Source organism: Hyla sarda, chromosome 4 (assembly GCF_029499605.1).
Source record: "Hyla sarda isolate aHylSar1 chromosome 4, aHylSar1.hap1, whole genome shotgun sequence".
Classification (NCBI taxonomy): Eukaryota; Metazoa; Chordata; class Amphibia; order Anura; family Hylidae; genus Hyla; species Hyla sarda.
The window spans coordinates 293,592,275-293,850,953 of NC_079192.1; the positions used below are offsets into that span (position 1 = coordinate 293,592,275).

The 258,679-nt window shown below is 41.5% G+C and overlaps 2 protein-coding genes across 4 annotated transcripts in view; one reads left to right on the forward strand and one right to left on the reverse strand.

The window, feature by feature from the left end:
• NT5DC3 (5'-nucleotidase domain containing 3) overlaps positions 1–2,552 on the forward strand; it is a 62,524-nt gene extending 59,972 nt beyond the window's left edge. Inside the window, exon 14 of the mRNA XM_056574535.1 lies at positions 1,496–2,552. Coding sequence (XP_056430510.1) covers positions 1,496–1,757 — 262 coding nt within the window. The 3' untranslated portion in view covers positions 1,758–2,552. The remainder of the gene's footprint in view (positions 1–1,495) is intronic.
• An 18,746-nt stretch (positions 2,553–21,298) lies between these two features.
• Positions 21,299–143,242, reverse strand: STAB2 (stabilin 2). Of its 3 annotated transcripts, none has more exons than XM_056574537.1 (69): positions 142,835–143,242; positions 140,522–140,655; positions 138,957–139,072; positions 118,215–118,300; positions 115,863–115,932; positions 110,776–110,871; positions 109,930–110,049; positions 107,990–108,186; positions 105,677–105,810; positions 105,463–105,593; positions 105,151–105,230; positions 103,104–103,253; positions 102,795–102,938; positions 101,335–101,397; positions 101,123–101,239; positions 100,675–100,728; positions 100,171–100,251; positions 98,603–98,755; positions 97,692–97,754; positions 97,511–97,606; positions 96,993–97,079; positions 90,842–90,953; positions 89,335–89,515; positions 87,828–87,921; positions 87,436–87,594; positions 84,027–84,122; positions 82,779–82,874; positions 82,481–82,528; positions 81,791–81,921; positions 79,599–79,713; positions 79,367–79,444; positions 77,779–77,877; positions 77,548–77,655; positions 75,579–75,710; positions 72,981–73,109; positions 70,890–70,946; positions 70,704–70,799; positions 69,720–69,915; positions 68,638–68,733; positions 63,532–63,577; positions 58,448–58,524; positions 58,206–58,331; positions 57,397–57,470; positions 55,741–55,812; positions 55,066–55,185; positions 54,198–54,245; positions 53,294–53,377; positions 53,075–53,221; positions 51,963–52,097; positions 51,187–51,246; positions 49,788–49,964; positions 49,508–49,600; positions 45,687–45,833; positions 45,488–45,544; positions 44,996–45,122; positions 42,577–42,726; positions 40,492–40,596; positions 39,597–39,704; positions 38,915–39,108; positions 38,535–38,676; positions 37,545–37,678; positions 29,896–30,061; positions 29,505–29,611; positions 29,055–29,174; positions 27,759–27,908; positions 26,911–27,021; positions 26,199–26,327; positions 24,463–24,597; positions 21,299–21,620 (listed from the first exon to the last, which is right to left on the reverse strand). In XM_056574537.1, the coding sequence occupies exons 1-69, from the start codon at positions 143,123–143,125 to the stop codon at positions 21,573–21,575; spliced, it is 7,875 nt and encodes a 2,624-aa protein (XP_056430512.1). In that variant the 5' UTR covers positions 143,126–143,242; the 3' UTR covers positions 21,299–21,572. The 3 variants fall into 3 exon arrangements, with proteins under 3 accessions (XP_056430512.1, XP_056430513.1, XP_056430514.1); XM_056574538.1 differs by lacking the exon at positions 142,835–143,242 and adding an exon at positions 142,096–142,382; XM_056574539.1 differs by lacking the exons at positions 138,957–139,072; positions 140,522–140,655; positions 142,835–143,242 and adding an exon at positions 123,220–123,237.
• Between the last annotated feature and the right edge of the window lie 115,437 nt (positions 143,243–258,679).

Below are 258,679 nucleotides of genomic sequence, written 5' to 3' on the forward strand. Positions count from 1 at the left end.
ATCTCCCTCATCATTGACTTAACCCCTTCCTGCCCTAGGAAACATGCATATGACCCAGTTGACAATTGGTGTGATCCTGGTCTCGGCAGCTGTGAGGGACCCCGGCTGTGATTGTTAGCCGGGTCCCGCTGGTGATCTCCCAAAGCGCGTCATGCTGAGCAGCTGATCGCTAGGACATATGCATACGTTCAAATGCATTAACATGTAGGCAACTGGGACCTATGCATATGTCCTCGGGCGGGAAGGGGTTAAGTAGATGATGAGGGGGGGGGGGGACTTTAAGAGGCATATCTTACGTAATTAAGTTACTATATTTGCTTGCAGTCCTAATGACGGCATCTATGGGATTGGCCGGGGGAGAGGGCTCCTCCTGTTCACCAACGGCAATATAATGGTTCGTTGGGTGCCATGGCAGCTGATGGCCTCCTGTCTGCCTAGCACGACAGCCTGTGAGGTCCAACCCTATATTATCACCCTCTCTCCCCTCCCCCCCCCCCCCCCCCCCCCCTTCATAATGACTTGTACAATTAAACAATAATGTTACTTATCCCGCACTGTAAACGCTGAAAAAAAGGGCTAAAATCGCTAATTTTGGTGCAAAATGTGTAATAAAAAAGATCAAAAAGTAGCATGGATCACAAAAATTGTACCAATAAAGAGTACAGTACGTCCCACAAAAATAAGCCTGCGCACAGTGGTGTTGGATGAAGTCTTTTCAGAGTGAGACAGGGGTAATAAAAGCTCTAGTATGTGTTATATTTTACTCCAGTGCTTTATTCACAGCTTACCCTGCTCAGTAATTCTGTGCTATAGAGATATTGGAGGGCAGGATCCTCTTCTGTGTGTGTGTGTGTGTGTATGGTCTGGGAGCCATCATAGGGGCTAGGCACTACCCACTAGTTTAGGGACAACTGAAAATTGTAGATGGAGTCTGTGAAGGGGAAAACTGGTGAATAAAGTCATATTCACATTTTATTAAAGCATACCTGTCACTAAATAAATACTCCAGCATGAAAGGTACTCTTTGGAGGAGATATCTGGCAACAATATCCCCTGGGGGGGGGGGGGGTTGGTCAGAGCACTGGGATAGGAGATAAGTTTAGTTTTTGCTAAATTTCTCCCTTAATAGGATGAAGTGCCATAATAAGCATTCAGGCTTCTTTCAAATCTGGAATTCACAAGCCCATATATAGGACATCTGTAATACTTAGTGCCCAGCACTCCAATATATGTGAACCATACAGCGGTGGGCAACCCTGAGTCGAATCATGAGACCCATAGACAGATTATAGCAGTAGAGGAAATTGCGAATGTCGCTGCTTCCCAAATTACTTTCTGTTCCTTCAAAATGTAAGTTGACATAACTGCTAACAGTATTCATTGTTATTGTCATATATCCACATGTCCAACATAAATCTGAATGCAGAATAATAGAAGTGATGACACAAATGCTACTTGTACAGCTACAGAATGATATTTGTTTCCTCCGCACTAGGGACAAGGCACGAAGAATCTTTAACCCTCGCTTTGGTAGTATATTTCGGACTGATCATAATCCGACCTATTTCTTGAGGCGTCTCTCTCGGTTTGCTGATATTTACATGGAATCCTTAAGCTGCTTACTGAACTATAATGTGCATCACACTTTTTATCCTAAAAGAACACCACTTCAGCATGAAGTTCCTGTGTGGTCGGATCAGCAGTACCCTGGTACATTTGGAATCCCTTTCTTACAGGAAATTGCTCACCTGAAGTGACTCCCATTCGCTTAATCTCAGTCATACACCTTTTTGCATTAAAAGGAAGATGGGTTGAATGTAGCTTTTATAAGTGATTTAATGTGGTCAACTGTTCGTAACACTCTATTGTACCAGCTTTTATGGAGTGCATAGTGCCACTGAACATGAATGCTGACCGACCCAAAGCAGCATTGTTTTTTATGTTTGTTTCTAGAGCCATAGCTCTCATAATTCTCTTCATGATGCAGCTATTTGTACAATTGTAGATTGAGTTCATGTAGTAGGAAATGTATTTTATTGACATTTTGTTTTATTATGGTTGATTTTGTATTTGCTTACACTTCTAGAAGGGAATAGTCTGCTAAGTAAAGCATGTTGTATGGACTTCATCCATAAAGATATGTAGCCATAAGGTGGCTTGCCTTCAAGTGGCCATTCATTCACTTTCATTACCTGTTGACCGAGTATTCGCTTGGCTGGCAGCTGTCTCTCCTGATCTCTCTGTTCACTTGAATTGAACATTAAGGTGTACTCAATGGACAGAGGAGGGGTAAGTCCCTCCCAGACTTCTGTGGTGGAGGCTCATTTCTTTGAAAACAAAAGCGTCTGACAGTTGAGATCCATTATGCTTGATCCTTCATTCCCAACATCATCTGTTTGGGGAAGGGGAGTCGGGAGGCCCCTAATACTTTGAACAGTCTTCCGGTAGCTACAAAGTCAGTGAGCTTGGTCTACTTGACAAAAATATATTCGGACCTTTTAACTGCATCACTGTACACTGTTCCCACACATCCAGCCCACAGTGTGCGTGTGTGTGTGTGTGTGTGTGTGTGTGTGTGTGTGTGTGTATGTATGTATATATATATGTATATATGTATATGTGTGTGTATATATATATATATATATATATATATATATATATATATATATATATATATATATAAAATGTATGTATATGTGTGTGTATATATATGTATGTGTGTGTGTATATATATATATAATATAATATATATTCTCATATTTTTTTTTTTTTTTTTTTTTTTTTTTTTACCTGGTCCTCTAGTACTTTGCACTGATTGCTGATTTCTTTGCTGCTAGCGGCTAAGGCTCTTACAGTTCATAATAACATTTAATATGTTCTGTTTACACACTTTTTGATGCACTGCTTTGCTTTATAAAATGTAGACTATTTTGTGATGCTTATGCAATGTGTACGTGCCACAATTTTATTTTGTGATGACTTGATGTTAACTAAATTTATAGGTGTTTTCTGGCAAAAATGATCTTTTATACAACTTATATGTTGCCCCCAGGTAAGGAGGGGTACCACCAATATATAATGAATGTGCTCAAATGGCACCAAAAACCTGCCCTCAAAAGTATATAAAATGAATACTCAAGTGTATATGAAATCAAAAGGATTAAAAATTCAGCTACACAATACGTGCTATATTTTGTAGCACAAGTTCTTATCCTAGCATAAAGAGTTTCCTATTACTGACTAAAATAGCGGGGAATTTGTGGAATCATATTTAATAGCTGAGTACCTGGCGTTGCCCGGTTTTTCCTTCCTAATCCTTGTTGGGGAGGAAAATCAACATAGGAGGAAGCTTATGACTTCATATCCCGTCCTCATATATTGCCACATCCCAACCTCCTATCCTGTCTTCATATATTGTCATTTCCCATCCTCATATCCCTACCTCCTATCTCAACCTCATATCCCATCCTCCTATCCATACTTCCTATTCCGTCCCCATATTCCGTCCTCCTGTCCCGACCTCAGGTGGGACTGATTTGTAATGAAGATATAGTATGCTGAAAATAGAAGTGGACGTGGCTTTGTGGGACTGGGCTTGATTTGCAAGCCAGACCGATGCACAAAAAGGGTAGATAATAAAAGTGGTGGGGCTTAAACAGTGGGCGTTTCTTTGTGAGATGTGGTGTGGCTTGCAAGCCGGATTGACACATTCAGCAGGATATGCAGAGCGGAGCTTGTGGAGTAAGGTACTGGAAGTCCCATATACTTGCATGGGACTTAAATTTATTTATTTTTTTATAAAAGGGTGTAGGTAAGGGTTAATTTAACATAGATAGATAGAGATAGATATAGAGATATATATATATATATAGATATATATATATACACACTCTATCTATCTATATCTATCTTTTTTTTTTTTTTTTTTTTTTTCATACATAAGTAATATGTGTACCAGGTATTATTGAAATATCTCCAGCTGTACGGAAGTTATGTGGGAAAATACATTTCCCATTGATTTGTATGAAACTTTAAACAAAAACCCGACCCTCACAAATGGGAGTAGTTAAGGGTTAAATTACTTATATGTCCACTTAAAATAGAGGATAGTTAACATGTGACCAAGTATTATGGAAATATCTCGAGCGGTTTGGAAGTTATGCAGTAACATATATTTCCCTTAGACTTGTATGGGACCCCAACCCTGGCAAATGAGGGGTGAGTAAGGGTTAAAGGAGTACTCCGATGCAATTTTTTTTTATTTTTATGGTAAACTAACCCTAAAGCAAAGTTATATAACATTGTAAAATACTTACTTTATCCATATCGCTCTTTTCCTGGTCTTCTCCTGCATTTCTCCTTCTAACGGAAGGACTCATCGCTCCCATGAGTCACTGCAGGCTGTGCCGGCCTCCCAGCCCGGAGTCGGCTACTCCCCCAAAGTTAATTTATTCTGCGCATGCGCAGTACTACGCAAATAGCGTAGGGCTAACGCTAGGCTACTATCGCTGCCTACGTTGGCCCTACGCTATTTGCGTAGTGCTGCGCCTGCGCAGTACTAAGTTAGCCGCGCGCAACCCCGCTAGCGGTGATGGTAGGGATGGGAGGCATTCTTGTGACACCGCTAGTACAGTGTTCCCCAACCAGGGTGCCCCCAGCTGTTGCGAAACTGCAACTCCCAGCATGCTGGGAGTTGTAGTTTTGCAACAGCTGGAAGCACCCTAGTTGGGAAACACTGCGCTAGTGGGCACATGGAAGGAGGGAAGGAACTTTATTATAATTTATTATAATTTCCTGGGGGGGGGGAGAGAGAGAGCAGCAGCTAACAGGAAGCTGGCGCAGGGAGTCATGGGAAATGTAGTCTTTATGACATGGCTGCTTACTGCTACAGGTGGCAATTACAAGGTCTTTGAAAGAGCTTTCAGATGACTTAAGCTCTTTTTTTAAGTACCAGCGCTCCGGAGTACTCCTTTAAATCGCCTATCCTATGTTTGTTGTTGACATATTAGTATCATGTGTGCCAAGTTTCATGTTAATATCTTTAGCTGTTTGGACGTGATGCTGGAACATACAAACACACACACATTGGGCCTCATTTACTAAGAGTGTCGGATTTTTACAAGTGGGAAAAGTTATTTCAGACATGCAGGATTCCTCTCTATTTACTATTGGGAAAAGTCAGGAATATTTTCTGACCAGCTTTAGGTCGATATTTTCAGCCATTTACCCACAGGATTTTCTGTGAATTCCATAGTAAATCAGTCGGGTTGTGAAACCGTGCGCCTTTTTGACCGGCCACGCCCCTTTTTGGGTTTGTCAGATTTTTCAGGCGCACACTGGCTTAGACATGTCTCAGACATAATAACCAGACAAAAACTGGTCGGTTTCAGCTTAGTAAATGAGGCCCATTGAGTTTTATATACATAGATAAAAAAAAAAAAAATGTAATATAATTCCACCAATTCCCTGGAATGGTTTACAAGAGTATGTAGTCATCTGAGGTGGCCTTTTGTGATTATTGCATGTCCTTAGTACCCTTTTGTAACTACCCACTGGTTATTGGTTATTACTTGGTTTAATAATTGCAAGAATTGTGAGATCTCTTCGAAATCTTGTAATAAACAAAAAAAACGAAGACTGCATTCACACCTCGTTTTCACTGTACGGGTGCCGTATCCTATACTACGGTTTTAGGTCCGGTCACAAAACCGGATACGGGTCAAATATGAGCCGTCCGGAGTCACCATTTGACTCCAGTTGGCTCATTAAAGTAAATAGATTTCAGCACTGGTCCGGCTGGGGTACGGGAGCACCCGGTTTTCCCCTCCCCCAGCAGGATCCGGCACCCGTACAGTGAAAACGAGGTGTGAATGCAGCCTTAGTGTATACTTTCCACTTTTTATTTTTTCCCCTACATGATCCAGTCCTAGTTGTTGGATATGTAATTATTCCTCATTATTTATCCAGTTCTAACTGTTGGATATACAATTGTTGTTTAGTGGGGGACCTAAGCCATGATCTGATTGGACAATATGACGCTATGCGGGACGAGGAAATAACATGATTAAGTCCCTAGACATGCACAGTTTAATAGATACTAGTGTTCATGCATGTGCATGAGTGTCCCTGGGTCCGGCGCCGGCATGTATCGGACAGGAATCGGACCACACTGCACTTGTACAGTGGGACACGATCCAGGAGCGGAGTCTCTGACATCCCAGTGTGTCCTGAAACCAGGTCAATGATTCAGTGTTTGGTTTACTAATTGGTCAACAAAAATACTCCAAATGGTACATAATATATAATTGGTTTGACACTAAATGTCTGCATCAGGATAATTTGGGGAGTGGGGAGACATCAAAAACAGAAGCTATAAAAGCCCTGAGCGATTTGATTCTGCCCAGTCAGCTATGTGTCATCCTTGATAAAGCCACACATACAGTGGCAAAACATGTAGGGTGTTGGCAACGTGTTTAGGTTTTTAGATCAGCTGCAATACTGTACATTACTGTATAAGGTGTAGGAAGTGGCAATGTACACTGCGGGTACATTTGCCAACATGGCAATTGTATTAAACTAACACTTATTACTGATAGTATAAGTTGTTCTAGAGAACCCAAGTAGAGCCCATAAGGTGATTTGTCTCTATTGGACAAAGGATCCGATTCCTGGTGGCGACAGAAATATTGGACACACTATTTTGTGTTCTCATAATAAAATAAAATATTCCATATTTGAATTCACTCGCCCTCCAGCGTGCATAGGTACTCTTGAATGAGTGCTAGTTTAGTCTGTGTTAGAAAACTCTTTATGCTATAGAGGATAATATCCTGCTACTGTTAAGGATGGTTTAATGTGTGGCCTTAAACCGTGAGTGACTACCGCTGTACTATTTTGCCAAGTGTCGACGTAAGAAAATTCACACCAGACAAAGTAGGTATGAGTTCCCTCCTCGGTACTGACTCCCGGGAGTTCTGTTTATTATCCGGAAATTACATTAGTTTTTACAATCTGACAAAAAGGGGAGGGTAAAGGGTAAAATCGTTCTATATGCTGATTGGTCATTTGAGCGTGGCGCAGCATAAGTCATTTATGTTGCAAGCAAAGCCCAATGTTTAGACTTCTTGTATCCATAGACTTAATCTCAAGGTTCTAGTCTTAATTACGGGCAAAGAGCAGCTGAAATGTTTTGAATTAAAGAAAGCAAAGTTCTTCTGCAATATTTAGCATATAGCAATAAGCAAAGGCATAGGAGTATAGATATAGCGATCAATATATCAGAATATTATAGACCCTACATTACAGGATATAGCCTGTATTGTGTAACTGGGTGAAAATGATCTTATCCCCATCTCCAAAACGGGGCCCACTGCTCGCAGAGAGAGCAAGTGCTATAACGGTCACTCTCTCCATATATTTTTATGGAAGTGCTGGAGTGCTGTACTTGGGAATCTTCAGCACTACCGTAAAAGTGAATGAAGCGCATGTGCTCACTCTGCGAACCAGGGCCCCATTCTGGAGATAGATCATTTTTACTGGACAACCTCTTTAAAATGGCCGACATTAATGGGGGACTTCATCAATGTCTGTGTAAATCATTTTTTTTTTTTTTTTTACCCTGTTTGCCAGTATGTTGTGTACTGCCCTAACGTTTATCAAAGAGGTGCGTGTGCATTCTTCATAAATTGAAAAGTAGCTGAGATGCAGACAAGTTTGTAAGTGTGGTCTTGGCTGGCGTGAGAGTGAGCAGAACTTTGAGTGACAATTTTGTGACTATTTTAAAAAAAGTTGCAGTACAGAAATCACAGACCAGTAAAAAAAAGTTAACCATGCCACATACATTTAAAGGGGTACTCCACTGCTCAGCGTTTGTAACTGGAGCCGGCGCTGGGAGCTGGTGACGTCTAGCCCCACCCCCCACATGATGTACCCTGCCCCCTCAATGCAAGTCTATGGGAGGGGGTGGGGTGTGATGTCAAGAGGGGGCGGGGCTATGACATCACAAGCTCCCGTCTCCAGCGTTCGGAACAGTTTGTTCAAAACACTGAGCAGTGGAGTACCCCTTTAAGTTGTTTTCTTGACTTAGTTTAAATGACTAGACAAACCAATTGCAACTTTTTCATCCATTGCGCAAAATTTTGCGACTTTTTTTACCACCAATATAAACAGTTGGAATTTGTGATTCGTTTTACAATCTAAAGTGTGAAATTATTGGTTGCAAACCAGCAAGCAAATTGAATATGCATATTTTAATATGTAATAACAATTGTACAGTTCTTTTAGTTATAGAAAATTGGCTTATTAGTTGTTGAGATATTGAAAAAGTTACCTGGAAATATACAAATATGGCTAATGTACAGCTTGTATTGGCCATGTTTATCCACCTAAAGTACATAAGAATTAAAGATTTTGATTTGATCTTGAGGAGAGGAAACCATTCATTTTTGCTATTTTGATCATCTAATATCTATGTTTAAAGGGGTTTCCTGGGCTTTACAAAAATTTGCCAGGGGGCACAGGAGGGTTAAAAACCAAACAAAACAAAAAGTGATATTGGGGTAGTTTAAGGTCTAGCGCTGCCACTGTTCCAATATCCTTTGGTGGAAGTGTCCAGGTGATGTCATTGTACGGGACCACTGCATCCAGTCTCTCGGCCTAAGGGATCACATACACTTGTTACACATGACCTCTGAGGCCAGTGATTGGCTGCAGCATCTTGTGTTTGGTGATGTGACTGAGATACTTCCACCAGGGACTCTGAAGTATTTGCCAAACCCTACCCCTGGCAAATGTTTATAAAGAATGGAAAACCTATTTAAGTATGCCAATTACCGGCATAAATTATAGTTAAGCCAGTGGTCGGGCAGGCCCTGTCCTCTTTTCATTAAGCCCCACCTACTTTTTTAAAAGTTTACACTTGACTCTGTCTTCTATTATGGCAACCCGTTTCTCACAGCTCTGGTTTCTCATCTGCCCTCTCTTTAGGGGCACCAGCTTCCCCAGACTTGGCTGAAGCTTCGTAGGTTTTGGTACCTTCAGACTTCACTCTAGGTGTAGAGTCAGTCTCCACTTCTGTTCTGCTCCTCTCTTCACCCACAGCTTCAATTGTGCCATTTTCCTTACATGCAACTACTACCGATGTCACTGTTTTTAGCCTCTGACTCAGAGAACTTATCCTTCTGACTTCATGGTCTCTTCAGCGTCAGACAACTTCTCATGTCACCTCATTTCTTTAGAACCTTTTGGCTCTTTGGAGTCTTCACTAGTCTGTTTCTCAGACTTTTCCTCCAATGCCATGGCCTCATGTACCAGCTCCTATTCCTGCTCATCAAGATTGACTTGTTGTTTCAGAGGATTGGGGGATGATCCATTGAGTGCAGAAAGAACTATAAATAGAAACTAGGGTACACACTTGTATGTCGGGATAATAGATATTCCATACATGTCTGCAACGAGACTCCGCCCCCCCTCCCCTTCTTTCCTTCCTTTTATCTATTTCTTTTCTGTTTATAGCATTCATGATTCAGTCTATGCAGATTTTAGCACGTTCTGCTAATGCTGCAAAAATAATCTGTTTACATTTCTGGGAGTGTTTGTGTGAGGGGTGATTGTTTTAGTCCTTTTAGGTAATCCTTTAATCCTATTATAATACGCCATATCTGTACATGATTTGTATATTTCTTGTATGGTCCTAGACACACTGTGACGTATGTTTTACACTGCAGAAGGTACACTAATGGTATTGTATATTTGCAGTGTCTAGATCTATACATTCGTGTAGACCAGTGTGACCACTACCGTAGGATTGTAAGTACGTTATGTTGCCTTATTGCACATTTTATATTGAGTAGTAAATGCAGCTTTAGAGTATTTATAAATGGCACTAGCTGATCTCCACATTGTTTCTTGATGATCCTGTGCAATGTCTGTATTTATGACAGGTAGATGATTCAACTATGTATGTAATACAATTGTTTGTTTTAATAAAACTGTGATTTTAGTAGAACCTTATTTGTGTAAACATTTATTTGATGTAAAACTAGGGGTATAGTACATCTACTGTCTTTATTGGCCTGGGCACAACAATATTTAAGTTTATACCGTTAGTCTGTTAAAGTCAAATGCATCAATATTTCTGTGGGGACAAAGCATAAATGTACCACAAATTAACCTTAACCCCTTAACGACAATGGACGTAAATGTACGTCATGACACGGTGGTACCTCCCGCACCTTGACGTACATTTACGCTCCATATGATTTTGATTACCGCGTCTCCTGACGTGGTGATCGGGTGAAGATGACTGCTGTTTTCTAACAGCAGGCATCTTCACATGTCACCTAAGGGGGATTTAACCCCCTCCTGTCACAGCAATCTCTGCTATTCGTACTGTTCAATCGCAGCGATACAACTTAATTTTGGTCCCGATGACCCGATGGCATGGTAAAACATGGTGCTTAGCGCTGTCCAAGACAGCACCAATCACCATTCAGTAAAGGAGGGAGGTGGCAAGGTTTCCACTCCTCCGATTGCTGCCATTGGTCTGTCAGGATCAGACCAATGGCAGCACAGTAATGATTTGGAAAACTCCTTCCCCCGCTTTGCCCGCTCACTCGAGTCCCGGGCAGTGAGCGGAGGAAGGAGTTGTGCGGCATCTGATTCCAGTGAGCGACCATTGGTGCGGGTGAGCTGTAGCAAAGGCAGGGACAGTTAGTGGGTTCTGCAGCAGCATTGCTCTGTGGGTCTAGGTGACCCATCAGTGCATTTTGCTGCTGCAGCCTGCCCCTATAGATTTTTTTCATTTTTGTGCAGGGTGTTTTTTATTTTTTTTTTATTTTTTTGCCTGTAGTTCTTTTTCCCCTGTAGTTTTTTTTTTCCCTAGTTTTTTTTTTCCTTTTTCGGAGAGGGTGTTTGCGGTCCATTTCATCAGTGGCCATTCTGCACTGTGTGGCCGTACCGTCCCCCTTGCGCTTTTTTTCGGGAAGCATTTGCGTTTTGTACTGTTGCATAACCACTACACTACACTTCTCACAAATGAAGTACGTAAAAACACTACATTTTCACACACTTACAACCCCTGTCCCCCCCCCCAAAAGAACATTTTCGGCAGAGGAGGCATACGCCATGCTTGCCTCCGATACCGAATCAGTCAGTGATGGGGAAGAGGAAGATCCCAGCTTCCTCTTTTCTTCCTTCACTGATGATGAGCCCCCTAGAAGGCGGCGTCGTGTGTGCTGCAGGGCAATGCCCGTCGCGGCCCCTTAGACTAGTAGCCCTGTCCCCCGTACAATGTTCCCTGTCCCCCTTATAGGTGACCCCGTCTGGACCCCAGTTCCGGACTATTATGCGCCACTGATTCCTGGATTTGCTGGCTGCCCAGGAATCCAAATTGACACCACAGGCCTCACTGAAATTGACTGTTTTTTTCCAGTGAGGACTGTCAATTTGATGGTGACCCAAACAAACTTGTACGCTCAACAGTTTGTGACCCAGCACCCTGATTCTTTTTTGGCTAGGCCCTCTAGATGGGCTCCCATTAATGCAGCCGAGATGAGGACCTTTTGGGGCCTCATGCTGCATATGGGCTTAGTCAAAAAGCCACCCATTAGACAATACTGAAGTGGGGATGTTCTGTATAACACCCCAATCTACAGTATGACCATGGCACGGGCATGTTTTGAGGCTGTCCTCAAATGTTTGCGCTATGTTGATAATGCAACGTGCCCGTCCCGAAATGATCCCGCATATGACCACCTATTCGAAATCAGGCCGGTCATAGATCATTTCAGCAATAAATTTGCAGAGACCTATGTCCCCCAAAAGCAGGTGGTCCCTTATTAGTTTCAAAGGTAGACTCCATTTCCGCCAGTACATTCGCAGTAAAAGGGCAAGGTATGGCGTGAAAGTATACAAGCTCTGTGAGAGTACTTACAGATTTAGGGTGTACGAAGGGAAGGATTCCCGCATTGAACCCCCAGAATGCCCCCACATCCTGGGAGTTAGCAGGAAAATGGTGTGGGAACTGATGTACCCACTGCTGGATAAAGGTTACCACTTGTACGTGGATAACTTTTATACCAGCATCCCTCTTTTCAAGACCCTTTCCACGAGAGCCACTGCAGCTGAGCGTAAAAATCTGAGAGGCCTTCCCACATATCCCCCACCTATCCCTTGGGGTGATTATAGGTCCGTTACTAGTTAAAATCTGCTGTTGGTTAGATATAAGGACAAGAGGGAGGTCCTTATGCTGACCACCATTCACAGTAATGGCAGTACCCCTGTCATTGTGTGAGGTACCGCCTCAAGTCCTCAGACCATTTAGCACCATGCGCAAAACCAGAAGATTTTCAGTCCCTGGTTGTAGTAATCCCCAAAAAGTCCCAAGAAGGTTGATCCAGGGATTTATTCTGATTGCCATATTTGGAGTTGGGAAGGAATCACACTGCAGAGCTCAAAAGGGAGTGAGCGCCATCAGCCTATTTGGAGAGTAGATTTGGCTGGAATGGAGGTCTGTAGCATGGTGTTTGCAGAGCCCCCATTGTGCCAGGACAGTGGAAACCCCCCACATGTAACCACATTTTGGAAACTACACCCCTCAAGGAATGTAAGAAGGGGTATAGTGAGCATTTAGACCCCAAAGGTGATTTCAAGATTTTTGGAACAGTAGGCTCTAATAATAAAAAATTATATTTTTCAGCGCACTGTTCAAAACATCTTGGAATTACTGTTTGGGGATAAATGATCACTGCACCCCTTGTTACATTCCTTGATGGGTGTAGTTTCCAAAATGGTGTCACATGTGGAGGATTTCCACTGTTCTGGCACATAGGGGCTTCCTAAATGCAACATGCCCCCCCCCCCCCCCCCCCCCCAAAACCATTTCAGCAAAATTTGCTTTCCAAAAGCCAAAGAAGAAATAGGGTTAAAAATTTTGGGAGGCATTTTCTCCTATTACCCCTTGTAAAAAGGAAGAATTTGGGGAAAAACCAGCATTTGTTAAAATTTTTTTTTCATTTACACACTCCACTTTAATGAAAAGTCGTCAAAAACACCTGTGAGGTGTTAAGGCTCACTGTACCCCTTGCTACGTTCCTTGAGGGGTGTAGTTTCCAAAATAGTATGCCATGTTTTTTTTTTTTTTTTTTTTTTTTTTTTTTGCTGTCCTGGCACCATAGGGGCTTCCTAAATGTGACATGCCCCCCCAAAACCATTTCATCAAAATTTGCTTTCCAAAAGCCAAATGTGACTCCTTCTCTTCTGAGCATTGTAGTGCGCCCGCAGTGCACTTGACGTCCACACATGGGGTATTTCTATACTCAGGCGAAAATGCCCCCCAAAATTTGTAACCATATCTATTCTGAGTATGGAAATAACTCATGTGTGGACGTCAAGTGCACTGCGGGCGCACTACAATGCTCAGAAGAGAAGGAGTCACATTTGGCTTTTGGAAAGCAAATTTTGATGAAATGGTTTTTGGGTGGCATGTCGCATTTAGGAAGCCCCTATGGTGCCAGGACAGCAAAAAAACACATGGCATACTATTTTGGAAACTACCCCCTTTAAGGAACGTAACAAGGGGTACAGTGAGCCTTAACACCCCACAGGTGTTTGACGACTTTTCATTAAAGTTGGATGTGTAAATGAAAAAAAAAAAATCACTAAAATGCTGTTTTTCCCCAAATTTTTCATTTTTACAAGGGGTAATAGGAGAAAATGCCTCCCAAAATTTGTAACCTTATCTCTTCTATTACCCCTTGTAAAAATGAAAAATTTGGGGGAAAACCAGCATTTTAGTGAAAAAAATTATAATAATTAATTTACACATCCAACTTTAATGAAAAGTTGTAAAACACCTGTGGGGTGCTAAGGCTCAGTGGACCCCTTGTTACGTTCCTTGAGGGTTGTAGTTTACAAAATAGCATGCCGTGTTTTTTTTTTTTTTTTTGCTGTTCTGGCACCATAGGGGCTTCCTAAATGCGGCATGCCCTCCAAAAACCATTTCAGAAAAACTTACTATCCAAAATCCCATTGTCCCTCCTTGCCTTCTGAGCCCTCTACTGCGCCCGCCCCACACTTTACATACACATATGAGGTATTTCCTTACTTGAGAGAAATTGATCTACACATTTTAGGAAGATTTCTCTCCTTTTATACCTTCTAAAATTTAAAAAAACTGGGTCTACAAGAACATGCGAGTGTAAAAAATGAAGATTTTGAATTTTCTCCTTCACGTTGCTGCTATTCCTGTGAAACACCTTAAGGGTTAATACACTTGCTGAATGTCATTTTGAATACTCTGAGGGGTGCAGTTTTTATAATCGGGTCATTTATGGGGTATTTCTAATATGAAGGCCCTTCAAATCCACTTCAAAACTGAACTGGTCCCTGAAAAATTCAGATTTTGGAAAATTGCTGCTGAACTTTGAAGCCCTCTGGTGTCTTCCAAAAGTAAAAACATGTAAACTTTATGATGCAAACATAAAATAGACATATTGTATATGTGAATCAATATATAATTTATTTGAAGCTCTCTGCTTATAAGGAAAATAGACATTCCAAAGTAAAAAAAAAAAAAAGCTAAATTTTCAATTTTTTCATAAAATTGTGGAATTTTTCACCAAGAAATGATGCAAGTATCAACGAAAATTTATCACTAACATAAAGTAGAATATGTCACGAAAAAACCATCTCGGAATCAGAATGAAAAGTAAAAGCATCCCAGAGTTATTAATGCTTAAAGTGACAGTGGTCAGATGTGCAAAAAATGCAAGTGCAAGTGAAAATGGTCTTTGTCCTTAAGGGGTTAAAGGGTATGTTCAGACATCAGAAATTCTGCATAGATACGGAATTTCGCATCCAGATTGTTTTGGATGGAATTCCACATCTATACGGAATTTCTACAAAATTCATACAGAAATTCTGCATGAACCCACAGTGCACTGAAGAAATTTTTTTTTTACTTTACAAAAGTAAAATTTCATGTGGAATCCGCGTGACTGACACACGATATTCGCATTTAGCGGAAGAAAGAGTCCTGCTGATTTCAATGGGCTTCTGCAGCTGAATTCTGCAAAAATTTAAGGCATGACTTAAATTTTTGGGGAATGTGGAATTTTACGGAACATCCGCATCGAAAAATTCTGCAATGTGAATGGGACTGCGGTATCCCTATTGAGGTCAATAAAGCTTTAAACACACAGAATCTCCATGTGGAAATTCTGGCACGTGCACATAGCCTTACATTTGTCTTTGTAGATCAGAAATATGGACTGTCTTGCCTAAGAGAAACTCAAAACATTTTTTGTAAAATGTATTTCTATACAATGTAACAGTTTTTTTTTTTTTTTTTGCCATACACAAGTGCTTAGTTGAGTTTTTTTTTTTTTTTGCATAAAGCAATATTAAACATAGTGTAACTGAGAAAAAAATATGCAGTACGACCTCACCCTTAACCCCTTAAGGACGCAGGGTTTTTCAGTTTTTGCATTTTCGTTTTTTCCTCCTTACCTTTTAAAAATAACCCTTTCAATTTTCCACCTAAAAATTCATATTATGGCTTATTTTTTGCGCCACCAATTCTACTTTGCAGTGACATTAGTCATTTTACCCAAAAACGGAAAAAAAATCAGTGCGACAAACTTTAAGAAAAAACGCCATTTTGTAACTCTTAGGGGCTTACGTTTCTACCTTATCATTGACACCTTATCATTATTCTGTCAGTCCATACGGTTAAAATGATACCCTACTTATATAGGTTTGATTTTGTCGTACTTCTGGAAAAAATCATAACTACATGCAGGAAAATTTATACGTTTATGTCATCTTCTGACCCCTATAACTTTTTTATTTTTCTGTGTATGGGGCAGTTTGAGGACTCATTTTTTCTCATTACTTCTATTAAAAAATCTTAATCCTTCCAGTACTTATTAGCTGCTGAATACTACAGAGGAAATTATTTTTCTTTTGGAACACAGAGCTCTCTGCTGACATCACGAGCTCAGTGCTCTCTGCTGACATCTCTGTCCATTTTAAGAACTGTCCAGAGTAGGACAAAATCTTCATAGCAAACATATGCTGCTATGGACAGAGATGTCAGCAGAGAGCACTGTGTTCCAAAAAGAAAATAATTTCCTCTGTAGTATTCAGCAGCTAGTAAGTAGCGGAAGGATTAAGATTTTTTTAATAGAAGTAATTTACAAATCTGTTTAACTTTCTGGCACCAGTTGATTTAAAAAAAAAAAAAAAGTTTCCCCCCGGAGTACCCCTTTAATATATTAGTGTGCAACTTTTTCAAGCCGTAAATGACTTAGTTGAAGGCATTTTAAAGATTTTTTTTCTTTCCAGAAAGTTTGCATGAAAAATATGGGTCTCGGTGTACTTTTCTGTTCACTGTAGGGGTGCAACAATTAGTCGATATGATTAATGGAAATCTTAGTCGACTGTTTCCTTCATCGATTAATCAGTGGGGGAGTGGCCTAGTAACATAGTATACCTACTGTGGTTACTACTTTCCTACCCCTCAGTCTTTCCTTACCCTTCAGTGCCTTTTAGAAGATATCTCTGGTCTGCACTGCGGCCTACTTTTAGCACAGAGACCGCAGCCTGGAGTGCGGTTCGGAAGCCGGCACTGCATCATTGTCCTCGACGCCTCAGCGAATAGAAGCCTACGGTCCTGACATTGCGGGAGCCGCCCTGTCCAGCCAGAAGCTTCGTTCTCCATCCTCTGTCTAGTGAAAGATCTTCCTGGTGCAGAAAGGATGGCTATATCTAAGGTCAGTGAGCTGCTTCTTCTCCCCTGCAGCGAGGCTCAAAGGTTAACCCTTCAGGTGCCATCCCCTCTTTATTTACCTTGTTAATCCTTCAGTTGCTGTCCCTTCACTCTAACCCTCTGTTAACCCTTTAGGTGCTGTCCCCACTTCCTCCTGTAAACCCTTCCCTGGTCCCCTAATCCTGTTTTTGGTTTGTTTTTGTCTTTTCCACTTAATAGAACAAATAATCTGCTTACTAACCAATTTTAGGGTGCGTTCCCATCTGGCATATACGCAGCGTATTTCATGCTGCGCAAAATTTACGGCAGCAGCGGGAAATACACTGTGTATTCCTCGCTCACTATACACACAGGGCTTTCCGGCGGTAGCCCTATGTGCGTAGTGATTTTTGGAGGTGGAGCCGCGCGTCAGTCACGTCGGCACACGACTCTGCCTCCAAAACTCACTATACACATAGGGATGCTGCTGGAAAGCCCTGTATAGTGAGCGAGGAATACGCAGCGTATTTACCGCTGCTGCCGCAAAAATGCACCCTTCTAAATAAATGTTAGTTGCAGCCTTAGTTCACGGCAAAAACTAGTGCGAAAGCTATCATATGTATGTCCCAATAGCAAAAGGGATGGGAAAGAACTTCTCAACCAGTACTTAGTAAAATCATAGTGAGAAAACCACTGGTTAGAAACCGTTATGACTATCCTAGTCCAGGATACTCTTGTCATTGGTAATCATGTGATTAAAACACCGGAGGAGAAAAACCTGCTTCCAGCAGAATAATGCTCAAAATCACAAAGGTCCCATCATATCGAGCTGCTTTCTTGAATATGACAATGAGTTCACTGTTCTCCAATGCCCTTCACAGTCACCAGATAAGAACGCCTTTGGAATGTGGTGGAATGGAAGATTTTACTTCAGGTGCAGCTGACAAATCTTCAGCAACTGCTTGATGCCATCATTTCCATATGTACGAAAAAGTAAATGATGCTCATCTGCAGTACCGGGCATACCCACCAATAGGTGGGGTGTTATTTCTGGGGGGAAAAAAAACAGCCTCCTCTCTAATCCTGGACAATTCCTTTAATTTTATTGTATATTTTCACCCAGGATATGTGCACTGCTAAAAATAATTTAGATATTTGATAAACACAAGTAGTAATGTTATCAATGCAGAGGTAACAATTAAGTCGTCATTTCTTGATCTGATCCTGTGTAGGTTTAGAATAGTAGCATGTTTCCTCCTGGTAACTAGGAATACCTGTTAATGTATATGTGCAGATTATATATAAAATGCCCTGTGGGAGAGTTGGTTTGAGGACAGTTAGGTATTTACTTGCCTGTCCTCATTAGACATGTGGTTATTCAGTGTAAGAATGTAGCTGTACTTATACAATATTCTTACATGCTTCTTGATTTAAAAAAAAATCTTTAATGACATACCTGTTTGTAGTAGTGGGCTACAATGTAGGATTTATTACAAAGTTAAATACAGTAGAATGTCCCTTAGCGGACACCTCCCAATGGCGGACAGTTTTTAATTCCCCGGCAGAGTCCCATAAGAGATAGAAACATAAAATGCGTCGGCAGATAAGAACCATTTGGCCCATCTAGTCTGCCCAATAATCTGAATACTATGAATAGTCCTTGGCCCTTTCTTATATGAAGGATAGCCTTGTGCTTATCCCCTGCATGTTTAAACACCTTCACTGTATTTGCAGCGACCACTTCTGCAGGAAGGCTATTCCATGCATCCACTACTCTCTCAGTAAAGTAATACTTCCTGATATTACTACAATGGCACAGGGGTAAGCAGGGATAATTTGGCACAGGGTAATAAAGGGGGATGAAATAAGGGGGGATTAAAACGGCACTGGGAGATTCTACTGTCATATTGCTTTTTTTACCATGTTTTATAGGTAATTACTCTCTGGACTGGTCATTTTGAATGTTTTTTTTACTTTTTTCCCCAATAGGGGACATCTCTCAATAGCGCTATCCAACAAAAATCCCAGAGGATTCCAGGGGAAATTAATTGTAAGCAACAAACTTTAAGGATGACCCCCTAAAGGGGTAAACCCTAAACCAGAAATCCCCCCCCTAAAACATGTAATGCTTTACTGTTATCACTTAAAATTGTGGATGATAAATGTGACTAGTGATTTAAAAACACAGCCTGTGCTCATTGTAGTGTCAATGCATCCATATACACATCGATAACACTATTAATGGATACGTTTCTCTGACTGAGGATGCATGATGTTTTCTGGCAGTAGCGGCTGCTAGTTAAAAAGATCACTCTCTAGTCATCTGCACCCCGACGTTTCGTCAGTCCACGCTGACTTTTTCAAGGGAGTGAGGCTAATGGCCGCTTGATTGGGACTTCACCCTTATATGTGCTCCATTAGTGACGTGTCTGCAAGCGCATCAACTTGCGCATCAGGTCTGGCCAATCCTGATTCAAGATACCTGAGCTGTCATGTGCTTACCTATCCATTCCCACTACGTCATCATGCAGTAATCTCCCTCCTCTATGCGTGTATTTGCTGCGCTGCGCATGCTGGAAAACTTGCATTGTACTTTGCTGACACTAATCTTCTCCACCTGCACTGCGTTGGACCGCGCATGATCAGGAACTTATATTGTTCTCCACTTGTTTTCATCTTCTGCGCTTGCGCTGCGCATATCAAATAAATTGAAGTGTTCCATACTTCCGTATTCGCTGATGGCACATGCGCTTAGATCGCAAATAATTTCGCTTCATGTTGGTCTCTGTTCTCTTCTTCAACTGCACGTCATGGGATTCAGGTATTGTTATATTATGTATTTATAGACATTGTACTTTCAGTGGATGAGGAGCTAAATTTTACACATGGCTGTTGTATTTATCTCTTCTTGCAATTCATTTTGTTTAGGTGGTATGAGATTAGGGGTGCAGAAAGTAAAAATATGGTAGAGCAATGTCTTAGATATATAAGACTATTGAGACTATTATCGTCCCAAATTGCAATGCTGTCAGATTCATGCAAAATGGGTCCTATTGTATATTAATATTTTAATATGTTGACATCTGTCCATAATGTGTTATTTTATTTTAGTTATTTCTAGTTTAGGGTTTACCCTGTGAGTACCACAAATAAAACCTGTGCACCTGGAGCTTCATGGCCTGGGGTTTCCATGGCTGAGCAGCTGCATGCAAGCCTCAAATCACCAAGCACAATGCCATGTTTCGGATAGAGTGGTGATCGCCACTGGACTGTGAAGTAGTGGAAACATGTTCTGTGGCGTGACAAGTCAAACTTTTCTATGTGGCAGTCTTATTGAAGAGTTTGGGTTTGGCAAATGCCAGTAGAATGTTGCTTGGCCCGACTGCATTTTGCCAGCTGTAAAGTTTTGTGGAAAAGGGATAATGCATGAGGTTGTGGCCTAGGCCCCTTAGTTCCAGTGAAGGGAAATCCTCATGCTTCAGCATACTAAGACATTTTGAACACTTGTACTTTTCTGTTCCAGCTTGATTATGCGCCAGTGCACAGTGAGTTTGGTGTGAAGAAACTCAACCCCATCCAACATCTTTTGGGATGAGCTAGAATAGAGATTAGCCAGGCCCTCTTGTCCACTATCAGTGTCTGACCACACAAATGCTCTTCTGGATGAATGGGCAAAAATGCCCCAAAGCCACCACAATACCTGTTCTGATTTTATGACTAGAGTCATGCTGTTTAATTAATGGACGGGAAGGCCATATGAGGGGGCAAATTCCTGTCCAATTCAATTCCTAGATCAACATCCTACATCTAATAACTTGTTATATATTTTCCAAGAAATGTATTCTGGTCCTCTTAAACATGTTCTTGCACTGTATATAGCATAACTGCTCATTTTAAGGGGTTATCCAGGAATAGAAAAACAGCTAATTTCTTTCAAGAACTGCTCCTCATCTCTCCAGGTTGGGTGTGGTTCTGCATCTTCCTTCTATTGAAGTGAATGGAGCCAAGTTGCAGTACCACACACAACCTGGGGACATACGTGGAGCTGTGTTTTTTTTTTTTTTTAAACAAATTAACTGTTTTTCTAACTGGATAACCCCTTTAGGTGTAAAAGTACATGTAGTACTTGTGCCTATACTGCCTTGTCTCTTTATAGGAAAGAAAACACTTGTATGTGCTGAATGTTTTTACAACTTAGATGTATTCCAGTTGTATGCTCAGTCCAACTGCATATTGCTTGTTATTCTCTACTGTGCATACAAGCAAGGGGGATTGTGGGAAAGTGTGTGCTCTGTTGTATGGTAATAACAGGGTCACAGTTCAGAGAAGAAACCAGGAAGTTATCAGATCCATGGGGGGAGAAGAACAGTACAGTGATGAAGGTGATTTTACCTAAAACCAGCACGTGTGTCATCCTGCCCCACTTTGCTTTGTGGAACCCCCCCAGGAGTCTGTCCAGTTTTGTAGTTCATTATCCTTGTGTGACTTTTGTAACGAAAACTTTCAATGCGTTTCTCAAAAAAAGTCTTAGAACATAAATGGATAGGATATTCACACCGAATTAATGTTTTTATTTACAGGTTCACAGTAAAAGCCATAAAAAGTATGGAACTGCCCCAAAGCCTGGCCTCATTAATCTCTGCAGGCAGGAAAACTGTACATTCTAATGGAAAGCCATATAGTCTGATACCTTCTGCTTCATACTGGCAAAAAAGTCTTGGACAAGGCCAATAACAGCTGGAGATTGCATACAGTAATGTCTGTTCCATCTCGGGTGGGTGACTGCTGTTACAGCCATAATCTGATAACACTGAATTATTTACCATCATTTGTTTTGGCCACCGAAATTCACTAGCTGCTGATCATCAGAGTCCTGGAAAAAAAAAATATTTAACTTTCATTTACAACAATATGGTTAACTTTAAGTGTGTAAAAGAATCTACCAAACAGTACATCATCTATATATATTACTATATTTCATTACTATATTTCATATTATTGTACTGGGGGTATAAGCCATGTGGTTATCATGAAACCTAATCTTTCACCATGTTAAGCCACATTCAGACTTCAGTGCTCAAAGCTTTGGTCTGGAGGCACATTAACTTCAACATTTTAGAACAGGGGTCTCAAACTCCCGGCCCGCGGGCCGGGAGTTTGAGACCCCTGTTCTAAAATGTTTGGAAGTTTGTAGCCTGCACCAGGTATATGTAAATTGTTTTGCCCAACGCCTGGGACATGCAGTTCCGGGTGCCGGGCAGGTAACTTCTTCAGGCATTTAGCCCTGCTTCAGGCAAGCGGCGCTAAATGCCGTAAGGCTTCACTTACCCCGCCCTTCTCTGCGTCTCCGTTTGGCCGGCCCGAGTCTGATGAGGGACGTCCCGCATGTGACATCCCTCCGCAGACCCGCACAGGAGGACGTCAGTGACGTCACTTGTCAGGCCGCCGCCGGAGAGGAGAAGCGGAAGGGGGGGAAACGACAATGCTACCTAATGTGGGGAACCTGCTTCTACCTAATGTGGGGAACCTGCTACTACCTAATGTGGGGTAGGGTACCTGCTTCTACCTAATGTGGGAAACCTCCTACTACCTAATGTGGGGTAGGATACCTGCTTCTACTTAATGTGGGGAACCTGCTTCACCCAGCTACTACCTCGAGTGGCCCCCGGATAATTTGAGTTTGAAAACCCTGTTTTAGAACAATATATGGAGGAATAAATGCTAAAACTGCAAAAAATTTTGATAAATATCTAAGTGTGAAATTTGCCACTAATATTATACCATCCACACTGCCATTGCTTGTCTGATTTATAGCTCCAATAAGGTCAGTTGCAGCATGAGAGGTCATGACTCAGGACTCCCATGGCACAGCACTGGTTGGGGACCACTGCCTTATACTATAGTGGACGGAGAGGAGCCGACAGATCCGCGCTGGATTAGTTCTGTCTAGAAGAAGAAGTTCCGCTTTACAAGTTTGTTTCAAAGTGTGCTGTTGCCTTGGAAAAGTCATACTAGATGCTTCCACAGAATCAAAGCACTTGGAAAATCCCTTTAAAAACAGATTTTTTTCTAGACAGAACAAATCCACTGCTGATAGTTCACTTTCCTAGATTTGTACTATAGTTTTGCTAATTTCTGTTGATGGGTTATTGCGTATAGCATTTGCTATATCATGGAAATCCACACAGTCCTTTTTATTGACACCTGATTACTTACAGAAATAGTTTCTGTTCGTCTTGGCAATAACATAAAATATCATGACCTTAACAAATGCTATTGTGAGTCCCCTGTTTTACAGTGTGCATAGTGCATGATATAGGAGGGAACATTGTGACTCACTGGCAGGAGTTGTATTTGTACGGAGCACTGTAGGCGGCCAGTAACTTAATAGGACACGCTTTAAATAGAAACGTGTTCTGTCGCCATCAATGCTGACATTGACTTATAAGCTCTGCATACAAGACTGGGCCAAGTGCAAACATTTCACTCATGCTGTTTCATTCAGGCTGATCTTAAGGTTTATGTTACTAGTGATGCTCTTACATTAATGATGTATTTTCTTCCTTTCTACGAAACATGCAAAATAACTCCACCTGCCATACATAGTCTGCCTGCTGCCATTTCACCCTGAGGCTGAATGCTGTCATATAAAATTGGATTAAGCTTTTTTTTTTTTTTTACCTCTACATGCCCTATACTATAGTTAAATTTTTATTTTATTTAATTGGGTGACCATTTTTTTTTCAGTAAACACTTTCTTTATTAAATTCTATGAAACTTTGGTCTTATTAGTTTTACATTTTAACCAGAATGAAGTAATGGTAATAAAACTATAAAACATACAAAAATTTAATTATGACACACACAGGAGTCTATATAAGCACTCTTACCTCCTCACCTGGGCTGTGTTGGAGTCTCACAAAAAAACGTAGATCTCAAAGTACGTGTGAAAGATCAGGAGAGTGTCTTACAAAAATCTAATCCAATGGGGCTGATAGTGCCGGCTTACATAACGTACTGGCAACACTACAGAGAGGAGCTGTGTTTATTATACTTACCACTCAATGTGCTGGATAGGGCATTTGGCCATTTCTTTCTGGGAGCTCTTTAGCTTGGGCACAGTTAAAGGGGTTATCCAGGAAAAAACTTTTTTTTATATATCAACTGGCTCCAGAAAGTTAAACAGATTTGTAAATTACTTCTATTAAAAAAATGTAATCCTTTCAGTACTTATGAGCTGCTGAAGTTGAGTTGTTCTTTTCGGTCTAAGTGCTCTCTGATGACACGTGTCTCGGGAACCGCCCAGTTTAGAAGAGGTTTGCTATGGGGATTTGCTTCTAAACTGGGAGGTTCCCGAGACGTGTCATCAGAGAGCACTTAGACAGAAAAGAACAACCTTAACTTCAGAAGCTCATAAGTACTGAAAGGATTACCTTTTTTTAATAGAAGTAATTTACAAATCTGTTTAACTTTCTGGAGCCAGTTGATATATAAAAAAAGTTTTTTCCTGGATAACCCCATTTAATGTGGACTGATATGGGGCATGGTCAGGATTTGAGAGCGGGGCTTATTTAAAGATAAATAAATGATCTCATTCATTTTAGAAATTAGTTTGAATCTGTTCTGAAAGCTGCCTACTATGGATATGAGTGAATGAACATGGTAAGCATTACAGATCATAAGGAATATCAGTAAGAACAAAACAGAAAACTTACAGAAAATGGATGAAACGTTGGTTCTATTGATGGTTCAGAGGGGGGGTTGGCAGTTTCAATGCTGTCATACATGGGATTTGCAATGTTTGAAGATGGAGCTATGTTAAAATCGGACACAGTTTCCTTTTCATCATACTGTAATGAAAAAATAAAAAAATAAAATAAACACCTTTCATTAATTCCAGAACAATACATAATAATACTTGTTTTCATTACATTACACATGAAGCATTTGTGAACAGAATAGACTGACTAAGAATTTCTAAGCATAGTTGACCAAACAAAGTGAGATCTACTGTTCAACTAGGATGGGTTTTGTCTGTGTATATGTTCTGCAATAACTCACCCAAGATTTCAACTAAAGGGCAGTTCCTGCAGGACTCCTGCTAATGGGAACAGTGTTCCTGCTGTGGAAAAAGTGCAGGAACTCAGTTCCCGTGCATTCCTGCAGGACTTGAGCCCTGCATAAAACCAAATACGGTACAATAGTACCGAAGTGGTAGAAGACATGTGAATACAGTATAGAAGAAAAGGATGCATACGTGAAGCAATGCCAAAAATATAAGGTCAAAATCCCATTTATTGGAATAAAGATATTAGAAAGTATATAGGGACAATATAAAAGTAGAATATGCATATATAGTAACAGATCCAAATATTTTATAACCTGTAGAACACTAGACTCTGAAAAGCCCACAAAAAAAAGGGGGAGGTGTGGATATTACCCCAGGTATCAAAAAGAAAGGGCGAAAGAAGCATCAGTCAAAGGTTTAGGTCAGGCTGACCAGTAACTGAGCTCCTTACTTCATACATTTAGTCCTATCTGGATGGAGTGAGGTCTACACTTCACCTAACTACTAGTTTATTTGTTTTAAAAGGGTACTCCAGCCCTGAGACATCTTATCCCCTACCCAAAGGATAGGGGATAAGATGTCTGACTATGGGGGTCCCGCCGCTGGGGACCCCGCAATCTTGTATTCGGCACCCATCTGTTTGATCTGCACGCCGCGGTGCCAGCTCACAAACAGCCGGGTGGCGACCACAGGGCCAGAGTATCGTGATGTCACGACTCCGCCCCACGTGATGTCCGCCCCGCTATGCAAGTCTATGGGAGGGGGTGTGATGGCCATCACGCCCCCTCCCATAGACTAGCATAGTGGGGGCGGAGTCGTTATGTCATGATACTCCGACCCCGTGGTCGCCACCCGGCTGTTTGTGAGCTGGCACCGCAGCGTGCAGCTCAAACAGGTGGGTGCTGAATACAAGATTGCGGCGGGACCCCTGCGGTCAGACATCTTATCCCCTATCCATTGTATAGGGGATAAGATGTCTCAGGGCCGGAGTACTCCTTTAATGGTAAGCCAGAACAGTGAGTAGAAAGACAGATTCATTATATAGCTATGCCTTAAAATATACTATGGGGGGAGAGGCCCTTAAATTTTACATTCATATTTTTTTCACCCTTCCATTTCCCACTTCTAGTTGAAACTCTATATAACATTTAATACCATATACTTTTTATAATGTAGCTGGAACCACACTATAAATATCTGAAGAATGGGATCAGCGATATACAGTGATAACCGTCATAGACTCGAGGAGTTGTCTGACTGAGGTCACAAGGATGTGTATGTGAGAGCCTGGCTCAGCTCCTGTCCGTAAACACTGACATCTGCTTTATGGCTTTTGCTTCTCTTGGCAGCAAGGATGAGGCCAGGATTTTAAGAGACAGTTACCTCATGAAACTGCTGAAACTGAAAGTCTTTTCTGCTAAACTTCTTATATGCGAATATGGCAAGTGCCACCAATCCAATGACGAAGACAATGCCAAAGAATATTCCTGCTCCGTGCCCAGCATGTAGAACCTATTATAGAGAAAGGTAAGGGTCAATGATGAGAACGTGTACATAAATGACCCTCACTTGGACAGTGTTCTTCTGCCTACACCTCTCAACTTTTCAATTTTTGTTGTTGCTTTGAGGAAAGGTCACACAAGCTGTATTTTGCTGAGTATTTGATGCTGCGTATTTTCCTACTCATTGAAGTCAATTGGTAGCAAAATCAGTTGCGTATTTTGTTATCCATTGACTTCAATGGGTAGGAGAATATGCAGCAGCAAATATGGCATGTGTGACCATATACCCTTAGAATGTGATTACTGTGATCACACAGGTATATTTATTTTCCAGGTTCCTGTCACGTATTTCTGGCTAAAGCAGGATTGGAAACCAGCAGAGACCAGTAAGGATAACTTTTTGCAAAGCAAAGGTCTTCCTATAGTACTGTGCAGAAATGCATTCCTGTTTGTGCAAAGAAACATACAGAGTGGAAATGAACCGGCACTATAGCTATGTGAACTGTATTGACACACATCATACATCGTAATGTCTGCTGTTCCCCCTAGTGGATATTCTGAGCATATACAGTAGCATACAGTGTTATACTTACTATTGGCTCAGGAGGAGCTTTCAGGGGCTCAGATATCATGTGTATCACTCCATTTGAAGCAATGTAGTCCGCCTGCATTATACGTTTTCCACCGACATATCGGATTTGGTTCTGGAAATTAATACACACCAAAAAAATTTTGTCTAATACAGAATACCTCCAAATAGTGCCCAAATATAACTGCCATATACACCTGACAAAATAGAACAGTCTAGTGTCCAAATAATGTACAATATACAACTAATAATCCCCTATAAATAGCCCAGATAATTTTAAATAAAACCCCATACACTGCTAAAGAGTCAGTACTCTGGGTGGTTGCAGTTTGTTTCTGTCCTTGGAGGCCTTTTATAGAATTGTGTCCTATAGCCCACTTTAACACAGATCCTGTCTGGAAGTTATTTGGCATCTTATACTTTTATTTTCATTATAAACATTTTGTTGCATTTGCGGTCATGCCTGAATCAGCTCACCAAGGTGTAAAAAGGAAAATGTCAAATAGAAAGTTATTTTTTGTATCGAGTCTATTTCAGTTTTTTCCAATCAATATAAGTTATCCAAAGAGTAATTCTCTAATTCTGGTGTTTATGCCAAATCAGTCTACTGACCTAGCTGTAATGCCTACAAACAGAACCTCCTCATACTACCAAATGTCTTCCTCTTTGCTTTAGCCCACATAGAACATCTATTCATCAATCTGCACCCGGGTATAAAAATGTGTTGATTTTTTAATTTATTTTAATCTTTAGGTGTCCTTGGAGTTGAAAGTAAGTTTTTTGGTATTTTTGGCATGCAACTCTATATGTACAACCCATCCCCCTTCCTACAATGGCAGTCTAAGCTCTCACCGTGTTTTGTGCATCTGAGGAGGTCTCTTCAAAAGAAACAAGTAGCTGGTTGCCTATCCTGGTCTGGAGAAACGTTCCATTGGTAAGTTCATTAAAGAACACCATGCTGGCATTAGCAATGTGGTACTCAATGTCACGACCAGAGAATGTCTGAGAAAATAAAGAGTGCAGTAAATGCTACAATAATTCTGACATATTAAAGTAATTCTAATAGTCATCCAATGTGAAAATCTCTGTAAAGGATTTCACCCAAAATATTTGGCCACATAGTAGTAGAAGTTAGGCTAATTGACTCATTTTTGTTATGTAAGTCTAATTAGTTTCTTGGCAAGAAATGATAAAGCTGTCATTGTGTTAATAACTGAGAAGTTACCAATAAACTATTTCATAGGTGACAACTAAGGTGACTAACAATAATGGCCACTGTTACTGAAAATAAAAATAAAACATAATTATGCCACTGCTAATCTCTTTAATAAAGGGGTTTTCTGGGACCACATGATTGATGGCCTATTGCTGATAGACTGGGTACCTACATCTGGCACCCCCACCAATCAACGGTTCAGCATCCTGCACTACAGAATGAAGGGGAAGGGCTGCCCTGCACAGTTCATTGTATAGTGGCGCTACCGGTGAATGGGAACTGCGCAGCAGTTACCTGGTGCCACCACTATACAATGAATGGAGCAGGACTTTCAGTCCCATTCTCTGTGCAGTGCGGGGCACCGAACAGTTGATCGGCAGGGGTGTCAGCACAAAATCTGATCAACAATTGAGGGCATATTGTGTGGACAGAACATCAATCATATTATCCCAGAAAACTCCATTAGGGTACGTTTACATTTTAATAACTCGCAGCGGTTTACCCACTGCGGGAAATCTGCTGCAAGTTACATCACCTTTCACTTCAATGGGTCCGCAGGCAATCTGCATATCTGCCAATATTGCGGACTTCCCGCAGAATTATGGTAGCGTAATTCACAGGGGGTAACCGTTGAGTTATCTGCTCTTGCCATGCATCTAAATGTGCTATCCAAGATAAAGTGGTTAGTTGTCCCTGACATCTAGCACACTGCCATGTCTCCCTAAGGGGACTAGCATAATACAGACGCTTCTTTGCATCTGTATTACTCTGCAAATCCCAACCCATCTGCAGTTCTGATGACCAGAACTCATGGATGTCAGTCATAAGACCCAAAATTGAGTCAGGACTTGTCTTGTTGTCATGATACAGATGCAGAAATACATCCATATTACATCCGTTTGAACACATAACAACAATTAACAGTCACTTACCACATTTTCATTAATGCCGTCATTCCTAGGTGCAAAAAGGGTAGCTTGTATGGTTAAGTTAGTAAGATAACTGATAAATTCTTTGCCTTTTGCTGAACTATTGGAATATCGTAAGATTTCCTGTGAGAAAAGGATAAGATTATTGTGATAAATTAGTCAATCATTTTGGTACCTGCTTATAATTTATTGTTCATCCACATAACACTTCTGAAATTAGTTCCAAGGATTTCTGGGTAAATATAGACACACATCTAGTAAATGTAGGTTATTATTATCAGTATATAAAGGTTTATGAATTGGTAGACATGTTTCACATATATTAATAAAAAAACAACAGTTTGTTGTACACAGATACTACTAGCACCAGAATATCACTGTATTTATTTTTTTAATGGAAACTATTATACTTCTTATTGTACTATGACATTCTGTGCTTATTTCTTAACATACCATTACAAAACTTGAAAATTCAGGTAAAGACATGAGGACTTGGAGCAGGTTTCCATTGCAGGTGTAGCCATCTCCTATATAGCCCGGCTTGCAGGTACATTGTACATCTACAAAAAGGCAATAATATACATTTAAAGAAAACACTAAGACATTTTAATGATAGTATTATTTTATCTTTACTATGCTACCTTTAGCACTATTACTTCCCTGGATGTATGGAATATATACCTTTAACAAGAAAGCACAAGTATGTTGTATGTTCACATCAAATACATATTGTATGGCTTAATACTGAATGTAGGGCTGTACAGGTGGTACTGCTCAGGAATATAATATAAGGCAACATGACAAATCCTGTATTTACTGTATATTTTTAGAAGAAAAGAATTACCTTTAGTTCTAAAACAGAAGACATCCCATGTCTCAGACAGGTTAACGCGAACGCCATAGTCCACGATCCCTACATATCCAGATCCACAGTTAGGGCTTGAATATGCTGTTGGATATCCCAGCCTTGCTTTTTCCAGCCATCCCGTAGAACACAGATGGTAATTGGCCTAGATAAAATACATGGACTCAATTATGGAAACTATCAAACGTTTTTTTTTTAAGACTGAAAGTATTTGTCTCAATGGACTACAAAAGTGAAGAGAAAAGTAAAACTCAAAATTATGGTGGAAAATAGTTTTGTACAGCGGTGGAAGTCTAGAAGAAAGAAACATTACATGTACATTATATTAGGGAAATATGCAGATTTTTAAGCCTGCACATAAAATGGACATTTTAGACAGGGCAAGAATCAGGTTCAGAATTGCCCTGCATGTAAGGGTCTTAAAAAGTAATTCCAGTAGTATTCCAGACTCTTGGAGGCACAGTGATCAGCACTACACAAGTTCATACATCTATTCGGGGCTTGTATGGGTTAATGTCTTTTACGGCCAAGCCCCCTGTTACGGCTTAGCTGGTTTATGTATATAGTTTGGGGTGCTTAATCCCAATGAGCTTATATTGGTCAGCATACAATGTCCATGATAGAAGAATGATGGGCAGCACTCACTGCTCTTGTACAGGTAGGAGCTTCTTTTATTTTGGCGCAGACAGAAATTGTGGCAAACACGGATACAAACACGCTTCATCAGACCATGTCTCTTAGCGTACGTCACCACGTATAAATACACTTTTTTGGTGATGTACATGTTAGGCATACATGTTAAAAATACAGATATAAAGATAACAGCATTAAAAATAAACTGAGGGCATTATTATTGCTAAAGGGGTACTCCGCCCCTAGACATATCCAAAGTATAGGGGATAAGATGTCTGATCGTGGGGATCCCCACGATCTCTCCTGCAGCACCCGTGTCATCTGGTGCACAGAGCGAACTTCACTCCATGCCTGATGTCTGATGATGCAGGGGCCAGAGGTGTGGCAGTCCCATAGACGAGCCTCTGGCTCCTGCATCGCCAGTCATCCCCTATCCTTTGGATATGGGATAAGATGTCTAGGGGTGAAGTACCCCTTTAAAGGGGTTCTCCCATGGAAAACTTCTATTTTTTTTAAAATCAACTGGTGCCAGAAAGTTAAACAGATTTGTAAATTACTTCTATTAAAAAATCTTAATCAGTAATTTTTTGGGGCTGTATACTACAGAGGAAATGCTTTTCTTATTGGATTTCGCTCCTGTCACGACCATAGTGCTCTCGCTGACCTCTGCTGTCATTTTTAGGAACTGTCCAGAGTAGGAGAAAATCCCCATAGCAAACATATGCTGCTCTGGACAGTTCCTAAAATGGACAGCAGAGGTCAGCAGAGAGAATTGTGGTCATTAGAGAAGTGAAAACCAAAAAGAAAGCATGCCCCTAAAAAGTACTGGAAGCATTAAGATTTTTTAAATAGAAGTAATTTACAAATCTGTTTAACTTTCTGGCACCAGTTGATTTTAAAAAATAAATTAGTTTTCCACGGGAGTACCCCTTTAAGGTGTCTCAGCCTAGTAAACTGTCTGAAGGGTAATAGCCTTCTTGACGTGAAAGGGATGAAAACTGTTGAAATGAAACATAAAGTTTGTAACAATATTCTTCCTGAAACATAAAACTGCATGTTTAGGGCCCTCGTTCAGACAACCTACAAAATCACTGAATTGTGGCCTAGTCCCTCTCCAGACTATAAACATGTAATCTATAAATCCAAAGAGTGCCATAATATGTCTGGCAAAGATGTTTTTTGGAGACAAAATTGACTTCTTGAAAACTGTAATGAATATTTGTGCAAATGAGCATGCAACTGACATGCCCATTGACGTCCCTGATTCTTGACCGAACGATCTTTCTTGAAACGTGAATACATTGTGTGATAAGATGTAATGGAGAAAATCACAAACAAAACTAAATAACAAAGAAACTGTTGTGGAATACTTGTATACAGACTTTCCATACCTATGGATGCCAGAAGACATCCATCTGACCATGGTAAATCATATAAACTAGACAGAAGTTGATAAATGTATTTTCCCAGGAATGGCACTGAGCAGGGACTGCAATCATGAGGTTATCTTTACAGTCAAAAGTGCTGGTGTCGCTAAGTTGGGGATGGGCTTCATGTAGACAATAGTCTTTTGGACATGATCATGTTACCACCCTTGTCTGATTTTTTTTAAACACTAATTCATCTCCTTTTTTCAAAGGATCCAGTGACAAAACAGAGATTTCATCTTCATATCTTTTGCATGCAAATTCTTTAGTCACAAACATTTTGGATGAATTTAAACAAATCCATTTCAAAGTCCATGGGGTCAAACCCCTCGGTGAACAGAAAATGAAATCTTTTGTCAACACAGATATTTCCAAAGCATCTAAGGTAACATCAGTTAAATTGATCACCACACATGTATCGATCTATTGGTACTTCATGTGAATGTGCTAATTTTGCCACAACACTTTCTACATTTTGGCATCTTTCTTTAATATTCATTATATGTATTTATAAATTAATTATAAAATTAAATAAATAAGAAATCCAGGCTTTAACAATCAACTGCCGATAACACTGATTCCTGCCATTGCAATGCAATGGCAGTGATCAGTGTATTGAATCAATGACTGCATGTTATAGTTCCCTGTGTTGGCTATAATGCTGCAAAAAAAAGTGGGAAAAAAAAGTTAATAAAGATAATGTAACCCCTTCCCTAATAAAAGTTTGAATCACCCCACTTTTCCCAATAAAAAAAAAACTGTGTAAATAAAAATAAACATATGTGGTATCACCGCGTGCGTAAATGTCCAAATTATAAAAATATATCATTAATTAAACCGCACGCTCAATTGCGTACGTGCAAAAAAATTCCAAAGTCCAAAATAGCGTATTTTTGGTAACTTTTTATACCATTAAAAAATTTATAAAAGTGATCAAAAGGTCCTATCAAAACAAAATTGGTACCATTACAAGCTTCAGACCACGGCGCAAAACATGAGCCCTCATACAGCCCCGTACATGGAAAAAAAAAAAAATTATAGGGGTCAGAATAGGACAGAAGTAATACAAAATCAAACCTATATAAGTAGGGTATCATTTTGACCATATGGACCTACAGAATAAAGATAAGGTGTCATTTTTACTGAAAAATGTACTGCGTAGAAACGGAAGCCCCAAAAATTTACAAAATTGTGTTTTTTCTTCCATTTTGTCGCACAATGATTTTTCTTCCGTTTTGACGTAGATTTTGGAGTAAAATGACTGATGTCATTACAAAGTAGAATTGGTGGCACAAAAAATAAGCCATCATATGGATTTTTAGGTGCAAAATTGAAAGGGTTATGTTTTTTAAAAGGTAAGGAGGAAAAAACGAAAGTGCAAAAACTGAAAAAACGCTCGGTCCTTAAGGGGTTGAACAAATTCTTCTCCACTGTAATCACTGAGGAAAATAAAATTCCAGGAGAAATACAGTGAGATAACGTAAACTCCCTTGTACAGGTCACCAGTCTAACCCAGGAAGATGTACAGTGCCGCCTACAAAAAATCTAATTAGACAAATCACCAGGTCCAGATGGCATTCACCCCCGTGTTCTAAAGGAATTAAGTAATGTAATAGACAGACCCCAATTTTTAATATTCTGTGATTCTATAGCAACAGGGACTGTTCCACAGGACTGGCGCATAGCAAATGTGGTGCCAATATTTAAAAAGGGGTCAAAAGGTGACCCCGGGAATTATAGACCTGTTAGTTTAACCTCTGTTGTATGTAAATTGTTTGAGGGTTTTCTAAGGGATGCTATTTTGGAGTATCTTGATGAAAAATAAATGCATGACTCCATATCAGCATGGCTTTATGAGGGATCAGTCCTGTCAAACTAACCTGATCAGCTTTTATGAGGAGGTGAACTCCAGACTGGACCAGGGGGAATCGCTGGATGTCGTATATCTGGATTTTTCCAAAGCATTTCATACGGTGCTACATAAAAGGTTGGTACATAAAATGAGAAGGATGGGGCTGGGGGACAATGTGTGTTAGTAGGTAAGTAACTGGCTCAGTGATTGGAAACAGAGGGTGGTTATTAATGGTACTTATTCTGATTGGGTGACTGTTACTAGTGGGGTACCACAGGGGTCAGTCTTGGGTCCTGTCCTATTTAATATATTCATTAATGACCTTGTTAGAGGGGTTGAATAGTAAAGTAGCAATCTTTGCAGTTGATACTAAACTCTGTAAAGCGGTAAACACTATAGAGGACAGTGCACTGTTACAAATGGATCTGGATAGGTTGGAGGTTTGGGCTGGGAAGTGGCAGATGAGGATCAACACTGATAAATGTAAGGTAATGCACATGGGGAGGAAAAATCCGGCCTGGGATTATGTATTAAATGGGAGAACACTTGGGACGACTGACATGGAAATGGACTTGGGAGTCTTAGTCAATAGTAAATTTAGCTGTAGTGACCAGTGTCGGCAGCTGCTGCCAAGGCAAATAGAATCATGGGGTGCATCAATAGGGGCATAGATGCCCATGACAAGGAAATAATTCTAGCACTGTACAAATCACTAGTCAGACCACACATAGAATACTGTGCACAGTACTGGGTACCAGTGTACAAGAAAGATATAGTGGAGCTGGAGAGGGTTCAAAGACGGCAACCAGAGTAATACGGGGAATGGGAGGACTACAGTACCCAGAAAGATTATCAGAATTAGGGTTATATAGTTTAGAAAAAAGAAGGCTTAGGGGAGACCTAATAACTATGTATAAATATATCAGGGGGCAGTACAGAGATCTCTCCCATGATCTATTTATACCCAGGACTGTAGTTATAACAAGGGGCCATCAGCTGCATTTAGAGGAAAGAAGGTTTCTACACCAGCACAGATGGGGGTTCTTTACTGTAAGAGCAGTGAGACTGTGGAATTCTCTCCCGGAGGAGGTGGTCATGGTGAACTCTGTAAAAGAATTCAAAAGGGGCCTGGATGCATTTTTGGAGAATAATACCATCGCTGGTTATGTATACTAGATTTATGGGAACAGAATGTTGATCCAGGGATTCTGGAGTAGGGAAGGATACCTCTAGTATAAGGGTTTTTTTACCTTCCTCTGGATCAACTCAGTAGGGACTCAATAGGGTTATAGGTTGAACTTGATGGACTCTGCTCTCTTTTCAACCTTATGAACTATGTTACTTTGTTACTAGTGTGCCATCAGAGCGGGTGTTCAGTGCTGCGGGGGCCATAGTAACTTCAAGGAGAACTCCTCTGTCCACGAAAAATGTGGAGAGACTGACCTTTGTGAAGATGAATCAGGCATGGATCAGCCAAGACTTCCACCCCCTAATGCCTGATGCATCAGAGTAGATTGACCATGGTGCCACACCAACACTTCACAAATATGGATAGTGCTAAACATATTTTAGGTGCTGCTCCCCAGTTACAGACATTCCTCCGCATCAGACCACAAGTAAGTATTGAGGATATGCATTAGCTAAAACGTAACTTTTCTTATGATAAAATATATGTACCACAAATTTTTTTGAAATAAAACAAAAGGATAGGTGTGCAAATAACACCATGTGCCACATACACCACCAAGTATTGATGTGATGAAAAGACCTCTAAAAGGCGGAAGGGAACAATGTATGGTCCAATGTAACTGGTGGGGGTAAAAACTTCCCCTGTAAAGGCCCTATTCTTGCATTATTAATTCCCTGCTTGGAAAGTGTTACTCGCCCTAAAAAAGGCGGCCCCACACAGGAAACTCTCCCTATTTCCCCCTACAAACACTGTCATTTCTCATGGGTTTTTTAGTGGAAATAGAGAGAGTTTCTTGTGTGGGGCTGCCCTTTTTAGGGTAAGTAACCTTGCCAAGAAGGGAATTAACAGGGCGAGAGTAGGGCCATACAGGGGAAGTTTTTACCCCCACCTGCTACAATGGACAATACGTCGTTCCCTTCACGTCTTTTCGAGGAAAGTGTTACTCTTCTTAAAAAGATGGGGCCCCACACAGGAACCAAATCCCTATTTCCACCTAAAAACCCTGTGGCAGTGTTTGTAGGTGGAAATAGGGAGAGGTTCCTGTGTGGGGCCACCCTTTTTAGGACAGGTAACACTTGCAAAGAAGGGAAGTAATAATGCGAGAGTAGGGCCTTACAATGGACCATCTATTGTTCCCTTCCACCTTTTAGAGGTCTTTGCATCACATCAATACTTGGTGGTGTAGGTAGCACTTGGTGTTTTTTTGCACTCCTTTCCTTTTGTTTGATTTAAAAAAAATGTTGGGTCCATATATTTTATCCTAAGCATATTATTAAAAGTTACGTTTTACGTAATGCATATCCTCAATACTTACTTGTGCACACTAACACTTTTACAAAAGAGACCGTTTTCTTCTGCATACCTGCCTCAGCTACTATTCTGATCCTGCCACCCACCTGATGCCACACATCTGATGGCAAGTTTTCCTTTTTTCACCCACCTTCGTCACCGGGTACTGGTATTGCCACCCACCGCACCACTTTGTCACCTGGTCACTTTCAGGACTCCTGATGCTGCTGCCACCTCCAGGCTGTCTCATTCTGCCACAATATGTTCTCCTCATACTGACAGCCCCCAGGCTGTCTCATTCTGCCACCATATGTTCTCCTCATGCTGCTGCCACCTCCAGGCTGTATTATTCAACCGCAAACTCCATGCTGTGTCATTCAGCCACTATGTGGTCTCCTCATGCTGCCGCCGACTCCAGGCTGTGTCATTCAGCCACTTTATGTTCTCATGCTGTGTCATTCATCCACTATATGTTCTCCTCATGCTGCCAGCAACCCCAGGCTGTGTCATTCAGCCACTTTATGGTCTCCTCATGCTGCTGCTAACTCCAGGCTGTGTCACTCAGCCACTATGTAGTCTCCTCATGCTGCCACCACCTCCACGCTGTGTCATTCAGTCACTATATGGTCTCCTGATGCTGCCGCCACCTGAACGCTTAGTCATTCAGACAATATATGGTCTCCTCCTACTGATTCCACCTCCAGGCTCTGTCATTGTGCTGCTCTGCGACATTGATTCTAATAGCAATGCCTGTAATCTGCATGTCACACTGAATAACATTATTATTTCACTAACCCAGCACACACCCTATGCATGTTACAGCAAGGCAAAGTGTTCTACACCTCTAATGAGGCTCTCTGTAGGCCAGAAATAGCCTTTTTTTAATAGCAATTCGCTGCAGATAAATTTAGATCGAACTGAATTTTTTCGGAAAAATTGTCCAAATCAAATTTTTCAAAAATTTGCTCAGATCTGGAATGGATAGTTAATCTACTATACAGGATATTGCATTATACAGTGAATAACATTACTAGAAAGTTTATGAAACAGGTCCCTAATCCTGATATGCAATTAGAATAACTTGACCACACTTTTGTGTGCACACTTTTATTTCATTTAGTATATCTCTTTATTTGCATATGCATATTAGTATTATCTGCATATGTACTGTAAATTGTCATTAAGTAAACAGTTTAATGAGAGGTTTTAGATTCTAATAATAAGCATTATATTGTACCTTTTGAGCATAAAGCAGTTGGTTGTATGTAGCCACGGTGGCATCTTGATCTTTGCAGGCTTGGATAGCCTCACTGTAATTGTACTTATATTGGCCTTTCGGAGATCGTAAGTGAAACACTCCCACTGTAGCATCTGTAAGAATAAATGTCTGTCGTGGTAAGGCAAAAGTGAGTACTGTAGTATCATACAGTCAGTATTTACTAGATTATTTGGACACACACCAAGCAGACTTAGCACACAATGTTATTTCCGTTTTGATAACTGCTTTCCAGTTGCCCACTTTACAGTAAGAGTACTAGGACATATTTCTGAAACCCAATGTACTGTAGATGAACAACGCAGTTAGTGGCCAAGATCACAGACATTGTAGTAAAAGTTAAAGATATTTTTTTAATTCTGTATCCTAGACACATGTGCCAAGAAACTTTTATTTGGTATAAAAAAAGGCCTTTATAAATTGAGCTTAGATGTCAGGATTCATTTGAAAGACTTTTTTATTCTTTGGACTTTCTCCAAAGGTCTTTATTAAAACTTGTGTGTTGGCTTCTGTTCTACAGCCGTTGCAGTGTCATGTTATCAGTGAAGACCATCAGTGAAGCTATTCTCAGACAGGTTTGTTATCAGCCCTTCTCTCCTCTCCTGGAGAAACTTTTGAGCTGATTTATGACCATGCCAAGTTGAACTTTCATCTGGTCATAATGTTGGCTGAGGATAAGGGCTTTTCACACTAAGTTCTCGGACAGACTTCCCTTATAACAGAACACTGTAGAGGATATATGACACAAAATAAACAACATTTTTAATAAATTGAAAAGGTGTTTTTGTACTATTATAAGTACAAAACAAGAATAAAAAATGCTTTTCAAAGATGTTCATAGCCTTTGCCCTACTTTTTCATTCATAAAGTAAAAAGGAAATCCAAGTAGGACATATCCTAGAAATCAACTACAGTTGGTCACTTTTACTATAAGTTATGATAGTGACTCACCTTGAAAGTGTAAGTCAGCACATATTGCATCTGAGTGGCACTGCCCATTATCCTGCAGACATCGGTCAATGGGCAGAGTCTTTAATTCACAGTCCACACCATCACCTATGTATTGGTCCTTACATTCACATTTCCTTTTATTCTATATAATAAAGTAAAACCTTATGTAAGGGAATAAAATCATAATAAAGCATCTTAAGAAAGAAAATGTAATCTAGAACATGACTAAACCCTACTAAGGGCCCATCGTCTCCCAGCCCAAAATCAAATCATGTTTTATTTATTTTTTAACACATCATCTATGTAAGAATAAGTAAATCAGGAAGCTATTACTGTATATATTATCTTGTTTTGTTACACTATACTAAAGTATTACTTACTGGTCCAGTCATAGTGCATATAGCGTGTTCATTGCAACCACCATTATATCCATCAACACATGGGTTTATAGCCGTACAGACTTTTCCATCGCCACTGTATCCCTTCAAGCAACTGCAGGTGACTTTAACACCACTTTGTGAACACTTGGCATTTGTATCACACCCACCGTTATTTGCCTGGCAAAGATTCACCACTAGAAGAAAAGAAGAAGCGACATCCTAATATTTAATACAGGAACATTACTTATTTTGCAACATTACATGACATCGTAATTAGTAGTGAAAAGGGAGTAACAGTTCTCTAGTGAGATCCCACTAGAGAATGGTTTCTCCCTTTTCACTACAAATTTCTCTGAGGTTGTATAGGGTACACAACATTTTAACAATTCTCACCCATTCCGTTATGTCACATTGTTGAGCTACCTAATTGTTCCTACATCATAATTAGTGTCATAAAATGTCAATTGAATCTCTAATTTTTTTTTATACAGATAAGAACAATATCTGAACCATGACTAGGCTATTATGCAGTTGACATACTAGAGATAGAGGCATTGCATTAGTATCACAGAGTTGTGGTTAATGCCGATCTAGAACGTGTCCCTTGTAACAAACCACGTTCCTAGCACTATTGTTTAGGTGCTGGACATTTCTCCATATATTATGCTATGAAAGCTGTTACCTGTACACATTCTTCCATCTCCTTCATAAAACTTTTTGCATTCACAAGCATTCCCTTTCTTGCACACAGCATTACTAGAACATGGAGGCGTGCAGGCAGGTGGAGACACTAGAACAAAAGGTATTAAAGAAAGGAGTACGATGTCAATATAACCTCTATTTTGGAATGATTTCCAGTTGCATACCAAGTATCTGCAGGTTGCCAAGATAAGGCCATGTTCACATCACAATTTAGCAACACGTTCCTCATATACATTCAATGGGATGCTGATGCATACATGAACAAACAGGCATAGGCCTGTTGACTTCAATGGCCAAAACATAGTCAGCTCGTGACTACATTCAGGTAATTTATTGAATGTACCGTATGTGAATTTTGACTTAGACCTTAAAGCTCAGCAAACCAAACTTTAGAGTCCGAGTCAAAAAATGAGTTCCGAAAATGACCTGTTGTTTTTTTTTGTGACTATATAAAGAAAACAAATCTTGCAAAATTTATTTTTTACTGTAGCCCCTAGAGAAGACACATTAGGTTGATATTTTGTGCATCTCACTTGTCGGCTTTGCTGTATAGACTAGGGCAGCATTAGCAGAGACATCTGATTTTTGGTAGACTGGTATAATGACAGCATATGGCTGGTGTAGATAAAGCAGGACAGCATTTAGTAAAATAGGGAGGAAGTTTATGCTAAATCCAGGAAAGATTTTTAGTGTTTTCAGATTAGCTATAATATTTATAGCATGTGAGTCTTTTAGGCTAATGTCACACTTTCACTTTGGCCAACAAAATGATCTGGGATCTCAGCTTCCCAAACTAAGGCCCTTAATCTGAGGCAATATACAAAAAGATAATAAAACTAATAGAAAAAAAATGTTTAAAAAACCCCCCCACAAACCTAGTTTTGTTTCACAGCGTTTTCCAGTCCATCCGTTGTCACAAGTACATTGTCCGGATCCACTGATTCCTTCATCACATTGACCATTGTCTGTGCAGTCACAGGCTGAAATAAACTCCTAAATTAGTTAAATGTACCCATGACTGTCATATATAATATGGTTGAACCAGTCACATGAAAAAATATATTTCTTCATTATTGTGGTTATTTATGTGTTAATACCAACATATAACAGCACAGCAAAGCAACAAAATAGCATAGGCACAAAATGTACAGCAAAGATCTGTAGCACCACAGCCACACACCTAGGACCTAAACCCTTTCCTTTTGGATACATTATGAGCTCTAATGACCAGCGTAATATTTCCAAGGTTTTTTTTTTTTTTTGCATGTACTGTTACACATTTAACTAGTTTAACTAACTAAGTCATTTTTTGTTTTGATTTCAATAAATAGGGCATTATTATTATTATTTTACATTTTTAACAAATGGGACGTTTTTAAGTAGAACTGGCATTTTAATGTTTTTAAAAAAAAAGTAAAAATACAAATTTGCAATGTTCAAACTTTTTCTTTTAGCAACCGAGAAGGCAGAAACGGTAAAATACTACATTGCTGTAAGATCGGGCACTCTAGAGTAAAGTTCACCGGGTTCATGCTGTCTAGCATGGGTAGCATGAAACAGGTGCAGTGGGCGAGGTCACCGATCGCTATGATTCACTCTGAAATACTCAGGCTTTTCAGAGAAATTATAGTAAAAAAAAGAGGCCAGGACCACATATAAAAAGAGATGCATCACTGAAGCTCGGAGGAGCTTCATGACTACTTACCTGGGTCCTGGCAGCTGTTTTATGCTATGACTTCTCTGAAATGCCCACGCTTTCAAAGTAACTCATAGGGGGAATTTAACATTAGCGCAGATTTTTGTGTTCCCAGTTGCGGCACAAAGCTTATTCCTAGCTTCTCCCAGGCAGGGTACACATGGTAAGGTCAACTTTGTGTTGTGCTGTTCACACTGGTATGGGGCTGTGTGATGGCCATTGTTGCTATGGCACTGGGTATGTGGGGTGGCATGGGCCAGAGCTGGGAGCTAGGTCTGACAGTAGTGGGGCTGTCGGACCACTGGAGTTGTAGCGGTGATGGCTTCCATCCATGGCCACGCCATATTAAATTAGGGACCCACTTGAAAGGGTGACCGTGACGTGGCGAGTAGGCTTGTACACTTTGTATGCTAAGTACCTCATAGTAGTTTTTGTAATTGTGCTGAGAAGCAATACATCTGAATACAATGTTGTGCATGTCACATAATAAATGTACGCAAATGACAAGAAAGCCCCTGAATAGTGCAAAAAAAAAAAAAAGACTTAAAAGCTCAAACATAATGCTACATTAGCTGCTCACTGGAGTACATATGTGCAAAAATATTTAGCGTACCAACCGGTGCATCTGCTAACTACGCCCCTTGGAAGCACACAACAAGAAAAATGAGGAAGTCACCAGCGAAGACAACATATAAAAAGAAAAAATTTGATGATAATGTCAGCGCAAGTCACTGTTCTAAATAAAAACACAAGGCACACACACGTGTAACTGCATCAAAATTTAGCCTTTTTCTGGAGACTCAGGTTTACTAGTCATGGAGCCAATCTCTTGCGCTTACGGTTTCCAAATAACCTATTGGAACTTGTTGATATTTCCTGTGTGCCCAATAATAAGGGCCAAAGGTAGCCAAGCAGATGTTCTGTAAAGATGTCAGGTGGGCCCTCATAATCGTTTCCTAAGCTGGGCCCATGGAACTCCAGCCTGGTGCTATCTACACAGGGGCATAGCTATAGAGGTAGCAGAGTTAGCAGTCGCATCGGGGCCCTGGTGCCTAAGGGGGCCCCAAAGCACATCTGCCCCATAAGAGACCAGTATTATAATTGGCATATGGGGCCCTGTTGCAGATTTTGCACCGGGGCCCAAAAGCTACAAGCTACACCTCTGTATCTACAGTATGTGATTTACAGGCCTACAACATATTTCTGCCTTTACGCCACTTGACCACAATGATAACATTATTGAGAATGGTTTACATTTACGTACATTTGCAGCCTGGTCCATATCTTCCGGGCATACAGGACTCACAAGCCGTTCCATTGAATCCTTCTGTGCACGTGCATTCTCCAGTTTTAGAATAGCCATCATTACACTTCCCATGATTATTACAAGGCATTTCGGGACTCCCAGGACAGGCTGCAGATACATAAGTTTAATCACAGAAGAAGATTTATTTCCCAATTTTAAGTGCATAGGGCAGTGTTTTCCAATAAGGGTGCCTCCAGCTGTTGCAAAACTACAACTCCCAGAATGCACGGACAGCCGAAGGCTGATAGTTGTAGTTTTGCAACAGCTGAAGCAGGACGCTGTGGCAGGACTCAGGAGGACCCCCGGACAGGCAGGGGGAGAGAAGCGGGTGGCAGCGGTGGCCTATGGCACCGAAAAAGCCGCTGCAGTTCATTGATTTAAAGCGCCCCGCTTTAAATCAATGATCAGCAGCGGTGTCGCGGGGGGATGAATAGCCGATAATTTATACTGGAATATCGGTATAAGTTATCGGCTATCGGCCCTAACCTCCACAGATTATCGGTATCGGCCCTAAAAAAACAATATCGGTCGATCCCTAGTTAGGAGTTTGGATTTTGGCTAGTCAGGTTCAGTGGGGCTAATCCACATCCAGATTATGGAATCAGCACCAATTTCCCTTCAAGGATTTCTTTTATTCTACATTTGCATGTAAAAAATCTGACCCATAGAACTACGGTGCAGATTCCCATTGAGAATGCAGAGATTGTCAGATTCAAATAGACACATCTGACTAAGGCAAGGAATACACGTTGCAGATATAATGCAGATTTTCTGCATCAGAAAATGTGCCAAAGACAGAAGTTGATCCAACTGGAAGGGTAAATATAAAGGAAAGTGTTATGCTGAAGAAAATCTGCAGTGTATCTGCAACATGTGTTCCTACCCTAAGAAAAAAAAATGTAGGCATACCCTTAAAAAGGAAAAGAAACTTAAAGGACAAGTATAATGTAAAAAAAAAAAAAAAAAAAACTCCCCGCGATCTCCTGTTTAGATCCCTGGTTCTCCTATACAGCGGCACATTACGACCCACGCCCGAAGCGGGGACCACCACAACCCCTCCATATAGCTCTATGGGAGAGCCGTTCGGCAATCATGGTGGCCCCTGCTTCGGGTGGGGGTCATGACGTGCCGCTGTATAGGAGAGCCTGGGCTCTAAACAGGAGATCGTTTTATGGGGATATATATATATATATATATATATATATATATTATTTTTTTTTATTTTTTTATATGATACTTGTCCTTTAAGTCAGGCCTGAGTTCTTTATGTCACTTTTGTAGCCTAAGGTGCCTTGATTCTAACAGCATATTCACTTATATTACTATTATTTTACTAATTGGTTAACATCCTGTATTTTTACCTGAATAGTCAGATGGGTGGGAACTTTATTGCAAAATGAAATGTAAATGGATGGTAGGCACAGGGGGTGTGACTGGGAGGCTGTGGTTAATAAATCATGTTCAGGGGGATATCATTGTAAAGCGTAAATTTAAACCCTGTGTCTATAATTTACACTCTATTTAGCAATAATGAGGGACATTAATAAAGACTGCAGTGAGTTTAAAACTTATTTAGAGCACAAATGTTGTGAAGAAAGTGTCAGACGTGCCCCAAATTTATCAAATGACGGACAAACTTTGATAAATTGAATCCTCATAGAACTGTTCTACCTCATTCTGTTTGTGTCGCAGAGAAGTGACGGACGTGCGACAATTGTATCAAATGTCACACAACCTTAATACAATTGTCGCATATAGCCATTTCCTAAGTTCTATAGGACAGGTTGACCTGCCCTGTGATAACTTCTAAATCTGGCCTGTGCGACATTTGTACGACATTTATACAACATTTCACAAAAAGTTGCACATGATAAATCAGTGACCACTGCACAATGTGCTCTAAATAAGAACACTTCATGGTAATGACATGTAAACTTTCTAAATGTCTCATGGTGCCAGCTTGAGACTTTTCGTGCAACAAAATTAGACGAAAAAAGCAGTGTAATGGTTTGATAAATTCCCCTCAATGTTCCCATCCATTTGACTCTTTAGTGAAAAGTTCAGATAGGTAACCAAATAGTTAAACCCCTACATTTTGGTATCTAGGGAACGTAGCAAGAAAGTAAAAACACCATTAGAAGTAGAGCACCCAAGGCTACAAAGTGTTCTGTACAAGAACATATTATTTTTTTTGGACTGGCCATTGGTCCGCTTTAAATGTACACACTGGTATGACAATGTCAAGTACACAGTAACTTATTTAGGATATATTATCAAACTGGTATCAGTAGCTAAATTGCTGGGGAAAACTGACATACATGTTTTGAGACGACAGAAAGGATGGCAATAGTGATAAGTAAAATGTTACATTACGGACCTTGGCAATCTCTCCCAAAGTAGCCTTTGCAGCACTGGGACATCCAAAGCACCATGGTGCACTCCTGGCGACAGCCCTCTATAACTCTCCTGGAGGTAACTTCATACTGGCACTTTGTCTTTTGGCTCTGTGTGACAGATTGTTATTATACATGGAGTTCTACATCTTTCTGAAGCAGTCTGTGGGCATTTGTCAGCTTTAACTTAAATCCTACTGCTTCAATTCGCTCTGTGAATTTACACTTGTTTACAAATGGACTGTCCTTACTACCTAATCACACAAGTAAATGTTCAGAAACATAACTGCACATATGCTGTGACATACTCTTGACTACCATGAAAATTCCAGCATATAGACTGTTCTTTCCCATTTTTTTTCTATTTTCCTATTTTATTATAATAGAGTACAGTTTCCATTCCGGCTACTAAGCCTAATAACAAGCTGATGCTTCTGTAGAGAAAACCTTCCAGATCTCACTGCATTTTATTTTACCTTCGGTTTGCTTCCTGCAGGACACTTCGGAACGTTAAAACACAGTCCACAATCTCCCTGTTGAAGATTAATATTAATGCTCTTACTATACATCATTGTACATGCAGCCTGCAGTATTTGCTATATTACTATATTATTACTTCAACACATTTGCGTTTCTTAATACCAAACCTGAAAATCAATAAGAAGAGAAACTTACCATCATATCAAAAGTTACCAAAGAGTCACATCGACCCCCTAAAGTAGATGGAGCAAGCAGGCAGTCAATGCCGTATACCAATCCTCCATTGAAAGTAAGCTGCCTCTGGATAATTCGGCACTGTCTGTTATCCAGAAGAATGTCTCCCTAGACAAAAAGGGTATTACAGTGTTAACTTTATATAGGCGATAGGAGAATAAGGTGCTTTCAATTTGATTATAGAATAGAAATATGAAACACTAATGATACACGTTAGTTAATAAAACAAATATATTCCATCAATAAAATCAATTTCATAGTGTTTTCTAAAACTCTTGGAGGGGTATATATGAAAAGTGGAGGAGGTGCACAACTTTTTACTCCATTAATTCACGTGTTGAAAACTGTGTACCTGCACCAAATGTATTACATGGCACAGGGCATGTGATAAATCTGGTGCTGATCACATTTTTCAACGACTTTGCGACTTTTAACCCGTTCAACAAAATGTTTGACTTTTTAATTATGCTGTCCACAGCCAGTTTCTAAGGCATGTTAGGACTGGTGTAGAATTGCGCCTAAATAAGAGTAGTTGCGCCAAAATATGCGACAAACTGAAAGGTCGCAAATCATAAATTCCTGACCACTGCATGATTGCAACTGAAATCACGACTTCCAATGTCACTTTGTAAAAAATGTTCTATTTGGTTTGTCGCAACTGCACCAAAAATAGAGACAAACTACAGCCAAAATAATGGAGTAAAAGGTTTGATACATATTCTCCTTGATTCCTACAATTACGGTACAAAATTGACAGGGTTTGATAAATCTGCCCCTAGTGAGTTTGTTTAGGATTAGAAAAAGGTTCTATTTTTGTCCAGAAATCGCACCATTCCTAAGTATGATATTGTTCACACTACGCAGAATCTGCACAGAGTATCTGCAAGGAACTCTGTGCACATTCCACCTTGCAACGCCCTTCCATTAATTTTAATGCGATTTCCATGGGTTGTTCAATCTTCCAGCTGAATCCACAAGAGAAGTCCTGTTCGGCAATGGGAAAATTGCCACAGACAAATTAGCAGATTCCAAATAATTTTGAAAGATACAAATTCACTGAGAAATTAAAGGGGTATTCCAGTATTTTTTTTTATTTGACTACGCTACAGGGGCTGTAAAGTTAGTGTAGTTCATAATATAGTGTCTGTACCTGTGTGTGATGGTTTTCTCACAATTCTTCTGTGATTTTACCCCCACTATTTATTTTTACCAGCATACAAAATGACTGTTGTCTCGGATTTTTTCCCAGCTTGCAATGCGGCCGAGACTAGACTCACTAGTCAGCTGATGACAGGGAGCCTGTCTGCTTCAATGGGTGGAGCGATCGCTTGGTGGGGTAGAGATCTATCTGCAACTAATGCAACAGCTGTAGGCACCCTGATTGAAAACCACAGGTCTTTTGTTTCAATGGGTGGGGTGGCTGATGTGTGGGAGGGAGGAAAATGGAATTGTCAAACAGGAAATACTAGTTCACAAAAAGCTAGCCACAGTATTATGGTAATCTCACAACATAGCCATTTAGCACCAAGACAAGCGCAGATCCTTCCTAAGCATGTCCATTACTGTCTGCCAGGTACGTACAAAAATCACCTTACGGTGGATAACCCCTTTAATCTACTGGCTAGATTTTCTCAGTGTGAACATACCCACAGTGTCCCATCACCTTAGTAGTAAGCACAAGGTACTGCAGCGTTTCCCTGCTGCAGTATCTTAGACCGATACTACAAATATTACAGCCATGCCAGGTACTGTATGAGCAGAAATTAACATTGAAGATTCAGGGCTTGCATGAGTGCCCCACCAGTCAGACAACTGACTGGTGGGGTTCTAAGAGTTGGATCCCCTCAATCTAATATTAATGGCCATGGGATAGGGTTACAGGGTCAGGTAGCAAGACTGTACATCCACCTGTATTGAGCTGGATAAATGGTGTGACTGAATGTATTTGTATAATGCTGTCCGCTGTTGTATGTGTATGATGCTGTCTCCTGCCAGCCCAGTAAGCCAGATAGCTGCCACCAATGTTCACACAGAGACACAAAGTGCTCTGTGCTCGTGCTGCGGCCCCGGCTGGGTATGTAAGTGACTGCATCTCAGTGATCCTCCCAGCCTGGGCCTCTGCACTGCTATGCACATGGGGGTAAGTGCACTGCAGAGCATTGCACCCTAGTGTCTTCTACCAACCCTAGGGTGCAATGCTCTGTAGTCTGCACATACCCTCACCTGTATAGGAATGTACATACACACACACACACATACACTGCTATACACATGGGGTATGTGCAGACTGCAGAGCATTGCACCCTAGTGTCTGTACATTCCTATGTTGGCGGGATTGGACAAACATTTTAGCGGGAGTGGGCGGGACTGGACAAACATTTTAGCAGGAGCGGGTGGGATTGGACAAACATTTTAGCAGGAGTGGGTGGGATTGGACAAACATTTTAGCGGGAGAAGGCGGGATTGGACACAAATGTTGCAGGAGTGGAGCAAACACCCAACAGGACTGGGCGGGATTGCATTGGTCAAAAAAATCATCGGAAGCGGGCGGGATTGAAAAACCAGTCCCACGCAGGGCTCTACTTGAGTGTGTATCTGCAGAGCCAGAGACAGTTCTGTTTAGATTATATAACAGTAACCCTTTTGGAGGACTCACCTCCCTCAGGGGATAAATAACCCCATGAGTTGGGCTCCACTAAAAAAAAATTTATTGGTATACTTTAAAATATTACTGCTTGTGGTGAAAGAAACAACGAGTAATATTTTAAAGGATACCAATAAAACATTTTTTTTAGTGGAGCCCAACTCATAGGGTTCTTTATCCCCCAAGGGAGGTTAGTCCTCCCAAAGGGTTACTGTTATATAAAAAATGCCCTGGGATCCATATAGGATTATTTGATTTAAGTTCTGTTTAGATGACCACCAGCTGACCACCTCCACCAAACAACTGATTTTGACAGCAGAACAGCTATCTATGGGATACTAAAAGTCTGTCAGTCTTTCAGCCTCTCTGACTCATAAAGGATGGTCCAGGATGGGGGATAAACCTCTATGACGTTCATTTCCCTTAAAGGAAAACAGTCACCCGTTCACCCACAATAGACCCAATACACCATAGTGCGGATGAACAGGAGACCGATGCGGGTTCTCTGACTAATATACATACCTTCAGTCCGGCGCCCGGTCCCTCTGAAGTTTGGCTTCTTTCTGCAGCAAATTGCATGCTGGAAGCGGGCTGTATTTGAATATTCGCTGGTCATGTGAGCACCCAGTAGGCACAAGCGCTCACGTGACCATCGGCCATGAATATTCAAATTTAGATGGCGGGCCCGCCTCCAGCGTGCAATTCAGAGAAGACAGAAACTGATCTTCAGAGGGACGGGGAGCCAGACTGCAGGTATATATATTAGTCAGAGACACCGCATCTTTCTCCTGTTCACCTGCACTATAACTCGGTGTATTGGGTTTAGTGTGGGTAAACGGGTGACCGTTTTCTTTTAAGAGAGTGTATGAGACAACCCCTTTAAGTGGATAAATCAAAATACATTAGACATTTAAAAAGGTGTGGGAGTACAAATTGATATTATCATAATACAACTACAAGCTTTATGTCACAATGTACTTGTACCTTACCCCTTTACAAGCTCTCTTTCTTTTTTGTACATAAATATTTCTGATCGTCTTTGTTTTCCTCTCATTTATCTTTATTGTCATTTCCATATTTTATGCCTATTTATATGATGTTAATATGATTATATGGAAATAAATAGTCATTTACTTACAATAGAAGTATCCTTATCAGCACATTTTACACTGAGATCAGAGCCCTGTAGTGTCTTTATTGATCCTCTAATGAGAAGGTCGTAAGCGTCAATCTGTTAATTAAAAAAAATCATTTTAGAGAAAGTCTAAGCATTGACTTTGTCTTATGTAGAATAAGTCTAGGAATTGTAGCTCATATAGGCTATTATTAGAGACTCCTGTATCATTAAGTCTTAGTTGAAGTCATCACTTCAGTACTGGTGGACACCTTTAAATATTTACGTAATGAACTTTTCTTACCTTGGCATCTCTAATAATGTGATACTTTAAGTATTGCGCAAGTTTATCTTGGTTCTGATTGTTATACAGAAAATCACTTTGATTCTTAGGTAACAGTTTCATTGCTTGGTCAGATGGGAGAAACAAAGTAACTGGCTGATGTACTGGATCATCTATCAATTTCATGAGATCTGCATCCTGACAATTAAAAAAAGGTCCTTCATAAAGTATGTTTATGGTCTTGCAAAGCTATATACATTGAGACAATATACAATGGAACAATTGTTTATTCTGTAAAAAGCTAAGAGCTGCAGGGTATAGCTGTTAGGGTATTCAAGCAAACCTTACCTTTCCTGGAGCTGGTGGTGGTGCCTTTTTCATTTCTCAGCCAAGTGTCAAGGAGGTGGATCGAGCTGCTGAAGAGCCACTGCCTGGCATGCCTCCTCATTTACCAACACCTCCAGCATCTCCTTGGCTGACATAGAGCCTCTCTGTACATCAATTAAAGGACATCTGCAGCAAAAGACAACTTATCCCCTATCCACTGGATAAGGGATAAGTGTCTGATCACGGGCGGTCCAACCGCTGGGACCCCCTGCGATCTCCCAAACAGGGCCCCCGCATTGTCACCCTACGTGAGCGGCTAATGCGCGCAACGTTGACCTCTCTGAGATCAATGGTATACCCCCTCCACGCCCCCCATACAGTTCTATGGGAGAGGCGGCGAGGCACAAACGCTGCCTCCCCCATAGAGGTACATGGAGGAGGTGTGTTGGCCACAACGTTACGCTGCGGCCGGCACGCCTACTGCACGGGAGAGCCACGGCATAGCCCTGGGCCCGTGCAGGAGATCGCAGGGGGATAGGAAATAAGTTGTCTTTTGCTGTAGATTTCCTTTAAGGAGGAGCTGGAAATTGAGGGCAGGCAAGTAGGCATGGCAGGTTGTGGCTTCACCTACTTGACACTTAACTGAGTCATTTTATAAGTTTTGCAACCACCATTGTCTCCAGAAAAGGTACCCAAATTGCTATCCTCTATGCAGCTCTTAGCAGCAAATACAGCAGATTCCCTTTAATAGAAATCTTTTGGTGGTCATATGTCAGTCAATCTATTGTATGCTAAAATTTCCATATACATTATATTTTACAAGTTTGAAGGAATAACTTTTAGTTCATTCACCTGAATGTATTAAAGGTAAAGATATAGACCGAATTTCTTTGTTTACAGTTACATGGGAATTTTACATATTCTGTGAATATTTTTTACATATTCCTATGAATATTTATTTGCATTATTAAAACCATGATAATGGATATCCTAAAGGACTAGTAAATGTTTATTTATATATTGAATTTTACATGATATATTTTACAGTTTAATTGGACAAAGAAATAGAATCAAGTCTTATTCCATAACATACCTGAAGTAATTTGTACATTATACTGTATCCATTTGTATCTGCTATATTTTTTAAATTATCCTAAGGGAAAAAAGCAGATTTAGTACATTAAGTACAATGTGGTAGAACAGTTGTTATTGCTTTATTGCAATTGGACATATACTGGAAAACATGTATAGTTTGGGAATATATAGCTTGAAGAAGCTGTCATATAAAAGACAACCTCTTTCCATATGCCCCCACTATCACCCCACGGATCTCCTATTACCCGGAGTTTACAGCAGCTCATAGAAGGAGAGTTTAGGCGCGGTAGGCCAAAGCTTTCTGTATTACATTGTCGGCCATCTTTTTGATTGGTCAACATGAAATACATTTACTCTGCTGTCAGTCCAGTCAGGGTAAGGGCTTTTATTGCGGGATATATTTCATAAGATAACCCCTCTTAAATATACCTACTTCTCTGCCTTCTTCTTATCAATTTCTTTGGAAAAAAAAAAAGGAATGAAAGCTATATCTTTAGAACCAAAATTCCAATATGCCTAGGTCAAACTACGCTATCTCAACAGTTGCCACTCTTCTGTGTTGAATGAATCACAAGAATGGCTTTGGCTTTAAAAGTATAGCACATGGAAGAGTATATACAAGATATTGGAACATATTATATCTGAACGTCCCAATTGCAGCAGAAATATTTCTACAAGTTTTGCAGCCTGCAACAAACTTGCTGTGAAGCTACAGAAAGCTCAGCTACATATTCCACACATCTTTACTTTATATTGATGAACATCTATACTTACCATTGTTTTGTCAGATCTGTCTTGCATTTTCTTGGGAACAAGAACTTTATCAATAAAGTGCACAACGCCATTTGTTAGGGCTAACATTTGTTCATCTGATATGATTTTTGCATCGTCATTTAAAACAACAGTGTTCTGAAAAGAAAAAAGAAATCATGTACGGTTGAATAAGGAATGGTCCCATTGTGGTTCCTCAAGGTTACAATAGGCTTTTGCAATTGGAAAAGATAAACAAATTATTTTATTATTAGGGATTTGTAAAAGTTTTAAATCCTAGGTTAATGTTGTATCTATCCATTTTATTATAGTGAATTGTGATTTATCAAATCTATACAAATCCTAAACCTTGAAATAACGACTAGACTAAACATGAATTAGCCCAATAAACTAAAGGTCTAGTTTACTCTATTCCTGTTATACTAAGGCAACTTAGTCATGGGGAGATTGATGAAGTGTATGTAATGACTAAAGCTGAATGGCAGACTTATATGTTATATCAAGAGTTCATGAAGTTTAACAACATCAACAAAGAGACCATTAGAGTCATTAGATCACGGTTGTGGACAGGCTAGGAGATAGTATGCTGGTCTTTAAAACTGGAATGACGCCACGGTGATAGAGGTGATAAATGAAATGCCAACATGTAGAATAGTGCCAAAAGTTATGTACTTACCTATGCACCTATGGATATAGTAGGCAGTGTAAATGACAAGAATCTTACATATCACATCAGACCTACTCTGAAAATTTGTGGGGAGTAAATAAAATATCTGCATCTGGAGCAATTTGCACCAGAAATTTGTTTCACACACTCTTTAGATACTTTTCCCCTTAAATAACAATGGGGTGGGGCTTCTGTAAAGAAAAAGACTTGGCTTATATGTGCCAAAAATGCTCCACAAATGCCCCAAAAAAACAAACAAACAAAAAAAAAAACAACAACAAGTCAACTTATAGAAGGTGCTAGATTAATCTAGGCAGTCAGAAAGACGCACAAGGTTTTCAAACAACCTGAGATACTGGTTGCATTTGTAGACTGTCTATTTTCATATATTTCCTATAATATGTTAGTACAGATAAACATCCATACCGAAAAAGTAGATAAACCATACCTGAGAGACTGATATTTTCAGGGGGTCACCCTGAAGTGATGTCACTGATGTCACTGTGGAGAGGTCTTCTCTAGTGAGCTGTGTGCAGGTAACAATGTGATACAAAAGAACTTGCTCCATCATACCCTTAGATGTCCAGTCTTTAGCCTGCACAAAAACACAATATTAGTCAATTGTCTGGACATAAGGGAGTAAAACTATTATTCAACCTTGTCCTACCCGAGGATCATTTTTCAGAGCATCGTTGCTTGGCACAAAAACTGTAAATGGGCCAGTTCCGGACAGCTCATTGATGAGATTTGACTAAAAAAAAAGACATAACCAATATAATAAGTTCAGAAATCACATGGCTAATGCTAGTAATTGCTATATTGAGTTCTGACCAATACATAGGGAGGAAACAGCAGTCCATTGGCTATGTCCAGTATTGTGGCTCAACACTTTCACTTTGTTAGCGATTAGCTTTAGCATCAGACACAGCCCATTCAAAACTGTTCTTATATTACTGAAAAATAAAGCTATTTTCCTCATTATAATAAACTCTTTAAAAAGGACATGTAGTCAGTTCAAAATGAACTTTATATAATGTTATAGCCTCAAGTGCCCTGATGCCAATTGTGTTTATTTTCTTACTAAGAACTCCTGTTTCTGAGATTGGGGTTTTACTATTAGGTTCACTACCTGTACATTTCCCTTATTAGTCAGATGGGTATGAATTTTACTGCAGAATGGTGTGTGCATACTAGGAGGAGGGGTGTGAATAGATGGCTGAGGGGATGCAAGTCATGTTCAGTGAGGTTTTTCAGCAAAGTTTCCACCCATCTGACATGGGGGATGTATTAAGAAAGTAAAAACATCATTGAAATCAGAGCACCCGAAGCTGTACAACATAGTGCATTCTTTTGGACTGACCACAGGTCCTCTTTAATTCCAAAAGAACACAATGACATATAGAAATATTTCCAAATGTACATAAACTTTCTAATTTATAATTCATCTGTTAGCCAAAATTTCACTTTTCAATGCAATTTTGAGTGGTCTTTTCAAAAAGGTGTCACTGTTTTTTTTAAAGGTTCTCTCTATTTTTTTTAAAAGCACTTACAGTTTTGTGCACTTACAGTACCTGTAACAGATAAAAGAAATTGAAGGCCTTCAAAGTTTTCCGTAATTCCTAAGAAACAAAAATGGAAATGAATAGGCATTTATTATTTTATAAGAATTCGTTATAGAGTACATATTTTTATCTTAGGTCAGATATCATGATGGCCTTGGCATTTTAGTAGAATTCTTTATAGAGTACATATTTTTATCTTAGGTTATATATCATGATGGCCTTGGCATCTGAAGCTTTTTACACCTAAGCACACACAAACCTATAGAAAGGCAGCTGCAATTTCTACTCCATAGTGTGATTGGTCAGGTTTATTTGTACACTGTATGATTTTATTATTTGGGCACAACATACCATAGTGCCCTATAAAATAAGGGAGAGATTTGGCATTACTGTACCTTTAGACCCTCTGGTTTACCTTTCTAATGTTCCTCCAAGAGGTATGAGCAAACTATTCTTATGGCTGCCAAGTCTATCATTCCTCTGGCTTGGAGACAACCTGCTCCCTCCCCCCTGTCTCTTCCCTTATATGTCTCCCTAAGCCATCAAATCTATATTCTATCCGTTTACAGGTAGCAGATTTTTTTTCTTATTGTTTTTAGTATTCTGCTCTGTAGGCATGAGAAATTGCACTGTAACTTGAAGTTCAGCATGATACAGGCCAAATGTTCTTGTCATACCCTACATCCGAGTTAGGCGCCATTTACGCACCATTGGGATCCAAGCCATTCAGACCAAGTGTTTATGTTTGAAAAGATTTATGAATTGCTTTCTTTTGTATAATAGTGCCCTAGGTGCCCATATATACTATGTCTACCCCTCGTCCTTTTCCCAATTTTAGAGCAATTAAGATAAAAATGACTTGTCTATATAATAGTACCTCATAGATGTTGCCTCTACAAATGATCCCATCTCCAATATAGCTAGACTTGCAAGTACAGGATCTTTCTGCTGGACCGGTATGATTGCATGTGGCAAATTCACTACAGCCACCATTTTTCTGAAAAACAAAGTATGGATTACTATATATGAGGATACATTAAAAATATTGTCACAGGTAAAAAAAATTCAGACTTTCAGTGTTGCCATATTTGCCAACATCTCCAAATACAAAATAATATAATTTTTTGTGTTATTGCGATAAACACAAATGCTCTTAAGCACTGTGCGAAAGAAGGCAGGCAAGGCATGGCACAGGCAAGTCAGCCAATAGCAGTGGTCATTACTGTGGTAAAGGGGAGGAAATGAATAAGGGAGGCAGGATTAAGAGAGCTCAACATGCATGGATTCCAAACCACCTCCTCTTCATGGTAATAACCAGCACAGCCACGGTAGCAGCACTAAGAACTGTGTTGAAACCAAATGAACTACACAATTTCCGCTACTGCTTACAGGGATATAGAAGTGCCTGAAGGGTTTGATTTTGTTAGTATATAAAATTCTGTGATATATATAACTTTCTGACACTTATTCATTTGTATACAAATTTTCCTCTCCAGAATACCTCTTTAAGTATTCAAAAAATGTCACTAAATAAAACGAGTGGTATACTTACAGTTAGGCATGGGTTGACGGGACTGCACTTTTTACCATCTCCACTATATCCTTGCAAACAATTACAGACAGACTGTAGACAAAAATAGAAATATGGTAGGCATTACATATAAGGGTTGTTTATGCAGTCATCAGTTATTACTTTTTTGAGGTTATCCCATACTTGGTCCATTTCAATGTTTTATCCAAAGACATTAAAGTTATCACGTTGTGTATGGATATCATATGTCCATAGGTAAATATGGTCTTATTCAAGAAATAAAATAATTTCTAAATAATAATAATAAATAAATATTTTAGAAATGGAAAGAGTAAAAGAGTTTCTAAAGCAAATATAAAATGGCTCCAGCAACCTTAACCATGGCTTTCATACTTTGTTATCAACATGCAAAATACAGTATGCCCACTTACACTTACACATGCCAAATATTACAATTCATAGTATGGGGGCAATATTTATCTCTGTATACTGTTTCTTTTTGAGTACAATAAATCATGTACAGAGTTACAGATTGTAGTGCCTGCCAATGTAATCATGGCACTTGATTATCATAGTGTCCTTGGCCAGGTGGAAGTATGCATGGGCCACTACATGTTAGCATATTGTGCCATGCAGTCTGACAGCTGGTACACCAACAGCATAGTAAGCCACCACTATCGGCCACAAAGTATCCTAGTAGCTGCCAGCTGTAGGCAATCTGAACCCACAAAGTATATCTACTGTATATATATAAAAATATATGTGTGTATGAATGTGTGTTCCAGCATTACTTTCAAATGGTTGGAGATATTTTGATGAAACTTGGTGCACATGTTACTTTTATGTCAACTGAAAACATATAGCCCACCCTCACAAATGGGGAAATAGGGGTGGGTTAAACCAACATTGTGTGGGTGCATGCTGATTGAGCCTGGATCAAGGCTTGGCAGCATCAAAAATGGAAAAGATCCAGCAGCACTCCAAATCAGATTAATCCCATCACGTAGTGACTTTATTTATCATCAAGTGTACAAGCGACATTTTGGCTGCCTCTCACAGCCATTATCAAGCCTTGATCAAGGCTTGATAATGGTTGCGAGAGGCAGCCAAAAGGTCGCTTGTACACTTGATGATGAATTAAGATACTACGTGATAGATCTGATGAGAAGTGCTACTGGATCTTTTCCTATATATATATATATATATATATATATATATATATATTTCCGTATGGTGGTATTATCCAGTCACTATGTGGTGGTAATGGTAGTAATGTGGCACAATTATTTGTCCCTTGTATAGTGGTGTTATTGCTGATATTGGTCTGTATATAGTGGCTTTTATTTGATAAAAATGTTATGGTATGATTTTTTCACTGCAGTGGTAATACGTTATCCTGGTGTGAAGGTATTATTTTATTTTAAACAGCATCCCTTGGTTGGGGGACGCAATACCTTGCCTTGCCCCATACAGTTTTAAATAAATTAAATAAGTTATACTAAATCTTTTCTCACACAACTATATATCAATATGCTCAGATACTTGGACTGCATATTTAGTGTGACAAATTCCCTTTAGTGGATGGGGCCAACAAGGGTTCCCTAGCAGCCTTTATGGTATTTACCTCCTGGGATCTTATATTTTTTACAGTTAATAAAATGTATGACTACACTTTACCTTGTTTGGACCAGTTTTGGTACACTCAGCGAATTGATCACACCCGCCATTATTCACAACGCATGGATCGATCTCTGTAGAACAACAACATCTTAGACACTAATACAGAATAAAACAAGTCATTTTTCTGAACAAACTTACATGATTCCTAGTATTTTATATTTAATATTAAATTAAAACCTTCACACCCCCTCCCATAGACTTGCATTGAGGGGCATGGCCATGACGTCACGATGGGGCGTTGTCAACCTCCGCAGTGCGAAAACAGCATTTGGAACATTTAGTTCCAAATGCTGGCCAGTGGATTATCCCTTTAAATCCCACTCCTCTCCAGCACACAGGTTTACAGTCTGTGAATGATGATGTGGCCTTAGACGTTACATTCTGTATTTACTAGTATCATGGTTTAGCGCTGAACACTAATGCCAGTAGTGCTGCACACGGCCAATGGGCAGAGGTCAATGTCTGTATGATAGCTGATTGTGGCAAAGAAAACTCCAAAGTATGTGTGCTGGATTGTGGGGGGTTTGAATTGGCCAGTATTGAGTGTGTGTTTTTTTGTCATTAAAATAACATGTGGATATTTTTTTGCCTAAGGAACCAGAATACGGGTATGTATTTCTTTAGTTTTTGTATTTCTTTAGTTTTTTTTTTCAGCAGCTAATAAGTACTTGAAGGATTAAGATTTTTTAATAGAAGTAATTAAAAAATCTGTTTAACTTTCTGGCACAAGTTGATAAAAAAAAAAAAAAAAAAAGTTTTCCACCGGAGTACCCCTTTGATATATTCCAATAAAGAAAAATACATACCTAAACAAACTATCCCATCTCCAGTGTACCCTGCCTTACAAATGCACATCCGGTTTCCGGGAGTTGTTTTTCGACATTCTGCATTTGCCGAACAACCCCCATTGCTCACTGCACAGGCATCAATAGCTGAAATATATAAGTATGATGTTACACAAACTGAAGACATTAAGTGACACATAATGTGTGTTTTATACTTTGCAGGAGGTAGAATACACTGTGACCATCATATATGTAAATTATACCTGTGCACATTGTGCCATTTCCTTCAAATCCAGAGGCGCACTGACAGTAAGCAGGGCCATCTTCTTTAGGAAGACAGCTGAAGAAACAAATATAAATATCAATATACAGCAGATCAGTCCAAAATTCTGCAATCAGTCTTTTTTGTCTGGTCAGATCCAGCTAAATAAATGGAAACCAAACGGACCCCATTAAAGTAAATGGAATTCCGTCAGTGTCTGTTGTGCAAGGGACCATCTGACTCTGTTTTCTGGCCCAGAATAAAGCCTCCAAACCAATGTGAACAAGACCTTAAGCTATTCCATGCTCAGGGCTGGTGTTAGGGAGGGGCAACCTGAGCAATTGCCTAGGGACCCCATCCAAAAGGGGGCCACCTGAGCATCTTTAGGTCCATATTCACAATACTGCATTTTGCTGCAATTTGCGCAAAATCACTGTAAATTTTTTGCCATGATTTTGAGCAAATCTCAGCAAATTACAGTATTGTAAATATAGCCCGAAAGCTGTCCGGGCTGAATAGAGCTGATAGACAGCACACACACTTACTTTGGATCTACTAGGACCTGTGATAACATCATGAGGAGTCCTAGCCTATAGTCATCACAGGTCCTGGCAGATCCAATGTAAATGTGTGTGTCTACATAGGACATAAAAAAGTAGAAAAAGAGACAGCATGTCAATAGAAATATTCAATTACAGCTCATATATTGCTGCCTAACCAGTAAAGAACCAATAAAATAAATTGTGTGGGGTTTCATTTAATATTGAATCCCTTAAAGACACATCCAGGTTTAATTTTAGCTTTTTCGTTTTTTCCTCCTCACCTTCTGAGACCCATAACTCTTTTATATTTCCATCCATACCCATATTAAAGGGGTACTCCGGTGAAAACCTTTTTTCTTTTAAATCAACTGGTGGCAGAAAGTTAAACAGATTTGTAAATTACTTCTATTAAAAAATCTTAATCCTTCCAGTACCTATTAGCTGCTGAATGCTACAGAGGAAATTCCTTTCTTTTTGGAACACTGATGACATCACAAGCACAGTGCTCTCTGCTGACATCTCTGTCCATTTTAGCAACCATGCATAGCAGAGGTATGCTAAGGGCAGCATGGTGGCACAGTGGTTAGCACTGCTGCCTTGCAGTGCTGGGGACTTGGGTTCAAATCCCACTAAGGGCAACAATAAATAAAGCATTATTTTTATTATAGTAACGTCAGCAGAGAGAACTGTGCTCGTGATGTCATCAGAGTGCATTCCAAAAAGAAAAGAATTTCCTCTGTAGTATTCAGCAGCTAATAAGCACAGGAAGGATTAAGATTTTTTAATAGAAGTAATTTACAAATCTGTTTAACTTTCTGCCACCAGTTGATTTAAAAGAAAAAAAGTTTTCACCGGAGTACCCCTTTAAGGTTTGTTATTTGCGGGACCAATGGTACTTTGTAATTACACCTTTCATTGAAATTTTGACATTTTTGATAGTAAAACTGCACTTTACGGTAAAACAGACATGTTTTCGTTATATTGTAGGTCAATACAATTAAATTATACCCATTGTTACATGATTTACTACTAATGTACTACTTTAACTAAATTAGTATATTTAAAATTGACATTTTTTGACCCCTCTAACTCTCTCATTTTTCCGTATACAGGGTATGAGGGTCTTTTTTTGCACCGTGATCTGTAGTTTTTATTGGTTCCACTTCTGCGAATATGTGACTTTTTGATCACTTTTTACTTCATTTTTCTGTCTGCGATGTGATGTTACCAAAAAGCAGCAATTTTGGACTACTTTTTTTTTTTTTTTTTACGTGTACGCCGTTTACCATACTGGATAATTTACATTATATTTAATTTTAATCGAGTATTATTGCGATATTGGTAACACCAGGGGAGTGGTGGAAGGTAAGTTAAAGTTTATTTTTTGTATTCTGGCAGCATAGTGGATACATTTTTTTTTTTACTGAAGTTCTCCTTCAGGGTACATTCACAAGCTTGTAAAAAGGCATCAATCATTTTAACACAAAATCAACGGCGAAACCCCCCAAAAAATTATTTGTGGGACAAAATAGAAAAAAAATAAAACCCTGCAATTTTGTAATTTTTAGCAGCTTCGGATTCTACACAGGGCAGTTTTTGGTAAAAATGATACTTTATATTTATTCTGTAGGTCCATACGGTTACAAGGATACCCTATATATATTCCGTAGGTTTCATTTTATTGTACTACTTTAAAAAAATATATGACTACATGCACCAAGATTAGTATGTTTATAATTGTCATCTTCTGACCTCTATAACTTATCTATTTTTCTGCATACGGGCTATATGAGGGCTGATTTTTTTGCGCCATGGTCATGTAGTTTTTATCGGTACCATTTTTGCTTTGATTGGACATTTTCATAGCTTTTTAGACTTTTTTTTAGGGTATACAAAATGACCAAAAATAAACAATTTTGGACTTTGTTATTTTTTCTACGTATACGCCATTGACCGCGCTGTTTAATTAAAATAAAATTATAATTTTATAGTTTGGTAATTTACGCACGGGGCGATACCACATATGTTTATGATTCAAATTTTTATTAGAGAAGGGGTTAATTCACATTTATTAACTTATTTTTTTGTAAACTTTTTTTACACCATTTTTTATTCCCCATAGAGGACTATTACATGCAATCTTCTGATTGCACACACTGTTCAATGCTATGCCATAGCATAGCATTGATCAGTGTTATCTGCGCTCGATTGCTCCAGCCTGTGGTGGTCCCGATCAGCTACACTGAGCTGCCGGGAATGCTTTTTGCTTTATTTTAGATGCTGCTAATTGATTAATGCCGGGCATCACCACGATCTGTGATGTCTGGCATTAGACAGGGTTCTGGCCATTGATAGCCGCCGGGACCACCCCGCTATGAAGCGGGGTCACAAGCTGACCCCGTGTCATAGCAGGGAAGCGGGTGCTTAAGAGGTTAAACAGAAAATATTCATTATAGATCTTAGATTTGGACCCTATGATACGTTTGGTTTGTGTTATGGCCTGTGATGCATTTCCGACAATGGGGATCTCAAGCGGTATTTATTTGGTGCATGATCAGTAGCCTAGAACTGTGTATTCTGTATCGTATCACTAAACAAAGGAAACCAGGAGGGGGAAAGTTTAGGAGGATGATGACCGGTTACCTATCTGTTTTCAATCTGTTTTTTGGTATAAAATATGCAACACTCAATACAACAGGCTGGAAACAATACAGTAGTGTGAATACAGGCATAAAGAGGTGTCAGCTGTAGAGCATTATAATGCTATAAGAGGCACAACGAGGACATTACTACACAGTAAGGAGCATAAAGGGGGCATGATTACAGTATGGGGCACTAAGAGGAGAACTATTACTGTGTGTGAAATAAAATGAGCGCTGTTACTAATAGTCAGCGCACACACTAAAACGGTCATCTTCTCAGTGTTGCCTATTGCTGTAAAAAGAACAAAATGTGACACTATTAGTCTCGGGCTACTTCGCAACTTTGCTTGTAAAAGGGGTTGCGTGGTCAAAGATCGCCATGTTGTGCTCCCTTTATTGTTCTGAATCTCTAATGTAAGAAACTGTGGTCACATGTAGAGAAATCCAGAACAAATCAGTTCTTGCTCTTAAGGGTGTCTATTTAACTCTTAAAATGGCACCATAAAATGTATAAGTTTCCTGTCACCCTGTGGTTTCCTGTGACCATGCATTTTATGATGCCCTTTTAAAGGGGTACTCCACTGGAAAACATTTTCTTTTAAATCAACTGGTGCCAGAAAGTTAAGCAGATTTGTAAATTACTTCTATTAAAAAAATCCCAATCCTTACAGTACTTATCAGCTGCTGTATAATGTACAGGAATTTCTTTTATTTTTGAATTTCCTTTCTGCCTGACCACAAGTGCGCTCTGCTGACACCTCTGTCCATGTCAGGAACTGTCCAGAGCAAGAGAGGTTTGCTATAGGGATTTGCTCCTTCTCTGGGCAGTTCCTAAAATGGAGAGAGGTGTCAGAAGAGAGCACTTGTGGTCAGGTAGAAAGGAAATTCAAAAAGAAAAGAACTTACTGTGTATTATACAGCAGCTGATAAGTACTGTAAGGATTGGGATTTTTTAATAGAAGTAATTTACAAATCTGTTTATCTTTCTGGCACCAGTTGATTTAAAAAAAAAAATGTTTTCCAGTGGAGTACCCCTTTAAGCGTTTAATAAAGCACCTAAAGAGAAGAACTGATTTGCGCTGGATTGCTTTACATGTCTCATCACAAGGTGCTGTTGCTCCACAGTTATCTGTGCACTTCATTCTTGCAGAGAGGGGGAGCTGAGCTGATTTGCACTGCTGTTACACTAAATGGGGTCATGTTGTGCCCCCAAATACTTGAAGCCAGAAAGTCATCCTGGATGAATTATTACATTTGTCATGTTGTAGTCACAATCACTTTGTGGGTTGCAGAGCAATCCCATTTACTCACTCAGGTAGCCAGGCTTAGTGCTCTCTGGCCCTTTATCAATGAGCGCTTTTCTCTTCAAGTTGACTCATGGGAGCATTAATTGGTTAAAGAACGCATCAGTTCGAGCAAGATGCTCACTGGACAGCAACATAGGAAACTGAATAAATGCACCCCTTCTCTGTCTTACAAGGTGGCATCCTTGGTGGCCACCTACCCTGCCTACCCTTCGTCCCAGCCATCTGTGCATCCATACCACTTATTACAAAGGAAAGGTGGTGTTTCTGTCTGAAGAATACAGCTATCACAGCTGCATTAAAGGGTGTGCTAGGCTATCTTCACAAGTCGCATAGAGAATGAATGGAGCTACAGCTGAGCAGGCATATCCACTTGAAGCACACGGGACCACTATTTCATGATTGTTAAAGGTCCCAGCTATTGGACCCCCCACTCATCAGATGCTAAGTTTTAATCTTGGGATAACACCTTTAAGGATTAAACCCATAATAGTAGCATGAATTAAGTCTAATGATGATTTATTAACAAGGGGCTTTCATACTTTATTGCCTAAAATAACTGACATTCATTCACGTTTCACAACAGGCAGTACATACTTTGCACTTGTGTGGCAGATTTTATTGCATTTATCTTCTGTGATTGCTGGAAAACATAAAAAAGTCAAGAATTAGATTAAATATAATACATCCATTAAAAGTCTTAAATATAAGAGCATGTTCATCACTGAGCACCATCTTACAGTTTATATATAAACGAAAAATAGTAATATGGTATTATCTGTATTGTGCTCATACAACCTTTACAAGTATATAGTTTGTTTTAGAAACAGACAGCAAGCTTAATGAGGGTCATTTATCAATGTTTGCTTATGTATTCTTTTTTTTAGTAATTTTTTCCTTACTTTTGTTTTGCTTATGTGTGACTTATTTATCACCTGGTTTCAGCCTGTTGATAATTTTCTTTCACGTAAGCAATTTTTCCTTTTTTACTTTGGTAGTGGCTTTTTCTGCTCCATGTTTGAGCTGGATTAAATTTAATCAATTTTTAACCCTGTCGCTTTTCAGTCAAAATGTTGCACGAAAAATCACGTAGTCGCAGTTGCGACAATTTTGCGACAATTATAGTAAAGAAAACCTGACTAAACCCGTTGATAAATGTCCATAATTGACTTTCAATTCTAACAGCTTCCATGAGATCTTGGGTTCATCCTGTGTTCATCCTAATGTTCCTACACCCAATTATTGGTCGGTCTCTACTATTACAGACATAACAGTGGACTCTCAGGGCTGTTATAGGATTTCCTTTAGGTCTTAAAGGGGTATTCCAGGCAAAAACTTTTTTTATATATCAACTGGCTCCGGAAAGTTAAAAAGATTTGTAAATTACTTCTATTAAAAAATCTTAATCCTTCCAATAGTTATTAGCTTCTGAAATTTTCTGTCTAACTGCTCAATGATGATGTCACGTCCCGGGAGCTGTGCATGATGGGAGAATATCCCCATAGGAACTGCACAGCTCCCGGGACGTGAGTCATCAGAAAGCAGTTAGACAGAAAACAGCAACTCAACTTCAGAAGCTAATAACTATTGGAAGGATTAAGATTTTTTAATAGAAGTTATTTACAAATCTGTTTAACTTTCCAGAGCCAGTTGATATATATAAAAAAAGTTTTGGCCTGGAATACCCCTTTAACCCCTTAACGACGCAGGACGTATATTTACGTCCTGCGCCGGCTCCCGCGATATGAAGCGGGATCGCGCCGCGATCCCGCATCATATCGCGTCGGTCCCGGCGCTAATCAACGGCCGGGACCGGCGGCTAATACCACACATCGCTGATCGCGGCGATGTGCGGTATTAACCCTTTAGAAGCGGCAGTCAAAGCTGACCGCCGCTTCTAAAGTGAAACTGAAAGTATCCCGGCTGCTCAGTCGGGCTGTTTGGGACCGCCGCGGTGAAATCGCGGCGTCCCGAACAGCTGATCGGACACCGGGAGGGCCCCTACCTGCCTCCTCGGTGTCCGATCGACGAATGACTGCTCCGTGCCTGAGATCCAGGCAGGAGCAGTCAAGCGCCGATAATGCTGATCACAGGCGTGTTAATACACGCCTGTGATCAGGATGAGAGATCAGTGTGTGCAGTGTTATAGGTCCCTATGGGACCTATAACACTGCAAAAAAAAAGTGTTAATAAAGGTCATTTAACCCCTTCCCTAATAAAAGTTTGAATCACCCCCCTTTTCCCATAAAAAAATAAAACAGTGTAAAAAAATAAATAAATAAACATATGTGATATTGCCGCGTGCGTAAATGTCCGAACTATAAAAATATATCATTAATTAAGCCGTACGGTCAATGGCGTACGCGCAAAAAAATTCCAAAGTCCAAAAAAGCGTATTTTGGTCACTTTTTATAACATTAAAAAATGAATAAAATGTGATCAAAAAGTCCGATCAAAACAAAAATCATACCAATAAAAACTTCAGATCACTGCGCAAAAAATGAGTCCTCATACCGCCCCATACGTCGAAAAATAAAAAAGTTATAGGGGTCAGAAGATGACATTTTAAAAGTTTTCCTGCATGTAGTTATGATTTTTTCCAGAAGTGCGACAAAATCAAACCTATATAAGTAGGGTATCATTTTAACCGTATGGACCTACAGAATAATGATAAGGTGTCATTTTTACCGAAATATGCACTGCGTAGAAACGGAAGCCCCCAAAAGTTACAAAATGGCGTTTTTTTTTTTCGATTTTGTCGCACAATGATTTTTTTTTCCGTTTCGCCGTGCATTTTTGGGTAAAATGACTAATGTCACTGCAAAGTAGAATTGGCGACGCAAAAAATAAGCCATAATATGGATTTTTAGGTGGAAAATTGAAAGGGTTATGATTTTTAAAAGGTAAGGAGGAAAAAACGAAAGTGCAAAAACGGAAAAACCCTGAGTCCTTAAGGGGTTAAGTGGGGTGTGGAGTCTAAGGGCCCCCTTGACTAATCGACTTTGCTGTAAGGTATTCCCTGAGTAGTCTCTTAGAGAAGCAGCTGGTAATTTTCTAAATGGTTTAATGCCCTTGACGAGGCATGTAGTACACTAAAAGAGGCAGATAGTTCTGTTAGGGAGAATCGGAAATATTGTCATAGCATATAGGCTCAGGTGAGAACATCAGGACCAGTAAGACTGGTCATGAACATTTTCCCTTTAAATCTAAGAGGATGCAGAGAGGAATATAGAATGGAACAACATGAAGGAGTATGAGGCAGCAGCCATGGACCATGTAGCATTTAAATATTACAGGGAAATAGAGGGCAAGGTGTATATCAGTCATGGAATTTTCTAAGTTTACATTTTATTCAACATTATTGGTTTGGAGCCTGAATTACACATGGATGTACAGTGGAGCAAAAAAGTATTTAGTCAGCCACCAATTGTGCAAGTTCTCCCACTTAAAAAGATGAGAGAGGCCTGTAATTTTCATCATAGGCATACCTCAACTATGAGAGACAGAATGAGAAAAAAAAAATCCATAAAATCACATTGTCTGATTTTTAAAGAATAACAAAAGTTCATCTCAATACTTTGTTATACACCCTTTGTTGGCAATGACAGAGGTCAAATGTTTTCTGTAAGTCTTCACAAGGTTTTTGGATGCAACTCAGCATTCTTTCTCCTCCAAACATGACGAGTTGAGTTTTTACCAAAAATTGGTTTCATCTGACCATATGACATTCTCCCAATACTCTTCTGGATCATCCAAATGCTCTCTAGCAAACTTCAGACGGGCCTGGACATGTACTGACTTAAGTAGGGGGACACGTCTGGCACTGCATGATTTAAGTCCCTGGCGACGTAGTGTGTTACTGAAGGTAGCCTTTGTTACTTTGATCCCAGCTCTCTGCAGGTTATTCACTAGGTCCCCCTGTGTGGTTCTGGGATTTTTGCTCATTGTTCTTGTGATCATTTTGACACCATGGGGTGGAGCTCCAGATTAGGGAGATTATCAGTGGTCTTTTATGTCTTCCATTTTCTTATAATTGCTCCCACAGTTGATTTCTTCAGACCAAGCTGCTTGCTTATGGCAGATTCAGTCTTCCCAGCCTGGTTAAGGTCTACAATTTTGTTTCTGGTGTCCTTCGCCAGCTCTTTGGTTTTTGCCATAGTGGAGCTTGAAGTGTGACTTTTTGAGGTTTTGGACAGGTGTCTTTTATACTAATAATGAGTTCAAACAGGTGTCATTAATACAGGTAACGAGCGGAGGACAGAGGAGACTCTTAAAGAAGAAGTTACAGACAATGTGATTTTATGGATTTTTTTTCTCATTATGTCTCTCATAGTTGAGGTATACCTATGATGAAAATTACAGGCCTCTCATCTTTTTAAGTGGGAGAACTTGCACAATTGGTGGCTGACTAAATACTTTTTTTTTGCCCCACTGTAGTATGAGATGTAATGTGTTTAGAAAGGAACAACAATAGGGGAAATATTTTTGTCATCAGAAAACCATTGCCATTGTGCCTTTATTTAACTCCCAAAATTAAATGGACGGATCTTACTGAAGCTGACAGTATAAGAGTTGACAGACTAATTCTGATCAAAGTCAAGTTTAAACTGGGCTTACTTTGTGGATCAGCCAACATTCTCATCTCAAATACTGTTCCCTGGTTCATGATGGCTAAAGTGGAAATATTGTGGCAGGTGTCTCATTCAGATTTTGGCACCATTTATCATATGATAGAACTCAAAGGCCACACAGCAGAGGTGACTATCTTAATATAGTTTAAAGTGACCCTGTTGGATGTCTGCTAGAGCACAGAGAGACACATGGTACCTTTCTTATATCCGTCGGGGGTTCCATAATATATAATAATGTTTTTTCCCCTGGAGCCAAGTGCCAAAGAGGCATCCCCAAGCCCTTGAAGTGCTGGGGGCTGGAACGCCTCCTTGCACTCTTTCCCATCCCTGTTACTTCTTGATTGACAGTCAGCTGTAAGCCAAGCTTTGTTTTCAAATCTCACACCTGTTCACAACTTGTTCGCACAGTACAGGAAAAAGATTTGGAAACAAGGCTCTGCACTGGAAACATAGGCCTGACAGCATGAAGAGTGGAAGGGGAAGAGAGAAGGCATTCCAGCCCACAGTACTTCAGCACTTGGCATAGAATAAAATATTTTTTTTATGTCATGGAAGAGCAGACAGATGTTCAAAAGGTAACAATTGCGTCCGTGCCCTAACAGCTAGAACACAAATTGCAGCTGACAGACTCTCTTTATGGTTATCATATGTGGCCCTTGGGGGAGATTCATCAAGACCCCTGCTGAGAAAAAGTTGCCCAGAGCAACCAATCAGATTGCTTCTTTCATATATCAGAGGCATTTTCAAAAATAAAAGAAGCAATCTAATTGGTTGGGCAACTGGACAACTTTTTCTCTACACAGGTTTTGACCAATCTCTCTCCATGAGTCTAGCTAGTGATCTACTATGAAGACTAACTCTCCTCTAGATCTGCATACTTCTTTCTAGGGAGCACTGCCTTGCTTTTAGGTTTCAGTTAGAAAAATACTACTCCCTGAGAATGATATACTAGAGCACATCCAAGAACCAATATCAATAAATACTCCCATTCTCCAGTTGTTGTACGCAATACATAATCTGCACATCTTGAAGTTAACCCTATAGACCATCAAAGGGTGAAAGATGAACATACCTGTGTCACATTTAACACCTCTCCAGCCAACGTTACATTGACAAGTCCCATCACCGGTAATTCCTTCATTGCATTTTCCATTGACACAAGTACATTCTGAATACAATAATAAATCTGTTATTAACATGAGAAACAGCACTGCATATATGTAATGCTTCTGCCATTTGGCTAGGACTCGGTAACAAACTGGTTTCTAAATTATAAAGTATAAAAGCTTTGGTTGTTCAAAAATCTTTACTGGATTCTGCACTAATAAGTAGCCATGAGTAAATGTGGTTCTCACATTTTGGATATTATTTATACAATATATTTTTGTCACATTTCTATATGGTTAGTTTAGCTTGACAAACTATCAAAGCTACTAACATATCGATTAATTACTTGGTGTATTCCTGTATTTTGGCTTCCCTTATGCTTCCCTTCACTTGGCTGACAGCTATCTAATATGTATGGCCAGTGTAAGCCTTAGGGTAGGGTCACACGTAACGGATCCACCGGACCCGACCCATATTGTGCCTCCTGCTGTTACCGAACGCACCCGCCCCCCATTGCCTCGCTCTGGAAATCTGTCGCTCTGAGCAGCCACTCCGGGGGCCTGCAAGTCGCCGAGTGCACTAAGACATCCCGAAGCAACCGGTACACTCGGCGCTCAGAGTGGCGGATTGCTGCTGCGACAGGCCAAGGGGTGGGGCGATGGAGAGAGGGTGCGTTCATCAATAGCAGGAGGCACATTATGGGTCAGGTAACAGGCGAATCCGCAGCGATAAACACGCTGTGGATCCATTAGGTGTGGCCCCACCCTTAGGGAACAGGATCTGCTGCATATTTCTGCAGCATACTTTGTTCAGCTGATTTTGCTATCCATTAACTTCAATGGGTAGCAAAATCAGCTGCAAAAAATATGCAGCAGATCCTGTACGTGTGAACGTACCCTTAAAGTGGTTTTCCCTTCTGACAGATAGAGGATAACTAGCTGATCATTGGGACCTCTGCATCCCCAGCAATCTTGATTCATTCTCTAGGGGTGCATTGTAAGAATATTTCTTGTCTTTCCATCCCTAGAGTAGCTCTAGTGGGAGTACCTTGATCACAACGCGTCCCATATTTCCCTTTAACACAGGTTTCACATGCAGTTCCAGTATATCCCTCTTCACACTGGCACACTCCAGTAGCATTAACGCCATCCATGCATACTCCATTTCCAAAGCATGGATTTCCAGCTTTCCCAGGACAGGATAGACACTGCTGACCAAAGAATCCTGAGCAACACTCTTTAGTCTACAAAACAAAGAACAAAATGGTTAACAATTTCAATAATACACTTTTAGCTGTGTAGGACTGGGATGCCAAAGGGCCATCAATATAATTGATTCAGGAGGCCCATCCCCCAGGTACAGTCCATTAAATATTACCTGATTATGATTGAATGGGTACAAAGGCAATGAATGTATGATCACCATAATGTAATAGTAAGGCTTGGTGTAACTACTATCTAAAGCCCTTGTGATACTTTTCTGTCAAGGGTTGGTAAAGAGTTAGCCCCTCAATATTTCAGGCAATTTTACCTTCATTTAAGAGCAATTCATCTTTTATTTTTCTGTCAACAAAACCATATGGGGCTTGTTTTTTGCTGGACCTGTTGTATTTTTGAATGACAACTATCATTTTACCAAATAATGTATTGTGAAAGCAATGTATTGTGGTACACTTGAGTGAAGAGGCCCCTTGCAGCAAGAAGCTAAGAGGTAAGAACAGAGGGCATCTGGTGTCACTGGGAGCTCAGGAGGGGGGTCCATTAAGGGAGAAATGGGCCTGCTGCAACAATGCCTCAAGGCGCAAGTGCCACTTGTACAGCCAGTCTGCCACTTAGACACAGTGAGTGACTAGGTCTTAGCTAAAACTAGAGAGGGACCTACCACTGGGGGATTCACTGCGAGCTAGTCTGAGACTAATTTTCTAGTTATTCTCACTAAGCATTATTAGAAAAGGGCACATGCCCATCTTGTATGTATGATATTCAGAACATATACTAAACAGCCAAACTAGTAATAAAAAGCTCCACTTACAATCACAGTTTTAGCACAGCTGGACTGGCATCCAATGAAGATGAATCTCTTCCCCAAGCTGTACTTTGTGTATATACATGCCTTCTTTGCACTGACCTAAAAAAAATGGTACTATTAACCACAAAGCAACTGGGCTCATATGTGTAATGTGTTGCTGGTGAGCATTGACATTTTCAGTGTCCTTACCATAGGTTGCATATTTTTGTCACAGACAGGGGATAATGTGCAGTCGCCACATTTGCTCTACAAAAAATATATCACATTTATTCAGTTACATTGAAATACATTTAAATTTCCATAAAGAAAAAGCCAAAATGTACATTTTCGTTTAAAATTTGAAGGCTCATTACACTAAGCAGGGAGCAATATGGGGCATTCTAGCTAAGTGGGAGCACTAAGAGGCATTATTACTGAGCTGTTGGCTCAGTTATTGTGTGGAGGGGTGCACTTTTACTATGTGTGGATGTATCATTACTCGGGGCTCCATTGTACAGGAAACAAGGGGTGGGCATCAAACTCTGCAGAGATGCATTGGGGCCAAGAGACTATGTCATGATGGTCTCGGCCGGATGGAGAAGAAAAGGAAAGTTAGGGAAGATGCCACACGTGTGTCACTGGAATTTTTGTGCAATCTGATTCCATTCAATGGGTGGCCCAGCAATCCAAAAAGCAAAAAAAAGTGCATTCAGAAATGTGCCAAGTTCATCATACGTTGTGGGTAACTATTTTAAATATTGTACATTTGATAACAAGTAATCACTGGACTGTTCAGGCAGCCGTTAACTTTCATCATTGTTGGTAGCATATCATCCATTTATACGTAGTGATAGGTTGCAGAGGAATGATGATGCTGCGGCATGCATATTCCCAGAGATCACATGACAAACGAACATTTCTCGATTGTCATCGGAATCCTGGGTCTATTACGCAGGGCATTTATGGGCCCATTTGGACCTTCTCTTTTGGCTTTTTAAATGGTGGCCTTCTTAAGTCACAGTGTGGAAATATTATAGCATATTTACAAATGTAGGGGTAGGGTGATGTATCTTTGGGTACAAGTTTCATTATATAGTAATATCCAGAGATGTACCCTAATCAGGTATTATATATATGCCTGCGCCAATTTTTTTTAAAAGTTTTATTGCTACGTGGTCCACAAGTTAGACACCAAGAAAATAGTGAGGAGTTGAAGAACTTAGTTAGTGTACGTACATGGGTGTATGGAGATAAAAATAACTCTCTTGCATATTCTGGTATTTGGTTTGTAATAGTCACAGTGACAATGTAGCTGGAAACTATTGTTGGCATGGTATAAATCAATCTATTTTTATTAGTACCAGGACCAGACAGTTATTATGAGGTGACAATGAGCAGGTCCAGCTATATACATAGTTCCTTTCATTAAAATTTAGATTAAAGGTGTCTTTAAATAGCTCATCGGTTAGATACAGAGTTAAGTATGTAAACAAAGGCTCCAGTGTCTGTTCTCACTATGGAGAGAACAGGGAGGATTAGTAATAGAACAATGCTGTGTCTGGATTGTATCTTCAGTTTTAGTCATGAAGCTAATAATAAATACTTCTTATTATATTAATATCAACAGACACCTTGCATCAGTATCCATCAATGATGATGATGGCCAGGTCTCCTATCAGAGATTTAAAGCTGATCATAAGAATGTGGGAAGTCCAGTAGGCTAGTCAATAGTGCCCTGCCAGCAGATTTTTTGGAGAACAATAAAGAAGGTTGCCCATACCTAGTACCTGACCTACATTTATCAAATTACTTGTTGGAAACCAAGAGGCCCCTATGTGCTTCTTGCTTAGTTCCTTTTGCTGCTTGCATTCATCTATGGGTTACAGTGTTATCTTTTGGATAAAATGATTAGCAAAATAACACCATGGATTTTAACATTATAACATGAGAATGAAGAAAGCAAGCTCCAGCTCGGCACAGGTAAATGCGGCTTTATTCACATCAACGAGGCAACAGGTACAGAGAAGAAGTGACGCGTTTCGGCCATGTGCTGGCCTTAGTCGACTAAGGCCAGCACCTGGCCGAAACGCGTCACTTCCTCTCTGTACCTGTTGCCTCGTTGATGTGAATAAAGCCGCATTTACCTGTGCCGAGCTGGAGCTTGCTTTCTTAATTTCCATTGTTCTGGGTGAGGTCCACACCTTCTCCTTGCTTGGGATCCAGACCAGGGATAGAGCCGGAAACCTTCTCTACTATTTCACATTATAACATGAGCTAACATAACTTAGAATGTATCATTACCAGACCAAAAGTAGTATCATTCATGTCACATCTGTTCTTCTGAATTTCCAAAACTTTCCCTATTCCATGGATGACTCCTTTGTCGGTTGCTGCATTGGTGTAGTTTATTGGAGCATCATTAACATAAAGCTGGACGGAAAAATGAAGGTTCAGTATTATGGAACATAATAATACAATAAAGCAACAAGACTTTTTGTAGCATAGGTAGCAGTGTGAATAAATGGACATGTGTTACCTTACCCCTTGTCTTTAAGGAGTTTCCCTACACATTCGGACACTGTCAGAATATATTATGGAGATTAAGATGTATATATATTATTGGTCAATATATTTTTATACAATGTTTGCTAATTCAATAATATATGTAAGCATTATTCTCAATTTACTTCTATTACCAATTATTCTTTTTTCCCCACTAGGGGTCTTACTTTTACTGAATTTGCTGTCCACTGCCTGTTGTTAGGCTCAGTCAGTCTCTAATATCAGAGACACCATGATAGAAAACAGGAAGTGTTGGATTGGGGAGGTGTCATCATTGGCTCACTGCATTGTACACAGAGCCTGTCTCTGCTTTCAGCCAAAGGATTGTTGATCTGTTTAAGTAGAGTTACCTCCTCTCATCTTATGGCTCTACAAACTGACTGTGCGAGTTTCCTCGGCTGTTAAACTATTATTTTTGTCTGTTAGCCAGCATTTGCCACATCTCATTCATTTCATTTTTTTTTTGCCCCGTATACGGTTTTCACTGTCTGACTCCCGTCAGCTCATTAAAATTAATAAGATACGGGCAGGGTTCGGCTGGGATACGAGAGCGCCCAGTTTTGACGTTTCCCAGTCGGATCTGGTGACCGTATGATTAAAAAGTGATGTGAATGCACCGTCAAAGCATTTAGGTATGAGCTGCTAGTCTGATGCCTGTGTCATCTGTGGTCCCAACACTTAGATTATGGCTGGTAGCCCATTGGTCTACAGTAATGTCAGTATAAGCAGAGTTGCAGATAAGGGACATGCTCCCTACTATAGAGACAAATGCAACAGAAAAAGGGGCAAGAATTATGAAGCCCAGGTCTTTCAATTTGTCACACCATTTAAATAAGTTCTATCCTGTAGGACAATTTATCCCGTATCAATTTACCCCCCACAATCTCCTGCACGGCACCCCGACTCTCCCCAAGAACAGAACGTGTCGACCACAGCACAAAGCACTGGCCGACACGCCTCCTCCATTTATCTCTATGGAGGAGCTGGAGATACAGTGTTTGGGTATTTCCGCCACTTCTATAGAGATACATGGAAGGGGCGTGTCGGCCACCGCTTCGTGCTGTGGTCAACACGTTCCGTTCTTGGGGAGAGCCGGGGTGCCGTGCAGGACGGTCGGACACCCATGAACAGATGCCAAAGGATAGGGGATAAATTGCTCTGCATGATACTTCTTTAAGTAACTTGTGCAGCACTTCGCTACTAGAAAAATAGAGAAGCACCAAAACTGTGAATGCACGCAGCTAAATACACAAGTTCTTACCATATATTTCTTATACATAGGTGAACAACTGGGTAATAGTATTTCTGTCATTGTTGTCATCAGCTAGGTATTGTTATCCTTGAGAACCATATTCTAGAACAGTGTTTTCCAAATCTTCAGCTGCAGTTTTGCAACAGCTGGAGACACACTGTTTGGAAAACACTGTACAAACTTACTATAGATGAGGTGTGTGACTTTATTATTTATTAAAAATCTAAATAAATAAGGAATAATTGACCTTATTTTATCCGTTTTATAAATGTACAGTAAAACCACTTCTTTCAGAAGACCACCCCCTTATCCAGACCAGATTTAATGTAACGGATTTTCAGTTCACCATATTTTTCCTTAAAAAGATCACCCCTATAGAGGGGCACTTTTTAGTGAAATTTTGGTTGGTCTTCTTAAAGAGGTTTCAATGTATATTTTCTGCTTCATTTAAAACATATCCATTCTCCCATGTTTAAAGGGGTACTCCACTGGAAATTTTTTTTTAAATCAACTGGTGCCAGAAAGTTAAACATATTTGTAAATTACTTCTATTTAAAAATCTTAATCCTTCAAGTACTTATCAGCTGCTATATGCTTCATAGGAAGTTATTTTCTTTTTGAATTTCCCTTCTGTCTGACCACAGTGCTCTCTGCTGACACCTCTGTCCATTTTAGGAACTGTCCAGAGTAGGATAGGTTTGCTATGGGGACAGTTCCTGACATGGACAGAGGTGTCAGCGGAGAGCACTTTGGTCACACAGAAAGGAAATTCAAAAAGAAAAGAACTTCCTGAGAAGCATACAGCAGCAGATAAGTACTGGAAGGATTAAGATTTTTAAATAGAAGTAATTTACAAATCTGTGTAACTTTCTGGGACCAGTTGATTTAAAAAACAAAATATGTTTTCCACCGGAGTGAGTACCCCTTTAATCGTACCCTATCTGACTGAATTTCTGTTGTTTGTATTACTGAAAAAACTTTGATGATTTCTTGTTGAGATACAAGGTACAAAGCATGGTCCATCCCTGAAAAAGTTTACAAATAATAATAATAATATATATATTAAAAATAATCTGTAGCTTTACCTGGCCATCATGCATCAAAAATGCAAGTTGAAATGAAGTCCCCAGCATTGTTTGCCGATGCATGCCTTCAAGCATATCATTCTTCATCAGCTGTTGTCCCAGTAGGATATGATATTTTATTGTATCTTCATCCTGAATATGATTCAAATATACTTTTCAGTACCAAAGCTTTTAAATAAATGAACATTAAACAAATACACCAAATCAGGTTTATTATCCTGAATTGTTGCTGTATATGGAAGGGTTAATTCTGTAAATGTGTTTCTATCCTTTTAAACCTGATTACAATGTGAGCCTAATGTTTCTCTATGTCATCTCCATTTTTCTCCTTCTTATCTATCTATTTGAACTGGATATTGTATTAGTGTCAGATGTACTTCCCAGACCTGAAGAACCAAAGAGGGGGGTGTCTTTCTGGAAGTTTTGTGCATCTTAAGTCCATAGAGATGCATGGGATTCGGGGGTATAAAAGCTAGAGATGTCATCATTTGGGGGCCCTGTGGAAGAATGCAATGGAACTGTGCACACGTTCTTTACCAGAAGATGCTCAACTATGGGCATGTGTTGGATTTCCAACAAGTGGGCCCCCTGGACTGTTTGTAAGACTTTATAGCTAAATATGTCTTATAGCTTTATTGCTGTCTACTTCCTTATATCTTGTTGCACTTTTTTAATTCTTTGTATCTTGTTGCACTTTTAGCTTTGTGGACCTCTTTTTTCTTGCAAATCTAATGTAAAACACATCCAGTCTGTGTGCAGAAGGCTTGGACTTCTTTTATTTTCAATGTAAGAAGAAGCTACTTCCTGTCAGTCATATTAGTTGCTATGGAATATAACTAAAATAGGTTCTACATGAGCAAAACCTATAGATCTGTTTCTATATATGTTCACCACCATGTTTTTTTTTTGTTTTTTTTTTGTTTTTTAGCTATCTGACAACTCCTTCTAGAATTAAATTACTGGGACAGATCTACCATTGCAAACACGTCAAAATTCTGGCGTCATTTGAACCAAAAACTCACATGACTTGCGCCACTTTTATTATGCATTTAGGTACTTATGTATACTTAGGATTTAAAAAAATATTGGGTGTGCATCGTTATAGGGTTCCTTTTGACTATATACTTCATGTTTTGAAACCAGATATCATCCCTTGACATATGACTTTTTTCTCTTCATTGTGATTTAGGTACTTTTTAGACACACATGCACCTCATCCAAAAAAGAGTTGTGGCTTTACCAAGCTCCCTCTTTTTTCTCTTCAATTGTGATTTAGATATGTTTTTGATACCCTTGCACCTTATCCAAAAAAGGATTGTGGATTACTGGGAAAATGCATGGTGAGATCTAAAATTGCCATCACGCCCCCTCCCATAGACATGAATGGAGGGGGCTTGGCGTGACGTCACGTCCCCAGTCCCGGAAACCCAGAGGTTTCTGAAACTGGAGATTCAGCACCTGCATTGAATGCAGGTGCTGCAGGGAGATCGCGGGGGGTCTCAGCAGCAGGCCCCCCGCGATCAGAAATCTTATCCCCTATCCTTTGGATAGGGGATAAAGTGTTTTTGCCCGAAATACCCCTTTAAGCCACGATTATGGCTTAAAGTAAGGCAAAATAACAGTTGGTCTAAACTTAGACTACATAGTCTACTCATGTAATAGGTTCAACAAACAGCCTGAGCCACTGTAATAAATCTGGTCCATTAGAAGACTGTCCGTCAAAGTTTGCCCTGCTTAGAATTAGACAGTTTTAGTGAATTGCCCCTAATGGCTAAATTTTTCTATACCTTGAATCTATTGCTATATGCTGTTCCATTTGCATATTCTTTAGACAGCAACAGGACATTTTTTGTAAGCACAGCATCCACATTTTCTATTAACCTATATTTTGTATTATCAGGAGGTCCAGTCTAAGATCACGAAACGTAAAAAAACAATACCAAATCCCCAAACTGCAAAGTTAACTTACCACAGAGGCTGGATATTTATTACGGATATAATTGTTAATAGCATCATTATGAGGTGCAAATACTGTGTAGGAGTCTTCAGATTCGATAAGTTTTGACAAATGATATTCCTAGATAAAATATACACAGTAGGCCTTAATCATTTTGTAACATGAGCCAAGTTGCAGTATAGTAAAAAATAATGATGAGTTTATGAACACACAAAAAAGTCACTCATGCTGGGTATTACTCACAATGATATAGCCACGGAAGATGGAGTAATCCGGCATCTGATCGAGCCTGGTCATGAGATCCGGTAACTGCCCAGCCAAAAGTGGATCAGGGGTCAAGACCTACAAAACATATTAACGTCAGGTTAAGGGTCTATTCACATGTTTAGTATTCTGCACATATTTGAGGCACAAGATTTAAAGCTGCACATTTGAAGCTGTGTTCGATCATTTAGTTTACATTGAAACCTGCAGAAGAAAATATGCAACTTCAAGTCATGTGCATCAAATATGCCTGGGATACTGTACGTGAAAGTAAACCCTAACTTTTTACTTAGTTAAAAAGATAGCATTAGAGTGCTCTCCAAAAAAAAAAAAAACTAAAACAAAACAAAACAAAAAAACAATGATAATAAAGTAAACTCATATTAACAAAAGAAATAAATTAAAAAATAATATTTGACAAGTACATGCAAAACAAATCACACATATATTGATTTGGTATGAAGAATTAAAATAGCCTGAGTGGTATGGCGGAATAACATCAGGGAAATAGTAGCATATTTGTAGAAATATTTACATCTTATTCATTGGAGTTATTCTTTAAAGGAAATTCATCAGCTGCAATTATTATTTTCAAACAGCTGACACTGTTACATAGCTGTTAGGGCACAAAGAGACACATCCATGTCCCTGCTTGACTGGCAGTTTGTCTGCTTGACTACGGAAATTCCAATGCAGCATTACTGGCAATGGGTTTCCGCTTCACAGTGCACACTATGGAATTTTAGTGGCGCCAAATGAATGGTCTTGTCCCTTCTTAAGGCAGAATCCGCTCTGCAGACATTGCCATCTATGGGGGCGGCAATGTCTGCATGATCCTAGTGGCCACACTTAAAAGCATTGTAGCCTAAGGCTAGGTTAACACTACGGAATTTTTCGACCGGAATTTCACTTAGGTCGGAAATTTCGGTGCAGAAGCATTCCATTACTGGCAATGGGATTCTGCTGCACAGTGTGGAATTTCAGCGGCGTATGTTCTGCCACTGATATTCCACTGGCAAAAAATGTACTTGGTTATTTTTCAGGAGGATTCTGTTCAGCAGACATTTCCGTCTATGGGGACAGCAATGACCACTCGCTCGGCGCTGGACACACTTGGAACCTGGCCTAAGGGTTCAGCTTCCAGCACTAAGTCCCATTTCAAAAGCTATTTCCTGCAAACAGGACTCGACTTCCAGCTGACTGTCAATGAACCAGGGTGGGAGGGGGAGGGAGAAGGTGTTTCAGGGCTCAGCCCTTTAGATGCTTGGGAGCACCTCTTTGTACCAGAGAATAAAGGCATTTTTCTACATTACGGAAGCCCAAACAGACATATAAAAGCTACCATGTGTCTCCTTGCACTAACAGCTACCTAACAGTGTCAGCAATTTGGAATGTGAATTGCAGCTGACAGATTCCCTTTCAAAGAAGGTGTTTTCAGGTCTGCTATGTATCAAAAGTTTTGTAACTGCTATGGGCTGGAAAACAACTTTCTATCAGTCACAATAAGACTTGTATACAGAAAATGATTTCCAAAACATATATTAGAAAAAAAAATTGAGTAATTTACCTTGTCAATAAGATGCACAACTCCATTTGTAGCCACTATATCACCAACAACAAAGTTAGCACCATCAATGGTAACATTCTAAAATAAAGGAAATAATGTAATAAAAAGCATTTAGTACATTACAAAGCTTTAAGCAGGCTGCATACATACAATGTTGACTAGGTAACCTCCAAGCTATCATATAACATGAGCAGTCCAATATTTGTCTGACTTATGAGGCCTTGGAACTTACCCCATTTTCTTTAGAAAGTTTAAGAAAATTGCGATTAAGAGAGGTAGCCAATACATCAGATGAAGATAAGTTCTTGATATCATCATATCTGTAGATACCTGATAAAATGTGATGCCTAGAAATAAAAACATGAAACATTTGGGTGAACAAACTCTCAAAGTTTCAGAAATTGTTACTGAACTGCCTTTTTTTTTAAATTAAAGAATAATATACGTATACAGTGGGGCAAAAAAGAATGTAGTCAGCCACCAATTGTGCAAGTTCTTCCACTTAAAAAGATGAGAGAGGCCTGTAATTTTCATCATAGGTATACCTCAACTATGAGAGACATAATGAGAAAAAAAAATCCATAAAATCACATTGTCTGGTTTTTGAAGACTGTATTTGCTAATTATGGTGGAAAATAAGTATTTGGTTACCTACAAACAAGCAAGATTTCTGGCTCCCACAGACCTATAACTTCTTCTTTAAGAGTCTCCTCTGTCCTCTACTCGTTACCTGTATTAATGGCACCTGTCTGAACTCATTATCAGTATAAAAGACACCTGTCCACAACCTCAAAAAGTCACACTCCAAACTCCACTATGGCCAAGACCACAGAGCTGTCGAAGGACACCAGAAACAAAATTGTAGACCTTAACCAGGCTGGGAAGACTGAATTTGCAATAGGCAAGAAGCTTGGTGTGAAGACATCAACTGTGGGAGCAATTATTAGAAAATGGAAGACATACAAGACCACTGATAATCTCACTCGATCTGGATCTCCACGCAAGATCTCACCCCGTGGTGTCAAAATGATCACAAGAATGGTGAGCAAAAATCCCAGAACCACATGGGGGGACCTAGTGAATGGCCTGCAGAGAGCTTGGATCAATGTAACAAAGGCTACCATCAGTAACACACTACGCCAGACGCGTCCCCCTGCATAAGCCAGTACATGTCCGGGCCCGTCTGAAGTTTGCTAGTGAGCATTTGGATGATCCAGAAGAGTATTGGGAGAATTTCATATGGTCAGATGAAACCAAAGTAGAACTTTTTGCCAATAACTCAACTCGTCGTGTTTCCTACTGTGAAGCATGGGGGTGGAAACATCATGCTTTGGGGTTGTTTTTCTACTAAGGGACCAGGACGACTTATCCATATAAAGGAAAGAATGAATGGGGCCATATATCGTGAGATTTTGAGTGAAAACCTCCTTCCATCAGCTGGGGTATTGAAGATGATACATGGCTGGGTCTTTCAGCATGACAATGATCCCAAAACATCACTGCTCTAGAGGAGATCTGCATTGAGGAATGGGCCAAAATACCAGCAACAGTGTCTGAAAACCTTGTGAAGACTTACAGAAAACGTTTGACCTCTGTCATTGCCAACAAATGGTATATAACAAAGTATTTAGATGAACTTTTGTTATTGACCAAATACTTATTTTCCACCATAATTTGCAAATAAATCCTTTAAAAATCAGACAAAGTGATTTTATGGATTTTTTTTTCTCATTATGTCTCTCATAGTTTAGGTATAGCTATGATGAAAATTGCAGGCCTCTCTCAACTTTTTAAGTGGGAGAACTTGCACAATTGATGGCTGACTAAATACTTTTTTGCCCCACTGTATATGAATATATACTTTTAAAAGGGAATTTACCCCCTGTATTTTTTTTATTCTATTTAATGTACACGATTATAGGCATAGCAAATCAGAGGAATAGTTCAGGCAAGATGCATGCCAACAGTTCAGAGAATTGCTGAAAGGGTACCTGCCATTTCTTACATGCTGCTTGAACCACAAGTCATCGGGTGGTGCTATGCAGCTTCTCCGCACCCTAAAAGCCTTGATTAAAAGATCTTACTCTTTTTGGGTATAGGAACAAATCTATCAGTCAAGGCCAGTAAGGCAGAGAGAAGTTTCCAAGGACTGTCCAAATGATTCAAGGTTCAAGCAGCATGAAAGTGATGGCAAGCTCCCAAATCATAATAGGCTGTTGTCTGAAGATGACTTTTATGAGTGTTATAGGTATGAAGTGGTTGGTAAATTTACAGTAAGTGAATTTAAACATGCCTGTTATAAACATATATCTATCTAACTTAAGATAAAATAAAGGAAATAATAGAAGAGCAGACTAGATGGAGCAGGTGTCAGAGCAATAAACCACTGTGACACATTTATTAAAATAAGAATGATTTGCTTACTTTAGTAAGGTAGGTACATTCTCTTTTTTCATCCAGTAAGCCTTATCCATCATGTTATCAAATGCCCGTCGAGATGGGACAAGCAAAGTGACATTGGTAGATTGAGAAAGCAAAGCTTTTATATTGGGATCCTGAAATTGAAGACACGGATAGCATGGGTGAATATGACTTCTTTTTTCTTCTTTGCATGTTGCAGTTTTTATGTCTATTGTTATACATTTAAAAAGGCTTAATACAATATATGCAAACTGGTGTATTCTGAATACGAACATGGATGGTATGGAGAAACTGAACGTTTTTATTTATATGTAATATATAACCATAACCACCCCCACCACGACCACCACCCCCACCACGACCCCCACCACGACCACCACCACCACCACCCCCACCACGACCACGACCACCACCACCCCAACCACCACCAATTAGGGACCTATGAGTATAACAGAATACTAAATTCTCTACTAAAGTGTCCATGTACAGCTGCACAAAGTCCACTGTAGGTTCATATTTTAGACTAATAGGCACTGTGCTGCTGTATGGAGCTATTGTAAGGTACTATACTCTCCACTATAAACTATGAGAGGTGATATAGTCTGAGCCATTCGTTGCAGGCTCTATACAGATCCATTATACATGCACATAAGGTCTTACAGTAACAATATCACTGTAATATCTCCAACCTACATTTAGACATTTATAGAATTCAGAGGCTTCGGGAAGTGACGCAACCACCTAGAAGAAAAGAAAACGTGTTATATTGGGTACACATTTAAATGGAAGATGAGTTTTTTTATTTTATTTATTACATACTTAGGTGAATAAAATATACAGGATAAGTAAAAAAAAAACTGCTTTGAATTGGCATTTTAATTTGATATCAGCATCTCTAGCTCATGTGATCAATAACTGAAATAACCATAGATATCTAACTTTGTTTTGATCTTATCAGACAGAAGTCAGGTTTTGAATTTTAAATACTTACATCTGCTATATTTCCATAGCAGACTTTTCCATCACCTTGAAACCCTTCTTTACACACACATTCCATGAAACCAGATTCTACTTTCCGACATGTTGCCTATAGAAAAGAAGAATGAAGGGATGCACACTTAGCAAATTTTTTTCTATATAGCTCGATGTACCTCATATGGCATATGAGAACTGTCAGACTCAGAAACACTGATAACCTGTAACCTATGTATATCCTTAGATATTCTGATTTATTGTTTTTGTCAAATTGATTTGCTTAGAATATAATTATATATGAACATTTAACCAATGGGTTTTATTGACGTTTTGTATAAACACCAAAATGCAGAACATGCCGTAAATTGTCAAGCAAGATATGCAAAAACAGAATTAGAGGTCTCTTTCAGGAGGGAATCAGGGTCCCGGATCAACCATAGTAGGGACAGCAATAGCACCTCTTTGGTTCCAAAGAATGTACTATCTATAGATTGTAGGAGAGGGTAGGGATACCTCCTAGTAATGGAGAAGGCAATTATGAACATAAACATTGGCCTGTTAAAGCAGTGGGTGCAATATTACAGTTTCTAAATATAGAAACTCCTGGGAATCCCAGGAGGAAGAGGAGATAAAAACAGGCACAAGAGGGGGAACAAACAAGGCAGACAAACACAGGGTGGGGAGAAATAAATAGGGGGAAAGGTAAGGATCCTACAACCATGGTGAGTCAGTACCAGCTTAAGAAAGAAGTACAGCATAAGGAGAATTGCTTAAATACTCCATCCATGGCTTTCAGGTGGCATCATAAGCCTTTTGAGAAGCCAAAAGGATGCTTGTCAATTTATAATTGGCCATTATCCAATTTAATTTGGATTTGACCAGATGGAGAGGAATGGATTAATCCTTCCAGCTTGTAGTCATTGCAATTTTGGCGGCAGCTAAAAAGATGAAGTAGATAAGTTTCCACTTCCCCTGTGAGATGTCAGGTTTCGGGGCATTCAGTAAAGCATGTCCCGGGTTCTTCCAGAGATTAATTCTCGTAACAGAAAAGATCAGGTGGTATATGCAGATCCAAAAACGATGCACTTGCGGACATTCCCACCATATATAAAACATAGTGCCTCTCAGCTTGCATTTACAGAAACAAAGAGGAGAGGTTGAGTGCAGTAATGCTTTTATTGTGAGGCATCAATAGGAAATTACTACATTAATAAATCCAAATAATAAACACTCATAAAAAAAGATTTTAGAGCATGAAACCTACCAAAAAATGACACTTTTCAGTCTCCCCAAGGCAAGAGTTTACTGGCTCACACTGAATCCCATCACCTCGGAACCCTTTCCGGCATTCACAGTCACTCTGAATAAAGTGAAAACACAAGAGAGGAATATATTGCACTTAAAGGGTTATCTGGTGATTTTTTTTGTACAAAATATATATTCAGTTACTTTGCCATTTTACTTAAATTGATCATATTGCAATTGCTGACAGGTGAAGTGAAAAACATTATTATAATGGACAGCAGCTAAACACTCTGAAGCTCTTGTGTTGGAAGTAGGCAACATGGGTAAGCCTAGGGGTCTGAGCAACTTTGGCAAGGACCAAACTGTAATAGTTACATAAATAGGTAAGATCATCTCAAAAACAGGAGGTCTTGTGAAGTGTTCCTAATACACAGTGGTTAGTACCTAGCAAAGGTGGCCCATACAAGGACAACAGGTGACCTGGCAAAAGGGTCATGGGCACCCAAGACTTATTGATGCAAGTGGGAAGTAAGGACTGCTTTGTCTGGTCCAGTCCCACAGAAGAGCTACTGAAGTACAAATAGATTAAACAAAGTTTATGCTGGCTGTGATATAAAAGTGTCAGAACACACAGTGGCTCACAGCTTGCACATACTTACCCATGTAAACAGCTGAATGTGTCTGCAATGGGCATGTAAGGATCAGAACAGAACAACTCTCGTGGATCTCATATATCTGGATTTTTCCAAAGCATTTGATATGGTGTCACATAAAAGGTTGGTGCATAAAATGAGAAGGATTGGACTGGGGGAAAATGTGCGCAAGTGAGTAAGTAACTGGCTCAGTGATAGGAAACAGAGGGTGGCTATTAATGGTACTTCTTCTGATTGGGTGACTGTTACTAGTGGGGTACCACAGGGGTCCGTCTTGGGTGCTGTTCCATTTAATATACAGTGACCCCCTGACCTACGATGGCCCCGACATATGATCAAATCGACATACGATGGCCTCTCAGAGGCCATCGCATGTCGATGTCAGCATCGACATACAATGCTTTTTTATGTCGGGGCCATCGCATTAAGTGCTATCCGGCAGCGCAAAATGCTTAAGGTGCTGCCGGATAGCAGCTTAATGTTCCCCGTGTGGTAAGTGAGTATTACTTACCCCTCCACGATGCTCCGGGGTGCCCTTTGAGTCCAGCGCTGGTCCTCCGGTGTCTTCTCGGCCCTCTCCGGCGACGTCAATACGAAGCTGCGCACGTCGGCCCGTCATCCAATAGGAACGGCGTACGCAGCGACGTAATGACATCGCTATGTAGGCCCAGTAAGGCCTTGTGGAAGACAGCAGAGGACCGGAGAAGACAGCAGAGGACCGGAGAAGACCAGGAGAGCCCAGCAGAGGACCGGAGAAGACCAGGAGAGCCCAGCGGGGGCCCGGGGACACCATCGGGAGCGGCAGGGACACCATCGGGAGAGGCGGGACGTGGTCCGGAGCGGCGGGGACAGGTGAGTACAGCTTCCTATACTTTACATTGCACGAATCCATCAACATACGATGGATTCAACAAATGATGGCTCGTTTGGAACGAATTACCATCGTATGTTGAGGGACCACTGTATTTATTAATGACCTTGTAGAGGGGTTGAATAGTAAAGTAGCAATCTTTGCAGATAATACTAAACTCTGTAAAGCGGTAAACACTATAGAGGACAGTGCACTGTTACAAATGGATCTGGAAAGGTTGGAAGTTTGGGCTGGGAAATGGCAGATGAGGTTCAACACTGATAAATGTAAGGTGATGCACATGTGGAGGAAAAATCCGGGCTGGGATTATGTATTAAATAGGAGAAAACTTGGGACGACTGATGTGGAAAAGTACTTGGGAGTCTTAGTTAACAGTAAATTTAGCTGAAGTGACCAGTGTCGGGCAGCTACTGCCAAGGCAAATAAAATCATGGGGGTGCATCAATAGGGGCATAGATGCCCACGACAAGGAAATAATTCTACCACTGTACAAATCACTAGTCAGACCACACAAAATACTGTGTACAGTACTGGGCACCAATGTACAAGAAAGATATAGTGGAGCTGGAGAGGGTTTAAAGAGGGGAAAACAGAGTAATATGGGGAATGGGAGGACTACAGATTCTAGATTTATATGGACAGAAGGTTGATCCAGGGATCTATTCTGCTGCCATATTTGGAGTCAAAAAGGAATTTTTACCTGTAGTATGAAGGTTTTTTTGCCTTCCTCTGGATCAACTCAGTAGGGACTCATTAGGGTTATAGGTTGAACTTGATGGACTCTGGTCTTTTTTCAACGCTATGAACTATGTTACTGTGTTAGTAAAAGTACCTTGGATAAAGCTGGTCATAAAAATTTTCGGTGAAATAGGGTCAATTTTATTGGGATCTGCACACAGGAAATTTAGGCCAGTTTTACAGAAATGTATTAGGCTGGGTTCACATATGTCCAGCATCCGGCATAAGTAAACTCAGCCTAGATCTCGACGCAACTGATGCTACAACTGATGACAAGTTGTGTTCCCTGGCCCGGTGCCTTCAGGCGTGTCCAACCATCCGGCATCAAAATTGAGATGCTGAATGACTGTGAATTGTCCCATTCAAATCAATGGGATCAGTTCTAGCATCAGCATAAATGTGAACCCAGCCTTACAGGTTTCTGCACAACTGCACTATTTCACTAGTGTTCACTTGCAAAGTTTTGTAACAAAAAATAGCTGCAACAATAAAGCTGTATACTAATGTACAGTGACCCCCCCGACCTACGATGGCCCCGACATATGATAATTTCAACATGCGATGGCCTCTCAGAGGCCATCGCATGTTGAAGGCAGCATCAACATATGATGCTTTTGTATGTCGGGCCATAGCATAAACGGCTATCCGGCAGCGCTGACTGCTTCCGTTGCCGCCGAATAGCCGTTTACGGTGCCCCGTGTTGTCAGGTGATGGTCTCCTACCTTTCCTTGGGGCTCTGGACCGTCCTCTTCGGGATTCCCTGCATCGCCGGTGCTCTCCATCGTCGTCATCACATCGCCAATAGGAGCGGCATGCATAGTGACGTGATGGCGGCGACGTGAGAGCGACGATCCCGGGTAAGCAGAGATGTCCGGAGCGTCGGGGACACCACGGGGAAGCGGCGACAGCGATGGAGGGCGACATCCAGGGCAGCGGTGACGATCCGGAGCGGCAGGGACAGGTGAGTACAACTTCCTATATTTTACATTGCACGTACCCCTCAACATACGATGGTTTCAACAAACGATGGTTCATTTGGTATGGATTACCATCGTATGTTGAGGGACCACTGTACTACTACTGCTTGGTGGTATACCGGCATTAATACATACACCTCATAGTTATCCCATATACAATGTATACTAAACATCAAGGCAGTTGTTTACCTGGCCAGGACCAATATAAACACAATCCGCATCTGGATGGCATCCTCCTCTGTCAGTGAGGAGACAGTTATTAACCTCTGAGCAGTCTACCCCATCACCCGTCCATCCTGAACGACACACACACTTGGATTTTCCTGGTCCTGTTGGTATACACTCAGCCTGTGGACATATGTCAACATCTATGTCAGTGAACACGCAGAAAGATTATATATATATATATTAGTATGTTACATAGTGATGGAGTAAACTAAAATTGTCTGATATAATAAAATTCTACCTAACCTGATATATTTGGGTTGATGGTAGTACCTTAGGAATTTTGCTCAAGTAGTATGATAAATAATTTAATACTTCACATAGTAAGCAATAAGCACCACATAAGACCAACTCACATTAGCATTGCAGGGGGATCTGCCAGAGACCATACAGGCATTTGTTTCTCTGCAGTTTATCCCATCTCCTTCATATCCTGATTGACAAACACAGCTGAAAGAAAAAGATTGTTGCTTAACATATAGATTAACAGTGATATGTAAATATATGTACCATGAAAAATGATGGGGAGAACTGGGGTAAAGACAGCGTCTCATACCCCAGTTTTAAGTAATCCCCTGCCAGCGGATGGGTAAGGTGCACACCTCTACATAGATCCTGGCTCAGCTGAGGCTGCTTGGAGCTAGTAGATTTCAGCTACACTTGACGCCTATTTGTAAATTGTAATTGTAAATTCCTTGCGTGTAAGAGGCCACACCCCCTTCATGCTATACCATGCCATTTTATGCCAAACTTCGCCCACTTGGCGAAATCAGCGCAAAGTGTAAAAAAAACAAAAAAAACAAACACAAATTTTGGGGGGCAAAACAGGTATTTGCAGCTTTTGTAAGGATATGCTAGCCACAGGTATGATAAATTCCCCTACCCACCATGTATTTTGACATCAAGGGTTCTGCATGCAGTCAAAAAAAGGAAACGGTCTTGTTTACACTTTAAAGGGGTTATCCAGAATTAGAAAAAAATTGGAGAATTACAGAAACAGCGCCACTCTTGTCTTCAGTTTCTGTGGGGTATTGCAGCTGAGATCCAACGAAGCGAATGATGCAGAGTTATAATACAACAAACAACCTGAGGACAGGTGTGGTGTTTTTGGAAGAATGCATTATGTTCTTTTTAAAGAGTACACTATTTTCTAAGATAACTCAGATTATATTCCCTAACTACTCCTAACACCTTTCCTGCCCTTTAAGATTTTTTTCGAGCTTTAAAAAGCTGTGTATCATACCTTTCCCCTTGCTCACATTGTGTGAGCTCCTGGCAGGAGGAAGTGGGCGTTCCCCAGCAGGCGCAACATCATGCCCCGCGCACACTTCCTGAGTTTGGCCTCCTGCCAGGCCGGGAGGAGACCAAACTAACTGTTTGACTTGAGGCAGGGAACAGAACAGAGCCACCTAGTGGCCGTTTTTTCAATCATAATAAAAACATGTAAAGGTTGACAATGTATATAGATTTCTTAAAGTGATTATACATTTGCACAATAAAAACACTTAAACATAATGTAATATGTTTTTGTGTCATTGCTTTCCAATAACCACGACATTCAAATTTGTCTCTCAATGTAGCTTTATGAATGCTTATTTTTTATATTTCAATAAAAAAAAGCATGTTTTATGCCAAGAAAGTAATTTTGTGACTTATTTTACTTTTATTTTACTTATATACTTACAGTACTTTTTTTTTTTCTATAAACCTTATTTAACTCTATTGACTTAAAAAAAAAAAAAATGTCAGCAGAATCACAGTGAGAGTCCCTTTATTCTGTCTAAAAGGGTAGACATGCCTTGACTTCTAAAATTCTGTTGTTTTTGTACTTGGTAAATGCAGTAATATAATACTGAAGAGTACCTGGGCACGCCGTTGTTGTATACACAGTCTGCGTGAGCGTGACAGAAGGTAACAAGTGGTCCGCAAGAAACAGTCCTCCTATCACAGAACTGTCCTGTATATCCTGGTTTACAGGAGCCAACCAGACAGCTGCCATCACTATCCATATGGTTATTGCATCTCCCATGGACACATCCACATTCTAAGGCAAAGTGACATTAAATTAGTATTCCGATCCTTAGTTTTTAAAACCCTCCCAATAAACCTTTATTTGCAGACTTATAATTTACAACATTAATATGTCTGATATTTTCTCTAAATAGAACAGAAAGACGATTTCTGGAGGTAGAGTACCACATAGAAGCTATAGCCTTTAATCCTACTAGGATGGGTTCTATTGGACTGTCTTAAGATCTCTTACTAACGAAAAAGCGAGTAACCAGCAATTTCCTTTCCTAAGCATTATGGGGGGAGATTTATCAAAACTTGTGTAGGGGAAAAGTTGTCCAGTTGCCATAGCAACCAATCAGATTGCTTCTTTCATTTGTCACAGGCCTTTATTTAAAAAAAAAAAAAAAAAAAATGAAAGAAGCGATCTGATTGGTTGCTATGGGCAACTCGGCAACATTTCCTCTGGACAGGTGAAAAGGGATTGAAAAGCTTTTAAAAATCATGCATTTAAGTTTTCATTATGCAAAATGCGCAGGCAGTATTTTGGAACATTTTGGGGGAGATTCATCAAAACCTGTCCAGAGGAAAAGTTGCTGAGTTACCCATAGCAACCAATCAGATCGCTTCTTTCATTTTTCAGAGGCCTCTTCAGAAATGAAAGAAGTGATCTGATTGGTTGTTATGGGCAACTCAGCAACTTTTCCTCTGGACAGGTTTTGATGAATCTCCCAAAATACTGTCTGTGCATATATATTGCCTAATGAAAACTATATATAAATATATATATATATATATATAGAGAGAAAGAGAGAGAGAGAGAGAGAGAGAGAGATGTAAAGTGTAACAAGATTCAAAATAATGGTCTAAATGTAAAAAAAAAAAATTAAGAATGTTCCAAATTGCAGAAAACATTTCTAAAAGTCTAAGGCCAGGTTCACACAGCCAGAAGTTCCGCACATTTGAATAACACTGCGGGCGCCACGACTGATCAGAGATACACTGTCTCATAGGTGGCAATGCATTTCCGAGAGGACAAGTCTATTTATTCCGTGGATGCCAGAATCGGGATTTCCACCGTGTGCACAGTGCAGCAGAATCCCATTCAAATCTGGGACTCTGCTGCAGTGGAATGTCCGGGCAAAATATTCCTGCGAAAGTCCACGCGGACATTCCACTGTGTGAACATACCCTAGACTTGTTGGATGTTTTGCTAACTTTTTTTTCAAGCTGAAAATATGGACCAAAAAACTGAGTTCACATAGCCTTATTGTAATAAATATCAATGGTATATTCCTTCTAGATGCCTTTTTGCATACACCTAAAATAATATGTTTATTGGCTACTGTACAGCACTTACTTTTGTCACAGCGAGGCCCATACTTGTCTGCATCCATGCAACGCTCACAATTAGAGCCGGTAAATGCCTCATCACAGACACATGTCCCATTCCCTGTCATTCCGTCCATACACTACAGCATAAAAGACAACAAATAATAAATGAAGACAGGAATAAAATAAAGTTCCCAACATAGTTTAAATAATAAAAAAATAAGCAGGGATGGTAAATAATTAGGAAATTGCTGCAGTAGAGAATCGTCACATTTGTGAAGCAAGTTTGATGTATACAAAAAATTCTCTGTATACACTGAGGTGCTCAAATGCTTTAATAACCAAAATGATGTCTTGAAGCCTTAAAGGAGTAGTCCACTGGAAAACATTCTCTTTTAAATCAACTGGTGCCAGAAAGTTAAACAGATTTGCAAATTACTCCTATTAAAAAATCCAAATCCTTCCAGTACTTATCAGCTGCAGTATAATTCACATGAAGTTCTTTTCTTTTTTAATTTAACCTCTTCAGGACATAGGGCGTATGGATACGCCCTGAATCCCGAGTCCTTAAGGACCGAGGGCGTATCCATACGCCCGTGGGAATTCCGGTCCCCACCGCTAGCCGGTTGGGGACCGGAGCCGGATGCCTGCTGAAATCGTTCAGCAGGCATCCCGGCATATCGCCCAGGGGGGTCATTATGCCCCCCCATGTCGGCGATCGCCGCAGATCGCTGGACAATTCAGTCCAGCGATCTGCGGCGATTCCGGGTCAATCGGGTCTCCAGTGACCCGATGACCCGGAATTACTGGCTGTTCGGGGCCGTCTCTGACGGCCCCGAACAGCCAGAGCCTGCAGGGGTGAGGTGGCACTGGTGCCACCTCACGAACGCCCTGGTTCGTCGGCCGGATTAGCGGACGACCAATCAGGGCGCCTGCTGCGGGTGTCACTCCCGCACCCGCTCCGCCCCTCTTCTGGAGGACGTGAGCGGGTGCGGGACGTGCACCCCGGGTGCTGGGGACCCCGATCCCCGGCGTTAATGTTGGGATCGGGGCCCCAGGAGCAGCGGCGGCGGCGGGACTGACCTGCAGCGTCTGGATCGTTGGAGGTGAGTGACAGCCTCCTGCTGTTGCTTAGCAACAGCTCCCAGCATGCAAAAAGGGCATGCTGGGAGCTGTAGTTATGCAACAGCAGGAGGCAGACCACCACAACTCCCAGCATTCCCTTATGGGCATGCTGGGACTTATGGTTTTGCAACAGCTGGAGGCACATTCTTTCTATGGAAAAGTGTACCTTCAGCTGTTGTATAACTACAACTCCCAGCTTGCACAAACAGCTAAAGTGCATGCTGGGAGATGTAGTGGTGCATCTGCTGGTTGCATAACTACAACTCTCAGCATGCCCGTTGGCTGTCGGTGACTGCTGAGAGTTGTAGTTTTGCAACAGCTGAAGGCACACTGGTTGTGAAACTTAGAGTTTTTTTTTACCTAACTCAGTGTTTCACGACCGGTGTGCCTCCAGCTGTTGCAAACTACAATTCTCAGCAGTCACCGTACACCATGCACCGTACATGCTGGGAGTTGTAGTTTTGCAACAGCTGGAGGCACACTGGTTGTGAAACACTGAGTGAGGTCACAAACTCAGTGATACATAACCAGTGTGCCTACAGTTGTTGCAAAACTACAACTCTCAGCAGTCACCGACAGCCAACGGGCATGCTGGGAGTTGTAGTTTTGCAACAGCTGGATGTCCCCCCCCCAATGTGAACGTACAGGGTACACTCACATGGGCGGAGGATTACAGTAAGTATCTGGCTGCAAATTTGAGCTGCCGCAAACTTTCTGCTGCAGCTCAAATTGCCAGCGAGAAACTACTGTGAACCCCCGCCCGTGTGACTGTACCCTAAAAACACTACACTACACTAACACAAAAAATAAAATAAAAAGTAAAAAACACTACATATACACATACCCCTACACAGCCCCCCTCCCCTCCCCAATAAAAATGAAAAACGTCTGGTACGCCACTGTTTCCAGAACGGAGCCTCCAGCTGTTGCAAAACAACTCCCAGTATTGTCGGACAGCCGTTGACTGTCCAGGCATGCTGGGAGTTTTGCAACAGCTGGAGGCACCCTGTTTGGGAATCACTGGCGTAGAATACCCCTATGTCCACCCCTATGCAAGTCCCTAATTTAGGCCTCAAATGCGCATGGCGCTCTCACTTTGGAGCCCTGTTGTATTTCAAGGCAACAGTTTAGGGTCACATATGGGGTATCGCCGTACTCGGGAGAAATTGGGCTTCAAATTTTGGGGGGTATTTTCTGCTGTTACCCTTTTTAAAAATGTAAAATTTTTGGGAAAACAAGCATTTTAGGTAAAAAAAAATAATTTTTTTTACATATGCAAAAGTCGTGAAACACCTGTGGGGTATAAAGGTTCACTTAACCCCTTGTTACGTTCCCCGAGGGGTCTAGTTTCCAAAATGGTATGTCATGTGGTTTTTTTTTTGCTGTCCTGGCACCATAGGGGCTTCCTAAATGCGGCATGCCCCCAGAGCAAAATTTGCTTTCAAAAAGCCAAATGTGACTCCTTCTCTTCCGAGACCTGTAGTGCGCCAGCAGAGCACTTTTCACCCCCATATGGGGTGTTTTCTGAATCGGGAGAAATTGGGCTTCAAATTTTTAGGGGTATTTTCTGCTATTACCCTTTTAAAAAATTAAAAAATTTTGGGAAAACAAGCATTTTAGGTAAATTTTTTATTTTTTTTTTACATTTGCAAAAGTCGTGAAACACCTGTGGGGTATTAAGGTTCACTTTATCCCATGTTACATTCCCCGAGGGGTATAGTTTCCAAAATGGTATGCCATGTGTTTTTTTTTTGCTGTTCTGGCACCATAAGGGCTTCCTAAAGGTAACATGCCCCCCAAAAACCATTTCAGAAAAACGTACTCTCCAAAATCCCCTTGTCGCTCCTTCCCTTCTGAGCCCTCTACTGCGCCCGCCGAACACTTTACATAGACATATGAGGTATGTGCTTACTCGAGAGAAATTGGGCTACAAATACAAGTAAAAATTTTGTCCTTTTACCCCTTGTAAAAATTCAAAAATTGGGTCTACAAGAACATGTAAGTGTAAAAAATGAAGATTGTGAATTTTCTCCTTCACTTTGCTGCTATTCGTGTGAAACGCCTAAAGGGTTAATACACTTACTGAATGTCATTTTGAATACTTTGGGGGGTGTAGTTTTTATAATGGGGACATTTATGGGGTATTTCTAATATGAAGACCCTTCAAATCCACTTCAAACCTGAACTGGTCCCTGAAAAATACTGAGTTTGAAAATTTTGTGAAAATTGGAAAATTGCTGCTGACCGTTGAAGCCCTCTGGTGTCTTCCAAAAGTAAAAACACGTCAATTTTATGATGCAAACATAAAGTAGACATATTTTATATGTGAACCAAAAAAAAATATATTCGTAATATCCATTTTCCTTACAAGCAGAGAGCTTCAAAGTTAGAAAAATGCAAAATTTTCAAATTTTTCATCAAATTTACGGATTTTTCACCAAGAAAGGATGCAAGTATCGACAAAAATTTACCACTATGTTAAAGTAGAATATGTCACGAAAAAACATTCTCGGAATCAGAATGATAACTAAAAGCATTCCAGAGTTATTAATGTTTAAATTGACAGTGGTCAGATGTGCAAAAAACGCTCCGGTCCTTAAGGCCAAAATGGGCTCCGTCCTGAAGGGGTTAATTTATGTCTGTCACAGTGATCTCTGCTGACACCTCTGTCCAAGTCAGGAACTATCCAGAGCAGGAGAGGTTTGCTATGGGGATTTGCTCCTGCTCTGGACCGTACCTGACATGGACAGAGGTGTCAGCAGAGAGTACTTGTTGTCAGGCAGAAAGCAAAGTCATAAAGAAAAGAACTTCCTTTGTATTATACAGCAGCTGATAAGTACTGGAAGAATTGGGATTTTTTTTAATAGAAGTCATGTACAAATCTGTTTAACTTTCTGGCACCATTTGATTTAAAACAAAATGTTTTCCAGTGGAGTAACCCTTTAAGGCAGCACACAACTCCCAGTTCTCAGCACTAAAGAGAGCATGCCTCATCAGTACAGGCCAGAAACCACATGGTCTGTGTCTCTCAGGAGGGTGGGGGCTGCTTTCAGAGAGGGATTTGGACAGAGACAGAGTGGATAGCTGGATGATATAATTCCCTCCCTTTATGCATGTAAGTAACAACCAAATAAAGTGAAACTGCCCTACATAGCTATCAAATAATAATTAGACAATTAAATAGGTTGATGAGAGGGAAAAGATGGGTTATGGGTTTAGTTCCCTGGAGTACCCCTTTAACTTTATTAAAACACACAGTTGACTATAATTCATAATACAACTGTATAAAATGTACAGTACACCATATGGCAAGTCAATACAAGACAAATGAATAGGCATACAATACAGTATCTCTGGGGGAAACTTTGATAGGATTGTTAGTCATGCACTGTTATGTCAAATTACTTTTTTTTTCTTAACATACTACACACATATATTTTCAGAAGCCTATTCAAATTTAAGCACTGTTTTATAGTTCATGTAGATCTACATATAAGCTGTTGATATCTTTAAACATAATGCATTACTTGCTTGGTATTGATTCTAAGTTACAGCCCAAAGCTTCTGGAAGCTTTTGGAAACAGTCAACAAACTTTAGGGCATTAATATTTCTTATAGCAGATTATATGGGCAGCACTATTGCTCAGTAGTGTTGCTCGCGAATATTCGCAATTCGAATTTTATTCGCGAATATCGCATATTCGCGAATTCGCGAATATTCGCGAATATAGCGCTATATATTCGTAATTACGAATATTCGTTTTTTTTTTTTTTTTTTCATTTTTTTTTTTTTCACAGTACACATCACAGTGATCATCCCTCTCTGCTTCCAGCTTGTGTGGTGTAAAGAAGGCTGTAATACTACTGTGTGAGACCGGTGTGCGAATTTTCGCATATGCGAAAATTTGTATATGCTAATGTTCGCATATGCGAATATTCGCTTATGTTAATTTTGTATATGTAAATTTTCGCATATGCTAATTTTCGCACACGCGAAAATTCGCATGTGCGAAAATAAAACGAGAATATTACGAATATGCGAATATTCGCGAATATGACGAATATTCGTCCACATATTCGCGAATATTCGCGAATTCGAATATGGCCTATGCCGCTCAACACTATTGCTCAGTGGTAAGCACTATGTTCCAGCTATGTGGTTTTATGTGAAGATTTGTATTTGTTTTATAGATCTGCAATAAAGAACGGGATCTTAAAGGGATACTCCCCTCCTCGACATCCCCTATGAAAAGGATAGGGGATAAGATGTCTGATTGTGGGGGTGCCACCACTGGGGACCCCCGCGATCTCGGCTGTGGCACCCCAGACATCTGGTGCACGGAGCATTTGGGGGCGGAGGCTCGTGACTTCATGGTCACGCCCCGCTCATGACGTTACTGTGGGAGGGGGTGTGGCAGCCAACACGCCCCCTCCCATAGACTTGCATTGAGGGGGTATGGCCGTGATGTCACGAGCCTCCGGTGCTGCACCCAATGCTCTAAACGAACGCCGGGTGCAGCACAGAGATCACAGGGGCCCCAGCCGTGGGACCCCCATGATCAGACATCTTATGCCCTATCCAAAGGTGAGATTTCTAGGGGCAGAGTACCCCTTTAAGAAGTGCCTACTTACGTGACGTTACTACTGCCTTGCAGCTCTAAGGTCCTAGGTACAAATCTCACCAAGGACATCTATAACAAATCTGCATGTTTTCTCCGTCGGTTTCCTCCCTAAAATATACTGACAGGTGAAAATAGATAGTAAGCTTCAAAGGGGAAAGAGACTGATTTGAGTGATATAAAAACACTGCGGAATATGTTGGTCCTATATAAATAAGGAATTCTTATTATTTAACAGAGCCTTCTCAGAAGTAGATTTTTATCAGACCCAGCAATGAAGCCACGAATGTTGGAAAATTTTAGCTCTGAGACGGCTCAGATAACTCAAGATAAGTAATGCAATGTATTTGTAAAATTCTGTACATTTTGCAAGCCAGTTCCACATATAGTCTGCAAAATTTACTGAAACATTTTCCTGACATGTATTTCATTTACCTCTCCATTTCCTGAACAAGGGTGAGTGAAGCCACCAGGACAAGGTCTGCAGTCAGGGCCATAAAATCCTTTGCAACATGTGGGCACCTGCATAAAGAATACAAGCAACACATTAGTAAAAGGGGTACTCCGCCCCTAGACAGCTTATTCCCTATCCAAAGGATAGGGGATAAGATGTCTGATCTTTGATGTCTGACCTCCCTGCTGCACCCGGCGTTCATTTAGAGCACTGGGTGCAGCGTCGGAGGCTCGTGACATCACAGCCACGCTCCCTCAATGCAAGTCTATGGGAGGGGGCGTGATGGCTGTCACGCCCCCTCTTAAACTTGCATTGAGGGGGCATGGCCTTATTGTCACGACTTTGACATCGCGGGACTTTGACATCGCGAGCCTCCGCCCCGCATCACCAGTCATCCGTGCACCGGATGTCTAGGGGGCCCGCAGCTGACATCATGGGGGTCCCCAGTGGCTGGACCCCCGCAATCAGACATCTTATCCCCTATGCCGAACAGACTTACCTGAACAGTGAAGTTACAGTATCTTGAGCACCCACCCACTGTATAGTCGCTATCCATAATAGATCTTTGGTAGTTACATTTGTGTCTAAAAAGAGACTGAAAAAGCAAATGAAAGATATGTTATGACTGATGACAATCTGTAAAATTCCCAGTATGTTGATAAAGAGATTTGGGTCCTTACTGTTTGTGTAGTTCCAGCTGGGCATTTACTGAAGAGGACCATAGTACAGGAAATACAGGAGCCCTAAAGGGAAAATACAATTGTAACTTGTAGGCAGTGCACAGCTGTGTACGCAAGATCTAAAGCAAGTAAATCATTAAATACCCAATTAGGAAATTACTACAATCAAAACATATGGTAATATTGTTTCATTTTAATATTTTCCTATAGACATGTTGACATTATGGATTTTACCACCTGAATTGTTTGCGGATTCCAAAGTCGAAATTGGAAGCACACCCTGAGATTTTGGTTTGCTATACCATAGTTTAGGCTGCGGATTTGGAAGAAGATTAGTCCCATTCATTGGGATTATGAGAAAGGGTATACAAGGCAGTTTCTGCCTTATTTAGTGATATGCAATTTTATTAAATCAATACATAGATTTTAAACCTGTATTGGAAAAAACTATGCACAGATTCCTACCATACATCAATGAGCTGTGAATGTCACACAAATATAATGCACATTTTGGGGCGGAATTGGTGCTGAAATCACATACAAAATGGTATGACTGGGACTCTAATGATCACAATTTTTACAAACGACATTTCTATGATGGTCTACTTTAGTAGATTTTATAATCTGCAAGCACTAATCTCAGGTGTAAACATTACTGGCTTTATGGCCCTTTATTAGCTATCCTTGAGTAAAGTTTATACCAAGATTATAACTGTGAAAGGGATATGTTGTTATGTGACTTTCTTATTAGTAACTGAGTATCACTTTTGTCTTTACTAACATACAATGCTGGTTCTGGAGTCATGATTTTTTGTTCAAAGTGTAGCCCCCATATGGTAACCACATACAATGCCATGCTATACACCATATTCACATTAGCCATTCTTACAATTTCTTTATAATTCACTCACAGGTCTTATCTCATACTTAATCTCATCACATCTATGTGGCAGAATAGGCAGTATAGAAGGCGGAATAAGAACACCATCTAGAGTATAAATACGGCCATTCTTTGCTGCAACGTCAGCTTCTTCAACCTCTTCACCATTGACTAGAATTTGTCCCTAATAAAAAAAAAAAAGGAAAGGCCAGAAACACAATTTTTTACCATTGTAAATGCTCCAGTAATGTGTCAGGCAGCACTACACGATAATATCTAACAATATGAATACAAATAAAATTAATGTGTATTGGTCCGAAAGGGAAAAATATATATTCCTCAACATAATACTAGCCGAAAGACAAAGTTGCTACAAATGTCAATATAATTTGCACACCATTCCTTTAGGAAATGATAACCCTATCTGAGAGGGTAGGAGTCTATTTTATCACTTTTCCTCAACATGCACTAAATACATTTTAAGTATTGTGGTTGGGTCAGTATGGGAACAATAGGATTGCGGGCATAGCAGCCGATATGAAGCTATCTTTGAGTTTGTTGGGGATCGCTATGGTTGATAGAAGTTTACAGAGACATTCATGGTGTAGGTTAGCCTAAAAATCTGGGGGAAGTAAATGCTACTATTATAATTTCCATTTTCTGAACTAACTAAATACTGATGGTCCTCATTGGAGAAAGGGGCCCAATTTCAAGCTGTGCCATGGTAGTCAATGGTTACTTGTTATAATTTTGTTAGTCAGTTATGCCTTCCCACATGAAAATGTTCAAAATTGAGATACTGATACTATGATTTCCATATATCACTATATACAATGGGGCAAAAAGGTATTTAGTCAGACACCAATTGTGCAAGTTCTCCCATTTAAAAAGATGATAAAGGCCTGTAATTTTCATCATAGGTAAACTTCAACTATGAGAGACAGAATGGAGGGAAAGAATAAAGGAAATAACATTGTAGGATTTCTAAGAATTAATTGGAAAGTTCCTCGGTAAAATTAATATTTGGTCACCTACAAACAAGCAAGATTTCTGGCTCTCACAAACCTGTAACTTCTTCTTTACGAGTCTCCTCTGTCCTCCACTCGTTACCTCTATTAATGGCACCTGTTTAAACTTGTTATCAGTATAAAAGACATATGTCCACAATCTCAAACAGTCACACTCCAAACTCCCCTATGGTCAAGACCAAAGAGCTGTCGAAGGACACCAGAAACAAAATTGTAGACCTGCACCAGGCTGGGAAGACTGAATCTGCAATAAGCAAGCAGGTTGGTGTGAAGAAATCAACTGTGGGAGCAATTATTAGTAAATGGAAGACATACAAGACCACTGAGGGAGAACTTGCACAATTGGTGGCTGACTAATACTTTTTTGCACCACTGATACCACCATAATTTCAATAACAGGGTGTAAAATCTAATTACTGAGTGTGCTCATAATTTTGGAACTACAGTATCTTTTGTCTGTAATTCCTCAATTGGAAGAGAGTATTGGGGTATACTGCTGAAATTAAAAAGCCCCCCCTTATGATATGTTCTATGATATCTTACAGGTAAGTAGCGTATTTCCAATACTTACATTGCTTGTTGTTTGAAACTGAATTAACTGATTTGCCATACTCATAATCTGAGTAGAAGAGATTATATTTGCAACATCCAGCTGCAGGAAACAAAGTAAAGTGTTACTGGTCTGTAACGATTATTTGTTACAAAATACAAGATACAAGTAATATCATCATGACCACAGGTATATATGAATTGTAATTCATTATTTATTTATTCTAAAATGTATTTATCAATGTATTTATTTATTTATTTAAAAGGTGGTTCACCTTTTCCATTTGGCCTGGCCTCTACACTCCCTCCCACCCTTAGATGACTATCTGCCATTTTCATGTCTATATCATAAGGAAGTCCATTGTGCTATATAGAATAACTACTGGTGACTACAGCAATTGTGTATTTTGCATATAAAGGTGGTAACCAATAGAGTACGTAATTGACAAGGTAACATGGACATGAGAATATAGAATGGAAAAGAAACAACAACGTGTTGAGAGATATTACAAGAAGTTACACTAACCTGAGCAGATGAAACAATGTGGTACCTTAACAGCTCCAGTAGTTTCCTAGAGCCCTGTGTACAAGCAAAAAGCAATTGTCTACATTGATTAAATTACTAATAAATCAGATGTTATGTAACTTTATACAGTCTTAATGACTTTCTAGGACAGAGGTGTACAACTGCCACAGAGACTACATGTGGCCCACAATGTTATTCTATGGGGTCCGACCATGAAAAAACTGAAATTTTTTCAAAGTGTAGTCAGAGATGGTCTATCCTGCATTCTCATGATAAAAGGAAATCCCAAAAGTAAAACCTCAACCTGTAAGTAGGTCACAAATGTCCTAAATAGGAAAGACATATTAAGTTTTATTGCAGCCGTTTGTACGAGACCGCATTTTGGCCCTACTACCAGACAAGGCTGTTCAGCCCTGTGCTAAGACGTAGATGTAGTAAGTATGTGCACCTCTTTGGATAACAGGTAGTCCAGTGTTCCATTATCCATTTCAGACAATGCAGCATTGTTGGGTACAAAGACTGTGTAGGGTCCATCCTTTTCTAGATCTGGCCCAAGGTTAGATTTCTGTTAAACATAACACATACAGTAAAAAAAGACTGCAATATTCCGTCCACATCCATGGTTGACAACAAAACTTGAAAAAATATTAAAAAAATTACCTCCAACAGAAACCTGAATCTATTGTATCTACCATTGTCTTGAAGTATTTCCATGATTGTTTCCTAAAAATAAAGTTAACACTTATTTTATACACAATGATAAAACAGAATTCATAGTGACAGCTTAATCCCTAGACCTCTCTAGTTGATACATTGGGACAATTTTGATTTGTTACATGATGAAAATTGAAAGATCATTTTGAATGGCGTTAGAGAGGTATTGTGAGAATTACCTTCTTTTACATTGGTGGTCACCCTTCTCACATAGAACTGTGGTCCCCACTGCCCAGCCCTTCTGGATTTGGGGTACTGCTACATCCACTGATTGGTTAAATTGCCACTACCATGTGCTGATCCTAAATCCAGATGCACTGAGCAGCAGGAAACTGTTGTCTGTGATACTGACAGCGGCAGGGGAGAGAGGAAGATGAGTATACTTTTATGTTGTTTTAACCAGCTGCATAACCAGCAATGTAAAAAACAATAAAATTCTGAATACCCTTTAACGTTAATAAATATGGGCACTTCAACATTATTTCTAGCATTCGACATAATGTTGACTGTATACAGCTGAACAAATGTTATTAACCACAAAGACGAGCATATGTTCCATAGAGACAGATAATGCAGCTGCTATAAAGTCCTTAGAGAGAAGGGTCCAGCCTAGGTTATCCCTATCTAAACCTGTGCAGGGATCTCTCTTTACAGACCCTACAATGTTACCCAACAAGGGTGTTGGGGATCAACCTAAGGAACATGAAAAGGGATGAGGGTACAAACAAGTATCAATTCCTACTCTCTCAGGTTTAAGGTGTGTGAACCAGCACTTAAAGTGAGGAACATAGTTATTAATGGGTTATTCCAGCTTTGTACATCTTATCCCCTATCCAAAGAATGTATGATAGCAGTGGTCCAGCCACTGGGGACTCCTGAGATCTTGGTGCAGCCCTTGGCATTCTGTGCCGGGCACTGCCTTTGAGACGGGGGAACGTGACATCACGCCTACGCCCCTAGTGACGTCCTGCCACGCCCCTGGAGGGGGCATGACATCACTAGGGGGCGTGGTTGTGACGACACGTCCCTGTTTTAGGGCAGCACCCAGCACAGAATGTCGGGGGCTGCACAGAGAAAGCGGGGGGTCCCCAGCAGTGGGACCCCTTCGATCATACATCTTATCCCCTATCCATTGGATAGGGGATAAGATGAATAAAGCCATAACACCCCTTTAATGCTATGGGATTCTGACCATTACAATCAAAAGGTGATCATGTAACTCCAGTAGGGCAACCATTTACACATAATATCTTTATTTATATAGCGCCACACAGTCAGCAGCACTGTACTGTACGTAACAGAGGTCAATTGTACAGGCAAATATAAGACATTGAGATACATACTATTAATAGTAGCGAGGGCCCTGATTACAAGAGCTTATTTATGGCAGTTCATTGTTAACCTACTTTAGTGTTGCTTTCCAGAGTTGGTTCCACAAAATCCATAGCCTTATCAATGATATGTAGGATTCCATTGGAGGCAATTATATTTTTCTCTAAAAATTTCCCCCTCTTCTTACTTCCACGAATCCTTATTTTCAACTCATTATCCTAGACATTAAAGTAAATGGTTAATGCCATCATCCAAATTTTTTGTGTAACCCTGATAGAGTTTCTAACAATACCTCTGTGTCATGTGTGTAGTTTCTTTATCACATTATGGACTATGTTTTATGACAGTAACAGAATAGAGTCATAGCATATCCATCATCTCACCGTGTCACCGGCTGTAATTTCCCCTGATTTTCCAGTCAATGTATAAATTAAATCTGTGCTGTTGAAATCTTCAGCATTCAGCTGCCCAGCTATCATATGAAGCTTGATAAAGTACAGAATATTTTCCTTACTTGATTTGAGATTCTTTACCTGAAATTGAACAGAAATGTCTTATTACAGACTCCTGATTCAATATACAACTTTTTGCTTTATAAAATTAATACATTTAGGTATGCACATAAGTATGCACCTATTTATGTAGAAACCAGAATGTAACCGGCAATACTTTTTTTGTATGCACCACATTGAGGCCGGGTTCATACTACGGAATTTCCAAGCAGAATTCTGTTTTGAAATACTGTTCGGAATTTCCAATGAAGCCAAGTCCCATTGCTGGCAATGTGATTTTGCTGCACATTGTACACTGCATAATTTTCCAGTCGGACTTTTCAATCGGAAAATCCTCTGAAAAAATTCCGTCAGAAGAGTGAGAGGAGGTGTCTGCTACAGATGCTGTGTTGTCAGTCAGGAAAGGTGGCTCCTTGACACACAAGAGGTTCTGCAGTGGCTTATGGTGGTGTTTTTAGCCGGGGTTCCTCCAGATTGTGCGGTCCTAGTGCTGATGATTCAGACGCCACTGGCCGGCACTGGCCACACTCAGAATCTCCGGCTGGATTTAATCTGGTCGGAGATTCCGCAGCGTGTGAAACTTAGTAGAGATGAGCGAACTTACAGTAAATTCGATTCGTCACGAACTTCTCAGCTCGGCGGTTGCTGACTTTTCCTGCATAAATTAGTTCAGCTTTCCGGTGCTCCGGTGGGCTGGAAAAGGTGGCTACAGTCCTAGAAAAGAGTCTCCTAGGACTGTACCCACCTTTTCCAGCCTACCGGAGCACCGGAAAGCTGAACTAAATTATGCAGGAAAAGTCATCAACTGCCAAGCTGAGAAGTTCGTGACGAATCGAATTTACTGTAAGCTCGCTCATCTCTAAAACTTAGTATTGCAGATTGCAACTGCATCCATCTTGCCACTGAAAATTGGGTTTAATAATGCATAAAAATGCTGGCTGGGAAAATCTTGATCATATGAATATGTTCTTCTGCTTACTAGAGATAAACCTTCGGAAATTTTTTCGAGATGTTTTGCTCAAAAAGGAAGAATGCTGAACAAGGGCCTCTCTGAATGACACTAATCTTTTTGTTGGACTTAGGTCAGAGTTAGTGCAGCCTCTCTGCCAAATCAGGAAGACTTTCCTGGATATTCCTTTCCAAGTGTCATGTAAAGAGAAGTCTAAATTGCCCCTCAGTAATCCAACCTGTAAAGATCCTTTCGGACTGAGAGCTTGAAAGTCAGAGAACATATCCATAAATCTGCATTAGTCATTTCACATACTTGTTCTAAGAAGCACCTCAAGATTGTTAAATTGAGTAAAGCTGCTATAAAAGTGCTTCTAAAAAGGCAGTGGCTTCATTGACAAAGGGTTGTGGTTGGGTCACAAGGGAACACTGGGTTAGCAAAACCACCCTGCCGCATGCCATGTTCTAAGGGCTACTACACCTGGCAAACCCTGCAACATTTCCCGTGCACTCCACATTAACTGAACAACAAAACATTGTAAGAGGCAGAAATGGTGGTCAGGGATGGCTATATTTCTGCAGGATTCCTCCATTGTGTCTATGAGACTCAAAGAAGTTCACCCTAGAGAAAGCTGGGTGAGATGTGTGAAATCCAGGGTAGCTTGCTATCCGTAGGCAAAGTGGTAGTGGGGCCTGTCATTGATGCCCCACTACCTCTGCCTTGATGCCAGATCAATAGTGGGCTAACTTGGGTGTGCACAGTATGCAAGAAAACATGCCACCATGTAAGAGGACACAGGCATTGCAAAGTTTGTAGGAGTCTAGAGAAAGACATGTTTGGTAGGAGAGTTCTGGCATGTGATACATGTGATGTGTAAAGCATTGAGTCAGTTTGGTGCTCCTTTAGGAAATCAAGGCAAGTCGATTAAATTATGTTATCTCTTTTTTTCTGACATTTTAATATACTTACATCCCTTGCTTTGATGCCTCTGTTTATAGGTACTAGAACTGTGAAGGGTCCCAATGAAGTCAGTGGCCAAGAATACTCCTCTTTTTGAAAAAGGAACAGATGATATAATACTTTATTAAGAGAAACAACATAAACGGTACAAACAGACAAGGCGTAAGATATTGGGTTGGGGGTCAGATAAGGGTTATGTGGGTATCCCAGTGGTCGGAACCCCACATTTGGATCACCAATGCAGTGGTTAGGTGATAAATGTTTATGACTGGAATATCCCTTAAAAACCCTTGGCTTTATATAACAGAGATCAGCACTTACCAAACAAGTTTATAGCAGTAGAAAGCTTCCCCTGCCACTGTCCTGGATTACTGTTAATTTCTCTCATACGTTCCAAAATGTTTCCATAGCATACCTTACCATCACCAGTATAACCCTTCTGGCATACGCATCTGTCAAATATGGTAATTGTTATTACATAGAATCATGTTCTCATGAAGCCATTATATATATAGACAAGGAAACAAACACTTACTCCATTTGCCCAGGTGCAACAGTGGTGCAGTTAGCATATTTGCTGCATGGATTCTTGGTTGCGCACACATCTACTAGCTTGCACTCAGTTCCTGGCAGAAAGTTACTATATCCCTCTTTACATTCACAATGAGACTGGACAAAAAAAGTACAGATTGCTTATTACAAAGTTATACACGCTTCCCTTACATCCTAACCTGTAGCACAGATGGGATATTCCATACCCCCCCCCCCCCCCCCCCCGCGAACTCATAGGACAGATGGAACTTTATTAGAAATAAATCAATTAATTCATTAGTAACACCCACACAAACCCCATAAATAGGAGGGGGATCACCCACAGTTCTTGTGTTTTTTTCTGACTGATGGTGACCCTCCTTTCGGTGGGGATCCATACTTTATTATTCCTTTTTCTTTTCGCCAGTTCCTCCTGGCCTTATACTTGTGGACCGGTTTCCATTCTGGCCTTATCTTTTAGACAGTTCCTTTAAAGGTATTGTGTTAGGACTAAATAGTATGACAATGTTCTATATTAAGAAAGGCCAGGACTAGAAAAAATTAATTTCTTCCTTTGTCAAGGAGTATAAAAAAGTATGACTGTCTGCAGACGAACGTGTCACAAATGCTCCATGGACCTGAGTAATGATGGCTGGGTGTGAACATTCTCATATAAACACAACATATCTTAGTCTTGTATTCATGTGTAGTTTTTCCAAAAATTCATGTAATGCAAGTTCAGTGCCATGGAGGGGATGCAAGGTTTAAACTAAGGTAGCTGGATTGTCGCTGTATAGTGTCAATGAGCCAGTATTTCTGAATGAAATCTGTAAGTAAACATTTCATGTAGATGTTGCAAATTTAGTTATAGTTCTAAACAGAATTATAATTTATTCGCAAAGCCTGTGTACTGTGAGAACAGGTTTGGAAGTAGAAATATGCATATTTACAAGCTCCTTTGCCTTCCTATTATATGAGCAGGGATGGCATTTTGAGGACAACCTGCAGTAAAGCACATGTCTACAGTATAATGCTGCAAATACAAGTGAGAGCGGAGCAGTCCACTGGCTAAGGATATCAAATAAATACACAGATATTGGGCCATTATTTGCAACCTTTTGCATGGATTGGGTCATTAGAATATGATATACCAATAAAAAAGGAAACAACAGCTGGAGGTACCTGATTATAACACCTGATACAAATAAAAGGATATATCAGGGAAAAAGAAACCAAATGGTGCATTGGTTCAAAAATAAGGAAACTGAATATATATCGGTGGTGCAAAGGAATCCATAGAATAAATACTGTAATAAAGAAGAAAAAAGAAAGTCCAGCAACTCACCGCAATATGCATTCAGTATATTGAAGCCGCCATGGATGCCCAGGATCGTGCAGGAAGCTCAGAGGCTACAAACCGGTAGGTTTCGTGCAATCAGCACTTCTTCCATCCCTGGGCCGGAAGAAGTGCTAATTGCATGAAACCTACCGGTTTGTAGCCTCTGAGCTTCCCGCAAGATCCTGGGCATCCATGGCGGCTTCAATATACTGAATGCATATTGCGATGAGTTGCTGGACTTTCTTTTTTCTTCGTTATTAAATCATTTGAATATGAGGCAAAACAGTAATAAAGGACTGAGTCTCTAATAGTGTCCCTATATGCCCTACTGGCATCCCTTAAATTATAGCCCTAAACCTTAGAAGAGCGATCATGCCAAAAAGGGTGGCCCCAAACTGGATCCTATTCCTAGATGCTCTATATACCTCTACATGGGTTTGGGGAAGATGAACTGATCTGTGATAGACCACCTAGCGTCTTTTACTTGTCCAGGATAGTTACACTGTGGTCACATTAATTGACTGTAGCCAAAAAGATTGATAAAACAAATACCACAAAAAGGGCCAATAGCAAAATCACTTTTGTGATAAAAGATAACCAATCCTAAACAGATGGATAGTCAACTGGGAGCTGATGTTTATCATCATATGCAAATGATACAAATTCAGTAGTGTCCAAACCAATAAAAGTTGTGCTTCAATCGATATTGCCATCCAACAGATATATATGCGTAAAAAACACATTGTCCCACAAACAACAATAAGTTCATCAGGGACTCTTGTTAATCTGCCACAATTGAATCCATAGTTTTAGTGTCAATGCATATGCACAAACTGGGTAAAAAAAGTCATGAGAATAATACATGCTAAAGATATTAGAAACTTATCTGAGCTGTACATGATGAAGACTACCAGGTATAAGTGCAATCTGTGAGTGTCTGGTGTACATATATGTATATGTTGTACATTAAATTCTCACCTTTCCAGGACCATCATATTTGCAAACAGAAGATAGTGTGGGGCAATTTCCAAAGTTTGTTTGGCATGGATCAATAGGTAAACACAAGGTGCCATCACCACTGTAGCCTTCTTTGCATTTACAGTTGTGTTGGTTTGGGCCGATATGGAAGCAGTCTGCTGCTGCATGACAGACATTCTTCAAACAAGGATTAATTTCTGTAAAACAAAGAGTGAGTGAAGATCATAACTGCTTAACATCTGTGATATTAGTTTTTCTCCACTATATACATTTTATACAGTTCTAATTTTATTATTTTAGTGTCCAGTTTATTCTGCATAACACATTGCCTATTCATACCATTGGGCTATACAGGACACATCCTCCAAATTTAGAGATGCTCTTTGTAACTGCTTTCCAGTGTGGCCAAGAGATTAGGGTTCTGGACAGAAGATCCCCTCTAGTAACTAGTGTTTTATAATTAAAGTGGGTATTTTTGAACTTGACAAAATATTGACAGTGCCACATGAGAACATAGCTTAAGATGTGCAGAGAAGATATCACATTAACATTTCAGATACATATTCTTGAAGCTCAGAATCCTAAAAGTCAATTTGTTGGTTAGTCCTCTTACTATACTTTTGGGTGTGTGTATATGCATTGGGGGTATCAAGGTGTATTTACTTTTTACCACAGATAAAATGTTCCTCTTTGTGAATTATGAAGCTGTTCCTGGCTGAAAATCTGCATTGTCAGATTTAAAAACTTTTTATACGTTGTTGATCTTAGCAAAACATTAACCTTTCTAATACTTCATAAGAAAATTGTATTTCATTTTTATAGAAATCATGGCTTTGTCCTAGCTGAAGCACAGGCATGGACAAAGTCTAGAAAGTGAGGGTGAGCTAGCAGTCCTCTGTGCTCTCTCCTGTCTGATATTACTCCTTGCTCTCTCCTGTCTGATAGGACTCCTCTGTGCTCTCTCCTGTCTGATAGGACTCCTCTGTGCTCTCTCCTGTCTGATAGGACTCCTCTGTGCTCTCTCCTGTCTGATAGCACTCCTCTGTGCTCTCTCCTGTCTGATATTACTCCTCTGTGCTCTCTCCTGTCTGATAAGACTCCTCTGTGATCTCTCCTGTCTGATAGGACTCCTCTGTGCTCTCTCCTGTCTGATAAGACTCCTCTGTGCTCTCTCCTGTCTGATAGCACTCCTCTCTGCTCTCTCCTGTCTGATAGCACTCCTCTGTGTTCTCTCCTATCTGATAGTCCTCCCCTATGCTCTCTCCTGTCTGATAGAACTCTTCTGTGCTCTGGCCTGTCTGATAGTAGTCCTCTGTGCTCTCTCCTGTCTGATAGCACTCCTCTGTGCTCTCTCCTGTCTGATAGTACTCCTCTGTGCTCTCTCCTGTCTGATAGTACTGCTCTGTACTCTCTCCTGTCTGATAGTACTCCTCTGTGCTCTCTCCTGTCTGATAGCACTCCTCTGTGCTCTCCCCTGTCTGAAAGGACTCCTCTGTGCTCTCTCCTGTCTGATAGCACTCCTTTGTACTCTCTCCTGTCTGATAGGACTCCTCTGTGCTCTCTCCTGTCTGATAGCACTCCACTGTGCACTCCCCTGTCTGATAGGACTCCTCTGTGCTCTCTCCTGTCTGATAGGACTCCTCTGTGCTCTCTCCTGTCTGATAGCACTCCTGTGCTCTCTCCTGTCCTATCATACACCTAATAGACATAGGAGTGCTAGCCCACCCTCACTTACTGGATTTTGTCCATGCCTGTGCTTCAGCTTGGATAAAGCCATATTTTATAAGCCATGATTTCCATAAAAAGGAAGTAAAATTTTCTTATGTAGTACTGTATATTAGAAAGGTTAATGTTTTGCCAATATATACAACATATAAAACATTTTTGTATCTGACACTACACATAAAAAAAACATGTTGGATTTCTGGAATAAGTCTTACGTTCACACTGAGTGCCTTTCTCTTCAAAATCTGGTAAGCATTTACACTCCATTGCTCCCGTGCTTGAACTAACACATCGCATATTTTCTTTGCAGTTCAATGCTGCACATTCTGGTAAAGCTGGGATAAAAAAAAAATGAATATCTTAGTACTCTAAACATAATAAAATCGTACATGGCGCACTTTCATTCACACCCCCTAAGTTATACACCCAACGATCAGTGATTGATGGCTTGTCCTACACCAGATACCTAAGGCTACCCTGCCTGGGGATGTGTCTGATCACAGGTGGGTCCAACAGCTGCCCCCCCCCCCCCCCCGATTTCCCATACGGGGCACAGGTTCTCCTCTGCTAATGCACATTTCCAACACAGCATGTCAGCTGGTTGAAACACACACCTTCCATTCACCTCTATGGCAGAGGTGGAGACACACATCCTCCATTAATCTCTGTCTAAGAGGCGGAGACACAGGAACGGTGTGTTCCTGTGTCTCCGCCTCTTAGATAGAGATTAATGGAGGGGGTGTGTTTTGACCAGCTGACATGCTGTGTGCGAAATGCGCATTAGCAGAGGAGAGTCGGGGGCTGAGCCGGAGCCCTGTACAGGAGATTGCGGGGGTAGGGGGGGAAGGGGGGGAAGGTGGGGGTCCCCAGCAGTCGGACCCCTTGCGATCAGACACTTATCCTCTGGACATCTTCTTTAATGTGGAACTATGAAGAAATATTAGTTTAAGCATGCATTAAAATCTACAACTTCAGTGACAGTGCAAGAAACAAAAGCATATCCCTTTGCATAATAAAGTGTCAGTCCTTCCCTATTCATTGTCCCATGCTGCAATACTTACGTTGATCACATCTAGGACCACCATAACCAGAAAGGCACAAGCATATACCATCTCCATTAATTCCACTGTTACATACTCCATGGACACAAGAACAGACTGTGGAAATAAAAGAATAATACATTATACAAAGAACAGAAACCAGACCCAACAAAAATAATCTTTACTATTTTCAAGGTGGTCTATACACTGAGCGACAGGGCATAGAATATATAGTTCCAGTGGGTGGCTTATGTCACAAAGTATTTAAATGGTTCTGTGAAATCACAATAGTGATGGCCTGTATTTAGGATAGTGGGATTCTGACTTTTAGCCCTCCCTGGTACTTTGAAAGGGTTGCTGCACTTAAAGGGGTACTCCATCCCTAGACATCTTATCCCCCATCTAAAGGATAGGAGATAAGATGTCTGATCGTGGGGGTCCCGCTGCTGGAACTTTGCTCTGTGCCGGAACACTGATGATGCGGAGGCTCGTGACATCCCTGTCACGCCCCGCTCGTGATGTCACGGCCATGTCCCCTCAATGCAAGTCTATGGGAGGGGGCGTAAAAGCCGTAGATGCCTCCTCCCATAGACTTGCATTTAGGGGGATGTGGCCGTGATGTCACAAGATTAAACGAACGCCGGGTGCAGCAGGGAGATCATGGGGGTCTCCAGCGGCGGGACTCTCACGATCAGACATCTTATCTCCTATCCTTTGGAGTGTGAAACTGTGATCTCTTCAATTTTTACAAGACTCTATACACCTGTATAATGGACATTTGAAGACATGAAATGTTTTTAGCCATTTTACTCAACAGCTCAGAAAGATGTGAAACGGACACAAAGTAAAAGCAGAAAGGAAAAAAAAAATCCCTTTTACCCAGTATTTGATGATTTAGTGGTCTTTGTGATGGTGAAAACTTTCTATCAATACAAAGAAGGTAGAGTCTCAAGTTAACTCAGTTAACATGGTGTACAAGTAAACTGGTACTACTAAATGGCTTTACCAGAATGGAGGAGCACTAATCCACTGAATCATCAGCCAGATCTCTGCATCTTTAGTGACAGGTCAATTCACTTCATCAGTTCGCAGGTCTATTTACAATAATTGTGTGGATTTTAGCACAGAGACCGCAAGTCTGCGGAATTTCTTAGCTGATATTCTGCAGTGGAAACATACCCTTAGGCCAAGTTCACGTCAGAATCTCCATGCAGAATTCCAACAAAAATTGATGATAAAAACATGAGAAACGCCGACGCATTCCGAGCTGTTCACAGCTCTTAGTCGTGCCAGCATATTGACGGGCATGTGCTCCTTATATAGTGTCTACCCAGTTTGGCCCCGGGGATCACAGAAGCAAGCCGGAAACAACACATTAGTGACGTATGCAAGCATCACATTCGCCACACAAAGCCACAAACTGCGGTACGGATCGGATCAGGTAAGTATGTGGAAATACAATAACAAAAATATTGCATAAAAGAAAACCCGATCCAGATCGTGATAGGTATCTAAGACGCTAGATATACAAACTGAAATGTATGAACAGCTGAATGAAAATATCAGTCATAGTAAACAAAACATGGGAGTGCCATTTGAGCATACAATGTGGGTGGATGTTACGCCGAGCGCTCCGGGTCCCTGCTCCTCCCCGGAGCGCTCGCGCCGTTCCTCTCTCTGCAGCGCCCCGGTCAGACCCGCTGACCGGGAGTGCTGCACTGACATTGCCGGCGGGGATGCGATTCGCATAGCGGGACGCGCCCGCTCGCGAATCGCATCCCAAGTCACTCACCCGTCCCGGTCCCCGGCTGTCACACCCTGGCGCCAGCTCTCTAAGATTTAAAGGGCCAGTGCACCAGTGATTGGTGCCTGGCCCAATCAGCCTAATTAGCTTCCACCTGCTCCCTGTCCTTATTACCTCACTTCCCCTGCACTTCCTTGCCGGATCTTGTTGCCTTGTGCCAGTGAAAGCGTTTCGTGTTGTCCAAAGCCTGTGTTCCAGATCTCCTGCTATCCTTATTGACTATGAACCTTGCCGCCTGCCCCGACCTTCTGCTACGTCTGACCTTGCCTCTGCCTAGTCCTTCTGTCCCACGCCTTCTCAGCAGTCAGCGAGGTTGAGCCGTTGCCGGTGGATACGACCTGGTTGCTACCGCTGCAGCAAGACCATCCCGCTTTGCGGCGGGCTCTGGTGAAAACCAGTAGCAACCCTAGAACCGGTCCACCGACACGGTCCACGCCAATCCCTCGCTGACACAGAGGATCCACATCCAGCCTGCCGAATCGTAACAGTAGATCCGGCCATGGATCCCGCTGAGGTGCCGCTGCCAAGTCTCGCTGACCTACCCACGGTGATCGCCCAGCAATCGCAGCAAATTACCCAACAAGGACAGCAGCTGTTGCAGTTGACCGCCACGTTACAGCAACTTCTGCCACTGCTACAGCAGCAACCATCTCCTCCGCCAGCTCCTGCACCTCCTCGCAGCGAGTGGCCGCTCCTAGCCTCAGCTTGTCCCTGCCGGACAAATTTGATGGGGACTCCCGACTCTGCCGTGGCTTCTTGTCTCAATGTTCCCTGCATATGGAGATGTTGTCGGACCAATTTCCTACAGAACGGTCTAAGGCGGTGTTCGTAGTGAGTCTTCTATCTGGAAAGGCTTTGTCTTGGGCCACACCGCTATGGGACCGCAATGATCCTGCCACAGCCACTGTCCAGTCCTTCTTCGCTGAAGTCCGTAGTGTCTTCAAGGAACCAGCCCGAGCTTCTTCTGCCGAGACTGCCCTGCTGAACCTGGTCCAGGGTAATTCTTCAGTAGGCGAGTACGCCATCCAATTTCGTACTCTCGCTTCCGAATTATCTTGGAATAACAAGGCTTTCTGCGCGACCTTTAAAAAAGGCCTATCCAGTAACATCAAGGATGTGCTGGCCGCACGAGAGATTCCTGCCAACCTGCAAGAACTTATCCATTTGACCACCCGCATTGACATGCGTTTTTCTGAGAGACACCAGGAGCTCCGCCAGGAAAAAGACCTTGATCTCTGGGCACCTCTCTCACAGTATCCTTTGCAATCTACCCCTGTGCCTCCCGCCGAGGAGGCTATGCAAGTGGATCGGTCTCGCCTGACCCATGAAGAGAGGACTCGCCGTAGGGATAACAATTTATGTCTGTACTGCGCCAGTACCGAACACTTCTTGGTGGATTGCCCTATTCGCCCTCCACGTCTGGGAAACGCACGCACACACCCAGCTCACGTGGGAGTGGCGTCTCTTGGTCTGAAGTCTGCTTCTCCACGTCTCACTGTGCCCGTGCGGATTTCTCCTTCTGCCAACTCCTCCTTCTCAGCCGCGGCCTTCTTGGACTCTGGTTCTTCTGGAAATTTTATTCTGGCCTCTTTGGTGAATAAGTTCTGCATCCCGGGGACCCGTCTCGTCAAGCCGCTCTACATTTCCTCGGTCAACGGAGTTAAATTGGACTGCACCGTGCGTTACCGCACAGAACCCCTGCTCATGAGTATTGGACTGCATCACGAAAAAATTGAACTTTTTGTTTTGCCAAACTGCACCTCTGAAGTCCTCCTTGGTCTGCCATGGCTCCAACACCACTCTCCTACCCTTGATTGGACCACCGGGGAGATCAAGAGCTGGGGGGCTTCTTGCCATAAAAAATGCCTCACGGCCTATCTGGACTATGCTGTGTCTCCTCCTCATAGCCCCTGTCCTGGTAACACTTTGCCCCATGCCCAGCTTCACTCTCTTCCCCCCCTCCCCACTCCCACGCCTTCTGGTTTGCCCGCTGTTGATGAGGTTTCCCGGGACTTCTCCACCATCTGGAAAGAGACCCAAAAATCCCTCATACAGGCCTCATCCCGGATGAAGAAACATCCCGACAAAAAGAGGGGGAGACCTAAGGGGGGGAGGGGTACTGTTATGCCGAGCGCTCCGGGTCCCTGCTCCTCCCCAGAGCGCTCGCGGCGTTCCTCTCTCTGCAGCGCCCCGGTCAGACCCGCTGACCGGGAGCGCTGCACTGACATTGTCGCGGGGATGCGATTCGCATAGCGGGACGCGCCCGCTCGCGAATCGCATCCCAAGTCACTCACCTGTCCCGATCCCCGGCTGTCACGTCCTGGCGCGCGCGGCTCCGCTCTTTAGGGCGCTCCAGCGCTCTAAGATTTAAAGGGCCAGTGCACCAGCTACGTCTGACCTTGCCTCTGCCTAGTCCTTCTGTCCCACGCCTTCTCAGCAGTAGGCGAGGTTGAGCCATTGCCGGTGGATACGACCTGGTTGCTACTGCCGCAGCAAGACCATCCCGCTTTGCGGCGGGCTCTGGTGAAAACCAGTAGCAACCCTAGAACCGGTCCACCGACACGGTCCACGCCAATCCCTCGCTGACACAGAGGATCCACATCCAGCCTGCCGAATCGTAACAGTGGAATACACACATTAGTTTGCCGGTTACTACGAAAATTTCCGTGCGGACATTCCAACATGTGAACATAGCCTTAGACACCAGGAATTGATTCTTCAAAAGTTTTTGCTGGACACAATAATTAAATAAGTGAACTCCTATCATAGATATACCAGGCTTCTCATCCCCTAAATTCTTTACTTAGTAAAACAAAACAACCTTTAGCTTTTTCTTTTCTTCAAACAGAGAAAAATGCAAGAAGCAATATGAAATTCTAAAATAGAAAAGGATCCCTTATTTCTTCTGAAAATTGAATTTACTTTTCCCAATAGAAAGGTAAAAAGACAAATGACAGTACATTACAGTCACGTAACCTTCCCTCAAAGATATCTTATAACCTGCTGCCATCTAGTGGTAATTTAAAAGATTTACAATTATTAATGATAGAGGTTATAAACACTGCGGTGTATGTGCACAACAAAAATAAAATAATAGTAGTAATAGTAATAATAATTAATATGATGATGATTATTAATAATAATGTTGATAATAATGTAACATTTATGGTTATAATTACATAATACTGTTTGTGAAACTATTCAAACATTTAATGAATATTAAGTTTATTATTATATAATATGTACTTACATTTTTAACCTTATGCTAATACTTATTTTCACAACAATGACATTTTGAACATACCAGAGCGACAGTCAGCACCATACATCTTGTTGTCAGCACACCTTTCACAGGCTGTTCCACCGAATCCTTCCTATGCAGAGACTTAAAATAGTCAGCTGAAGTTCATAATTCATGTATAGCTGAAGCCCCTTACTCCAGTATTAGAAAATGGTATTTAAATAAGAATATCAGCCCCCAAGACATATAACATAGTAATAAAATGTTATTGCAAATTGTACCACAGCTGATTTTGTTACCCATTGACTTCAATGGGTAGGAAAATATGGAGCAAATCCAGAAATATTTGAACATACCTTTAGTGGGGAAAAGAGCCACAAAGAATCAAGCATTGTAGGTGTATAATTTCATATATTTCCTGTTGACTTTCAGCTAGCAAATGGCCCCAGCATTTAAAAACAAACAAACAAAAAATGCAGCATTTTTCGGAAAATCCCCAAGTGTAGCCACCCTCAATAAACCAGAAAGAACTCAGGGTATGTTCACACTGCAGAATTCTGCGAGCGGAGATCCCCTCAGGTGGCTGCTGCTGAAAATACTTTGGCAGTAGGACTGCGGGACACTGCGCCGTCACCATTGATCGCTATGCAGTACTCGCGGAATTCTGCAGTGTAAACGTACCCTTAGGGAGGTACTTGTGCAGTGCAGCAACTGAGTTGAGACTGTGGTTTAGGCAAAGCACAAAGCCTTTTACACAAACAAAGCTTTCTATACACAATGGCCCTCATTTACTATTGCAAACCTGACATGTTTTGCCGGGTTGTGCGCCAGATTCTGTCGCATTGCGCCAGAAATTCTGTCTGTGCCAGATGTTGCGCCAGAATTGAAAAAACCCAGACTAATGCTCCATTTTGCTAAGAAAACCCCAAAAAGGGCGTGGTCGTCTGGGGAAGGGGCGTGGTCTCAGAAAAGGGGCGTGTTCCCGACATTTTCACAACAATCCAACATATTTACTAAGGTTTCCACATAAAATGTGGTGGATTTGAGCTGAGGAAAACCCTACAGATCAGAGCATGTGTAAAAAAAAGCAAAGTGTAGGGAAAGTGGAAAATGTAGGGAAACCTTAGTAAATACTGTGGAAAATAATTGTAGGGAATTAAAACCCACAAAGAAACCTACATTCCACTCTTAGTAAATAAGGGTCAATATTTAAATTTACTAACCATTATTTATGTAATATTTTGGGTAAAGTGAAAATAAATCAAATGCAGTGATCCCTCAACTTACAATGGCCTTGGATTACAATATTTTCAACATATGGTATTTTCTGGATTCCTTTGTAATGTGAAACCAGACTCAACATACAATGCTACAGACAGTTCAGATCTGTGAAACATGTCAATGGCTGGAAGAACTAATTTGAATGGGCATGCACTGGTAAAACCCCTGTATTACTGAAGTGCATACACTGACCAGCTGTCTTGTAGTTTCCCCTACAGTACAGGGAGGTATAACATGTTCTGTACTACTCTTTACCTGTGCCAGGGTTAGCTGCTCCTTTATACACCAGGTGAGGGCGGCTCCATTTAACTTTTTTAGGACACTTTGTCTTCTGTAAAGGACCCTGAAGAAGCTACATAGACAGTGATTTACAGCCCCCAGCAGCTCTTTCTTACTTGTATATGTAAGGAAATGCTTTATCTGTATTAGTTATCCACTTACTTTTCTTTAAATGGACACTGGCACAGTACAGTAACTTTTGATGTTATGTTATAAAGCATGCAAAAACAATATGTTTTGCAGTTGCCATCACCAGAAATTTTTTCATTATTTCATACTAAAAAAGCCAGTCAAAAAAGTGGCCACTAGGGGTCTCCCTGTGTCCTGGGACAACATACCAGTCTTGCAGTGTCCAGTGGTCATCTACACGCCATGGACACCATGAGTGATTGACAGGGCTGCAGGCAGGTCCAGAGCTGCTGTGCTCCCGGCCCTCTGAGAGTCAGAGCAGAGTGAGAGAGGGGGAGGAGTCATCATAGTGAGGAGAAGAGAGGGACACGCCCCTTGCCTCTGTATGGCCAGAAACCTCAATGGGCAATGATGGCAAGTAAATAAAGGTAATTCTAAGAGAAATATAGGTCATAGACACATACGATTAGATACTACATGATCAGATTATATGTTCATGATCAGGATGAGGTATTGAGCAACATATAACATTTTTTTTTTGGGAGGGGGGGGGGTGGGATCTGACAGGTATGCTTTAATCCTCATCCTAGTTTTGGATGATATTTTGGGGCTTCAGAACAAATTACCAGGTTTCCATAGAGTTATGGTCTCAACATACAATGGTTTCAACATACAATGGTTGTCCTGGACCCAATTTATATACAGAGAAGCAACTTGAGAGCATACCTGACAAGAGCATACACCATTACCCTCCATCCCATCAGAGCACGTTCCTCGGTTATTACATGGGGATGATGCTCCACCTGGACATTCTGTTGATAAATGACATCAGTGTAAGGAAAATAAAATATATAAATTAAATCAAGTATATACATTCAGGGACAGCTGCCTCCAAGTAAAATCCTTTGTGTATTTGAAATGTCTTTCTGGTTTACACAGAAAGGCTGATATCTGCACAGCATTTCCCGAGGCTGAGGGTATTGTAAACACTATTTATTACCAGTATTGGTTTAAGTGCTTTTAGGAAGTGTTTGATGTGCAGGTGAATATTCTGAACATGGCTCGGATCAGAACATATCAGGGACACTACCAGATGACAAAAATAAAGGACATTTTGACAGAATAGAAGTATTTCTACATTCTACCACTGCACAACAATACTTCAACAATATGTGCATAGATTAAAAGTACATGGGAATGCAAGAAACTTTTGAAATATATCTACTTCTCCCTTTCATTCCCCTTTTCTCCTAATCTTGTAACTAATTCTGGAAGACTGCCCACTGAGGGATTAAGTTAAATGCTGCCCATAGAACAGTGGCAAAGACAGACCTTCACAGAGAAGCTGCTAAAATATCAAGAGTCTTCTATCTGAACCCAACACTTGATGCACAGCTTACACTGCTCATTAATCTATAATGCTCCATGTATGAGTTATATAACGGCTAGAAGTAGTGCTACTTTACATGTACATATTGGACAATTTATTGACCATTCAAGCCTTTTTCACAGACACCTTTTTCTGCATTTAAAACATTTTTGTATGCATTTTTGTGACAATAACTGTGACTTTAAAGGGGTATTCCAGGCAAAACCTTTTTATATATATATCAACTGGCTCCGGAAAGTTAAACAGATTTGTGAATAACTTCTATTAAAAAATCTTAATCCTTCCAATAGTTATTAGCTTCTGAAGTTTTTTGTCTAACTGCTCAATGATGATGTCACGTCCCGGGAGCTGTGCATGATGGGAGAATATCCCCATAGGAACTGCACAGTTCCCGGGATGTGAGTCATCAGAGAGCAGTTAGACAGAAAACAACAACTTAACTTCAGAAGCTAATAACTATTGGAAGGATTAAGATTTTTTAATAGAAGTAATTTACAAATCTGTTTAACTTTCCGGAGCCAGTTGATATATAAAAAAAAGTTTTGGCATGGAATACCCCTTTAAGTACACATGTATTTTTAAGGTGCTTACAGAAAAGCATATTGTGAAAAAAGAAACAGGAAAACAACATACCTATTCAATGCTGCATTTCATTAAAACTCTAAAAATGTTCCAGAAACACCAAAATCCAAAATGTTATGATATTTTAAGGGTTATATTTTTACATAATAACAAAACTTATCTCAGTTATATTTTTGCTGTATAAGTACCAATTTCTAGTGGATATGCTTGTCACCATGACTGGCCTTTTCTGTTGGTTAAATGGGCACTGTCAGATACAAAAACTTTTTATATGTTGTACATCTTGGTGATCGGGATGACCCTTATGTTTCTAATGACTGATCAATACACTAATACTAATATGTCATTGCTGCTGGAAAAATATATCTGTTACCTACCCCTTAACCCATATACATTATCTTGCACTATGCTCGTGACTACGATTGAGGCCTTGCCATGACACCGATACAACTGAGATAAGGAGTAGAAAGACAAAATATCTCACGAACAGAGAACTCTGGGATTTCCCAGTAGAGAAACTTCTGCCAAGAAATTAATGGACACTACATATGCTAATATGTACGGACACAATAATCAAACAACCAATCAAAATGTAACATGCTGATTCTGACATCATAACTAAACCTCCTTCTTTGTCCAATGTAAAAACTAAATGTACTTCCTGAATTAAACAGAACTCTTTAAGGGAGCAGCTGAGTTTCCTGCTAAGAGAGAGTTCTACTAACATCCTGTGTGGTGTATATTTTCTTATGTCGACACTTGGCAGTTTATATCAGCACAGTCAATCAAATTTGAAAACCTCCCCTCGGACCATCCTTAACATTGGTAAAACAATAACCTTTCTAATATACTTCAAAAGAAAATGTTATTTGATTTTTATAGAAACATGGCTTAACAAGATTTTAACCAAGTGAGCTAAAGAAAAAGTGTATTAAAAATAAATAAAAGTGCTAGGGACAAAAAAATACATACACATACGCAGGATTAGGTACTGAGTAACATATTAATATTTTTTGGGGATCTGACAGTTATGCTTAAAGGTTCTACTTATATAACTGAAAAATGTGCTGACAAGCAAATTACTTTTTGACCCTCTGGTCATTTGTAATATCTCATGTCTCCTGTTTTGACAATACAGGTAAAAGTGCTTACACAAATGTTTTTACTAGGATAGCAGGGTAATGACAGACTCCTTACTTTGAGGTCCTCAGGGATCAGAGATTAAATGTACAGAAAAACTGCTTAAAGTACGTAAAAAACAAAAGTGACAAAGATGTAGTCAGGAAGTACATTGAAAACCGAACGCTAACAAGCAGTTTCCTGTAGGCTTTACTCTGAAAACAATGTAACAAATGTGAGCACTTGAAAAATTCACTGGGCCGGATTTTCTGTTCCAAATGTGCCAGAATCCTGGCTTAATGTGCACTAGAAACCAGACCTAAATACATTGTAAAAGCTTTATTATCATTTGCATAATAGTGATAGTTTGACATGGAGGCATGGCTTATCCGTAAATAGGCCTGGCTTAAAAGAAAATGGCACGTCTTTGGATGTAACACTGTGTGCCAAATTTTGCACTCAAATTTTAGCACAAAATATTGCACTAAACTAAACCAACTAATCTATATATATATAAAACTAAATGAGGGAGATTTATGAAAACCTTGTCCAGTTGCCCATAGCAACCAATCAGATCGCTTCTTTCATTTTTCACAGGATTTCTAAAAATGAAAGAAGTGAGCTGATTGGTTGCTATGGGCAACTGGGCAAGTTTTCCTCTGGACAGGTTTTGATAAATCTCCCCCAATGTGTGTGTGTATGTGTGTATGTTCTAGCATCACTTCCAAACGGCTAAAGATATTAACATGAAACTTGGCACACATGTTACTTATATGTCAACAACAAATATAGGGTAGGTATTTTAACCCTTACTCACCCCCATTTTCCAGGGGCCTGGTTGATGTTTAAAGTCCCATACAAGTCAATGGGAAATATGTTAGTGCATAACTTCCAAATGACTGGAGATATTTCGATAATGCTTGGTCACATGTTACTTATATGTCCACTTAAAATATAGGATAGATTATTTAACCCTTAACTACCCCCATTTGTGAGGGTTAGGGTTTTTATTTAAAGTCCCATGCAAATCAATGGGAAATGTATGTTCCCACATAACTTCCGTACGGCTGGAGATATTTCAATACCTGGTACACATATTATATATATATATATAGGAGGACGGGATAGGAGGATGGGATAGGAGGACCAGGATAGGAGGACGGGATAGGAGGTCGGGATAGGAGGTCGGGATAGGAGGTTGGGATAGGGGTCGGGATAGGAGGTCGAGATAGGAGGATGAGATATGAGGAAGGGATAGGAGGACGGGATGGAAGGACGGGATAGGAGGATGGGATAAGAGGTCAGGATAGGAGGTTGGGATAGATGGACTGGATAGGAGGACGGAATAGGAGGTCGAGATAGGAGGTCGAGATAGGAGGACGGGATAGGAGGTCTGGATAGGAGGTTGGGATAGGAGGTCGGGATAGGCGGTCGGGATAGGAGGTCGAGATAGAGAAGGTCGGGATAGGAGGTCGGGATAGGAGGTTGGGATAGGAGGAAGGGGTTATGAGGACGGGATAGGAGGACGGGATAGGAGGACAGGATAGGAGGTTGGGATAGATGGACTGGATAGGAGGACGGGATAGGAGGTTGAGATAGGTGGTCAAGATATGAGGATGGGAAAGAAGGACGAGATAGGAGGTCGGGATAGGAGGTCGGGATATGAGGGTGGGATAGGAGGACGGGATAGGAGGTCAGGATAGGAGGTTCGAGATAGGAGGTCAGGATAGGAGGTTGAGATAGGAGGACGGGATAGAAGGTCGGGATAGGAGGTCGGGATAGGAGGTCAGGATAGGAGGTCGAGATAGGAGGACGGGATAGGAGGACGGGATAGGAGGTCGGGATAGGAGGTCGAGATAGGAGGTTTGGATAGATGGACTGGATAGGAGGACAGGATAGGAGGTCGGGATAGGAGGTCGGAATAGAAGGTTGAGATAGGAGGTTGAGATAGGAGGACGGGATAGGAGGTCGAGATAGGAGGTCGAGATAGGACGGAGTAGGAGGTCAGGATAGGAGGTCATGATAGGAGGTCGAGATAGGAGGACAGGATATGAGGACTGGATGTGGTGAGGAAAAATGACCTTAAGGTAGGCGCTCATGGAATTTCACAGCCAAGTCATGGAAGTGAGTTAAATTCAGGCTTTATTTGTTCATAGCATCAATAACGCGTTTCGGGGTCAGCATACCCATTTTCAGATTGACAGATTTTCCGCAGGCAAAAGCTAGTAGGTGATAATATCATAAATACCAGGGCCAATATTACCAATAATACCAGTATACATGAAACCAATTATACTACTACATAAAGAGTGAATTATATCACAATACTGAGTAAAAACCACTTTACACAGACTAACAATACCAATAATAGCAGTAAACAAATAATACAAGGGCCAAATTATACTGGGGCATCAGGAACACAGTATACATCAGTGACTGACTAATGCACTGAACTGTTACCGAATAAAGCCACTGTACACAGACCAGTATTCCCCATGCCCATATAGAAGTAGATACAAACTGTACCCAGGATCTGTATACAATATAAATAATCATATACAGGACTATATAGAGGTATATACCAGCTGTACACAGATCTGTATACTATGTAAGTGATTAAAGTTGTATCCAGGGACTCACAGGAGACATCTTTTCTGATCAAACATGACAAACATTTCTGACAAACATGTTAGACTCTGTATTTTTACAGTACCCTCCTGATCTCTACACAATGGGGAAGATTTATCAAAACCTGTCCAGAGGAAAAGATCCCTTCTTTCATTTTTCAGAGGCCTTTTAAAAAATGAAAGAAGCGATCTGATTGGTTGCTATGGGCAACTCAGCAACTTTTCCTCTGGATAGGTTTTGATAAATCTTCCCCAATATCCCCATCTATTGGTCAGCTAGGTTACTAGCAAGGTATACAGCCAGGTAGGTGAATGGATAGGTAGGTAGATAGGTAGATATCCAGGTGGTTAGGTAGGTAGGGAGGCAACTAGATAGGTACGTGGGTGGTTAGTTAGGCAGACAGCCAGGAAGGTAGGAAGGTGTCTAGCTAGCTAGACAGGTAGCTAGATAGTCAGGTAGGTAGCTATCTGGGTAAGTGAACAGCCAAGTAGGTAGGTTGGTATGTATACAGAAAGGTGGGTAAGGTAGGCAGACAGCCAGATGTGTGGGCAGTCAGGTAGTTATACAGCCAGGTGGGTGAGCAGGAAGGTAGTCTGACAGCCATGGGGGTGGGCGGGTGGGCAGGTAGTCTGAAAGCTATGGGGGTGGGCAGGCGGGCAGGTAGTCTGACAGCCATGGGGGTGGGTGGGCGGTCAGGTAGTCTGTCAGCCATGGAGGTGGGCGGGTGGACATTTAGTCTGACAGCCAGGGGGTGGGCGGGGGCTCAGGTAGTCTGACAGCCAGGGGGGTGGGCAGGTAGTCTGACAGCGAGAGGGGCGGGCGGTCAGGTAGTCTGACAGCCAGGGGGGTGGGCGGGCAAGTAGTCTGACAGCCAGGGGGGTGGGCGGGCTTGCAGGTAGTCTGACAGCCAGGGGGGATGGGCAAGTAGTCTAACAGCCAGGGGGTGGGCGGGCGTGCAGGTAGTCTGACAACCAGGGGGAGGGTAGACAGGTAGTATGGCAGCCAGGGGGGAGGGTGGGCAGGTAGCCTGACAGCCAGGGGAGAGGGTTGGCAGGTAGTCTGACAGCCAGGGAGGGGAGTGGGCGGGCGGGCAGGTAGTCTGACAGCCAGGGGGCTGGGCGGTCAGGTAGATAAGTCCCCAAGACGCCCCCTAAGCCCCCCTCTCCCACAGATACATTAAAAATAACAAAAATATATACTCACTTAGTCCCGCGGTTCAGTCTGGTTGCATACTCCTTCCTCTGCATGGCAGTGACCTCTGTCCTCCACAGTGCAGGCACCGATGAGTGACGTCAACGGCGCCTGCGTCAGGGCAGAGGTCACGGCAGGCCTGCTGTGACTCACAGGCATGTATGTTCTAACTGTATGTGCACGGGCGCATACAGTTTAAAGCAGCGCTCCTCGCTTGGGGATCCGGGGCAAGTGTCCTGGATTCCCAAACGCGGGCGGCAAAAATTTTTTTTTTCTACAGTGCTGCTGGGCCTATTTTAAGATAGGGGCCTGGAGCGGCTGCTCCATCCACCCCTATGTTAATCCAGCCCTGGGGGTCTTTATGGGAGTGTGTGCTGTGGAAAGATATGCAAAGATACCCTCTCTTATGTTTCCTTGGGTTGCTCTGAGACACCACTATCTGTAAGGGCATCCACATGGGAATCCCAGACCTTAGTCCATTGCTCGAAAAGGCTGCCCCAGAGAATATCTGTACATGGCCAGTTGGTTCTGCCTATGTCTCTTCTGCTGCCGCTTGAAGTTGTAGTACCCCTGTAGCAGTACACGATAGACAAGTTGCAACTTTGCTGCCTTGTGCTGATATGTTGTAGGTTTGGGCAAACTCCCATTTAACGTGTAATTCTATCCCTGTAATTATTTTCACTGAAAACCTCCTATAAATACCTTTTTTCTGTCCTGATCGGTAGCTTAGTTTCCTGCCATGTGTGAGGGGAGGAAGGAGGCGTGGACGGCAGGCGCGATGTCATCTGATGCCTGCCAGGGCTCACATCTGCCCTTCTTCCTCTATGCTGTGTTCCCTCTCGGGAAGCACGCATAGAGGCTGAGCACAAAGCAGGGACGGCAGCAAAACTACTATTACCAGCTGGTGGCACCCTATTTGTGAAAGACTAATCTACAAACTAATTTGACCATGTAAAATTAGTAATTATAACTTAATAGCAATTTTTCAGTTTAGCAGTGTGGCTAATAGAAGACCTCGATCAGTGCTATTGGGAGGAAGGCCCGATCCACTCTTCTTGCAGGACAGCGGAGCCTGATGATGCGGCCGGCCATGTCAGAAGTGCGCCCCGCTATGCTGCGAGTACACAAACCAATGTACGAAAACAAGATCAATTTGGCTCACTATTGCATACGTTTTTGTTTGTGATACACATTTGTATGTAAAATAAGTAGTAGAAGGAGTGAGCTAAAAGCACAAGGATACTCCAGGTGCCAGTCTGTCAACGAGGACCAATGGTACTAGCAAGCGCAGTGACCGAAGCTAATATATATACATTGCATACAACTTGAGAGCTCTGCTCTCAAAAAGTCAAACATTAGAACACCTTTATGCCATATCCTAAGAGCCTACAGATCCCAACTTGCAGTTAGGTGGAAATCCTCTTCTGTCCCTTCTACAGCCGACATTATAGAAGCTGTCAAGTCCAATTGTTTTTACGAAACGACGTGCGCCTGGAAGCTAAACAACAGACGGACCTGCGAGTCGAGATGGAAGACCTGGGCGAAGCACTATCCACTGGCCTAGGTGTAGCTAATTAACCATTCACATCACTTCTATCACGGTTTTATTAGATTTCATGCTGTTCTGGGATCCATTTCATTAAATTATGTTCATCCTATATTATTAAATGGTACTACTCTAACTACCCATTACTACTTATGATTACTGGGTGTCACACTTTGCACATATTTCCGGGGAATCTTCCTGTGACGAGAGAGGGGAGGACTACGGGATCTAGTCATGAAAAATCCTATTCTTCACTGCAGAGTTATAGGTATGACTATAAAATACTTTAAAACTGCTTATGTGACGTTTTTACTTTTCAAGATGACCTATAATGATCTGTCGGATATGTCTATAATATCCGCAACATCCAAAGACATGATTCTGCAAATTAATATTTCTACATACAGCTGAGTGATTGCTTTAGTAATATTTAGTGTTGAGCGGCATAGGCCATATTCGAATTCGCGAATATTCGCGAATATATGGACGAATATTCGTCATATATTCGCGAATATTCGCATATTCGTTATACCCTCGCTTTATTTTCGCGTATGCGAAAATACGCGTATGCTAAAATTAACATATGTGAAAATTCGCATATGCGAAAATTAACATATGCAAATTTTCGCGTAGCGAATTTTCGTATATGCGAATTTTTGCACGCCAGTCTCACACAGTAGTATTACAGCCTTCTTTACACCACACAAGCTGGAAGCAGAGAAGGGTGATCACTGTGATGTGTACTGTGAAGAAAAAAATAAATAAAAAACGAATATTCGTAATTACGAATATATAGCGCTATATTCGCGAAATTCGCGAATTCGCGAATATGCGATATTCGCGAATAATATTCGAATTGCGAATATTCGCGAGCAACACTAGTAATATTTATATAACTGTATTATATTTCTTATGTATTGTTCCTTGGCCACGTTGTTTTCTTTGGCCAATCTTTCCTTTGTTGTAAATTTCTCAAAAAAAAATCCAATAAAAATCATTTAAACCACAAAAAGTCAAACATAGCTTTCAACATCTAGAAATAGAATGATGAGCACTCACCAATCCTGACATGGACATGCAGGAAGGCAAACGACCATCCCCACTGCATGTCCCTGCTAGTCTGAATAAAGTAATCGGAAGACTACAGGACTGGTGAGTGCTCACTCATTATATTTCTAGATTATAAGAGATACGTCTGTATCTGTTTGCATATGTTTTAAATGTATACTTTATTTTTGTTAAAATGTAAAACTATGTAAAACCTGTAAAGCAAGTACACTTTTCCCACAGAATACGTCACTAACAGACTTCTATGGGGAGAAAGACACTTACCACAGCATATGATTTTTTTGTGGTACAGAAAAGTAGTGAATGTAGAATTTTTCTAGTCCACAAAAAAACTGAAAATCATACACAAATATACAGGGGGCAAAACAGGCCCAAACTGACATACTTTTGGCAATGTTTTACATAATGTAATTCTATCAATATACCACAGCATACATTTAGGTACTGTTGAAATGCATCTCTTCTGGCGAACTGCTGTGGTATAGATATCAACGAGTCCTTAAAGGGGTACTCCACTGGAAAACATTTTATTTTAAATCAACTGGTGCACAGAAAGTTAAACAGATTTGTAAATGACTTCTATTTAAAAATCTTAACCCTTCCAGTACTTATCAGCTGCTGTATGTTCCATAGGAAGTTCTTTTCTTTTTGAATTTCCTTTCTGTCTGACTACAGTGCTCTCTGCTGACACCTCTGTCCATTTTCTGAACTGTCCAGATTAGGAGAAAATCCCCATAGCAAACCTATCCTGTTCTGAACAGTTCCTGACACAGACAGAGGTGTCAGAAAAGAGCACCTGTGGTCAGACAAAGGAAACTCAAAAAGAAAAGAACTTCCCCTGGATCATACAGCAGCTGATAAGTACTGGAAGGGTTAAGATTTTTAAATAGAAGTCATTTACAAAAATGTTTATCTTTCTGGCACAAGTTGATTTAAAAAAAAAAAAATGTTTTCCAGGAAGGTACCCCTTTAACCCCTTAAGGACGCAGGACGTAAATGTACGTCCTGGTGAGGTGGTACTTAACGCACCAGGACGTACATTTACGTCCTAAGCATAACCGCGGGCATCGGAGCGATGCCCGGATCATGCGCGGCTGATCCCGGCTGCTGATCGCAGCCAGGGACCCGCCGGCAATGACCGACGCCCGCGATCTCGCGGGCGTCCGCCATTAACCCCTCAGGTGCCGGGATCAATACAGATCCCGGCATCTGCGGCAGTGCGCGATTTGAATGAATGATCGGATCGCCCGCAGCGCTGCTGCGGGGATCCGATCATTCATAACGCCGCATGGAGGTCCCCTCTCCTTCCTCCGTGCGGCTCCCGGCGTCTCCTGCTCTGGTCTGTGATCGAGCAGACCAGAGCAGAAGATGACCGAAAACACTGATCTGTTCTATGTCCTATACATCATGGTATTGCTATGAAGAAGTCCCCTATGGGGACTATTCAAGTGTAAAAAAAAAATTTAAAAAAATGTAAAAGTAAAAAAAAAGTGAAAAATCCCCTCCCCCAATAAAAAAGTAAAACGTCCGTTTTTTCCTATTTTACCCCCAAAAAGCGTAAAAAACATTTTTTATAGACATATTTGGTATCGCCGCGTGCGTAAATGTCCGAACTATTAAAATAAAATGTTAATGATCCCGTACGGTGAACGGCGTGAACGAAAAAAAAAAAAAAAAAGTCCAAAATTCCTACTTTTTTAATACATTTTATTAAAAAAAAATGATAAAAAGTGTATTAAAAGTTTTTTATATGCAAATGTGGTATCAAAAAAAAGTACAGATCATGGCGCAAAAAATGAGCCCCCATACCGCCACTTATATGGAAAAATAAAAAAGTAAGAGGTCATCAAAATAAAGGGATTATAAACGTACTAATTTGGTTAAAAAGTTTGTGATTTTTTTTAAGCACAACAATAATATAAAAGTATATAATAATGGGTATCATTTTAATCGTATTGACCCTCAGAATAAAGAACACATGTCATTTTTACCATAAATTGTACGGCGTGAAAACAAAACCTTCCAAAATTAGCAAAATTGCGTTTTTCGTTTTAATTTCCCCACAAAAATAGTGTTTTTTGGTTGCGCCATACATTTTATGATATAATGAGTGATGTCATTACAAAGGAAAACTGGTCACGCAAAAAATAAGCCCTCATACTAGTCTGTGGATGAAAATATAAAAGAGTTATGATTTTTAGAAGGCGAGGAGGAAAAAATGAAAACGTAAAAATTTAATTGTCTGAGTCCTTAAGGCCAAAATGGGCTGAGTCCTTAAGGGGTTAAAGAGTTTTTATACCGACACTATTTCTAAAGTCCTTTGGATGAATATCCCTATTTAATAGACTGAGTCTTTATCCATGACTTGCTGTCAGATGAAGAACTAAATACTGTTGAGCTTGTAAGATGTCTGGTTGTGGAGCCCTATGTGGTTAATGGTGAGTCCAATTTTCTAAAAGAGGTAGAGTAAAGAATGATTCCAGTTTATATTTCAATGAAACGCACCGTGAAATCTGGCAAATCTTCTATTAAAATCTTAAAGTCCCAAAGGAAACCTATCACTTAAAGATGATACATATCACATTTTAGCTTATGTTGCCGTATCTCCAACCCTTAGTGAATGTATACAATACAGCAGTGGTCTCCAACCTGCGGACCTCCAGATGTTGCAAAACTACAACTCCCAGCATGCCCGGACAGCTGTTGGCTGTCCGGGCATGCTGGGAGTTGTAGTTTTGCAACATCTGGAGGTCCGCAGGTTGAAGACCACTGCAATACAGTATATGGGTCAATAATCACAATCTCGTAGGCATTTCTATTAAGATAAAAGCCTATTTTGTCCCACAGATTGAGGAAACATAGACACGTGGTTAAATCTACTTTGTCATCAGCTCCAGAAGCTGTCATCCAGTCGCTGTCAGGCTCAGGAAGGAACTGATCGGTTGCTGGTGTTTTCAAAGCTGCTCTCTAGCCCTTTAAGATAAGGACAGAGGATATTTTTCCTCACAGAACTGACAGCAGAAACAATGCCCAAACTTTATTCGAACAAAATGTCCTTAATGAAATATGCAGGAAGTTTAGGAAAAGGAAAGCGGGGTATTAGCCAGTACATCAATAAATGCAGAAGAGATACCTGTCACGATGCCGGCTGGCAGGTAGTGGATCCTCTGTGCCAGAGAGGGATGGCGAGGACCGCGCTAGTGGACCGGTTCTAAGCCACTACAGGTTTTCACCAGAGCCCGCCGCAAAGCGGGATGGTCTTGCTGCGGCGGTAGTGACCAGGTCGTATCCACTAGCAACGGCTCACCTCTCTGGCTGCTGAAGATGCTGAAGATAGGCGCGGTACAATGGAGTAGGCAGAAGCAAGGTCGGACGTAGCAGAAGGTCGGGGGCAGGCGGCAAGGATCGTAGTCAGGGGCAACGGCAGGAGGTCAGGAACACGGACTAGGAACAGACAAGGAATGCTTTCACTAGGCACAAGTGCAACAAGATCCGGCAAGGGAGTGCAGGGGAAGTGAGGTAATATAGGGAAGTGCACAGGTGATACCAATTAAGCTAATTGGGAAGATTGGGCCAGGCACCATCATTGGTGCACTGGCCCTTTAAATCGCAGAGACCCGGCGCGCGCGCGCCCTAGGGAGCGGGGCCGCGCGCGCCGGGATAGGACCGAGGGAGAGCGAGTCAGGTACGGGGACCGGGGTGCGCATCGCGAGCGGGCGCTACCCGCATCGCGAATCGCACCCCGGCTGAAGGCGGGACCGCAGCGCACCCGGTCAGTGGATCGGACCGGGGCGCTGCAACAACGAAGATGAGGCGAGCGCTCCGGGGAGGAACGGGGACCCGGAGCGCTCGGCGTAACAGTACCCCCCCCCTTGGGTCTCCCCCTCTTCTTGGGGCCAAAGAACCTGAGAAAAAAAAACTCAATTTTTCCAAGAAGAGGTCCGATGCAAATTAGGAGGGGTTCTGTGTGGAAACGTACAAGACAGTCCAATCTTTTATTGTAAAAACAATAGATGTAGAGGGGTCTGGCGAGACTGGTCACAGGAACGTAGAACCTGTTGATGAGAGAGGCCAGAAAAAATTTTCCTGCAGATCCGGAATCCAAGAAGAGCATAGTAGAGAAGGAGAAAGTAGAGGCAGATATCCGCACAGGCACAGTAAGGCGTGGAGAAGCAGAGTAGACATCAAGAACTGTGTCACCTTCGTGCGGAGTCAGCGTGCGTCTTTCCAGGCGGGGAGGACGGACAGGACAATCCCTCAGGAAGTGTTCGGTACCGGCACGGTACAGGCAAAGATTCTCCATGCGACGTCGTGTCCTCTCTCGAGGTGTCAAGCAAGACCGGTCAACATGCATAGCCTCCGCGGCGGGAAGCACAGGAACAGATTGCAGAGGACCAGAGGAGAGAGGAGCCGGAGAGAAAAAACGCCTCGTGCGAACAAAGTCCATATCCAGGCGGAGCTCCAGACGCCATCCGGAAGAACGCATGTCAATGCGAGTGGCTAGATGAATGAGTTCATGTAGGTCAGCAGGAGTCTCTCGTGCGGCCAGAACATCTTTAATGTTGCTGGATAGGCCTTTTTTAAAGGTCGCGCAGAGAGTCTCACTATTCCAGGACAACTCGTAAGCAAGAGCACGGAACTGAATGGCATACTCGCCAACGGAAGAAACACCCTGGGCCAGGTTCAGCAGGGCAATCTCGGCTGAAGAAGCTCGGGCAGGTTCCTCAAAGACACTTCGAATTTCCGAGAAGAAGGAGTGTACAGAGGCAGTGACGGGGTCATTGCGGTCCCAGAGCGGTGCGGCCCATGACAGGGCTTTTCCAGACAGAAGGCAGAACACGAAAGCCACCTTAGACCTTTCAGTAGGAAACTGGTCCGACATCATCTCCAAGTGCTGGGAACATTGCGAAAGAAAGCCACGGCAATACTTAGAGTCCCCATTAAATTTGTCCGGCAAGGACAGGCGGAGGCTAGGAGTGGCCACTCGCTGCGGAAGGGGTGCAGGAGCTGGCGGAGGAGATGATTGCTGAAGAAGTTGCGAATGTTGGCGCAGTTCCGACAGCTGGTGGGTTAGAAGGGCGACCTGTCGGGCGATATCAGAGGCAACTGGTAGGGGATGTTGGTGCAAAATGGTGGACACTTCCGACAGCTGGTGGGTTAGATGGGCGATCTGTCGGGCGATATCAGAGACAACTGGCAGGGGAACCTCAGCGGGATCCATGGCCGGATCTACTGTCACGATGCCGGCTGGCAGGTAGTGGATCCTCTGTGCCAGAGAGGGATGGCGAGGACCGCGCTAGTGGACCGGTTCTAAGCCACTACAGGTTTTCACCAGAGCCCGCCGCAAAGCGGGATGGTCTTGCTGCGGCGGTAGTGACCAGGTCGTATCCACTAGCAACGGCTCACCTCTCTGGCTGCTGAAGATGCTGAAGATAGGCGCGGTACAATGGAGTAGGCAGAAGCAAGGTCGGACGTAGCAGAAGGTCGGGGGCAGGCGGCAAGGATCGTAGTCAGGGGCAACGGCAGGAGGTCAGGAACACGGACTAGGAACAGACAAGGAATGCTTTCACTAGGCACAAGTGCAACAAGATCCGGCAAGGGAGTGCAGGGGAAGTGAGGTAATATAGGGAAGTGCACAGGTGATACCAATTAAGCTAATTGGGAAGATTGGGCCAGGCACCATCATTGGTGCACTGGCCCTTTAAATCGCAGAGACCCGGCGCGCGCGCGCCCTAGGGAGCGGGGCCGCGCGCGCCGGGATAGGACCGAGGGAGAGCGAGTCAGGTACGGGGACCGGGGTGCGCATCGCGAGCGGGCGCTACCCGCATCGCGAATCGCACCCCGGCTGAAGGCGGGACCGCAGCGCACCCGGTCAGTGGATCGGACCGGGGCGCTGCAACAACGAAGATGAGGCGAGCGCTCCGGGGAGGAACGGGGACCCGGAGCGCTCGGCGTAACAATACCCCTTCATGTTTTAGGTAGTTTAAGGTATCTGTTTAATTCTGTGGATAACATAGCACATAGCATCTTCCATAAATATATACATAAATATTCAGATGTTTGCCAGGACCTCTGAATCCTAAATAGTTTCAAAATCAAAAAAAATTAATTTGTATAGGCCTTAGTTTTTCTGCAGTTGAAAATGCATTCTGCAGTTTTTCTGGTTAAAATAAGAACCCTTAACAGTCCTGTTACTATCTGTGCTGCACTGCAGGCAGACGCTTGGCAAGGGCAGCCCAATTTCCCTTTAAGGGTATGTTCCTAGGGTGGAATTTACGCAATTCCGCAGAAATTCTGTTTAGCAAAGCTTGCTGAAGGAAATTGTGGAATTTTGCCAGAATTGCGGCGGGATTCAAGCCCCATTGAAAGCAAAGGGTTTCTGCTGCAGAATTCCGCAAAATATAATCCTGGTCTTATATTTTTGTGGAATGCGAATAGCGGAAATTCTGCTGTTTGAATGGCACTGTGGAATCCCATTCAAATCAACAGGCAGTAAATTATGACGGAATTTTCAGCGGAAATTCCACCTTGTGAATATACCCTTAAAGGGGTACTCCGCTGCTCAGCGTTTGGAACAACCGGGAGATCGTGACACCATAGCCCCGCGCCCTAGTTATGTCACACCTCGCCCCCTCAATGCAAGTCTATGAGAGGGGACGTAAGTACCCCTTTAACCAGTAAGAACATTTAAGGGATATTGCAATGATAAACATTTATGAAATATACATAGGATTAGCCATAACTGTCAGATAAGTGGTGGTTATGGTGGGGGGAACTTTATCAAGTTCTTTAAACAAATTCTTCTCCACTGTATTCACTGAGGAAAATGAAATGCCAGGTGAAATACAGCGAGATAAGATAAACTCCCCAGTACAGGTCACCTGTCTAACACAGGAAGAAGTACAGGTCACTTGTCTAACCCAGGAAAAAGTACAGTGCTGCCTACAAAAAATCAAAATAGACAAATCACCAGGTCCATGGCATTCACCCCCGTGTTCTAAAGGAATTAAGTAATGTAATAGACAGACCCCTATTTTTAATATTCAGGGACTCTATAGTAACAGGGACTGTTTCCCAGGACTGGCGCATGGCAAATGTGGTGCCAATATTTAAAAAGGGGACAAAAGGTGACCCCAGGAATTATAGGCCTGTTAGTTTAACCTCCGTTGTATGAAAATTGTTTGAGGGTTTTCTAAGGGATGCTATTTTGGAGTATCTTGATAAAAATAAATGTATGACCCCATATCAGCATTGCTTTATGAGGTCAGTCTTGGGTCTTGTCCTATTTAATATATTCATTAAAGACCTTGTAGAGGGAATGAATAGTAAAGTAGCAATCTTTGCAGATGATACTAAACTCTGTAAAGCGGTAAACACAATAGAGGACAGTACACTGTTACAAATGGATCTGGATACGTTGGAGGTTTGGGCTGGGAAGTGACAAATGAGGTTCATCACTGATAAATGCAAGGTAATGCACATGGAGAGGAAACATCCAGGCTGGGATTATGTATTAAATGGGAGAACACTGATGTGAAAAAGGACTTGGGAGTCTTAGTTAATAGTAAATTTAGCTGTAGTGACCAGTGTCGGGCAGCTGCTGCCAAGGCAAATAAAATCATGGGGTGCATCAATAGGGGCATAGATGCCCACGACATGGAAATAATTTTACTGCTGTACAAATCACTAGTCAGACCACACATAGAATACTGTGTACAGTACTGGGCACCAGTGTACAAGAAAGATATAGTGGAGCTGGAGAGGGTTCAAAGAGGGGCAACCAGAGTAATACGGGGAATGGGAGGACTACAGTACCCAGAAAGATTATCAGAATTAGGGTTATTTAGTTAAGTAAAAAGAAGGCTTATGGGCCACCTAATAACTATGTATAAAAATATCAGGGGGCAGTACAGAGATCTCTCCCATGATCTATTTATACCCAGGACTGTATCCATAACAAGGGGGCATCCTCTATGCTTAGAGGAAAGAAGGTTTCTACACTAGCACAGACGGGGGTTCTTTACTGTAAGAGCAGTGAGACTGTGGAATTCTCTGCCTGAGGAAGTGGTTATGGTGAACTCTGTAAAAGAGTTCAAAAGGGGCCTGGATGCATTTTTGGAGAATAATAACATCACCGGTTATGTGATGTCAGGAAGGAATTTTTACCTCTAGTATGAGGGTTTTTTGCCTTCCTCTGGATCAACTCAGTAGGGACTCGTTAGGGTTATAGGTTGAACTTGGTTGGCTCTGGTCTTTTTTCAACCTTATGAACTATGTTACTATGTTACTTATAGTAAGAAATTGCCCATAGCAACCATTAATAGCTTAGCTTTCTACCCAGACTAATTCTAGGCAGAAGGAACTTTGGTATCACATCACCCATTACGAGTCCTACCATTGACTACCAGCCATGTCCTGTGTCTGCAGTGGTGTCATGAATTAGAAACCTGGAATGCTAAAAACTGGAACTATATTAGCGATAGTGCTGAATCAAGGTTATGTTTTGTATCCAACGAGAATGGAGTATTCATGGTGTGCTCTTCAGTCCTGCCTTTGCTGTGGTGTGACACACGGCCCCTACTGCTGGTGTGATGATGTTCTGGGGAGCCATTGCATACCAGTCGGTCCCAAGTAGTGACACAAGGGATACATTTCCCTGAGCCAAGAATTCACACCAGAAATTTCCAGACTGTCCGTGAAAAAAATGAATGTGTCATTGATTTTTTTAAAGTTAGAGGAACAAGGGCAGATTAATGTGATTGTAATAATCATTGTTTTAATGATTATAGGAAATGCCCCTAAAGTGTTTATATCAGTATTTTGAGCTTTATACTTATATTACATATATTCATTTTCATTCCTCATTGTTTTCCTGCATGCCCATAACAATGTTGGCTGTCCTTGACTTTTTAATAAATTGTCCAGAAAAAGGAAATAAATCAGGTTGGCAACTCTTACTCACACCCTTAAAGGGGTACTCCGGTGAAAACCTTTTTTCTTTTATATCAACTGGTGGCAGAAAGTTAAACATATTTGTAAATTACTTCTATTAAAAAATCTTAATCCTTCCAGTACTTTTTAGCTGCTGAATGCTACAGAGGAAATTCCTTTCTTTTTGGAACACTGATGACATCACGAGCACAGTGCTCTCTGCTGACATCTCTGTCCATTTTAGCAACCATGCATAGCAGATGCATAGCAGATGTATGCAAAGGGCAGCATGGTGGCTCAGTGGTTAGCACTGCTGCCTTGCAGTGCTGGGGACTTGGGTTCAAATCCCACTAAGGACAACAATAAATAACACGTTATTATTATTATAATAACGTCAGCCGAGAGCACTGTGCTCGTGATGTCATCAGAGAGCATTCCAAAAAGAAAAGAATTTCCTCCGTAGTATTCAGCAGCTAATAAGTACAGGAAGGATTAAGATTTTTTAATAGAAGTAATTTACAAATATGTTTAACTTTCTGCCACCAGTTGATTTAAAAAAAAAAAAGGTTTTCACCGGAGTACCCCTTTAAATTCATGCCTATTTGACTATTCAGGGAAAAGCTATTTAAGTATTTATGAAAAAGAAAACAAAAGGGTGCAATATGTGCCGTTACCTCTTAACTCATAAGAATTGATAGGTGAGACAGGTAATGTACTCACCTTCCAATGTTGCGCTTTGGGCACAACACCACCTTGTACTTATGATGCTAAAGTTATGTGTACATGAGACAAATTTATCAAAATGTTGCATGGAGTACATGTGTGGGATTTTTGCTTCTGTGATGCTGTAGGCAAGTGAAAACATTGCTGGTAATGATTTGAAACTTTGGAGCCCTCTGTGACAAAATTTGAAGAAAAGTTGCACATGATAAATTCAGAACCATTGTTAAATCAAAGGGCAAAATGGTTTAAGTAAGCAAAGAATAATTTCAGGACAAAAAGTTTTACAAAAAGTCACATAATCATTGTGCTAAATTTGCAAATGTTTTACACAACAAAAGATGTGCAAAATGCTTAATAAATTCCCTGTCATATCTGTAGCTGAGAGCTTCCCACATCCAACCATATCCAACCATTCCCAAAGCTTGCGGCAGTATGTCAGACTACAGAGAAGGTCAAACAAGAATCCAGATCCCCTTCCATTTCTAACCAGGATTTTTCCAGTGCAAACAAACATAAAAACTAATAATAATAATAATAATAATAAAAAAAGAAGAAAAAAAAAAAAACTGAATTCTTTATCTGTTAGAAATAATTTACAGACTTTATGTGGTAATGAGGGAATTATGCGGTCGGACAATCACCTATGGGATATATTGCTAGCGGTTTTAAATTCTCTTATGTAATAATGGAAAACCACTAAATACCCAATTGGCTGCTTAGGCTACGATTACATATGTCTGGTGTCTGGCATAGGTAAACCCAGCCTAAATTTTGATGCAACTGATGCCACAACTGATGAAAACATGCATCAGTTGTCATCAGTTGTTTAGCATCTGGTGTCCAGTGTTTCTGAATGCTGCACAGGGAATGAGTCCAATTATCCTGTGTTCAAACTGAGATTATGGATGAATGTGAACTGTTCCATTTAGGCCCCCTTTACATATATGTGGCGTCCGGTGTCAGTTCCCTCCGATGCTGCAAAAGCTGTGTCGGAGGGAAAATGAAACCAGATCTGATCCCATTAATTTGAATGGGACTATTCACAATCATCCAGCGTCTCAATTTATACGCCGGATGATTGGACTCGCCGGACCGTCACAGACAGAGGAACGCACCTAGCTGCGTTCCCCTGTCCATGCTGCATACCTGTAAAGCTTCAGTTGTCGGACCCCGTGTTTGCACCGGAGGCATCTCTGGACAGAACTGAAAGCATATTGCAAGTATCGGCTTTTGCCTCCAGCGCTTCATCTCGAGGACTGCTACAATGAGTACTACACAACCAGGGTGCTTCCTGCTGTTACCAAACGAAAACTCCATGCAGCTCCCTGCGAGCATGCTGGGAGTTCTAGTGCTGGAGGCACTCTGTCTAATGCTAGAAGCACCCTGTTTTGAGCAATTACAGGCTTTTTTTTCATGTTTTGTACTACTAACCCACCAGGATTGATTATGCCTACCTTTCCCCACAGCTTTATTTTCAAGGTAGGCATTGTCAATCCTAGTGGGCTAATGGTACAAAACATGAAAAAAAACAACTTTAGTTTCTCAAACTGATGGCAACTGATGGTTTTGACTGATGACAATTTCGTCGTGCCATCAGTTGTGAACAGTTAAAGTAAAAAAACTGAGCCTGACACAACTGACATACGTAATCCTAGCCTAAAATGAATGGGATCAGTTCTGACATCAGTTCATTCCTGCACCTTTTCGACAGCACTGGAGGAAAAAGATGCTGGATGACGCATATATGTGAAGGAGGCCTTAAAGTGTACATAGAAAGTTAGGTATAAAATGATTGTAGTCCAGCACTGTGCACAAGAGTCATTTTTCTAAATTACAAGCAGTTAAAAGCCTTTAAAGGGGTACACCGCCAAAAAACATCTTATGCCCTATCCAAAGGATAGGGCATAAGATGTCTCCCCGCTGCCGGCCTGGAGATCGCAGGGGTCCCCAGCGGCTTGGACCCCCGCGTTCAGACATCTTATCCCTTATCCTTTGGATAGAGGATGAGATGTTTTTCGGCAGAGTACCCCTTTAAATACCTGAAGGGAGCTGCCATTGCCCATGATCTCTGCCACATATAAAATATAGGGTCTCCTACTTGTCCACAGCCATCAAGGAACCCAGGGCCATTAGATAATATGGCACTGGGTCTCGCGCAGGCTACGATTACCTAGGAGCAGGAGGCTCCATCTCCTGTTGCATAGTTTTACGTGGCTGGGAGCATGAATAACTTAGTAGGCATAACGTTGGCATGTAAAATAAATGTAGAAATTCAATTTCAGTAACTTACCCATACAGTCAGGTCCCCAAAACCCTGAGCAGCACTTGGGAAGAAGTCTTTCTGACTCACAGGTATGTTGACAACCAGGAAGGGAGAGAGAAGTGGTTGTTATTTTCAAGAAATACCTTGAACAAAAGATTTAGCCAGAAGTTAGGATCAGACTTGTTATTCCATAATATACATTAGATACAACATTTTCTCTAATATTACTGCATGGTGTTGTAGTAAGTGGACATTTTGTAGCAACTTACAACTTAGTTCATATGTATAGAATTATTATTTTTTTTATCCCGTAAGGACTGGCTGAAAGGGTTTCCATACCATGACAACCCCTGATAGAAACAAAACTTGTGTTTTCCTCGACTTGTCAAAGAACTCAAACATTTAGGGACATGGTCAGGGATTTTAGAGAAACAGCGGTGATTGCATTACTGGAAGTGACGTTGACCTCTTTGACAAGTCTAGGAAAATGACATAACCTGGTCCAGCATTCACTTGTTGTTCACCACTCTTCATTGTATCAATGTACTGTAGTAATATATCGTGGCCATTCATCTTAAAGGGGTACTCTTGCGGAAAACAATTTATTTTAAATCAACTGGTGTCAGAAAGTTATACAGATTTGTGAATTACGTCTATTAAAAAATCTTAATCCTTCCAGTACTTATCAGTTGCTGTTTCCTACAGAGAATGTTCTTTTCTTTTTGAATTTCCTTTCTGTCTGACCCCAGTGCTCTCCTCTGACCCTTCTGTCCATGTCAAGAACTGTCCAGAGTAGGAGCAAATCCCCATAGCAAACCTCTCCTGCTCTGGACAGTTCTTGACATGGACAGAAGGGTCAGAGGAGAGCACTGGGGTCAGACAGAAAGGAAATTCAAAAAGAAAAGAACATTCTCTGTAGGAAACAGCAACTGATAAGTATGGACAGAGGTGTCAGCAGAGAGCACTGTGGTCAGACAGAAAGGAAGCAGCTGATAAGTACTGGAAGAGTTTTTTAATAGAAGTAATTTACAAATCTGTATAACTTTGTGGCACAAGTTAAGTTAAAATAAATAGTTTTCCACCGCAGTAACCCTTTAAGGGCTGTTCATGTAATACATAGATAAGTTGAGTCTGCCAGAGTGTCAATGGCTCTCTACTCCATGACATCTATATTCTGTATAACAGTGTTTTTCCAATCAGGGGGCCACCAGCTGTTGCAAAACTACAACTCCCACCATGCCTGGACAGCCAAAGGCTGGGAGTTGTAGTTTTGCAACAGCTGCAGGCACCCTGTTTGGGAAACACTATCTAAGGGTTGGCTCGCACGTGACGTGGCGGATCAGCAGGGGGTTTCCTGCAGCTGAAATTCTGCTTTCGGAATTCTGTAGCGGTAAAACCACAAGCGGAATTTCAGCTGCAAGGATTGTCTCAGACAACCCTTTTACAGGCTAAGATACATTCATTGGAGGAGGGAGCAGCATTTCCAAAAAATATTACTAAGGTCAGAAAGAGATAAAAAAAAGAGGGAAAAACTATGTCCATCATGAAAGGTCATAGGAATAGTATTATTGTATGTAGTAAAGGAAAATTACCGGCAGCCTCTGATTCCACTCCCCGTCGTGATTTTCTTAAAATCATGGGTACAGTTTACACCAACACTTACTACGCATGATTTGCAATCAGTTTTGTATGTAACTAACTTTTTTTCATCACACCGGTTGTTTGCCTGAAGAACAGAAAGTAAATACATTATAACCATGGACCTTATGGTTATAGATACATTACAATGTGGGCGGCGAGCCTATTCCAATTTAAACTTGCAGTTGGAAACGTGCTGCTATCTCGCAATTTCATCCACCCGTGTGAACAGACCCAAAGGCCGGGTTCACACGACAGAATTTGTGCACTGAATTCTGCTTGGATTTATAGCCAACTCACTTTAATGAAATTCCTGCACCAGAAATTCTGCAGTGTGAATGGGACAACAGAATTCCATTGAAGTGTATTGGCTATAAATTCATGCAGAATTCCATGCAGAATTTCTGCACTGAATTTTGCATGGAACTCTGCATTAAAAAATTCTGCATGAATTTATAGCCAATACACTTCAATGAAATTCTGCTGTCCCATTCATACTACAGAATTTCTGCTGCAAGAATTTCATTGAAGGGAATTGGCTATAAATCCATGCAGAATTTTCATGCAAAATTCAGTGCAGAAATTCTGCCGTGTGAACCCGGCCTTAGGCTAAGTTTCCAGTTGGTTTTTTTTTCTGGCAGTTTTTGGAGATCTGCCACTGCAGTTTTTGAGCCAAAGTCAGAAGTGGATCCATAAGGGAGGACAAGTGTAAGTCCTTCCTTTATATATCCTATTCCTTTAAAAAAAAATATACTTCTGACTTTGGCTCAAAAACTGCAGTGGCAGTATTCCAAAAACTGGCAAAAAAAATAACCAAGTGGAAACTTAGCCTTAGGGTTTTTTGCTGCTGTTTTTCCCACCCTTTGAAGTCAACAGATAGGAAAATAAGCAGCAAAATACACATGTGTAAATATACCCTTGGTAAGGAATACTTTAAATATACTATACCAGATATGGCATAATTGCAGAATAAGGCTGGGTTCACACTGCAGAATTTCTGGACAGAATTTCTACCGGATATCGAGGTGGCGGCGCTAGGACTGAGCAGACTGCATTGCTGTCCCCATAGATTGCAATGCATTTCTTGGTGGATCTTTTGGGAGATCTTCTCAGAAATGCATTGCCATCTATGGGGATGGCAATGTAGTCCGCGCAGTCCTAGAGCTGCCGGCTCGATCTCCGGCAGAAATTCTGCCCAGAAATTCCACAGTGTGAACCCAGCCTAACCGTTCAACAGATAAACAAACAGGGTTTAACACGTTTGCTACATTTAGTATTATATCACCATATCAATATATTTAGAGGCTAAAATGACACACGAAAAGTTATCAAACTATGTAAATCATGAAATAATACTGTAGATAAGTGAACCTGCAATAGCTGACACTCACTATTCCTTCTTCAGCATAACCTTATATACAATGCAAAGTGGCCTCAAAAATATCTTGTGTCGTACAAAAAACAAAATGCCACCAAACTACAGCAATAACATAGATTAATACATATGGGATGCTTGGCTATTTCTTACCATGAGTGTCTGCGACCCTGTACAGAAGCTCAAGAGACCCAAAAGAGCTGGTACAATTATGACTGCCGTCTTTCTCTTCATGGTGATAAAAGTTTTGTCCTGTCACTATTGTGAACAGTCATAAATATGATAGTTCCAGAGGTTTTCCATTTCCCTACAAGCACTTTGTGTCGGCAGTGTCTCTTAATAATTTCTCTACTCTAGTCCCACCTCTCTTTCCTGTACAAGGTTAAAGAGCTGAGCATGTGAAATCTTCCAATTACAGGACAACATGAAAAGTTTCACTATACGAGTTAAGAGCTCCATATTGATACTGCCAAATGGCAGGATATCCTAAATGAGCAATGGGGTGAAGAGGCTGATGAGCTGCTGACATCAAGCCCTCTTTGTTGTCATCTACCAGTTTATTGAGGTCTTTAAAAGTGACCATTGTGAGGTCCCTAAGAATAATCCTGACCTTAATAGAATTCAGATAATTTCTTCTGAGATTGTTCACATCATCCACTCCCATTTCTAAGTTGATTCGAAAGAAAAAAAAACGATATGCAATATGTCTGCCAGGACAAGACAGAAAGTTAACAAACATTAGCTACTGCTCTAATTTATGCTTTAGTAACATGCGACCCATGTAATGTTTTCTGAGGAAATCCTATTTGATGCACATCAAAGAAATATGTCAAATGTGACGTGAACAACAGTGTACTGACATTATAAATGAAACAGACTAGTAACCATTCACCTTTCCGGCCAATAGGTCAGTAATTTGTAAAGGATCCAATGGACATATTCCATTCATTATTCTCAAATAAACTTCTGGTTGAAAGTTTCCTGTTTCTATGTTTTTACTCTTCTTCAGGGTAACGGTAGCCAAGTACAAATCGTGCAGCACTGACCATGTTATAAGTCTATGAAAATGAGATATAGCAGGTATAGCATTTGTTTTTTTCAGATAACTTTTTGGAGTAACTTTTTGGAGTATGTACATAAAGAGTGACACTTTTTCTGTCCTTACTTTTTCAGCAGGCTCCATTTATAATTTTCAGTAGTCCCTAAACAAGTAGCTGGCCAAGGCCTTTATAATGTCTCCTATACATGGTACATACAGAAAAGACAAGATTCTGCTCTCCTGTATTTCTGTAGCAGCAGCAGCAGCATGGAGGACATTATAGAGCAGTAACAAGAATTCTAAGCTTGGTGAGATCTAATACTCACAGTTAGCTCTTGTGTAGTCTCTTTGCAATCTTTGTTTGCTTCTGGCTCCCCCTTCTCCATAGAATTGTTTAGACAGCATGTAACTCAATCCCTCTGAATAAAGTTTGTTTTTCAGAGTGTTAAGGATGGGACAGTATCCTAAATAAAAATTGGTATTTTTCTTTTATTTGATCCATTACAAAATTTCTTGTACCTCGCTTGTAATTTTGATTCATGCAAATAAATGCTGCATGTACTGAAGCAAAAAGTTCCAGATTCATTTAGAGGCGCAGGCCTATTAATAATGTTGCGCATGTTTGACTGTCCATGTTAACATACAATTATGCTATAATTTATGCCAATTTTTTGTCATGAATTTTAGTAAATGTACTAGGCCATGTGTACAGGGAATAACATATCCCCCTTTATTCTGAGCTGAAAGATCTACCTCCTTTGCTAAACAATGTTGACATCCATTTCCCCTACAAGCTACATGGCACATTTAACTCATTACAGACAGAGATGAAGGAATAATGGCAGAGATTTATCAAAACCTGTCTAGAGGGAACGTTGCTGAGTTGCCCATAGCAACCAATCAGATCGCTTCTTTCATTTCTGAAAAGGCCTCTGAGAAATGAAAGAACTGATTGGTTGCTATGGGCATTTCAGTAACTTAAATAATTTAATGTAAGCAAATCTGAACATTTTGCTATTCGTTTTAGGTAAAATACTCAAAATGGGGGCTGCATTTTACAGATAATGATGATATTGATGGATCACATAGGACACAGCCTGGTGGGCTTTCCCCCTGTATGACAGCCAATCAAGTAGGACTACAGGGGTGATTGGTTTTAATTGCAAGAGGAATCAGTCTCAGTATTTGACTTGGGCAGGCAGGCTAAAGCGAGCAGCCAATGCAGCCATTTTCTTCAGTAATTTATTGGTGTGGCTGATAGCATGCAACTGTAGTGTCCTGGGACCTATATTTCAGCTACCATACATAGAGTTGTTGAGTGGCTGTGAGAAAATCTTTTCTACCCTCATAAATCTGTAGGTAAGGATACTGTGCGTAAACTACTATGAGGTGTAATAAAGATAGTAAGGGTTCAATTTGTATTTTCCTTCTATCAGATGAATGATGCCTTGGTCAGGTGATGCTTCTCAACTAGATCTTATACAGAAACGTCTGTAAGTCTGAGGGAAGAATGCCTAGTCCAGCCGCCTTACCCAGAGAGGTCTGACCTTTGCCAGAGTAAAACCTCCTAGCTCTGCTCCTGTTAGGCATAAATACATGTCGTGTTCCGGTACAGAACATGGTTCTGTACAGTCCTAAAGTCCCCTCAGGTAGAGTCCCTCAAGTCCACAGGGCTCTCCTGTGATATGTGATCAACTGATACCCAGAGTTCAAGAGGCACATGTAACCACAGGCAACCAGCTACCAATGGGTTTAGTCCAGTTCCCTGATATATAAGGGGCTGTATTCTCCACACTAGCTCTCTATTCTTCCTGCTCTATTCCTGGACGGTAAAGCAAGCACAAGTCCTGTACCAGTTCAGTCAAGCTAGGCCAAAGCCTACAAGTCTGCAGCCACATCTAATCTGTAAGTCTTCTATGTCTACAAGTCAAGTCTCTACTGTCCCTACCAAAGTCATAACAGTAGCACAGTGGCCTGCATCATTATTATTATCACTACAAGTCCAAGCAAGCCTGAGAGGTTCCCTGTGTCCCGGTCACCTCTGTGGAAGTTGGTTATCTGTAAAGACTGTTTTACTGCCTTCTTCAGTAAATTTCCAGTTAGTTCAAAACCTGCTTTGGACTCTCATTTAATATATGCTGTTTTGGGTTGGTTGTCGGTGGTGCCCTACACCATACAACCACATCCTGGCATCACGAACACTAGGGAGTAACAACATCTTGCCCCAGGGGTGATCCCACCACTCAGTCCGCTACACCCGTGGTCCCGCCATACACCAGTGGTATACCACATACACCTAGGCAAAAGTGTTATTCCTAGGTTTAATCCTGTCCAAGATCTAGATTGCTATGAGCAAGTCACTGTCCTGATAAAGTTGCATGTGCCATCATTCAAGATAAGATCCGGGCCACATGTAAGATGAACATGGTGCTGTACGGATTTTGGAGACGTTTGCCAAAAAATCGTCTCTAGTGTATGCTGTGGAGGCAAAGTGCTTAAAGGGGTATTCCAGGATTTTTTTTTATTTGACTATGCTACAGGGGCTGTAAAGTTAGTGTAGTTCATAATATAGTGTCTGTACCTGTGTGTGATGGTTTTCTCACAATTTTGATTTTCACCAATATTTATTTTTAACAGCATACAAAATTACTATTGTCTCAGATTTTTCCCAGGTTGCAATGCGGCCAAGACCTGACTCACTAGTCAGCTGAGGACAGGGAGCCTGTCTGCTTCAATGGGTGGAGGGTTCGCTTGGTGGGAGAGAGATCAATCTGCAACTAATGCAACAGCTGTAGGCACCCTGATTGAAAAACACAGGTCTTTTGAATGGATGCAGCTCTTTTATGTTTCAAAGGGTGGGGTAACTGATGTGTGGGAGGGAGGAAAATTGAATTATGGGATTTGTAGGCAAAGAAGAAAACTCAAAAAGGAAATACGAGTTCACAAAAAGCTAGCCACGGTGTTATGGTAATCTCACAACACAGCCATTTAGCCCCAAGACAAGCGCAGATCCTTCCTAAGCATGTCCATTACTGCCTGCCAGGTACGTACTAAAATCACCTTATGGTGGATAATCCCATTAAGTCTTCAGCTCCAAGTAGTATTGTCCTAGACAGAGAAGGATAACATTGAACACGGTTGCGTCTGTGCACACTCATCTCTTTAGTAAAGGTTGGGGATTGTTCTGTGTGGCTCATCACATCACAGAAGTTTCCTGCATACGTCCCAAAAACTGGGTATTGTGCAACAAAATCCATGTACAAGTATTTGTATCACAGTAAGCCAGCCTGTTTAGACCTTCCACAGTAGCATGGACTTTATCCTGTCTGCACACCGCATTCTACCATGCGTAACTTCACTTACACGAGCAAAAGCACACTAGAAACTTTCCAGTATATCTGCTGGAAAATCTATTTCTTCAAAAGACAGTGACCAAGTATTCATTCATTCATCAATTCTAAAGACTATAATATTCCACTCTGTACTGGCTTTGATGTGCACAGAAGAGTCAGTAAATAGTTTGAGTTGTTTTTACATAATCCTAGTGTATAGAGGTCTTATTACTAATACGGGGAATGGGAGGACTACAGTACCCAGAAAGATTATCAGAATTAAGGTTATTTAGTTTAGAAAAAAGAAGGCTTAGGAGAGACCTAATAACTATGTACAAATATATAATGGGACAGTACAGAGATCTCTCCCATGATCTATTTATACCCAGGACTGTATCTATAACAAGGGCGCATCCTCTACATCTAGAGGAAAGAAGGTTTCTACACCAGCACAGACTGGGGTTCTTTACTGTAAGAGCAGTGAGACTGTGGAATTCTCTCATGGAGGAGATGGTTATGGTGAACTCTGTAAAAGAGGTCAAAACGGGTCTGGATGCATTTTTGGAGAGTAAGAACATTGCTGGTTATGTATACTAGATTTATAGGGACAGAAGGTTGATCCGGGGATTTATTCTGATGCCATATTTGGAGTCGGGAAGGAATTTTTGCCTCTAGTATGAGGGTTTTTTGCCTTCCTCTGGATCAACTCAGTAGGGACTCATTAGGGATATAGGTTGAACTTGATGGACTCTGGTCTTTTTTCAACCTCATGAACTATGTTACTATGTATGTTACTGCACTTTGCACTACGGGAACAACTTATTTTCCAAAAGCATTGTTGGGCTCACAGAGGACCACCAGATTAGTCTCACCACCACCACGGGACTTCTATTCTCAGCTAGCCTAAAATGATTCCCTTAAAGGGGTACTCCACCCCTAGACATCTTATCCCCTATCCAAAGGATAGGGGATAAGATGTCTGATGGCAGGTGTCCCGCTGCTGGGGACCCCCGCATTCTACCATGCCGCACCCACCTGCCACGGCTTCCGGAACCGCAGCTGCCACGCCCTCTCTCATAGACTCGCATTTAGGGAGCGGGTGTGACGTCACACGGGGGCGGAGTTGTGACGTTACGATCTTCCGTTCTCGTGGTCGGGATGGTATTAGCCTGAGAGCCTCCAGCAGTTCCAGAAGCCGTTACAGGTGGGTGCTGCATGGTAGAATGCGGAGGTCCCCAGCGGCGAGACCCCGGCCATCAGACATCTTATCCCCTATCCTTTGGATAGGGAATAAGATGTCTAGGGATGGAGTACCCCTTTAAGTACCACAACTACATCAAGGAGGCATTCATACTGCACTGTTATATGTCCAAGAGAAAACTTTATCTACTCCTGATAGTACTGTGTGCTCAGTGTTTTTGCATCAAACTCAGTGCCACCAGAAATGATACTGCTCTGCACCAAGCATGTAGACAATGCTATTATACGTTTGCATGTCTCCAAAGATTGCTGTTGACAGCACTGTGCTGGGGAAATCTTTCATTTGCTTAGAAGCGCCACTAAACATTTTTTGTGGCAATTTAAAAGGGTACTCCGGTGGAAAACAAATGTTTTCAAATCAACTTGTGCCAAAAAGATTTGTAAATTACTTCTAATTAAAAATCTTAATCCTTCCAGTACTTATCTGCGGCTGTATACTACAGAGGAAGTTGTGTTGTTCTTTACAGTCTGACCACAGTGCTCTCTGCTGACACCTCTGTCCATGTCAGGAGCTATCCAGAGTAGAAGCAAGTCCCAATAGCAAACCTTTCCTGCTCTGGACAGTTCCTGACATGGACAGAGTTGTCAGCAGAGAGCACTGTAGTCAGACAGAAAAGAAATTCAAAAGAAAAGAACTTCCTGTGGAGCATACAGCAGCTGATAAATACTGGAAGGATTAAGATTTTGAAATAGAAGTAATTTGCAAATCTGTTTAATTTTCTGGAACCAGTTAATTTAAAAAAAAAAAACAAACTAGTTTTTCACCAGAGTACCCTTGCTTTGTAATAGCTGCAACTGTAGATTTTACAACTACAACAAATCGGATGTGTGTGAATACACCCTTACAGCAGAATGACAAATCTCCTGCCTTTCAAGAAGTTTTGCTTTTAGTAAGATATTTTGCAGCCCAGACTATCTTCAGAATAATATTGGTATAATAAAAAGGACATACAACATAACATTAACAGGGAGATTTATCAAAACATGAGCAAAGGAACAATGGAGCAGTTGCCCATAGCAACACATCAGATTCTAGCTTTCATTTTTAAAAGGCCTCTGAAAAAAGAGAGCTGGGATCTGATTGGTTGCTGTTCCACTGTTTTTCTGGACAAGTTTAAAATAATCTCTATTGTGAGATCTATCAAGGTGTCTTATAGTTAGATTCTCTTTGTTGCCCATTGTAACTAATCACAGATCAGCTTTTATTTTACCAGAGCAATGTGAGATATGAAAGCTAAGTTGGTTGTTATGGACAATACAATGAATCCTAATATAAGACCAATTATACACATTGCTGTTGGTGTTTCTGTGTCTCACCTTATTGGGACCCGCATTATCAATGTTATTCTCTATCGTCAACATTTCCTGTAATACGGGGATGTGATGATGCTCGTCCATCTGTACTCCACACATGTGCCTTTGACTTGTATTGTTTCTGACTCTGCTTTTCCCTGCCAACTTGCTACTTCCTTTTAATCTTCCTTTTTGCCTTCTTACCTGGCTAATTTTTTTAACCAGCTCCATGATCAGTGTCCTTGTACCTATTTTGTCTCTTCTTGTTTCTAAACTCTGCAGCTTGTTTGCAACTTCCCAGACTACCCCTTTAATCACCAGGTTGCAGAAAGAACCCTCCAGAGACACACTTAAGGGGGTTGTCCACCATAAGGTGATTTTGCTACTTACCTGCCAGACAGTAATGGACATGCGTAGGAAGGATCCGTGCTTGTCTTGGATCTAAATGGCTATGTTGTGAGTCCACCATAACAATAAGGAAAAAAGATGGGAAGTCGGGTGCAACCTGTGACCATAACACAATAGAACACAAAAAGAAAGAAAAGCTGGCCACTACAAAGGATGCACAACCAATGGAATGTAATGGAAATATAACAATTTTATTATAAGCACTTAGCTAGTACACAAACATTTAAAACCACTTAAAAGACAATGGGGGAGATTTATCAAAGGATTTAGACTGGTTTTTCCTGTCTAAATTTGTCGCACAAAAAGTCGCAGTCTAAATATGTGCGACTTTTCTGTGACTTTTGCTGTAGAGGATTTTTAGAACATGATGCATTCTAGTCTATTTTAGACGGAAATGCATTGGAAAATGCATTGGTGCTGAATTTATCAAGTGCGACTTTTGTGCGACAAGTCGCATCTGCCCAAAATACGCTGAAATGTCAGACCATGTTGGAGCAGGTCTAAATGCAGTTTAAGCTGTAGACCCTGAAGTCTGAGCACAGAATTTATCAAGGGCTGTGAGACCTTTGATAAATTAGGAGCACAATAGACAGGAGACTACCAAATACGCTGGTCTATAAGAATACCCAGAATAGACTAGATTAGTAAATGTCCCCCAATATACATGAGGTGGAGGCGTTTAATCCTCAATTCACCTGCCCCCAGGTAAGTAAAATAGTAACTAACAGGAGGATCCCTGACAAAATAGTAAATATAGTATAAAGCCAGATAGTCATGCATATAAAGATTCAAACGTGCAAAAATATAAAAAATAATGCAAAGCAATTTGCTCAGTGAAAGAATGTCAGAGTGTCACAATATGTGAATATTTTAATACCATCATATGAACAATAACTGAACAGTGTGAGCAGCTCAAAATAAATAAATGCAGAATATCAATGTCCCCTCACCAACCTGGGGGACGCAGCAGCTCCACGCATTCTGCTGCCTACCACGGCAGCTTCCTCAGGAATTCACACTATATCTACTATTTTGTCAGGGATCCTCCTGTTAACTACTATTTTAATTACCTGGGAGGCAGGTATATTGAGGGTTACATTCCTCCACCTCATGTATATTGTCTTTTAAGTGGTTTTAAATGTCTGTGTACTAGCTAAGAGCTTATAATAAAATTTGTATATTTCTATTACATTCCATTGGTTGTGCATCCTTTGTAGTGGCCAGTGAGTCCACCATAATGCTGAGTAAATGAGGTAACTATTCTCCCTCCCACACATCAGCCACCCTACCCATTGAAGCACACCTGAGCTGCCTTCCATGCTGTGCTGTAAACAATAGATCAGTGTTTTCTAACCAGGGTGCATCCAGCTGTTGCAAAACTACAATTCACTGCAGAATGATCTCCCTCCCACCCAGTGGTTGCTCCACCTATTAAAGCTCAGACAGGCTCCCTTTGAACGTATGACTAGTGATGTAATGTCTCGGGCCACACTGCAACCAGGGAAAACCAGAGATGACACTCAATTTGTATGATGTTAAATACAAACATTGGGGGCAAAGATCACCCATCAGACCAGCCATCAAACACAGGTACAGACACTGTACACTAACTTTACAGCCCCTGTAGCACACAGTCAAATAAAAAAAATAAAAAATCCTGGAATATCCCTTTGAAGTGATGACCTTAGGTGTGTCTCTGGTAGGCTTCTTCTGGCTATTAATAATTTAAGGGGTAGTCTGGCAATTAAGTTCTTTTTAAAAACTAGGCATTAAGAAGTTTAATGATATGAAGAACCCACCCTTACCTACCTCTCTCTCCGGCTACTGGTGCTATATTGGGCCTGATGTCCCACAGCCACTCAGCAGCTGACCCAGGACATCATCAGCGGGTGTGTGACGTCATGATACCAAATAGTTTATTTGGTTATTTTGTTCAGATATACAGCCCTGGGTGGTGAGCATAGATGCGCCCAACATGGGGCTACCCTTTAAATATGTATGAATGTTGCGTTTGCTCTGCATTAGTAACCTGATATTTTAACATTGTTTGCCAAGTCACTCTATGTAGGCATGATATGAAATATGAACACTGTATATGACTGTTCTCTAATACTGCTATCATGTATATTGTTAATATATTATATTATTATAAATATCTTATGGCTTTACCAATACATACATATACAATCATTTTATTTATTTCACTTTGTTTTCCTCAGTATATTATGTCTCCTCTTCTCCACTGAATACAGTAATCCTTAGAAGGGTTACCCCAACACTTCAGGACAATTAAACTAATTGCATAACTGCTTAACATAAGAGAAAGCGCATTTGTCAGCATGTACTTGTTTAGTTGTTTTTATAACATTCAGTCCTCAAGAAGAGCCCGGTTTTTCGGTAGGAACTAGGAAAACAAAGGAACTTCCTGCCGACTCATCAGATTCCTGTTGATTACTTCGTTAGCAAAGGAAAGCACATGCTGCATCGATAAATAGGATATACAACCACGTGCATCACAGAAAACAATGTGCATAATAAAACCTATTTATATTGGGATCAATTAAAAATCACCTTAAAAACATAAATGATAAACCTTTTCACCAGCTATTCCTAAAAAAAAAAAAAAATACAACCACTAGCTAACAAAAATGTACAAATGCTTATGACCAAATAACCATGTGCATAAAGCCAGATAGCTTAGTGCAAAAGAGAGAAGGGGGAATTGCGTGGGGTCTAGGGAAATCTTTCTCTGATATGGGGAAAAATGCCCTAATCCTAGGTAGAGATGTAGCCCTAATGAAGATGCCTCAGGCCCAAGAGCCTGAGAGGGGCCCATTAAGACTCTCTTTCCTATAGGAGTAAACAAGTGCAATGGAAACCCCCCAGTTAGCTGCAGCCTTCTAGATATTAAAAGGAATGCTTAAGTTCTCCGATGTGGCTAGAGCTGTATACCAAACCCTTGGCCTATTACACAAACTAAACTTCCAACCATGCTCATGTGATCACAGCGGCGAAGGGGATATCACCAGATGTTAGAGCATGGAATGCGTCCTGCATGTCATTAGATACAATGGAGTGCCGGCTATTGTAATAATAACTAGTGTTGAGCGGCATAGGCCATATTCGAATTCGCGAATATTCGCGAATATATGGACGAATATTCGTCATATATTCGCGAATATTCGCATATTCGTTATATTCTCGTTTTATTTTCGCGTATGCGAAAATACGCGTATGCGAAATTAACATATGTGATAATTCGCATATGCGAAAATTAGCATATGCTAATTTTCGTATATGCGAATTTTCGCACGCCAGTCTCACACAGTAGTATTACAGCCTTCTTTACACCACACAAGCTGGAAGTAGAGAGGGCTGATCACTGTGATGTGTACTGTGAAGAAAGAAAAAAAAAAAAAAAAACGAATATTCGTAATTACGAATATATAGCGCTATATTCGCAAAATTCGCGAATTCGCGAATATGCGATATTCGCGAATAATATTCGAATTGCGAATATTCGCGAGCAACACTAATAATAACGTCATAGATATTTAGGTGTGGAATGCATACTGTGCTGGGAAGAGCTAACTTGTTATTATTGAGATCACCAACAAATTCAATTAAGTTTTCCTTGCTCCCTGACCATTAAATAAAAATAGCTTCAAAGATTCCACGAAATGGGAGATGAATCGCGCTGCCACCAATAATCATTTAAAACTTTTATTGAAGGTAAGTTTCAAATATATAAAAGGATCCACGTTTCAAAGCCGGGCTGGCTTTTTCTTCCGGTGCGGTAAGACAGAAGACTTGAGCCACTTTAAAGTATAATGAACACAGACTAACAAGTGGGCTCACCTGTGTCCCCCATGTGCTTGCACGTATGCTAATCTCCCCCTGAGCTGGTGATTTTCCAGCTGAGTCCACTCCTTGGTCCAATCATAACACAGACCTCAGTATCAGACCCCCAACATAATACAGACCCAAGTATCAGACCCCTTATGTAATACAGAGCCCAATCACAAACCCCCAATGTAATACAGACCCCAGTATTAGATCCCCCTTCCCCAGGTGGGGTTCACCTAAACATGCTCTACGTATATATATATATATATATATATATATATATATATTTATATATATATAGTTATTTCAGTCAAGTACAAGTTATTTTAGCCGAGGTATATCCAGGGAACTGTGGTAATGGGGGTGTGATGAGGGCAAATGTTGTTACCCTAGGGGCAGATGGAATTAACCCCTTGTATTCGTGATGCCAGGGCGTAGTTTATACCACCCGAAGGTATACCGCTAGATCCTGGGCTAGGCACGGGAGCAATAATGACTCCGATGCCAATTTACAGATAATAGCTTTACTGAGGTTAGACAGATGGTAAAGTCTATACAGTTCAGCCAGGGCCCACAGAGGTGACCAGTGACCAGCAGAGACCTTAAGGGTTTGCTGGGACTTGAAGTAGATATAGTCAAATTAATGCAGGCCACGTTGACTTGACTGATGTCTGACAATACTGAGTCTGTAGCTTACTTGTAGCTGCTTGTGGCTGCAGACTGGACTTAAGGCCTCTTATGACTCTGGACACTCTCTAGGACTCAACTCTCTAGGACTCAGCAACGACTTGTAAGGAAAAAAGAGAGACCCAGGGCTTATATGGGGGAGACTAGCAGGGAGCCCATAGATCACCCCTGGGATCACCTGGTCACTGGTACTTCCTGGGTAACAATCACACGACAAGTCACATGGTAAACAGTCTTAAAGTGACAACGCTTTCTGAACACACTACATGGTATAATACATTAAAAAACATATTAACATGGGGGGACAGATGCAAGGGGGCCCAGGGGACACTGTAGGGAGGCTATCTAACAGGGCAGCAAGGGTACGAGGTAACACCTCCCATACTGGGCCACCACAAACTCCCCTCTTGAATAAAGCCATCCTTAGCGCCCAGTCCTAAAGGGCGGACGACTAACAGTGGCCACTGAGGCCTAGTGACAGTTCCTGGGGCATATTGGTATAAAATGTCCTTCACAGGTCTGGATAGTTAATAACAACAGGGGATGAGTCCATGTAGCACTTTAGAAATGTCCATACATGCTCCTTTGGGAAATAAATTGGTAGACACATGGGATTCATTACACTCTAGACACTGAAACACCTACATTGCGGATTGGGCTGCCGGAGGCTATTTACCCAATGCCTTAGCTACTGGGGCCCTTCGGTACTAAAACACTTCTCCCAGAACTCTAGACATATTTTATACAACACACCATTGTTACCTCCATATGCAGCATTTCTGTCACTCTACCTGCTTTACTTAAGTGGCAGGGGAACCCTCTGGCCAGGAGAGCACCCTGTACACTGGGACAGGAAAAATGTTAGATACATATAAACATTTTGACAATATGGACTGAAAATGTACATGTTAGATACAGTCCTGACTAGACATTTTGACTAACTCATATATACATTATATAGACTGACTAAATTAGTTGGACTTTGTGTGATCCTGTTTTTACTCCCTATATCTTGCAGGAAGCTGTCATGGCAGTGATTTAGTGGCTACGCTTCTCCTGATCACTGTACACCTTGACATTTTTGTACAAACATATTATATGCATTTTATTACAGCACACCATAATGGGAGTACAGATGCAAGGGGGCCCAGGGGACACTGTAGGGAGGCTGCCTGACAGGGCAGCAAGGGTACGGGGTAACACCTCCCATACTGGGCCACCATTGAACCATAAGTGATGTCTTCTCTATGTAGCAATTAGGTACCCTCCCAGTGGGTAGGTAATTCTTCCCCCAGAATGCCCCAGTAGGTAGCTAATCCCCCCCCCTTCCCCCCCAGAAAGTCCCTAGTAGGAAGGTCTCCCCCAAGAATTCCCCAATAGGTAAGTAATTCTGTTTTCTGTAGGTAGATATTTTTCCTCATTAGCTCCCTCTAAACAATAAAAATCTCAATAACCTTTCCGCCACTCACACGCTGAGGCCTGGCTCTCTCTTTCCTCCATACTAATATTAATAAAATGCAGTATACACAGACCAAAATCCCTGCATACAATGCCCATATAGTGGTGATCCCAGCTCTAAACATACTTTACAGACCGTATAAGTTATTTCAACCAAGGTATATCCAGGGAATAACAAGTGCCGTCTTCTTAACTACCTTTAAACAATTAAAGTCTCAATCCCCTTTTTGCCACTCCCATGCTGAGGCCTGGCTCTTCTTCATGCCGGGTTATCTGGAGCGGTGCAAGTCTCCTCTTGCAGATTGCATGTGATGCAATCATCCTCTTTGCCTGAGATTGTGTCACAGACTTTGTTTACTGCTGGGATCTGAGCACCACTAGAGCAATTTGGGCTGCTGTATAGGTGGTGAATTACACAGACTGCATGGACTGTATTTAAATGTATTTGGCAGGTGCGTATATTGCAGCATAGTGCTGACTCTCACCTATACTCTCTACCTAAGACAATACTGATTGGCGATGCCTACATCGGGGTACACCCGTGGAAAACTTTTTTTTTTAAATCAACTGGTGCCAGAAAGTTAAACAGATTTGTACATTACTGAACAGATAAGAAAAAGAATTACGGAGCAGCTCCCCAGTTCCAGGAGATCAGACATGTAACATCGCGGTCAGGCGGTGGGAGGACGGGGAGGCTGAGATATTACGGGGGGAATCAGACGTCAGGACCACAGCCGTATCGCACTTAGCGCACTTTTTGATCAAAATGTGTGTGTCCCATCCACCACGCGGAGGTGGCCTCATATCGGATGGGACCCTAACATGATAACTCACCTCTGCTGTGCATATAGCTTCTGACTGTGTGACATGTTGGATCAGCCATTGACTAAACCACCTCCAGTCTGAGAGGGGTGGGGTGCACGGCTAAAGAGGGTGCCACACCCCCCAACTTACAAACCCTCTTTATCTTTATCTGATATCTTTCTTTCATAGCCCATATTAATGTTAATGGGAAAGGGCATCCTGCCCCCTCCCATAGACATGAATGGAGGTGGTATGGCGTTACATCATGAGGGGGCGTGGCCGTGACATCAAGCCTCGGTCTTGGAGGCAGTGCCCGGCACAGTATGCCGGAGGCTGCACTGAGATCGTGTCGGGACCCCCCCTGCGATCATACATCTTATCCTCTTTGGATAGGGGTTAAGATGTATAAGGCCGCAATACCTCTTTAAAAGTTTATTATAAAACAATTCTAAGTACTTGTACTTGCATGGTACCTATTTCGATATAGCACCCTCCATTAATTTGCTGACGATGCAATTCCATAGAGATAGATCAGTTTTTAACTAACCAGAACATAGACCTCCCTCTGTACAGGGGCCCCATAGCAGCCCCATAGGGGGGAGATTTATCAAAACCTGTGTAGAGGAAAAGTTGACCAGTTGCCTAAACAGGCTTTTATACATCTCTCCCATAGTCTTCCACTATGGTATGTACATCCCTTGTCCAGGAATTAGAGCAAATGTCACCATGTCATTGTTTGTGCATTGTACATATCCACTAGCATACTATAAACATAGCATAAAGAACACCTTTAAAATCAGAACATCAACCTCACATATCTCTTGACCTGAACAATGGTGAGATGATATATATATTTTTTGTTGCCATTTGATTGAAGCTCGTGGTTAAAAATAAGTACAAAAGAAACTATGCTGTAACACAATATAAGATGATAGCAATAAACACCTATCCAACAAAATCTACTCTGTGATATTTGAAGAGTTTTGATTCAGGCACAGATGACCTTCACGTGAAAGTGTGACATATTGCAGTAAAACAAACAGTATCTGCAGGAAACTATGCTCTCTGTTCTGTGCTACACATTCATACACATTCATATGTAAGAGGAAACAAGCCAAAAGATAATAGGAAATCTAGTCAAGCTTTCTTCAGGAAGTAGCTTGTTATACTTCCTTTCCCTGTTATTCTGAAAGTCATCATGAATATTTGACCATTTAACACTAGCGAGAGGATTTGTTGTTTTCAGAAACAACACACAACATACATGTAAATGACTCTTTGGAACATACTATGATGACAGTCAATAAGCGTATAAATAGCTGTACATGCATAAATAAAGAAATGTTGGAGCAATCATAGTATGTTATACATCCACTAATGCACAGCATTAGTAGTGTACTCAGAAATGCATAATATATATAATTCAACCTATTTACTTTTACAGTAACTTGTCTCATGTAAGCATACTAAGAGAAATTGGCCCAGATTTTCTAAAACTGACCAATTCTTATTTAGTGTAAACTTAGACAAACTGTCTTTAAATGTGTCATATCTATCAAAGTGTATCAGGCTGATTAATGAATCTGGAGTTCTAAGCTAAAGTTAGTTGACTTAATCATTTTGCTGCATTTCGACCACATCACATTTTACTGAGGCTAGGCCTCTTTTTGACAGAACTGACAGATAAGTGTCTAACATTCATAATAAATGTGACACAGTGTGAATTCTGATGCATTTTCAAAAGTAAACTAAGCCAATGTTTGTGCAGTATTAAAAGAACAAGACATTACACTCTAATTGCCATTTCTAAGTTTTTTGAGTTAGGCCCACACTTGGGGTTAACAAGTCCAATTCCAATGTTGCTCCAGTGTCCGTAAATGCAATGCATGCTTATTACTCAATAAAGCTCTGTCTCATGGATGTGTTGGCACCATGCACATGGGCCCCTTGTCTGCCAATATTGAATCTTTCTTCAAGATATATATATATATATATATATATATATATATATATATATATATCTTCTGTCAATTTTTCCGAAAAGTCACTGCATGAAACCAACGTAACTTGATTTGGAGCATGTCCCATGGTGCTGTGAACAGTAATACTGTAAGCCCACACTACATCTCCCACATAGTCGGGCAACCTTTTGAGATGCTTCTCTCCCTACTTGCAAATCTTTCCTAATAGTGATCCCAGACACTATTACCCTATGGATGGTACAAAGTGGTTTGAGACTTGAGAATGCAACACACATAGTTTTGTATAATTTGCGATACAAGTAAGTTAAGGCTTTGATTGGACCAAAGTTTATGGTGGCAACATAGTGATGAATAACAAGGGCCCCCAATAACCTGTTGATCCCAGATCGAGATTACTATTAGCACATATTTATGTCCAGATGTCACCACACAAATAGTCTTGCTCTCAAGATAGAATGCTGAAGAAAAAGAAAGATACATTCCCAACTTGGAGCAAAATGCTATCTAGAAAGGATACACAAATTGTACCACATGGTCTAAAACATAATATCAGGCATCCCATGAAGTTTGACAATATTAAGAATAAAAAACTTTAATTTTTGGCACAGGGCAACCAAGATATTGTAATAAAAGTTTGAAAAATGTTTCCACTATCACCTACCTGCCCTTAAAGGATGGTAAATCTGTAATAAAATCCATGCAAATTCGGGGCCACAGCCTCTTGGGTATATGTAGTTAATAAAGTTCCTTGGTGGTAAGGTTCGAGGTGTTTTGGACCAGCCACAAACCGTACTTACAGACACATATGCAGAAATGTCTTGAGACAGAGAGGGCCATCACCATTAACAGAGACTGGGGAACTGAGTCCTGACAGGACTGAATCTTGGTGGCTAAGTCAGGAGAAACGGTGGAGACTATGATCCCTTGAGGTAGGACAGCCTCAGGTTCTAGGGAGTCTAGGGACGCTAGGGAGTTCTAGGGTGGCTTCTGGAAAGCTTCTGCATTAATGTTCTACGACCCTGGCCTATAACTTATCACAAAATATAACAATTTAGCAATAGAGCCCGATGAGGATGGCAAGGGTTTTACCTTAGTAGCATTTTTTTGTGGACAGTTAACATTGTTACTTGTTGACAAGCCCTGTCCAAAAAGTGACAATACTCCTCAAATGCTTACTTTATAGCAAGGATCTCTCTGTTACTGACATCTCAATTTTTCTGCAAGAGATAATTTCCTAAATAGAAAGGCACTTGGTCTGAGATGTGTGAAAGTAAATGGCCCCTGTGAGAGCACCACTCCCACCTCCACCTCGGATGCATCAATCTCAACTATAAATGGCTTAGCTTGGTCAGGTTGTAGCAAAACTCTGGATCATATTAAATGTAAAGTAAAACTTACAGTAACAACAGGAGTATACTATTTGATGACCAGAATTTAAAGGGGTACTCTGCCCCTAGACATCTTTTCCCCTATTGAAAACTTTTTTTTTGCTTACTCTGGATGCACAAAAAGTCTCATGTGTGACTTTGATGGGTACCGTGAGCAAAATGTTACAAACAACTTAACATAAGCAAATTTCAATTTTTACTTTTCAGTGGTCACATATTTATGGTGTGCTAAAGTCGCACGTAGGCAAAAAAAAAAAAAGAGTACAAAACTCTCGTAAGTGAGCAAATTTAAAAAGTCGCAAAAAAGTCTCAGTTGCATCTTTATTGTTTTGCTTAGGTGCTCCAAATTTATCAACGCCCTGTGATAGTATGATACATATGTAGCACATAAGCAAAATTAAAGCAAAAAAAATGCCTTCAGAACTTGTTTACCAAAGCAAACAATGATAAATGTCCTCCCAAGGGCTGAGTACCCCTTCAACCCCTTAACGATTCAAGCCTGTATGTTGCTATTAACCATTTAAAGTCATGGCCATAAATGTTGGCACCCCTGAAAATGAAGTATTTCTCACAGAAAATAATTGCATTAACAAATGTTTTGCTATACACATGTTTATTCCCTTTGTGTGTATTGGAACTGAACCAAAAAAGGGAGGAAAAAATTTATGATGCAGAGGTATTCTTTGCAGCATGAGATGGTGCATTGTCATGCATGAAAATGATTTTATTACAGGAAAATATCGTTCTTCCTTCTGTACCAGGGAAGAAAATGTTCAGTCAGAAACTCCACATACTTTCCAGAGGTCATCTTTACACCTTTGGGGACCCAAAAGGGGCTGACCAGCTCTCTTCCTATGATTCAGGCCCAAAACATGACTCCACCACCGCCTTGCTGACGTCTCAGCCTTGTTGGAACAGGGTGGCCATCCACCAACCATCCACTACTCCATCCATCTGGACCATAAAGGGTTGCACAGTACTCATCAGTGAACAGGACTGTTTAAAAATTAGTCTTCATGTATTTTTATGCCCATTCCAGCCGTTTTTGCTTGTAAACATTGGTTGGTGGTGGCCGAATAGAAACACTTTATAGGTTGTAAAGAACTGAAAATTGTAATTTGTTGTGTTTGCAGCATGTTTACTGAAATCAAAAGCTATTTAATTCAAACTTTTAACAACATTTTAACTTTTTAAACATTTTAACAGGTCACGTTACATTTTAGCATAGGACCCTAACATAGGTTTATGAACAGTTGCAAGACTCTACACCTTGATATCCGTGGGACTCCAAAGGCACCAGAAGCTTCAAATATCCATTTGCTGCTATGTAATGGTATTTTGACAGCTGCTTTCTTGATCCGATGCATGGATCTGGCAGAAATCTTCCTCAATTTGCCTTTATCTGCACAAACCTGTCTGTGCTCTGAATCAGCCACAATTCTCAATAGTGTGATGATCACCCTTAAGTTTTTTTCGTAAAATATCTAATGTTTTCATACCTCATCCAAGGCATTGAACTATTTCACTGTTTTCGGCAGGAGAGAGATCCTTTTTTTCCCCCATATTGCTTGAAAATGGTGCTCTGCTTAATAATGTGGAACACCCACCTTTAGTAGTTTTTCCTTAAATTGGGCTCACCTGGCAATCTAAATATCACAGGTGTCCGAGATCGTTTTCAGCCATCAAAAGAGCCCTGAGACACTATGCCATCCATGAGTTAAACTGAAAAACAAAATATTTAATCACTGTGACACGTAAATATCCTTTGCATAATAATTTGGAACAGGGTGTAAAGCCTCTCATGGATTCCCTGATCTTGGACTAGCAGAGTAAGTCTGTGTATCTGGTAAACTAATGCCCGCATAGGGTCTGTGGCAGAGGAAATGTTTGGGCCTGTGATTCTAAAAGGATGTGTAGCCCTTTTTTTTTAACCTGTAGCCCTGTACCTGTCTGCTTAGACAATCCGCATTAGTGCCCACCAACTGGGCGATGGTCCCTTCCTAAGTGCAAGAGAGAGGGATAGGGAAGACAGTAGGCTTAAAGGGGTACTTTGGTGGAAAACCTTTTTTTTTAAATCATCTGGTGCCAGAAAGTTAAACAGATTTGTTTAATTACTTCTATTAAAAATCTTAATCCTTCCAGTACTTATTAGCTGCTGAATACTACAGAGGAAATGATGACATCATGAGCACAGTGCTCTCTGCTGACATCTCTGTCCATTATAAAAACTGTTCAGAGTAGGAGAAAATCCCCATAGCAAACATATGCTGCTCTGGACAGTTCCTAAAATGGACAGAGATATCAGCAGAGAGCACTGTGCTCGTGATGTCAGCAGAGAGCACTGTGTTCCAAAAAGAAAATAATTTCCTTTCTAGTATTCAGCAGCTAATAAGTACTGGAAGGATTAAGATTTTTGAATAGAAGTAATTTACAAATTTGTTTAACTTTCTGGCACCAGTTGATTTAAAAAAAAAAAAAGCTTTCTACCGGAGTACCCCTTTAACCCCTTAAGGACGCAGGACGTAAATGTACGTCCTGGTGAGGTGGTACTTAACGCACCAGGACGTACATTTACGTCCTGTGCATAACCGCGGGCATAGGAGCGATGCCCGTGTCATGCGCGGCTGATCCCGGCTGCTGATCGCAGCCAGGGACCCGCCGGCAATGGCCGACGCCCGCGATCTCGCGGGCGTCCGCCATTAACCCCTCAGGTGCCGGGATCAATACAGATCCCGGCATCTGCGGCAGTGCGCGATTTGAATGAATGATCGGATCGCCCGCATCATTCATAACGCCGCACGGAGGTCCCCTCTCCTTCCTCCGTCCGGCTCCCGGCGTTTCCTGCTCTGGTCTGTGATCGAGCAGACCAGAGCAGAAGATCACCGAAAACAATGATCTGTTCTATGTCCTATACATAGAACAGATCAGTATTAGCAATCATGGTATTGCTATGAATAGTCTCCTATGGGGACTATTCAAGTGTAAAAAAATAAATAAAAAAAGTAAAAGTAAAAGTAAAAAAACAATTAAAAATCCCCTCCCCCAATAAAAAAGTAAAACGTCAGTTTTTTCCTATTTTACCCCCAAAAAGCGTAAATTTTTTTTTATAGACATATTTGGTATCGCCGCGTGCGTAAATGTACGAACTATTAAAATAAAATGTTAATGATCCCGTACAGGGAACGGCGTGAACGAAAAAAAAAAAAAAGTCAAAAATTCCTACTTTTTTAATACATTTTATTAAAAAAAAATTATAAAAAATTTATTAAAAGTTTTTTATATGCATATGTGGTATCAAAAAAAATTACAGATCATGGCGCAAAAAATTAGCCCACATACCGCCGCTTATACGGAAAAATAAAAAAGTTAGAGGTCATCAAAATAAAGGGATTATAAACGTACTAATTTGGTTAAAAAGTTTGTGATTTTTTTTAAGCGCAACAATAATATAAAAGTATGTAATAATGGGTATCATTTTAATTGTATTGACCCTCATAATAAAGAACACACGTCATTTTTACCATAAATTGTACGGCGTGAAAACGAAACCTTCCAAAATTAGCAAAATGGAGTTTTTCGTTTTTATTTCCCCACAAAAATAGTGTTTTTTGGTTGCGCCATACATTTTATGATATAATGAGTGATGTCATTACAAAGGACAACTGGTCGCGCAAAAAACAAGCCCTCATAATAGTCTGTGGATGAAAATATAAAAGAGTTATGATTTTTAGAAGGCGAGGAGGAAAAAATGAAAACGTAAAAATTTAATTGTCTGAGTCCTTAAGGCCAAAATGGGCTGAGTCCTTAAGGGGTTAAGGACCAAGGACGTTCTGGAACGTCCCCGCACCCTGGGCTTTAAGGACCAAGGATGTTCCAGAACATTCTGGTGTTTCTTCGGTCTCTGTCGCGTGCCGAGCAGAGATCGGAACGGCATGTCTCCTGTAATCGTTCAGCAGGCATGCCCTGCAAATGCCTAGGGGGGTCCCGGGACCCCCACATGTCGGCGATCGCCGGAGATCGCTTGAAAAATCACGCAAGCGATCTTCGGCGATTCGGGTCATTCGTATCACTTGTGACCCGATGACCCGGTAATAAATGTACAAGATGTACAATTCACTGCCAATCACCTGCCGTTGCTGGGGAGCGATGACAATACTGTCACCGCCCCAGCAACGCTGCTATTGGCCGGCGATCGTCCTGCCAATAGCAGAGCGTCAGAGAAGGGGTTAACGGCTCCTTCCTGCTGCTGCACCCGCTCTTTTAGTTCAGTGAGCGGGTGCAGCAGTCAGAAGAAGCCGCGGATCCCCCCTCGGAGCCGGAGCCCCCTCAGGAGCCGTAGAATAGGGAAAGCTGATTGCAGGGACAGGTAGGAGTTAATAGGTTAAAAAAAGTTCCATAAAAGTTAAAAAAAAAGTACCCCCCCCCCTCTGACCCCCTAATAGGTCCCCCAGGGTCCTATTAGGGTCTGATCCCTGACCCCGGGTCCTATTAGGGGTTCAGAGAGCTGCATGCGCCATCCCCTTTTTTTGGGGGGGGCCGCAGCTTTTTTTCTTCTTTTCATAGAAAAAATCCCCCCCTGACCCCCTAATAGGTCCCCCAGGGTCCTATTAGGGTCTGATCCCTTACCCCGGGTCCTATTAGGGGTTCAGGGAGCTGCGTTTGCCCGCCCTTTTTTTTTTGGCCGCAGCTTTTTTTTCTTTTTCCTATTACTGTTATACACTTCTTACACCAAGCACCACACAGTACATACTTCCCCGCCGCCCCCGCAGACACCCCCTCCCCCCCCCCACCGCTGCCCCCCCCCGCTACCGTAGAAAAAAGGCGATGGCCCGCCGGGCATTTTCGGCAGCAGAGGCTTACGCTTTTTTAGCCTCCGACTCCGAATCTGCCAGTGAGGACGAGGAAGATCCTACTTTTTTGTGTTCTTCCTCACCCGCCTCATCATCTAGTAGTGATGATGAGTCCCCTGTACGGCAGCGGAGATGCCGCCAGGCGAGGCCACGCACCCCCCATGAGAGTGACCCAGTGGCTGACACTAGTACGAGTGGCAATGCCGCTTGTGATAGGAGTCCGGCCCCCCAGACAAGTGCACCGGAGCCTCCTCCCGATGACCCTGTCTGGAGCCCCCCAGAGGGCTATCAGCCACGGATTCCTGAGTTTGTTGGCGACTCGGGAATCCGGATTGACCATGCTGGCTTCACTGATCTGGACTTTTTAAAGTTTTTTTTCAGTGACAGCCTGGTCAATCACATGGTGGAGCAAACAAACTTGTATGCCCAGCAGTTCATTGCCCACCACCCCAATTCACTTTTGGCCAGGCCCAATGAATGGCGCGCTATTGATGCAGCGGAAATGAGGACATTTTGGGGCCTCTCGCTGCATATGGGCCTGGTCAAAAAACCAAGTGCTCGTCATTACTGGAGCGGGGACGTCCTCTACCAGACCCCGCTTTACAGTATGACGATGACACGGAGGCGGTTGGAGGCCATTCGGAAATGCCTGCATTATGCAGATAATGCGGCATGTCCGCCCCGAGGTGATCCCGCCCATGACCGGCTTTACAAAGTGAGGCCGGTCATCGATCACTTTGGGACCAAATTTTTGGAGGCCTACGTACCGCTCAGGGACCTCTCGGTAGATGAGTCTCTCATCAGTTTTAAGGGGAGACTCATCTTCCGCCAGTATATTCCCTCGAAGCGGGCGCGGTATGGCGTGAAACTCTAAAAACTTTGCGAGAGTACCTCCGGGTACACTTGCAAGTTTAGAGTATATGAGGGACAAGATTCCCGTATTGAACCCCCAGAATGTCCCCCCACTCTGGGTGTTAACGGGAAACTCATTTGGGACCTTGTGCACCCATTGCTGGATAAGGGTTTCCACGTTCCAATATGGGGTACCTCCATACTCAGAAGAGATGAGGTTACAAATTTTGGGGGGTCTTTTCTACTATTAACCCTTGCAAAAATGTGAAATTTGTGGGGAAACCCACATTTTAGTGAACAAAAAATATATTTTTTTACATATGCAAAAGTCGTGAAATCCCTGTGGGGTATTAAGGTTCACTTTACCCCTTGTTACATTCCCCAAGGGGTCTAGTTTCCAAAATATAATGCCATGTGTTTTTTTTGCTGTCCCGGCACCATAGGGGCTTTCTAAATGCGGCATGCCCCCAGAGCAAAATTTGCTTCCAAAAAGCCAAATGTGACTACTCCTCTTCTGAGACCTGTAGTGCGCCAGTAGAGCACTTTTCACCATCGTATGGGGTGTTTTCTGAATCGGGAGAAATTGGGCTTCAAATTTTGGGGGGTATTTTCTGCTTTAACCCTTTGTAAAAATGAAAAATTTTTGGGAAACCAAGCATTTTAGGTACATTTTTTTTTTACATATGCAAAAGTCGTGAAACCCCTGTGGGGTATTAAGGTTCACTTTACCCCTTCTGACGTTCCCCAAGGGGTCTAGTTTCCAAAATATAATGCCATGTGTTTTTTTTTGCTGTCCAGGCACCATAGGGGCTTCCTAAATGCGGCATGCCCCCAGACCAAATTTGCTTCCAAAAAGCCAAATTTGACTACTCCTCTTCTGAGACCTGTAGTGCGCCAGTAGAGCACTTTTCACCATCATATGGGGTGTTTTCTCAATCGGGAGAAACTGGGCTTCAAATTTTGGGGGGTATTTTCTGCTATTACCTTTTTTAAAAATGTAAAATTTTGGGGAAAACAAGCATTTTATGTAAAAAAATTATTATTTTTTTTTCATTTGCAAAAGTCCTGAAACACCTATATTAACGTAACGTTATTCCTTGTTACGTTCCCTGAGGGGTCTAGTTTCCAAAATGGTATGCCATGTGTTTTTTTTTGCTGTTTTGGCACCCTAGGGGCTTCCTAAAGGTGACATGCCCTCCAAAAACCATTTCAGAAAAATGTTCTCTCCAAAATCCCCTTGTCGCTCCTTCCCTTCTGAGCCCTCTACTGCGCCCGCCGAACAATTTACATAGACATATGAGGTATGTGCTTACTCGAGACACATTGTGCTACAAATACCAGTAAAAATGTTCTCCTTTTACCCCTTGCAAAAATTCAAAAATTTGGTCTACAAGAACATGCGAGTGTAAAAAATGAAGATTTTGAATTTTCTCCTTCACTTTGCTGCTATTCCTGTGAAACACCTAAAGGGTTAAAACACTTACTGAATGTAATTTTGAATACTTTTGGGGGTGTAGTTTTTATAATGGGGTCATTTATGGTGTATTTCTACTATGAAGACCCTTCAAATCCACTTCAAAATTGAACTGGTCACTGAAAAATAGTGAGTTTGAAAATTTTGTGAAAAATTAGAAAATTGCTGCTGAACTTTGAAGCTCTCTGGTGTCTTCCAAAAGTAAAAACTCATCAATTTTATGATGCAAACATAAAGAAGACATATTGTATATGTGATCCAAATTTTTTTTTATTTTGAATATTCATTTTCCTTACAAGCAGAGAACTTCAAAGCTAGAAAAATGCAAAATTTTCATTTTTTTCATCAAATTTTGGGATTTTTCACCATGAAAGGATGCAATTTGTCACAAAATTTTACCACTATGTTAAAGTTGAATATGTCACGAAAAAACTATCTCAGAATCAGAATGATAACTAAAAGCATTCCAGAGTTATTAATGTTTAAAGTGACAGTGGTCAGATGTTCAAAAAACGCTATGGTCCTAAGGTGTAAAATGGCCTGGTCCTTAAGGGGTTAAAGTCTGCATCATAGCAGGGTCAGTACCAGGATGTCATGACAAGGTCCAAATCAGTATGTAGAGGAAAGTTCAGAATCAGGTCTGAGGGTCTAAATCTAGGAGAGTTTGTCTTGTTCAAAATCAAAAGGCAGAAGGAGGTAATTCTGATCATAGGCTAGGAGATAGAAGCACAGCAATAACATCAGCAAGGAATGCATTTGTGGCACAGAAGACCAACCACATATGACTGTGGCCAGCAGCTGCCTGTTTACTTCTGGTGTTGTCAGACAGAGTGGACCCCGGTCCAATCAGACTTGGTGCCGGCTTTCCATGACATACGATGCTTTTATATGTCGGGGCCATCGCATTAACTGCTATCCGACAGTGCAAAATGCTTAAGCTGTTGTCGGATAGCAGTTTAAGCATCCCAGGCAGGTTCGCTTACCCATTCCCCCACAATTTGTAGCCCAATTTATCTTGAGTATGGAAATACCTCATATGTTGACATAAAGTGCTCTGCGGGCTGACAACATGACTCAAGAGGGAAAGTACAACTGTGCAATTTTTTTAAACGAATTTTGGTGTCATGGTTTTTGGGGGCATGGTTGCATTAAGGAAGCCCCCATGGTGCCAGAACAGCAAAATAACCCCCACATGGCACACTATTTTGAAAACTACACCCCTCAAGGAATGTAACAAGGGGTATGGTGAGCCTTAGCACCTCACAGGTGTTTGACGACTTTGCGTTGAAGTAGGACTTGAAAATGGAAAATTAGATTTTTAACACTAAAATGATGATGTTACCCCAAATTTTTCTTTTTCACAAGGGCAATTAGGGGAAAATGGACCAAAAATTTGAAGCCCAATTTCTCCCGATTAAGAAAATGCCCCATATGTGGATGTTAAGTGCTCTGCTGGCGCACTACAATGCTCAGAAGAGAGGGAGCAAAATTTGGCTTTTTGAAAGAGAATTTTGCTGAAATGGTTTTTGGGGGGCGTGTTGCATTTAGAAAGTCCCCAGGGTGCCAGAACAGCAAAAAAAAAAAACAACACATGGCACGCTATTTTGGAAACTACACCCCTCAAGGAATGTAATAAGGGGTATAGTGAGCCATAACACCCCACAGGTGTTTGATGACTTTGTGTCGAAGTTGGACGTGAAAATGGAAAATTAGATTTTAAACACTAGAATGATGGTGTTACCCCAAATTTTTTATTTTTATTTTTATTTTATTTTTTTTGCAACACAGTGCTCTTTGCTGACATCACGAGCACAGTACGCTCTGCTGACATCTCTGTCCATTTTAGAAACTGTCCAGAGCAGCATATTTTTGCTATGGGGATTTTCTCCTACTCTGGACAGTTCTTAAATGGACAGAGATTTCAGCAGAGAGCACTGTGCTCGTGATTCAGCAGAGAGCTCTGTGTTCCAAAAAGAAAAAAAATCCTGTATAGTATTCAGCAGCTAATAAGTACTGGAAGGATTAAGATTTTTAATAGAAGTCATTTACATATCTGTTTAACTTTCTGCCACCAGTTGATAAAAAAATTAAAAAAAAAAAATTATAAAAAAAAAAAAAAACTTTTTCCACTGGAGTACCCCTGAAGAAAGGTATGCCAGATATGTTAAGAGGGTCGCACCTCTTAATATATTTGGCTCAACCTGGTGATCTGTGTGCCATCTGACTAAAATCTACTGTATGACAAGTGTGGCCCAAACACACTAAAATATTCATGACATGTTCCAGCCAGAATGGCGTACAGAGTTGTCATAGGCTTGCATTGATGCCACACGGGGGCGGGGCCGTGACGTCACAATGCTCCGGCCCCCGTGATCGCCAGTAATCAGACCTGGAACGAACATGCTCCGGGGACTGATTATAACGGGGTGCTGCGTGCAAGATCACGGGGGTCCCCCGCGATCAGGCATCTTATCCCCTATTCTTTGCATAGGGGATAAGATGTCTTAGCGCCGGAGTACCCCTTTAAGATTTTTTTTCATGACATGACATACTTGTCTCTGAACAGAATAGCATACTAAACTTCACTATTCCATAGAGCACAAAAAAGGTATGCATTTAGGTCTGACAGAGGTCACAAGGACATCTTCATTGGATGAATGGGGGCCTATAGAAATTTATAGCTTATATGTTAAATGTATAAATGCAACAATTGGATACATGAACCATTTAAAGAATTGAGTAAAACAATACATTGCCTGGCAGTATCATACACACAAGCAGGTGCTGGCATGCACACAATGCAGTTGGTATGTAGGTCAAATATTTTCCACAATCATTAAAATATATATAATCATAGACTTCTGCACTAGTCATGTATTACCACAGGGTGATCCACCCTTCATTTTTTAAAGGACCCCCCACTGATATTCTATATTTAGTCACACTGGGGATAAATCATAGTGATTTATTTTGGTTATTGTGTTTCCTGCAAGTACCAAGTAGCCCTTGTGTGACCTTTACTGCTAACTCAGCACAAAGCAGCAGGCCCATTTGTCTCCATATTAATCGATCCTACTAATTTCTCTGCCTCAGTGACCTCAATCCCAACATGTGCATTATTTCAAGTTGATATTTTTAGTGCAAAAATAATGTCAGGAAATATTATTGTAGACATTCATTACAGGAACTGTGTTAGTGATTTTTAATAATGGTGAAAAATCCCATAATATAAAACATGAAATATCTCCTATGGTCATACATTTATATAAATGCTATTAATTAGAAATAAGCTTAAATACTACAATATAATTACAGATTTTGTATTGGTTCCTTATGTTTGTGTGGTTTTTGCCCAACAATTACTTATTATTGAGTTGTAATATAAAGTTTCAGCTGCCCTTAGGTAAAGTAATAGTTTATGGTAACCTAGCCACTATGTGTAAATATGTAACATAGCAATTAATCAGCTTTTTTTTCCATATGAGCAATAAAATAAAAGAGCAAAATAAACTCTGATTCTGACCATTTTACCCCATAAACATGTTAAGATTAAAGGAAAACTGTCAGCTTTCTCCCCCTGAACTTACCAGTGGTACTGGCTGGTAGTGCGGGGGACGCTGATTAATTTGGTCCTTACCGTGCCCGGATCCGCCGCACCGTTCGGCCGTAATCTTCTATTTTTGGAATATGCAAATGAGGTGCTAACTGGCACCGGCTGGGCTAACTGTCACTCTGACATCAGTGCCGCCGGCCACAGAGCTGCCCAGCTCATTACAATTTCTCCCCTCTCTCTTCATTAAAGAGTGGAGAGAAGAGGGAGAGGTGGAGGGAGGGGAGGAATATTGATGAGCTGGGTGGCGCTGTGGCCGGCGGCACTGACGTCAGAGTGCCAGTTAGCCTGGCTGGTGCCAGTTAGCCCCTAATTTGCATATTCCAAAAATAGAAGATTATGGCCAAACGGCGCGGCGGATCTGGGCACGGTAAGGACCAAACTGATCAGCATCCCCCACACTACCAGCCAGTACCGCTGGTTAGTGCGGGGGGAGGGGGGGGGGAGAGAAATCTGACAGTTTTCCTTTAAGCGTTATTTGTTTTTTATTTATTTGGGGGGAGGGGCAGGGTTAAGGTGAATTTAAAAAAAAAAAAAAAAAAAAAAGCAATTCCACTGTTGTTTTTTAATGCATTTTTTTTATTTCATACATTGTTGCTTTGTTTATTAATTTCCATGTCCAAAAAATGCAGTGGCACTACCACTTACCTCCATTCACTACAGTATGTAGGTTGCAAAAGAATAGAGAAAAGCAGTTATAAACTGCTTTTCCTTCTCCACAGTGTCCATGACTGTCTCATTTGAGCACCTGACCTGCTCGTCATAGATTGTAAAAGTAGAAACTTGCACATTTACTGTGGTGTGTGTTTAAAGCCCAGAAAAACATGTTATCTCTCTGATCCTGCCAGGGAGCATAGCTGTCAGTCACCACTGGGCTCCCACGATTAATCCCACTGGGCATTAGTTCTGTGCCTGTCTTACATGTATAAGTACGGAGAATAGTGGAACATGATTCCCCTGGATCATCCAGGGAAATCATTTTCCACTATTCTCCATGCTTGTGTATCCACCGGACTGACTGACATCACCCCCGGGATCTCCCCTTGGCGACTACCCTGCATTTTCACATTTTCATTTCCACATGCTACTGTAGGTGTTGTGCCCTCAGCACAACACCTAAGGGTAACGACCCCAAGTTACTATATGTATGCAATATACCACAGCGTATCCTGTTATGTCCTTTTTCTTTGTTTTATTAGTTGTCTTACAGTGGGGATCAAAAGTTTGGGCACCCCAGATAAAAATTTGTATTAATGTGCATAAAGAAGCCAAGGAAAGATTAGACATTCTTATAATATGTCAACAAAAGTTAGATTTTATTTCAATCATTTACAGTTTCATAATAACAGAAAACAAAAAAGTGGCATCTACAAAAGTTTGGGCACCCTGCAGAATTAATATCTTGTACTGCCCCCTTTGGCAAGTATCACAGCTTGTAAATGTTTTTTGTAGCCAGCCAAGAGTCTTTCAATTCTTGTTTGAGGTATCTTTGCACATGACTCTGCCATGAAGACCATATTTGTACAAGTATCTCTTTATAGTGGAATAGTGTACCACAACTCCATTGTCTGCCAGATCTTTCTGGAGGGATTGTGCAGTCAAAGGTAGGTTTTGAATTGTTTTTCTCACAATCCTGCGAGCTGTTCTGTCTGATATTTTCTTGGTCTTCCAGATCTTGCTTTAACTTCCACTGTTCCTGATGACTGCCATTTCTTAATTACATTCCGAACAGAGGATATTGACATCTGAAAATGTTTTGCTATCTTCTTATAGTCTTCTCCAGCTTTGTCAGTGTCAACTATTTTCAGTTTCAGATTTCTAGACAACTGCTTAGAAGAACCCATGGTGCTGATTGTTGGGGCAAGGTCAGATGAGTCTGGGCATTTAAAACCTTTTAGAGTGACATCACTTGGTCTTCCCAGATGATGATTGAGAACAATCCATGACACTGGCAGGTCTCAGCTTTTCAAAGGGGGCAGTGCATGCTTTAAATTCTGCAGGGTGCACAAACTTTCGCAGACACCATTTTTCTGTTTTCTGTTATTTTGAAGGTGTAAATGATGGAAATAAAATCTAACTTTTGTTGACATATTATAAGAATGTCTAGTCTGTAATTTGATGCCTTTTGGAGAATTTTCCATTTCTCCTTGGCTTCTTTATGCACATTAATACAAATTTTTACCTGGGGGCTCAAACTTTTGATCCCCACTGTACATGGAACCTTTAGACAAAGTATTCAATTACATTACATGCCGGTACTCCGGTGGAAAACTATTTTTTTCTAATCAACTGGTGCTTCTATTAAAAAATATTAATCATTCCAGTACTTACCAGCTGCTGTATACTACAGAGGAAGTTGTATAGTTATTTTCTGTCTGACCACAGTGCTCTCTGCTGACACCTCTGTCCATGTCAGGAACTGTCCAGAGCAGGAGAGGTTTACTATGGGGATATGTTCCTGCTCTGGACAGTTTCTGACATGAACAAAGGTGTCAGCACTGTGGTCAGACTGGAAATAACTACGCAACTTCCTGTGGAGCATACAGCAGCTGATAAGTACTGGAAGGATTAACATTTTCAAATAGAAGTAATTTACAAATCTCTTTAACTTTCTGGCACCCTTTAATTTATGGAACTTCTTGTCCTCATAATGTGTTTGAGACCATCAGTCGTGTTGTTCAGAGGTAGACTTATGGAAAACTTTTCCAGGTGACTACCTCATAAAGCTGAGAAAAGCCAAAAGTGTGCAAAGCAGTCATCATAGCAAAAGTGAGCTACTTTGAAGAATCAATATATAACATATTCGGGTTGGTTTAACACTTTTTGTTCACTACTTAATTCCATCTGTCTTCAAAGTATTGAAATTTTCAATATAAATCAACAATGTAGAAAATAAAATTAATGGGGTTAAGGGGGCTGTTTGACTGTGTAGTTACCACCTTCCAAGGTTCCCTGGGCTACCCAGTAATTATGCCTGTTGGGCATTACAAAAAAGCTTTATATTACTGACTGCAAAAAGAGGTCTTCAAAACTGCGAACAGTTGATATTCAAGTACAAAATATAAAAACACGTGCAGAACTTTTTTAAATAAGATTATGAAAGCCAATTATTTTTTGTAAAGATTCCTTAGTTTTAGACAGGATACTCATTAAATAGAGAGATTGAATTTAACACATATATGCTGTAGCATATTAAAAAGTGGGTCCCTTGATTTCCCAGTATGTTTATCCCCATAAGGCAGCCCTGTGCTTTGTTTTATATAAGTATATACTATAATACTCAAAAAATATTTCAAGTTTATTTTTTAGATTGGTAAAAGTCCCTTTTATTAAACAAAGAGAACAATAACATGAAGCATAGTACCTGGCATTTGTCCACTTTGCAAATATATATGCTTCCTATGGTGAAACAATTCCAGGAAATGTGATTTGTCCAGCAGCACAAGAGCCATGTTATAGATTTCCTGCAAGAGAAAAAAAATCAGAACTGTCTCATAGTAAACCAAGACCTAAAGGAGTACTCTCTTGATCATAGCCAAGCCCTATTTACAGGAGAGAGAAAACCTAGCTGATAAGTAGGGGTCTGACTGAGCTTAGCTCTTGGCAATGTTCAAAAGCCCCATAGAAAATGCACGTAGCACTGGCGGCACATGCGCGAATGCACTCTATTCATTCAATTCATTCTTCCCCCATTGAGCTGTCATTTATCAACTATCCTGTGGGGCGGCAATACGTTTTGACAAAAGAAAGACTCTATAGAAGAGTTTAAATATTGCATGTACACATTGGCCCTGATTTACTATAATAAACCCGACATGTTTTGTCGTGTTGTGCGCCAGATACTGGTGCATTACGCAAGAAATTCTGTCTGCGCCAGAATTTGCCCAGAATTTAAAAAAAAAAACCCGACTAACTATCCTCTTTACTCAGAAAACCCGTACAAGGGGTGTGGCTGCCAAAAAGAGGACGTGTCCCCGACATTTTCACAAGAACCCAACATATTTACTAAGGTTTCCACAGAAAATGTGGTGGATTTGAGCTGAGGAAAACCCTACAGATCAGAGCATGTGTAAAAAAAGCAAAATGTAGGGAAAGTGGAAAATATGAGGAAACCTTAGTAAATACCTTGGAAATAGGGAATTAAAATCCACAAAGAAAACTACACTCCACTCTTAGTAAATCAGGACCATTGGGTCAATAAAAACCCATTGATTCATTTATTACTAAAGTGTTGCTCTCTTCATTTGAATCTTCCCATTCAAGGAACTGGTTTATCCCTTGGAGTCTGCACCCATTGTTATTCTGTGGCTTTGACATTGCTGCCCTATCTCTTTACATTCTTTTACTTTTCCTGTATTAAAATACTTTCAACCAGTGCTCAAAACAATACTGCCATACAGGGTTCCTATCATAGTGCTATACAATGCCCATACCACTAGTAGCCTAAAATGACCCCTATAGCTCCTCAAACTACCCTAGTTCTACTCATTTGGTTTACTTTTACTTGCTGTTAGGCTTCTCTAGGGGAGTGAAAATTCTAATGTATAAAAAAAACTAATTTTGTTGCATAAGATAAGAAAAGAAAGAGCTGCTTTGATACAGTGACATTTTTTGGACTATAGGCTGTGTGTGGTACTACAGTTTGGCTTCATTCATGAATAAGGCTTATCTACAATATCACACAAAGTTCAAGTTTAGTGCTATAGTGAAGAGAAAGTAACCATGCTTATTTTTTCAATCCATTTAAACTTGTAAAGTATTTTCTTTTTTTATTATATTTATTTATAATTTAATTTCCCACTGAAGCATTACATTATAAAATAATTTTATTTATAAATATAAGTACATATTTACAACAGCATTGTGCTTTTATTATTATTTTTATTATTATTATTATTATTTTTTTTTTATTGACCTCCCAAAAGAGTGCTGATAAGAATGTAACAAAGCATCAATTGCGCCCTGGAGCCTGAACTAAAGGTATATAAAGTAAGACTGCTAAATCACCTGACAGTGGCATCATCCCAGTCCTGTGAACAATGGAAGAGGACAATACACATGCAAAGAGACTAACTAGCCTTGCTTTCTGTCCTTATAAATAAACATCTTGGTATGCTTCCTATAGCTTTAGTAAACTGTCTCATCGTTCAGTGGTCTCTATGTATAGAATGAGGATCATGTCATTCATGTCTCCAGTTTTTAACGTGTTAATGAGATGTCATTATTTAATCTCACTGGGGACATAGCTGCAGGCTACAGCAGGTGTCGCTTCAGGAATGCTTCATAGATGTTGCCCTTTTGAGAATTATTCAGTGTTAGTGACGGTGGAAAGCAACACGTGCTGAGGGTGCATACAGCTGAAGACAAACTTAGGCAGTCAAGGGGTGGTCGTCTTCTTAGACTGGGTATATAAAGCAGCCTCTATAGATTTCCTTCTTTATCTTTTTGTTTAGTAACTAAAGCTTCTCAGCTGGTGAGACTGAATAGAATGTGGAGCTCTATTTAAACTGGTCCCGCCAGGGAGGCGTTCGAAGAGAAATCAGCCTAAATGCATGACACCAAAATCTATAGCTACTGGTACAAAGACATAAATGACTTAAAAGTTTCACTGGACGTGTTCCCTCCATTGTTAAACAGAGGTCTTGGGTCTTCATTTCTGTAGCTACATTGTTTGTTGAGCTTGAAACTGAGTGTCTGAGAATCCCTTTAAAATGTGGAAAGTGCAGACTAGAAAATCTTTTATCACCTCTTTGCTAATCTTTCTTAGAACGTCTTTATTATTGTCACTAGATAATACAATATAATTGCATACACAACTATCTAGTGTCCTCATCCCTCTGCTATAATGTAAAGTACGTGTGTACGTACAGTGCTGTAAAAAAGTATTGGCCCCATTTCTTCTATTTTTGCCCATTAATTTTAATATAACATAAAGACAAAAGAAGTTAAAACTAAATTAAGGTTTAAATTGACCTTCTATATCTTTATTAAATAAATATGAAAACATATATCATTCATAGTAAAAAGTAATTGCCCCTGCCTAACATAATAACTGGTTGTGCAATCCGAAGTTGGCAATGTGAGTTTTTTACATTACCGATGGAGAATTCTTGCTACTTTTCTTTGCAGAATTGTATGGTCTTGCCCCATTATCCCAATAGGATTCAAGTAAGGCCTTCGACTCGGTTACCCCAAAACCTTAATCTTGTTCCTTTTCAGCCATTCAGAGGTAGACTTGCTTGCGTGCTACAGATCACTGCCCTGCTGCATGACCCAACTAGAGCTTTGGGTCACAAACTCATGGATGGACATTCTTCTTTAGTATTTTATGATGGGGAGTAAAATTCATTCATTATGACAAGTCATTAAAGTCCTGCAAAAGCAAGCAGCCCCAGAACATCACACTATCACCACCATGATTGACTATTGGTATGATGTTCTTATTGTAAAAATTTAGTGTTAGCCCTACACTAGATTTTACAGAGCCCCATGTTATCCAAAAAAATCCCCTTTTGACTCATTATTCCACAGAATATTATTTCAAAAGTCTTGATTGGCCTAAAAAGAGGTAAAAAACAAAAAAGCAAACAAACAAAAAAGCTTGGAATGGGGCAGGGGATGGGGCAGTGGTAACTAAGTGCATAGGTTAATACAAAAGCATTATTGTTGAACCGTAACAAGCTAAAAGAGGAAGTGAGAAGAGAAGGAGAAGAGAGAAGCAAGAGAAAAGAAAAAAAAGAGGGAAAGAGAGGAAGAACAACATGGATGCAGTACAGGGCAGTCATGCCTATGGGCTCAACCATTTGAAATCAATCATCAGAGTCCTGATGCAGAAACTATGAGGTCCAGAGGAAGAAAAAGGCATCTGTCCATTCTCATAGTTAAAGGAGATCTGCAGTGTAAGACACTCATCCCCTAACCACAGGATAGGGGATAAGTGTCTGATCGCAGGGGGTCCGAACGTTGGGAAACCTGTGATCTCCTGTACGGGGCTTCGGCTCTGCCATGCAGGAGGCGTGTCGGCCAAAGCATGAGCCGTGGCCAACACGCCCCCTCCATGTATCTCTATGGGAGAGGTGGAGATGGTGCATCCATGCCTCTCCCATAGAGCTGTATAGGGGGGGCAATACTGGGTCCCCGAATGGGAGATGGTGGGGGGTCCCAGTGGTCAGACCCCCCACGATCAGACACTTATCCCCTATCCACAGGATAGGGGATAAGTGTCTTACACTGTAGTACTCCTTTAATTCCTCTATCCTCCTGATCTCATCAACCTTATGCAGCCAGTGAGCTAACATGAGAGATGAAGAAGATTTCCAGTGAGTTGAGATGCAAGATCTTCCATAACTCTTAATGGAGATTTCAAGTAAATGTTGGATGAAAAGGGCTGGCGAGTTAGGCAGAGGCATAGAGAGATCTTCTGGTTTGTTTAATGAACCCTATCCCAAAACTCCCACAATGCTGGGTAAGACCATTTGGATGTGTATTAATGTTCCCTTCCCGCCAGCACATCTCTAACAGTTAGAAGATGATTGGAGAATCATAGAATGGAGCCTAGAGGAGACATAGTACCGCCTAGTCAGAGTTTATACCCCGCCACCTTGAACTTGATGAAAGTAAAAGACCTATGTGTAAGCTCAAACAGTCTAGCTGCATTTTAGTAAAAGAAAAATGCAGGTTTCCTCTTTCATCATATAACAAAGGGGGTACAAAGTCCTGTGGAAGAGAGACTAAGAGAGTGTAGAAATTAGAGAGGGTATGATGGTTGGGTATAAAGCTCAGGCTAGCCTGCTTAAAAGAGGAGGTGGGACACAAATATGGGGGGGGGGGGGGGGTGAAGGTGAAACTACAATACCATGAGAGAGCTGCATAGCCCTACAGTCACCCATAAATATCCATAAAATAAATGGAACAGTAGATATAAAATCCTCCACTATGTTTCAAGACAGGATTTGTTCACCAGTTCCCATGTTATTTAGGAAAGGAGCACAACCCGTTGGTCAGTTATTTACATGTTGTTTGTAAATGGTGCAATGAATATAGTGAGGGGATCTCCATGTATGTGCACTCTACTTACCGAGAAGATGCTCAAAACCAAGTTGTGACAAGCTCCCTTTACCGTCATAGGGGCTGCCTGTGCCGCTATAACATCTATGGCACTATATTATTTTGGCCTTAGCTCATTTGTAGTGAAGCAGGTCGATAGTGTTCTTACATACAAGACAGTTCAGAAAGAAACTTATCCATGGTGACTAGATTGACGTTAAGGCACAAGAAAAGAAATGACAAGAAAGTAAAATAATTAAAAGATCAGTGCTACATATCTAATTCTGTCCTGCCAGTTTTATAGCACCAGAGACTACTTTTCTCCCAATAAGTCATAATAAGCATTGACACGCTCTGACATTGTCTCCACTAAACACATTATCCAGTATAAGAGCTCCTGTTGATTTGTAGAACAATAAAGCGATTGACTCGTAGATGACCAATTGCCACTTCATAATTGTTAAACGGGAAAATATGGTGGTGACCAGAATAATGTATGAACTTAATATACAATGTGCCATATATACTGAATATACCTTTAGGAAACTTACAAAGATTATTTCAGCAGAAGGGGGTCATGCTTTGCCACAAATACAACCAATCTTCAGCTCCTATTCAGCAGCACTTGGTGCCATCAGTTCTGGATGGTTAATAATTCTCTAGCAATAAAATGACTTGCAAGCTATTAAGTAAAGCTATCAACCTTGGGTTAGCCTGAAAAAATCTGATAACATTGTTTAGGTAAGGAATTTATTATATACCTCTACTTGCGCCCTTTGTCGGCAGAAACCAAACTAATACAAAGAAGATTTTTTTTTATTCATTGACCTGTAAGTGTGCAGTTCTTTGGCGCATGACACTTGGCACATGCCGATGCTGTCACATTTACTATACTGAGAGAGTATTTAGACTTCAGACTCCAGCGGTTGTTGTATAATATCAAGAAAAGCCTGTGAAGTCCTTCATAGTCAAGCACAGCAGAAAGTTCATATGATTATAACATTTTTTTAATTGAATTCTTGCTAAAAATAAATTTGCTAAAAATAAATAAATAAATAAATCACAAAAAGCAACTAAACTAACGTTTTGGGAAGATGTATGGGAGTTTTTTTTTTTTTTTAGATTTACTGCAAATTACTATTGTGCATGCACCATTCCTATTGGCTCAGAAAGAAAAAACTACTCCTTATGAAAGCCGATATATGGAGGAACATTATGGTCATCTCTATGGATGATGTATTATGGCTCTTTAGTACTCGAAGGTTGTTTGCAGCAGTAATAATGTTGTAGGTTGAAAGGGGTACTCCCGTGGAAAACTTTTTTTTTTAAATCAAGATGTGCCAGAAAGTTAAACAGATTTGTAAATCACTTGTAATAAAAAATCTTAATCCTTCCAGTACTTTTTAGGGGCTGTATACTAAAGAGAAATCCAAAAAATAAATGCATTTCCTCTGATGTCATGACCACAGTGCTCTCTGCTGACCTCTGCTGTCCATTTTAGGAACTGTCCAGAGCAGCATATGTTTGTTAGGGGGATTTTCTCCAGCTCTGGACAATTCCTAAAATGGACAGCAGAGGTCAGCAGAGAGCACTTTGGTCATGACATCAGAGGAAATGCATTTCTTTTTTGGATTTCTCTTTAGTATACAGCCCCTAAAAAGTACTGGAAGGATTAAGATGTTTTAATAGAAGGGATTTACAAATCTGTTTAACTTTCTGGCACCAGTTGATTTAAAAAAAAAATGAATGTATTAATCTAAAGCAGAGTGAAAGGGGTACTCCGCTGCTCAGCGTTTGGAACAAACTGTTCCGAACACTGGAGCTCGTGACTTCATAGCCTGCCCCCTCATTACGTCCTGCCTGCCTTGCCCCCTCAATGCAAGTCTATGGGAGGGGGCGTGACGACTGTCACGCCCTCTCCCATAGACTTGCATTGAGGGGGCGGGGTGTGACGCAGTTTGTTCCAAACGCTGAGCAGCGGAGTACCCCTTTAAGGTGGTCATACACAGGACTGGCTGATAATCATATATGTGTGGGGTCTCCCAGCTCTCCACCATTGACAGGGGATGTGGGCAAAAAGGATTGGGAAGTTGTTAGTTCTGAGGGGAGATATGTCACCGCCAAAGGTGTCTGGCAATGGCATACATATGAGGAGGTGAGAATCTGGAGAGATAGCTGTCAGCCAAACAAGAAATTGGCCGACAGCTATCTGGCCAGCTTAACTGTGCATACACTATGTTTATTCTGACAATATTATGTTATAGCATGTAACAAGCCTTTCGTCTTTTGCAAAGTTTAAATAAACTTTACAAGACAAGAGGAAGAGAAAGTAGGTTTCATGTGACATGGGGACATGATAACCAGTTAACATCTAGTGCCATACCATTAGAGAGGGTAAAGGTAGCATAACATACTCTTCCCCATAAAACCTTAGAGGTTACAGTATCTTCTGTGGGAACAAAGGATTAGGCACTTTGAAATGTTAGACATTTACCTCCTGTACCAAGCTGGATTTCGATTTGGTAGTTTTTAGGGGAAACTGCCAGTGTAGGTTTTGAGCCAAAGCCAGAAGTAGATCCAAGAGGAAAGAGAAGTATAAGTTCTTCCTTTATGTTTCCCATTCCTTCCTGGCTTTGGCTCAAAAATTGCAGTAGCAGTTTTCTCAAAAAAAAAAAAAAAAACTACCAGGCGGAAACACAGCCTTACAATGACTTAACAGAGAATGTCATTTGTACTGTTACAACAACAAGGAGTCACAGGTTAGAGACCACAGCATTAAAATACATAAAAGAAATTCATTGGCCAGGCATTTTAAGTATAGTAACATAGTAAGGTTAAATAAAGATCCAAGTTCAATCTAAAACCATACTGTGTTGATCCAGAGGAAGGGAAAAAAAACATGAGGGTGCTGCCAATCGCCCCATTACAGAGGAAAAATTCCTTTCCGACCCCAATATGGCATCAGAATAAATCCCTGGATCAACATTCTATCCCCATAAATCTAGTATCCATAATCTGTAATATTATAATTTTCTAGAAAAACATCCAGGACCCCTTGATCTTGTTTACTGAGTCAGACATCACAACAACATGTGGCAGAGCGTTCCACAGTCACACTGCTCTTACAGTAAAGAATCAAATGCACTGTGACCCACAACTGGTTATGGTTTCAAAGCTGCTTTAAACTGCACCACAACTGAACAGAAATTCTAATCTGGTTCCTCTTGCAACAGCCTCCGACTGTTCACACTGTGGAATTTCTGTTGTGTATCCGGATTCCACCGAAAAATTCAACATGTTCATTCTTTCAGAGAAATCTGCCTGGAAAAGCCCATCTGGAAAAAACTGCACTATAGTCTATGGGATGGCTCTTACAGTCATGGCTGTAAATGTTGGCACCCCTGAAATTTTTCAAGAAAATTAATTATTTCTCACAGAAAAGGATTGCAGTAACACATGTTTTGCTATACACATGTTTATTCCCTTTGTGTGTATTGGAACTAAACCAAAAAATGGGAGGAAAAAAGCAAATTGGACATAATGTCACGCCAAACTCCAAAAATGGTCTGGACAAAATTATTGTCCCCCTTTCAAAATTGTGGAAAAATAAGATTGTTTCCAGCATGTGATGTTCCTTTAAACTCACCAGGGGCAAGTAACATGTGTGGGCAATATAAAAATCACACCTGAAAGCAGATAAAAAGGAGAGAAGTTCACTTAGTCTTTGCATTGTGTGTCTGTGTGTGTCACACTAAGCATGGACAACAGAAAGAGAACTTTCTGAGGACTTGAGAACCACAATTGTGTAAACATATCAACAATCTCAAGGTTAAAAGTCCATCTCCAGAGATCTTGATTTGCCTTTGTCCACAGTGCGCAACAATATCAAGAAGTTTGCAACCCATGGCACTGTAGCTAATCTCCCTGGGCATGGACGGAAGAGAAAAATAGATGCAATGTGTCAACGCAGGATAGTCCGGTTGGTGGATAAGCAGCCCCAAACAAGTTCCAAAGATATTCAAGCTGTTATGCAGGCTCAGGGAGCATCAGTGTCAGTGAGAACTATCCGTCAATATTTAAATGAAATGAAATTCTAAGGCAGGAGACCCAGGAGGACCCCACTGCTGACACAGAGACATAAAAATGCTAGACTACATTTTGACAAAATGAACTTGAGTAAGCCAAAATCCTTTTGGGAAAACATATTGTGGACAGATGAGACTGAGATAGAGCTTTTTGGTAAAGCCCATCATTCTACTGTTTACCGAAAAACAGAATGAGGCCTACAAAGAAAATAACACAGTACCTACAGGGGGGATCTAAATCCCATTGAACACCTGTGGAGAGATCTTAAAATTGCTGTTGGGAGAGACCTGGAGCAGTTTGCAAAGGAAGAGTGGTCCCACATTCCGGCTGAGAGGTGTAAGAAGCTTATTGATGGTTACAGGAAGCGACTGATTTCAGTTATTTTTTCCAAAGGGTGTGCAACCAAATATTAAGTTAAAGGTGTCAATAATTTTGTCCAGTATATTTTTGGAGTTTGGTGTGACATTATGTTCAATTTGTTTTTCTTTCTCCCTTTTTTGGTTTAGTTCCAATACACACAAAGGGAATAAACATGTGTATAGCAAAACGTGTTACTGCAATCCTTTTTTGTGAGAAATACTTCATTTTCTAGAAAAATTTCAGGGATGACAACATTTACGACCATGACTGTATGTCCATGTTGATCTCTATGCTTCATGTTGATCTATTTATCATATATATTCCTTATGATATGTTGTTGCTTCTTAAAATGTGTTTAAGTTGTTTTCCTAAGATAAAAAACATAAAATGGGAGAAATTAGCAGCTATTTCATAGCCGTGACACTTGAGGGCAGCAGAGTACACTGTTAACAAGCAATTGGGAAATCATCTTGAAACAACCTGAATATGAGATGGCAGAGGTATATCTGATGTGAAAGTCCGTTTGCTTGAAACACAGAGATGATACCCATGATCTGTATATTGTGCAGCTTGCCTGTTTACATGAACATTACAAGCAACATTCAGATATGAAAAACAAAAGATGTTGCAATACAGTATATCTTTGCGGACATAGAAGAAACAGACTGTACAGCACTCACCAGGAAATTTCACCGGGATAGCACTTTCTTTATTGCATGTAAGACGCAGTTACAGCAGCATGCTCGGAGGAAGAAGAACGCGAGCTTGGAGAGCTCGTGGGTAATCGGTTTCGCGGGTGTCCGCTTGGTCATGCCCACTTGAAAAGAAATGACCCGGCGCTGAAATATATGAACTCAGCGCCGGGACAGGGATCAGCTGATGAACGTGTTGTTGCCTAGCAACGTGACGCTCACTGCCCGGCTCACTCATCATCGGCGGGTCTGCCTCTGGATCTAGAGGCCCCGCCTGGTCGGCCGATCATTTTGGGCATCGGCTGGTGTACGGAGTTTTTGTCACAATATATTGATTGGCTGTTGCGACCACTACTTTCCGATATCCCTTCCTACCTCAAGGATACTGATGACTTCTTGGAAAACCTCTTAGAAGTCCAATTTGAAAACACAGATAAACTGGGTCTGTGGACGTCGAGTCCCTCTATACACAGATCCCACATGACAAGGGGATTGAAGCAGTCACTCAATTATGTCATGCGGCAGGGAAGTCTGATTTGTTCACCAATTTTGTCACGAGATCCCTCCAGCTTATATTACAGAACAACTTCTTTCAATTCGATGGCAACTGGTACAAGCAGGAGACCGGTACAGCGATGGGGACACCGGTCTCCTGCACGTACGCAAACATCTTTTTGGCCATGATGGAGGCCAAACTCATTTATTCCAGAAGTAACCCGTTCCTCAGAAAAATAAAAATCTACAAAAGATATGTGGATGATATTTTCATAGTGTGGTCAGGTGAAGAAGAGGAATACAATCAATTTGTGTCTTATCTGAATAAAGAAAATGCCATGAATATGGCCTTCACCTCGGTGTTCAGCAAAAAAGAGTTGACGTTCCTGGATGTAGTGGTCTCGATTGAGAACGGCACTGTGGAAACAAAAGGTTATAGGAAACCATCAGCCCCTCTCCTATATTTGCATTACAAGACGTATCATCCAGTGCACACTAAAGAAGCTCTGCCGTACAGCCAGATGTTGCGTCTGAAGAAAATAAACAGTAATCCCAACACCTTTAAAGAACAGACAAAACAGTTGTCTGACCACCTTAGAGAGAGAGGCTATCTCGAGAAATGCCTGAAACAAGCCTTACACAGAACCGAAAGTAAGAATGGATTTGATTAAAAAAAAGCAGAAAAGGGTATCAGGATGAAGAGTCAGTTGAGAAGAAAAAAATATTTACTTTCTCCTTTAAATTCAGCAATATGATTGACACAATCAGGAGAGCTGTCCATAGACACTGGCATTTCATAGAAGACAACCCAGAGTTGGAAGCCGTCGCAAAAAATAAACCCTTAATAGCCTGTAGAAAAACTAAAACCATAAAAAGTGAACTTGTGAAGAGCACTTTTAAATCATCCATTCCAAAGAAGTCGTGGCTAAATGAGAATGCCCCTAGTGGTAACCACAAGTGTGGACATTGTTCATTATGCAAGTTCATGCAACAAGGGACGAATTTCCATATTGGAGGTACTAATATTACCGTGAGAGACTTTATAACTTGCAGAACACAGCAAGTGGTCTATTGCATCAAATGTACGTGCAATTTCTTTTACATTGGATCCACAATTCTCCAGATGTTCATGAGAATCCGCAAACACCAGCGACTATCCAAACAAGGACTTGGAGTCCCCAGGTTAGCGGCGCACTTGCAAGAAATGCATCAGGGCAACCCGGATGCCCTGTCCTTTTTCGGATTAGAGACTACTGCAAGAGTATCCCTCGGTTCGAATAAACATAAGGACTTTCTTAGATGTGAAGCCGCTTTAGGTTTCAATGAAAGAAACGAACTGAGCGCTTTCTTGTGAAAACACAAGCAATAGGAACAGAAATTATTCATGGACAAAAGGACAACATAATAACCACAAGATTAAAATGTTTTGAAAAGAACAAAAAAGAACAAAAGAAAATAGAAAAAAAGAAAAAAAGAAAAAATAATACAAGAAAAAGAAGATTTCTTCACCAATGTTTCTTGTGCATGATCCCCCTCTCTGTTTTCCTTGTCTTCAGCTATCTTCTTGCTAACCCCGTTTTTCTTTCCCGTAGCTCTTAACAGGATTTGTTTCAGTACACTACCTGTATGTGCCCGGCCGACCCTATTTGGTTCATCCAGAGGCAGACCCGCCGTTGATGAGTGAGCCGGGCAGTGAGCGTCACGTTGCTAGGCAACAACACTTTCATCAGCTGATCCCTGTCCCGGCGCTGAGTTCATATATTTCAGCGCCGGGTCATTTCTTTTCAAGTGGGCATGACCAAGCGGACACCCACGAAACCGGTTACCCACGAGTTCTCCGAGCTCGCGTTCTTCTTCCTTCGAGCATGCTGCTGTAACCCCGTCTTACATGCAATAAAGAAAGTGCCATCCCGGCGAAATTTCCTGGTGAGTGCTGTACAGTCTGTTTCTTCTATTTCCGCAGTTATATTTTATTTAGTTCAAGCCCCCGTGGATAGCCGGGCAGTTGTCATCATTATTACCACTGCGGCAGTATTCCTATACTCTGATCCCGGAGTGCCAGACTCTGTTTTCTATATGTGTTTGCAATATAACTTTGGATTGGTGGTAGTACCATAGCGGAATGTGCTGCTTCATTTTTGTGTTGAGTGAAGTGTTTATATCACCTGGTAAACTTTCTGAAATAACAAATTAGTTTCACACCTAAAGATATCGAGGAAAAATGAAATGAAAATAAAAATGAATTTTCAGCATTTCTTCAAAACTTTTCCCTCTGAACAAAGGCCAAAGTTTGCAGTCTCAACATTTGTAGCTTTAACTCTTAAAGGGGTACTCCGCTGCTCAGCATTTAGAACAAACTGTTCCAAACGCTGGAGTCGGCATCGGGAGCTCGTGACATCATAGCCCCGCCCCCTCATGACATCACACCCTGCCCCCTCAATGCAAGTCTATAGGAGGGGGCGTGATGTCACGAGCTCCCGGCGCCGGCTCCAGCATTCGGAACAGTTTGTTCCAAACGCTGAGCAGCGGAGTACCCCTTTAAGTTGACTCTTAAAGGGATTGTCCAGTATTAGAAAAACACTGCCTTTGTTTTTTTTGCGCAAACAGCACTACTATGTACGGTATATTTACATCATGTGCACACTGGGGGACTAAAAATATTAGGAGCAATCATGCTAAGGTTGGTCATTATATCCTTTAAATGCCGCTATAAATAGCAATTGTGGCATTTAAATCTAATTCATTTTACTTCTGAGTAACACAAATGAATAAATACATACAAATTAGCATATAAGGTTTAATTACTGTAGTAGGTTTTATATTTTTAAACTGTCTACTTCAAGAATGTTATACTGTATAGCAGTACGTAAGGGACAGGGATGCAGCATGACATTTTGAGTTATCATTATGACTATACCTTTATTATAATCTAATAAGTATGCTAAGTAGAAATGGTAATTATGTTTTTAAGAAATGTATAATAAACTTTGATATTTTATATGAAGCAGAGTATGAGCTCTTTGTTCTCTGGTATAAGCTTTATTATAATCTGTATTGTATGGTTTCTTAGTATGGTGCCAGTAGCATGTTAAAGGGTACCTCTCGTCAAAAAAACTTTTGATATATTATAGATTAATGTATGCAGAATAACTTTACAATTGCATGTTATTAAAAAATATGCTTCTTTCTATTTTATTTTCCACTTTGAAGAAATGACCACTAGGGGTCTTCCTACCAGTCCTGGCAGCAAGCATTTCAGACTCATGCTGGAGTCCTAAACACTACGAGCTGCCAGTCTGCTTTGTTCACTATGGAGAACACTCAGAGCTGCCAGCCTGCTTTGTTCACAGCCTGTTTGGCTGTGAACAAAGCAGGCTGGCAGCTCTGAGTTTTTAGGACTCCAGCATGAGTCAGAAATGCTTGCTGACAGGACTGATCGGGAAAAATACAATAGAAAGAAGCATATTTTTCATTAACATGCTATTGGAAAGTTATTCAACATTCATTAATCTAAAATATATCAAAAGTTTATTTGATGAAAGGTACCCTTTAAAGGCCTATACTGTACTTTCATTCTCCTTCTAAGGAACAATGTGATTTCTCGTGGAGAACCGTGTGGTGGTGCACAGTGGTTTGTAATATCAACCTATAGAGCCTCTATGTGCCACCATACAGGTTGCTTATCCTGCATTCAATGTAAAATGTTACAAAAATGTGTAAAAAGTTTGTGCTACTATGGAGCAATGCAAAACAGCTGACATAATAATTATTGGGCAAATGTTAGTGATTGGTCGAAAAGCTCTTTACCAATCCTGTGCAAGGTATGCATGTTGTATTGTAAATGTGTATTCTGTACTATTGCAGGGACTACGAGGTAGTGGGCCAAGACACTCAGCGGTGTTGCCAAGTTGGATCGTGGTGGTTGGCATCAGTAAATATTCTGGGCCAGCAACCCCAATGGGGAGAAGGGGGGGGGGGGGGGCTAAAGGACTTGGCATAGGCCCTGGAAAAGCCTAATGCTTAAAAAGGATGAGTGTGGTGAAACTGTTGCAGAGTGCAGGATGTGTTGTGTTATAACACTGGCTTGTTGGCACTAAATAGGTAGTGTTGAGACAACCTGGAAGTGTTATTGGGCTGTGGATCCAGAAGTAGGACTGGGTTCAGATATCACCCATCTTCAGCAGAGGCAGGGGGACTAAAGTCTGCTAAGGAGCTGGTGGTCTGGAGGTCCAGGCCTTTGTGAAGGGTGATCAAGAAGGTCACCTGTACCACAAGGGGTTAGTGTTTTCAAGAGAAGTGGTTGTGCTACTTTAACAAGTGGGCCCTGGACACCATGTAGCAGATGGTGAGCTAGTGAGGTAACCTCTGCTGTTTTAGGACTAAGAAGATCTGGCCAAGATAGTAGCTTAAAGTGTTCTATATAGACTACTGTTGAAGTGGTATAGACTTAGTGAGTAGTTAGCTTTGGGGAGTCTGCTGGGGCTGCAATACCAAGGTCAGGCTAAGGGTAATCTGCTAAGGGTCAAGGGTTACCTGCATGGGTCAAGCATTAGAGTGCTGTAGCTAGGTCCATTTTGCAGACTGAGAGGGAATTCTTAATGCAGGTGGGCAACCTTCAAGTGACTGTATATGAAAACTTGGCAGTTTAGAAACATAGAAAATGTTGGCAGATAAGAACCATTTGGCCCATCTAGTCTGCCCAATATCCTGAATACAATGAATAGTCCTTGTCCCCATCTTATATGAAGGATAGCCTTATACCTATCACTATCTTATATGAAGGATAGCCTTATACCTATCTCTATCTTATATGAAGGATAGTCTTATGCCTATCTCTATCTTATATGAAGGATAGCCTTATACCTATCTCTATCTTATATGAAGGATAGCCTTATACCTATCTCTATCTTATATGAAGGATAGTCTTATGCCTATCTCTATCTTATATGAAGGATAGCCTTATACCTATCTCTATCTTATATGAAGGATAGCCTTATACCTATCTCTATCTTATATGAAGGATAGCCTTATACCTACCTCTATCTTATATGAAGGATAGCCTTATACCTATCTCTATCTTATATGAAGGATAGCTTTATGACTATCTCTATCTTATATGAAGGATAGCCTTATGCCTATCTCTATCTTATATGAAGGATAGCCGTATACCTATCTCTATCTTATATGAAGGATAGCCTTATACCTATCTCTATCTTATATGAAGGATAGCCTTATGCCACTAAACTCATTCACTGTATTTGCAGTGACCACTTTTGCAGGAAGGCTATTCCATGTATCCACTACTCTCTCAGTAAAGTAATACTTCCTGATATTGCCCCTCTAATATAAAAACTATGTCCTCTTGTGGTAGTTGTCTCTTTCTCGTCTTTCTTCCAAGCTATACATTTGGATTAGTTTGGATTACATTGGTCTGCAAGCCTCCTCTTTTAATAGGAACCACACACAAGGGTAAAACAAACCCCTGTGACAAAACATCATTTGCCAATATGACATGGGGAACTGGAGTTTATGAGCTTATATAGGTGATACAACTTAGTAATGTATAATAAATAATATACTTAAAGGGGTGCTCCGGTGTAAAACTTTTTTTTTAAATCAACTGGTGCCAGAAAGTTAAACAGATTTGTAAATTATTTCTATTAAAAAATCTTAATCCTTCCAGTACTTATTAGCTGCTGAATACTACAGAGGAAATTCTTTTCTTTTTGGAACACAGAGCTCTCTGCTGACATCATGACCACAGTGCTCTCTGCTGACATCTCTGTCCATTTTAGGAACTGTCCAGAGCAGCATTTGTTTTCTATGGAGATTTTCTTCTACTCTGGACAGTTCTTAAAATGGACAGAGGTGTCAGCAGAGAGCACCGTGGTCATGATGGCAGCAGAGAGCTCTGTGTTCCAAAAGAAAAGAATTTCCTATGTAGTATTCAGTAGCTAATAAGTACTGGAAGGATTAAGATTTTTTTTATAGAAGTAATTTACAAATCTGTTTAACTTTCTGGAGCCAGATGATTTTAAAAAAAAGTTTTCCCCGAAGTACCCCTTTAAAGGGGTACTCCTGCCCTAATACATCTTATCCCCTATCCAAAGTATATGGGATAAGATGTATAATCGTGGGGGTCCTGCTGCTGGGGACCCCTGCAATCTATCATTCCGCATCCACCTTTGTGAGCTCTCCGCAGCGTTGGAGGCTCCGAGTGTGAAGCAGGAGTTTCGTGATGTCACGACTCCATCCCTGTGTGATGTCACACCCTGCCCCCTCAATGCAAGTTTATGGGAGGGGGCGTGACGGCTGGGACCCCCGCGATCATACATCTTATCCCCTATCTTTTGGATAGGGGATAAGATGTATTAGGGTCAGAGTACCCCTTTAACTATAGTACTCCTATGTTAATATTAATATAATACATCCAAATAGTAACATAGTTCATTAGGTTGAAAAAAGACAAACATCCATTATGTTCTACCTATATCCCTATTGTGTCCCTACTGTGTTAAAAAATGATATAATGTAGTTTGTCAGGAAAACCATAATATTACTTATGCCTGTCGCTATGCCAGTGTTTCCCAACCAGGGTGCCTCCAGCTGTGGCAAAACTACAACTCCCAGCATGCCTGGACAGCCTTCGGCTGTCCAGGCATGCTGGGAGTTGTAGTTTTGCCACAGCTGGAGGCACCCTGGTTGGAAAACACTGCTCCATGCAAATACTGTGCTGCTCCTAGTTCTCTATCATGTCCTTCCACCTCCTCTTGCCCAGACATTCCAAGCCTTTGTTTGCTCAATTTGATTAAAGTCAAAGCACCTGCAAACCTGTATTTACTAAATAGGGTCGTCTGTTGCGATAAATTGATTTGCGTAAATAAACAGCAATTATCAATGAGGAAAGAACAATTTCCAATGCAGATTAGATAGTGTTCCTAACTGTAACATTTGCGGGCTTAGGTGTACTGCAGACTGTCACCAGACCTGCCCTAAAGGCTGGAAGACCTCATGCCTCTCGTCTTGAGCCTCACCTGTGTTGTGCTTTTCGACAGACACACCTGATGCCAGTAATTGCCGACCTCACTTCAGCTCTTACCTTTTGTTGTCATCTTCTGGATTGCTCTTTAAATATTTGACAACACTGGGAGGGCGGTGGCGGCTCTGCATGAAATAAGGGGTATTATCAGGCTGCAAATCAGAATCACTTATATTGCTTACAGAAATCAATCAGGGTATACAAACCAAACAGTCTAGGGGGATTTGACCTAAATATCATATATATATATATATATATATATATATATATATATATATATATATGTGTGTGTGTGTGTGTGTGTAAATATGTATATATATATATGTGGTGTCCCGATACCGTATTGCATACCGTACCTTGTATGGTGGTCCCCAAATTCAGAGTTACTACGTTCAGGTAGGGTCCCCAAGGTGGGACAGCCCCTAGTCACCTCCTCCTTCTCTAATTTTATAATGTTTATGTGTACATATTTAATAATGTATATATTTAATATAATGCATATTAGTATTTACCTTGGTAGCGTCGCAGGACCTTCAGTCATGTGACTATGTTAATTCCTCTATGGTATGTTGGAGGACCTTTGGAGGTCCTTGGGTCACATGATTACCCATAACTCTATGTAAAGATGATTGACAGAAGTATCGGACCAATTAGCTTTAGTCCAGCCCCTGCCCATATAAGGGAGCTGTAGCCAATGATCGCTCTCTTGGGTTGCTGCTCTCGTGGATGTCGGACTATCAGGACGGATCTGCGCAACTTTCAAAGACAAGCTAGGCCAGAAATCTGCCGGCCTCAGCCTAAACTAAACCGTGAGTCCTAAACTAACCCCCGCTAAAGCTAGCATGACTGCTGGACCTCAACTAAATCCCTTAAATCCAGCGGAGCAGCGCATATCAGTCTACGGACTCTAAGGTCCCAACCACTGTCAATCTGTAAGAGACTTTGCCTGTATAGAGACTGTTCCGGTTATGAAGCTTGCATAAAATCTTCAGTAAAAGTTCTGACTGTTTTCAGCAAACTCTCCGGTTGTGGACATTCAATCATTCCATACCTTCGTATCACTCTTGGGGAGGGTGGCGGTAGGACAAGCATTGCAGAGGAGCCCTCACCCTGGCGTCACGGATAGAAAGGGTTAAACAGACACCCTTTAATTACCGCACAGCAACACCCCATATACCCTACACCCCCCAGGCTATCACATAGCTATGTATATATATATATATATATATATATATATATATAGCCAAAAAATGGGCAAAAACATTCAGATGTTTTTCTGCCATTTAGAACATTTTATGTTGCCCAAAAAGTGTGAATTTATTTGTGCTAAAAAAAGACCTATTTTGAGCCGTAAACTAGTGGAAATGGGTCATTTTATGGCTATAAAATTATGGCTGTAAAATTTCACTGAACGTCAGTTTCACTATACTGAGTTCAAGGAAACTCAATATTTAAAGGGTAACTCTCATTAAAACAAATTTTTGCTATTGCACTCCTTATGGTAAATAAAAAATATTTCTAATATACTTTGTTTAAAAATAAAGAAGTTTTCTATGTTTTATTTGTGCTTAAAAAAGCTCAAGAGCACATTTTCACCCATCTTATCCACAGACTTAGGACCAAAGCCCAAACACAGAAAGTGCAGTCTGGAGTGCTGAGTGCGGTGTGTCCAGTCTCATCCAATCATAGCTCCTCTCACACTTAACTGTTGGTTGGACACCCCCACCCCCCCTTCAGCACTCCAGGCTGCACTTCCTGTGTTTGGGCTTCGGTCCAAAGTCTATGTATGAGATGGGGGAAAATGTGCTCTAGAGCTTTTTTAAGCACAAATAAAATATAGAAAACTTATTTTTTTAAATATTTTTTATTTACCATAAGGAGTGCAATAGCAAAAATTAGTTTTAATGAGAGTGACCATTTAAAAAACAAAAAACAAAACCTGCAGTTTATAATGTCATAAACCAGCTATTTTTGGCAAATCTGCAAATCTAGGTTGGTAGAATGCACAGAGCATAGTGCCTACTGTACAATATGGTGAAGGATAGGAGGAGGTACACTGGTATGGAACTGTTTTTTGGGACTTGGGATAGGTCCCTTATTTCAATTGAAGAGCAAAGTTAATATTACAACTTGCACTCACATTTTACACAATTGTACACTTCAGTCTTCGTGATAACAGTTTGTGAAAGACCTTTTATTGTTTCAGCATGACTGTGCTCCTGTGCGCAAAACAAGGTCAGTGAAGACTTGGATTGATGAGTCTGGTGACCTGCATACAGCCACCACCAAACACCTTTGGATGAATTGGTACAATCTTTGGGAACCAGACTTTCTCATTCAACATCAGTGGCTGGTGTCCCAAATTGTTTTGGCTAAATGGTCAGATAAATCCAGACTTGTGTAAAGTCTTCCTTGACAAGTGGAGGCTGTGATAGCCACAAATAGGGAACCCAACTCCATATTGGAACCCAACATTTCAGAGATGTCCAACAGGCTCATGTAGGTGTGATGATCAGGTATCCACATATTCACACTTTAGGCCATACAGTACTGTATATATGAAACACAAGCCTGTGTGACTAGGGTACTTTGTCATGAATCCAAAGTAAACAATAGCAACATTTTCATTTTCTTTCATCATTTATATAATAATAGTTTTTTTTTAAATTAATTTTAAAGTTCTTAAAATGCAGACATTAAATGTATTTATAAATGGTTTCCAGTAATGTACCCTGTAGCTTTTAGCGATAGCTTATAGCATACAAGTCATAGGAAATACAAAGTGGGCCAGTATCTGTCGGCTGCACATGAACTGACACAATGTCCTGACAATTTATCATTATAATGTAATGCACTTCCAGTGATTTATAGTAAGGACGCTATCAGCAAGGGAGGAAGATACAACTCCTCTTTGTTGTGGTCTGAAGGATTCAGGTCCCTTAAAATGAATTTGATGAATATTCTTGGCATTTCGTTGCATCATTGTATTTATCACAGGAAGAGCCAAGCAAAAATAGAGCAACAGTACTAGTAGCAAGTGAATCAGTACTATATAAAGGCTTCCTGTCACTATGTATCATGGAATCAGAGCGCTAACCGTGACCGTCACACCATCTTCATGTCTGCTGCAGCAACCTGGCCATAAGGTGTGATTAAGTGAACGCCAACACTTTACAGTATGTAAACACATTCAGAATGATTTTTTTTTTGTATTTCTCTTTGTCATTTAATGTATAAGGTTAAAGACTACCTGTCACCCAACTAAACTTCTAATACATTGTCCTTTATTAAATTATAAAACACTATTTACTTGCAGTTAAAATTCTCAACCTTTATATGTTTTTAATGTGATTGAAAAAACGGCCACTAGGTGGCTCTGTTCTGTTCCCTGCCGCAAGTCAAACAGTTAGTTTGGTCTCCTCCCGGCCTGGCAGGAGACCAAACTCAGGAAGTGTGTGCGGGGCATGGTGAGGCACAGCTCTCGCAGGCTTCAGTGACGTCACGCCTGCTGTGGAACGCCCACTTTCTCCTGCCAGGAGCTCACACACTGAGGTATGATACACAGCTTTTTAAAGATTGGAACATTTTTTAAAAGGCAGGTTTTAGGAGTAGTTAGGGAATATAATCTGAGTTAGTTTAGAAAATATGGTTTGATGAAAGGTACTCTTTAATTAATACATGTAAAAATGCAAACCACACCACCTCTGTTTAAAATGTTTAGGAAAAGTCAGTCTTCACTTATAGATAGGACACATGAGGCATGTAGCCTGGGACCCTTAACCATTCTGATTGACCTGAAGGTACCAACACTCCCTAGTTCCGGTTTGGTGATCTTATCTAGTTTAGAAGAGGTGGCGATATGACCATAAATCCATATAGATGTTTTTTTTTTTATGTATAAAGGACATGTTTCCTCTGCTGTTTTCATAGTTTCCATAGATGTCAGTGGATAGGTCCATGGCCATTATGCATATAGCTATGATGGGGAATCAGCTAGGGTCCCCTGAGATGGGATTAGAATCCCCACAAACCTTAATAAGGGCAATTCAATGTAAGTTATTTTAAGATAAGTAAACTGATATAAACTGCCCATTATTATGAGAAAGTGTACAAAATATTAGAAGTTTAATAATAAATACTCATATCCACCTTCGTACAGTGGTCCCTCAAGTTACAATATTAATTGGTTCTGGGACGACCATTGTATGTTGAAACCATTGTATGTTGAGACCAGAACTCTATGGAAACCTGGTAATTGGTTCTAAAGGCACCAAAATGTCATCCAAAAATAGGAAAAAGTAAGAATTAAAGAAAAATAAGTAGGTAACTAATATAGATAAAGCAAGTCCTTACATATAAAAATAAGAAAGATCTGCTTGAAGCTGTAAATCACTGTCTATGTCAGTGTTTCCCAAGCAGGGAGCCTCCTGCTGTTGCAAAACTACAAATCCCAGCATGCCCGGACAGCCAAAGGCGTTGTAGTTTTGCAACCCCTGGGGGTACCCTGCTTGGGAAACACTGGTCTATGTAGAGGACAGGAGCTTCTTCGGGGTCCTGTACAGTACAGGCAATGTCCTAATAAAGTTACATGGAGCTGTCCCCACCTGGTGTCCAAAGGAGCTGCTAACCCTGGTACAGGTAAAGTGTATAGAACATGTAATACCTCCCTGTACTGTAGGGGGCACTACCAGACATCAGTCAGTGCATACACTTCAGTACCTAGAGCATTTGGCACCTGGGGCGGACCCTTTGTTGGCACCCCCCCCCACACACACACACGCACCCCCCTTAATTACACCCCTTCCCTCCCCTCCCCCCAGAGGCGGACTGAGAACACTCAGGGCCCCCAGACCAAAAAAAAAGGCAAGGGCCCCTGCTAGGCTCTGCAGCTCGTCAATCTTCTGCCATGCTCCTATTCCACCCAAATCCCACACACAATAAATTAAAATTTATATATGTAAGAAACACTTTAACATAGGTAAATTTCCATGACCAATAATGCTGGTATACAAGGAGTAAATATATACCACCACTCAATGACTGGATAATACCGCCATACTGTACTGAATAAAACCACCATACACAGACCAGTACACTATAAAGGATCTGTATACATAATGTATCTATAAGTGATTATATACAGGACCATATGGCGGTAGAAAACAGCTGTACACAGGATCTGTATACCATATAAGTGATTACAGTTAAATTTCGGGACTCACAATTACGTCTTTTCTGATCAGCAGCATCCTCTTTCCTTTTCTTCTCCGTCCGGATAAGACCGCCATGTGGATCTCTTAACATCTGCAGGAAAAACATGTCAGACTCTGCATTTTTTCAGTGCCCTCCCCTCCTCTACACAATCTTCCCATCTATAGGCCCACAAACTATAATAATGCCCTCCTTGGTGTCCTGCACAGTAAAAGGGCAGGTAGGTAGGTAGCCAGGTAACCCCCTCTTTGCCATAGGTATATGCAGAGTTACACCTCCCCTCTTTCCCATAGGTATATGCAGAGTTACACCCCCCTCTTTCCCATAGGTATATGCAGAGCTACCCCCCCTCTTTCCCATAGGTATATGCAGAGTTACACTCCCCCCTCTTTCCCATAGGTATATGCAGAGCTACAACCCCCATCTTTCCCATAGGTATATGCAGGGTTACCCCCCCTCTTTCCCATAGGTATATGCAGAGCTACAGCCCCCCCTCTTTCCCATAGGTATATGCGGAGCTACACCCCCCCTCTTTCCCATATGTATATGTGGAGCTACACCCCCTTCCCCATAGGTATATGCAGAGCAACGCCCCCCCTTCCCCATAGGTATATGCCGAGCTACACCCCACCCTCTTTCCCATAGGTATATGCAGAGCTACACCCCCCTCTTCCACATAGGTATATGCAGGGCTACACCCCCCTCTCCCTCCCTTTCCCATAGGTATATGCAGAGCACCCCCCTCTCCCTCCCTTTCCCATAGGTATATGCAGAGCACCCCCCTCTCCCTCCCTTTCCCATAGGTATATGCAGAGCACCCCCCTCTCCCTCCCTTTTCCATAGGTATATGCAGAGCACCCTCCCTCTCCCTCCCTTTCCCATAGGTATATGCAGAGCACCCCCCCTTCCCTGTAGGTATAGGCATTGTTAAAAAAAATTTAAAAAACGGATGCTTACCTGATATCCCACGCAGCGATCTCCTCAGCTGCAGGGCCCGTGTCTTCTCCCCTCCACAGTACAGGTGCCGATGAGTGACGTCACCGGCGCCTGTACTGCGTGCTACGTGGGGGCGGAGGTCACGTCTTCTCTGTGTAGCTGCAGATGCGGCTCACACAGAGGGGACGCCTTCTCCTGTATGTGTGTGTATCGTGCATACAGGAGAATGTAGTGCTATCTGCTGGGGATCTGGGACGAGTGTCCCGGACCTCAGCAGCGGCGGTGGGTCAGTCCACCCCTGGCACCCCCCTTGAAAGTGGCACTCGGGGCAGGCCACTCCCCCCCGACCCCCCTTGGTACGCCATGGCTTATATATGTATGATCCCTCTTAATTCTACGGCAATACAGTTACCATTTAATGTATGAGCATGTCACTGTTTCTGGAGATACTGTGGTAGAGGGTGTGATGCAGGGCAGATGGAATTACCCTAGGGGCAGATGGCATTAACCCCTTGTATTCGTGAAGCCAGGGCGTGGTTTATCCTCAATACCACCCAAAGGTATACCGCTGGATCCTGGGCTAGGCACGGGGGCAATAATGACTCAGACACCAAGTTACGGACAACAGTAACTTTACTGAGTGACAGGTGGAACAGTCTATACAGTTCAACCAGGCCCACGGAGGGTACCAGTGACTTCAGAGACCTCAGGGCATGCTGGGACTTGCAGTAGATTTGGACAATTTTAGTGCAGGCCACTCTGACTTGACAATAGGCGACTGTGACTGACTTGACTTGAGACTGACGATGCTGTGGTTGTAGCTTACTTGTAGAATTGTGGCTGCTGGACTTGACTTGAGGCCTCCTATGGACCCCAGACACACTCTCGGACTTGACTGCACTGCAACTCAGCATACAAGAGCGGAGCTCAAAGAAAGAGGAGACTCCTCCCAGGGCTTTTATAGGGGAGACTCTGGTGGGGTCCCATAGGTCACCCTTAGGTCACATGGTAACTGATACCTCCTGGGTTACACTCACATGATAACTCACATGACAACTGATGATCACATGTTAACTATCTTAAAGCTATAACATCCTTACATTAATTATACAATATACTACAAGCAGAACAGGACACTGTAAGGAGGCTGCCTGACAGGGCAGCAAGGGTACGGGTGTACAACTTCCGTATTGGGCCACCGCAATGCTTTCTACACACATGCCTAATGAGTCTATGGGATGCCTTCTTAAGTGAGAATACCTTCCTTCCTTCTTGATTTTTGGAAGAAACAACAGCAGTCTTGCACCTTACTCAGAGTAGGGACTGTCGTCCAGATGGAGGTCCGTCGCTTATGGTAGATAATTAAGTAGGCAGGAAAAGTGTCTTTGGGTGAGCTCAGGGGAACTTTAATCTTTGATGAGAATTTAAATCCTGAGGTCTATTTTGTTGGGTGGCTGGCAGTAAGCAATAGATGGGAAAGATTGTGTTAGTTATTGTTTAAACCAGCAGGATTTATTTTGTATTTTGTGCTCAGATGTAAAAACTTCATTTTGTTATGATGAAAAATAAAAAGAGGAGAAGCCCAGTTTAAGCCTTACTTACATGTCCCTGTCTCTAACTGCTGTTTGCTGTTAGTTTCCTATCTCTAAGGAGCTATTTTGCCACAACATATATATATTGGAGTAAATGAGCACGGATGGCAAAGATGGGCCAGCGATTGAGGAGACGGAGCTTCACAAATCAGAGTAAATCACCTGCTTTGTTTTTTTTAATTTTTTTAATTTTTAAAGCTCTTAGAGAGTGGCCAATCCCTTTATCTTGATGCGTGGATGTAGAACAATATTTGCTCTTAAGGAACATAATGCTAATTTGATAAATGGCATTCATAAAAGAGTGATGTCATTGTTGCATTTTTGACTACATTCTGTCCCATTATCCATGACATTTTATGAATGTGGAGAGCAGGGTTAACACGAGCAGCATCTGGAAGCAGGAATATAATACATCATGACTGTAGTGACTGATAGAGTTATGTTGTTTCATGACTGACTATGTCATTCGCTAATTAAGCTAATTTTTTTTATAATACTGAACTATTTATGTTTTCTTTGTTAAAGGGAAACAATGTGATAACATATTCTCTGCAGTAGAAAATATTAACCAACATATTCTAATCTAATTCTGGTCTACAGACTAGTGTTTTAGGGCAATGTTAGTGATTCCTCTTCCTCCGCTATTCACCCCAGGTCCCCCGACGGACATCACACTGCCATGTCACAACGACTGTGTGAAAGAAGTCTAAGCATGAACTAGAGCTGACAGATTTCCGTGAACACTGAGGCGATGGGGTTCAGATTCTTTATTTACACATTCACCTACAATAAAAAAAAAACAATGAAAAAGAAACAAAATCCAGCTTTGCAAGGAGAAATAGTAACATAGTAACATAGTTCTTAAGGTTGAAAAAAGTTGAGTTGATCCAGAGGAAAAAAACAAACAAACTCATATTAGAGGTAAAAATTCCTTCCTGACTCCAAATATGGCAGTCAGAATACATCCATGGATCAACGTTCTGTCCCTATAAATCTAGTATACATAACCAGCGATGTTCTTATTCTCCAAAAATGCCTCCAGACCCCTTTTTGAACTCTTTTACAGAGTTCACCATGACCACCTCCTCTGGCAGAGAGTTCTATAGTCTCACTGCTCTTACAGTAAAGAACCCCCATCTATGCTGGTGTAGACACCTTCTTTCCTCTAAACATAGAGGATGCCCCCTTGTTATAGATACAGTCCTGGGTATGAATAGATCATGGGAGAGATCTCTGTACTGGGCCCTGATATATTTATACAAAGTTATTAGGTTGTCCCTAAGCCTTCTTTTCTCTAAGCTAAATAAACCTTATTCTTTCTGGGTACTATATTCCTCCCATTCCCCGGATTACCCTGGGTGCCTGTCTTTGAACCCTCTCCAGCTCCACTACATCTTTCTTGTACACTGGTGCCCAGTACTGAACATAGTATTCTATGTGTGGTCTGACTAGTGATTTGTACAGCGGTAGAATTATTTCCTTGTCGTGGGCATCTATGCCCCTATTGATGCACCCCATGATTTTATTTGCCTTGGCAGCAGCTGCCCGACACTGGTCACTACAGCTAAATTTACTGTAAACTAAGACTCCCAAGTCCTTTTCCACTTCAGTCGTCCCAAGTGTTCTCCAATTTAATACATAATCCCAGTCCAGATTTTTCTTCCCCATGTGCATTACCTTACATTTATCAGTGTTGAACCTCATCTTCTCAGCCCAAACTTCCAACCTATCCAGATCCATTTGTAACAGTGCACTGTCCTCTATAGTGTTTACTGCTTTACAGAGTTTAGTTTCATCTGCAAAGATTGCTACTTTACTATTCAACCCCTCTACAAGGTCATTAATATATTAAATTTAAATTAATGATGTGTCTTGTAACTGCCTGCGCTCCTCTGCCCCTTAAGATATATTACAAATTACAAATGTGTGTGTCTTCATTTCACTGTTGCATAAAATCAGCAGCAATAATACAGGCTTCCCAATCCAACATGTTTCCTGCGTGTGAGTAACACTCACAATGGTTACGCTCTTACCATGATTAAAGGGGTACTCCGCTCCTAGACATCTTACCCCCTATCCAATGGGTAGGGGATAAGATGTCTGATCGCGGGGGACCCGCCGCTGGGGACCCCCGTGATCTCTCCTACTCCCCCTGTACATCAGCAGCTTGGAGCTATGTTTCTCCGTGGCTGATGACGGGTGATACAGGGGACGGGGTATCACAGCCCCGCCCCCTAATGACATCACGTCCCACCCTCTCAATGCAAGCCTATGGGATGGGGCGTAATGGCCTCCACGCCCACTACCATAGACTTGTATTGAGGGGGCGGGGCCATGACATCACGACACCCCGTCCCCTGTATCGTCTGTCATCAGCCACAGAGCAAACATAGCTCCAAGCTGCTGATGTACGGGGTTGCAGCAGGAGAGATCGCGGGGGTCACCAGCGGCAGGTCCCCCGCGATCAGACATTTTTTCCCCTATCCTTTGGATAGGGGATAAGATGTCTAGGGGTGGAGTAACCCTTTAAGAGCACTGTCACAAGCTGGTAACATGTTGAATTGTGAATCCTGTGTTAAAGCTGGTGATTTTATGCAACACTCGTGAAGCTGGATTTTGTTTTTCTTTCCCTGATGCTACATGGTTTTCTGTCCTGTGCTCAGCAGTAGTGTTGCTCACGAATATTCGCAATTCGAATATTATTCGCGAATATCGCATATTCGCGAATTCGCGAATTTCGCGAATATAGCGCTATATATTCGTAATTACGAATATTCGTTTTTTTTTTTTTTTTTTTCACAGTACACATCACAGTGATCATCCCTCTCTGCTTCCAGCTTGTGTGGTGTAAAGAAGGCTCTAATACTACTGTGTGAGACTGGCGCGCGAAAATTCGCATATGCGAAAATTAGCATATGCGAAAATTAGCACATGCGAATTTTCACATATGCGAATTTTCGCGTATGTTAATTTTGTATATGCTAATATGCACATGTGATAGTTTTCGCATACGCGAATGTTCGCATATGCGAAAATAAAACGGGAATATAACGAATATGCGAATATCCGCGAATATATGACGAATATTCGTCCATATATTCGCGAATATTCGCGAATTCGAATATGGCCTATGCCGCTCAACACTACTCAGCAGGAGAATGTGGTATACAGGTGAGCTGGTCTTTTCTTCTCTGATGATAAACAAGAAATAAACACATTGGTGCTATATGTTTGTCATCTGTAGTTAGTGAACTGAATAAATGGATTTGGTCTTAACAGAGCAGTCAATTTTTTTTATAACCAGAGTGACATAAATGAGCACCAGGGCCCCTTTGAGATTTCATCCAGAAGGTTCAATCAGCATTTAGCAGCAAATTGTATCAATTTACCTTAACTTTCTTAAAGGGGTACTCCGCCCCTAGACATCTTATCCCCTATCCAAAGGATAGGGGATAAGATGTCTCATTGCAGGGGTCCTGCAACTGGGGACCCCCGCAATATCCCTGCTGCACCCGGCATTCGTTTAGAGCGTCGGGTGCAGCGCTGGAGGCTGATGACGTCGCGGTCACGCCCCGCTTGTGATGTCACGGCACGCCCCCTCAATGCAAGTTTATGGGAGGGGGCGTGACGGCCATCACGCCCCTCCCATAGACTTGCATTGAGGGGGCGTGACTGTGATGTCACGAGCGGGGTATGACCATGATGTCATCAGCCTCCGGCCCGCATAGCCAGTCATCCGGCACAGAGCGAAGTTCACTCCATGCACTGGATGTCTGGGGTGCCGCAGCCGAGACCCCCGCAATCAGGCATATTATCCTCTATCCTTTGGATAGGGGATAAGATGTCTAGGTGTGGAGTACCCCTTTAAGTGGGAAAATCCTCTTTTATTTTTTACATTTTCAGCCATTCTAGTTGACTGCTCTAAAATGCATAAACAAGTCTGTAGATGTGGAGATATAACATTTTGTAAGATGTGGTAAAGTACCAAAGCAGGCTTGGACTGGCCCACCAGGGAGCTGGTGAATCCCTTATTGGGCCCGGAGCATCTAGTGGACTGTAGCCAGGTTACATAATTATTGCCAGGATTTGCACAAAATTGCACAAATTCTATGTGTGCCTGTCTTTGTGACAGGGACCATGAGGAGCAATATATTAGGGGGGATCGTTTGATCTGCTCTGTGGTCTGAATTAATGTTGTGGTTTGGTCTGGGGCCCAATGTTTTATATTCTAGCCCCTGCTATGATTTTTATTATAGAGCCTGAGGATGGGAATATCTGAAGCACAGTATTTGGGGGGAATTGAGCAGCACTGTAGATACAGTAATTGGGGCATTTTGGGCAGTATCAGGCACAGTATGGCAGAATAAAGGATGGGGATTATATTGCTATAGAGGCTGGAGATGACTGAAGAAGTGAGGGGCCATAGATTTCATAGTAATCTAAAGTCTGCAGGAAAACTTGTCATGTTGGTCAAAGCTGAATGGAGACAAAAAGGGAAGAGAACATCTACAGTCTGCAGGAGGAGGTACAGCAGCGCTTTGACTTGTTCTTGAGTCCTTTTCGAGCTCGAAAAATTGCTATTTTTTGCACATTATGATTAAAAAAAATGTATATCTGTTGCACACTCACTATTGTGGGTCCACTCCCCAAATACCTTACTAAGTGTACCCCGGGGTTAAGGACTTCCAATCTTGTGTAGACTCCCTTTTACAAAAATTGCACAGGCTCAAAGGGGAAGCCACAAAGCCAAGACTTTTCCTGAGGGACTACTACCCTTAGCTGTCCTGGACAACTCTCCTTGTGGGCATCACAATGACAAATCCTAGTGATCTGTCCTAAATTACTTTTGTCGGAATGCTTCTTTAAGTTGGCAATGTTAGATCAATGTTTGAATGTGTGAACCCCAGATGCAATAAATTACCGTGTTTTATTTTGGCTTAACTCAGTAATATTCAGGGTATATTATGGAATCATCTATGCCATTTTCAAAGACATGTATTTTAGAAAGACACCCTAAGGGTTTGCAGTATTTTCTCTAAAAGTATAGCTGTATACTGTATGCAATGGTAACATACATAGTAACAGACAACTGATCCAAAGTTTATGAATACTTAATAATGTTTTATCCAAAACAACTCAACATGTGTTAATAATAGCTGAAGGGCCATTGTGTGTCTATATATGTATTCATGGTGCTGTGCACGCATTACAAGTTTACGTCAACACAACAGAGATAAAAGCCATCCGAGCTCATGGCCTCCCTTTGCCAATGCCTATTATAATGTTATTCGATGGAAGATTATTTTAAAGAGGACTGGTGGCTGACCCCGAAAAAATGAGATTTTACTGTTGTTAAATAACTAAGGGTGCCTTGGTCACACACACTTTTACAGTTTCTTAAACTGCCCTTCCCTTTCCGAGATATCTGGATTAAAAATTTGTCCGACAATTCAGGGAATCAGACAGATGGGCGGAAACTTAATTTTAATAATAGGAGTGACTATCAGGTAATTGACGGGATTATACAGTCAGAGGTGTACATGTTTTACACTAAGGGACGTGTTAACCTAATACACACCCCCTGACTGTTGACTGTTTAATCACTAAAATGAAGTTCCTGCCCATCTGACTGATTTCCTGAATTGTCATACAAATTATAACTTCACATATCTCGGGGATGGAAGGACATATCAAGGAATTGAAAAAGGTGTGTGATCAGGGCACCCTAAGATGTTTAATGATACTGGAATCTCATTTGTGGGGGCTTGATCTCACGTCCTCTTTAAATGTGTGTTTTTTCTTATCATTAGTGTAGGGTTGCAAGGACTTCGGTTATGGCACTAAGCCTTAGTATTAACACAATTTTTTTTTAAATCAACTGGTGCCACCAAATCTTCCAATCATTAGTTATAGCAGGGTGAAGCACGAGGCAGCGTGCCTCACTCCCTGACTGATTTTAGGCGGCAGGTTCCATCTCCTGCAGTGATCGCCGAGCTGGTGAGTGAAGTGCACTGCAGCACACTTCGTTCAGCTAATACTATCAACTGAGAACTCGACCATTTTTAAAGGGGTACTCCACCCCTCGACATCTTATCCCCTATCCAAAGGATAGGGGATAAGATGTCTGATCGCGGGGGTCCCGCCGCTGGGGACCCCTGCAATATAACATGCGGCTCCCACCTGTTACTGCTCCGGAAGCCTGGAGGGTCTGGCTCCCGAGCTCGGGAACGGAAGATTGTGACGTCACGACTCCGCCCCATGTGACATCACGCCCCGCCCCCTCAATGCAAGCTATATTGCGGGGGGATAAGATGTCTAGGGGTGGAGTACCCCTTTAACTTTTGACTAGTCTGTGCGATAAGTTCATTTAAATGATAGTGATGCTTTAATGGCTTTTTTGTGCTAAATAATATAACTAGTTTATGAAAGCATGATGATAAAGTACTAATACTGTATGCCTCTAGAATATGTCAGATATGGTGAACATAGAGTCTATAGATGATAAAAGTGTCCATTTGTTGTGCTTATTGTGCAATAAACTAGCTGGAGATCAGTGGCTCTTGCTTCAAAGATTTATGACAGGAAAAAGGCTGGAAGATAAGGAGCTTGTTGATTCTGAGTTATACATTTCCAGCAAGATAAATTAACCCATTTACAAGTATTAAAGTATACATTTATTAGAATCAGCAATTAAAATGTAACCTAGAAAATAAGACAAATGTCCTGCTATATGATACGGTAGATTCATTAATAAGTAATAGTAAATGATCACCTTTTTGTCAGGAGCCACGTGTTTTAGTGATTTACTGAGGTAGTTCTGATGCTATCCATTCCCAAATCTGACCGGTTTACAACAGTGGTGGAGCTCCACCAAAATCCATTCAAATGGCAGAACATGAAAAGATAAAAAAATACTGCAGATCATTTTATCTTTACTCAACCACTGCAAAGCAACAGACACCAGACGGAAACCAGATGGACCCCATTCAAAGTCAGAGGGACCCATTGGAACCTGTTGGGTCCATTGTGCAGCAGACTGTCCAGCTCTATTGCTTGTGTATGGAACAGACTCTGTGACGGAGCTCCCCAACAGAGGTCTGATGCAGATGTGAGCTAAGCCTAACACAAGTTAAAGGGGTATTCCAGGCCAAAACTTTTTTATATATATCAATTGGCTCCGGAAAGTTAAACAGATTTGTAAATTACTTAATCCTTCCAATATTTATTAGCTTCTGAAGTTGAGTTGTTTTCTGTCTAACTGCTTTCTGATGACTCACGTCCCAGGAGCTGTCCAGCTCCTATGAGGATATTCTCCCATCATGCGCAGCTCCCGGGACGTGACATCATCATTGAGTAGTTAGACAGAAAACTTCAGAAGCTAATAACTATTGGAAGGATTAAGATTTTTTGATAGAAGTAATTTACAAATCTGTTTAACTTTCCGTTGAAATATAGAAAAAAGTTTTTGCCTGGAATACCCCTTTAGGTTATTGCATGGTGACTTTTTAGGACTGTTCTATGGCAATGACTTTTTGTACTGTGTAAAGCCCAAGCAACACAGAATGCATTTCCTTTATCAAAACGGACGTGCACATATAATAGTATACAGAACTAAGGACATTTGTAATTGTTTTATGAGCTTTCGTTTAAGTCATTTATTTAGTCCTAGATTTCAGTTATTGCTGGGCAGGCTGTTATTTTATTACAGTGTTTTTCCTCAAGATTATTTCCAGGAAAACACTGCATTAACCCCTTAAGGACTCAGCTCTTTTTCACCTTAAAGGGTAACTCTCATTAAAACTAATTTTTGCTATTAAACTCCTTATGGTAAATAAAACATTTCTAATATACTTTGTTTAAAAAATGAAGTTTTCTATGTTTTATTTGTGCTTAAAAAAGCTCAAGAGCACATTTCCCCCATCTCATATACAGACTTTGGACCGAAGCCCAAACACAGGAAGTGCAGCCTGGAGTGCTGAGGGGGGTGTGTCCAGCCTCATCCAATCATAGCTCCTCTCACACTTAACTGCCATATGCTGTTGGTTGGACACCCCCCCCCCCCTCAGCACTCCAGGCTGCACTTCCTGTGTTTGGGCTTCGGTCCAAAGTCTGTGTATGAGTTGGGGGAAAATGTGCTCTTGAGCTTTTTTAAGCACAAATAAAACAAAGAAAACTTCATTTTTTTAAAACAAAGAACATTAGAAATATTTTTTATTCCCCATAAGGAGTGCAATAGCAAAAATTATTTTAATGAGAGTGCCCATTTAAGGACACAGACAATCTTATTTTTGAGTTTTAGTTTTTTCCTCCTTGTCTTCTAAAATTCATAACTCTCTTTATTTCCATTCCCAGACCCATATGAAGACTTGTATTTTGTGTGACCAGTTGTACTTTGCAATTATATCACTCATTTTACCCTAAAATGTATGGTAAGTATGGTATGGTACGTTTTTTTTGTGTAAGGAAATTTAAACAAAAAATCATAATTTTTGTAAATCTGGGGGGTTTCGTTTTCGCGCTGTACATTTATGTAAAAATTACATGTTTTCTTTATTCTCTGGGTCAATACGATTAAAATGGTACCCATGGTTACATACATTTCTATTATTGTACTGCTTTAAAAAAATCTCCCTATTATCTCACTAAAATCTCCCTATTGCCCTATTTTGACCACCTATAACTTTCTTAAGTTTCCGTATTCAGGGATGGATGAGGGCTCATTTTTTGCTCCATGATCTGTAGTTTGTTTTGATATCATGTTTGCGTATATGTGACTTATTGATCGCTTTTTATTACATTTTTGGGCAGTTTGATGTGACAAAAAAGCAGACATTTTTGATTTTTTTTTTTTTTTACGTTTACGCCGTTTCCCAGAGGGGATCATTAACATTATATTTTTATAGTTCAGACATTTACGCACGCAATGATACCAAATATGTTTATTATTTATCTTTTTTTTTTTTTTTTTTTTACACTTTTTTGTATTAATATGGAGAAAAGGGGTGATTTAAAACTTTATTGGGGGAGGGGCTTTTTAAAAAATTTTCACTTTTTCTAAAAACTTTTTTTTACATTTATTCTACACTTTTTTAGTCCCCATAGGGGAATAATTATAGCAATCATTAGATTGCTAATACTGTTCAGTGCTATCCATAGGGCATAGCACTGATCAGTATTATAGGCAAACTTCTGCTCTGGTCTGCTGGAAGGCAGATCAGTGCAGAAGACCCCGGGAGACGGACAGAGGCAGGTGAGGGGACCTCCATCCGCAATCTTGACTGATCCGATCCCCGCAGCAGTGCTGCGGGCGATCAGATCAGCCATTATAAGTGCCGCACTGCCGCAGATGCTGTGATCTGTATTGATCACGGAACCTGAGGGGATAATGGCAGAAATCAGCGCGATCGCTGATGTCCACCATTACACGGCAGCTGACAGGAACCCGCCAGGAATGAAGCGAGCGCAGCTCTTGCACTCGTGTCGCAGCTGCGCCATGAATGTACGTCACTGTGCACTAAGTGGTGCTATGCAGCATTGTACATTTACAGCGCGTGTCCTTAAGGGGTTAAAGGAGTGATGCTTTGTAATATAAACTGATTTTCCATAACATTAACATATTAACATATTGTAGTATTAACATATTGTAGTTTGTAAGGCTGAAAAGGACATCCCTCCATGCAGTTCAGTTTTGACTTTGCTACAGGGGCTATAAAGTTAGTGTAGTTCATAATGTATGTGTGTCTGTACCTGTGTTTGATGGCTGGTCTCGCAATTCTTATGTGATCTTTGCCCAAATGTTTATTTTTAACAGCATTTAAAATGAGTGTTATCTCAGGTTCTACCAGGGTGTGGTGTGACCCGAGACATTACATCACTAGTAAGGTGTTGAAGCAGAGCATGTCTGCTTCAATGGGTGGAGCGACCGCTGGGTGGAGGAGGGGGTGGGTGGGAGATCATTCTCTACAGGGCTGCAGGGAATTGTCCCAGGTGTGCTTTAATGGATGGGGTGGCTGATGTGTGGGAGAGAGAAAAGTGAACTCATACTCACAAACAAGGGATCCTGGAACTTGTAGTTGGAGGGAAGGAACTCCAACAGGAAATAGCTATTTTACAAAAATAAGGCAGCATCGTTATGGTGGACATAGACTCCAAACATAGCCATTAAGCCCCAAGACATGCACAGATCCTTCCTAAGCATGTCCATTACTGTCTGGCAGGTAAGAATTAAATCACCTTATGGTGGGTAATCCCTTTAAGCAGTGTTGTACCAGAGGAAGCCAAAAAAAAAAAAAAAAAATCACAAGAGGGTGGCAGATCTTGCAATATGGATAAAAAGGCCCTTCTCCAAAATCTAGTAACTAATCTGAGATGGTTTTGTAATCCAGAAATGTATATAGACCTTTTTTAAACCATTTTAGAGACTGAAAATTACCTTTGGTAAATGATTCCATGGTCTTACAGCTCTTATTGTAAAGAATCTGATTCTGAACTTGATTAGAAACTCCCCCCCCCCCCCCCCCCCTCTAGGTGTAGAGTATGCTCCCTTAACATAGATACAGTTCTGGGTATGGGTCTTTGTATTTCCCCCTTGATATATTTCTAATTAGTTATTGGGTCACACGTTACCCTTTTTTTGTAAGCTAAATACTCCTAATTTTGATAATGTTTCTGGGTGCTCTAGTCCACTCATTCTATTCATGACTGTGGTTTAATCCACACAACCTCAACCATGTCTCACTTGTACACCGGTGCCAAAAACTGCACAAAGTATATTGTGTTCTCTAGCTTATGTCTTACCTCCAATGTAACGTGAGACAAAACTGTAGTTTAATTATGGGTGAAATAGCTGGGGGGTCTCATTCACTCCTGAGGAATGACTCTTTCCTGGTGCACAAGAAGCCAATAGCACGTTCTATGCAGGAGAACAATAACAAAATATTCAGAGATTCTGTCAATGTCCTACCCTCTCACAAAATAGGTTGGCATTTTGAGGCTACCATATACTCCATGCTTTAAATGGAACTGAACAATAATTAAAAGCTTTTTGAGTTCATTTCTGGTTCTTTCTCCGACATTTAGACTATGTTCAATGCCTTATTTAAGGCATTGATATGGTTGGTGTTTTTTTTTTATTTTTATTTTTTTGACCAAAACCAGAAATGGGTCCAAAACAGAGAAAAAAAATTCTAATCTTTTAATTGTATTTTCTGTCTGTCAATTCCACTCCTGATTTTGGCTAAAATACTAACCAAAATAAGAATCAAAATATTGTGTGTGAACATAGTCTTGAAGGGGATTGCTATGACATCTTCTTAAAAGCAAGGCTGGTCATTCTATGACTTTAAACGTCAACTATATCTCTGGGTGAGTGAGGCCAGTTATCTCTTACACTAGTATTCTAGTAGAGTATTCTGAATGTTTTGATGCTTTGACCCATATCTGGTCTAGCTGTTTTGCTTCAAAGGGGTAAAAGCTTATTCCCTATTCACAGGATAAGGGATAACTAGCTGACCCCCACCGATCACAAGAACAGTGGTAATTTTTCCGCAGTGTGCATGCTCAGCCACTGATCCGTTCATTCTCTATGGAGTTTCCAAATATTGCTCAGCTGAGTGGAAGTCTCACAGTGAATAAATGGAGTGAAGGCCAAGCATGCATGCTGCTGTCTCATTCTCTTGAGGGACAATTGACCTCTATTGCAGTCAGACCCCCACAGATTAGCCAGGTTTCCCCTATCCTGCGAATAGAGAATAGCTTTTAATTCTGGAATAACCCTTTAAAAGATGCTTTGGCTTGTTTGCTGGTCTGAAAACAATGAATGAGGTGGACTTGCCACTAATGGCATGAAATTAAACATTATATTAACAAAAAGCATAAAAAAGGACTGCACAATTCAGAACATAACTCTTCAGTTTGAGAAAGCACCTCCAAAATAATAATCACTGAAAAAGCTCTCCACCTCATGTCTACCTGATCTGTACTATGTTTTAATGGAATAAAGAAAAAATGGAGTTCTAAACTTCCCAAATATCGATGAGTGCTCTTCCATTTCTTTTCTCTTTTTATATATTATATTGAACCTTTCTGCTTATAATCACTCTTGCTTTTTTTTTTCTCTCTTTCTCCTTCCCTCCTTATTGTCCATTCTTTCCAATACATTGTTTAGTGTGTACAGCATTGTGTCATAATTGCTTAGAATAGATTATTTCTTCTATTACCATAACCACACTCGTAACATATTATTGCTCTGTATTTTTTGATTCTCATCTTAAATACATTGTTTCTCTGATGAAGCTATTTTGTATGACAAAGTTACAAGTATCTGTACCATGGCTTGCCGACATTATCATATAGTTTCTGAAAAACAAATAAAATATGGAAATTCTGAAGAACAAATACTTGTTGCTTTATGGGTTAAAATGAATTAATGAATGATTTAGAAGCCCAAAAGGTCATATATATATATATATATATATATATATATATATATATATGTAGAACAGTTTTCTAAGCAGTGGTTGAACGACTGATACAAAACCCTTCGAGGGGCAAATTGAAAGCAAGGCTTAGTAGCTGCCCTGCCAGCCTGCAACAGAAAGAATGATAATGGATGACAGTGCAGCATATGGAGCATTCCCACTTCTCACAAATGATGTCTGTTGTGCTAGTTAACCTCTTCGGAGGCTGTGTCAGCTCATACGGAGCACTAGTACAGATCTGAATGCAGGGAATGACCCGCAGACTGCATAGCATCTTTGAACACCACATGATGTGGTTTTGAAATAGCAAGGAGCATATTATTGGATAAACAGTAATGTGCATTGCTTTGAACAGCTTTTTAAGTAAAGAAAATGGGCCTCATATATGAAGGTATTGATACAGCTTAACTGTAGGAGCGTAGATGAATGCTGCATTGGCGTTCATCTAATTATTTATTATAATGTACGGTTTAAATACTAATAAATAATGCACACATTTATATAAAACCACCATATTCAACATCATTGTACAATAGGAAAATGATAACTGGACAACACAGCACAGTGCACAGGAGACCATTACCGTCATAAAGATTGATCATCTTGTCAAAGGGTAAAGACCCATCCCTCATTGAGAATTTGCGTTCCATAGCACTTCTCAATGCGGACAGAAAGATTCTGGCTAAAGTGCTATTTAATCGGCTGGTGAAGTTTGCACCCCGGCTCCTTTCGGGGGCTCAGCATTGCTCTGTTCCGGGCCGCAGTACATTTAGTGCTGTGCTCAGTGTCCGAGAGGCAGTGGAACAGGGTAGAGCTGGCCACTGGAAGGGGTACTTGCTGTCCTTGGATCAGGCAAAAGCATGAGTACCTCTGGTCTGTTCTTCTGAGATATGGCCTGCCAGGGGGGGGGGGGGTTGTTGATTGGCTTAAGACCTTGTATGACCTTGTATGTAGGGGCAGAGAGTTTCCCGCTTGTGAATGGTTGGATTGGCCGCTCTTTTGAGGGTGGGTCTGGTGTCCATCAGGGTTGTCCTTTGAGCCCGTTGCTGTACGTGTTTGCAATTGATCCTTTCCTTAGGAGGATTGATTGTGGACCCTTGGCGGGGGTGAGAATGGACTTGGCAGTGCCGGATTCGGCTCTGAGGGCGGTAGCGTATGCTTATGATTTCACCGTGTTTGTCTCCTCACAAGAGGAAGGTCAATGGGTGATGTCAGAGGAGGACCGCTACTCGGAGGCATCGGGGTCCAAGATAAATCAGGATAAGTGTGAGAGTCTCTGGCTGGGAGGGGGAGATCCTGGTTTTGATCTCCCAGACGCCCTTCCAGAGCACCAAGAATCTGCAAAAGTGTTCGGCATCGAATTTGGCCAAGGGGATTACCCCAAACAAAACTGGGACAGCAGGCACAAGATCACCGCTCAGAAGGTGGATCAGTTGAAGGGTTGGTCTTTGACCCTCCGGGAAAGGGCTAACCTTATCAAAACATTCCTGCTCCCTTTGTTGATATATCTGGGCAATGTATGCATGTTGCCAGAGCCTCTCTTGAACCGGGTCTACAGTGTGTTCTTCCAAATGTTATGGGGGAACAGACTGAACCTAGTGAAGAGGGAGGTTACTTACCATACGAGGAGACTAGGGGGGTTGTGTATGGTCAACCCCGTGGTATTCCTAGTGAATACCTTTAATAAGACCAATATTGCAAACCTCTGGAAAGAGAGGGCTCCTCCATGGGTATCCTCCTGTAGGGGATGGTTTTGCCCTTTATTCCGGGAATGGGAGACAGGAGGGCAAGTGAAGGATCTTCGAACATCACATGGGCATCTCCCGGCTTATGCTACCCCAGTTCTGAAGGTTATTCATCGGTGGGGTCTGGGGATGTGGGAGATTAGAACTCTGTCTAGGAAATTCCTTGACAAAATGGTCCTGTCTTCTCATTTCCAGAGGCCATTGGCGCTCAAGGATTGCACAAGTCGGGATCTGGAGGTTGGTTTAGGGCTTTTGAATTCTATCAGGATACCCTTGAAGTTTTGGGACTTGAATTGGCGCTGCTTCCATGGGAAACTGTGGGTGAGGGACAATCTGAAGTGCAGGAGCTCTGAGGACCGGGATGTCCCCACGAAGAGTGTGGAGGCATACTGGAAAGCATGGAGCATTTTTCTGCTTCATTGTCCCTTTAACACAGAGGTTTACAACAGGGTGGGTGCTTCCCTTGGTTGGCCTAGGCTGGCCAGTCTCTCCTATGCGGAATGGGCCTATGGGGCATTCAGAAACCTTGGAGGCTGGGACCGGTGCACTTTATTCCTAGTTAGCTCAGTGGTCAGGTACTACATGTGGAACGCACGGTGCTTAGTGTCAGCGCAGCGTAAAATCCTCCCTGTGGGTGAGGTGGTTAGGAACCTGGGTGACCTGGTGAAGGTGCGTTCTCTGGAGTACAAGTGGCTAGGTGCTGGCAGGGCTTCTCGTCTGTGGAGGGGCTCTGCCTTTAAAGTGCCTTAGCCTGTTGTCTCCTTCCCTGGTGGTGAACTGATGCTGGCAGGTTTTGTGCTGTACCTATATGGTAATATAGGGCTTGCAGCCACTGAACTTGGGCTTCATGTGGCTGGAAAGCCTCATTATTGTTTGTTGTTTGGTTTGTATAGTTTGCACTATTTTTGTATATACCGTATATACTCGAGTATAAGCCGAGTTTTTCAGCACAATTTTTCATGCTGAAAACACCCCCCCTCAGCTTATACTCGAGTGAACTCTCCACCCTCAGTGGTCTTCAACCTGTGGACCTCCAGATGTTTCAAAACTACAACTCCCAGCAAGCCCGGGCAGCCATCAGCTGTCCGGGCTTGCTGGGAGTTGTAGTTTTGAAACATCTGGAGGTCCGCAGGTTGAAGACCACTGTATCAGACATTGACAAGCAGTGATGATGAAGGGGGGGGGGGGGGGCTGATGACATGTGGTGATGATGACAAGGGGATGATGAAGGGGGGGTGTGGGATGATGACAAGGGGATGATAAATGGGGGGGGATTAAGACAAGGGGATGATGAAGGGGGGTGTGGGATGATGACAACGGGATGATGAAGGGGGGTGTGGGATGATGACAAGGGGATGATGAAGGGGGGGGTGTGGGATGATGACAAGGGGATGATGACAGGCGGTGATGATGAAGGGGGGATGATGACAGGCGGTGATGATGAAGGGGGGATGATGATGAGGGTGTTAATGACGGGGGTCTGGATGATGACAGGGGGGATGATGTATTTCCCACCCTAGGCTTACACTCGAGTCAATACATTTTCCTGGGATTTTGGGGTTGAAATTAGAGGCCTCGGCTTATATTCGGGTCAGCTTATACTCAAGTATATATGGTATTTCTGTTTGTGTATTTATATATATTTAGTGTTTATATATTTAATATTTGTATATATTAGCATATTATTTTTCTAGGAGTTGGTTTATCACATTGTGTAGGGGTTTAGTTTAGGTTCGGTGGTGGGAGAAAAGGGGGAGGGGGGTTTCTATTGGACTCTATATATACAAAAAATCCTGGACGGGTTCATGGACATCTGTTATCATGTACTGGGGGCATGGGATGTGGGACCAGCTCAGGGCCAAAAATAAAAAATAAAAAAATTGTATTTTCCATGTGTGGTGTTTTGGTGGTTTGTGACACAAATTAATTATTTATTTATTTATTTTGGGTGAGAAAAATCCAACTGGGCCAGGGGTTTTTAGTTTAAAGGGGTTATCCAGGAAAAAACTTTATATATATATATATATATATATATATATATATATATATATATATATATTAACTGGCTCCAGAAAGTTAAACAGATTTGTAAATTACTTCTATTAAAAAATCTTAATCCTTTCAGTACTTATGAGCTTCTGAAGTTAAGGTTGTTCTTTTCTGTCTAAGTGCTCTCTGATGACACGTGTCTCGGGAACCGCCCAGTTTAGAAACAAATCCCCATAGCAAACCTCTTCTAAACTGGGCGGTTCCCGAGACACGTGTCATCAGAGAGCACAGAGAAGTAATTTACAAATCTGTTTAACTTTCTGGAGCCAGTTGATATATTTAAAAAAAAGTTTTTTTCCTGGATAACCCCTTTAATTATTAGTATTAAGGTTATAATTATTATGATTATTATTATTAAGTAGTGTTTAATAGTTTACATTTGTGGGGTTGTTATTATAGTGGTGTGTTTGGTGAGAATGTGGCTGGACCAGGAAATATTTGATGGACATTTAAGGACTTATATGGACTCATTACTTGTTTATATTGCATGTTGTTTGTATTATTGTTATGGTGTCGTTTATAATTGTTGTAATGTTTTATATTTTTAAATAAAAGAAATTGATATGTCATGCAGACAAGTCCTGATTGGTCGGGGTCCCAGTGCTGAGACTCTGCTGATCTCTTGAAAAATCCAGGGAAAGCCTGCAGCTCGGTGCTCATTGCAGGAGATGGTCTCTATTATAGTTTATAAAGCTAGTCACTTGAAACATGATGGATTGAGTGTCGAGCTGGCTAATTCTGGTTATCAGTGGCGGTCTCAGCACTGAGACCCTGACTGATCAAAATGTCGACATGTCTGCATGAAGGATAGTATTTTAAGGATAATAATGCTTTAAAACTGTACCCAAAATGTCCATGCAATTTCAATAGCTGGTGGCTGAACGCAGCAACTCTCTTCTACACCTCTTGCAGCTTATCTCTTAGGTGACATTCAACAAAGGAAATCCAACATGTCTACTTCTTCTTTTCTAATGTTCTGCCACTGTGCAAAAGTCAGACACACCTGTACACAAGATATTTGGCTGATCCTGCTGAAACCGGTTTGGCCAACTTTATTTTAATGTGAATGGTTGCCTTAGCATCAAACAAAAAAACTTTCAGCTGTGGATGCCCTAATGACCGTCCATAGAGTCAGCCTCTTACTTTGCCCATGTGTCCTGCTTTGTCTGCTCATAGCAACAATCCACCACTACGAGCAGACACAGAGGGAGCTGTGAGTTGCGAGAGAGCATGCGCAGTGTATTAACAGACATAGCAATTGCTCCCTCTTCTCCCTGATATAGGCCGAGGGTGGCCGCAATGTCTGGGTACACTGCCCATGCACGCCTGCAACTTGCAGCTCCCTCTATGTCTGCTCATAGCGGTGGATTGCTGCTACGAGCAGACAAAGCAGGACCCATGGCTGACTTTAGGGACAGTCAGTAGTTTATCTGCAGCGTCAAATACTCCACTGGGTACTCCACTATTTAAAAAAATATTTTTTAAATCAACTGGTGCCAGAAAGTAAAACAGATTTGTAAATTAATTCTATAAAAAATGTATTTCTTCTAGCACTTATGAGCTGCTGTATGATCCACAGGAGATCTTTTCTTTTTGAATCTTCTTTCTGTCTGACCACAGTGCTCTCTACTGACACCTCTGTCCATGTCAGGAGCAGGAGAGGTTTGCTATGGGGATTTACTTCTACTCTGGACAGTTCCTAAAATGGACAGAGGTGTAAAAAAGAAAAGAACTTCCTGTGGATCATAGAACAGCTAATAAGTACTGGAAGGATTAAGATTTTTTAATAAAAGTAATTTTCAAATCTTTTAAAATTTCTGTCACCAGTTGGTTTAGAAAAAAAATGTTTTCCAGTGAAGTACCCCTTTAAGCTTACAATCATGGCCTAATTCTGAGGCTTCATATACAGTAATGGCTGTAAATGTTGTCACCCCTGAAATTTTTCAAGAAAATGAAGTATTTCTCACAGAAAAGGATTGCAGTAACATGTTTTGCTATACATATGTTTATTCCCTTTGTGTGTATTGGAACTAAACCAAAAAAGGAGGAAAAAAAGCAAATTGGACATAATGTCCCACCAAATTCCAAATGGTCTGGACTAAATTATTGGCACCCTTAATTTAATATTTTGTTGCACACCCTTTGCAAAAAATAACTGAAATCAGTCGCTTCCTATAACCATCAATATGCTTCTTACACCTCTCAGCCGGAATGTTGGACCACTCTTCCTTTGCAAACTGCTCCAGGTCTCTCTTATTGGAAGGGCGCCTTTTCCCCACAGCAATTTTTAAGATTTATCCACAGGTGTTCAATGGAATTTAGATCTGGACTCATTGCTGGCCACTTTAGAACTCTCCAGCGCTTTGTTGCCATCCATTTCTGGGTGCTTTTTGAAGTATGTTTGGGGCCATTGTCCTGCTGGGAGACCCAAGATCTCAGACGCAAACCCAGCTTTCTGACACTGGGCTGTAGAGTGCGACCAAAAATCCGTTGATGCCTTGCACATATTCAAGGCACCAAGTGCCAGGGGCAGCAAAACAACCCCAAAACATAATTGAACCTCCCCCATATTTAACTGTAGGTACTGTGTTCTTTCCTTTAGACCTCATACCGTTTTCGGTAAACAGTCGAATAATGTGCTTTACCAAAAATGTCTATCTTGGTCACATCTGTCCACAAGATGTTTTCCCAGAAGGATTTTGGCTTACTCAAGTTTATTTTTGCAAAATGTAGTCTTGCTTTTTTTATGTCTCTGTGTCAGCAGTGGGGTCCTCCTGGGTCTCCTGGCATAGCTTTTCATTTAAATGTTGACGGATAGTTCGCGCTGACACTGATGCTCCCTGAGACTGCAGGACAGCTTGAATATCTTTTGAACTTGTTTGGGGCTGCTTATCCACCATCCCGACTATCCTGCGTTGACACCTTCCGTTTCTACGTAGTGCATATTTCGGTGAAAATTACACCTTATCATTATTCTGTAGGTCCATACAGTTAAATTGATACCCTACTTATATAGATTTCATTTTGTCGTACTTCTGGGAAAAATCATAACTACATTTTTGTTTTGATTGGACTTTTTGATCACTTTTTATTCATTTTTTAATGGTATAAAAAGTGACCAAAAATACGCTTTTTTGGACTTTGGAATTTTTTTTACGTGTACGCCATTGTTTAATTTACGTTTAATTAGCGATATATTTTTTTATAGTTCAGACATTTACGCACGCGGCGATACCACATATGTTTATTTTTATTTACACTGTTTTATTTTTTTATGGGAAAAGGGGGGTGATTCAAACTTTTACTAGGGAAGGGGTTAAATGACCTTCATTAACACTTTTTTTTTACTTTTTTTTTTGCAGTGTTATAGGTCCCATAGGGACCTATAACACTGCACACACTGATCTTTTACACAGATCATTGGCATGTATTAACACGTCTGTGATCAGTGTTATCGGCGCTTGACTGCTCCTGCCTGGATCTCAGGCACGGAGCAGTCATTCGCCGATCGGACACCGAGGAGGCAGGTAAGGGCCCTCCCGGTGTCCTGTAAGCTGTTTGGGATGCCGCGATTTCACCGCGGCTGTCCCGAACAGCCCAACTGAGCAGCCGGGATACTTTCCCTTCAATCGCGGCGGTCAGCTTTGATCGCCGCATCTGAAGGGTTAACACAGGGCATCACCGCGATCGGTGATGTCCTGTAATAGCCGCGGGTCCCGGCCGTTGATAGCCGCTGGGACCGACCCGATATGGCATATGGCGGGAGCCGGCGAAGGACGTAAATATACGTCCTTCGTGGTTAAGGGGTTAAAGTATCGGTACTCGTACTCGGTCTTAAAAAATTGGTATCGGGACATCCCTAATTATTAGTAGTCCTATTCATACTTATTGTTCTATGCCATTAACACACATTTTTTCTCATATTGTACATCAGTAAAATATGACAGACCATTCAGTACAATGCAGTACATAGAGAATTTTCATGTATAATACTGGATGTATTTAGGAAAAGACGGGAAATAACAAAAGAATGTTCCTGTTGAACAATAAAAAAAATCTATAAAAACAAGAATGACTTTAACAAATGGTTACACTGATTCAATAAAGCATTTGACCAAGTCAAGTGTCCTCTGCATCCCATTCTTTTTATAAGCAACTTGGTTGGCAACCAGATTGGTAAAGAAGTTATACAATGTTACAAAGTGATTAATCTTGTATGTTTATCATTCTATATTATCAGAAAAAGCCTCATTTTGAACTGCAAACAGCTGGAAAAAAAAGGCCAAAAGCAAAAAATGGCTGAAAAAAATAGCGAGGTGAAGCAGAAATATGGCAGGAAAAAAAGCTGAATAAATGGTGTGTGAACATAGCCTTAGGTTGTCTAGTTCCAGGTTATACTGTCTAGCTTTTACACCATGTTGATAAATCTGGGCCTGTGGATAGGGTATAACAAGCTGAGATAGGAATACTTCTTTAACATAAAAAGTTAATTTAACCAATACGTCATTTTCTGATGATACCATCCCTTGAACTTCAGCTTGTCTAAAATATTGAATTTCTTTTAACAAGACAGGACACAGTCATGTGTGATTACTTGATAACACTTACACCTTCTCGCCTTGCAGGAGGAGGGTACATTGGCAAATACTAAAAGGGATACTCCACCCCTAGACATCTTATCCCCTATCCAAAGGATAAGGGATAAGATGTCTGATCACAGGAGTCCCCCCACTGGGAGTCGAGTGGGGCATGACTGTGACGTCACGAGCCTCCGCCCCGCATTACCAGTCATCCGGCATGGAGCGAAGCTCGCTCCATGCACTGGATGTCTGGGGTGCCTCAGCCAAGATCGCGGCGGGTCCCCAGTGCCGGGATCCCAGCGATCAGACATCTTATCCCCTTTAAATCCCCTCTGCAGTCCTGTTCCTATTTTTACTCTTGGGGAGTGTTCACATGTTCAGGTTTTTAATTGCAGTTACTAAATACAAAGCTGGGAATGGATCTGAAAAGAGGAGTTGTCTGAGTCTTTCCTTTATAAGCGTCCTCCATTAATATTTCTGGCTTTAAATTCTCTGGTTGCATATAAAAACCTGAACGTGTGAACACAGCTCGAGGTAATAAATAAAATAATAATTTGTGATCACTTACTATACACAGCAATAGCATAAGATTGCTCATACGATGAATGCATAGGCAGATAATATAGTGGTTTTCAATACAGTGGGCGTACACCATTAGTCAGATCAGTAGGTCCTGACTGAGAACACATGGTTGAGGGAATTCCCTGTTAGCGACTCTTGGGTTCTGGAACATGTGCAGGAGACAGTACAATTCATCAATTTCATGCTAATTACAGTTAAGCACTCGGTGGATTCCTGTTGTTTGCTATACAATATCTTCTGTGCCAAGTATATGCAAATGATACACATTCCTTTTTGTGCTCTAACAACCATGTGAAGCCAGACCAGGAATACATTAGAATTATTGAATCTCCATCAGGACACGTTTTGTTTTTTAGGAGGCTAATGTCTGCATGTTGTTGGCCTGAAGTGGAAACAGAAAGCCAAGCGGCCCATTTACATCAAAAGACAATAGTTCAGACCCAGACAATTACAAGTGCTCATGTAAATGAGGAAAACAAAAAATGAAAACATTCTTTCAACATATTAATATTGATCATTCAGACATAACAGTGTGAACAATCTTTCATGGCAGATTTTAGTTGTTGCTTAGTGATTGTAGAACACAAGACCACATTTATTACTTAGTTTACACCAGGTTTTAGTGCGAACTCCACCCAAAAAAAAGTTTCAACTAGTGACAGGTGACAAATTGCAATAAAATCTATGATTTCTTTTGATGTTTGCCAAATTTGCCATGAGCAGAGTGGATGTGAGCTCCAAGAAGGTTTAAATAAAGTGGTGATCCTATGTCAAGAAGTTATTCCCTATCCACAGGATATAGGATAACAATTGTCTGCAGAATAAATGAGGCACACTAAGCTCAGGGCTTGGCAATGTCTGGAAGCCCCAAAGAGAATAAATGGAGCCCTAGACGCGCATGCGCAGTGTACTCTGTTTCCATTCGTGTCATCAGCGGGGTTCTCAATGGCTGGACCCCCACTGATCAGCTTTTTATTCCATATCCTGTGTGTGAGAAATAATGTCTTCAGTTGGGAATACCCCCAGGTTACAATGGCAAAAATGTTAAAACAAAATTATTAAGAGGTATGTACCTCTAAAAAAAAATGATGCAAGTCACCCCATGTGTGTGCTTTACACAGACTAGAGTATAAAATGCCATTCTATTTACAGTTTAGGCTGGACAATGATATGCTGGAGAGGATTAAACAGTAATCCTCTCCAGCATATCATTGTCCAGCCTAAACTGTAAATAGAATGGCATTTTATACTCTAGTCTGAGTAAAGCACACACATGGGGTGACTTGCATAATTTTTTTGATCCCCACATTTGTACCTGCACAAATCAATGACATTTCTGCACTTGAGTGGTGATCCCTCAGTGGACACATAAAAGTGGGCATGGCTGATCCAGTTCCAGTTCTGTCCCTGGGTGCCAATTCCTTTAGGGGCAGACATTTGATCTTTGGCTACACATCACCCTGTGTACTAGGTCATGTGCGGCCAATGATTGATACAAGGGCAACATGTACAATACAGTGATTGTTCATGTGGATCTGCCTGCACGTTAAACAAGCACTGATCTAGGAAGATTAGCCTTGTATTGGGCAGGTGTTGGGCTGTGTAATATGGCCCTAACAGGATTCCTTCTTACATCTGCTTATTTGCTAGATTTTTTTTCACACACATACAGTATTCACTTATCCTTTTAAAGACTATATTTCCCCATGTTTAGTGAGCCTAGCCTTTATATATTTAGAGTACCTTATTATGAACTTAAATCTTCAAAATCACAAAATACATTTAGGCTAGAATCCCTGTTTTGTCAGACTATATTCCCATCAGACATTATTGTGTACATTTGTTTGCTAAATGCAACCATAGGGTTCATATGTTAGAATCTAAATGGAGGCCAATAGAGGGTTCTCCAGAGTCAGAAGCAAACAGAGATTGCAAAGAGACTTTACAAGTTTACTGTGAGTATAAGATCTCACTCCAGAGCTTTATTTACAACTTACACTATTCAGTACTGCTCTGTATTGTCCACTATGCTGCTTCAGCTTCTTAGGGTGTGTGTGTGCAGTGTATAGGATACATGGTAGATGTTAGCTTTCCCCACTAGAACAGGAACAACTAAAAAATAAGAGATATCTGCAGAGCAGAAATCTGTTCAAAAAATGCCATATACAAGTAATAGCTAGTAAAAGTGCTATTACTCATGAACACATGACAGCTTATCCTGAAAAGTTACCTGAAATAAAAAGTATGCTTTCATTTCTTGTAAGCAGTACAATCTACTAAAGCGTCCTTCGAACTAAAAAAGGTTTTGCACCCCTGATATACATTTATGTAATGGTTACATAATCAGGGATATATTCTAAGGCACATCAGAAAACCCAAATGTGGAATACCCTTGCCTACCTGATGTGGTTTGCGTGTAGAATCTGGGTGGAATCTATTGGAAAGGCTACAATGATTGAAAGGTCAATTATTATTTTCTATAAACAAATTTTCATATATACTTTCAATTTTAGAGCAGAATTCACGTGGATATCAGCATGGAATAGGGACATTGGGGGGCATTTACTAATATGTGTGTGATTTACTTAATTTTTTAGTTATTTTTTCTTGCATGCTTTTTTTACGTGACTCAGCGAAATTTATTAAATGGTCGCCGGGTATTTGACAAATTTTGTGGAGGATACGCATTTTCAGAAATTTCACTCTTCACATACACCAAAAAGCTACGCTAGGTCTGGGCTGGTGTAGAATTGTGTCTTATTGGTGGGTTTTGGGACTTTTTTTGGACAGTCACAGTTGATAAATTCATTACTAAGACATCTTATCCCCTAGCATCCGTTACAATCAGTCCCCGGAGCACGTTGGCTCCGGGTCTGATTACTGGCGATCACGGGGGTGTCACACCTCCTGCCATAGGCTTGCATTGAGGGGGAAGAGCGTGACGTCACACGGGGGGCGGGGCCATGATGTCACAATGCTCCGGCCCCCGTGATCACCAGTAATCAGACCCGGAGCAAACGTGCTCCGGGGACTGATTGTAACGGATGCTGTGTGCAAGATTACGGGGGTCCCCAGCGGCAGGACCCCCGCGATCAGGCATCTTATCCCCATCCTTTGGATAGGGGATAAGATGTCTTAGCACCGGAGTACGCCTTTAACATCTGGCCTGTAAGCTTTTTTTTAAAAAGAAAAAAGAGGTGTAAATCGAAAAGGCGCCAAAAAATTGCCTGAGGCGCAGCGCTGCGCCTAAATAGCAACAAATCAACTAGAAAAAACACGAAACACAATGATAAATGCCCCCAACTATTTCCATTATGTAAATGGCACCCACATGTGGTCCAGCTCATCCATGTACAGTATGTAAATAGCAAATACACATTTTGATCTTGGTATGATCCAACAGTGCAGACACCACCTGTCTATCTCAGCAGCAGGATTCAGCTAGAGTGAAGGAAGGGCCTGGGGTCAGACAGTCTTCTGACTGCATCAATCTATGGATCACAGTACAGATGCTGGAGAAGTCAAATGAGATTTGTCATATTATTCTTCTAAGTAGTTTGGAATTACTCAGATCTGATAAGTGATGCTGCTGGCAATGTACCGGGCAGGCAGCAGACACTTACTAGTCAAGCAAAGCAGGAGTGCTTGTAAGTATTCTGCAAACATCCCTATCACCTGTAGAATCTAGAAGATCACCCCGGTGTATACCTCCTTGTCAGCTGCCATTTATCACACAGCTTCTTGACAGAGCTTTGCCCAAGGGCTTATAGCAGACAGCACACTCCAGCTTGTATTGAGCGCACTGTACTTGGAAAACAGAAGAATTTAATAAAACACAAAAATAACAAAAACAGTTGTTTTAGTGCACAGCCTCTGTCATTAGACAATGACTGATAAGTAACAGCAATGTACAGAGTAAGGTTTGGTCTTTGAAGTCCATGCTGAATAGAAGACCCTCCCTTCAGTTAACTGTATTCATGGTCCTTATCAAGGGGATTCAATTTCTGGCTAGGTAACAAAGGAAGACTCTTCAAAAACACAAGACAACTTTCTACTTGTCTATCCCTTTCAATCATCTAAACAATTCTGGAGGAAGTGTGCCCCACAGTATGAATGCAAACAGTCATGCTTGTTTTTCATGTCCCTGAAATGTACTACTCAAGCATATGGCCTGCCAATATATCGGTCCTCATCACCTGCAGGACATGCCGGCAAAACAAAAGACATGTTAACCTTTGAACACCATCTTCCGACTATTATATAGAATAAATCTACATAATAAGTTAAATAACCTTACAAATACTATATTGTATTACTTATCTTATATTGTAATTGTGCAGCCTGCACTGTAGTGCTAGACTCAGAAATCTCCCGCTCGTAGTATTTTTTGCTGACTTATTGTCTTCAATAATTGCCTCTATTGATGCCCATTCCTGGAAGGGTAATTTTTATAACATAAACTGTACTGGACAATTAAAAAAATTTGACAAAAAAACAAACAAACCAAAACCAACACCTAGTCCACTTATTACGAAGCAGATCCTCATGAACAATGCTCTTCAAAAGTCTAGGCAGCAATATACCAAGTACTTTATACAAACTACTCTATTTACTGCTGTACATGCTGACAGCATATGATCAGCTTGGGGATGGTAGTGGTAGCATTAAAGAGGTTTAGGATATATGGACATCATATGGAGAGCATCCCCTGTTTAAGATGCCCCTCTATGTGCCAGACCTTACAACTACTAAGTAACAGTGGCTTCCTCTATGGCATCACACTTGCATCTTGCCTCTGTCTGCTATATTTTACAGCAAGTATACAAAGAGTTGGGATTTCCTTGCTGACAAATATATATGAAACCCCAAACGATTAATCAGAATTTGCGGAAATTCTGTCATAGCTGTCATGGCTGTGAGAACAATCTATTAGACTCGAACCAAGTCTATTAGACTCAAAGTATTTTTGGTTTCATCAGTCTTCATCAATATTGTTATAGTCAGTTTTTCTAGTATTCATAATGATTAGTTTTTCTAGTATTCATAATGATCAGTTTTTCTAGTATTCATAATGATTAGGTTTTTGATTGTATTCATATTGATCAGTTTTTAGGTAATTATTCAGTGGGTGATGTATAAAAAAAACAAACTAAGGCACATATGTGCTTTTATTTCCAATTTTTTGCTTTGTTGTAACAAAAATAACACCTGTTGTACCCAACAGGCCCATTTACTATAATAGGATTAATCAGATTTCTGTCATGGTGTCTATGATTTTACTGGAAAAATCAGTACAGCCTTCAATGCAGATATGAACATAGCCTATGGACCCATTATTGGCTGAAATTAAAAATGCTTGTTCATCAACTAATCGCATCGTTTAAGCTGGTTACAAAATCATCATTCATTGGCCGCCCATCTTTCTATGTAATAGCAGATTTCTGGGTATTATGAAAGTAAAGGACTACACAAACAATCCCCCATCCATTTGTGCGGCCCTGTCTGCACAATAGCCACGCCTGATAGAAGGCTACTTAAACAAACTCCTATCTACTAGACTAACACTCGTATAATGCATGGCTCTGTCCATGGAATACAGCCATGAAGGCCTTAGAGTAAAAGTATTACTGTCATTTAGATAAACTTGTCATGCAGACATATCAAAAGTTTTGGTTAGTCGGGGTCTCAGTGCTTAGACTCCCCTCCTCCCCACACCTGATCTCTAAATATAGCTAGAAGAAGTGCATGGCAGTGTGCTTCACTCCCTAGCTAGACACTCTCTGTGACTCATTGCAGAAGACGGGCTTCATTATAACCAAGGAGCCCATCTTCCCGCTTTCACCCAGCTATATCTATAGATCGATGAAGACCTCAGCACTGACCAAAGCCTGATATTTCTGCATGACATGTCAAAAGTGTTTCTAAAAGCTTTAAGGAAAATAATGTAGACTACTGCCAGTTTATCAGGAGATTTTAATAAGGTTATATTAGTTGCAAAGCATGGAAACTCACTGCAGAAAACTGTATTGAAAAAAGTGAACTTTAACACTGTAACTTCCTTCCACTGTAATGTCGGAGATAACCTGGTCATAGGTTTACTACTTTCAGTGTAATAAAATGGACCTACAAGTTGTCTTGTTATTGTTTTATTCTAAGAGTACACGTGTCATGGCACAGTTGTGAGGAAATGACCGTGTGGTGCTCGGCATATATTAGGGTCATTACTGTAGCGTGCATCTGCTCGGCTTTTATTATAAGGTTATAAAGCTTAGATTTCAGTTGACATTTTACAACTCAAATCTCTGTTGTATATTCAAAGTTCTTATGTGATTTCCAGTTCTTCCACAATCACTGCCACTGTCTAGATCACAATGATAAAGAATACAGATGTAACACTCACGTTTCAGAAGACAGGAACACCGGTGGATGTGGATCTGCTGGACCTGTGTAGCAGATGACTCGGACCGTGCCAGGGAACGGAGTCTAAGGTGCCGCTGGTTTTCACCAGAGCCCGCCGCAAAGCGGGATGGACTTGCTGCGGCAGACGGCACCCAGGTCGTTACCCCTGGCACGGCTCGACCACACAGGTGGCTGAGGAGATGGGAGGCACAGGAGGGATAAGGCAGCTTGTAGTCAGGATAGCAGAAGGTCAGGGCAGGTGGCACAGTAGCGTAGTCAGGACATAGCAGGAGGTCAGTAGGCACGCAGCAGAGGAGCAAGGTCAGGTCACAGAGCAAACGATCAGATACATGGCAAGGCAACTCTCAGGAATGCTTTCTCTCGGGCACAAGGCAACAAAGATCCAGCAGGGAAGTGTGGGAGGAATTTATCAATGAGCCACAGGTGTACTACACTAATGGGGGCACTGGCCCTTTAAATCTTAAAGCAGAGAGGCAGAGCAGGAGAAGCCCCCAGTGAGTGATGGACTGGGATTCAAATGCGGCGCGTCCCGCAATGTGAATCCCAGCCCCACCGGCAGCAGCTGGTAACGGGACCATGCGCTGACGGCCAGCGTGTGTGGCTGGAGGGCATAACATAACAATCCCCCCCTTTTGTCTCCCCCTCCTTTTAAGACTCAGAAAACTCAGGATATTCTCCTTAGGCTCTCAAGATCTCTTCTCAGGACCGTAAACCTCCCAGTCAACCAGAATTTTTTTTTTTTACCTCTCACGGTTTTTGTGGCAAGAATCTGTTTAACTTTGTAGATGTCAGAAGAGCTGGAGACAGGTTTGGGGACAAGATTCTTTTGAGAAAACCGGGTTGTGACAAGAGGTTTGTGGAAAGAATTGGGAATTTGTAACGTAGCAGGTAGATGGAGTTTGTTGGAGACAGGATTAATTTTTAGTAGAATCTGAAAGGGACCAAGGTAGCGAGGACCAAGCTTGTAACAGGGGATCTTGAAGCGGATGTACTTGGATGAAAGCCACACCATGTCACCAGGAAAGAAGGATGGAGGAGTAGAGATGTTGCGAATTGTTCGATCCGCCCCCTATACTTTAACATTGCAGTAAACTTTGACCCTGTGAGTCAGAGTCAGCAGACACATTACAGCCAATCAGCATCAGTCCCTCCCTTCCAGACCCTCCTACCTCTTGCACGGACGCCATTTTAGCCTCATTCAGCATGCTGCAGTATTAGGAAGTGGAGAGTTAGAAAAGCTGCTCCTGCTGTATAGGGAAAGCTATAGCTAGGTTGCTGTTAGGTGCTGTATTCAGGGTCCAGTTTACTCCTAAAGCACTAGTGTAACATCTGATTTAAGGACAGCACCCAAAAAAGCCCTTTTTAGGGCTGAAAGATATCAGTCCTGGTTGGGAGGGAACCGCTGGTTAAAAGGGGTACTCCAGAATAAAACTTAAGTTCCTTCAAACAACTAACTAGTGCAGTATTCAAAGGGCTGAAAGATATCAGTCCGTTAGTCTTGCAACAGCTGTAGGCACCCTGGTTGGGGACCACTCCATAAAAGGGGAACTCCGCTGGCAAGTTTTTTTGCTCATTGTCACACTAGTGCAAATCACATTAGGCGTGACAGTTGTGCAAATTTAAAAAAATTACCTTTTTTGGCTGTTAAATAAAATCAGCCGTCACTGTTAGTTCACGTCACAGTTGCCATTTTTCCTGCCTGCAGGGCAAATTGTGTCCCCCTAGTGCAAATCACATTAGGTGTGACAGTTGTGCAAATAAAAAAAATACCTTTTTTGGCTGTTAAATAAAATCAGTTGTCACTGTTAGTTCATGTCACAGTTGCCATTTTTCCTGCCTGCAGGGCAAATTGTGTCACCCTAGTGCAAATCACATTAGGTGTGACAGTTGTGCAAATAAAAGAAAAATACCTTTTTTGGCTGTTAAATAAAATCAGTCGTCACTGTTAGTTCACGTCACAGTTGCCATTTTTCTTGCCTGCAGGGCAAATTGTATCACCCTAGTGCAAATCACATTAGGTGTGACAGTTGTGCAAATTTAAAAAAAAAAAAACTTTTTTGGCTGTTAAATAAAATCAGCCGTCACTGTTAGTTCACGTCACAGTTGCCATTTTTCCTGCCTGCAGGGCAAATTGTGTCACCCTAGTGCAAATCACATTAGTTGTGACAGTTGTGCAAATTTAAAAAAAATACCTTTTTTGGCTGTTAAATAAAATCAGTCGTCACTGTTAGTTCACGTCACAGTTGCCATTTTTCCTGCCTGCAGGGCAAATTGTGTCACCCTAGTGCAAATCACATTAGGTGTGACAGTTGTGCAAATTAAAAAAAATACCTTTTTTGGCTGTTAAATAAAATCAGTCATCATTGTTAGTTCACGTCACAGTTGCCATTTTTCTTGCCTGCAGGGCAAATTGTGTCACCCTAGTGCAAATCACATTAGGTGTGAAACTTATGCAAATTTAACCAAAAAAATGACAGGCAGAGGAAGGCCACCCCGCAGGGGCCGTCATGGTGCTGGGATTCCCTTTGGCCCTAGAATGGCCAGTGTTCAGAGGCCACGTACCCTGAACCCCCAAAGTTCTGAGGACTTAGTTGACTGGCTATCACAAGACACCCAATCTACTACTAAAGCTTCTGCTCAGAACATTGACGCACCGTCCTTCTCCTCCTCTAGCTTAGCTTCGGGCACCTCTCATGCACAACCATTATTGCCAGAGGATGTAGTTAACAGAGATATGTCTCAGTCAGGCAGCATTACACACATGGACGTACAGTGCGATGATGATGTTGTACCCGCTGCTGCTTCCTTTCTTGAGGTGTCAGATAGCGGTGAAGGTGTTGATGATGATGATGTGTCCGTGGATGCCACGTGGGTGCCCGCTAGAAGAGAAGAAGAGGGGGAAAGTTCAGATGGGGAGACAGAAAGGAGGAGGAGATGAGTTGGAAGCAGGGGGAGGTTGTCGCAAGCAGCTAGTGGCACAGTCGGACAGCATGCATCGGCACCCGGGGTCAGCCAGATGGGACGCCAATTAACGCATGCTGTTGCCACCACCAGAATGCCGTCATCGCAGAGCTCAGCAGTGTGGCATTTTTTTTGTGTGTCTGCCTCTGAAAGCGAGGCCATTTGCAACCTGTGCCAGAAGAAACTGAGTTGTGGGAAGTCCAACACCCACCTAGGTACAACTGCTTTGCGAAGGCACATGATGTCACATCACAAACGGCTATGGGATCAACACGTCAGTACAAGCAGCACACAAAGTCAAAGCCGCCATCCTCCTCCTGGTCCAGCATCTTCAGCCAGGTCAACCACTGCTGCCCTCCTTGCCCCCTCTCAACCATCCGCCTCTCCGTCTCTCGCCTTGAGCAGTTCCTGCTCATCTGCCCACAGTCAGGTGTCTGTCAAGGAGATATTTGAGCGCAAGAAGACAATGTCTCAAAGTCACCCCATAGCCTGGCGTCTGACAGCTGGCTTGTCGGAACTGCTAGCCCGCCAGCTTTTACCATACAAGCTGGTGGAGTCTGAGGCCTTTAAAAAATTTGTAGCCATTGGGACACTGCAGTGGAAGGTACCCGGAAGAAATTTTTTTGCACAAAAGGCAATCCCCAACCTTTACTCCATTGTGCAAAAGGAAATTATGGCATGTCTGGCACACAGTGTAGGGGCAAGGCTCCATCTGACCACTGATACCTGGTCTGCAAAGCATGGTCAGGGCAGATATATCACCTACACTGCTCATTGGGTAAACCTGGTGATGGCTGCCAAGCATGGAATGCGTGGCTCTGCAGATGAGTTGGTGACACCGCCATGACTTGCAGGCAGGCCTGCTGCCACCACCTCTACTCCTCCTACTCCATCCTCGTCCATAACATCCTCGGCAGAGTCCTCTTCCACTGCTGAGTCTTGCTCCACATCACCGGCACCCCCCCAGCTCCGCAGGTGCTATTCCACATTCCGGATACGGCAGTGTCACGCCATCTTGGGGTTGACTTGCCTCAAAGCGGAAAGTCACACCACACCAGCGCTCCTGTTGGCTCTGAACGCACAGGTGGACCAGTGGCTGACTCCGCACCAACTGGAGATCAGCAAGGTGGTTTGTGACAATGGAACAAATTTGTTGGCGGCATTGAGGTTGGGCAAGTTGACACATGTGCCATGCATGGCACATGTGTGTAATCTGATTGTACAACGCTTTGTGCTCAAGTACCCAGGCTTACAGGATGTCCTGAAGCAGTCCAAGAAGGTGTGTGGCCATTTCAGGCGTTCCTACACGGCCATGGCGCACTTGTCAGATATCCAGCGGCGAAACAACATGCCAGTGAGGCGCTTCATTTGCGACAGCCCGACACGTTGGAATTCAACACTCCTAATGTTCGACCGCCTGCTCCAACAAGTAAAAGCCATCAACGAATATTTGTATGACCGGGGTGCTAGGACATCATCTGCGGAGCTGGGAATTTTTTTGCCATGTTACTGGAGGCTCATGCGCAATGCCTGTAGGCTCATGCGTCCTTTTGAGGAGGTGACAAACCTGGTCAGTCGCACCGAAGGCACCATCAGCGACATCATACCGTTTGTTTTCTTTCTGGAGTGTGCCCTGCAAAGAGTGCTGGATCAGGCAGTAGATGAGCGTGAAGAGGAAGAGTTGTGGACACCATCACCACCAGAAACAGCCTTATCAGCATCGCTTGCTGGACCTGCGGCAACGCTGGAAGACGATTGTGAGGAAGAGGAGTCAGAGGAGGAATGTGGCTTTGAAGAGGAGGAGGAAGACCAACCACAGCAGGCATCCCAGGGTGCTCCTTGTCACCTATCTGGATCCCGTGGTGTTGTATGTGGCATACCTTCCCTGACATCACTGAGGACAAGGAACGGGACATGAGTAGCTCGGCATCCATCCTTGTGCAAATGGGGTCTTTCATGCTGTCGTGCCTGTTGAAGGACCCTCGTATAAAAAGGATGAAGGAGAACGACCTGTACTGGGTGTCCACGCTACTAGACCCCCGGTATAAACATAAAGTGCCTGACATGTTACCGCATTACAGCAAGGCGGAAAGGATTCAACAGGTCCAAAATAAATTAAGAAGTATGCTGTACACAGCGTATAAGGGTCATGTCACAGCACAGCAGGGATCTAACAGGGGAAGAGGTGAAAGTAATCCTCCTCCTTCTCCCATGAACACGCCGGCAAGGACAGGAAGCTGTACAGACATGCTGTTGATGGAGGACATGCAGAGCTTTTTAAGTCCTACGCATCGCCACAGCCCTTCGGGGTCCACCATCAGAGAACGACTTGACCGACAGGTAGCAGACTACCTGGCCTTAACCGCAGATATCGACACTCTGAGGAGCGATGAACCCCTTGACTACTGGGTGTGCCGGCTTGACCTGTGGCCTGAGCTATCCCAATTTGCGCTCGAACTTCTGGCCTGTCCCGCTTCAAGTGTCCTGTCAGAAAGGACCTTCAGTGCAGCAGGAGGTATTGTCACTGAGAAGAGGAGTCGCCTTGGTTAAAAAAGTCTGGATTACCTCACCTTTCTTAAGATGAATGAGGGAGGGATCCCGAAGGGACTGACACTGGGCGATACATTTGACCGAACAAGGCCTGATCAGATGACCTGCCTTGGCCTAAAAATGGTCCACACGCTGCTGTATTTGAACTCTGAATGCCGGATGACTTGCGTGACTTGTCCGCCACCAACTAGGGTTCAAGCCGCAATGTTTTAGGGCACTTCCTGCCTGGCAAAACAAACAGAAATTGTTCAGGCCGCTGCTACAGCAGCGGCTGTGACAATACCAAAATTTCCAGCCAGGTGTACATGCCTAATTTTTCTGGCCTCTGCTGCTTCACTTGTTATGGTGCTGCAATTTTTCTGGCTGCTACTACAGCTGCGGCTGCGACAATACCCAATTTTTCATCCATGTGTACATGCCTAATTTTTCTGGCCTCTGCTGCTCCACTTGTTATGGTGCTGCAATTTTTATGGTCGCTGCTACATCTGCGACAATACCAAATTTTCCAGCCAGGTGTACGTGCCTAATTTTTCTGGCCTCTGCTACTGCACTTTTTCTGGTGCTGCACTTTTTCTGGCTGCTGCTATAGATGCGGCTGCGACAATACCCAATTTTTCATCCATGTGTACATGCCTAAGTTTTCTGGCCTCTGCTGCTGCAATTGTTATGGTGCTGCAATTTTTATGGCCGCTGCTACAAAAGCGGCTGCAACAATACCACATTTTTCAGGCATGTGTACATGCCTAATTTTTCAGGTACTCTCTGCTGACATCTCTGTCCATTTTTGCAACCGTGAATATTAGATGTATGCTAAGGGTAGCATGGTGGCTCAGAGGTTAGCACTGCTGCCTTGCAGCGCTGGGGCCTTGTTCAAATCCCACTATGTGCTGCCTCAAGGGGGACTCTATGTGCTGCCTAATATGGGGGAATCTTATGTGCTGCCTAAAGGGGAGCTCTAACTATGTGCTGCTTAACATGGGGGAAGGGAATCTATGTGCTGCCTAAAGGGGGAATCTAACTATGTGATGCCTAAAGGGGGGATCTAACTATGTGCTGCCCAAAGGGGGCTAAAGCACGTTATTCCAAACCATTTCGGAATAATAGGTGATTTATGCCCTTTATGGATTAAAACCAGACTCTGCATCAACTATGTAATTTTCCATGGGAGTTTTGCCATGGATCCCACTCCGGCACACCACAGTCCAGGTGTTAGTCCCCTTGAAACAACTTTTAAATCACTATTGTGGCCGGAAAGAGTCCCTGTGGGTTTTAAAATTCACCTGCCCATTGAAGTCAATGGCGGTTCGCCCGGTTCGCCGGTCCGCAAACTTTTGCGGACGTTCGCTGTTCGCGAACCGAAAATGTTATGTTCGCGACATCACTATGGAGGAGATCTTTTACTTTTATCAGCCTGTGCCTTCACGCGTGAAGAAGCCTGGGATAACCACTGTCGGGTCTGTTGCCAGATGGTGGAGAAGTCATGGACCTGGTCATCCACTGCAGGCACACCAGAGGAAACTGGGAGAGGAAGAGGAGAATGGAGATGGAGTCCGTAGACAACAAAAAAGGGAGACGACCTCGTGGACTCAGAATCCTTATGATTATATGATAATTCAGCACAGGGGAGAAGGTTGACCCAATCATCTTGGCGAGCTGAAACAAAATGCTGAAGATAAATCTCAAGGATTTGATTAACCCTCTCCACCTGACCGTTGGACTGAGGGTGGTAGGCCAAGGAGAAGTCCAGATTGATGTCCAGACGGTTACAAAGGGCTCGCCAGAACTTAGAGACAAACTGCACATCACGATCCGAAACGATATGCTGAGGAAGACCATGTAAACGAAACACATGAAGCAAGCAGTACTTCACCAGCTGTGGAGCAGAAGGAAGACCTGACAGAGAAATGAAATGAGCCATCTTGGAAAACCGATCTACAACGACACAAATCACAGTGTTATTATGAAAAGGTGGCAAATCGGTGATGAAATCCATGGCAATATGGGACCAGGGAGTCTCTGGAATGGGTAAAGGCTGTAAGAGTCCTGCATGTCTCTGTCGATGAGTTTTGTCATGGGCACAGGAACGAACAAAATCAGGAACATCATGTTCAAGATGGGGCCACCAGTAGTGCCGGGAGATTAGAAGTAGAGTCTTGCGTATTCCAGGATGTCCTGCTGTCAAGAAAGAATGACCCCATTTAAGTACATTGCATCTCAATCTGACAAAGGATTTTCCCGGAAGAATTTGCTGAATTACGGCAGGAATCAAACGATCAGGAGGAATAATATGCCTAGGCATGAAGTCCAAACCAATGACGTCAGAGGACCTGGAGAGAGCATCTGCTCTGATGTTCTTGTCTGCTGTACGGAAGTGAATGAACAAGTTGAACCTAGAAAAGAACAGTGACCACCTTGCCAGGTGGGGGTTCAACCACTGAGCAGACGGAAGGTATAGAAGATTCTTATGGTAGGAGTAGATGCTGACCGGATGAGAAGAACCTTCCAATAAATGTCGCCATTCCTCCAATGCTAGCTTGATAGTGAGGAGTTCACGATCTCCAATGGAGTAATTCCTCTCAGCAGGAGAGAAGGTCTTGGAGAAGTTACAGTCTTGCCCTTGGCGTTTTTGTGAGTAAGAATGGCACCCGCACCAATAAATGAGGCTTCAACCTCAAAGCAAAGGCCCTCTCCGGATCAGGTCTTGTAAGCACGGGAGAAGAGGTAAACGCAGACTTTAAATGGGAGAAGGCCTCTTCAGCCTCTTGAGGACAAGATTTAGGATTAGATGCCTTCTTAGTGAGAGCCACAATAGCAGCAACTAAGGACGAAAAATTTGGGATAAATTGACAATAATAGTTAGCGAATCCCAGAAAGCGTTGAATAGCACGTAGGTCCAAAGGACAAGGCCAATCCAACACTGCAGACAATTTATCTGGATCCATCTGCCGGCCCCGATGAGAGACAATGTGGGCAAGAAAAGGAAGACTAGACTTCTCGAACAGGCATTTCTCCAGTTTAGCGTAGAGATGATTCTTCTGTAGTCGCTGAAGAACCAGACGAACATGAGTACGATGCTCCTCTAAGTTGGAAGAGAAGATCAGGATGTCATCTAGGTATACGACAACAAAGGTGTAGAGAACATCACGGAAGATATCATTAACAAACTCTTGAAAAACTGCTGGCGCATTGCAGAGACCAAAAGGCATTACAAGATACTCAAAATGTCTGTCACGAGTATGGAAGACCATTTTCCATTCATCTCCCTTGCAGATACAAATGAGGTTATACGCTCCACATAAGTCCAACTTGGAGAAGACCTTGGCACCACGTAGATGGTCATAAAGTTCTGAGATAAGAGGTAGAGCGTAACGGTTCTTGACCATGATTTTTTTAAGTCCCCTGTAGTCAATGCAAGGACGGAGTAAGCCATCCTTCTTCCCTACAAAGAAGAAACCAGCTCCAACAGGAGAAGAGGACTTACGGATAAATCCCTTTTAAAGATTAACCTGGATATACTAAGCCATGGCTTTGGTCTCAGGAACCGATAGAGGGTATATCCTTCCACGAGGAGGCAGAAGATTACCAGGCAGAAGATCTATAGGGCAGTCGTAAGGACGATGTGGAGGCAGAGACTCAGCCTGTTTCTTGCAGAATACATCAGATAAATCTTGGTAAGGTGGTGGCAGGCCAGGTAAAGGAGGAGGACGAGAAACAACTTTAGACTGAAATGGTGAAATGGTGTGAGGCAAAGATTTTGACAGGATTGTTCCCTTCGAATAATTTCTCCAGTTCTCCAATACAGTTGCAGAGAATGGCGTTGCAGCGAAGGAAGGCCAAGAAGAATCTCTGAAATACAGAACATAGAATTCAATCTTTTCTTCATGCAATACTCCCACTTGCATGACGAGAGATTCTGTACGGAAGTGAACCATACAGTCCAGATTTTGTCCATTAACAGAGGAGATGAACAAGGGCTTGGCAAGCCGAATAAGAGGAAGATGATACTTGTGGACCAAAGAAGCATCAATAAAGTCCCCTGCTGATCCAGAATCCAAAAATGCAGTAGCGCTGAAGGAAGACTTGGCTGAAGCGAAGACTTGTACAGAAATAGTTAAGCCTGGAGAGGTAGTATTCACACCCAGGGACGCCTCTCCCATGAACCCTAGGTGCAAGCGTTTTTCCGGACGATGTGGGTGAGCTGTACAGTCCTTGAGGAAGTGCTCTGGGCTAGCACAATACAAGCACAAATTCTCACTGTGTCGTCGTGACCTCTCCTGTTGCATAAGACGAGAACGATCCACTTGCATAGCCTCTTGCATAGGCAAGAGGCGCAAGAAACTGAAGAGGTGGACATTGAAAAACGGATGCCAGGTGAGGATATCTCAGTGTTCGGGCAGGTTCCCTCTCTAAGCACAGTTCCTCCTGCCTCTCAGCAAAACGCACATCAATGCGTGTGGCCAAGTGGATACGTTCAGTCAAAGAAGATGGAGGATGCAAGTTCAGAGGCTAGAGTGCGAAATTGAACCACGTAGTCACCAACGGAAGAATTCTCTTGACAGAGGTTCAACAAAGCCGTCTCAGCAGTAGAGGCACGTGCGTGTTCCTCAAAGACACTGTGAAATTCTGCCAAGAAAGCCGACAAATTTGAGGATACCGGATCACCTTGATCCCAAAGGGGTGTAGCCCAGGCCAGGGCTTTTCCGGACAGTAGACTAATGACAAAGGCCACCTTTACACGTTCCGTTGGAAACTGTTCAGACATGAGCTCCAAGTGCATGGAGCACTGGGTAACGAAGCCTCTGCATAACTTGAAATCCCCATCATACTTAGAAGGTAAAAGTAGCTGGGAGCCAGAAGACACTGCAGGAACTGGTGGTGGGAGTGGGCCAGGTTGTGGTACCTGCAAGGCCAATAGCTGTTGTAACATAGCAGACAGTTGGGTAAGTTGCTGCGCCTGTTGCGCCAATTGTTGAGACTGATGTACCACAACGGTGGGAAGATCCGTGACTTCAGGCAGGGGTACTTCAGCCGGATCTTACTGTAACACTCACCTTTCAGAAGACAGGAACACCGGTGGATATGGATCCGCTGGACCTGTGTGGCAGATGACTCGGACCGTACCAGGGAGCGGAGTCTAAGCTGCTGCTGGATTTCACCAGAGCCCACCGCAAAGCGGGATAGACTTGCTGCAGCAGGCGGCACCCAGGTCGCTACCCCTGGCATGGCTCGACCACACAGGCGACCGAGGAGATGTGAGGCACAGGAGGGATAAGGTAGCTCGTATTCAGGATAGCAGAAGGTCAGGACAGGTGGCACAGTAGCGTGGTCAGGACGTAGCAGGAGGTCAGTAGGCAGGCGGCAGAGGAGCAAGGTCAGAGCAAAGGATCAGATACACGGCAAGGCAACTCTCAGGAATGCTTTCTCTCAGGCACAAGGCAACAAAAATCCGGCAGGGAAGTGTGGGAGGAGGAGGAATTTATAAATGAGCCACAGGTGTACCACACTAATGGGCGCACTGGCCCTTTAAATCTTAAAGCTCCGGCACGCGCGCGCGCCCTAGGGGATGGGGACACGCACACCAGAGCAGAGAGGCGGGGGCAGGAGAAGCACCCGGTGAGTGACGGACTGGCATCCACATGCGAGCGTGTCCCGCGATGTGAATCCCAGCCCCGCCGGCAGCAGCAGGTAATGGAGCCATGTTCATTTTACACCTCCATGATCCCCCTGTGCCATTTTAATTGATAAAACCGCACTACAACACTATCCTCAAAACCCTCCTTATTTGCTCGCTGGTGCCAGCCACAGACAGCTGCCTGTACCTCTTCACTGTGTGATTGCAGGCAGCTGTGAAGCAATGCGTTGGCGGCGGTTGGCTTTCTGGGGAGGTGGGGCTCCTTCAGTGACGTTGTGACGTCCTCCTGCACGGCCCCTCGGTGCAAGAGGTAGTCACTCGTCACCGCCGCAGGGCTGGCCACCTGCAGCTCACTGATTTAGCACTGTGAGCGGCGACTTCTGCACAGCGGCTGGCAGGGGGAAAGTTTACTATTGCCGTCCCTAAATGTAAAATATTGTCCGTTTGCATGGCCGGTATTTTACATAAGAAATTACCGGCAGTTGGTTGAAAATACCAGCTGTGTCGGTAAAATACCGGCTGGGTGGCGGCCCTACTTGGAACTGACAGGCTGCACTTGCTCTTGCTAGTGTTTCAAGTCCAGGCGCAAAAGGGTGACTAGTAATAGCGCCTGTGTAAGATGACCGACCGTACAAGTCTGTATAAGAAAAGTAAAGAAAAAGATCAAGGGAGTGATTTATCTACTGTCCATGTGTTTAGCTACTCACGTTTTTAATACTAACTTACCAGACATAACTTATGTGTATGTGCAATTATTACAGCACAATTGAGTTCCAAATATAAATGACTTTTTTGACAAAATAGCCACTCCACTTTATAGCTCCATATGTACTCCTGCAGCAACTTCAATCAAACACGTGTGTAGGGAAAACAAATGCTGGTCGCACTCCATATGTAATCATGAGAGTGAGTAAAAGATTAAGTCATAACTCACGGTTTCTTTGGAAAATTCTTCCGGATTTATTTTTCCTTTTTCATATTATTCTTATTGCACTTCAAATGGTCTTGAAAAGACTAAATAGCAGCATGTTTAGCAGCAGAATTAAACAGCATTAGCAGTAGTTCCATCAGTCATGGCACAACGTTTCAGGGGCGGACCCCCTTATTCATGCGCGCATGTGGCGTGCGACCAGCATTTGTTTGCCCTACACACGTGTTTGATTGATTTATGTGTATGTGCGCCTTATTTATCAAAATTCACACACGTTGTAATAAATTTGGCACAAGTGCGCATGTATTGCATTTTGTCTTCCGTGAAGTTGTTCTAAGCAAGTTATGTCAGTGAAAAGATTGCTGGTATTGGGTTGCGACATTTGGAGTTCTCTCCGACAAAAAAATTGCGACATTTGGCGTAAAGTTGCAGATGATATATTCACAACCACTGCGAAGTCACAGGGCAAAATCGTTCAAGTAAGTCAGTTTATTAGAAATCACTGCAGGACAAAAAGTCGCACAAAAAGTCACAAAACCATCCGTGCGCCAAATTTCCAATTTTTTTTGCAAAAAGACACATTAAATACCTAATAAATCTCCCCCTCAACCTTTCTCCAAAAACAACTATATTCACTTGGTTAGGGCTGAACTTCAAGACCAGACTTAGCCCAGGCACATAATATGATGATTTTTTTTTTTAGTCCTAAGTATTAAAATAGATAAATCAAGTTAGTCCTACATGGTTGCAATACTTCTTCAGAAAAATAAGCAGACTTTACGGTATTTAACATCAGATTGCGGAACGGCTTGGGATCACCCTAGGAACATTGAGCAAGCTACTGAAAGTTTGGCCTCTCCACTTTTAAAGAAGGACACCAGATGGCAGTATGGCAGCACATGAGCAACCACAGTTTCTAGCTTCTAGTAGTGAGGTCTTGAATTTCAGGTGCCAAACCAGCGGCCGAAGTGTTCACTCGTAGGGCAGTGTTTTCGAACCAGGGTGCCTGCAGCTGTTGCAAAACTACAACTCCCAGCATGACTTTGGCTGTCTGGGTATGCTTGAAGTTGTAGTTTTTCAACAGTTGGAGGCACCCTGGTTGGGAAACACTGTAGTAGGGTGGTGATATAGGTTTTTCAATTTGTTCTGGAGCAATGCACTTGTAACTTCTGTCACCAGTAACTTTTGTATATAGACATATATAGTCACAGCTCTGTTGGCATCATTTCTGTCTGGCAAAAATGTAAATGTTTCCATTGGTTGACAGCAAGCAAAGATTATAGAACAGAGTAGATTAGAAAGCTGCTCTTATTTTATAACATCCCTTCTACAATTCGAGGTCTGCGAATTACAATGGGCAGTTACATTCTGGTATTGAACCGAGGATCGTTAAAAGGGCAAGAACGTTTGTAAGGACATAAGAAGGAGGGGGGGGGGGGGCTAAATTACTAAAATGGGCATATGAAACAGCAGTCTTCAGTAAAATCCTGCATGCAATGGATTTGGTCAACTCATTAAGAATTGTGCACCTTTTAATGAATCTGTCTCTTTAGCTGCAGACCCGGCACTGTACATAGAAATCTACGCTAGCTCCAAGCATACCGGCATAAACTATAGTAAATCTGCACCCTCTACTTGAAGCTCCGCCCACTTTTTCACAAAGTGACAAGGGCAGCATAATTGCTGATTTACCCCCTAATTTTTTTTTTCACAATATTATTTTACTTTAAAAGCTGTTTAATAAATACCACCTTTCTCTGCCATGTTTTTTTTTTTACTTATATTTAGGTCAGGAAATCCTCCTTCAAAAGGTGAGGGGATATTTATCAAAGAATCTTTTTTTTTTTTCTTCTATAGAATTATGTGGAGTTGGTTTTTTTTTGTGTATGCATTTTGCTTGGCATGCATGGGATAGGCTCCATTTTGGTTTACAAATGCACATTGATGTGTGTTCTGCAATGCAGCCTACATTTCCCATTAATCATCTGCCTTTGGGTGGGGTGTTTGATTACTGCACCTGGTCATCTCATTAGGCTGCTAATGCTGGAGGTCACACAGGTAAACTCATAATACTCATAATTGGGTTGGTGGCAATTCACACTGTGCAGTTCTGATGCATTTTCTTACCCAAGGTCAGAATTTTAGAGAAAAATTGCCATAAGGGGAAAGGGATTTGACCTATAATTACAGAGATTACAAGATTTGAATCCTTTAGGTTGTGTTCATACGTTGAATTTTTAATGCATTTTTCACATCTGTTTAATGCATTTTAGCTGTTTTAAAGCCATTTTCCAAAAGTGTGGTAAAAATTACGTTTTTACCATAGTTTGCACAATTGTGGTGCAATCTCCATTTTTGCTATAAATTGGGAAAAAATTACAAACAAGAAAAAAAAAGCAGCAAGAAACGCAGCCTCAGGGGAGGTATATAACTGCTATATATCCCTGATCCCATAGAGATAGCAGATGGAGCTGGGATGGGTCTGGGAGCTAGTAGGAGGGGATCTGGTATTTGATGGTGTCATCCTGTAGTCCACAGGAAGTCAGAGTCTGACCTCCTGTTGGAACCTTTAGGCACTGGAAGATTTGGAGAGCCAGGAATGTGACCAAATGACAGTAATGAAACACATGGATGCAGCTGTGCCGGAATAAAACAAATGGCACTGTAGGACTAGTGACTTTGAGCAGGGGCGGACTGACCGGCCAGTCCAATCGGACATCGTCCGAAGGCCCGGCCAGGTTAAGGGCCTTCGCTGCCGCCGCTACTGAGGGTTCGGGACACTCGTCCCAGATCCCCAGCAGACAGCGCTGCCTTCTCCGGTATGCGCGATACAGGCACATACAGGAGAAGGCATCCCCTCTGTCTGAGCCGCATCTGCAGCTTACACAGAGGAGACGTGACCTCCGCCCCCACGCAGCAAAGGGGCCGATGATGTCACTGATCGGCGCCTGTACTGTGGAGGGGAGAAGGCGCGGGCCCCTGCTGCTGAGGAGATTGCTGCGTGGGACATCAGGTGAGCATAATTATTATTATTATTTTTTTAACTCTGCCTATACCTATGGAAAAGGGGTGGTTGGTGGGTAACTCTTCCTATACCTATGGGGAAAGGGTGGGGGTAACTCTGCCTATACCTATGGGGAAAGGGGGAGGAGAGGCAACTCTACCTACACTTATGGGGAAAGGGGGAGGGGAGGGAGAGGTAACTCTGCCTATACTTACGGGGAAAGGGGGGGTATCTGCCTATACCTATGGGGAAAGGGGGGGCTAACTCTGCCTATACCTATGGGGAAGAGGGGGGTTAACTCTGCCTATACCTATGGGTAATGGGGGGTTAACTCTGCCTATACCTATTGGGAAGGGGGTTAACTCTGTTCCTATACCTATTGGGAAGGGGGTTTAACTCTGCTCCCTCTGCTGCCTATACCTAAGGAGAAAGGGGGGGTTAACTCAGTTCCTATACCTATTGGGAAGGGGGGTTAACTCTGATGCCTATACCTATGGGGAAGGGGGTTTAAGTCTGCTGCCTATACCTATGGGAAAGGGTGGGGGCTAACTTTGCTGCCTATACCTTTAGGGAATGGGGGTTAACTCTGCTGCCTATACCTACAGGGAAGGGGGTTAACTCTGCTGCCTATACCTACAGGGAAGGGGGAGTTAACTCTGTTGCTTATACCTAAGGGGAAGGGGGGGGGCACCTAACTTTATACCTGGATGCCTAACTACTTACCTACATGCCAGGCTATCTAACTACCTACATACCCAGCTACTAGACATGTGCAATTTGTTTCGTAACGAATACTAAACTTAACAAATTTTCCCGTTTTCGGGTGTTTGTTACAATCCGAATGCACGAAAAAAAGAATTGAATATTTCCCAAAAATAATACGAATACGAATATACAGTTAACGAATGCATTCGTTAAGTAACGCATAACGAATAATGCATGTTAACGAATAACGAATGCATTCATTATCAGTAAACCGAATGTAAGGAAGGAATTAGATTTTTTTCATTGGGTTTACCTGAGGAAAACTTGCCTTCCTACACAGAGAAAACTGCAAAAATAGGTGAAAACAACAAGAATCCTAAGGTAACACCTGCTATTTATTACAAAAGAGGATCAGCAAGTGAAACTAATGTGCATTTCGTTTAGTAACGAATGCTAAATTTAACGAATTTTACAGATATAACGAAGATCCGAATTAACGAATGCATTCGATGTTATTAACGAATGCATCCGAAAACGGAAAAAAAATTTGTGGATGCATCCGAAAACTGAATATGACGAATGCACAGCATTCCGAATATTCACAGAACCGAAAAAAATTGCAAAACGAAAACGCACAAAAAACGAAAATAAAAAAGTTTTTGGTTCTGCACATGTCTACCAGCTACCTAACTATGTACATACCTGACCTTCATACATGGCTTCCTGATCTACCTAGCTACTTACCTGGCTGCCTACCTACCTGCCCTTTTACTGTGCTGGACACCAAGGATGGCATTATTATAGTTTGTGGGCCTATAGATGGAAAGATTGTGTAAAGGAGGGGAGGGCACTGGAAAAATGCAGAGTCTGGCATGTTTGTCCTGCAGATGTTAAGAGATCCACATGGCGGTCTTATCCGGACGGAGAAGAAAAGGAAAGAGGACGCTGCTGATCAGAAAAGACGTAATTGTGAGTCCCAAAATGTAACTGTAATCGCTTATATGGTATACACATCCTGTGTCCTGTGATATCTATCGCCATATGGTCCTGTATATAATCACTTATACAGATCCTGTATAGTATACTGGTCTGTGCATAGTGGTTTTATTCAGTATAGTATGGTGGTATTATCCAGTTATTGTGTGGTGGTATATATTTACTCCTTGTATACCAGTATTATTGGTCATGGAAATCTACCTACGTTAAAGTGTTTCTTACGTAGGATTGACAAGCTGCAGAGCCTAGCAGGGGCCCTTGCCTTTTTTTGGTCCGGGGGCCCCGGGTATTGTCAGTCCGCTCCTGACTGTGAGTGTGCATGATATGGGCAAAAAAACAACACCACCAGAGAGCGTCTGTAAGAAAAATGTGACAACAATTTGGCTCCAATGAAGGCATAAAAATGTCATACATGCTATGCTCCAATATTATTATTTTAGACACATACCTCTCATTATAGAAAAGGCTACAGGAGTGGTAACAATTACCAATGTTATTAATGATGTGCACCATTCTTTTGCCTCAAAAAATTGGAGCATAGTAAACCAACCAAGCGGTGGTCTAAGTAAAAGAACCAAATCTATGCACCAATTCTGTGTACCACTGTGATAAAGTTGGTGCATCTACTGCCTATGTTGTCCAGTTTTATACTGTGTAAATGTAAAAAATGTCCAATGTCAAAAAATACATTTAAAAATGGCAGCATCAAACAAGTAACACCTTTTATAGTCTTTTTAAAAGGCATATTTTTTGCCACTCGTGATTTTAATAGTATATTTACATTACAAATTATATGATTTAAAGAGAAAGAATAACATGACCTCTAATAAAAATAATAAAAAAAAGAACGACACAAAAAATGTAGGAGGAGATTGCACTTAAAGCCCCACCTATTTCCGGTTGCTGAATTTACACCTCTTGGTAAATCCATCAATAGAAATTTAACCCAGCTCTAAGCTGGCATAGTTTTCTGTGACTTTTGCTGTCACACATTGGGTCTAAAGTCGCATGTGAGGAGGAAAAGCCCCCAGAACACCCCCCTCCATGTGAAGCCCCTTTTCTGGCTCCTTCCCTCCCTCTTGGCACAAGTGGCATGTTTGTTTTTGCACACATTCTGTTATTTTTTAACAAATACACCACTGGCACAGCTTAGTAAATGTTCCCCACAATCATATGACATGTCCGTCTTTGGTGAAAATACCTTGGAGTAAGCTGCTCCAAATTTAAGAGACAAAGGGGGAGATGTATGAAAAACCTGTGCAGAGGAAAAGTTCCCCAGTTGTCCATAGCAACCAATCAGACAGCTTCTTTCATTTTTAAAAAGGCCTCTAAAAATGAAATAAGCGATCTGATTGGTGGCCAACTGGTTAACTTTTCCTCTACATGGGTTTTGATAAATCTCCCCCAAAGACCTCTTGGTAAATCTGAGGCACCTTTAACCTCTTAAGGACCAAGGGCGTACCTGTATGCCCTGCGCCGGCTCCCGTGACATAATGCAGGTCGGTCCTGGCGGCTAACGATAGCCGGGACCCGTGGCTAATACCGGACATCACCGATCGTGGTGATGCCCAGTATTAACCCTTTAGACGCGGTGATCAAAGTTGATCACTGCATCTAAAGTTAAAAAAAGCATTCCGGCCAGCTCAGTTGGGATGATCGGGACCACATCGGTGTCCCAATCAGCTGTTAGGACACGAGGAGGGTCTCTACCTGCCTCCTCCTTGTCCGATCGCCAATTCACTTCTCCGTGCCTGAGATCCAGGCAGGAGTAGTGGAGTGCCGATAACACTGATCAATGCAATGCTATGGCATACCATTGATCAGTGTCTGCAATTAGACTATTGCATTTTATAGTCCCCTATGAGGACTATAACAGTGCAAAAAAAGTGTAAAAAAAATAGTTAATAAATGTGATTTGACCCCTTCCCTAATAAAAGTTTGAATCACCCCCCTTTTCCCATAAAAAAATGTATGTAAATAAAAATAAATATAAATATATGTGGTATTGCCACTTGCGTAAATGTCTGAACTATCAAAATATATTGTTAATTAAACCGCATGGTCCTTGGTGTACACGTAGAAAAATTTCAAAGTCCAAAAGAGCGTATTTTTGGTCACTTTTTAATCCATAAAAAATTGAATAAAAAGCGATCAAAAAGTCCGATCAAAACAAAAATGGTAAAGCCCTCATACTGCCCTGTATGCGGAAAAATAAAAAAGTTATAGGGGTCAGAAGAGGAAATTTTTAAGCGTATTAATTTTTGTGCATGTAGTGATGATTTTTACCAGTAGTAAAACAAAAAAAAACTATATAAGTAGGGTACTGACCTACAGAATAAAGGTAAGGTGTCATTTTTTACCGAAAAATGCACTGCTCAGAAACGGAGGCCCCCAAAAGTTACAAAATAGCGTTTTTTTTTTCAATTTTGTCCCACAAATATTTTTTTTTTGTTTCATCATAGATTTTTGGGTAAAATGAGTGATGTCATTACTAAGTAGAATTGGTGGCGCAAAATTGAAAGCGTTATGATTTTTAAGAAGTTAGGAGGAAAAAACTAAAGTGCAAAAATGGAGTCCTTAAGGGGTTAAAGGGAATCTATCAGTTCTATTTGCCGCTAAGAGTTGCAGACACCATTGGATAGCTGTAGGGTACAAAAACCCTTTTCTGAAGCTGATGATGGTTGCCAAACTTTTTTTCTTTACTCAGCCAGGTGTCAAGGAGGTGGAACAGGGTTGCTCAAGTGCCAAGGGCAAGCAGATGTTAGGTCTCTGTATATCAATGAAAAAGGGGCAGGGAGTTGAGGGAAAGTGAGGAGGCGTGCCAAGCTGTGGCACATGAGCAGTTAGGCCCCACCTCCTTGACACTTGTCTGTGAAATAAAAAGGTAACTTTTACATTTGGCCACCACAATGATCTCCAGGAAAGGTACAGATTGATTTTATATCCTAATAGAGCTGGCAAATTCTCTGTCTGTGTGCCACAATATATGCCAGTTAGGAGATGAAGTTGATTGTAAATGTGTCGGGCGGTGGGAAGCCTTGCCCACTTTTCAGAAAAGTGGTGTAAACATTGCAGAAATGTCAAACAGTGCACATTTCTGTGCAAGACGAGCCTTTGTGCCTTCTTGTACAAGCTCTTTCGGGTGCTGTATGTCTGGGCCTTTATGTAACACCAAATCTATGGGCTGGAAACTTTCTCTTGCTAAAACAGACAATACTAATGCAAGAAATGTTTATTAAAGAGTGAGAAGAGATGGCGGATTACATGATGAGAAAATAATGATGTACTGACAATAGCAGCGCAGACAGGTTGCTCTTGCATCTTTCTGCAGAGCATCTCTTGTGTGTTGACTCTGTGTATCAGGTTTATACTCCTTCAAACACAACTGCGATCTGCTTTGGTGTTTGCAGAGCAATTCAAACTGTGAGTTTCTTGGTAACCGATATAATGTGCATACAACAAGGTACATATTTATTTACAGATGCTGATAGGTTTTATCAGCATTGTCTAAATGAACTCTGATGTTCTTCTCTGTATAGCTTCACTGGTCACTTCCTTTAATGATCATTAAAGGCTGTGTTCACACTATATGGCTAATTAGTGGTACTGCAGCTAATTACCAAATGCAAGCATGTAGGACTGTAAACATAGCACATTTTAGCAAGGTTAGAAGATTTAGAACCATAATAATCACGTTAAAAAGCGCAATTTATTTAGCAATTGTATCATTTGTGTCAATAACACATGCCGTAACATGTAAACACAGCCTTAGGCACACTTATTTGACAACACATTTTAGTGACATTTGCACAAATCTTATTCAGGAGGACTTACATGGAATACCATTTATGAGACTGGTGGCATCACAGCACTAAACCATATTGTCCAATGACATGGGGTCCAAACTGTGGAACTCTGACTGTTGCAAAACTACAACTGCCAGTGTTTGCTGTCCAGCTAGTTGTAGCTATTTAACCTCTGCAGGTTTGCAGTTTGGAGACCAATGCTATAGCGTAACACCAATGAGAACAGAGACAGAATTTAGACTACTGTGCAGAGGGTTTGGATGAACTTTCACAAAGGTCCCTATGCGACATGTAATTATTCTCTGTAAGGCTGGGTTCACATATGTCCGGTGTCCGGCAGTGTTTCCCTCCGGTGTGCAGCTTGCTGCGTTCCTCTGTCCATCATCCAGAAACAATGGATACCGGATGCTAAACAACTGATGACAACTGATGCACTATTGTCACCAATTGTGGCATCAGTTGCGTTGAGATTTAGGCTGAGTTCACCTATGCCGGACACCGGTGAATAAAAATCCTAGAACCACACGGGGGGGACCTAGTGAATGACCTGCAGAGAGCTGGGACCAAAGTAACAAAGGCTACCATCAGTAACACACTACGCTGCCAGGGACTCAAATCATGCAGTGCCAGACGTGTCCCCCTACTTATGCCAGTACATGTCCGGGCCCATCTGAAGTTTGCTAGAGAGCATTTGAATAATCCAGAGGAGTATTGGGAGAATGTCATATGGTCAGATGAAACCAAAGTAGAACTTTTTGGTAAAAACTCAACTCGTCGTGTTAGGAGGAAAAATAACTGTGAAGCATGGGGGTGGAAACATCATGCTTTGGGGCTGTTTTTCTGCTAAGGGACCAGGACGACTGATCCGTGTAAAGGAAAGAATGGTTTAAGTGAAAACCTTCTTCCATCAGCAAGGGCATTGTAGATAAAATGTGGCTGGGTCTTTCAGCATGACAATGATCCCAAACGCACAGCCCGGGCAACGAAGGAGTGGCTTTGTAAGGAGCATTTCAAGGTCCTGGAGTGGTCTAGCAAGTCTCCAGATCTCAACCCCATAGAAATCCTTTGGAGAGGGTTAAAAGTCCATGTTGCCCAGCGACAGCCCCAAAAGACCATTGCCTGTCTGCTTCAATGGGTGGCACGACCACTGGGTGGTGTTGGGGTGGAAGAGATCATTCTCCACAGGGCTGCAAGGAATTGTAGCTCAGGTGTGCTGCAAAGGGTGGGGTGACTGATGTGTGGGAGGGAGAAAAGTAAACTCACATTTACATACAAGGGATCCTGGGACTTGAAGTTGGAGGGACAGAACTCCAACAGGAAATAGCTATTTCACAAAAAGAAAGCAACAGCATGATAGTGGACTCACAACATAGCCATTTAGCCCCAAGAAAAGCGTGGATCCTTCCTAAGCATGTCCATTACTGTCTAGCAGGTAAGTACTAAAGTCACCTTATGGTGGATAACCCCTTTAAGATATCAGAGAAGGAAGGCCAATGACTGTTGTCAAGAAATTATTCCAAGCATCCTAAATCTTAGAAAACTTCTGAGGACAATTACGTTGCTAATGGGGAAACCAAATAAACAAGCCACTTACACATATTGATCCAAGGTAACTGATCTGCCATCCATCTCAAAACAAGGCTTTCATGCGAGAAAGAGTGTTCGCACAAGAAAATGCAAGTGTGATGTTGCCAAGGAGCCAAAGTAACAAACCTCAACACTTGATGGTACAGGAACACCGAGCTCGGAAGAAAGAATAACACATCACCCCAGAAATCACTTAGATGTGTGGATGTTAATCGTTGGGGACCTTTGGAGTAAAAAACACCAATTAATAGAAAATAGAAGATAAAATATTGCAGAACACTGAAGAACTGAGTGTGAGGGCCTCATTCTTCACTTGTAACTGCATAAAAAAGAGAAATGTGTTTTGGTCACACATATCGCTCATCTTCACAGTCACTTTCTCTGAGTGATGCCAAACAGATCTAGCTTATTTATATAGTGTAAAAATCTTGAAAGGTATCTATCAGTACTAACCTCTAAAAAGCCGAGTTGGCAAGAGGTATAAGCAGTACGCGTCAAATGGCTCTCAGAGTTCGGCATGACATGAAGGCCATCCAATAGTATAGTGGATAAAGTTGGCCTCACCGGGCAGCCTCTTTGGTCTTTGCAGTATGGAGAGTTTCAATTTAGGGCAGGAACTACCACAGATAAATGAAGATATAAAATTAAGGATTAAAAAAATAAAAAACAAAAATCATTTAAGGACAATAATGGTACTGTGTTGTAACTGATACAAGAATTTAGGTAACAAAATAATTTTAATTAATTTGATGCTGGCTGAGACCGACAAGTTAAATTTACAGCGAGTTTACTCCAAAAGATGGAATATATTAAAAGGGTACTCCTGTGGAAATCAACTGGTGCCAGAAAGTTAAACAGATTTGTAAATTACTTTTATGAAAAAATCTTAATCCTTCTAGTACTTATTAGCTGCTGAATACTACAGAGGAAATAGTTTTCTTTTTGCAACACAGAGCTCCCTGCTGACATCATGACCACAGTGCTCTCTGCTGACATCTCTGTCCATTTTAGGAACTGTCCAGAGCAGCATATGTTTGCTATGGGGATTTTCTCCTGCACTGGACAGTTCTTAAAATGGACAGAGATGTCAGCAGAGAGCACTGTGATCATGATGTCAGCAGAGAGCTCTGTGTTCCAAAAAGAAAACCATTTCCTCTGTAGTATTCATCAGCTAATAAGTACTGGAAGGATTAAGATTTTTTTCATAGAAGTAATTTACAAATCTGTTTAACTTTCTGGCACCAGTTGATTAAAAAAATAAAATAAAATAAAATAAAGTTTTCCATGGGAGTACCCCTTTAAGTTGGAAGTATCGTGACCGTTGTTTGTCTTTGATAGAAAGCATATAGTCACAACTTGTTTAATATCACAATGATTTAAACACTGGTGTGCAGTCCTTGGATGTGTGTGGGTGGCTGGTAACAGCTATTCCTGTAAAGACAGGTATCAGCCGTACTGTTACATAATAGATAAGGAGCCAAGCAAGGGCTTGGCCTTTATGCTCTTAATCCAGAACTTCCAGTAGGCACTTAGTGGCATCACTTGTATTAGTGACTGCTGCATGGAATGTAGTAGACCATAAAGATCAGATAATGTAACACTGCCTGTACACATACACACACACAGCCTCAGCGATTAGGGAAACAATAGCTGGACCTGATTGCTCCTGAGAATGTTACTGAATGATGGATGGGCTGTCTTTTTAAGACGTTACCTTGTGTTGCTATAAGCTCGCCATTTATTGATTCTTTAAACATCTCCAGTTCACTAACTCAGTGTCCCTCTGTAAATACAGTGGGCGTCTAAAATAGATAAAAAGCTGACGCTTATTAAAGATGCTAGAGTATAATTTTTTGTTATGATATGACCATCTGGTTTATATTAATGCAAGATATATAACAAATAAGAAACAGCATTTACATACACTATTGTATTGTCTGCATTGTTTGTGTAGCCTCATATACACAGCAGGGCCATGTGCACGGAACATGTTTTGCAGTGCACGGAGGCTGAGAAATTGCAAATGATGTTTAACCCCTTAAGGATCCAGCCCATTTTCACCTTAAGGACCCGAGCATTAAAGTGACCATTGTCACTTTAAGCATTAAATGGGCACTGTCATCAACTTTTTTTTGGACATGTTGTAGTACATATTTGTACTACAAAATATCTCTAATATATTTTCATTATTATTATTTTTTTTTATTAAAATGTTTTAAATTACATTTGAAAACCGGCCACTAGGGGTCTCCCTTCTAGTGGCCAGCTGCAGGCTGGCGTGACGTCACGCCTGAATTCGGACCGATGCAGGCGGGCAATCGGTCCAAATTCATTCAGCCTGCGCTCGCTCCCTGCCTGTCAATCAGACAGGCGGGAGGGAGCGCATTGGCTCCCTGGGCTCACACGCCACTCCTCCTGCACATGTTGCCGCTGCTGCTGCCCCTGCATGACGCTGCTGGACTCTGCAGTATGTATGTTTAGGGGAGAGCGGGGATCGTGGTTTTAAAAGGGGGTTGGGGGAGAGCGGGGTTCGGGGTTTTAACACGGGGGGGGGGGGGGTATGGGGTAGTGCAGTCCTAACTTATTGACCAATTGTTTTCAACACAGGGTGCCTCCAGCTGTTTCACAACTACAACTCCCAGCATGCCCTGACAGCCAATAGATGTTAGGGCAAGCTGGAAGTTGTAGTGGTGAAACAGCTGGAGGCACCCTGTGTAGATGAACTAAGGGCGGAAGTCCCCCCCAGCAGGCATCAGTGACGTTGCGCCTGCTGAGGAAGTCTGCCTGGTAGTGAGCACACTACCAGGCAGACAAAAGGGCATTTTTTATATAGTAAAAAAAAGATTAAAAGCAGGGAGGGGGTTAGGGAGAGATGGGCAATAGGCAGGGACAGAAAAAAAAAAGATGGTGGGAGCGACCCTTTAATAACTTTGGGATGCTTTTACTTATGAATTTGATTCTGAGATTATTTTTTTTGTGACATATTCTACTTTAACATAGTGGTACATTTTTGTCAATACTTGCATCATTTCTTGGTGAAAAATTCAAAAATTTCATGGAAAATTAGAAAATTTAGCATTTTTCTAACTTTGAAGCTCTTTGCTTGTAAGGAAAATAGATATTCCAAATACATTTTATATTGATTCACATATACAATATGTCTACATTATATTGGCATCATAAAGTTGACATGTTTTTACTTTTGGAAGACATCAGAGGGCTTCAAAGTTCAGCAGCAATTTTCATGAAATTCTCAAAATCAGAATTTTTCAGGGACCAGTTCAGTTTTGAAGTGCATTTGAAGGGCCTTCATATTAGAAATACCCCATAAATGACCCCATTATAAAAACTGCAACCCTCAAAGTATTCAAAATGACATTCAGAAAGTTTGTTAATCCTTTAGGTGTTTCACAGGAATAGCAGCAAAGTGAAGGAGAAAATTTTAAATCTTCATTTTTTAAACTCTATGTTCTTGTAGACCCAGTATTTGAATTTTTACAAGGGGTAATAGGAGAAAAAGCCCCCCCCCCAAATTTGTAACCCAATTTCTCACGAGTAAGGAAGTACCTCATATGTGGATGTAAAGTGCTCTGTGTGTGCACTAGGGGGCTCAGAAGGGAAGGAGCGACAATGGGATTTTGGAGAGTGAGTTTTGCTGAAATGGTTTTTGAGGGGCATGTCATATTTAGGAAGCCCCTATGGTGCCATAACAGCAAAAAAAAAAAAAAACACACACAAAAAAAAGAAAGCACATGGCATAATATTTAGGAAACTACACCCCTCAAGTGAGCCATAACACCCTACAGGTGTCTGATGACTTTTCATTAAAGTCGGATATGTAAATGAAAAAAATAAATTTTTCACTAAAGTTTTTCCCCCAAATTTATCATTTTTACAAAGGGGAAATGTGAGAAAATGCCCCCCAAAATTTGTAACCCCGTTTCTTCGGAGTATGGAAATACCCCATGTTAAAATTCTCTGCAGGCGAACTACAATGCTCAGAAGAGAAGGAGTCACATTTGGCTTTTGGAAAGCAAATTTTGTTGAAATGGTTTTTGCATTTAGCAAGCCCCTATGGTGCCAGAACAGTGAAAAAAAACACATGGCATATTTTGGAAACTACACCCCTCAAGGAACATAACAAGGGGTATAGGGAGCCTTAACACCCCTACTTTTTGTTAAAGTCAGATGTGTAAATGAAAAAAAAATTTTTTTTCACTAAAATGCTTGTTTTTCCCCCAATTTTACATTTTTACAAGGGGTAATGGGACAAAAAGCCTCAACATTTGTAACTCCATTGCTTCTGAGTATGGAGATACACCATGTGGGGACATCAAGTGCTCTGCTGGTGCACTACAATGCTCAGAAGGGAAGGAGCCCCATTGAGCTTTTGGAGAGAGAATTTGGTTGGAATAGAATTCGAGTGCCTTGTGCGTTTACAAAGCCCCCGTGATGCCAAAACAGTGGACCCCCCCACATATGACCCCATTTTGGAAACTACACCCCTCACAGAATTTAATAAGGGGTACAGTGAGCATTTACACCCCACTCGCGTTTGACAGATCTTTGGAACAGTGGGCTGTGCAAATGAAAAATTAAATTTTTCCTTTTCACGGACCACCGTTCCAAAAACCTCAATGCTCACTGTACTCCTTATTACATTACGTGAGGGGTGTAGTGTACAAAATGGGGTCACATGTGGGGGGGGGGGTCCATTGTTCGGGCACTATGGGGGCTTTGTAAATACACGTGGCCTTCAATTCCGTACATATTTTCTCTCCAAAAGTCTATTGGCGCTCCTTCTCTTCTGAGCACTGTAGTTTGCCCGCAGAGCACTTTACATCCACATATGGGGTATGTTCTTACAAAATTTGGGGGGGATTTTATTCTATTTTCCCTTGTGAAAAGGAAAAATTTAGGGTAACACCAGCATTTTATTTAAAAATGTTTTTTTTTCATTTTCCCATCCAATTTAATGAAAGTTTGTCAAACACTTGTGGGGTGTTAAGGCTCACTATACCCCTTGTGCAGTTTCCAAAATGGGGTCACATGTGGGTATTTATTATTTGCATTTATGTCAGAACCACTGTAAAATCAGCCACTCCAGTCCAAATCACCAATTTAGGTCTCAAATGTACATAATGCGCTCTCACTCCTGAGCCTTGTTGTGCGTCCGCAGAGTATTTTACGCCCACATATGGGGTATTTCCTTACTCAGGAGAAATTGTGTTACAAATTTTGGGGTCTTTTTTCTCCTTTTACCTCTTGTGAAAATATAAAGTATGGAACAACACCAGCATGTTAGTGTAAAAATGTTTATTTTTTTACACTAACAGGCTGGTGTGGACCCCAACTTTTCCTTTTCATAAGGTGTAAATGGAGAAAAAGCCCCCCAAAATTTGTAGCGCAATTGCTCCCGAGTATGGAAATACTTCATATGTGGCACTAAACTGTTTCCTTGTAATACAACAGGGCTCCGAAGTGAGAGAGCGCAATGCGCATTTGAGGACTAAATTAGGGATTGCATAGGGGTGGACATAGGGGTATTCTACGCCAGTGATTAACAAACAGGGTTCCTCCAGCTGTTGCTAAACACCCAGCATGCCTGGACAGTCAGTGGCTGTCTGGAAATGCTGGGAGTTGCTGTTTTGCAACAGCTGGAGGCTCTGTTTTGGAAACATGGCCGTACAATACGTTTTTCATTTTTATTGGGGCAGACAGTGTAAGGGGGTGTATATGTAGTGTTTTACCCTTTATTATGTGTTAGTGTAGTGTAGTGTTTTTAGGGTATATTCGCACTGGTGGCGATTTACGGTGGGTTTCCCGTTAGGCGCTTGCGCTGCGGCGGAAATTTTGCCACAGCTCAAACTCAAAGAAGGAAACTCACTGTAAACAAATTCACATGGAAGGTTTTGGGGGGGGGGGGGGGCAAACCTCCAACTGTTGCAAAACTACAACTCCCAGCATGCACTGACAGACCGTGCATGCTGGGAGTTGTACTTTTGCAACAGCTGGAGGCACACTGTCTGGAAAACCTTCAGTTAGGTTCTGTTATCTAACTCAGTATTTTCCAACCAGTGTGCCTCCAGCTGTTGCAAAACTACAACTTCCAGCATGTACTGATTGCCGAAGGGCAGCTGGGAGATGTAGTTATACAACAGCTGGAGGTACACAATTAGTACAAGGAGTTGTAGTTTTGCAAGATTTAGAGGGTCACGGTTTAGAAACCACTGCACAGTGATCTCCAAATGGTAGCCCTCCAAATATTGCAAAACTACAAATGCCAGCATGCCCAAACAGCAAACACCTGTCTGGGCATGCTGGGAGTTGTAGTTTTTCAACATCTGGAGGGTTACAGTTTAGACACCACTGTAAAGTGCTCTCCAAACTGTAGCCCTCCAGATGTTGCTAGGCAACAACTCACGGCCTTCCGTAGTCTGCACCAAGGAGGAGCCGCACCTCATCGCCGCCTGCCACCGGTAAGTGACAGCCGGTCACAGCACAGTTCCCCAGTTCTGCCCGGACTACCATGAACCGAACTTTAACTCCCCTGATCTGCTATTGGTCGGTCGCTTCTGACCGACAAAAAGCAGGGATAGGAGGGGTGGCACCCCTGCCACCTCACTCCTATCCCTTCGGGGGGGTTTGTCTTGGACAGCCCTGAACCCCCTTATCTTCCGGGTCACCGGAGACCCGTATCTGAATTGACCAGCGATTTGCATCAATAGCCGACATGGGGGGGGTCTCGAATTCCCATGGGTGTACTCGAATTCCCATGGGCGTACAGATACGTTCGTGGGAGCCAGGGCGTACCTGTACACCCTGGGTCCCAAAGTGGTTAATGTGAATAAATGTAATGTTATGCACTTGGGCTGGGCCAACCAAATGCCGGGGCCTGAAAACGTCACACTTAGTGGGTTACCGGAGGCACCGGGGGAGCGAAGGAAGGTATGAATCTATATTTTTTTTTTTTACTGCCGGCTGGGCAGTATGGAGGACAATTTTTCTATTCTGGAGTTCTCCTTTAAGGGGCTAATTTAGTCAGTCTACATAATGTATTATATAATCTAGTCAAAATGCTAGTTAGGACTGTATCTAACATGTACATTACCAGTCTATAATCTCAAATGCTTCTATGTCTAATATTTTGTTCCTGTCCCCGTGTACAGGGTGCTCTCCTGGCCAGAGGGTTCCCATGCAACTTAAGTAAAGCATGTAGAGAGACAGAAATGCTGTATATAAAGGTAACAGTGGTGTGTTGTATGAAAACATGTATAGAGTTCTGGGGAGAAATGGTTAGTACCAAAGGGCCCCAGTAGCTAAGGCATCAGGTAGAGAGCCACAGGCAGCCTGATCTGACTCAAGTATATGAAAGGTGTTGTAAATACAGTTACAAGGTTTATAAATTCCCACATGATTATAAATGTATAGACATTTTCACAAAAATGCTACATGAACTCGCCTTAGTTCTTCTTATTGAGACCTGTGAAGGACATTCGATAATAATGCCCCAGGAACTGTCAGTCTAGGCCCCAGTGGCCACTTTTCGTCATCTGCCCTCCAGGACTGGGTGCCGAGGACAGCTGTGCTTAAGAGGGGGAGTTTATGGTGGCGTTGCAGTCATTATTGACTGGCGTGCAGTCATTATTGCCTCCGTGCCTAGCCCAGGATCCAGTGGTATACCTTCGGGTGGTATTGAGGATAAACCACACCCTGGGGTCACGAATACAAGGAGTTAATGCCCCTCTGCCCCTAGGGTAATTCCATCTGTCCTGCATCTCAAACCCCATACCACAATGACAAAAGGCCATCTTCTGTGTCTAAAGTAAAAAAAACGCCAAGAAAAATGATATGTGGGTTTTAACTTTGGCGTTTTTGCAGGCATTTTTGATTCTTTTTTGGACTTTAGCGATCAAAAAAAGTGATGGAGATACCTTTTTTTTTATAAAATTTCAGAGGGTACCATTAAAAAAAAAAAAAAAAAAGATACAGTAGTGAAGGAAAAATTGTATCTAACGAAATGTATCTTTTTTATAACAACATTTTTATTAATTTTTAAAACAGGGATTTATGTGTGGGCGGGCGGGGATCTAAAAATGTAGCCGACAATAATAAAAATGTAGTGTGTGTATGCTTTTCACTTTATTTCTTTATTATTTACGTTTTTTTAGGTAGTACTACTACTCCCAGCATGAAACACACTGTTCCATGATGGGAGTAGTAGTACCTGTACTAATTGACAGATTGCCCATTGCAATCCTCCTGTATAATGTATAGATGCGGTCAGCCGCTCTTCTATGGTCCCCTGCACTGACGTATATATACACCTATTCATATTTCCCGCAGAGAGCTGTAATGTACTACTACTCCTAACATGGAACACACTTTGTTCCATGCTGGGAGCTGTAGTACCTTCATTAATAGACAGATCGCAACAGGTGTCAGAAATTACACTCACTGCGATCTGTCTATTAATGCTGGTACTACAGCTCCCAGCATGGAGCAGAGTGTGCTCCATGTTGGGAGTAGTAGTACCTGCAGGTAAGAACAGATCACAGCGGGTATCACTACTGACCCCAGATTCGATCGTCCTGTCTATTGCAGAGATGCAGAGCGGCTTTCTCCTGCACTCCACATCTCTGCACTATACTCCGGCCGGCCACTCACTCATTCATGTTTCCCTCTGAGAGCGGTGATTGGCTGCAACCATCCGGCCAATCCCCACTCTGGGCAGAAAATGGGGCACATCACTGGCCGGAGTATAGTGCAGAGATGCGAGCGCTGTATAGAGCCCCTCTGCATTTCTGCTATATCATGGAGGATCGCATCGGGTGTCACGACTAACACCCAGGGCGATATGTCTATTAGTACAGGTACTACTTCTCCCATCATGGAACACAGTCTGCTCCATGCTGGGAGCTGTAGTACCTGCATTAATAGACAGATCGCAGCGAGTGCAATTTCTGACACCTGTTGCGATCTGTTTATTATTGCAGGTACTACAGCTCCCAGCATGGAGCAAAGTGTGCTCCCAGCATGGAGCTAATTTTTCCATCACTACTGCATCTTTTATTTTTTGGTACCCAACAAATTTTGGGTACCAACAAAAAACTGCCAAGGTGCAATTTCCACACAAATGAAAAAATACCAGAAAAACGCTAGACGCAGGAAATTGCAATGGCGTTTTTTCATGCGTTTTATTCAACCCAGAAAACGCAGGACAAAAAAGCAAGTAGAAACTTAGCCTAAGAGAAAATCTATCAAGCTTTTATGTCACTTTTATGGGGTATAAAAGATGCAGATTTTTACACTGCCTCACTTAAAAAAAACTGTGCAAAGGCTTAGCGCAAAGAGAAAAAAACCTTAGATGAAAAGGCAAAACTCAGTGCAGCAGTAAGGGGTTAAAGATAATTGCTCCTTGGTAGTGGTAGTGAATAGGATTGTTACTTTATGGCTCTCCCACCACATATTGGAGTATATAGCATGCAAAGCATGCACAGGCAGGAATTGATCCACCGATTTGTGTGTGCAAACACCATTTAAATGGAGCATAAACGATTATGCACCCTATATAAGAGTAGCTACTTGGCTACAATGCAGAAAGGGTTTCTTTTTTACAAAGAGATTTTCCAGATCGTATATGTTGAATATTTTTCGTATGCTAGAAGAGTTGCAACATTTTGTTCAAGCCGCTGGTAACTTAAGAATACCTACATTTTAGTTTGAGAACAATGAATTCAATGCATGTCATCCAATCTTTGTCACACTAAATTTGACATCTTTTATGTTCCAAAGACTTTTGTGGTTTTTAACACAAGTCCATAACAAAAGGTTCGCCTTTTTTGGTTTACTTTTTTTTTTTTCTGACATTGCTATTTTGAAGTATTACAATAAATCTATTTTATATTAGCAGTTATCATCTTAAACTGTTTGTATAGTAACTTGCAGATGCATAAAAATATAGTAAACT

What these genes read in the sequence shown, in the direction of transcription:
- STAB2 (XM_056574537.1), bottom strand. Translation starts at nt 143,125, where the DNA reads ATGGAGCCTGCTGAAAAAGTAAGGACAGAAAAAGTGTCACTCTTTATG. An exon ending in TTTTGATGCATGATGGCCAG is followed by an intron (nt 73,110 to 75,578) that starts GTAAAGCTACAG and finishes TTTTCCGTCCAG; the next exon opens with CTTTATGTTAATGATGCTCC. An exon ending in CTGATAAGGATACTTCTATT is followed by an intron (nt 45,834 to 49,507) that starts GTAAGTAAATGA and finishes CTTTTTGTCTAG; the next exon opens with GGAGACATTCTTCTGGATAA.